Raw genomic sequence first — 263,980 nt, 5'->3', positions numbered from 1 at the left:
ACAATTGTAATGTAACATAGGGATGTGTGGAGCAATTTATTTAAACTTTGTTGTAATTTGGTGATGTACAGGGTCACTCTGTTAAAAATTTGTTATAAGAAGTGAATGTATGGGGCAGTTTCTTACAATTTTCCTGTAACATGGTAATGTATGGGAGGCAATTTTGCTGTAACGTGATGATGTATGGGAGCAAAGTGGATGTCTCCACTATGCAATAATGTAATTTTGCATTATCAGCGGAAGATCAAGTTAATAATCTAGAAGGAGTTACTATTATGTTTAGGTAACTTCTGAAAAGTAGTTGAAAGCTGATAGAGGGAAGTATAGCAACCATCATTTCTTATCTATATGAATCTGTATTATTACTGGTGTGTAAATCATTTCATTTATGTGTCATATAGTCTCCACTGCGTGACACTAAAAGTTGTCATTATCAGCAGAGGATGTCGAACACTTTGTACTGCAAGATAAGCTTAATATCCTACCATAATGTTTGACTGACTTTGATGACTGTTTTTGCCTAACTGAAACGAAATTATGACGAATCCTCATCGACAAGTGTAGTTTAAGCCCTAAGTCAGATAAGCACTAGTGCCATGTGTGTTTTGTGATGTTACAGAACAAATTTATTTGTCTTTTAAGAAATTATATTAACAATTTTTAGTTTCTTTAATATGTAGTACAAATACCAAACTTAGCATGTCCACAAGGACTTCTTAACCTGCAAGTTATATCAGTAGTATTTATATATGTGCCTTCTATATATTTTTTACTGTTCTAGAACAATTAAGTTACAACAGTAGTGTCATGTGTGTTTTGTACTCAAGATCTTGTGAATTTTGATAAATAAAACAGATAAGTTTATTTTGGTGCAAAATTAAATTTTTCTTCATAAACAGAGATCTGCAGTCTGGAGACTGAAAAATCTCTTCTGTAGGAATCAACGTATGTTCTGAAAACAACGATCGTGTGAAAGCAGGGTGCTTTGATCATCCACAAGACCCAGCAAGCAGTAGATACAGGTGCGCAGGTGGATGCTATGTTGAGGAAGGCATTTGATACAATTCTGCAATGCAGTGTAATGAATAAAAGACGAAGATAAGGCATAGCAGACCAACTGTGTGATTGGATTAAAGAGTTTCTAGCAAATAGAGCACAGCACATCGGTTATAGTATCATTACTTTTCACAATAGACATAAACGATCTAGCAAATGTTCCATGAGGCTTATCGTGGATGATGTCTCTGTATACAGAGAAATCATACGCTAGAAAATTATAGCAAAGAACAGGAAGATTTTCAGAGTATCGAAGCTTGGTGCAGGTAGTGGCAACTGACCCTAACACAGACAAATGTGACATACTGCATGTACATAGACAGAATGGCCCATTACTCTATGATTACACAATTGCAGAACAATCTCTGAAAGCAGTTACTTCTATAAAGTATCTATGAATATGAGTACAGAGCGATTTAAAATGGAACGGCTACATAAAATTAATCGCAGGTAAAGTAGATGCCAGGGTGAGATTCACTGGAAGAATGCTTAGCAAATGAAGGCTATCAACAAAGGAGGTAGCATACAAAATCCTTGTTAGAGCAATATTTGGATACTGCTCATCATTCTGGGATCCATGCCAGATGGGATTCTTAGAGGAAATAGAAAAGATGCAAAGAAGAGGACGGTATTTCATTACAGTTTCCTTAGCTAGTGCAAAATCATTATGGAGATGCTCAGTCAGCTGCAGTGGCAGACAGTGCAAGAGAGGTGTGGTTTACTGGTAAAGTTCTGAGAGTGTACTTTCGTGGAAGAGTCAACCAATATATTGCTCCAATATATATCTCACAAAAAGAATATGAAGATAAAATTAGAGAGATTTAAGCCCACAGGGAGGTTTGACAGCATTCGTTTTTCTTGCCACACACTGTGCACCTTCAGCTGAGGCACCTTCTGTTCACCAATGGTTCCACACCGTGTATCCTCGAACAGATTATCACAGAGGAAGAATAGCGGCATGAGGGACGTTTGCTTTGGCATTCCAGTAGGTCAAAACGGTGGATAGTTCCTTAACTTACATACGTTTTTATGCTATCCGATGTTTTCTGGGGGTGTGAGTACCATCTGGAAACCCTCCCAGGTAACCACAGTTGGTACTGTGAGGTATCTGGACACCATCACGTCTTACTCCTTGTTTGTAACTCAGGGTATGGAGGTGGAAAGTACAAGGTACAAAACTCGCTACGTCTGACTTACTTCAGTTCAACCTGTAGAAATGAGTTTCCTGAGAGCTTCTTCCAACTTCTTCACTTTTGTAAGTTTGAAGGCTAAGATACTGATTCGCCGATCAATCTCACAACTCTTTCTGATGGTTCGGCAGCAAGGAACAAGTATCTGAGGAACAGAGATATTCGCCTGATTTTCACCTATTTCCGTCACTAGTGTACATCGGAAGGTGACGACAGGACTTTAAACCTACATTTCCTTAAGCAGAATTGTGAAATTAGAAACTTTTATCAGCGTGCAAAGCCGAACACAGGCAGTTTCTTGTGTATCAGACATGGGAATTGAATGTAGGAGAGAGCATAAGTGTTTCAAGCACCACCATTCCACACCCGCCTAAATCAAGTTTATGTTTTGCAAAAGAAAGCAAAGCAGATTTTTTTACGTCTCGCCACTAGCGAAGCTATTACATATGGAACAGAAGATGATATTGAGGTCGCATGGGGGAGCAAATCACCAGTGTCATTGTCAGAGGAACCATCCCGACATTTAAGTGAGCTGGAAACCTCAGTGTGAACAGTAGGACGGGGATTTGAACCTCTGTCTCTCTGTGTGGTGCTCTAAAGGCCTACTACTTCTCCACACCTCACTGTAAACATTTTACATGTGTTGATCCAGGCGACGTTTGCGACTGTACAATGAGATGATTCCTCGATGCATCAGGATGTACTCGTATTGTATCAACAGAGCCCTTCGTTTGTCAAGATGTATCACAAATATCTTTTTTCTCCGTTTACATTTAGTAACTTCTCGTTATTTATTCGATCTATCCATCCATCCTTCAACATTCTTCTATAGCATCACATTCCAAAAGCTTCTGTTACCTTTTCGTTTCCCAGTTTAACGTCTTCATTTCACTTCCATACAAGGCTACACTCCATGCGAATATCTACAGAGGAAGTCTTGTAAACACTAAGATTTACACAATCTTTAATACGGCAGACATTGAGCCACCGTATTTAAGTATAAAAATAGCTAACCAGTTGCGTAAATTTTATTGCATTGACCTAGTTTCGATATCAACTACGGGTATCGTCATCAAAATAAGTTACAGTACCCTATAAAATTTTTTTACTCCACCTTGGAGAACAATTACCATATCAAAAACTTTAAATAGCACTTGAATTATTCGAATTACAAAAAGTTACTAACATAAAATTACAGTCCATGGGGAGATAATAAAAACAAGTGAGCTGAAGTACTCAAATTAAATACGCAAAAGATATCTTGTAAAGGCAACATTAAAACCACGTGTATAGCAAATCACTTGCAATGATATGAGACTGGAAAGTTTGTCAACTAATTTCGCCACTAGCTTGAAACAGCGCAGTGCTTGCCACCAGTGAGGCGCGAATAATGTAAAGCAGTAAAAATTAAGCAGACAGTTGTATTGTAAATTAAATTAGTTACAACTAAGCATAATAACAAAACAGTAAATACAGGTAATAAACGAAATATGAAACAACAGTTGTACTTGCTATCTGTTCAGTGCAGATACCATTAATATGCTTAAAACGAAGAGAATTAATGTAGTAGAAGTAATAGCTGTGGAATACAATAATAACAATCAAAAGTGGAGTAAAATGATGTTTGAAGACTGTGTGAAAAGACCTCCAGCCGAAGAACGACAGTATTTCTAATAGTTGAGAGAAACAGTTTTTATTTCGCAGTTGTAGCTGTTCATTGAGATGATACCGTCATTAACTGGCATATACTTACAAATTTTCTGTTCTTCGAGGACATCAAGCCTATACCATTTCATTTCTTTATGGAGGATAATAACCTAATCGACTTCCTCGGTTTGTGGCATGTAATTAGCACACGATCCGATAAGGACGAATTATACACGTTACTACTCTTTCTTCCTAATAAATGCTCTTTATATCTGGTACTGAAGGATCTTTCTGTCTGTTCTACGCAGTAAACTGTCGTTAGCGGAAAAGACAACTTTGCACCGGCATCTTTACTCTAGTAGATGACGAATTATGTAGGAAATTGTCCCTGTATGGTATCGAGAAATTTTTTTTTTTTGCTTTTGTCACTGTCATTTTTTGCAATATTGCTTAAAGTAATGACTACTGTTAGTTTTTGATTTGTGAACGTTATCGACTAAGGAAAGTTTTCAAGCGTTATTAACCGCTGCGGTTTTTACTCAATTCATCTCAACTTTAAGTTTTTCAAGTAACAAACGTGTTGAAACAACCGGATGAATGGCTGAATGGAAAAACATTTTTTATGAGATTGAGCTGGAGAGTAAAATCCTCACTAGTTTCTTTTCGAAAAAATCCAAAAGAGATCATATCGTTAATTGTAGTTAGAGTAAAATGACAATTTTCATTTTCTAATGCACAAGTGAAGTTAATTTACTATTACGTTCTTTAAAAATCATAAATAAGCACATTTTTCCCAATGACTTCAAAGTAGCTGTACTTCACCAGTATTTAAACAAACTAATAAGGTTGGTAATCTGTTCATTTGAAATATCTATTTCAAGGACAATGTGGCATGCTGTATCATGGTTTGATTGCATGTTGTACGATTTCAGCAAGATTACAATAAAACCAATTACTTATTATTAATGTAACATGAGGTTTTATTTAACTACTGCTTTCCCCAGCTAATGGTCGTTATTTTGTTAAAGAAATTCTACCTGGGAACGTGTAGAAATGTTGTCTGTCAAGCAGTGAAAATGACACTAAGTCCATGCACTAAGGTAATCATATATAACCAGCAAACAAGGTATATGTATGATAATTAATCTGAGCTAAGTAAGATTAATGATTTTTAGTAATTTTCAGTGCTGCTGCATAATAGACTCTTTACTAGTTGCAGATCGTTTATTGAACTTAACGCTACTATTTTCGACGTAGCAGCATTTTTCTTTAAGCAAAATGAACAGTTCTGTCACACAATACCACACGCACACAACACCAATGTATTTTTTCCTGTCAAAATGTTTCATAAAAGTTGTTACGAAATAACCAGGCTTCATATATCTGCATATAAGAATTTGAATCACGTAAGATGCTGATTGCATTCATAGAAGTTCACTATGTTTAGAGATTATTCACAGTCTAACTGGAATTTATTGCCTCAGAGTGGGTTCTGGGCTATCAATACACAATTATTATCGCTATTGTGACCAGCAGCATTTATGTCTGTATAGAAAATCAATTTAAAACTGCCGCTGCAATCACCTATCGATTCTTCTAAAGGCACTTCAAATGGTTCAAATGGCTCTGAGCACTATGGGACTCAACTGCTGAGGTCATTAGTCCCCTAGAACTTAGAACTAGTTAAACCTAACTAACCTAAGGACATCACAAACATCCATGCCCGAGGCAGGATTCGAACCTGCGACCGTAGCGGTCCTGCGGTTCCAGACTGCAGCGCCTTTAACCGCACGGCCACTTCGGCCGGCCTAAAGGCACTATTCTACTTCTAACAAATAATATATATTACGTCTTTTTGTATCCTGCATTACATGCATTAACATCTGCAAATATTTCTCAATGTTTCTTGCTTATTATTCAGCATTTACCAACAAACTGTGCTGTACATCACTAGCGATAATGTCTCCGCTCCTTTGTACCTGATCAGAAAACTTAACATTTATATAGGTTGAGAATCACAACGAAATAAATCTCCAAACAAAGGAGATTCGTTTCAGTGACACATAAACTCTATTTTTGGAGTATTAAATTAGCAACATAATACAGATTTTTACAGACCACTGTGTTAAGAGACATCACATCTTATCAGTACAACAGTTTGAAGAGCAAGAATTATTGTTCTAGAAGAATCATAGATGAAAGAATATTGAGATTTTCATTACCTTTTTCCATGGGTATTGTCTGAAACATAATTTTTTACAAAATATTAAGTTATGTCATTGACAATGACAATTATTTTGTAACGATGAAGTCCTTTTTATTAATATCATGGGAATGTTCATTCACGTGCCACAAATAATGTTGTGGTGAATATTATTCTGAATAAAATAGTCATGGATATTACAAGAAGTAGGTTATTTTCTATGATGTTGATGGTTGTTTGGACTGGTAAATGTATGTGTAACTTGGAAATATTGAATGAAAATAATTTTGTGTCTTGATTGTATTCTAAGTCATTAATTTTATGTGTTAGATTCTGTCTTGTTACTGACTGAGTAATTATTCTGAAAAACGATTGGCTTTTCAAATTTATAGTAAAGAGATTTTGTCAAATCATTATATGTGCTGTTTATACTAGTTCACATCTGGAAAAATTGGATCATGTAATTAATGCAAACTGAACTGTGAGCGCAATTTTGGGGCCTAAGGATTCATATTAATTAGCTGCTCTTTATGGAACAGTTTGAGCAAGTGCTTAACGTCACTAACAGAAAATATAATTCCTTTATGCAATGCAGGGATAGGGTCTTTGCTCAGTTACAAAACATAGTTTTCCTCAAAAAACTTGTTTCTGCCACATATTCGTATTTACTGGCAGTAACTAAAGCATTATCCTTGTTGATTTCGATTTTAGGTCTCCATTTAAGATTAGAATTAACATTTTAGTCAATTTTTGGTCATTAATAAATGAACATTGTCTGTTAACTACATTATTATTGAAAACTTACATATGTCATGGGCTGTCGTTGTCTGACGAGAATTTTCCATTTTAACATTGTCAAGACCAGTCTTAAGAGCAGCAATCATTTTTTGAACCACAGTTTGGTCTGACAGGTTTGGTATTAATTGTATTTTAATCCTTTTTCTAAAAGAGGTTCTTCTTCCTGATTAAAATCTATTTCAATTGTATTTAAAATTCTGTTAAGAAATTAATAATCCGACTTTTGAAGCTATTGGTAACAAAAGGTTTTTTCAAAGGTGAAGCACATCTAAGCTTACCCAATTTCCTTTCATGCATAACGTAAATAAGAATTTTACAATTATTTAATCTGTCATTAATAAAATTTTGAAACATATGAGTTTGCTGACTGAAATGGAAAATCTTTTGTAAGCTTAGAGTACAGGATAGAAGGCTTCTTCACTTAATCTGTTAATCTTTTTGTAAAGAACACTCATTTTTTTCGGAAATTATGTTTTTCATAAGGCACTTGAAAGTTTTTGGTTCTTTCATATACTGTCTGACACTGTGGAAGGCTTTTGTATTATTCGGTAACAATCCCATTTCTTCATAATGCTTGTTATAATTAATTTTTATATCTGTGTTTAATAATTTTCTTCTTATTCTTTGTATTCTGTCATGGCCTTAGATACTTGGGCTGCTGAAATTCTTACAATCTGGCTGACGTTCAGCAACAATATTTAAGTTTTAGTTATAAGTGTGCTTTCAGATCATGATGTACAAATTCTCACTGTTTATGATGTTGATCTGTTTAAAAAACAATTTCCTCAATGGAAGTTCATAAGAGTAATGAACAAAGAGGCAAAAAAACTTTCAACCATAGGTTGCAGCAAATGGTTTGATCTTCAGTATGTAAACTTGAAAGCATTAATACTAAATTTAACTGTTTTATAAATTAATTCTGTGCTGTTTATGAAGAAATATTTCCAAAGAAATGGGTCAGAAACAGAGCTTCCAATTCTGTAAGTGAGCCTTGAATTACAAAAGGTATAAAACAGTCATAAAACCAAAAGGGAATCTTATGCTGCAATAAGATTATCTAAAGATGTAAAAAATGGGGACACTATAGATTATACTGTAAAATTTTGAAGAAACTAATACAGAATTCCAAAGCCCTTTATTATGAGAAGAAAACAGATAATCCTAATAATAAAATAAAAACAATTTTGAGCATTGTAATAAAAGAAACAGGAAGACATACAATAAGCAAAGAAGATGTAAATAAAGTACCTTAGCAGATAACCCAAAAAATGTCACCGAGATTTTTAATAAATACTTCATGTCAGAAACTCAACAAAGTGGTTGCAAGCCTGATGTTGATGAATCCATAACTCTTCGTTAAGCTGTATATTTAAACATAATTCCAGAAATGCACCTTAATCCTGTCACTGTATATGAAATTGAAAAAATTATCATGTCCTAAAAAGAAAAAAATCTGCAGAGGTTGTTATATTTCTAATAGTTTATTGAAATATTCTTGTGTGTGGATAAGGGACATTCTGTCATATTTTCATGCTTCCCTTCAAAAAAAGTGTTGTTCCCACTAGACTTAAGTATGCCATAGTGACACCCCTGTACAAAAAGGGTGATAAAGCTGAATTAACTAACCACTGACCTATCTCTTTGCTGACATCTTTCTGTAAATTTCTATAAAAAGCTAATACATGTAAGAATTAATTATCATCTCATGAAGAATGGAGTTCTTAGAAAGAGCCAATTTGGCTTTCAAAAGTGTCCTTCAAAAGAAGATGCAATCTATACACTTGAAAATGAAGTCCTAGAAAACTTTAATGAGAAAATGCTAGCACTTGGTGTCTTCTGTGAGTTGTGTAAAGCGTTTGACTGTGTGGATCACCAGATTTTCTTACAAAAAGCAAAAGTGGTGTTGCAGGTAATTGGCTACAGTCTTATCTCCAAGACAGGAAACAAAAAGTTGTCTTGAATATCTCAGGTGGAGTATGTGATGTTTCTGCACATTCTGGATGGAGTTCCATTACATGTGGAGTGCCTCAGGGCCCAATTCTTCTGCCATCATTATTCTTGATTTTTATAAATGATCTACCATCACGTACAAGCCTGCCCTGTAAATTTACTTTATTTGCTGGTGATACTACAATTTTTATAAGCAATAGAATAGATAGTAATATTGAGGAATCTATTAATCACATACTCTCAGATGTGGTTAATTGGTTCAAGGTGAATGGTGTCTCATTAAATTCCAGTAAGACCAGTTTTATTCATTTCTGTACAAAAACAGAAAAAGAGAGAGAGACAAGTGTGACATGTGGTAATCGGACAATAGAAAGCATGGAAACAACAAATTGTATTGGAATGTACATTGAGGAGAAAATGAACTGGTATTTGCATATTACAGAGCTCTGTAAGAGATGTAGCTCTACTTCGTATGCTTTACGAGTTGTCACTACACTTGTTGGACCCAACACTGCAAAAGTGGCGTACTATTGCTATTTTCACTCACTCTTTGAATACGGCTCACTCTTTGTTAATGGCTCAGAAGCGAGCTGTAAGAGTTATATGTGGATTACGCCCAAGAGACTCATGAAGAAATAGTTTTCAGAAAGTTAAAATATGTTTTCAGAAAGTTAAAATATGTTTTTTCTCTCATATGTTTTGGCTGTAAAAATATAGAGACGTTTCAACCAAACAGTAATTATCATGAGCGTAACACACAGAGAAAGAATGGCATATACAGTGAGCTTAAAAATCTGTGCTTCGTGCAAAAGGGTGTCCACTACATTGGAACAAAATTCTTCAATGCTCTTTCTCCCGAAATAAAGACAGAGAATCATAACAAGAGTAAGTTTAAGAAAGCATTAAAATATTTCTGCTAGAAAAAGCTTTTTACAGTCTAAATGAATTTTTAAATAAATAAATTGTAAGATTTTAATATTATGTAATACAGGGTGATATAATGCCAAAAGAATATTATTTAACTTGAGCTCTGTATCCATGTGTGCTCTGTATCTGTTTTTCTGTAGTGCTTTAATGACTCTAGAAAATATGTATCGTCTTTTTTTCTTTTTTGCCGCTCAAAGAAATTACTGTATAAATTTTTATATAATTATGTACTCAAATGTCTGTATATGCTATAAAATTATCCTAATCACTGATTCGTTCCATGTCCTTGTGAACCCAACACAGTTCGACCTATGGAACACGAAATAAAATCAGTCAGTCGAACGCGCTGCTGTTTAGCGTCATCGCAGAAATCTCTGAATGTGGTATTTAAATGCACACAGGAGAGTAGAAAAAAAAATCATCGAAAAAACCAGAGAAAAAGTTCTGAATAATTTATCACAAAAGCTATTTAAAGATTAATCGCTGTTGCCACGAAAATTGCTCTGAGTACCACAGGGAGTGACTAATAGCGCCAGTATGTTTTATACGAAAAATGTATTACTCTTTCTTCAGTAGTGCATGTTTACAACTGGCAGGATCGGCTGATGTTCGTGACGGATGAAACCTGAACCACATTTAAAGGCAAACTGTAAAACATGAATAGTTTCGGAAATGGAACTTCACGCAGAATGGAAAAATACGCCAGTGATTCCCGGGGATTACAGTGAACTACGTGGTTGATCAGTGTAACCCTAAGAAGCGAGCACTTTGAGTTTAAAGGGAGAGAGAGAGCGAGAGAGACGTTCTTCCCTTGAAGCATCCTGTACTTCCAAGTTACCTTAAACATAAAATACAACCCAAATGACTTCCCCATACAATAATAGGGTGGTTACTGATAAGAGATAAACCTACAGCTTTTGTTGTGACACTTGTTATCTAAATGACAAGGTGGCGATTAACATTCAGTCATTTTAACTGACTGAGTTTAAGAAAGTTCACTACAACACGAATGATAATTTAAGGGAATGTCAAGCCTCTGCTGCTTGTAAAAAAAAAAAATTTCTGCCACGCATGCGTGCATATAGAAATACAGTGGCTAGAAGAGAAATTTTGTATTCATCGTTGAATGGCCAAGTATTAGAGTCCACTTATCAGTTCATCAGCTGTAACATACGAATGTAGACCCTGAATGATTTTACTCTACCCAAGTTGATTTGCTGAAGGTGTAGTCATCTTCTGACTTTGATATGAAAGCAGGTAGACAAAGACCATTCTTATATGTTTAGAAGATGTAAGGTTTTACCAGAAAAATTATCATAACTACTCGATCCACCTATCATATCGCAAGTTCTACTATAATGTTTAATAAATCCTTAAGCTACATGTCATAACTAAATAAGATGCAAATGTAAACTCGAACATTAATAGTTACTGAAAAATATTATACTGTTTAATTTTCCATTTAACGCCTTTCCAAATGGTAACAATAGAACTGATTCTAACTTAAGTGGTTGTTCCCCAGCGAAAAGTGAGTTTAACTGAACAAAGTTAGGGAACCTCAAAGTGCATGACTGTCTAGTCGGTCACTAATTAGAAGTTCTATACTTACGCCATACAAGGTGTTCGGAAATTCTCGTTACAAATTTCTGGGACTTATAAAGAGGAGTGATTACATAATATTTTGAAAAGTAACCCGAGTCTGGAAACGTACCGTTTCCTTGCTTCAGCCGTTTGAAAACATGTTTCCTAGGTAGGTTTGTGTAGGACTGGCTTAGGTCATTTGATGTCTGTCCTACCTCTCTCATCTGATTCGAGCTTCGTTGAGGTCTGTGAGTGTTAGAGTTGGTATAGAGTGTTGGAGGTGGTATGGATGTAGTTGTTAGTCGTCCACAACATACAAGACGGATCTGTGAGAAATATCCATTGCACGTGCAATTGCTCGTGTATTCGTTGACGGGTTGTGTTCAGCATGACGCAGTACGGCCTCTTCCAATTCGGGTGTGCGGTATCTTCTTGGAGCACCACAGTCACACCTGCTGATAGCGGAAGTACCCGTTTTTCGAAGCTGTTGCGTAACTGTGAAGAAAAGGCTAAGCGATGGAGTCGAATGTTGTTTATAAAGATTTGATGTAGGCGATGAACAGCTCTTCCATTATCGTAAGCTTCGCTATTCAGAAGGATCATGCCGGTGTCTTCTGCAAAGGTGTGCTCAACCATGTCGCTCTAGCACTCACAACACATGAATGAGGCTCGAACCATGTCAGAAAGGTTAGATGGACGCCGGACGACATCAGCCTGTCCGACGTAAGCATCTCCCACTATAACTATCCTATTGCAAACCTGCCAAGGGGACATGTTTTCAAACAGACGTAGCATGGTAATGGTACGTTTCAGGAGATGGTTTCTTATTCAACTCACTCGCCTTTACAAATCCTAGAAGTTTGTAACGGGAATTTCCGAACACTCTGTATTTAATGCCATACCAAAGATCTAAGGTGACAGCAGGAAATCAAGGATGGCGCGCACATTGCCTTCAGAATAGGTGTCGTCGATATTAGACAAAGAGGCGACGTTTGGGACACTACCACTGTGTATACATTTCTCTTCGTTCCATCAATGAGTGAGCGAAACTAGCGTCACATCGCAAATCTACAGCTATGTCCGAGGAACATGAGGGTGGTGCTCCAGTGGGGAAGGACTGGGTATCTCTAGATTAGTGATCGCCAAATCGTTATCGCCAGCTACTGGTACCTCTCGCATACGCTTTCGGTAGGTCGCGGTAACGCTCAGGTTCGCTAACCTGAATTGCTTCACTAAGCTCATACCGCGGCCTGGACAACTGCTTGTTTCTCTCACGCAACAACCATTGTCAGTCAGGAAAACACATGGTCAACCTTATAATCGACAGTACACTCGTGAGCTTGTGCACGTTAAGTTTTTCGTGTTTATATCAGACATTTGCTAACGTGGATAGTCTGATTTGCGCATTGATACCGAGCTTGGTTTGTTCTAATGAGTGTGTGTTCAAGCAAAAAAAAAAAAAAAAAAGTTCTCGCTTCCATTCGGAATGGCAAAACGATTAATTATTTACCTGAAAGAATAGTTGAACCATTTCTTAACACCAAAGTAAGAACAGGCTTTCGTATTGACAATACGTTACGTCTGATCATACGTCACTTTACCCAACACAATAAACCTTAAACTCAATCGAAGTTTATAAAATCAGCTATGGAGAATGCAATTACGTTTCTATAGAAGAAACTGGTACGAGCTTTAACATTCGTTTTAGAGATCACAGTAACACAAGTGATAATTGTAAATCATCCTTCGCGAACCTTATCTGGGTTACTAAACACGAGTTCGATAACATCGGAAACTCTTTATAAATTCTCCATAGAATCAGAAAAGGAAGACAGTTTGATTGCTTCGAAGAAATCGATATCTATAGGGCATTTAAAGCCAGAATATATTTTCAACGAACAGACTAACCTTAAAAATTCAAAGTTCCTGGATCCTTTCGATATTCGAGACCATGCTGTTACTACTTAATACCTATTCCTTTCCTACATATGTGCATTACTTGCAGTTGTTACATGACCGCTACTTTCATCTACTTCTGAGATTTTAGACCCTCTTCTGTACTAGTATTTTGTGGGTATTTTATTACTGTGACATGATAGTCACTTTATCTTTTTGCCTACTTTTCATCTACACTTTCAGTATCGTTTGTAGATTCCGTTTCTGTTTAACACATATTACCGTTACTTTTCTCCTCCCTGCGCACCCATTCCACAAACTACATGATATCGACTTCTTCTTTACGCTCCATAGTTCACACTCTCTGTATGTTTACATCTTTGCCGCTTTTGTGATACACTTATCACGCATGCTACACGAGAATTAAACTTAAGTGCTCATATCACGTATACGGTATATGGAACAGCAGACAAATCCACACCACCACATGCAACTGCTCATACACAGCATGTCACAGCTTTATATTGATGTCACAAAAGTCGTGGGATACTTCCTAATACCCTCTCGGATCTCCTTCTGTTCGGCATAGTGCAGCAACTCGTTGTGGCATTGAGTCACCAAGTCGCTGGACTTACCCCGCAGAAATAATGAATGACCCACGTTGCCTCTATAATCGTTCATAACTGCGAAAGCGTTGCCAGTGCAGAATTTTATGCACGAACTGACCTCTCAATTGTCTCCCACAGATGTTCGATGCGATTCGTATCGGGCGATCTGAATGGCCAAATCATTCGCTCGTATCGTCCAGAATGTTCTTCAAAGCAATCACGAACAATTACGGGCGGTTGACATAAGCACATTGCTGTTCACAAAAATTCCATCGTTGTTTGGGAACATGAAGCCCATGAATGGCTGTAAATGGTCTCCACGTAGCCGAAGACAGCCATTTCCAGTTAATGATCGGTTCACTTGGACCAGAGGACCCAGTCCGCCCCACGTAAACTCAGCCTACACCATTACAGGACCACCACAAGCTTGCACACTGCCTTGTTGACAACCTGGGTCCATGGCTTCGTGAGATCTGAGCCACACTGGAACCCTACCACCAGCTCTTACCAGCTGAAAACGACACTCATCCGAAAAGGTCACGGTTTTCCTGTCGTCTAGGATCCAGTCGGTATAGTAATGAGCCCAAGAGAGGAGCTGCAGGCGAAGACGTGCTGTTAGCAAAGGTACTGATGTCGGTCGTCTGCTGCCATAGCCCGTTAACCTCAAATTTCACCGCACTGTCGGAACAGATACGTTCTTCGTATACATCACCTTGATTTCTGCGGTTATTTCACGCAGTGTTGCTTGTCTGTTAGCAATGACAACTGCATGCAACGGCCGCTGCTCTCCGCCGTTAGCCGGCCGCGGTGGACGAGCGGTTCTCGGCGCTTCAGTCCGGAACCGCGCGACTACTACGGTCGCAGGTTCGAATCCTGCCTTGGGCATGAATGTGTGTGTTGTCCTTAGCTAGGTTTAAGTAGTTCTAAGTTCTAGGGGACTGACGACCTCTGATGTTAAGTCCCATAGTGCTCAAGCCATTTGAACCATTTTTCTCCACCGTTAACTGAAGGCCGTTGGCAGCTGCGTTGTTCGTGGTGAGAGGTAATGACTGAAATTTGGTATTCTCGGAACACTCTCGACACTGTGGATCTCGGAATACTGAATTCCTTAACGATTTCCAAAATGAAATCTCCCATGCTTCTAGTTCCAACTACCATTCCGCGTTCAAAGGCTGTTAATTCCCACTGTTCCGGCATAATCACGCCGGAACCCTTTTACGTGAACCACCTGAGCACAACGGAGAGTTCGCGAATGCACTGCCCCCTTACACCTTGTGTAAGCAATACTACCGCCACATGAGCACATCGCTATCCCATGACTTTTGTCGCCTCAGTGTATATTATTGAGTGTGTTACAACGTTCCACGTAAGTAGCTTGAAATTTTCAATTTCAACTTTCGGCAGTTTCATAATTACGTGTATTATATATAACGGTGATTGCTTTCAGAATGCTTGAAAACTGTTGGACTTTAGATCGCAATAAATATCTTAACAGCCTAGAGCAGAATGATTTCATGTAAAAATTTTACATCGTCTGCGGACCGAGTCATCATCAGAATATTGGTGTGTAGTACTGTGCGCCACACTCCGTTCACTGACGAGAGAAGTGTATGTACGTGTAGAGGTAGAAGGGGAGTAGTGTTCCCACGTGCCTATGGGGACGGAAAGCGTGCTGGAGTAAACAGAGCTGGCCCTCTTTGCAGCTTCCGCCGACACCTTGAGAACAATGGAGCAGTGTCATTTAGTGGGTTGCCAGGCGCACCTGATAGCGTCTCTAATCTCCATAGGCGTCTGCTCGTGTGCGTTTTCGCAGCCTCTCTCGCCTCGCTACCAAACAGAGGGCAACACGCTTCGTCACGAGCCGCATTATTTAGTCACGTTTGGCCACTACATATACTCAAGAACATTAGTACTAACCCACCGCAGAAAAAATGGCGGTGTTCGCATTGACAGGGAAAGGCTTTTGAAGTGCGTTAATCACAGGAAAGTTTGATTTCAAAGATTACAAACCTAAAGGTATTTGAGAGGTGACGTTAATCACTCTAGGGACGTGCTATATTGCCGAATCATCAATGCCGAATTAGAATTCATCATCGACTTCTAAATAACGATGGACGATAATAATCAACATTAAGACTTATATGTTATCAACATCGATGTTTAACGGTGCATTTACGAAGTAGTAGCAGTTGCTGTTTTCAGACAGAAGGCAAGTTTTATGCAGTTCCGTTAGTCTATTCTATACAAGCCTCTTCATCTCTGAAACTTACGTCCATTTGAACCTGCTTACTGTACTGACGTCTTGGTTTCCCTCTATAATTTTTACCCTCCACGTTTCCTTCCATCGTCAAATTGACAATTTCTTGATACCTGAGGTTATGTCCCATAAACCGATCTCTTATTTTATTGAAGATACGCTATAAACTTCTTTTTTCTCCATTTCGATTCAGCACCTCATTTTTTATTCGATCTACCCATCTAATCTTCGACGTTGTTCTGTCGCACCACATTTCAAAGGTTCTATTTTCTTCTCGTCTGAACTACTTATTGTCCACTTTTTTCGTCCATATGAGGCTTCGCTTAAGACAGACTAAACAACATATTTATTAATACTGGAATTTACATGTCACCAAATCCCTCTTTTTCAGATATGTTTTCTTGCTATTGCCAGTCGGCATTTTATACTTTCCGTACTTCGGCCGTCATTTTGCTGCCAAAATAACAAAAGTCACCTACTAGTTTAGTGCCTTTTTCCCTAATCTAACTCCCTCGGTACCACCTGATTTACTGAGACTATATGTCACTACCTTTGTATTACTTTTATCGATGTTCATCTTATAATCTCTTCTCTTTGTCCATTCCGTTCAGCTACTCTTCCAAGTCCTTAGCCGCCTCTGACAAATTTACAAAGCCACCGGTAGAACGTAAGTTTTTATTTTACTCCTAGAACTTTCCAAATTTCTCCTCCCTTTCCTTTACAGCTAGCCAACGGCCTTGCCGCAGTGGTAACACTGGTTCCTGTCAGACCACACACGTTAAGCGCTGTCGGGCTGGGCACGCATGAGTGACCATCCGGTCTGCCGAGCGCTGTGGCAAGCAGGGAGCACTCAGCCCTTATGAGGCAAACTGAGGAGCTACTTGATTGAGAAGTAGCGGCTCCGGTCTCGAAAACTGACATACGGCCGGGAGAGTGGTGAGCTGACCACATGCCCATCCATAACCGCATCCAGTGACGCCTAAGGGCTGAGGATGACACGACGGCCGGTCGGTACCGTTGGGCCTACATGGCCTGTTCGGGAGGAGTTTAGTTTTTAGTTTTCTTTTCCTTTACAGCTGGCTACCTGTTGAGTTTGAATAACACTGGGAAGAGACTACAACCCTGTGTTACTATTCTCTCAGCTTTGGCTTTCCTCACGTGTCCTTTGACTCTTATAACTGTAGTCTCGCTTCTGTACGAATTGCAGAAAACTTTTAGATCCCTGTGGTTTCTCCCTGATACCTTCAAAATTTCAAGAAGTATGCTCCAACCTACATCGTCAGAAGCTTTCTCTAAATCTACAAATGCTGTTGTTGTTGTGGTCTTCAGTCCTGAGACTGGTTTGATGCAGCTCTCCATGCTACTCTATCCTGTGCAAGCTTCTTCATCTCCCAGTACCTACTGCAGCCTACATCCTTCTGAATCTGCTTAGTGTATTCATCTCTTGGTCTCCTTCTACGATTTTTACCCTCCACGCTACCCTCCAGTACTAAATTGGTGATCCCTTGATGCCTCAGAAAATGCCCTACCAACCGGTCCCTTCTTCTGGTCAAGTTGTGCCACAGACTCCTCTTCTCCCCAGTTCTATTCAATACCTCCTCATTAGTTACGTGATCTACCCATCTAATTTTCAGCATTCTTCTGTAGCACCACATTTCGAAAGCTTCTATTCTCTTCTTGTCCAAACTATTTATCGTCCATGTTTCACTTCCATACATGGCTACACTCCATACAAATACTTTCAGCAACGACTTCCTGACACTTAAATCTATACTCGATGTTAACAAGTTTCTCTTCTTCAGAAACGCTTTCCTTGCCATTGCCAGTCTACATTTTATATCCTTTCTACTTCGACCATCATCAGTTATTTTGCTCCCCAAATAGCAAAACTCCTTTACTACTTTAAGTATCTCACTTCCTAATCTAATTCCCTCAGCATCACCCGACTTAATTCGACTACATTCCATTATCCTTGTTTTGCTTTTGTTGATGTTCATCTTATACCCTCCTTTCAAGACACTGTCCATTCCGTTCAACTGCTCTTCTAGGTCCTTTGCTGTCTCTGACAGAATTACAATGTCATCGGCGAACCTCAAAGTATTTATTTCTTCTCCATGGATTTTAATACCTTTTGTTTCCTTTACTGCTTGCTCAATATACAGATTGAATAGCATCGGGGGAGAGGCTACAACCCTGTCTCACTCCCTTCCCAACCACTGCTTCCCTTTCATGTCTCTCGACTCTTATAACTGCCATCTGGTTTCTGTACAAATTGTAAATAAATATTGTAAAAATATAAAAAATATATAAAAATATAAAAATATAAAAATTGTAAATAGCCTTTCGCTCCCTGTATTGTACCCCTGCCACCTTCAGAATTTGAAAGAGAGTATTCCAGTTAACATTGTCAAAAGCTTTCTCTAAGTCTTCAAAAGCTAGAAACGTAGGTTTGCCTTTTCTTAATCTTTCTTCTAAGATAAGTCGTAAGGTTAGTATTGCCTCACGTGTTCCAACATTTCTACGGAATCCAAACTGATCTTCCCCGAGGTTGGCTTCTACTAGTTTTTCCATTCGCCTGTAAAGAATTCGTGTTAGTATTTTGCAGCTGTGGCTTATTAAACTGATTGTTCGCTAATTCTCACATCTGTCAACACCTGCTTTCTTTGGGATTGGAATTATTATATTCTTCTTGATGTCTGAGGGAATTTCGCCTGTCTCATACATCTTGCTCACCAGTTGGTAGAGTTTTGTTAGGACTGGCTCTCCCAACGCTGTCAGTAGTTCTAATGGAATGTTGTCTACTCCCGGGGCCTTGTTTCGACTTAGGTCTTTCAGTGCTCTGTCAAACTCTTCATGCAGTATCATATCTCCCATTTCATCTTCATCTACCTCTTCTTCCATTCCCATAATATTGTCCTCAAGAACATCGACCCTGTATAGACCCTGTATATACTCCTTCCACCTTTCTGCTTTCCCTTCTTTGCTTATAACTGGGTTTCCATCTGAGCTCTTGATATTCGTACAAGTGGCTCTCTTTTCTCCAAAGGTTTCTTTAATTTTCCTCTAGGTAGTGTCTATCTTACCCCTCGTGAGATAAGCCTCTACATCCTTACATTTGTCCTCTGGCCATCCCTGCTTAGCCATTTTGCACTTCCTGTCGATCTCATTTTTGAGACGTTTGTATTCCTTTTTGATTGCTTCACTCACTGCATTTTTGTACTTTCTCCTTTCATCAATTAATTTCAATATATCTTCTGTTACCCAAGGATTTCTACTAGCCCTCGTCTTTGTACCTACTTGATCCTCTGCTGCCTTCACTACTTCATCCCTCAGAGCTCCCCATTCTTCTTCTACACTATTTCTTTCCCCTATTCCTGTCAATTGTTTCCTTATGCTCCCCCTGAAACTCTGTACAATCTCTGGTTCTTTCAGTTCATGCAGGTCCCATCTCCTTATATTCCCACCTTTTTCAGTTTCTTCAGTTTTAATCTACACTTCATAACCAATAGATTGTGGTCAGAGTCCACATCTGCCCCTGGAAATGTCTTACAATTTAAAATCTTGTTCCTAAATCTCTGTCTTACCATTATATAATCTATCTGATACATTCTAGTATCTCCAGGGTTCTTCCATGTATACAACCTTCTTTCATGATTCTTGAGCCAAGTGTTAGCTATGATTAAGTTATGCTCTGTGCAAAATTCTAGCAGGCGGCTTCCTCTTGCATTTCTTAGCCGCAATCCATATTCACCTACTACAAACGCTATAGAATGGAAATAAGCAACATACAGATACATCCAATATAAATTTATTATAGAATAATAATTATGGCATATCTCGAGACTTTTCGTCTAAATACTGTAAAAACAACATTTCTGTGATACATTTTTCCTGCAGGATATTATGTTGATGACAGTGTGTGTGTCTTGCTTTTGACAAGTCTTTTAGAAAATGACGATATGGCTATACAGCTCAGATATGTACGCGCAGTCTTTTTTCTAGTTTTGGATAGGTAGTGCCGGTGATCGAGTTCTGTAGTTGTAACTGATCAAGTGTAATATGTAGAAGGCGAACTTTCACATAACTGAACTGTGGTGGTAGGCCCGTCTTTATTCCAGTTCGCAAATTCTCTTTTTCATATGTTGATTTGTAATGTTCACTCCATAAATTTAGTTAGGTTTCTGTTTTGATTCGTGAAGTTTTCCCAGTGTACTGAATGTTCTACGAGGTTTCGGGATTGCATCCAGATCATGATTCAATTAGGTTTCTGTTTTGATTCGTGAAGTTTTCCCGGCGTACTGAATCTTCGATGAGGATCATGAAACGGCTGCAATCCTGAATCCTCATCAAACAGGTTTCTGTTTTCCTGTAACGCATACACTGATCAGCTAGAACATTACGACCACCTACCTAATAGCCGGTATGTCCCATTTGGTACGGATAACAGCGGCGAGGCGTCGTGTCGTGGAAGCAGCTAGGGCTTGGCAGGTCGCTGGAGGAAGTTGGCACTACACATGCACACCCAAGTCATCTAATTCCCGTATATTCCGGGAAGGGGGCGATGAGCTCTAATGCCACGTCCGATCGCATCCCCAATCTTTCGGTTCGGTCCGATCGTGTACAGATCTGATGGCTGTGGGGGGAGGGGGGGGGGGGCGAACATCAATTGTAACTTGCCACTGTGTTCCTCGAACGTCCTTTGCTGTCTCTGACAGAATTACAATGTCATCGGCTAACCTCAAAGTTTTTATTTCTTCTCCATGGATTTTAATACCTACTCCGAATTTTTCTTTTGCTTCCTTTACTGCTTGCTCGAAATACATATTGAATAACATCGGGGAGAGGCTACAACCCTGTCTTACTCCCTTCCCAACAACTGCTTCCCTTTCATGTCCCTCGACTCTTATAACTGCCATCTGGTTTCTGTACAAATTGTAAATAGCCTTTCGCTCCTTGTATTTTACCCCTGCCACCTTTAGAATTTGAAAGAGAGTATTCCAGTCAACATTGTCAAAAGCTTTCTCTAAGTCTACAAATGCTAGAAACGTAGGTTTGCCTTTCCTTAATCTTTCTTCTAAGATAAGTCGTAAGGTCAGTATTGCCTCACGTGTTCCAACATTTCTACGGAATCGAAACTGATCTTCCCCGAGGTTGGCTTCTACTAGTTTTTCCATTCGCCTGTAAAGAATTCGTTTTAGTATTTTGCAGCTGTGGCTTATTAAACTGATTGTTCGGTAATTCTCACATCTGTCAACACCTGCTTTCTTTGGGATTGGAATTATTATATTCTTCTTGAAGTCTGAGGGTATTTCGCCTGTTTCATACATCTTGCTCACCATATGGTTGAGTTTTGTCAGGACTGGCTCTCCCAAGGCCGTCAGTAGTTCCAATGGAATGTTGTCTACTCCGGGGACCTTGTTTCGACTCAGGTCTTTCAGTGCTCTGTCAAACTCTTCACGCAGTATCGTATCTCCCATTTCATCTTCATCTACATCCTCTTCCATTTCCATAATATTGTCCTCAAGTACATCGCCCTTGTATAGACAATTCTGCTTTCCCTTCTTTGCTTAGAACTGGGTTTCCATCTGAGTTCTTGATGTTCATATAAGTGGTTCTCTTATCTCCAAAGGTCTCTTTAATTTTCCCGTAGGCAGTATCAATCTTACCTCTAGTGAGATAAGCCTCTACATCCTTACATTTGTCCTCTAGCCATCCCTGCTTAGCCATTTTGCACTTCCTGTCGATCTCATTTTTGAGACGTTTGTATTCCTTTTTGCCTGCTTCATTTACTGCATTTTTATATTTTCTCCTTTCATCAATTAAATTCAATATTTCTTCCGTTACCCAAGGATTTCTACTAACCCTCGTCTTTTTACCTACTTGATCCTCTGCTGCCTTCACCACTTCATCCCTCAAAGCTACCCATTCTTCTTCTACTGTATTTCTTTCCTCCATTCCTGTCAATTGTTCCCTTATGCTCTCCCTGAAACTCTGTACAATCTCTGGTTCTTTTAGTTTATCCAGGTCCCATCTCCTTAAATTCCCACCTTTTTGCAGTTTCTTCAGTTTTAATCTACAGGTCATAACCAATAGGTTGCGGTCAGAGTCCACATCTGCCCCTGAAAATGTCTTACAATTTAATACCTGGTTCCTAAATCTCTGTCTTACCATTATATAATCTATCTGATACCTTCTAGTATCTCCAGGGTTCTTCCATGTATACAACCTACTATCATGATTCTTAAACCAAGTGTTAGCTATGATTAAGTTGTGCTCTGTGCAAAATTCTAGCAGGCGGCTTCCTCTTGCATTTCTTAGCCCCAATCCATATTCACCTACTACGTTTCCTTCTCTCCATTTTCCTACACTCGAATTCCAGTCACCCATGACTATTAAATTTTCGTCTCCCTTCACTATCTGAATAATTTCTTTTATTTCATCATACATTTCTTCAATTTCTTCGTTATCTGCAGAGCTAGGTGGCATATAAACTTGTACTACTGTAGTAGGTGTGGGCTTCGTATCTATCTTGGCCACAATAATGCGTTCACTATGCTGTTTGTAGTAGCTTACCCGCGTTCCTATTTTCCTATTCATTATTAAGCCTACTCCTGCATTACCCCTATTTGACTTTGTGTTTATAACCCTGTAGTCACCTGACCAGAAGTCTTGTTCCTCCTGCCACCACAGGTAGAGTATCCCGTATGAAATCATGATAACGTGCTCCATTGAGCGTAGGTGGAAGTACGAAACTAAAATGAGTTCTAACATGCAAATTAAGCGTTTGCGGACACATGTCCACATAACATCTTTTCTTTATTTGTTTGTGAGGAATGTTTCCTAAAAGTTTGGCCGTACCTTTTTGTAACACCATATATATATATATATATATATATATATATATATATATATATATATATATATATATATATATATATAATTTCGCGTCTGTAGCACGTCATCTTCGTAGTGTAGCAATTTTAATGGCCAGAAGTATATATATATATATATATATATATATATATATATATATACTTCTGGCCATTAAAATTGCTACACGACGATGATAACGTGCTACAGACGCGAAATTTAACCGACAGGTAGAAGATGCTGTGATGTGCAAATGATTAGCTTTTCAGAACATTCACACAAGGTTGGCGTCGGTGGCGAGACCTACAACGTGCTGACATGAGGAACGTTTCCAACCGATTTCTCATACACAAAGAGCAGTTGACCGGTGTTGCCTGATGAAACGTTGTTGTGATGCCTCCTGTAAGGAGGAGAAATGCGTACCATCACGTTTCCGACTTTGATAAAGTTCGAATTGTAGCCTATCGCAATTGCGGTTTATCGTATCGCGACACTGCTGCTCGCGTTGGTCGAGATCCAATGACTGTTAGCAGAATATGGACTCGGTGGGTTCAGGAGGGCAATACGGAACGCCGTGCTGGATTCCAACGGCCTCGTATCACTAGTAGTCGAGATGACAGGCATCTTATCCGCATGGCTGTAATGGATCGTGCAGCCACGTCTCGATCCCAGAGTCAACAGATGGGGACGTTTGCAAGACAACAACCATCTCTACGAACAGTTCGACGACGTTTGCAGTAGCATGGACTATCAGCTCGGAGACCATGACTGCGGTTACCCTTGACGCTGCATCACAGACAGGAGCGCCTGCAATGGTGTACTCAACGACGAACCTGGGTGCACGAATGGCAAAACGTCATTTTTTCGGATGTATCCAGGTTCTGTTTACAGTTTCATGATGGTCGCATCCGCGTTTGGCGACATCGTGGTGAACGCACATTGGAAGCGTGTATTCGTCATCACCATACTGGCGTATCACCCGGCGTGATGGTTCGGGGTGCCACTGGTTACACGTCTCGGTCACCTCTTGTTCACGTTGATGGCACTTTGAACAGTGGACGTTACATTTCAGATGTGTTACGACCCGTAGCTCTACCCTTCATTCTATCCCTGCGAAACCCTACATTTCAGCAGGATAATGCACTACCGCATGTTGCATGTCCTGTACGGGCCTTTGTGGGCACAGAAAATGTTCGACTGCTGCTCTGGCCAGCACATTCTCCAGATCTCTCACCAATTGAATACGTCTGGTAAATGGTGGCCGAGCAACTGGCTCGTCACAATACGCCAGTCACTACTGTTGATGAACTGTGGTATCGTGTTGTAGCTGCATGGGCAGCTGTACCTGTACACGCCATCCCAGCTCTGTTTGACACAATGCCCAGGCGTATCAAGGCCGTTATTACGGCCAGAGGTGGTTATTCTGGGTACTGATTTCTCAGGATCTATGCACTCAAATTGCGTGAAAATGTAATCACATGTCAGTTCTAGTATAATATATTTGTCCAATGAATACCTGATTATCATCTGCATTTCTTCTTGGTATAGCAATTTTAATGACCAGTAGTGTATTTTATATATAACTATGCCATGTTAAGTAGTTCAGTATTACAATGTTGGCCTTTCAAAGATTTATCTAGTTTAACCATGAGTGAAAATAGAAACTAGGGGTAAACTTAAGCTTAAATATAACAATATTTTATTTTCAAAAGACCCACTTGTGTGGTGGCGGGTAAAGATGTGTGTATGGTTTGTTAGTTTGTTTCATAAGTTGAAATGTTTGGTAATCGCGTGTGATTATTAAAACCTAAGCCCGTTACATCGACGTGAAAGCTATTAGTGTGAAAAGCCAGAAATCAGTAGAGAAATTCGGTCCACGCGTTTATAATTCAACTCGCTGAAACTGAAATAAAATGTTCTCTTTCTCTAAGAATAATGCGGAGGAGTTAGGAATTATGACGGTAAATAAAAGTCTACCGTTATTTAACTGAGCCGTACGTTCTCACGAAATTTTACACGCACGAGTATTGAATTTGAAAATCATTAAAGCTTGTTCTGTTGTAGTCAACACTTGACAAGGTTCAGGGACGATTTCTACTCTTTGCTCCTAATTGCTTTACTTGCTCGCCTTAAAAATGGAGAATAAACTCACTTGCCATGTGGTTTTCTATTATATAAAGCTCGACACGTGAAACAGATCATTGAAAAGGGCTTCCCAGTTAGCAATCACCTCAACGAAGAAAAATTAAGGTGAAAATCGTGTAGTAGTCAATTTTTGCACAATGCTACGAGGGAATGTCATGAACAACACATTAAAAATCCTGGCCGGTGAGGTGTGAGCTTTGGGCGATGGGGTGGAGGATTAAAAAGGCATTTTTTATGTTTTTTCTCGAATAACTCCAACGCCAAGACTTCTAGCGAAAATGTTTCTCAGTACAAAGTTAAACTACATACATTTCCTACAAAAAAGGTCCTACTCATTTTTTTCACTAGAGCTAGTAATTTCCGAGTTCAGGGAATGGAAGAAATCACAGATTATAAAAAATGTTGTCCTAAAAGCATAAAATTAATCCTTACCTTTAAATGAAGAGAATTAAAAACAAATATTAAATATGTGTACGACATCTAAGAGCAAAAGAGTCGTATTAAGGAATAAATTATGTTCCGGGGTGCAACAGGGTGGAGGATGGAGGTGTGTTGGCTAGAAGTGTGAGGCAACGCACGTCACCAGATTGCGTTCATGCCCTTCGCTCCTTTATAGGTCTGCAGACTGAAGGTCGAGCAGGTAATTTCTCACTCTGTCTACCGAAATGCGTCACAAGTAGTAATTACAGGGTGTTTCGCAAAATCATACAGACCCACCATAGTGCACGTTACGAATTACTGGCGGAGGCGCAGACATGCACAGGGAGTGTTTATTTTGCACAAAATTCGTTAACACTACATGGAATGTAGATATGAGTTATTAATGACATTTGCCGGCCGAAGTGGCCGTGCGGTTAAAGGCGCTGCAGTCTGGAACCGCAAGACCGCTACGGTCGCAGGTTCGAATCCTGCCTACGGCATGGATGTTTGTGATGTCCTTAGGTTAGTTAGGTTTAACTAGTTCTAAGTTCTAGGGGACTAATGACCTCAGCAGTTGAGTCCCATAGTGCTCAGAGCCATTAATGACATTTACGCAGATAATTCACATGGACAGAATGTACGTAAATCTCTGCACATAGTACTAGATTGATAGACGAGAAATGTGATGCAATAATATTCTTTCTGAAAGCAGGTTGGTTTTATTCAGGATTTCAATATACTGTATTATTACCCACCGTACGCCTCCGTAGAGTAGCGGTAGCGTTACCGCCTACAACGCAGGGTGGCGGGAATCGATTCTCGGCAGGGGACTGGGTGTTGTGTGTCTTTCATCATCATTGACTCGCAAGTCGCCGAAATGGCGTCAACTAAAAAGGACTTGCAATACGGTGGGCGAATTACCCCGAATGGGGCCTCCCGGCCAACAATGCCATACGATCATTTCATTTTCATTACCCCCTCCTTTGGCTACAAAGGCCTATTTTTCAACAAAATCTGCGGTCAACGCGACGGCTTTGCGCCATGTTACTGGGAGGGCTTATATGTTCGTATGGCACCACACTACTCGTTGACTTTGGAGCCAATGTCTTGCTGCATCAATAACCTCCCCATCACCCACTTACTGCCTCCCTCAGAGTGCATCCTTCATTGGGCCAATGAGATGGAGGTCGGAAGGTGCGAGATCCAAGCTCTAGGTTGGATGAGGAAGAATAGTCCAATGAATTTTTGTGACCCTCTCGGATGCACAGATTCGTGTGAGACTTTGCTTGTTCTGGATTTTTGTCGCAACGAACAGGCTGAAGTCGTGTCTTCAGTTTCCTGAGAGTAGCACAGTACACTTCAGAGTGATCGTAGCACCGTGAGGGAGAACATCAGAGTAACCCCTTCAGAGTCCCAGAAGAACGTCGCCATGACTTTACTGGCTGATGGTTTGGCTTTCAACTTTTTCTTCAGAGGAGAGGTGGTGTGGCAACACTGTAGTTGCCGTTTTGTTTCCCGTTCGAAGTGATGAACCTATGCTTCATCATCTGTGACGATGTTCGACAAAAAATTGTCGAGATAAGCCTCGTAACGCGGAAGAAGTTCCGCACAAATGGTCATTCGTTGCCCTTTATAGTTTTTTGTCAGACGGCAACAAATCCATCGGGAAGTCACCTTTGAGTACCCCAACTGGTTCACGAGTGTGTCAGCACTACCAACAGAGACGTCCAGCTGAGCAGCAAGGTGTTTGTGATCTGTCGATCACTTAGAATGGGAGTGCCCGTACGTTCCAACATTGCACGAGAGGCAGCTGTATGTGGCCGGCTGGTATGCGGTGATTGGACAGGTTTGTGCGACGTTGCTGGGATGATGGCAGACGCCTCGCCCAATGACTCAGCGTGCCTTTGTTCACTGCCAGGTGTCCGAAAACAACTTGCAAGCGCCAATGAACACCTACAGTTCTCTGGAATTCCACCAAAAGAAAGTCAACTGTTTGGAATGCACCTCCGTTACAGACGTCATTTTGAAGACTATGTGTAGCCCCACCATCTTTCGGAACTTCATGAAAATACAGGGGCTGAAGCGGGAATATTCCACGATGTTCTACAAGAAATATCTCATTTTTTCAACCAAACTGGCCAAGTAAAAGTGTATCACTTATTGAACGCCCCTCGTAACTTCGCTGAACTCGTGTTATTTGAGTTATTTTGCTGTGAATACACTGAAGTGACATAATTCATGGGACAGCGATATGCACAATGTACCGATTGCGGTAGTATGGCGTACACAAGGTATAAAATGCCAGTGCATTGACGGAGTAGTCATTTGTACTCAGATGATTCATGTTAAAATGTTTTCGACATGATTATTATCTCACGACGGGTATTAACAGACTTTGAACGCGGAATGGTAGTTGGAACTAGGCGCATCGAGTGCCTTTGCTAATGGCATGACATCGCCTACAATGTCTTTCCTACGCTCGTGATAATATCGGTTGGACCCTACACGAATGGAAAACCATGGACTGGTCACATGAATACCAATTTCAGTTTTCAAGGGCTGATGGTAGATGTAGATCCTACGAAGGCATGGACCCAAGTTGTCGACTAGGCACTGTAAAAGCCGATGGTGACTCCATAATGGTGTGGGATGTGTTTTCTTGGAATGGACTGGGCCCTTTGGACCAATTGAAATAATCACTGACTGGAAATGGCTAAGTTCGGATAGTTGTAGACCATAAGCAGCCATTCATGAACTTCATGTTCGTAAACAACGACGTCATGTCACCGGCCACAACTGTTCACTATTGGTTTGAAGAACAATCCTAACAGAGCGAATTATTTGGTCGCCAAGATCAGACGACATAAATCCCATCGAACATTTATGGAACGTAATCGAGAGGTCAGTTCACGCACAGCACGCAGCACCGGCGCCACGTCTGCAATTATGGGCGGCTATAGGCGCAGCAGGGCTCAGTGTTTCTGCAGGGGACCTCCAACGACTTTTTGATTCCATTCCACGTAGAATTGACGCACTACGCCTGGAAAAAGGAAGCCTCTCAATATCTGAAGAGACTCAGGGGATTAAATGTCTGCCTCTGCCACCGAAGTAGATCACCTAGGTGTTAGAGAGAAGTCAAGGCACGCATTGCAGAATGTTACTAACCCAGATTTGAACATTATCTTCACACTGCGCTCAGACATATTCATAACCATGTTGGAAGATGCACCGTGGATATGTAGTAAGTGGTTTCACTCGATGCAGCCCTGTGTAGAAAAGTCAGCAGTTCCTGAATGGGAAAGGTTTATGCAGTCAGTTGATTGTGGTAGAAATCCAGTAAGCTTTTGGTCATTCATTATTTCATCACCGGGCGAGTAAAATACAGTTGCATGGGTTTACAGTACGCTGGCAACGGTAGACAGCAGCAAGGTGCCACATTTACCAATTCAGTTCGTTTCCTACCACTAGTACATGGGTTACGGACAAATCACACCTACAAATTGAACATGTAGAAGAGTATTTTACACAGCATCTCAATTAACAACTATAAATAAGTACTCACATAATAAACTGAAAGTAACTCCGATACATAAACACGAGCTCAATGAATTTATTTTGTATACTCGCTTAAGAGCTCTGGACAAGAAATGCTTGGAAGGTATAGTATGCCTTTAAACTGAAAAGTGATCGTCACTCACGGTGGGGAAGTTGCTTTTCCCGGAATACTAACGCTGCCATACGCCATGACAAAGAATCAGTTTCTCCTCTAGTAGCGTAGAACAGTGTACGCATATTTACGTAGATTGTGTCCATATTAATTACCTGCATTATTAGTACCTCATACCCGAATATTACTTAGTGTTAACGTATTTTGTACAAAATAAACACTACCCCATGAATGGTTCAAATGGCTCTGAGCACTATGGGACTTAACATCTGTGGTCATGAGTCCCCTAGAACTACTTAAACCTAACTAACCTAAGGACATCACACACATCCATGCCCGAGGCAGGATTCGAACTTGCGACCGTAGCTACCCCATGAATGTCTGTGCACTGAATTACCAGTGATTCGTAGGTTGCACTATGGAGGGCTCGTATACTTACTTGCTTCTTGTGACACACTGAGGTAGATAGTGTGAGGAATCACCTTCTCTACCTATGAAAGAGGGAAGGATATGAACACAATCCGGCGACCTACCTTGCCTCACAATTCTACTCCACACACCTCTCCTCTCTATCCTATTACAACCCCATGACGCAATTTATCCCTTAATACGGCTTTACCGCACTTAGATGTGGTACACTGTACACTCATTTAATTAATATTTGTTTTTAATCCACTTGATTTAAAGATAGACGTTAATTTCACATTGTTAGAACAATCTTTTTAATAATGTGAGATTTTTCCATCTTCTGAATACGGAAACTATTAACTCTAGAGAAAAATAATTAGGACATTTTCGTACGAAATTTGATTTAGTTTAATTTTATACCGGGAAACATTTTTGCTAGAAGCCGTGGTTTTCGAGTTATTCGAGAAAAACATTAAAAAGTGACCTGTAAACCCACTCCCTCCCCAACGCTCTTACCCCACCGGTCAGGAGTTTTAGTATGTTGCTCATAACACTCCCAGTGTTGAGCAAAAATCTGCGACTACACGGTTTTACCCCTAATCGACATTTCTCGGGCTTTGTTAACTAGGCTACAAATTATTAATTCAATTAAGTTCATTTTTACACAACTTCGCAAGGTAAACTCGATATGTGATTCACTCGAAAAACAGACGTGTCAGTCGTCATGCAAGGCTTACGGGTCCTGGACACAGACGGAATCACGGCCCATTCTGTAGCGGAGTGTAATATATTCCGTATGACTTACATTGATCGAATGTTTCCAAGTGCAGACACCTCGGCCTTTATATGCTCCTGGTGCGGATAACGAAGAAACATTCGGTCCAAAATTGCTTCCACCGTCGGCAGCAGCGTTTATCCAGCACCCTTTTTGGTTACAAAATTATCTATATCGTTGTTTGTTGAACACCTACAACGATCCCAATTTTTCTCTAGGTTCCTCTGTTTATACTGCATGGAATTCTCAGCCCGATAACTTTTAAACTTTAACCTTCAGAACTTTTCAAACGGAACTGCGAGTAGATAGTGGCATCTAAACTGTCTCTTTCTCATTTCCGTAACTTTATTGAATTACGGTATCATACTTACCTCAAATACAACGCTGCCGTTTTAGCTTCGTATCTTATTTACGAAGGTAAGTTAATCTAACTCATTTTTCCAGATTTTGAAACGAAACTCGGGTCTTGAAAAAGTAAGTAAAATGGCGGTTTCGTGAAAACTTCAACCATATGTTTTTATAATAAATAGAACGTAATTCCAGGCGTAATATTATGTGATTTTGAATTTTGTAAAAAAGTGAGATAATTACAAAGGTAAAAAAGGTAGTTTCCCGAAAACCTTGATAGAATGTTTTTATAACCATTTGAACCTAATTCCAAAAGTACAACTTTAATATTACGCCCTTTCAGATTTTCGTAAAAAACTGGGGTTTTGAAGAAACTAATTACTGGATCATGCTGTGAGTCGAAACTTTGACACTGATTTAGTTTTAGTTAATTCGGCCAAGTTTTGTAACAATACTCAGACATTTAATCTTACATAAGATTACTACGTAATCTCTTTGTTCCCTGTGTTCATGACAGTGTGCAATTTCCAACCGCGGGTGGGGGAGGGGGGATGGAATGGATACCTCTCCCTCTGTATCAAAGGATCCCACCCTCTGATTTAAATTACCCATCCCTACCGAGGATGTTTACTTCCAGCTCACTGGTTATGTAAAACTTAAAACTTAATTTAAAATTGTGGAGCCATACACAGATAATGTTACTACTCGTTTACTGTTTTAAAATTCTCAATTTTTACTTATTAATTTTAGTAAAAGCATGACGTATTTAGACGTTTCAAAATGAATCGTCATTCTCGTGCTGCCATTGCTGCGGGAATCTAAGCTCCGATATCCATTTCTTGCGAACTTGCGGAATAAGTACCATTTTTAGTGAGTTGAGTGGTTGCAGGCCTGTAAGAACTACGGAATTTCAGCGTGTCTTGCACACAAGGCAGAATTTCGTCATTCCTTATGAGCAGAGTATTACTGGAAACGTGTGCAAACATTGACAGTCAGGATGCTAACAGTGATGCTAAAAGAGCTAAAATAGGCGGTGAACCTAAAATACAAAACGGTAATGGTTGTGTTAAAAAAAAGGGAGATAACGAATTATCGGGGACAGAAAATTGAGAGAAGTCTCAATGTAGGAATGGGAATAACAATAGGCTTGAAATTAAAGTGGGAAATTATCACGTTTTCAAAACTGGCAGAATACTAAGCCGTGGCAGTCTGCAAATGGCAAAAACTTGGTAATATGCTCAGTGTGTTGAGATGTTCATTAACTTCAAGTACAGAAAAATCCGTGAGTGAAAGTGAAAAGCTGTGGGGAAAGCAACATCACGAAAAAAGTAATTACAACTGGTTTGTTGTTCAGATTTGCATATGTAATAACTAAACAGAAATTATCATTGAAACCTTATCCAGCAGCAATTGAACTACTAAGGATTAATGGTTTATCAGTCGGTTGTATGCTTCATTCTGACTATGCATGTCAAAATATCATAATGTTGATAGGAGGAGAAATGAAAAAGAATCTTGATCGCTTCCTTATAGAATCGGGTACAAAATTTAGTATCATGATGGACGAAAGTGGAACGATTTTCAATAAAATAAAATAAAATAAAATATATGTACGTTGCTCCTTTGAGGGAGTTGCCAGCAATTATTTTTTCGATATTGTCTAATTAATGGGCTGGAAGAACGCATTTTCAGTACACTGACAGAAGATCGTGAAAATTGCAACAATAAATGCGATGTACTAAAAAAAGGTATCACAACAGATGGTGCATCAACAGTGCCTGCACCTTACAAAGGAGTAGCCGCTCTTCTTCGTAATCATTTACATAATGACTTATTGTCGTGCAGTTATGAATCGTAAAATGGAACTAGCTGCCCATGAGGTTTAGAATGCTGTGACAGGTGCTTACCATGTACAGTCTCTTTTAGGTTCCTTCTACTCTGTTTCCTCAAAGTCCCAAACATCAGAGACGACTACAGGGTATTTCACAGGAATTATCCTCTCAGATATTAAAACTAGGCCGTGTTTTTCGTGTACGTTGGGATGATTTGTCATTTAATGTTATTCGATTTCTTCTTGAAAGGCACAGTTCTCTAGTACAGCTTTTTGAAAATCTGAGTCATGATGGTCCCCGATCAGTTCGTGATAGATCTGAATTTAAAGCCTCACAAATTGTTACTTATAATGGTAGCTTATAATGGTAGCTTATAATAGAATTAGTTGCACATTGAAGCCCTAGATGCTCTGAAACTATAGTCATTCATTATGCAAAACAAAAATTCTTCATTTCTTCATGGAAACAAGAAACTGACATGGTTGTAGAAACTCTTAAAACACTGAAAACACATGACTTGCCGCGAATTAGGTTATAATAGTACAATAGCTGGAGGAAAAGCGCAATTCAGTTGAGTCGTATTCAAAGAACCGTCTTGCGATGTACGTAACAACTTTTAAACATTTCGGAAGAAATGTTGCATCCACAGACTTTAGTCGTTAACATATTCTACTTCTGTTTGCTACAGTCTGCCAAAGCAGGGGTAACTTCTTGATTCCGCGACTGGTAGAATCACGTGGTTTTGAGGCGAATAACTCGTCGAGGGAGGGCATTTTCATCGGGAAAGGAAGTTGCTTGAAGATTTTTCGATATAGAGCGGAAAAAGTGCAAACCTGAGGCGCAAGATCAGGTGAATAAGGCGAGTGCAGAATGATTTCCCAACCCAACACCTGTACAAAGTTTTTTGTCATTGTAGCAGAAAGCTGGTGGGCGTTATCGTGGAGTAGTATCACTCCAAACAGTTGTTCATTTATTGCATCTGCAGGACGTCTCAGTCGTTGACAATAAATATCAGCAGTGATGGTTGCATCGCGGGGAAGCATTCGCATACACCGTCGCAGTTTCACTTGATGCATAACGTTATCTTTTGTAGATGCGCGCACGTCTTTATACGGGAGTTGCTGCTTTTGTTTGGGCTCAACCATTCCTTTCTATTTCTTATGTTAGCATAAAGGCACTATTTCTCGTCCCCAGTAATCGCACGGACAGGAACAGTGGACGACGACGAGCAAGCAGAGATGTACATATGGCCACCCGCTGGTTTTCGTGATTTTGGTTAGAGAATGCGTTACCCACACACCAGATTTTTGTACCTTCAGCCTTGCATATAAATTTCACATGATGTGCAATGATTAGAGTTCATCACATTTCTCAGTTATCGAGTCCAATGGCGTGGATCATTGTGTATTAATGCATTTAAACGATCTTCTTCAAACGCAGAAGGTCTTGCTGTATGTAGAAAGTCATTTAATGAAAAAACGAGCCCCCATAAAAGGAGAAAATCATTTTCTTGCCGTGCTCTGTCCAGTGACATTATCTCATACACAGCACGACTGTTTCTGGCTGCCTCAGGTGCTGTCACCCCTCTAAAGAACTCAGATAAAGAAATACACTACTGGCCATTAAAACTGCTAACCCAAGAAGAAATGCAAATGATAAACGGGTATTCATTGGACAAATATATTATTCTAGAACTGACATGTGATTACATTTTCACGCAATTTGGGTGCATAGATCCTGAGAAATCAGTACCCAGAACAACCACCTCTGGCCGTAATAACGGCCTTGATACGCCTGGGCATTGTGTCAAACAGAGCTTGGATGGAGAGTACAGGTACAGCTGCCCATGCAGCTTCAACACGATACCACAGTTCATCAACAGTAGTGACTGGCGTATTGTGACGAGCCAGTTGCTCGGCCACCATTTACCAGACGTATTCAATTGGTGAGAGATCTGGAGAATGTGCTGGCCAGGGCAGCAGTCGAACATTTTCTGTATCCACAAAGGCCCGTACAGGACCTGCAACATGCGGTCGTGCATTATCCTGCTGAAATGTAGGGTTTCGCAGGGATCGAATGAAGGGTAGAGCTACGGGTCGTAACACATCTGAAATGTAACGTCCACTGTTCAAAGTGCCGTCAATGCGAACAAGAGGTGACCGAGATGTGTAACCAATGGCACCCCATACCATCACGCTGGGTGATACGCCAGTATGGCGATGACGAATACACGCTTCCAATGTGCGTTCACCGCGATGTCGCCAAACACGGATGCAACCATCATGATGCTGTAAACAGAACCTGGATACATCCGAAAAAATGACGTTTTGCCATTCGTGCACCCAGGTTCGTCGTTGAGCACACCATCGCAGACGCTCATGTCTGTGATGCAGCGTCAACGGTAACCGCTGCCATGGTCTCCGAGCTGATAGTCCATGCTGCATCAAACGTCGTCGAACTGTTCGTGCAGATGGTTGTTGTCTTGCAAACGTCCCCATCTGTCGACTCAGGGATCGAGACGTGGCTGCACGATCCGTTATAGCCATGCAGATAAGATGCCTGTCATCTCGACTACTAGTGATACGAGGCCGTTGGGATCCAGCATGGCGTTCCGTATTGCCCTCCTGAACCCACCGATTCCATATTCTGCTAACAGCCATAGGATCTCGACCAACGCGAGCAGCAATGTCGCGATACGATAAACCGCAAACGCGATAGGCTACAATTCGACCTTTATCAAAGTCGGAAACGTGATGGTAGGCATTTCTCCTCCTTACACGAGGCATCACAACAACATTTCACCAGGCTACGCCGGTCAGCTGCTGTTTGTGTATGAGAAATCGGTTGGAAACTTTACTCATGTCAGCACGTTGTAGGTGCCACCATCGGCGCCAACCTTGTGTGAATGCTCTGAAAAGCTAATCATTTGCGCATCACAGCATCTTCTTCCTGTTTGTTAAATTGCGCGTCTGTAGCACTTCAACTTCGTGGTGTAGCGATTTTAATGGCCAGTAGTGTATGTCGAAAATGTTCCGATTTCTCAACTTGGCACTCCATTTTCTAGAGTCCAAAGCTTCACTCACTATGGCTGTATTTCCACTCAAACAGCAACAGTAAACTATAAATAAAAAAATGACAATTGATAAACATACCCCTAGCAACTGGAATCCCAACATGGAAAACAAAGACGCTATGAACTTATGCACCAACCCTAATATTTCTCTACTTCCTTGTGAGTTAACGAGCATTTAGATCTCATTTAAGGATATGACCAAAAGAGTCAGCCTTCAGGAATTGTGAAACGAACCCTGTCTTCCACAAACGCGTGCCACAAAGGGCGTAGGTTCACCACGAGATGGGGAAACTCACAAGCGTCTATTTTCTATTGAGGCCTAAGCTCTGTAGAGTGCGAGTGAGACAGACGAGAACCTATGTCATAGGGAAACCCAGTAGAAGCCGTTTGTGACCAAGGTGACGTAGCAGTGTTAAATATGACGGACCTAAGATCGGCCATAAAGGGAAACATTTATGAAAACTATTTAATTCTGTAGTAATGTAGAGAATGAAGGCACAGTAATTTTAATCTGCCATCCTCCATAAAGTTTCATGGTGATCCCAATGAAATTTGAATATTGATCATATCTATAACAGTTTAGGATTTACCTTTAAAGTGAAATTAACAAGTTTTGTAACAAAGACCTGAATGCTATAGTCTGAATGCTTTGGTCGATCTTAACGATCGACTTTCATATAGATGCGCATAATTAAAATGACAGATGTTGTAAATATCACCTCTTTAACTTTATTTGTTTAACAGATATAATAAATTTAAATTATCAGTGTTTTCAGTTAAGCATCAGATCATCATTTCCTCCACACAAAACACATTGAACGATGGCAGCATGACACCTTATTTAATCATTAGGTAAAACAACAAATATTTGTTGTAAAGTTTAGTGCATAATAGTTACTTTTGTTTTTATTTATTTATCAGAAAGCACATTGGTGCAAGGCTGCTGCCAGTGACATTCAAAGTCAAGAAGGAAATTGTATTGGTTTTATGTAAAAGAATTTAACGTTTATTATAAAATGGATATTACTGTTACTTTATTTAGATGTGAAAGTGGTCAAGCTTTGATTATTTAAATATGTTAAAATGTAAAATAATGTAGAATAAGCTGTAGCCAGTCAGATGGACGGCTTCTGGAAAGGGAACTGCACTAGTCAGTTGAACGAGTATGGTATGTTCGGCGAGCGGGAAGCGCGGCCGGGGACGGGCAGAGGAAATGCTGGTGCAGACGCGAAAGCGGACAGTTCGGCTGGAGACGCCAAAGGGGACAGTTCGGATTGTGACACGAAAGTGGACAGTCGGTCTGTAGGTAGCTAGGAAACGAAACGACTTATAAAATTTCGCGTTGTGTCGTATCGCGGGACTTAGTCTCTGAGCGGTGAGCAGCCGCGCGCCTGGTGTGAACTCTTAACTTTTAGCGTAGTCAACGAGGTGGAGTACTGGACTTGTAATTCGCGATGGGATTGTGAATGATCGAACTGTATCAAACGGATATGCACTCGAGTGTAACAGTAACTCTAACTACGACCACTTTCGCTATTAGTTTGCTACCTGAATAACAATTATTCTAACCAAATCGCAACTGTATGGTCTACATCATTTGTGGGTCGTTAATTTAGTTCCCGATATTATTATTACTGTTATTATATGTTATATTAAATTTGCATTTCGCAAACTTGCCATCAGACAGACAATTTAACCAAAGGGTCACAAGTGTCTAATTTACGGCGTGTAATGCGATACGTGCGGTTCAAACCCTAGACGAGTTTGAGCCGAGACATTTGGGCGAAGACGGACGGCATGTGAGCTCGAACATGGGATGATAGTTCGCATCCTCTGTTAATGCCACCTGACAAGGGTCACAGTACTTAATTACGACGAGGGTTTGCGAGTTACCTCAGTCGTGGATACAAGAAATCTGTGGGGCATCAGCCTTTATTACCATTAGCCTACATCGTCATTCCACTTTAAATCGCTATGTACGCTGTCATACATTTAACGGGTTTGTCTGCTTCCAACGATCGGCAGTCGTGTAACTAATGTATTCCGGCTATTTATGAGCAAAATGTTAAATTTTTTATGTTGACGGTCAAATGCCAAATTCTACTCCACGCGTCCACTTTACTACAGCTTTCTACCGTCGCAACTTATCCGTATACAATATCATCATCTGCGAGAAGTCTTATAAAACTTCTGGGTTATTCATTTCTACGCATGACTCTGAGAAATAGAAGTATATCTGAGTATGATTAACTCCCTGTAAGCAAAGTTAGTTTATAACAACAAACTAATTCTCTAGATGAGGGTATGTCTAGCACTGCTGATATAGTGTCACTGAAACTGTAACATTTTGGAAGGAAAGGACTCTGGTAAATTAGCGATTACAATCACAACACTTAATATGCGTCTCAGATAGCCCGCAGTACTGCTGCGAGTGACTTTTAGTTCACAGTTAAAAACAAGCGTGTTTCCATGGTTACGCCTCACTGTTCACTAGTCTTTCGATATGTGTCCTGTGTACCGGCAACAGATGAATGTAAGTAAGGCTCTGACACAGCTCCGGTTTCGCGTGATCCATCTTACAACTGGGTGCTAAACACAAATGTTGTGTTTAATGCGATACACCAACCAAGAATGGTTTAAGATACTCAGCTCCTCATTCTGCTAACAAAATGTTCCATACGAATGTAGTGCGTTTACTAAAAGTGACCTCAACTTCAATTCTTTCGAGTGTGACAAGTGAGACAAATGCAAGCTGCATACGGTAAGTACCGAACCCACCACCGCTCTCACAAGCGTTATTCACGTAGACTGCATATTTTTAACTTGTGTTTGCAGATCTCTCGCTGGGGAAGATGGCAGAGCCATGTGATTTCGAGACAGCAATCGCTCAGACAGGTTAGTGCTGTCGAAAATATTATTTCTAACATGAATAGTTATTTTTACTAAAAACAATTGTATTTTTAGTGAATAAAGCGAATGGTAGGTAAAGTAGCTACCTGGGACGTAAATGCGTCGAGCGTGCAGTAATTCTCGTAAGGAATACACTTTCTGTGAATTAATGTGCTTCTTACTGTACTTGCCAAAGATAAGAACTGAAAGTAACAAGTAATAGTTTAAAATCATTCTACATCTACATGGATACTCTGCAAATCACATTTAAGTGCCTGGCAGTGGGCTCATCGAACCACCCTCACAATTCTCTGTTATTCCAATCTCGTACAGCGCGAGGAGAAAACGAACACCAATATCTTTCCGTAAGAGGTCTGATTTGCCTTATTTCATCATGGCGATAGTTTCTCCCTATGTAGATCGGGGTCAACACACCATTTTCGCATTCGGCGTAGAAAGTTGGTGATTGGAATTTCGTGAGAAGATTCCGTAGCAACAAAAAACGCCCTTTGTTTTAGTGATGTCCACCCCTAATCCTGTATCATTTCAGTGGCACTCTCTCCCCTATTCGGTGAAAATACAAAACGTGCTGTCCTTCTTTGAACTTTTTCGATGTACTCCGTCAATCTTATCTGATAAGGATCCCACACTGCGCAGCAGTATTCTAAAAGAGGACGGACAAGCGTAGTATGGGCAGTCTCCTTAGTAGATCTGTAACATTTTCTAAGTGCCCTGTCAATAAAAGCAGTCTTTGGTTAGCCTTCTCCAAAGCATTTTCTATGTGTTCCTTCCAATTTAAGTTGTTCGTAATTGTAATACCTAGGCATTTATTTGATTTTACGACTTTTAGATTTGACTGATTTATCGTGTAACCGAAGTTTAACGAGTTCCTTTTAGCACTCATGTGGATGACCTCACACTTTTCGTTATTTAGGGGCAACTGCCAATTTTCGCACCAATCAGACATCTTTTCTAAATCATTTTGCAATGTGGTTTGAGCTTCTGATAACTTTATTAGTCAATAAGCGACAGCATCATCTGCAAACAACCCAAGACGGCTGCTCAAATTGTCTCTCAAATCGTTTATATAGATAAGGGACAGCAAAGTGCCTGTAACACTACCTTGGGGAACGCCAGAAATCACTTCTGTTTTACTCGATGACTTTCCGTCAATTACTACGAACTGTGACCTCTCTGACAGGAAATCACAACTCCAGTCACATGACTGAGACGATATTCTATAAGTACGCAATTTCACTACGAGCCGCTAGTGTGTTACAGTGTCAAAAGCCTTCTGCAAAACCAGAAACACGGAACGAGTTTTTCAAGTGAAATATATCTTGACGTAGCAATATTTTAGATTATTCTGTTCTTAGTCATACTAAAAATTGTTGGCGATCTGATTTTAGGGTTTTCGGCCTGTAAACCACAAAGTCAAAATATAAATCGCCAGGATAAACAAATTAGGTGATAAAAAGGAACATTAATCAGGAGATATCATCGGGACCTCTAATATGCAGGTTCCGCTGTCGTAGGCCAGCAATAGACGTTCGTGTCATTTCATGTTGTCAATGTCAGGCATTTCACATACCGTTTTTTAAATATCCGACCTTTTTATCCTTTTCTGTAATCGTCGTTGTGTCCTACCTTACCTTTAGTTCCAAACCTTTAAACACTACAACTTCCTCTTCCACTGGTCCACCTTCGCAAGCATGTTAGCAGCCAGCTTCGCAAAAAATATTTGAGGTAGCTATGGACCGGCTATTCATAAAAAGTAATTGAGGCTACAGTCGCCTCACCCTGACTCTGTAGCCACGCCCGCAAAAATAGTGGTTCCAGTGTAATGTTAGACTCAGTTTCTACAAATTAGGGTCAAGTTTTCCATTGGTATTTGCCCGAGAAAGTAAGCAGAAGCGACAGCATACAGTTAAGGATTTTCTGATTGTTCGCCGAACTCGTAGGCTGTTACTTTCTCATTCCGTTACTGACGTCACCTTAGGCTATGATATCGTTAAGTGGTAAGATTAGTTCGTTCGACGAAGATGTCAAACCTGATTCGTACTTCGAAACGTGTACGATATGTCAACGTTGGGTTTCATAGAGTGCATTCCCCGTACCTGCTCGTCCAAAAATTTCAGAGACTGATTTTAATCCTGGCGTCTAAGCGATGTCAGCGCAGTAACTACGGTGGCAGCTGGAACTAACAACTGTAAACTACAGATGTGCATTCCACCAGTCAGTTGCGAACAGGCAGGGTTAAGCAGTGGATGTGCGGCAGTAGTGTCAGTGAGTCAACAGTGTAAATGTAAGTCAATAACGAATTTTGTTTTCTTTTAATTTTTTTAGGCTGGACATCAAGTAGTGTGCCAACGTTGTCTTGTCACAAATGAATCCCTAAATAAAGTATTCAAGACATTCTATCAGTGTTTTGAAGAAGAAAAAAGTAAGTGAAAAGTCTGTCCCACACACCTTGACTCAGCAACAAAAACGGTTGTTGGACGCCTGATGCTGCTTAGAACGCGACTGCAGAATTTCAGTTGCGCAAAACTTTGTACTCATGTCCGTTTGCAGATCAAATCTAAATAAAATACTGTCGCTGAAGCAGCTACCCTCAGAGCTGGAGAGGTCTCTCTCATATACCAATAACCAGTGATCGCAATCAATTTACTCGTTCATTTTAAACGATTTCAGTTTCCAATAGCAGTAAACAAGGCTCAAGGTCAGAGAGAGGGGGGAAGAAGAGACGGACAGCGAAGGGGGGAGGAAATGGATAGAGATAGGGGAGAAAGAGATGGAGTGAGAGAAGGCTAGGAGGTGAACAAAGAGAGATCTAGAGCACTATATGGACACAAAGGTCGCAAGAAGATTAGGATGTATCCGATTGCAAAACACATTTAGCAGATGATAACCGACAGGTTCGTTAGCGTCCATATAAAGTTGTTTGCTTCAAATGAACGTTCCTGTCGTGTCATTGAATATTAACCATTGTTCCTGGTACACCCTATTCATTTGGTTTTTGAGAATGAGAACACTTAGCGACCTCCAACACTTTACATATGGTTTCAAACCTTTACGAAGTTTTTCTCGCTAGAATGACGAAAAGAAAAAAGTTTATCGTTTCCTACGTTTTCGCCATTCACACAGTAAAACTGCAGCATCAAGCACGGCGTTTCAATTTACTACTTGTTTACAAGTAACTCTATTCCCAAGATATTGCAGACGTTATCCACACATACCTCTGAATGTACCTACAGAATTATACCATTGTATGCCACATAGTTCTGGTGATACGACGTTCATACATGGGAGTTTGATTTTTAAAAAGCTGCAGGTGGGGTCTATTGATATAATACAAATGAGCAACACAGACTAAATCTTATACATTGTCAACACGCCTGTCTTTAAAAAATAAACAAAGTAAAAAATAAAAATTACTGTCAGCAAATATCAGTTCCCTTTCACTCCATCACGCTCCTTTTCAAGAAATTATGGGGGTATCAGTGTAGACAGCATGTAGGAAGTAGGTTTTATTGCACCAGAACTGTCACATTCCCCGACGAAGGGAAGTTTTTTGCTTCAAATGAGCGTTCCTGTCGTATCATTGAATATTATCCATTCTTCCTGGAACACCCTATTCATTTGGTATTTGAGAATCTATTGTGCACATGCTGTACAAAAGTAATAAAATTATTGAAGATATCATGGAATCTGAAAATAACAAAAATTCTGGAATGGAGAAGACCCATTTGCTTTTTTACAAATTGGGCATTTTTAATCGAAAAATGTAGGGGCACAAAACTACGTAGCTGAATTTTGGAAATAATCGCCAATTAAAAACGGAACATACTAGAAGACTCAAAATTTTGATTGTGAATAACTTTCCGATCCTCAGATCAAGAATATTTTATCAAAACATTATTTTTAGATACATCAATTACATTATCGACCCCAGTAAAATACACAAAAATACGTGTTGAACAACCAGAGTTTATAATATTCTGTTTGAATAAGGGAACAGTCAGCATGGGTAACAGTCACAGGGCCTACGCGAGTTATTCGCATAAGTAGATCGAAAATAAGAAAATGAACAATATACTACTGTTGGGAACTGTTCAAGAACAACTTTCTCGGTTACATGCTTGATTTCTCGGGCTAGTGTTGGATCAACAGCTTATGTTCGTACTTCATCTACATCTACATGATTACTCTGCAATTCACATTTAAGTGCTTGGCAGAGGGTTCATCGAACCACAATCATACTATCTCTCTACCATTCCACTCCCGAACAGCGCGCGGGAAAAACGAACACCTAAACCTTTCTGTTCGAGCTCTGATTTCTCTTATTTTATTTTGATTATCATTCCTACCTATGTAGGTTGGGCTCAACAAAATATTTTAGCATTTGGAAGAGAAAGTTGGTGACTGAAATTTCGTAAATAGATCTCGCCGCGACGATAAACGTCTTTGCTTTAATGACTTCCATCCCAACTCGCGTATCATATCTGCCACACTCTCTCCCCTATTACGTTATAATACAAAACGAGCTGCCCTTTTTGTACCCTTTCGATGTCCTCCGTCAATCCCACCTGGTAAGGATCCCACACCGCGCAGCAATATTCTAATAGAGGACGAACGAGTGTAGTGTAAGCTGTCACTTTAGTGGACTTGTTGCATCTTCTAAGTGTCCTGCCAATGAAACGCAACCTTTGGCTCGCCTTCCCCACAATATTATCTATGTTGTCTTTCCAACTGAAGTTGTTCGTAATTTTTACACCCAGGTAATTCGTTGAATTGACAGCCTTGAGAATTGTACTATTTATCGAGTAATCGAATTCCAACGGATTTCTTTTGGAACTCATGTGGATCACCTCACACTTTTCGTTATTTAGCGTCAACTGCCACCTGTCACACCATACAGCAATCTTATCTAAATCGCTTTGCAAATGATACTGGTCTTCAGATGACCTTAATAGACGGTAAATTACAGCATCATTTGCGAACAACCTAAGAGAACTGCTCAGATTGTCACCCAGGTCAATTATATAGATTATTTGCCGTCTATTACTACGAACTGCGACCTTCCTGACAGGAAATCACGAATCCAGTCGCACAACTGAGACGATACCCCATAGGCCCGCAGCTTGATTAGAAGTCGCTTGTGAGGAGCGGTGTCAAGAGCTTTCCGGAAATCTAGAAATACGGAATCAACTTGAGATCCCCTGCCGATAGCGGTGATTACTTCGTGCGAATAAAGAGCTAGCTGCGTTGCACAAGAACGATGTTTTCTGAAACCATGCTGATTACGTATCAATAGATCGTTCCTTTCGAGGTGATTCATAATGTTTGAATACAGTATATGCTCCAAAACCCTACTGCAAACCGACGTCAATGATGTAGGTCTGTAGTTCGATGGATTACTCCTACTACCCTTCTTAAACACTGGTGCGACCTGCGCAATTTTCCAATCTGTAGGTACAGATTTATCGGTGAGCGAGCGGTTGTATATGATTGCTAAGTAGGGAGCTATTGTATCAGCGTAATCTGAAAGAAACCTAATCAGTATACAATCTGGACCTGAAGACTTGCCTGTATCAAGCGATTTGAGTTGCTTCGCAACCCCTAAGATATCTGCTTCTAAGAAACTCATGCTAGCAGCTGTTCGTGTTTCAAATTCTGGAATATTCTATTCGTCTTCCATGGTGAAGGAATTTCGGAAAAGTGCGTTCAATAACTCCGCTTCAGCGGCACAGTCGTCGGTAACAGTACCATCGGCACTGCGCAGCGAAGTTATTGACTGCGTCTTGCCGCTTGTGTACTTTACATGCGACCAGAATTTCTTCGGATTTTCTACCAAATTTGCCTGCGCAGTAGACTGCTGCAGCATCTACCGATCCTCAGATTCTGTGTAAAGCACAACATTGCTAAAGTAAACAAAAGCTGATTTGGATTGTTCTATTTTAGGTTTTGGTTGGTTCAACATTATGTTAATGGCGGCGGCTTTCCTATCGGCCATGGTGTGCGTGTTTGACACAACTGCTATGGCATACGTCATTCCGCTGTCGCAGTGCGATCTCAAGCTTTCCAGTATTGACAAGGGAGCCCTCAACGCCATCGGTTATGCTGGTAACTGCACAAGCGTGAATACTATCTTACTTCTCATTTAAGAATAACGTACTCAGCTGATCACTACAGTAATTTTCTAGCAAGTTACTGGTTCTCCTATTCACGTAGAAAAACTATTTCCGTATGGTTGTGCGTTTATATATATATATATATATATATATATATATATATATGTATATATATATATGTGTGTGTGTGTGTGTGTGTGTGTGTTACTGTTCCTAAGAATGAACGGAAGTAAAAGATATGGTACCAGAAAGTAAAAATGGAAGAATTTTGACCTTAAAAATATTTCAATGTTTGGTAAACAGTTGATTGGCTGCAAGCTCGTTTTTCGTAACACTATCACAATACACGATAAAGTACAATACAAAATGTAGATAATAGTGGTGACTGCCCCTTCATTTGGTGTAAAAGCAATAAAATAGCGGCGTTCGAGCGGCGCATTTCACGCAAATAATCAAAGTGTCTTTCCGTTTCCGTCTTAAAATCTTTAAGCCACGTCTATTCAAATATCAAATGAAAATGATTAAGGTGTCTACGAAATGCGAATACGAGATCGTCACTCTATAGGTGTTCTACTTGTTGGAGGAACATAGTCTGCTCTACATGTACTCAATACCAAGCTTAAGGTTGTCGGGTGACTCCGATACAGCGCTGGTTATGTTTTACGCAAAAACTAAACCTAAATATTAGAAGAATTACTCTGTTTTTACCATTTTGTTTATATGTAACTTCAATTTTGAATTACTGTTTCCGCTACGGATGCAAAGAGAAAGCCATAGCAGGAGTAAATCTTAGTTTCCATAGCAAAGTACCAAAAGATCTTATTGTCGTTATCATAGTAGTAGGATGCATTAGTCTCGTTAATGTTGTTCTTCGAGACATAGGCTAAAATAAGTATAGTTTCCGTACGAATACGAGAAGTCGTAGTTATTGAAAATAAAGAAATTGAAGATTAGGAAGTTACTTCAAATTATGTGGTAACGATGGCAAATGAACACGAAATTAGTTCCGGTTATACTCAGACCAAAGTAAGCGAAAAAAATACGGCAGTAAACAAAGTTATCTTCAGTCTGTGTTGGCCCCGAAGGCTTTGTTACTACAGTATTTTGTTTTCCACTGCTAACAAGGTCAATGACCTAACAGTTGTGGTAGTTTAGCTGTCCGGTATGCTTGTCTTACTGCAAATTAACTGCAATATTTCTATCATAGCACCTGATCGGTACGCGTGGTAGAAGTTGGTAGCAGTATGAGAGACATAGGAAAACATTTATCATGTGTGTATGTTTACTTCATTTTACCTCTCTTACCTGCTAGGTACACACACGATTTTTTGTGTACACCTATGGCAAAATGCCTTAAAAATTACATAAATGTCGTTTGTCTCCCTGTATAACTAATATTAAAATTCGGTACTTCAATTTTCGGTGTTCCCGTAAGCTTTTTGAATATTATAATGATCCACTATGATTTTTAAATTTCGTAGTGTGTATCGTGACCTCAGCAACAGCTGTAGAGCTGTTTTTACGCTGGCGATTCATTTTCTTCCCTATAAGTTCCTCTTTCTAGTTCGTGATTGAGCTGTAACTCAAGAAGACTGTTGTGTTTATGTTTCAAAAGATGGTCAAGGCTGTGACTCTATTAACCGCCATTGCTGTTCACTTCGCCTGGCAGATGTTCACTACGTGAGTGGGCAGAGCCGCTAGTAATAAGACAATTTCTGCGTAATCCACATTTAGTAGTGTTACAGTTGACTGACAGTCAACCGAACACATTTTGAGGAGTTTTATCGCGCATTCAGATGTATAACGACAGTCTTACCCATTTCTTTCGTTTTATGCAGATTTAGAAACCATTATGTTTATAATAAAGTAGTCATAATATGAAGCTATACTACTAGCACCAACAAACCACATTCTGAGTAATCATTTGAGAAGCTTCGACGGATTTTTCCTTCCGATTTTCACCATTTGATTAATGGTTATACGTGTGTGTTCTGTTCACTATTATTATTGCTTTCAGATTGACCTCCACTCAAATTGTAAAAATATTTTTCACAAAACGCTAAATTACTGTAGTAAGCTAGTACAAACTTCAGTTCTATGTGCGTCTCTGCACAGGAGAATGAAATGTGTTGTCTATTGTGTTCAAAAGTTCAAAAGTTCAGATACGTTTACTCTGTAAAGTAGTATATACGTAGTCGAGAAATGCGCCAAATAAATGCGTCAAAATTTTGACTATTATAGTGTGCTCGTCTATAAGAAAGAGAGAAATGAATAAACGAAGCGCGAGAAAGAGTAACAGAGGCATATGGTATAGTTTTATAATTTGCTGCATTTTATGTCTCCAAACTTAATATTTTTGGAGTACTTTCAATGGCCAGCACTGAAGTTTAAAAATGCATTGAACTTACATACTATGCTTACTGTTCCGGCTTACAATGCCATTTTCAAGTGCACCTGTGGGTGTTGTCAATAACACATCTTATGTACATCTTACTTACGATCATGAACGTATTTTTATGGATTACATTTCTACTTACGTCTAGTTAGACATGACGGTCATCTGGGAGCTTTCTATTGTAACGTAGCCGCTAAAATACAAAATTTTTGGTGATAACACGTCGTGTTTGACTGCTATTTGACACCTGGGATCCTTAGGTGCCAAATGCTTACAGATTTTATTTTACTTTTTTTTCTTGGGAGTCAGGGATGGTGCTTTTGCTGCATAGATATTATGCAGTTACCTTTATTGGTGTGTTAGCTGCGATTTCATACATTTATCCTTTCTCGTGGTGGAAAATTCAATAAAATTTGCTAAGTGGGGCTTGTGTTTCAAGTCAGTTTGTCAGTTTGTCTCCTGGGCTCGTGGCAATGGTGAGAGCTGATGGTAGGGTTCTAGCGTGGCGAAGACACTATGAAGCTATGGATTCAAGTTATCAACAAGGCACTGTGCAAGCTGGTGGTGACTCCAGAACGGTGCGGGCTGTGTTTGCATGGAATGGACTGCGTCATTCATGGACGTCATGTTCGTAAACAACGATGGAGTTTTTACCGAAGACAATGCGCCAGAACACCAAACCACAATTGTTCACGAGTGGTTTGAAGAACATTTCGGACAATTCGAGCGAATGATTTGGCGACTCGGATCGCCCGACGTGAGTCCATCGAACACATATGGGTCTTATCAAGAGTTCAGATCATGCACAAAATCCTGCACCGGCAACAGTTTCGCAATTATGAATATCTATAGATACAGCATGGCTCAATATTTTTGCATAGGACTTCCAACGACTTGTTGAGTCCATGCTATGTCGAGTTAATGTTCTACGCTGGGCAAAAGGAGGTACGGCACTATACAAGGTGATTCAAAAAGAATACCACAACTTTAGGAATTTCTGCAACGACAAAAGGCAGAGCTAAGCACTATCTGTCGGCGAATTAAGGGAGCTATAAAGTTTCATTTAGTTGTACATTTGGTCGCTTGAGGCGCTGTTGACTAGGCGTCAGCGTCAGTTGATGCTAAGATGGCGACCGCTCAACAGAAAGCTTTTTGTGTTATTGAGTACGGCAGAAGTGAATCGACGACAGTTGTTCAGCGTGCATTTCGAACGAAGTATGGTGTTAAACCTCCTGATAGGTGGTGTATTAAACGTTGGTATAAACAGTTTACAGAGAATGGTTGTTTGTGCAAAGGGAAAAGTTCTGGACGGCCGAGAACGAGTGATGAAAATGTAGCACGCATCCAGCAAGCATTTGTTCGCAGCCCAGGAAAATCGACTCGCAGAGCTAGCAGAGAGCTGCAAATTCCACAATCAACTGTATGGAGAGTCCTACGAAAAAGGTTAGTTATGAAACCTTATCGTCTGAAATTGGTTCAAGCACTGTCTGCAGCTGATAAGATTAAAAGAACCGATTTCTGTGATTTTATCCTTGCTCAAATGGAAACAGATGAATCTTTCGTTTCAAAGATTGTGTTTAGTGATGAAGCAACTTTCCATACTAACGGGAAAGTCAACCGTCACAATGTCTGTATATGGGGCACAGAGAATCCGCGGGAAACAACTCAGTATGAACGTGACTCGCCTAAGGTGAACGTTTTTTGTGCCATTTCAGCCAATAAAGTTTTTGGTCCCTTTTTCTTCGAAGGTGCTACTGTAACTGGACTACAGTATCTGGAGATGTTAGAGAATTGGCTGTTCCCTCAGCTCGAACAAGAAGCACAACAATTCATATTTCAGCAGGACATTGACGATGGATCGGCCACCAGGCAGCCCGTGACACAGCACTTCATCACTGGCCTCCAACAAGCCCTGATCTTACCCCCTGCGATTTTTTCTTATGGGGGTATGTTATGGATATGGTGTTTCGGCCACCGCTCCCAGCCACCATTGATGATTTGAAACGAGAAATAACAGCAGCCATCCAAACTGTTACGCCTGATATGCTACAGAGAGTGTGGAACGAGTTGGAGTATCGGGTTGATATTGCTCGAGTGTGTGGAGGGGGCCATATTGAACATCTCTGAACTTGGTTTTGAGTGAAAAAAAACCTTTTTAAATACTCTTTGTAATGATGTGTAACAGAAGGTTATATTATGTTTCTTTCATTAATTACACATTTTTAAAGTTGTGGTATTCTTTTTGAATCACCCTGTATTATGAGGTATACCATGACTTTTGACACCTCAAAGTAGAGCGTAAACTTACGGTTCAAACTCGATCTGGATGATTACGACTGAGTCCTCCTTTTTACTTTTTAAACCACCAAAATAATAATAATTAATATACTTATCGAGTTTTCTGTTACTACGTTCATGTTGAAAGTCAGATTGTTAATGTTTTCTGTAACGAACCAGCACATTCCAATGCCCTCCTTTGTACTCCGAATCCTAACGTGATGTCCCACGTATCTAAAGCCAGTCGAATAACTGCCATGTGGCGGAACGAGAGGGACAACGATTCCTTGTTCAAACTCAGTGTAGGGTGCAGGTTTTTCATTGGCTGTGAGTAACCTGACGTCTCTTAACCTGGTAACGCCGTTTATCTTTGGTGCTAACTTCCCGTTGTAGAATTTGCCGACAAAGGTTAAGTTGGTGCAACGTCAATCTACTCCCACTATCTATAGTTAGCCCTAAGCTTACCTATTTTCACTTCATTCTCCTTATCCATTCAAACGCACAGGAATGAAAATGGAGGGAAGGAAAAGAAGTGTGACATTTAAGGTAAACAGAGATGGGTCCATTTTTCTGTTCAGAAGACATTAATTCCTATACCATTCTACGATGGGCAATGGCCTTGCCGGTAGCGGATACACCAGTTCCCGTCATACCACCGAAGTTAAGCGCTGTCGGGCGTGGCTGGCACTTGGATGGGTGACCATCCGGGCCGCCATGCGCTGTTGCCAACTGAGGAGCTACTCGACCGAATAGTAGCGGCTCCGGTCAAAGGAAACCATCATAACGACCGGGAGAGCGGCGTGCTGACCACACGACCCTCCTATACGCATCCTCAGCTGAGGATGATACGGCAGTCGGACGGTCCCGATGGGCCACTTGTCGCCTGAAGACGGAGTGCATTCTACGATGCCAAATTAGGATCGTATGAACATTGTACATGGAGCTGAACTAAAAGTTTCGCTTCAGTATAAAATAATTGGATGCAGACAGAGTATAAATTATACGTTAGTTGTACAATGTACTCACGCAAAGGAAAATAAAACATATTTCTTGAACATAAGAAAATTTCATAGCTATTAGCGATTACTAAAATTATAAATGGTACATTACCGTGTATGGTGTTAGATATTTCCACAACTTGCAGTAGTCGGCTGCTACACGTTGCTCGTAGAAGCAATTTTGCAGATTTGTGGTAATGTCTTATGTGACCAAACTGCTGAGGTCATCGGTCTCTAAGCTTACACAGTACTTAATCTAACTCAAACTCGAACGTCCGACGGGGGAAGGCGCGCGTGCCGTTTCAAGGCGCCTCAGACCGCGCGGCTACCGTACGTGGCTCGTAGAAGCAAGAAATAGACATAATTTGTATAACATCGCTCACCTGTTGAACACAGATAGGTGGCAGCCAGTCTCACAAGACGCCACTCAACACCCTGCAAGGTAATGCGCGTGACGCTGCCACTATATAGAATATCTTAGCCGTCGCAACCAAAACTAGCGGACTTGTCATTAAAGAGGACTCTGTCATTCTCAGTGACCAATCCTAGCCTCACCATTTCTTTGTTTAATTGAAAAATCGTGTTTGTGTGGCGCTTGACTGGCGTCATGCAGAGGTTAATGACCCGCTCTGGAGCCTAATGGATGTTGCACAGGTTGCTTCAGTCATAGAGCAGCAGTATCAACGGTAACGCACATGTGGCCAACACTGAGACGAAATAGTCACCTAACGTTGGTATGACACAGTTTATTTCGTACTGCCGAAGACCCAAAATTTGATAATGGTGGTGGTTAGTGTTTAACGTCCCGTCGACAACGAGGTCATTAGAGACGGAGCGCAAGCTCGGGTTAGGGAAGGATTGGGAAGGAAATCGGCCGAGCCCTTTCAAAGGAACCATCCCGGCATTTGCCTGAGACGATTTAGGGAAATCACGGAAAACCTAAATGAGGATGGCCAGAGACGGGATTGAACCGTCGTACTCCCAAAATTTGATATTACACTGTGTGCTCTGATTTGACACATTCGTTACTAATAGCAGTGGTGCATAACTTGGCCGGCCGGAGTGGCCGTGAGGTTCTGGGCGCTACAGTCTGCAACCGAGCGACCGCTACGGTCGCAGGTTCGAATCCTGCCTCGGGCATGGATGTGTGTGATGTCCTTAGGTTAGTTAGGTTTAATTAGTTCTAAGTTCTAGGCGACTAATGACCTCAGAAGTTGAGTCGCATAGTACTCAGAGCCATTTGAACCATTTGGTTCATAACTGTTGTCGACACAAACGCAAACGGATTACGTTAAAGGAGGAAATACCATAAGGATCTTACTGCAATATTCATACCAGTAAATCACAGGTGGAATTTATTTGCCAATATGGCTACGAGTCTGAGACAACTGGTAGACAAATTCAGCAGTGTGAAAATGTACTGTCTATCGATCTGATAAACTATTCATTCGATTAGTTTTCATCTGCAGTTTGGTTTATACCTGTTGTATGCTACGGTAGTGGAAAACTATTTCCTGGCATCGATGTTGCGGCCTTTGTTCTTGGGGTCCCCTTGCGATCAGTATGTCGAGTGTATAACGTGAAAAGTATTTAAACCGACAAACTCTGGGAGGTTGTAGGGGACATCAAAACAAATATTTTCTGTAATGTCATTTCTTTCAATGAGGATTATTTAAACCAGTGGAGGTCATATTATGCTCTTCAGTTGTTAGAGGCCGTATTACGGTTGTTAGAGGGCGTATTACGCTCTTCAATTGTAGGCAACTGCTGTCCACCAGTGTAGTAGTGCATTGTCTCTGTTTACTAATGGATCGATACACCTGGAGTGAGTACACTGATATGGTTGGTGAGTACCACGTAGCACACCACAACGGACGAGCTGTACAGCGTGTTTATAAACAACGATATCCTAATCGCCGTATCCCGCATCATACGACTTTTGCTGCTGTGTACCAACGTCTGTGTGAGACCGGGCCATTTAGCAGATTACCTGGATACGGACGCCGTCGCACAGCAAGAACGCTGCAGTTTGAGGAAGTTTCTGGAAGACGTCCCGCTCGCTACAAGACAACACATGTGGTTCCAACATGACGGGGCGCCGGCACATTTCAGTCGTCGTGTGGGTCGATTCGTGGACCGACGGTTCCCAGAAACGTGGACTGGCAGAGGTGGTCCTGTATCATGCCCTGTTCGATTCCAAGATATGTCCTCTCTGGACTTTTTTGTGTTGCGCAACCTTGTTTAGGCAACTCCTGCTGCATCAGAAGAGGATCTGGTTGCCCGGATAGTAGCAGCAGCAGCAGGAACAATTCAGGATACTCCTGGGGTTTTTGCCCGTGTCAGAGAGAACATGATCCGACGGTTTAACCTTTGTTTACGTGTCAATGGAGGCATTTTTGAAAATCTACTGTAATTGAAATTGGGTTGTGTTAATGTATTGTCACTTGGTCATAAAAATGTAAAAGTGTTTGTTGGTTTCATTAATTTGCCGCCAGATAAATCTTCCTCTACCGGTTTAAATACTCCTCATACGAAAAAATGACATTAGGGAAAAATATTTGTTTTGATGTCCCCTACAGCCTCCCAGAGTTTGTCGGTTGAAATACTTTTCACCCTGTAGAGTGAGGATGAGTGGTCCATTGCATGTCCAGAGGCGTCAGCGATATCTATAATAATATTTACTAGTCGAGCAGAGTTTACAAAGGTGTAACTGTCTTCAGAGCTGGAGTCGGCAGCCGAGAGGAAGTGCACAGGGCCTGAAGGAGTGCTGATGCCCTGTGAGAGAGTCGTGACGTCGCTGCCGTAGGTCAATGCCACTGTCACGGGCTGTGCCGGCGTCAGTGGCGGATCGAGGAAGGCGCCGCCTGCTCAGTCGTTTTGCAATGACCCAGTGTGGTTACCACTTCAGAGCTTTCCACGACAGCCCATCGTGCTCTCAGTGGAGGCTACCGACTATGATTTAGGATGCCTGTTGTAATAAAGACTATGCCCTGGTCACCCATCACAGACTGACCAGGACTGCAGCAGATGCTCAGGGGGCAGCCAAGAGGGACCGCAGATTGGTCTCGCCTGGTTGGTGTGAATATGGCAGCTTCCATATCATCTGCGATGACCCAGTAGTGGACGACGGCAGACTGCTTACCAATCTTCTCATCTGTGAGGAACTAAGGAGGCAGCAGCAGCAGCTGACCACGGCTGTGGTGTTCTTCAGGTTCGCTGCCTCTCGGTGTTGAAGTCAGCAAGCCTGTAGCAAGCTGGCCATCATAAGTCAGCGTGTTGTGGTTTCACTGAAACACAATAGACTGTCATTCGCCTTGGTTCTGGTCACGCAGATGAAAAGGCAGCACGACAGAATGTGTTCTTGAACTCCGAGAGTCGTCCTATGTAACTGATCAAACCCGCACGTATGACGTAATGGGTCTGAGAGTGCCCGTTCTGTTTATCGGACCCATCAGCACTCCTTGCTTTGCTGTGATAGTGGTTTCAGTAACTATTCTCGGCTGCCGAGTTCTGTTTTTTCTGTCTACGTTTGGTTTTGTAGCAGCGCTCTGGTAGTGAAGTTATATTCGTAGTGTTACCTCACAATGCCTTGCTAAGTAGCACTGCAGTGTCTGTGTTTCTGCCTACCCCATTCCGAGGCCTGTTATCTTGGCAATATGCCTTGTCAGCATAACAAGTGGGACATCAGCTCAGCTCTCCTGGTAGAATTCTAAGTCTGTACATTAAAATTGTTCTTCTGCGCAACTTACTGCCTTTCTGTCCTAAGAGTCACCAGGCGTTTTTTCTCTCGTGTTTCGGCAGGTATTTGCAATTTCGTTTCTCCAGTGCGTAGCGGAAGTCATCACAGACAAATACAGCTCATCAAGTGTTTCATGCGGCGCACAGTATCAATGGAAAGTGTTCGTTTGATTCCTGTTACAAAAAAAATTATTTTTGAAGCGGTATCTTAGTCTCTATTCGATAGAGATGTTCCTAAATGAGTCTTTCTTTCTTTCGCTTACGCCATATTCCTGCAGTGATCGCACGGTCGGCGTGGTGACAACGGAATTGGCAAAGTTAGTTTTAGGGATGGCCAGATGCCCTTCCTGCCGCCACCCTGTATCCCGCAGGACGGAATCAGTGTACCCCAACTGTCTGCAGATAGTGTCAATCGTGAAATAGTGCAGACGTGTTTCAAATGTCTGCGACGCGTATAACGGAACGCGGAACGTGGGAACCAGCCCGGCATTCACCTAGCGGGATGTGGAAAACCGCCTAAAAACCACATCCAGGCTGGCCCTCATCGTTAATCCGCTGGGCGGATTCGATCCGGGGCCGGCGCGCCTACCCGAGTCCAGGAAGCAGCGCGTTAGCGGTTCAAACGGTTCAAATGGCTCTGAGCACTATGCGACTTAACTTCTGAGGTCATCAGTCGCCTAGAACTTAGAACTAATTAAACCTAACTAACCTAAGGACATCACACACATCCGTGCACGAGGCAGGATTCGAACCTGCGACCGTAGCGGTCGCTCGGCTCCAGACTGTAGCGCCTAGAACCGCACGGCCACTCCGGCCGGCCGCGCGTTAGCGCTCTCGGCTACCCTGGTGGGTGATGTTCCTAAATGAGTCTAGCGCGATATTCGTTTTATCGATGTTCATCAGCAGGGTTGTACAACACAAATATCTCATTTCCAGTTGCTATCCTTGCCCAGCTTCCCCGTCTTTCGTGCCACCCTGACCCACACTGTCTGCTACCGTTACGCAACAGGGCTGTTCAGTCGCTGTCTGGTTATGCGTCGTTTTTACTGTTCCTGTTGACATACATCGCTAAAGCGAATATCGCACTAAACTGATTTTGTACGTATCTGTCCAGCTGTACACATAAAATTCCGCTTTCAAATTAATGTTGTTTGTAGTAGGAAATAAGGTCACACGTTACGTTCACACTGGGCGTCCCATGAGAGACGTGATGAGCACTATTTGTTAGGACTGACATTAGGTACACATTTCAATATCTAAATTGCAAATACTTGCCCAAAAACCAGAGCAAATGCACCTGATGACTCTTGGGAGTCACATCCTGTATGTGAGAAACTGAGTCATTATAAAGATCTCCAAACCACTGCGCTTATTTTAACGGTGTCACAGTAAGAACTTGAAGCATTAGTACATGTGACATGTATGTTGGTTATGTGCGATTAATATTTTACTTTCTCTGAACATAAACAGAGATTGAGCATATGTCACCAGTAAGTTTAAACTGAAGAAATTTATCCCTATAATATTCCAGTTTGTGATAAATCGCAAATTTTCTGAATGTCCTAACTACAAATACGGTGACTTTCTGGGCAGGTTCACTTTAGTGTAATAGGAGGCCGTTTCACAGTTCCGCAGCAACAAAACTTACTAAAACAGGAACTCGGCAGTACGATCTAGTGCACTGAAAAACCTATAAAATAGTGGTTTCTATCCATTCTTTTCCTATTGCAAAGCAATTACCAACATCTGAGCTGTGACACTGTTCTCAAGCAAGCGAAATGTCCTTGCATGTATCCCTTAGAAGCTTTAAGCAAAGTTCATTGAGATATTGGATGCGGATTATTATGAATTTCCTGAAACGGGTGTACAAAACACACTATACTTTTTCACTAGATCCGTCTGTGTCCTGGCGACGGAACGCCATTCAAAATCTGCAGAGCGCTTGCGGATAAACCTTACGCCGCGCCACACTCACGTGACCTTTCAATTCGATATATTCTCTTGATAAAAATTCCGTTCTGCGCATCTGTATCTCCACTGCTCTTCTATGGCGTCAACGCTGGACTTTTATCACACATCCTGCTGCGCTTCTCCCATAATGGTTCCATGGGATGGCCTAGAAGCGACGCGAGTGACTTCTGGGAAAATCACGTCTTAATGAACGAGTTTCTGTTAATTTCGTTGGACGCTTCTTGGTTCAACCGCTTAGTGACGATGGCTATACACGATCTCAACGCTGTCTGAACTTTTATCTTGGCTCGTCATTTGATAACCCATGTCCGTTCACATACATGTAAAGACCAGTTTAGTAAAACGACTCACAAAAAATAAAACTGTATTATTGGATTTCTTGGTCAAGTCGGTAGTATCGCACTGAATTTAAAGAAGTACTTTTAATTTGTCACCTTCCGATGTTATTACGAACAAGCCAAGTGTGGTGATTTCTCATGTCTGTCCGCAGGACTCATCAGCAGCTCGCTACTATGGGGCTCCGTTTCGGACATGATGGGTCGAATCAAGTTGCTCAGAGTCGCCTTGCTTATTGACGGCATCTTGGCCTTCTGCTCGGCTTTCTCAACCTCGCTCTGGTTGTTGCTATCTCTCAGGTTCATAGTCGGATTCATGTGAGTAGTCCAAACTATACCTACAGTGTACTGACAAAATCTTGTTATTCGATAAGATCAGTAATTTTGTAATTAATTTGCTTTAGAAAAAGCTAGTTTACAAGCACAAGAAAGAAGACAATGTATCATTTTTTTAGATGCTTACATTTTTTATGAAATTTGACTCTCACTTACAACCCGCTATGTAATTTATGAAATAGATATTTTTATTAAATTGGTCTTGATCGTATGTAATATGACAAATTTGATCTTCTAAAAAGAAGGATGGCTATAATTTCCACTTTTATACGACTTTCAGTTTTATTTTTAACAGTTTTATATGACTTTCAACTTTATTTTTAACGGTTTTTATAGAATTCTTCTGTTTTTCATTTTTGCTTTTCATAATGGCAGTTTAAATGTTGAAACTGGCCAACTTTGTCATAATATTTACTGCGAGCAAGACAATTTTTATTAAATGTGTGTTTATATATCTTTCCTGTTTCTGATACAGTTAACTCTTTCTCCTTTCCTTAAATATTAATAAAATGAGTAACACGAAGTAAATACTTATATTATGCATTTATTGTTCTTGTTACTGTCCTCACAGCTGTCTTCGGTTTAATATTTTATATTTCCACGTTTTACAAATGTTTCCGGGAATTATGTTGTATTCTGTAACATGGACAATAACACACCGAATAAACTATAAATTTAAAAATAATGTAAGTTCAGAAGGCAACTTGTATCATCTACAAGAGGTCTGAGGTCACTATTAATACTGTCTGCAAGGTCATTAATAAACAACATGAACAGCAACGATGACTCTCCATCCGAGATAACATGCTGCGTCCTCCCTACCAAAAAATCCTAATACAGTCACAAATTTCACTGCTTACACCATGTGGTCATACTTGTGACAATGAGCTATTAAATACTGCATCTATCTAACTACCTTCCTTCCAGGATTTCAGTTTTGTCACGTGAGAAAAGTGTAAGTTGGGTTTCGCATGATCGATGTTTTCGGAACCCATGCCGGTTGGGATAGCTCTTTATGTTTGAGCTCAGAATACGTTCTAAGATTCTGCAACAAATAGATGTCAAGGATATTGGACGGTAATTTTGTGGATCACTTCTTGTAAACATGGGTGACCCGTGCTTCCTTCTAACCATCTGGCACGGTTTTTTGTTGGAGGGATCTACGGTAAATTGCAGTTAGAAGAGAGGCTAACTTAGCCGCAAATTCATTATAGAATTTGAAAGGGATTCTATCGGGCACTGGGGAACCGTTCAATTTTAACGATTTCAGTTGTTTCTCAAGACCACTGAATTAGCGCCTATTTCACTCATCCGTTCAGTGATACGAGAATTAAATTGGGGGCGATTCTCTTGCGTTTTTCTTTGTAAAGGAACATTTGAAAACTGAATTAAGCATTTCGGCTTTTGCTTTGCTACGCTCACTATTAGTCCCTGTCTCATTCGCGAGTGACTGTACAATAACTTTGCTGCCACCAATAGTATTTACATATGACCAGAATTTGTTTGGGTTTTGTGGAAGATCATTTGACAGTATTCTTCTACGGTAATCACTGAAGGCTTCACACATTGCTCTCTTGACAGCCAAACGCATTTCATCCAGCATTTTTTATCTGTGGTCCTATGCTTTGTTTCACACCCATCATGCAGTAGTCTCTGTTTCTTTAGAGTCACTGTATACCACGGAGGGTCCTTCCCATTATGAACTGTCCTACCGAGTACATATCTATCGAGAGCATACTCAACTATTCTTTTAAACGTGGACCATAGTTCGTCTACATACTCCTGCCCTGTGTTGAAAGTTTCAAGTTCCTTATTCACATATGACACTGTCGCTCCTTTACCTAGTTTGCTGACGATATATACCTCTATAATTGTTTTAGTTGTCATTTCCACTTTGGTCATAATTGTTGCCACAACTGCGTCATGATCACTAATATCCGTTTCCATGTGGACATCCTTAAAGAGGGCAGGTGTATTTGCTCACATTAGATATAACATATTTTAATCATGAGTGGGGTTCCGAACTATGGTAGTTTTGAGCGAAGGCATTTAGTAATGTCTCACAGGATGTCTAGTCATGTCCACCGCTAACAAAACTAATTTTCCCATGATTAAAGTCTGCACCAATGATTGTAGTATGACGGGGCAACTTGCTTACAAGTGAACTGAGGTTTTCTCTCAAGTTTTCGGTTAGATGACGAAACGGGTGGGCAATAGAAGAGTCCAGTTATCATTTTATCCCGACCTCTGACACTGAGTCTTGACCAATGAATCTCGCATGCAGCTACAGTTTCTATCTCGGTGGATCTGAGTTTTTTGTCTACAGTGACAAATACACCATCCTCATTTCACATCAGCCTATCTCTACGATATGGAGTTAAATTGTCCCCAAAAATCTCAGTTCTATCAATTTCAGGTTTCAGTCAGCTTTCTCTACCTAGTATTTTGCTAGCTTCACTGCTTTTCGGTAGCACTTCACACTCTAACACTTTCCTGCGAATGCTTTGGCAATTAAACACTAGTCTCTCACTTGTGGATAGCATTCTTGTGGATTCTACACTGGATAGAGAGTTATTTAGTCTAAAGAACACTTGCGTGCACACCGCACGCAGTCAGCTACCTGGGTATTGTACATCGGATCCATTTAGGGGGACTCTAAACTTCTGAGCCGGGCGGTGTGGCCGAGCGGTTCTAGGCGCTACAGTCTGGAATCGCGCGACCGCTACGGTCACAGGTTCGAATCCTGCCTCGGGCATGGATGTGTGTGATGTCGCTAGGTTAGTTAGGTTTAAGTAGTTCTAAGTTCTAGGAGACTGATGACCTCAGCAGTTAAGTCCCATAGTGCCCAGAGCCATTTGAACCATTTTGAACCGAAACTTCTGAACCCTATGGCGCAAGTTCAGGAAGTCGCAGCCTAGCATGTTACAGAACCTTTGAAGTCACCGGTTTAGTCCTTCCACTCGATTCAGATTCAGTGAGTCACGGCAAACTCTGGAGACAATGCTGCAAATTGTGAACTTTGTTGAACCCCATGCGCAAGGCTGGTCTTCTCAGTCTTATCTGCCAGACCCTGTAACGATCCAAGTATGGCCGCATAAGCCAGACGACAGGTATCGTTTGTTCCAACGCTCACCAAAATATGCAGCTGGTTGCACCCTGTCCCCTCAATGGCCACCGGAACAGCCTCTACAACATGTTGAACGAGGCCCCCAGCACAGTCCCCGTGTGCACCTGGTCTTCTTTCCTATCCCCTGCTGCCATTTCCCTAGGGAAGTACCATTATTTGTACGATTGAACTACCGATGTCTAGTAGAGCCCTACCCTCTAGCGTATGCTTCCTCTAGACACAGGACAAAATAAATTACCCGGCAGGTGGATTTTCAATTTCAGTGAAAGACAGCACCTTGAATTTGTTGGTTACGTGGATCAGCATGGCACCTTGAGACATCCCTGGTCCCCGTGTACCCGGTACAAAACGTCTGGATCTACAACTGATGTTCCACTCGTGCTCGAGTGGACGAGTATTGACAGATCCATACTGTGATTTTCCACCTTTCACTACAGTATTGGAAGACAGTCTCATCAGTTGTGATAAAAATCCGAGATTTTGTTTTATAAGTGACGTTTCTGTTTCGCCGCATTGGATACAATTACACTACTGGCCATTAAAATTGCTACACCAAGAAGAAATGCAGATGATAAACGGGTATTCATTGTACAAATATATTATACTACAAGTGACATGTGATTACATTTTCACGCAATTTGGGTGCATAGATCCTGAGAAATCAGTACCCAGAACAACCACCTCTGGCCGTAATAACGGCCTTGATACGCCTGGACATTGAGTCAAACAGAGCTTGGATGGCGTGTACAGGTACAGCTGCCCATGTAGCTTCAGCACGATACCACAGTTCATCAACAGTAGTGACCGGCGTATTGTGACGAAACATTTGCCCGGCCACCATTGACCAGACGTTTTCAGTTGATAAGAGATCTGGAGAATGTGTTGGCCAGGGCAGCAGTCGAACATTTTCTGTATCCAGAAAGGCCCTTACAGGACCTGCAACATGCGGTCGTGCATTATCCTGCTGAAATATAGGGTTTCGCAGGGATCGAATGAAGGGTAGAGCCACGGGTAGTAACACATCTGAAATGTAACGTCCACTGTTCAAAGTGCCGTCAATGCGAACAAGAGGTGACCGAGATGTGTAACCAATGGCACCACATACCATCACGCCGGGTGATACGCCAGTAGCGCGATGAAGAATATACGCTTCCTAAGTGCGTTCACCGCGATGTCGCCACACACGGATGCGACCATCATGACGCTGTAAACACAACCTGGATTCATCCGAAAAAATGACGTTTTTCCATTTGTGCACCCAGGTTCGTCGTTGAGTACACCATCGCAGGCGCTCCTGTCTCTGATGCAGCGTCAAGGGTAACCGCAGCCATGATCTCTGAGCTGATAGTCCATGCTGCTGCAAACGTCGTCAAACTGTACGTGCAGTTGGTTGTCGTCTTGCAAACGTCCCCATCTGTCGACTCAGGGATCGAGACGTGGGTACACGATCCGTTACAGCCATGCGGGTAAGATGCGTGTCATCTCGACTGCTAGTGATACGAGGCCGTTGGGATCCAGTACGGCGTTCCGTATTACCCTCCTGAACCCAACGATTGCATATTCTGGTAACAGTCATTGGATATCGACCAACGCGAGTAGCAATGTCGCGATACGATAAACCGCAATCGCGATAGGCTACAATCCGACCTTTATCAAAGTCGGAAACGTGATGGTACGCATTTCTGCTCCTTACACGAGGTATCACAACAACGTTTCACCAGGCAACGCCGGTCAACTGCTGTTTGTGTATGAGAAATCGGTTGGAAACTTTCCTCATGTCAGCACGTTGTAGGTGTCGCCACCGGCGCCAACCTTGTGTAAATGCTCTGAAAAGCTAATCATTTGCATATCACAGCATCTTCTTCCTGTCGGTTAAATCTCGCGTCTGTAGCACGTCATCTTCGTGGTGTAGCAATTTTAATGGCCACTAGTGTAGTAAGTCAAGTGAGCTGCCAGTATGAATTCAGTTAAGCCAACCCAATCTCGAAATAAGCAAATTCGTTGTCCCGTCATCACAACACGCACAATTTCTGCACATTTTCAGCGTACTCATATGTTTCGGATGTAGCAGATGACTGAAGTGGTAACTGAAGACTCTGGATCTGGCCAATGCACATGTGCCCGTTTTGCGACAATGTCCAAATTCTGCAAGACGCTGGGCTCACAAACGCGAAGAGTTATTGGTGCCTGCCTAAGATGAATTGTGCTCTCTGAGTGCCCAAGATGAAGCCTATCTCTGGTCGCTATTATAGAAATTTGATGGCTCTCCCAGCATTCGAAACTCTCTAGCCAGTTACCGTAGTAAGCTCCGACAAACCAGAAGTTTAGAAATGTGTTACCAAAATCGCCTCAGTCACGTATTTGTTACCTAATTAACCTATGATGTTAACTGTCTCTAAATTGGGGACACAAGTCTCGAGTTCTTTCCTGCCAAGAGCGTTACTTTCCGTCCTGGAAAATGAGAGGGAAGGCACATCTTACATGCGAGCACTTCCTCCGGCTACCAAACAATTCGCGTGAGCCAATTCGGGTTCGTATTACAAGTTTGGTTAAGAATATATGGCTTCTTCCTTTCTCGCTAAGGCAACGTTTTCCGCATTCACAGCTTGTCGTGTTTTCTCACTCCGTAGATCAATTTATGTCTAAAATGCATTCCTCTGCTTCCGGGTGACGCTGACGTTTTACAGTTTCTTAATTTCAGCAGGATGCCCCCAGCTGATAAGGCCTATGGACGATTTCAGCGTCTTTCAGCCCCCAGCCCCAGCTACCGCTTCTGCGCTTAGGGCTTCCAGAAAGAAAAAAAAGCCATATATGGTCCAGTATCGCGCCCTGCGTGGGGATGTCCGCAGCAGCCCACCTGACTTGCTGGCAGAAGGAAAGGACTCCAGAGTGTAAAAAGACAGAACAGAAACCAAACACATTCACGATCACTGTAATGACTCGTACTTGCATAATACTGAAGTTCACTACTCATATTACGACTTTATGGGGTCTCCTGCTTTAAATAAATGATTGATAATTAGGTTAAGTGAAATGTCGCTGGCCCACGTAGTTGCGTGATGACCACTGCAGGTGCCTCGGCGTCTTGTTGCAGGAGCTGCACCACCCTGCCCCTCACGATGACGTTCGTCGCGGAGTTCCACGGCATGAAGTACCGCAGCCGCTGCATCATGGCGGTCGGCTTCTATCTCGGGGCTTCACAGGCCCTCCTGCCTGGTACGCACTTCGACTTTAACATCTGTACCCCGCAGTCCACTTTATGGAGTGTTTGGGAGAGTACTTTGTCAACCACTGTCACTAACCCCCTTTCGTATTCCAGTCGCGGATGGTAAGCGCCAATTACTGTTGGTAGGCCTGCGTGTGAGTTCGAATTTCTCTAATTTACCCCCAAGATCTTTTTGCGAGATCTGCGTAGGAGGAAGGAATTACTAGCTCACGGTTCTAGGAACAAAAGCTCATTGAATTTTAACAGTAAACCACGCTGTTATGCACATTGCCTGTTTTTCACGGTCTGCCACTGTAATTGAAAAGACATCTCCGTACGCTTAAACACTAACTAAAAGAACCTCAGAAGAATTTCACTTCTCTTTTTGGCTATTCTCTGATTCCCCTGTCAGTCCCATCTCATAAAGGTCCCCGACTGACGCGTACTATTCAGGTAGCTTGTAGGTTTTACGAGGGGTTTGTGAGCTTACTCAGTCGTGTGCGGATTCTTCCGATGACTTTTTCCGGTATCTGCGTCTCCTACTGTTAGTTTTATGTGTTACTAGCGACTAGGGATTTCAGCTGCCGCTTAAACAACCGAGAGCATAAGGGAACAATTGACAGGAACGGGGGAAAGAAATACAGTAGAAGAAGAATGAGTAGCTCTGAGGGATGAAGTAGTGAAGGCAGCAGAGGATCAAGTAGGTAAAAAGACGAGGACTAATAGAAATCCTTGGGTAACAGAAGAAATATTGAATTTAATTGATGAAAGGAGAAAATATAAAAATGCAGTAAATGAAGCAGGCAAAAAGGAATACAAACGTCTCAAAAATGAGATCGACAGGAAGAGCAAAATGGCTAAGCAGGGATGGCTAGAGGACAAATGTAAGCATGTAGAGGCTTATCTCACTTGGGGTAAGATAGATACTCCCTACAGGAAAATTAAAGAGACCTTTGGAGAAAAGAGAACCACTTGTATGAATATCAAGTGCTCAGATGGCAACCCAGTTCTAAGCAAAGAAGGGAAGGCAGAAAGGTGGAAGGAGTATATAGAGGGTTTATACAAGGGCAATGTACTTGAGGACAATATTATGGAAATGGAAGAGGATGTAGATGAAGATGAAAGGGGAGATACGATACTGCGTGAAGAGTTTAACAGAGCACTGAAAGACCTGATTCGAAACAAGGCCCGGGAGTAGACAACATTCAATTAGAACTACTGACAGCCGTGAGAAAGCCAGTCCTGACAAAACTCTACCATCTGGTGAGCAAGATCTATTAGAAAGACGAAATACCCTCAGACTTCAAGAAGAATATAATAATTCCAATCCCAAAGAAGGCAGGTGCCGACAGATGTGAAAATTACCGAACTATCAGTTTAATAAACGACGGCTGCAAAATACTAACCGGAATTCTTTACATATGAATGGAAAAACTGGCAGAAGCCGAACTGGGGCAAGATCATTTTGAATTCCGTAGCAATGTTGGAACACGTGAGGCAATACTGACTCTACGACTTACCTTAGAAAATAGATTAAGGAAAGGCAAACATACGTTTCTAGCCTTTGTAGACTTAGAGAAAGCTTTTGACAATGTTGACTGGAATACTCTCTTTCAAATCCTAAAGGTGGCAGGGGTAAAATACAGGGAGCGAAAGGCTATTTACAATTTGTTCAGAAACCGGATTGCAGTTATAAGAGTCGAGGGACATGAAAGGGAAGCAGGGGTTGGGAAGGGAGTGAGAGAGGGTTGTAGCCTCTCCCCGATGTAATTCAATCTGTATATTGTGCAAGTAATGAAGGAAACAAAAGAAAAATTCGGAGTAGGTATTGTAATTCATGGAGAAGAAATAAAAGCTTTGAGGTTCGCCGATGACACTGTAATTCTGTCAGACAGCAAAGGACTTGGAAGAGCAGTTGAACGGAATGGACAGTGTCTTGAAAGGAGGGTATAAGATGAACCCCAACAAAAGCAAAACGAGGATAATGGAATGTAGTCGAATTTACTCTGGTGATGCTGTGGGAATTTGATTAGGAAATGAGACACCCAAAGTAGTATAGGAGTTTTGCTATTTGGGGAACAGAATAACTGATGATGGTCGAAATAGAGAGGATATAAAATGTAGACTGGCAATGGCAAGGAAAGCGTCCCTGAAGACGAGAAATTTTTTAACATCGAGTATAGATTTAAGTGTCAGGAAGTCGTTTCTGAAAGTATTTGTATGGAGTGTAGCCATGTATGGAAGTGAAACATGGGCGATAACTAGTTTAGACAAGAAGAGAATAGAAGCTTTCGAAATGTGGTGCTACAGAAGAATGCTGAAGATTAGATGGGTAGATCATATAACTAATGAGGAGGTTGTTGTTGTTGTTGTGGTCTTCAGTCCTGAGACTGGTTTGATGCAGCTCTGCATGCTACTCTATCCTGTGCAAGCTTCTTCATCTCCCAGTACCTACTGCTACCTACATCCTTCTGAATCTGCCTAGTGTATTGATCTCTTGGTCTCCCTCTACGATTTTTACCCTCCACGCTGCCCTCCAATGCTAAATTTGTGATCCCTTGATGCCTCAAAACATGTCCTACCAACCGATCCCTTCTTCTAGTCAAGTTGTGCCACAAACTTCTCTTCTCCCCAATCCTATTCAATACCTCCTCATTAGTTACGTGATCTACCCACCTTATCTTCAGCATTCTTCTGTAGCACCACATTTCGAAAGCTTCTATTCTCTTCTTGTCCAAACTGGTTATCGTCCATGTTTCACATCCATACATGGCTACACTCCATACAATTACTTTCAGAAACGACTTCCTGACACTTAAATCTATACTCGATGTTAACAAATTTCTCTTCTTCAGAAACGATTTCCTTGCCATTGCCAGTCTACATTTTATATCCTCTCTACTCGACCATCATCAGTTATTTTGCTCCCTAAATAGCAAAACTCCTTTACTACTTTAAGTGTCTCATTTCCTAATCTAATCCCCTCAGCATCACCCGATTTAATTTGACTACATTCCATTATCCTCGTTTTGCTTTTGTTGATGTTCATCTTATATCCTCCTTTCAAGACACTGTCCATTCCGTTCAACTGCTCTTCCAAGTCCTTTGCTGTCTCTGACAGAATTACAATGTCATCGGCGAACCTCAAAGTTTTTACTTCTTCTCCATGAATTTTAATACCTACTCCGAATTTTTCTTTTGTTTCCTTTACTGCTTGCTCAATATACAGATTGAATAACATCGGGGACAGGCTACAATACTGTCTCACTCCTTTCCCAACCACTGCTTCCCTTTCATGCCCCTCGACTCTTATAACTGCCATCTGGTTTCTGTACAAATTGTAAATAGCCTTTCACTCCCTGTATTTTACCCCTGCCACCTTCAGAATTTGAAAGAGAGTATTCCAGTTAACGTTGTCAAAAGCTTTCTCTAAGACTACAAATGCTAGAAACGTAGGTTTGCCTTTTCTTAAGCTTTCTTCTAAGATAAGTCGTAAGGTTAGTATTGCCTCACGTGTTCCAACATTTCTACGGAATCCAAACTGATCTTCCCCGAGGTCCGCTTCTACCAGTTTTTCCATTCGGCTTTAAAGAATTCGCGTTAGTATTTTGCAGCTGTGACTTATTAAACTGATAGTTCGGTAATTTTCACATCTGTCAACACCTGCTTTCTTTGGGATTGGAATTACTATATTCTTCTTGAAGTCTGTGGGTATTTCGCCTGTCTCATACATCTTGCTCACCAGATGGTAGAGTTTTGTCATGACTGGCTCTCCCAAGGCCATCAGTAGTTCTAATGGAATGTTGTCTACTCCCGGGGCCTTGTTTCGGCTTAGGTCTTTCAGTGCTCTGTCAAACTCTTCACGCAGTATCTTATCTCCCATTTCATCTTCATTTACATCCTCTTCCATTTCCATAATATTGTCCTCAAGTCCATTGCCCTTGTATAAACCCTCTATATACTCGTTCCATCTTTCTGCCTTCCCTTCTTTGCTTAGAACTGGGTTGCCATCTGAGCACTTGATATTCATACAAGTGGTTCTCTTTTCTCCAAAGGTCTCTTTAATTTTCCTGTAGGGAGTATCTATCTTACCCCAAGTGAGATAAGCCTCTACATGCTTACATTTGTCCTCTAGCCATCCCTGCTTAGCCATTTTGCACTTTCTGTCGATCTCATTTTTGAGACGTTTGTATTCCTTTTTGCCTGCTTCATTTACTGCATTTTTATATTTTCTCCTTTCATCAATTAAATTCAATATTTCTTCTGTTACCCAAGGATTTCTATTAGTCCTCGTCTTTTTACCTACTTGATCCTCTGCTGCCTTCACTACTTCATCCCTCAGAGCTACTCATTCTTCTTCTACTGTATTTCTTTCCCCCGTTCCTGTCAATTGTTCCCTTATGCTCTCCCTGAAACTCTCTACAACCTCTGGTTCTTTCAGTTTATCCAGGTCCCATCTCCTTAAATTCCCACCTTTTTGCAGTTTCTTCAGTTTGAATCTACAGTTCATAACCAATAGATTGTGGTCAGAATCCACATCTGCACCTGGAAATGTCTTATAATTTAAAACCTGCTTCCTAAATCTCTGTCTTACCATTATATAATCTATCTGATACCTTTTAGTATCTCCAGGATTCTTCCAGGTATACAACCTTCTTTTATGATTCTTGAACCAAGTGTTAGCTATGATTAAGTTATGCTCTGTGTAAAATTCTACAAGGCGGCTTCCTCTTTCATTTCTTCCCCCCAATCCATAGTCACCTACTATGTTCCCTTCTCTCCCTTTTCCTACTGACGAATTCCAGTCACCTATGACTATTAAATTTTCGTCTCCCTTCACTACCTGAATAATTTCTTTTATCTCGTCATACATTTCATAAATTTTTTCATCATCTGCAGAGCTAGTTGGCATATAAACTTGTACTACTGTAGTAGGCATGGGCTTTGTGTCTCTCTTGGCCACAATAATGCGTTCACTATGCTGTTTGTAGTAGCTAACCCGCACTCCTATTTTTTTATTCATAATTAAACCTACTCCTGCATTACCCCTATTTGATTTTGTATTTATAACCCTGTAATCACCTGACCAAAAGTCTTGTTCGTCCTGCCACCGAACTTCACTAATTCCCATTATATCTAACTTTAACCTATCCATTTCCCTTTTTAAATTTTCTAACCTACCTGCCCGATTAAGGGATCTGACAGTCCACGCTCCGATCCGTAGAATGTCAGTTTTCTTTCTCCTGATAACGACGTCCTCTTTGTAGTCCCCGCCCGGAGATCCGAATGGGGGACTATTTTACCTCCGGAATATTTTACCCAAGAGGACGCCATCATCATTTGATCGTACAGTAAAGCTGCATGTCCTCGGGAAAAATGACGGCTGTAGTTTCCCCTTGCTTTCAGCCGTTCGCAGTACCAGCACAGCAAGGCCGTTTTGGTTAATGTTACAAGGCCAGATCAGTCAATCATCCAGACTGTTGCCCCTGCAACTACTGAAAAGGCTGCTGCCCCTCTTCAGGAACCACATGTTTGTCTGGCCTCTCAACAGATACCCCTCCGTTGTGGTTGCACCTACGGTACGGCCATCTGTATCGCTGAGGCACGCAAGCCTCCCCACCAACGGCAAGGTCCATGGTTTATGAGGAGGTATTGAATAGGATTGGGGAGAAGAGAAGTTTGTGGCACAACTTGAATAGAAGAAGGGATCGCTTGGTAGGATTTGTTCTGAGGCATCAAGGGATCACCAATTTAGTATTGGAGGGCAGCGTGGAGGTTAAAAATCGTAGAGGGAGACCAATAGATGAATACACTAAGCAGATTCAGAAGGATGTAGGTTGCGGTAGGTACTGGGAGATGAAGAAGCTTGCACAGGATAGAGAAGCATGGAGAGCTGCATCAAACCAGTCTCATGACTGAAGACCACAACAACAACATGTTGCTCTTAACTCCATGCTATCCATGGTACTGGTAGATTCCCAACCCACAGACGCCACACGAGCCACTATGGGACAGGAATGGCCATCCTAGCTAGTACTGGCATTCGATGGTGACCGCTGCACTGCTGTGACATTACATAATCGAATACTGCTGAGAACAGCCCGCTAACAAGTACTTATATATGGAACTGATTAACAATCTTCCCTGGTGTTTGTTATAAAAGAGAGTAATTATAAAACACGACTTTAAATTTAATTAACGGGAACTGCATTCAAGGAAATAACCAACATCTGGAGACAGTGTCATCGTCAAAATTACATCTTCTCGACAACTGCGACAGGTTACATATACATTTAGAAATGTAGCAAACAGTAGTCACTATACAGATAAAAATATAATAGAAAATATTTTAACATATACTACAAGTAAATATTATTGTGAACTAACAGACTTTATCTACACTAGACAGCTACTATAAGACACACCCTACAAAAGAACAGCAAGTATGCATCATGTGTTCGGTAAAAATACATTTTCGTAACAGCAGGATACGTCAAGAACTCCATTGTATGAAACCTCTTTGTTACATTAAAATAACAATAATATGGTCTCACCATTAGTGAAATCACAGCAGGAGGATCAAACATCAAAAGCAGAAAATGTGAACATCCATACACAAAAAGAAACACTGACATCTATGGAAGCATTCCTCTAGTTACATACTCACCCGTAATAAACTTTACAGTGACACTACCTAAATTCATTATCCAGAATAAACTGAGAAAAGAACATATAACTTTTCCTTTACTTACTTATTAAATAGAAATATCAGACCAATAAACATATGAAATACAATAAATCACATTACCTATCAATACGCACAATCTCACTCACCTGCCATTGCGCATCATGTAATTGTATCTGTCATCACATTCCAATAAAACTGTGCATCATACGTAGGCCTACTGCTGTCGTTGGTCTTTAGCTTCCTTCCAAACAAGTTGACGAAAGTTAACATTTCTTCAAACTGAAACTGACCATTGACCACTCTGCTAAGCACATAAAAAAAGTTTTGCACCACCTCGGAACCTGTACAGAAAATTAGAATAGAGATCAACATAAACATCATTTCCGCCCTTTTTATTACTCATGAAAAATCACACATTGCATGTTGTACCACGATACAGCGAGACCTGACCTTCAGAGGTAGTGGTCCAGACTGCTGTACACACCGGTACCTCGAATACCCAGTAGCACGTCCTCTTGCATTGATGCATGACTGTATCCGTCGTGGCACACTATCCATAAGTTCATCAAGGCACTGATGGTCCAGATTGTCCCTCTCCTCAACGACGATTCGCGATTCGGAGTAGATCCCTCAGAGTGATTGGTGGGTCGTGTCGCCCATAAATAGCCCTTTTCAATCTGTCCCAGGCATGTTCGATAGGGTTCATGTGTGGAGAACATGCGGGCCACTCTAGTCGAGCGATGTCGTTATCCTGAAGGAAGTCATTCACAAGATGTGCACGATGGGGGCGCAAATTGTCGTCCATGAAGACGAATGCCTCGCCAATATACAGCCGATATGGTTGCACTATCGATCGGAGGATGGCATTCACGTATCGTACAGCCGTTACGGCGCCTTCCATGACCACCAGCGGCGTACGTCGGCCCCACATAATGGGAACCTCCACCTTGCTGCACTCGCTGGACAGTGTGTCTAAGGCGTTCAGCCTGACATGGTTGCCTCCAAACACTTCTCCGACGGCTGTCTGGTTGAAGGCATATCCGACACTCGTCGGTGAACAGAACGTGATGCCAATACTGAGCGGTCCATTCGGCATGTTGTTGGGCCCATCTGTAGCGCGTTGCATGGTGTAGTGGTTTCAAAGACGGACATCGTCATGGACGTCGAGAGTGAAGCTGGGCATCATGCAGCCTATTGCGCACAGTTTGAGTCGTAACACGACGTCCTGTGGCTGCACGAAAAGCATTACTGAACATGGTGGCGTTGCTGTCAGGGTTCCTCCGAGCCATAATCCGTAGGTAGCGGTCATTCACTGCAGCAGTAGCCCTTGGGCGGCCTGAGCGAGGCATGTCATCGACAGTTCCTGTCTCTCTGTATCTCCTCCATGTCCGAACCACATCGCTTTGGTTCGCTCCGAGACGCCTGGACACTTCTCTTGTTAAGAGCCCTTCCTGGCACAAAGTAACAATGCGGACGCGATCGAACCGCGATATTAAACATCTAGGCATGGTTGAACTACAAACAATACGAGCCGTGTTGTACCTCCTTCCTGGTCGAGTGACTGGAATGGATCGGCTGTCGGACCCCCTCCGTCAGATAGACGCTGCTCATGCATGGTTGTTTACATCTTTGTGCGGGTTTAGTAACACCTCTGAACAGTCAAATGGACTGTGTCTGTGATGAGTATCCACAGTCAACGTCTATAGCCGGCCGGAGTGGACGAGCGGTTCTAGGCGCTACAGTCTGGAACCACGCGACCGCTACGGTCGCAGGTTCGAATCCTGACTCGGGCATGGATGTGTATGATGTCCTTAGGTTAGTTAGGTTTAAGTAGTTCTAAGTTCCAGGGGACTGATGACCTCAGAAATTAAGTCCCATAGTGCTCAGAGCCATTTGAACCATTCAACGTCTATCTTCAGGAGTTCTGGGAACCGGGATGATGCAAAACTTTTTTCTGATGTGTTTGATTGTCAGAGTCACTTAAAGTTTTTATATTTCTCAACTCATCTCCCCTATATTCTTGTATGTTGATGAACTGGCTATTTCATGTGTGTTAATATCCAAGTACCTGAGCATGACATGAAGGAGCGAAACAAGCGATGAAACAAAAGCAAATTCACCTGGCAGCTGTCGATGTGTCTATATATTAAGTTTTATTCAGGTCACTTTAATTCTTATTCGTAGTTTGACTTTAATAACTTAATCTTGCTATTATCACCAGTCAGCTCGTTCTGGCGTCAACGCCATGATACGTAAAGCAAAAACTGCTAAGTGTCTATTTAACACAGGCAAACCGTTTCAAATTATACAGGACGAGTATTTCAGCTTGAGACAACGAAACATCTGAAACTACACACAAGATTATAAAACGTAAAAATACATGATCGATTTTTTTATTTATTTATTAATTTTTTTAAATGCTTTCAGGTGATATCAGTGTTGATCCCTCTTCTTCATTCAAGGGGTGAGCAACTTCTAAATCTTAAATAGGAACATCCCATGTTTAATGTAGATTCGGATTCCAGGGGAGAAGATACGTCACCTTTGTATGTTATACTTTTTTCATTGCGTGATAAATGGCGCCCTACTCGACAAAAAATTTAAGTTCGAAAAGTGTATTATTTCGAGAAAAATACATCGTACCAATAAAAAGAAAACCGGACGTGTTGAGTAATTGCGAAGAAAGACTGTTTGCGGTGTATTCTCTGACATCTCATCAACGGGGTACTTGCTTGCAAGAATGATTTCACAGAAAGAGCTCAAAAACATCGTCACCAACTTTGATGCACTTATTTATCCGCATATGGAATGATTCAACAATACTGAGAAGTGTGTCTGATGTGATCTGACGACATGTATTTGCGCTATGCTGAATCATGTTATCGAGCGTTGTTGGCACTTCATTATATACTTCTCTTCAAGTAATCCCACAAACAGAAGTCACACGAAGGCCGAGATTTCTGGACCGCCTCTTCCGATCCACGGACGATTATATAGGCGATCTAATACTTTTCATTCTGCTTCAGAATAATTTGATGGACAATCATCATGTTGAAACCACAGTGTTTGTCTCCAGTGCAAGAGAAGGTATGCAAGCAATACTGGAAGATAGTCCTCCATCATTTAATGTGCCATCGACAATTTATTCCACACCAAGCACTTACATCCGACGGACGCCGATGTTCATCTTGGCGTAACCAAACTGTACCATGATTCGTGAAGGTCCGCACGTCAGAGAACAATACTCGAGCAAAGGAACTGAGTCTCTCTATATCTGCTGCAACGACCACTGGCAGAGTGTTACTCAGTTGTGGAAATCATCGCCTTGAAATTTCTGATAGACGGATATATGGAACGAATGGTATTTTCTACGTTTCAAAATTCAGCAAATCGTAGTCTGACTAAATCCCAATTCACAACTTAATTGCTGAGTGCTAATGTCGGGTTACGGATCAATGAGATAATATCGCAGTTTCGTTATTTCTTCCAGCAACTCTTCTTCGACCTTCCTTTTTCGTGGTTATGCAGTTCCTTCGGTGGAGCACTGTGGAATAACGCGACAAAAAGAAGTGCGTCATCGCAACCTATTTGGAAAACGTTGAGCACAAAGGGTGATATTCCTGCCACTTTCTCCATTTATGTAAACCATTTAAGTTTTCTCTTCTATCGTAATAGCCTGCATTCTAACTAATAAGCATTTTTATTAAGGAACGTAAGTAAGACATGAGGGACGACGTGGAAGCAGTGAGATCAAACCAAATAATAAATGTTTCAAAACAGCAAAACGCTGATTCGTTTGCCTCGCACGTTTTTGTTGATGGTTTTGACCCAAACATTTTTCTCGAGATAATAAATTTTGGAGCTTAATTGTTATCTACCAATTACAGCAACATCTGTCACTCCACGGCAAAAGTGTTGCCTACCAAATTTGCGTATTTTTCCCGTAGAATCCGATGCTAGAATAAAATGGGATGTTCTTATCAAAGATTTCAAATTTTCCCACCAGGGTTGCACAGGGCAACACTGGATTTTAGGAATTTAGAAAATAATGAACACGTATTTTTCCTCTTTTAATCCGCTGTGTAGTTTTTTGAGGCATTTCCTTGTCTCAAAATAAAAAACTCTCCTTGTACAAGTACTTTGCAAAGTCAGAGATTTCTGTAACATGGGATCATGTGTACAAAAGGTTTTTTTTTAAGGAAAAGAGAAATTCATGTAGAATAGACAATATTTGTTGAAAAAATCACCAACCAGCTGCACTAAAGAGATGTTATTCCTTTATCGCTTTCAGGCACATAGAGTCCTTCTGGAGAAGGCTGTACAGAAAAATTGACCACACATAAGTAGACGTTAGACAAAGAATATTAAAATTTAAGAAAGGGGAACAGAAGTTTAAATAATTTATGATACAAACGGTAAATACTCATAACCATCGCGTTATTTGCGAGTGTCAAAAGTAAGATGTATGCAGCGTATTGCTGTGGTCCTAGAACATACATGAAGAATTTGTAATACAATAATGAATCCGTTAATGCAAAAGAGCTCGTAACTGCTTACACGTGCTTCATTAAAAATGATATAAGGCAACCAAACAACATGTGCCCAGGCCATGGTAGGACTGCAGTTAGTCAGTTAATGATATGCATATCTTGAGTTTGGTATCAGGGTGCAGGTAAAAAATAATAATCAAAAACTTACATAACTGTGATTGCCATAAGGTATCAATCAAAACGTAAGTGCGCATCAGCAGCATAATAAGTGATATATAGAAACCTGATGATAAATAAAAAAAGTTAATACAAACGACATGTGGCGCTACGGATGGAGAACTTGGGACTCAATCTCCGAAACAGCTGTAGTGAGATAAGTAGCAGGCTAGCGCCGAAAACAAAGCGCGAAGAGCATCATGGGGCTGGTAGCTGTAACTGGGGTAACTGGAGAGACAATTCTCAATCACTGGCTAATACACAGATCGGTTACATTAATATGCCCATCGCTGATGTCCGATGTCAACGTGCAATAACCATTCGAGCACGGCTGGTGGCACCACTAGCAGTCGAGAATGTTGTGGGAGGGGGGGGGGGGCACTGTGGCCGAGCGGTTCTAGGCACTTCAGTCCGGAACCGCGCTGCTGGTACGGTCGCAGGTTCGAATCCTGCCTCAGGCGTGGATGTGTGAGATGTTCTTAGGTTAGTAAGCTTTAAGTAGTTCTAAGTCTAGGGGACTGATGACCTCACCCCTACTGTTTAGAGCCATTTGAACCATTTGACATGGAGCAGTGCAGTCGTAATGCGGGAACGGTGCGATTTATCCGACTCCCAAAAGGGTATGATCAGTGGCTTTCGGGCTACGGGCAGAAGTATTTTCGAAACGGTTAAGTTTGTACGGTGTTCGCGTGCCGCTATGGTGAAAGTATACTGCGCATGCCAAAATGGCGCTATCCAAACCTGGCGCCTAGGCCACTGTGGTGCACCACAGGCCATAGGTGACAGGAGTGAACGACGTTTGCAGAGATGTTTACGGGTGAACAGACGTGCAACTGTTGAGCAACTGACTGTCCACATGAATGAAGGGACTACCAGCAGTGTCTGCTAAACGGCCATTCGCCGAACGTTTCTGATATGGGCGTCCGCAGCAGTCGCCTGGTTCATCCACCCATATGAAGTGCTGTTCATGTGCGATGGAGACTGGAAACTGCACACCACTACCGCAACTAGACGTCGTCTGAGTGGCGACATGTGGCCTTTTCAGCTGAACCACGTTTTACACTCTACAGACAGATAGCCGTTGGCGTGTATGGCTTCAAACGTCTGAAAGTGAAGGGTCCAGAGCGAGTGTTACGGTCTGGGGTAAGTTTTCGTGGGATTCCCTGGGTGATCTCGTCATTCTGGAAGTCACTATAGATCAACACAAGTATGCATCCATCCTTGGGGACCATTTCCATCGCTACATGCAGTTTGTTTTTCTCGGCATGATGGCATTCTCTGGGTCATCTCGTCATTCTGGAAGTCACTATATATCAACACAAGTATGCATCCATCCTTGGGGACCATTTCCATCGCTACATGCAGTTTGTTTTCCTCGGCATGATGGCATTCTCTGGGTGATCTCGTCATTCTGGAAGTCACTATAGATCAACACAAGTATGCATCCATCCTTGGGGACCATTTCCATCGCTACATGCAGTTTGTTTTCCTCGGCATGATGGCATTCTCTGGGTGATCTCGTCATTCTGGAAGTCACTATAGATCAACACAAGTATGCATCCATCCTTGGGGACCATTTCCATCGCTAAATGCAGTTTGTTTTCCTCGGCATGATGGCATTCTCTGAGTGATCTCGTCATTCTGGAAGTCACTATAGATCAACACAAGTATGCATCCATCCTTGGGGACCATTTCCATCGCTACATGCAGTTTGTTTTCCTCGGCATGATGGCATTCTCTGGATGATCTCGTCATTCTGGAAGTCACTATAGATCAACACAAGTACGCATCCATCCTTGTGGACCATTTCCATCGCTACATGCAGTTTGTTTTCCTCGGCATGATGGCATTCTCTGGGTCATCTCGTCATTCTGGAAGTCACTATAGATCAACACAAGTATGCATCCATCCTTGGGGACCATTTCCATCGCTACATGCAGTTTGTTTTTCTCGGCATGATGGCATTCTCTGGGTCATCTCGTCATTCTGGAAGTCACTATATATCAACACAAGTATGCATCCATCCTTGGGGACCATTTCCATCGCTACATGCAGTTTGTTTTCCTCGGCATGATGGCATTCTCTGGGTGATCTCGTCATTCTGGAAGTCACTATAGATCAACACAAGTATGCATCCATCCTTGGGGACCATTTCCATCGCTACATGCAGTTTGTTTTCCTCGGCATGATGGCATTCTCTGGGTGATCTCGTCATTCTGGAAGTCACTATAGATCAACACAAGTATGCATCCATCCTTGGGGACCATTTCCATCGCTAAATGCAGTTTGTTTTCCTCGGCATGATGGCATTCTCTGAGTGATCTCGTCATTCTGGAAGTCACTATATATCAACACAAGTATGCATCCATCCTTGGGGACCATTTCCATCGCTACATGCAGTTTGTTTTCCTCGGCATGATGGCATTCTCTGGGTGATCTCGTCATTCTGGAAGTCACTATAGATCAACACAAGTATGCATCCATCCTTGGGGACCATTTCCATCGCTACATGCAGTTTGTTTTCCTCGGCATGATGGCATTCTCTGGGTGATCTCGTCATTCTGGAAGTCACTATAGATCAACACAAGTATGCATCCATCCTTGGGGACCATTTCCATCGCTAAATGCAGTTTGTTTTCCTCGGCATGATGGCATTCTCTGAGTGATCTCGTCATTCTGGAAGTCACTATAGATCAACACAAGTATGCATCCATCCTTGGGGACCATTTCCATCGCTACATGCAGTTTGTTTTCCTCGGCATGATGGCATTCTCTGGATGATCTCGTCATTCTGGAAGTCACTATAGATCAACACAAGTACGCATCCATCCTTGTGGACCATTTCCATCGCTACATGCAGTTTGTTTTCCTCGGCATGATGGCATTCTCTGGGTCATCTCGTCATTCTGGAAGTCACTATAGATCAACACAAGTATGCATCCATCCTTGGGGACCATTTCCATCGCTACATGCAGTTTGTTTTTCTCGGCATGATGGCATTCTCTGGGTCATCTCGTCATTCTGGAAGTCACTATATATCAACACAAGTATGCATCCATCCTTGGGGACCATTTCCATCGCTACATGCAGTTTGTTTTCCTCGGCATGATGGCATTCTCTGGGTGATCTCGTCATTCTGGAAGTCACTATAGATCAACACAAGTATGCATCCATCCTTGGGGACCATTTCCATCGCTACATGCAGTTTGTTTTCCTCGGCATGATGGCATTCTCTGGGTGATCTCGTCATTCTGGAAGTCACTATAGATCAACACAAGTATGCATCCATCCTTGGGGACCATTTCCATCGCTAAATGCAGTTTGTTTTCCTCGGCATGATGGCATTCTCTGAGTGATCTCGTCATTCTGGAAGTCACTATAGATCAACACAAGTATGCATCCATCCTTGGGGACCATTTCCATCGCTACATGCAGTTTGTTTTCCTCGGCATGATGGCATTCTCTGGATGATCTCGTCATTCTGGAAGTCACTATAGATCAACACAAGTACGCATCCATCCTTGTGGACCATTTCCATCGCTACATGCAGTTTGTTTTCCTCGGCATGATGGCATTCTCTGGGTCATCTCGTCATTCTGGAAGTCACTATAGATCAACACAAGTATGCATCCATCCTTGGGGACCATTTCCATCGCTACATGCAGTTTGTTTTCCTCGGCATGATGGCATTCTCTGGGTGATCTCGTCATTCTGGAAGTCACTATAGATCAACACAAGTATGCATCCATCCTTGGGGACCATTTCCATCGCTACATGCAGTTTGTTTTCCTCGGCATGTAGCCGGCCGCGGTGGCCGTGCGGTTCTGGCGCTGCAGTCTGGAACCGCGGGACTGCTACGGTCGCAGGTTCGAATCCTGCCTCGGGCATGGGTGTGTGTGATGTCTTTAGGTTAGTTAGGTTTAAGTAGTTCTAAGTTCTAGGGGACTTATGACCTAAGATGTTGAGTCCCATAGTGCTCAGAGCCATTTGAACCATTTTTTTCCTCGGCATGATGGCATTCTCTGGGTCATCTCGTCATTCTGGAAGTCACTATAGATCAACACAAGTATGCATCCATCCTTGGAGACCATTTCCATCACTACATGCAGTTTGTTTTCCTCGGCATGATGGCATTCTCTGGGTAATCTCGTCATTCTGGAAGTCACTATAGATCAACACAAGGATGCATCCATCCTTGGGGACCATTTCCATCGCTACATGCAGTTTGTTTTCCTCGGCATGATGGCATTCTCTGGGTGATCTCGTCATTCTGGAAGTCACTATAGATCAACAGAAGTATGCATCCATCATTGAGGACCATTTACATCGCTACATGCAGTTTGTTTTCCTCGGCATGATGGCACCTACCAGCAGCACAATACAAAGTGTCACACAGATCGCAGTGTACGTGCGCGGTTCGAAGACCACTAGGATGAGTCTACTGTACTCACCTGACCACCAAACTCTCCGGATTTAAGCCCAATCGAGAATGTAAGGGACCACCTCGATGAAGCTGTTAGCGTCATGGATCCTCTGCCGAGAAACCTAGCGCAGTTGGTCATAGCACTGGAGTCCGCATGCACCAGCTGCTGTGACAGAGCGGTTCTAGACGCTTCAGTCCAGAACCGCGCTGTTGCTACGATCGCAGGCTAAAATCCTGCCTCGGGCAAGGATGTGTGTGATGTCCTTAGGTTAGTTAGTTTTAGGTAGTTCTAAGTCAACGGGACGGATGACCTCAAAGTACCATAGTGCTTAGAGCCATTTGACCCATTTGAACTGAAGTCGGCATGGCTCCACATCCCTGTCGCTACATTCAAGAACCTCCATGACTATTCTCATGCTCGTCTCACATTGGTCCGCGCTGCAATGTGTGGTTATTCAGGCTGTTGACAAGTGATCACATTAATGTGACTGGACAATGTATTAAGTGTCAGAAAGTGACCATAGAAGGAAGAAACCGTTGGCACAACTCTGTTTTTCTATTATAGTGAAACAAACCAGCAGTGGAATATATGGTGGTCGCAATTACTATTCGTGAAAGAATTGTAGCTTGCGGAATTCGTACCAATTGTATGGTACCGTAAGTTTTGGAACACATCTCTGAACTGATGGAGAGAGGTGAGCAGCGTGCTAGCAGGAAATACGGCAGCGCAAACGGCGTGCGAGATGCACCAAGTGGCGAGAAGCAATAACTGGAGCAATTGGTGAGACAATTGCTAGTCATCAACTAAAAGAAAAGTCCGCCCCCGGTAGTTGAGTGGTCAGCACGACAGAATGTCAGTCCTAAGGGCCCGGGTTCGATTCCTGGCTGGGTGGGAGATTTTCTCCGCTCAGTGACTGGGTGCTATGTTGTCCTAATCATCATCATTTCATCCCCATCGACGCGCAAGTCGCCGAAGTGGCGTCAAATCGAAAGACTTGCACCCGGCGAACGGTCTACCCGACGGGAGGCCCTAGTCACACGACATATACATTTATTTTTAGTAAAACAAAGGATCAAAAATAACTATAGCAGGAAGGAAACGTGTGCATAGTTGTACACTTCTACTTTAGAAGAATAACTAGTTCATAAACGTGTACAAAATCATAAAAGGCTTTGCGAAGTAAATTTAACCACCGACGTTAATATTAGTTATATGAAATAGTACAAGAAGTTTGACTACCTGATACTGAATGACTAAAACTGCTTATTAACAGTAAACACTACTTGTCTATAAAGCAGAGCATCTCTAACTTTAAGAATACAATGTCTATAGGCCATTGGTAGTGATTAGTTAACCGCCTGTACCAAAAATGAATCACCATCTGCAGGTTGTAGTTGGCTTAGTATCTGCATTAATAAATGTTTAACCAGCTGGTAATGCAGGTTGTACCAAAAATGAATCACCATCTGCAGGTTGCAGTTGGCTTAGTATCTGCATTAATAAATGTTTAACTAGCTGGTAATGCAGGCGACTAACCGCTTAAAACTGAAAATGCTTCACTACTTATAACTGCAGATGCCTTGCAACCCTTAACTACAGATGATCAAGCTGTGTAAAAAACGATGGTAAAAAAAAAATTATTAACAAATTTAACAAATTGTAAAAGGTTGACTAATTACAGCTGTAAACAGCTGCTTAATTGTGACTGTATAAACTAACAGCAACTAAACGCAACACTATATGGCCGAGCTATTGTGTTTAACATACTATTAACGATTTACTGGCAGCAAATAGCAAATTAGTGACCATCCGACTATAGCCATTTACTACAAATTATTGAAACTAGCATATGATTGCAACCTACTCACTGCAGCTCACTGAACATAACTGTAAACATTGAAATAGCGAGTGTAACCTAAGAAACGACGATGTTCCACAAATGGGAATTAATAGGTTCATATAATTAACTCAATGTACCCAGGGAATCCAATTACAAATCAGACATTGATTGTAAAGCACTGTAGTGGTAATAGAACGATAATAAGAAAGACAATGGCCGGGGGGGGGGGGATGGGAGGGTGAGTTGAGAGAAGTAGGGAGTGGTTGGTTTTAAGTACATAAAAACGGGGAAGAAACAAAGAAGGTAAATTGTATATGAAAAACAGTGTGACCAGAGCGTAACATATGGGGGGGGGGGGGGGGAGGAGGGCGATTGGAGACTGGGAGTTTCGGGAGGGGGAGGAGGAGTGGGAAGTGTGATAAAGTATTAAACCGGGTGGGAAGGGCTTGTTGAGTTGGTATAGTGGGACTTGGAGGAAGAGATGGGGTAGAGATTAGAAATAGGATAAAACTAGCTTATAATAGCTTAATTATAACAAATAATGAGGTGTAGCAATCGTAATAATTATTTGTTGCGTGATTATAGCAACTTTCTGCAAACTACTGAAAATAACATACTAGGTATCCTACTGATTATAACTGTAATCGAATCCAGTGGCACTAATTATGGTTTACTAGGTAATTACATTCCACCTACGAAGGTTGACAGTTTCCTATAACTCACTATCTGGAACGGAGGAATTAATTGTACATCAGGAACTGATAATGTAGCACTGCTATCATAGCAGACCAATTATGAGAAAAAAAGTGTGATTTGGGGAAAATAATGGTGAGCATGTGCAAAAGTTTTAAGCAAACAGAAAAAGTGAAGGAAAAATACGCTAAACTACACTACTGGCCATTAAAATTGCTACACCACGAAGACGACGTGATACGGACGCGAAATTTAATCGACAGGAAGAAGATGCTGTGATATGCAAATGATTATCTTCTCAGAGCATTCACACAAGGTTGGCGCCGGTGGCGGCACATACAACTTGCTGGCATGAGAAAAGTTTCCAACCGATTTTTCATACACAAACAGCAGTTGACCGGCGTTGCCTGGTGAAACGTTGTTATGATGCCTCGTGTAAGGAGGAGAAATGCGTACCATCACGTTTCCGACCTTGATAAAGGTCTGATTGTAGACTATCGCGATTGCGGTTTATCGTATCGCGACTTATCTGCTCGCGTTGGTCGAGATCCAATGACTGTTACCAGAATATGGAATCGGTGGGTTCAGGAGGGTAATACGAGACGCCGTGCTGGATCCCAACGGCCTCGTATCACTAGTATTCGAGATGACAGGCATCTTATCCGCATGGCTGTAACGGATCGTGTACCCACGTCTCGATCCATGAGTCGACAGATGGGGACGTTTGCAAGACGACAACCATCTGCACGAAGAGTTCGACGACGTTTGCAGCAGCATGGACTATCATCTCAGAGACCATGGCTGCGGTTGCCCTTGACGCTGCATCACAGACACGAGCGCCTGCGATGGTGTACTCAACGACGAACTTGGGTGCACGAATGGCAAAACGTGATTTTTTCGGATGAATCCAGGTCTGTTTACAGCATCATGATGGTCGCATCCGAGTTTGGCGATATCGCGGTGAACGCACATTGGAAGCGTGTATTTGTCATCGCCATACTGGCGTATCACCCAGCGTGATGGTATGGGGTGCCATTGGTTACACGTCTCGGTCACCTCTTGTTCGCATTGACGGCACTTTGAACAGTGGACGTTACATTTCAGATGTGTTACGACCCGTGGCTCTACCCTTCATTCGATCCCTGCGAAATCCTACATTTCAGCAGGATAATGCACCACGGCCTGTATGGGCCTTTCTGTATACGAAAATGTTCGACTGCTGCCCTGTCCAGCACATTCTCCAGATCTCTCACCAATTGAAAACGTCTGGTGAATGGTGGCCGAGCTCGTCACAATATGCCAGTCACTACTCTTGATAAATTGTGGTATCGTGTTGAAGCTGCATGGGCAGCTGTACCTGTACACACCATCCAAGTTCTGTTTGACTCAATGCCCAGGCGTATCAAGGCCGTTATTATGACCAGAGGAGGTTGTTCTGGGTACTGATTTCTCGGGATCTATCCACCCAAATTGCGTGAAAATGTAATCACATGTGAGTTGTAGTATAATATATTTGTCCAATGAATATCCGTTTATCATTTGTATTTCTTCTTGGTGTAGCAATTTTAATGGCCAGTAGTGTATTAGGTAAAACTGTTTGAGCAAATATGACACGTGGGGCGCCAGGTGTTGATGGCTGGAAGCTGGATTTGGGGGGGGGGAGGGTGGTATGATAAGGTGATAAACCAGAGGGAAGGAGGGAGGGGAGGAAGTTGGTGGGACGGTTAGGGGTGGGAGGTAGAGATGGGAGAAAAGTTGTTAACAGGAATAAGTGAAGCAAATTGGTCAATAACAGCTAGATTCTTATGACTGATACGGTGTACCTATCAAGGTATTTATTTGTTACCCGATTATACCAACTTCCAATAATCTATCGAAAGTGACATACTAACTGCAACATACTGAATATGTTTGTGCCCTGCTGAACGATTGTGGACCCATGAAAGGTAAAAGATGCTTATAAATAATTATCTGTATATTAGGGAGAAAATTAATTATGTTTCAGAGACAGATTATAGAGACCTGTAATCGTAGTGGACTGATTGTGAGACAGTGTGGGGGGAGGGGTAGTTGAGAGGGGAAAATCCGGGAATGCGTTAGATAAACAGAAGGGGGTGGGAGGGAAGAAGAAAGAGGACAGGTTACTACATAAGCAAAAGTTCACGATGAGACCATACCATGGGTGGTCGGGGGCATGGGGAGGGTGGGGGGGGGGGATGGGCGAGAGGGGCGGGGAGGAGGTGACAGGTGTATAGAGTGGGGGCATCTCAATGGAGAGGAAGTGAAATTACGTAAAGAACTGTGGGAAATAGTAATATTAATACAAGTTGTGTCCACACTTAAGTTTAAAACATTGTTACTGTTTAGTAAGTATTACAAATTTGAAATAATAAATTGGGAGTCTCCTAGGTGTTGCTGCCGAACGTTGAAAAAATTATTTCTTAAAAATGTTTGTTCAATTAATAAATGACGTTCTTGTAGCTTGGATTGTTTGCATATTTCTATTTGTTGTAGGAGATTCATTTTTGTTCCATTATTAACAAAGTGTGAAGTGTGTAAGGCATCAATAGTCGGAGATCTATGTTTTTCACCTATGAGGGGCAGAGCAAAAGTTGATTTCTGTGGACTTTCTTCTCTTTTATTGGCCGGTATTCTCGGAATCTACTTTTAATTGCTCTTCCAGTTTCCAGTGTTTGTGTTTTACTTGTTACGTTGCTTACGCGCACTTGCATTTCCGGTGAATCCGTATAGAAACTAAACAATATGCTGCTAACTTCTACACTGCCGACCATCCAAAATGAAACACCAAGGACCAGAGATACCACAGCCAAATTTATTTGGGAGATAACATGTTGTATAAAGATCACATGGTTGAAAATACAGCCCCACGTGAAGTGAGTATTGACTGTTGCTGCCGTTGCCGACTATAACCGCTGCTACACGACTAGGCACTGGATCAAAGAGCCCCTGGATATGTTGTTCGGGTGTAGCACTCCACGCTGCTTCCACAGGTTGCCGAAGTTGATCTTCTTAGCAGCATGTTCAGTAACGTGCGCTGTGCCTACACAAGCACTGAACTCTGTCATCACATCTTAGCAGCGGATGGTGTATCCCAAGGCAGTCGTTCCGCAATCATCGACCAGACGTTTTCAATAGGCGAGAGACCGGCAGAACACGGAGGCCAAGGCGGCAATGCAATCCGACTGGCGACGAAGAAGTCTTGAACATCGCGTGGCACGTGTGGTCGCGCACTATCATGCTGCAATGTGGCCATAGGCAAGCTCCGAAAGTATGAGTGACAACAGACTCCAACACTTCAGAGATGCAATGTTGGCTGGTTTGTATACCGGCAATGCATACTAGGAGGGTGGAGGGGGGTTTGGATATGGAATCAGGTATCACCCAAAACCAGAATACCGGGTGCAGGACCATTATGGGAATGCATAAAACAACAATAAAAAAATATATCTGAGCACTATGGGACTTAACTTCTGAGGTCATCAGTCCCCTGGAACTTAGAACTACTTAAACCTAACTCACCTAAGGACATCACACACATCCATGCCCGAGGCAGGATTTTAACCTGCGACCGTAGCAGTCGCGTGGTTCCGGACTGAAACGCCTAGAACCGCTCGGCTACCGTGGCCGGCCCATAAAGCCAACAGTCTCTCACCACGGTGTCCCCAGATGTCCGCAAAATCGGGATTCGTCGGTGAAAACAATGTCGTTCCATTCTGTTGTCCATGTCCGTCATTCATCTCACCAAACCGAGCGAGGTGGCTCAGTGGTTAGCTCACTGGACTCTCCTTCGGGAGGACGACGGTTCAGTCCCGCGTCCGGCCATCCTGATTTAGGTTTTCCGTGATTTCCCTAAATCGCTCCAGGCAAATGCCGGGATGGTTCCTTTAAAAGGGCACGGTCGACTTCCTTCCCCGTCCTTCCCTAATCCGATGGGACCGATTACCTCGCTGTCTGGTCTCCTCCCCTCACAGCAACCCAACCCATCTCACCAATGTCGGGAAAACGCCCTTGGCGCTGACTCAGTGGTAAACATGGGATTGGACGCCTTGCGGATAGTCCACTCTGCTGCAAACGACGTCCAAAGGTACGCGCGGACACTGCTGGTAGCGTAACAAACCGAATTTCATGATGTGGCATAACGATCAAAAATGGTTCAAATGGCTCTGAGCACTATGGGACTTGACTTCTGAGGTAATTAGTCCCCTAGAACTTAGAACTACTTAAACATAACTAACCTAAGGACATCACACACATCCATGCCCGAGGCAGGATTCGAACCTGCGACCGTAGCGGTCGCGCGGTTAAGACTGAAGCGCCTAGAACCGCTCGGCCACACCGGCCGGCGCATAACGATTAATCGCTGCCCTGCGCACATTATGATTGTCATCACGAGCAGTGGTGCGTGAGGGGAGTGCCGTAGATTCTGTGGGTCCTGTATCCAGCGACTACAGATCTGCATCACAGTTACTTGGTTCCGTCCGACAAGATCACCGATTTCTATGAAGGATGTTCTGGAATCCCTTTAGGCAGCTACTATTCCTCGGTCGAAAGCCGAAATGTGCTCGAAAGACGCTCGCTGATTTCTACGAGGCATACTGAAGCTGCTTACGCAAAACAACCGCACGAGAGAACAATTCCAGTATGTCCACACGGCCGCTTGTTTCCCCTTTATATAGCGCTTGCAGGTGGAGCTACGAGCGTCCTTGATCTGCGCATGCACTTAAGTGCTGATTATGTGCATCTCCCGTCGCCGCAAACTCATGCTGCAAATTACACCTGATTTGGATACTTCCTTCAGAGTGTTGCATTTGGGTTGCCTACTGTATTGTTATTTTGAGTACCGTATATTTTTCTGTACAGCCTTCTGAAGAAGATAATTAGGTAACTGAAACTGTTAAAGAAATAAAATTTCGTCTGTGGATCTGGTTGCTGATTATTTCAACAAATAAAAACGCAGTTGTTGATGATGTTGGATAAAATACTAAGTAATCTTGTAAGGTGGCAGGCAAATCCAACACCTTCCATGAAAACCCTGACATGATAGCAAATCCGCAGCATGTCACATAGCTCTGAATAAATCCTGACATTAAATTAACCAAAGTAATACGATTAATGAGTGAGCAAATGGAATACCACAGTCTAACACAAGAACGCCTAAATGCATGTCATACCTTCCCACTGTGAAACAGACGCAGTTCCGAGGGGAGAAACGAGAACAGAAGCTGAGAGCAGAACTGTGTTAAGCTAGAAGGCCCTACGATAAGGGACGGACACCCACATCGCCCGCCGACCGCCAAGACCACTCCCAAGCCCATGTTGAAATATGGAGCCCTCCAGAAGAACAGTATAGATCTTACGATAACACTAAAAGGGCCACACCAGCTGCAAGTTTTAGCGTGAGACTATACACGTCTCTGTTACGTTGCAAACATTAAAAACATTGTCCCACCATGAAAAGTATAACGTTTCTCATTGGATGGACAGAAGTTTTGTAGGCAGAGCTTAAGGTTAACATTGAGACCCTGATTGGTCAGTTGAAAACGCAGCCAGATACCTTTTTCTTAAACCAGCTTTGGTAAATTGTAGTAAGGAGAGGTTAGAGGAGAGTTGCTTCCGAGACGGCGAGGTGTGTGGAGCTGCACCGCCCGCCGCCCCCTGACGCTGCCTAATCAACGACAAGGTAATGAACGCACGCAATGCCGCCATAAGGCTTCACTCAGAACTGCAGAAGTCTCATCTGTTACATCCCCTTTTTACGTAATACCAGTGTCGATCGTCAATTAAAACTTCGTGGTACTCACATTTGCTATTAGAAGTTAAAAATCTGAAACGCGATGATTTTTCTGTTATATAATTATTGAGATGCCAAATCAGCCACTGTAATTTACGAAAAGTTAAATAAGTAATTAAAGATAATTGAGGGTCACTGTACACCATTTTTGATAGTTTTCTCTTTTATGAAACTTAATTTAAACCTAGATTATAGATGTGATATGGCATAGGTCATCCTTCGAACCATTGTAGAACTTGGAAACCATTCAAGGAATATTCATTCACATTTTTGTTCAACGCAGTTGGTTTTTATCATCCTGTATTAAAATATTTCCTTTTATCAATAGTGCAATTTATAAACAATGTTTTGTAAGTAGAATAAAATTTCCAATAGTAAACTTAACTGCTTTTTCGACGTTATTTTACCAGCTAACTAAAAATAGGAAAGCCTTGAACCCCTTCCACTAAATTTAGTTAGTATTAAGATTCTTTTACAGGGAGTGCAGTGAGCTGACGCTGAAATCATTAAGTATTTGATTATATCATCGCTATTCTCACTGAACCCTTCTGAACTGTACATGTTATGTGTGGTCTGGCGTCTCCTTACCAGCAACAGGTCCCAGGTTCAAATTAGTCAATTCCCTAAAAAACACGCTCAGAGCGTCGTTGCGCGAAAGTGGTAGGGAGACACGACTTAGAACAAACAGACACCACGCAGAATGTTAGAATCTTTACTGTAACGCGGCAAACAATAATTTTATTAGTTGTGTAACTGCTGCGAAAATAGTGACTGAACGAAGAGTAAAGTTTATTACTCGTATTGCTACATGTATTATCACTGTTCCTGTGCAGGAATTGGCCTGCTCATGCTGACGAAGATCTGGGAGTATGACACGGGCACGATGAAGCTACATCCCTGGCACGTGTTCGTCATGGTGAGCTCGGTTCCCGCTCTCCTCGGGGCTGTTGCCTTCTCGCTCTTACCAGAGACTCCCAAGTTCCTCATGGCGCAAGGACGGAATGAAGAGGCGCTGGCCGTAATGCGGAAGATGTATGCCACCAACACACGCATCCATCCGGACACTTACCCGGTGAGCTTAACCATGTAACCATGCTGATGAGCCGAAGCATTACGACTACTGCCCACTGCGGGATGGAATGCCGTCTTATGGCGTTCCAGGCACGTGATGCGTTAAGGAAAGTATACACGTCGTTTCACAGTTCATATTACACACTTTTAGAAGTTGCAGAGGGGACTCAAGTTTTATATAGCAACCCATGTCCGAAATTTGTTCGTTTCCCATATTACAAGGAAAACAAGTGCTACTCAATCGCGTGCTTGGTGTTCCTTATGCCGTCCGCCTGTTATGGTAGACTACCCAGATCCATGAATGGTACGATGACGCGTTTTCACATGATGTCCCCTGTTTCCATCGGTCTTGTTTTCATGCTCCACGGTGATGCGTCAGTTGACATTACGGTAACAAGTACTGCTGTAACAGAATGCCTGAGATCACGTTCGGGGAGCAGGCCCACGTGTCGTTAATTTATGGTGAAGCTCGCCGTAATAGAACCTCCACATCTGTACCACGGGTACTTTCCAAATAGTGTGGTGGCTCCATCACATTCCATGTTTGCCAAAGTAGAACAATGGCTGCGGGAGAGTTTGAAATTCACAAGCGTTAGAGCAAACTCTGATGCTCCAAGATGGTGACGCACGATCATATTCTTCCTCTCGCTATTAAACTTTTTTCCATGTGGCAGAGGGGTGTAAGTTGTTGTTTGAAGGCTTCTATTTGGGCAATCATGGCCCTTGGATATCACCTGGCTGTAATTCGATAGGCGGATGGCTGCCGCTGACGTGGTTGCTGTTGGCTTTAACAGATAGCGCATAAGACGTTTGCGTACGCGAGCTGATCACAGGGTTTTAGCTTATGATGGATAATGTTGGTTATATTTAATTTGGTGGTATTCTTTTAGAGATTTGGGAGGTCGAAAGGTTTGTTCATGAAGGAACTCCCCTCCGCCCCTATTATTTATTTTATATTGACATATGGTTTGAGTTGTGCTTAGTGCCACTACTGGCTATAGGTATAGTATGGCAATGTCAAAAATTTTGGAGTTTTTAAAAAAAATTATTTTTTAAAAAATCCTTTAGTGTTAACGTGTACGGAAGTACCATTCCGGTTGCTAGTCATAATTACATCCTGTTAGATGTTATATGCTGAGTATATTACTATTAAATTATATGTGAACACATGGAGCACATGGCCATGCAGCGCCCCCCACAGAGGGTCCTTCGCTACTAGTTGACTTGTTTAGCGTGAGTATACGCCATGCTTCAAGACTGCTTGTGTCGCAGTTAATAGTCATATGTTGTTGGACACTTTCTCGGAGTAGTCAAGGATGTACGCCTGGTTGGTTAGGAAGGAGCTGAAGTTTGTGGTATGTAACTCATATGACCCGATCTCATTTTCTTTAATGCTGAGACGTGTTGAGTGTGCTGTTCCCTTATGTTTTGTATTTTTTTGTAACATATATCTGAAGATGGGTGTAATCCCTAAACGCGTAACATGTTCTAATAAGAGTCAACTGAACATCTCATGACTTTATTGCGATTGTACAGCATTGGTTGCCAATGATTAAAATAAAAATGATCGCATGCCTCAGGCGGAATTTTTTTTCCTGTATATCATATTAGAAGGAAACGCTTCATCATGTTAAACAGAACCCACCGACGAGTACTTGTGCCTTTGCATGTGACTTGCATGTGTCTGATTCGTCTGGCTGGCGTGTTCTGCATGAACAGCAACTCCAACCACATCTCCCTCAGAAGGTACAAACGATGCTCCAGGCGGATTTTGTGCCACCTGTCAATTTCTGTACGTGGTTTTTACATCGTTGTGTGGATTTTCCTCGGTTTCCAAGGCGAATTTTGTCCACTGACGAAGTGCGTTTCAGCAGGGAAGGCGTTCTGAACGCTCGAAATAGCCGAATTTGGGGTCAAGAAAGCCCCAAGTTACGTGCACACGAAACCCCAAAGCCTTGTGGACACGAAGATTTCAACACACCTTCGGTATCACTGTCTGGGCGGGTATCCGCTACACACCGTCAGGTGGCTTGTGGCGTATGAATGTAGATGTAGATGGTCATGTGATTGGACCGTACGTCTTTCCTCCCCACATAACGGATGCCAGGTGCTTGATATTCCTGCGACAAGTGCTGGAGCAATTTTGGAAGATGTACCGTTGGACATTCGGCACAAATTGTGGTTCCAGGACGATGGCGCAGCAGTACATTTTGCAGTTCGCGTCCGAAACCATCCGAATGTAGTCTAACGATGCAGGTGAATCAGTCGAGGTGGATCACATGTTTTTCCACCAAGATCCCCAGATTTAACACCTTGGGCCTTTTGATTGTGGGGTCACACGAAGAGTCCACTTTACGAGACCCCTGTCCAGTTGGAGAGAGATCCGGTTGCACGGATCATGGTTGCCGCTGAAGTGATTGACCATACACCATGCATTTTGGACGGAGTTTATGCGACCTTAACTGCGCAGAAACACTGTCTGCACAAATCTTGGTGGTCGTCATATCGAATAACTGTTGTAATATCAAAGTAAACAGGAGTGAAATCTCTACATCTTGTTTTCCTTGTAACATGCAAACGAACTATTTCCCTACATGGGTTCCTTTGTAAAACCTCTAAAATGAAGTAATATGAACTGTGAAACGCCCTGTACAAGCGGAGCAAAGACGAATAGGGAATCATTCTACAAAAATATGGGCCAGTAATGGGGAAATCCACTGAGATAAGCAGCTTAGACTTAGGGCAGATTACTGTTCAGGTGTGGGAACGAGCATCTAGGAAACGGCGAAGCAGGTCGGCTGTTGGCATATTGCTATAGTAAGTATTTTTTTTAAATTCTTTATTTACCAAACAAGTAAGTAAGAATTTACATTTAGTGCTTGACGGATGGCGAACCCACGTGTATGCGACAAGGTGGAGGTTGGAGGCTGGCCCGTTCTGTAAAATATGAGAGGCGGCGATCCTTGGAAGATGTGATGAAAGAGTTCATTGCTGGTGTAGGCACAGCGCACATCACTGAACATGCTGCTCCGCAGAAGACGACCCAAAGGAACCGGCAATTAAGATTGCAATGGGCACGCTGTCACCGTGATTGGATCGCGGAACAAAGGAAAAGATCGCCTGATGGGATGAATCACGTTTCTTGTTACACGAGATCCATGGTTATGTCCGATGAGCCATCATCAAGGCGAACAGATGCTCTAAACATGCGTTGCACCACAGACACTGGCCAATGCAAGCAGTATTATGCTATGATGGACGTTCACATGGGGTTCCACGGAACTTGTGGTAGTAACTGAAGACATCATAACTGCTTTGGTCTACGTTAGCAGTACTGCGAACCATCTGCATCGCCAGTAGGATAAATCTCCGCGTCACAAGGCAACAGTGGTTTAAGAAGCATCATAGTGAGTTCTGTTGATGTCTGATCTCCAGATTTGCTGATCTGATACCGATGGAACATATCTGGGACGCTATCATGCGCCAGCTGTACGCCCACAAACTATTGGCCCATAATTTGCGGGAACTGCGTGACTTGTCCGTGCACATCTCGTTTCACATACCTCCAGAAACGTACCAACGACTTTCCTATCCCATGCCACAAGGAGTCACTTCTGTATTGCGTTCCACAGGTGGACTAACACACAGGCGGTCATAATGTTTTGGTTCATCGATGTAGATGGTCCTCTTCCGAAAATTCTAGTCTATGGCTTAGTGCTGTTGGAATCGAAATACACTCCTGGAAATTGAAATAAGAACACCGTGAATTCATTGTCCCAGGAAGGGGAAACTTTATTGACACATTCCAGGGGTCAGATACATCACATGATCACACTGACAGAACCACAGGCACATAGACACAGGCAACAGAGCATGCACAATGTCGGCACTAGTACAGTGTATATCCACCTTTCGCAGCAATGCAGGCTGCTATTCTCCCATGGAGACGATCGTAGAGATGCTGGATGTAGTCCTGTGGAACGGCTTGCCATGCCATTTCCACCTGGCGCCTCAGTTGGACCAGCGTTCGTGCTGGACGTGCAGACCGCGTGAGACGACGCTTCATCCAGTCCCAAACATGCTCAATGGGGGACAGATCCGGAGATCTTGCTGGCCAGGGTAGTTGACTTACACCTTCTAGAGCACGTTGGGTGGCACGGGATACATGCGGACGTGCATTGTCCTGTTGGAACAGCAAGTTCCCTTGCCGGTCTAGGAATGGTAGAACGATGGGTTCGATGACGGTTTGGATGTACCGTGCACTATTCAGTGTCCCCTCGACGATCACCAGTGGTGTACGGCCAGTGTAGGAGATCGCTCCCCACACCATGATGCCGGGTGTTGGCCCTGTGTGCCTCGGTCGTATGCAGTCCTGATTGTGGCGCTCACCTGCACGGCGCCAAACACGCATACGACCATCATTGGCACCAAGGCAGAAGCGACTCTCATCGCTGAAGACGACACGTCTCCATTCGTCCCTCTATTCACGCCTGTCGCGACACCACTGGAGGCGGGCTGCACGATGTTGGGGCGTGAGCGGAAGACGGCCTAACGGTGTGCGGGACCGTAGCCCAGCTTCATGGAGACGGTTGCGAATGGTCCTCGCCGATACCCCAGGAGCAACAGTGTCCCTAATTTGCTGGGAAGTGGCGGTGCGGTCCCCTACGGCACTGCGTAGGATCCTACGGTCTTGGCGTGCATCCGTGCGTCGCTGCGGTCCGGTCCCAGGTCGACGGGCACGTGCACCTTCCGCCGACCACTGGCGACAACACCGATGTACTGTGGAGACCTCACGCCCCACGTGTTGAGCAATTCGGCGGTACGTCCACCCGGCCTCCCGCATGCCCACTATACGCCCTCGCTCAAAGTCCGTCAACTGCACATACGGTTCACGTCCACGCTGTCGCGGCATGCTACCAGTGTTAAAGACTGCGATGGAGCTCCGTATGCCACGGCAAACTGGCTGACACTGACGGCGGCGGTGCACAAATGCTGCGCAGCTAGCGCCATTCGACGGCCAACACCGCGGTTCCTGGTGTGTCTGCTGTGCCGTGCGTGTGATCATTGCTTGTACAGCCCTCTCGCAGTGTCCGGAGCAAGTATGGTGGGTCTGACACACCGGTGTCAATGTGTTCTTTTTTCCATTTCCAGGAGTGTATGAAATTAAAAATAATATTCAGAAGTAAGAAGGAAAAGCATTAGGGATTAAGTTTCTCGATCTGCTGTTGAAATTGAATGGTGAGGTGAGGGAGGAGGAGGAACTGAGTGACCACGAAGCTATGCTTACAGATAGAAACTTGCCACTTACACGTTTTGTATCTACATGTTATAAGGTATCACACCAAATATTTTTAAATGAAAAAGAGATAATATATAGTAACTACATGCATTTTTCTGAACGCTTACGTAGTGGCCAATTTTCCGTACCTAGATCGGTAATGTGACCAGTGCCAATGCAGCAGGTTTCTTGATTGGTTATTCTGATTTCCAGGCATATTTTCTTGGCGTCTTCGCGCCCTAGTATCTGAAAGAATACCAAGCGGCTTAGTATTAGGCCAAATATTGCAGTACAGAGGCAGCTTTAAATAATAAAACTTTTTAAATCCAGAAGTGTAACAGAGGGATAGCTTAGTATAGAAAAGTGTTTAAATAGAAGTCAGTTTCATCTGTTGTATTATGAGAGTTTATTGGGAATAACTAACCCTTACAGGGTTAAACATCCTGGGCACTTTTTACGAGTAGTGTGGCAACTTCTCCCGGCCAGATTGCATTTTGTCATTAGTGATCCAGAGAAGAAACTATCAGACTAAAAGAAATAATAATTTGTAGGCCGGAAGACTGAAGATCGATATATAAGTAAGGTAAGAAGAATAATATAAATGATCTCTCTTACATCAGATGACTCAAAAAAAAATCTAAAAAATAACAGACAAATATTCCTCTGTTAGTCTCACTGACAACACTGACTATGAGTAGATGGGTATTGCTGATGCTGCCCCAGACCTGCACCAGGCCTCAGGTCTGAGGTTACAGGCAACATCCAACATCCGTCTACTACTGCCGATTTCCCCCGCACTCACCTCTTCCTGCAATTCCAAGCTACTTTATTCAGTAAATTTAACCAACTATAATAATTAAAAAATCAAAAGAACTATGTATTTTATCTGATATTTAAAAAATTAAAATATCTCAAGCATGAAAAAATTGGATTTGAGAATATAGGTATATTTAAAAAATAATTCCAATAAAGTATGAGGTATTTAAAAATCTAATACAATTGTTTCCTTATGTGTGGGTCAAATTTAGATTTGACATTTTTGTTGAAAGAAATGATAAACCAAGAGAGAACAAGGTTAAATGTGACATTTGCAAAGTTTATTTTAAACCAACTATAATTATAGAACATTTGAGAAATATAGATATTATTCTTGGTATTAATGTATTAAAAGGAATTTATGGAGATGAACAATACAAAAGGAGATGTGATAGCTATGATAAACTGATACAGAAATATGGAAAAAATAGGAATGTCAAATCCTCTCTTTCTCATGACTGTAAAAAAGTACTAATTAACAACTTGAAGACTATAATTTACCAATAAATAATTTACCAAAAATATTAAAAAATACATTAAAGCTTCTATGCTATATGTTATAAATATGTCTCACTTAATAGCCAAAAAATCTAAATGTACAGATTAAAAAAAACAGAGAATACAATAATAGTCTGATAAATTCATTCCATAGTTATACTGAATTTCAAATAAATAAGAAAATCACTTCACTTTACTTTCAGCTGCCCTGTCTCAGCTGCTTTTGAAAGCAATTTATTCCATGTATTTAAGTAATAGTTTTACATCTCTAATTCTACCTACTTTTACACAAATCTAATAAAAATTTTTCTCTATATATGCAAGCTTAAAATAAAATTTGTTCTATAAATAAAATATGTACTACAAATAAAAAATATTGAATAGCAGAAAACTTAGCAATAACACAAAACCAACTAGTGAGAGATTTGACTTATGGCTAATTACAGAAAAATTAAATAATAATGCTCTGATTACAAATATAAGAGACATCATCTACACAAAATCAGGAAAAAAATTATAAGAATTTAAGCAAGCTACAGAACCATTCTGCAATAGTATTATGCTAGTTAAATTTACACATTTAATGCATTGTAACAAAGATGCAGGCAGAAGACAATTTTTAGTTAAGGAAGAAATATGTGGATCATTTAATTTATGAGGAGTACTTTCTAAATTTTGTTCAGTGAAATATGCTGTTAAAGGTAAGTTACCTCAATTAACATACTGTTTTGGGTGGGGTCCACCTTTAGCAAAACACAATTTTGTTTTTTGTCCCAGACATATTTCACAGCAGTTGCAACATCATCAGTGGTCTTTTTTTATTATTATAGCTGTTAAACATAAGGAATTTACTTTACTGTTTAAATATAAATAAATATTAGTTTCTAAATCATAATTACAGATATTTGAAGAGCACATAAAATTGTGTATTCATGCCTTCTTACCACATGGTGTCGTTTTCCTGCTGTATTACGTTTTTACAGTGTCTGTTTTTCTTTACAGTTTGTCACCTGCAACAATATATGGCTCAATGTAGACAAAATACACTCCTGGAAATGGAAAAAAGAACACATTGACACCGGTGTGTCAGATCCACCATACTTGCTCCGGACACTGCGAGAGGGCTGTACAAGCAATGATCACACGCACGGCACAGCGGACACACCAGGAACCGCGGTGTTGGCCGTCGAATGGCGCTAGCTGCGCAGCATTTGTGCACCGCCGCCGTCAGTGTCAGCCAGTTTGCCGTGGCATACGGAGCTCCATCGCAGTCTTTAACACTGGTAGCATGCCGCGACAGCGTGGACGTGAACCGTATGTGCAGTTGACGGACTTTGAGCGAGGGCGTATAGTGGGCATGCGGGAGGCCGGGTGGACGTACCGCCGAATTGCTCAACACGTGGGGCGTGAGGTCTCCACAGTACATCGATGTTGTCGCCAGTGGTCGGCGGAAGGTGCACGTGCCCGTCGACCTGGGAGCGGACCGCAGCGACGCACGGATGCATGCCAAGACCGTAGGATCCTACGCAGTGCCGTAGGGGACCGCACCGCCACTTCCCAGCAAATTAGGGACACTGTTGCTCCTGGGGTATCGGCGAGGACCATTCGCAACCGTCTCCATGAAGCTGGGCTACGGTCCCGCACACCGTTAGGCCGTCTTCCGCTCACGCCCCAACATCGTGCAGCCCGCCTCCAGTGGTGTCGCGACAGGCGTGAATGGAGGGACGAATGGAGACGTGTCGTCTTCAGCGATGAGAGTCGCTTCTGCCTTGGTGCCAATGATGGTCGTATGCGTGTTTGGCGCCGTGCAGGTGAGCGCCACAATCAGGACTGCATACGACCGAGGCACACAGGGCCAACACCCGGCATCATGGTGTGGGGAGCGATCTCCTACACTGGCCGTACACCACTGGTGATCGTCGAGGGGACACTGAATAGTGCACGGTACATCCAAACCGTCATCGAACCCATCGTTCTACCATTCCTAGACCGGCAAGGGAACTTGCTGTTCCAACAGGACAATGCACGTCCGCATGTATCCCGTGCCACCCAACGTGCTCTAGAAGGTGTAAGTCAACTACCCTGGCCAGCAAGATCTCCGGATCTGTCCCCCATTGAGCATGTTTGGGACTGGATGAAGCGTCGTCTCACGCGTTCTGCACGTCCAGCACGAACGCTGGTCCAACTGAGGCGCCAGGTGGAAATGGCATGGCAAGCCGTTCCACAGGACTACATCCAGCATCTCTACGATCGTCTCCATGGGAGAATAGCAGCCTGCATTGCTGCGAAAGGTGGATATACACTGTACTAGTGCCGACATTGTGCATGCTCTGTTGCCTGTGTCTATGTGCCTGTGGTTCTGTCAGTGTGATCATGTGATGTATCTGACCCCAGGAATGTGTCAATAAAGTTTCCCCTTCCTGGGACAATGAATTCACGGTGTTCTTATTTCAATTTCCAGGAGTGTATTTATGCAAAAATTACGATTTCTAAACTGTTATGGCTATACCTGAGATTAATAATATACGTGAAAGGTTGTGTGTGTGTGTGTGTGTGTGTGTGTGTGTGTGTGTGTATGTGTGTCTATTTACATTATGTTTCACTTATAGTTTCTTTTTTTGTCATCTTCTTCATTGTCAATCTCTCTGTATTGAGTTGCCACTGTCACTCTCACTGTCGCTGTTTACCAGTTGTAATAACAAGATGACGGATAGTGGAACAGTTGAAGGTGTGAAAACAAGATGGTGGACAGTGTAACATTAGAAGATGTCATTGGCGGTTGTTTTGAATTTCCCAGAGGTGTGTGTGTGTGTGTGTGTGTGTGTGTGTGTGTGTGTGTGTGTGTGTGTGTGGAAAGAGAGAGAAGAGAGAGAAGAGAGAGAAGAGAGAGAGAGAGAGAGAGAGAGAGAGAGAGAGAGGGGGGGGGAGTAGATTTGAGCATTTATCATTGTTTTTATAATTATATATATTTATGTATTTATTTTTAGTTTTATATGTATATGTGTATGTGTGTGTTGTGTGTGCACGTAGGGAGGGGGGAGTTCTATAGGTTGGTATTATCTAATAATCACAAAAATAATCTAATAATTCAATCTAAAACCTAATCTAAAATCTAATAAACTAAAAATAGAAAGCAGTGAAACATGTCTGGGACAAAAAACAAATTGTGTGGTGCTAAAGGTGGACTGCACCCAAAAACGTATGTTAATGTTAAAGAAAAAACAGACAAAGGAGCTTCAACCCCAAGATTAATATCTAAGTTACCTCTTCCTTTAGATACGAATACATGAACATGTAAAGGAGGCAAACAAGCTGTTAATGTAGGTACTCATGTAATGTTGTTGTTGTGGTCTTCAGTCCTGAGACTGGTTTGATGCAGCTCTCCATGCTACTCTAGCCTATGCAAGTTTTTCATCTCCCAGTACCTACTGCAACCTACATCCTTCTGAATCTGCTTAGTGTATTCATCTCTTGGTCTCCCTCTACGATTTTTACCCTCCACGCTGCCCTCCAATACTAAACTGGTGATCCCTTGATGCCTCAGAACATGTCCTACCAACCGATCCCTTCTTCTAGTCAAGTTGTGCCACAAACTTCTCTTCTCCCCAATCCTATTCAATACTTCCTCATTAGTTATGTGATCTACCCATCTAATCTTCAGCATTCTTCTGTAGCACCACATTTCGAAAGCTTCTATTCTCCTCTTGTCCAAACTATTTATCGTCCACGTTTCACTTCCATACATGGCTGCACTCCATACAAATACTTTCAGAAACGATTTCCTGGCACTTAAACCTACACTCGATGTTAACAAATTTCTCTTCTTCAGAAATGCTTTCCTTGCCATTGCGTCTACATTTTATATCCTCTCTACTTCGGCCATCATTAGTTATTTTGCTCCCCAAATAGCAAAACTCCTTTACTACTTTAAGAGTCTCATTTCCTAATCTAATTCCCTCAACATCACCCGACTTAATTCGACTACATTCCATTATCCTCGTTTTGCTTTTTTGATGTTCATCTTATATCTTCCTTTCAAGACACTATCCATTCCGTTCAACTGCTCTTCCAAGTCCTTTGCTGTCTCTGACAGAATAACAATGTCATCAGCGAACCTCAAAGTTTTTATTTCTTCTCCATGGATTTTAATACCTGCTCTGAAGTTTTCTTTTGTTTCCTTTACTGCTTGCTCAATATAGAGATTGAATAACATTGGGGAGAGGCTACAACCCTGTCTCATTCCCTTCCCAACCACTGCTTCCCTTTCATGCCCCTCGGCGCTTATAACTGCCATCTGGTTTCTGTACAAATTGTAAATAGCATTTCGCTCCCTGGATTTTACCCCTGCCACCTTTAGGATTTGAAAGAGAGTATTCCAGTCAACATTGTCAAAAGCTTTCTCTAAGTCTACAAATGCTAGGAAAGTAACTTTGCCTTTCCTTAATCTAGCTTCTAATATAAGTCGTAGTGTCAGTATTGCCTCACGTGTTCCGATATTTCTACGGTATCCAAACTGATCTTCCCCGAGGTCGGCTTCTACTAGTTTTTCCATTCGTCGGTAAAGAATTCTCGTTAGTATTTTGCAGCCGTGACTTATTAAACTGATAGTTCGGTAATTTTCACATCTGTCAACACCTGCTTCCTTTGGGATTGGAATTATTATATTCTTCTTGCAGTCTGAGGGTATTTCGCCTGTCTCATGCATCTTGCTCACCAGATGGTAGAGTTTTGTCAGGACTGGCTCTCCCAAGGCTGTCAGTAGTCTACTCCTGGAGCTTTGTATCGACTCAGGTCTTTCAGTGCTCTGTCAAACTCTTCACGCAGTATCGTATCCCCCATTTCATCTTCATCTACATCCTCTTCCATTTCCATAATATTGTCCTCAAGTACATCGCCCTTGTGAGGACCCTCTATATACTCCTTCCACCTTTCTGCTTTCCCTTCTTTGCTTAGAACTGTGTTTCCATCTGAGCTCTTGATATTCATACAAGTGGTTCTCTTTTCTCCAAAGGTCTCTTTAATTTTCCTGTAGGAAGTATCTGTCTTACCCCCAGTGAGATCAGCCTCTACATCCTTACATTTATCCTCTAGCCATCCCTGCTTAGCCATTTTGCACTTCCTGTCGATCTCATTTTTGAGACGTTTGTACTTCTTTTTGCCTGCTTCATTTACTGCATTTTTATATTTTCTCCTTTCATCAATTAAATTCAATATTTCTTCTGTTACCCAAGGATTTCTACTAGCCCTCGTCTTTTTACCTACTTGATCCTCTGCTGCCTTCACTACTTTATCCCTCAAAGCTACCCATTCTTCTTCTACTGCATTTCTTTCCCCCATTTCTGTCAATTGTTCCCTTATGCTCTCCCTGGAACTTTGTACAACCTCTGGTTTAGTCAGTTTATCCAGGTCCCATCTCCTTAAATTCCCACCTTTTTGCAGTTTTTTCAGTTTTAATCTGCAGTTCATAACCAATAGATTGTGCTCAGTCCACATCTGTCCCTGGAAATGTCTTACATTTTAAAACCTGGTTCCTAAATCTCTGTCTTACAATTGTATAGTCTGTCTGATACCTTTTAGTATCTCCAGGCTTCTACCATGTATACAATCTTCTTTTATGATTCTTAAACCAAGTGTTATCTGTGATTAAATTGTGCTCTGCGCAAAATTCTGCCAGGCGGCTTCCTCTTTCGTTTCTTACCCCCAATCCATATTCACCTACTACGTTTCCTTCTCTCCCTTTTCCTACTGACGAACTCCAGTCACCCATGACTATTAAATTTTCGTCTCCCTTCACTATCTGAATAATTTCTTTTATTTCATCATTCATTTCTTCAATTTCTTCGTCATCTGCAGAGCTAGTTGGCATATAAACTTGTACTACTGTGGTAGGCGTGGGCTTCATATCTATCTTGGCCACAATAATGCGTTCACTATGCTGTTTGAATTAGCTTACCCGCATTCCTATTTTCCTATTCATTATTAAACCTACTCCTGCATTACCCCTATTTGATTTTGTGTTTATAACCCTGTATTCACCTGACCAGAAGTCTTGTTCCTCCTGTCACCGAACTTCACTAATTCCCACTACAACTAACTTTAACCTATCCATTTCCCTTTCTAAATTTTCTAACCTTCCTGCCCGATTAAGGGATCTGACATTCCACGCTCCGATGCAATAAAAAGTAATATACTAATCCAATTATTATTCCTTACAAGGTAGAATTCATAGATGCTAAGATTGATACACTTTTAAGAGAGTTACCAGAAATATTTCAACAACTTCATGAAGAGCATTATTATTTACTAGATTTTACAGGAATTTTTAACAAAGAAGAAATGTGTGAATAGTTAACAGAAAATTTTAATTTCTGTATGCAAGGAGAATGTAATGCAATTGTTAACAACAATGATTCTGTAGAAAAAGACTGTTTAACATGATTAAATTTCAATCCTAGAGTAAAACTCTACAATAAATATATCTGTGTATTATGAAGTCCAGGAGTTAATAAACAACTTGTCAACTGTACTACAGATTTTTTAAATTGTCCCAACAGAAGATTAAAAGAAACATTTGCTTTTACATTAGCTACAGAAAATAGAGTTGAAGCAACAATTTATAATTATATTAATCCAGAATTGCAAAAAAAAGAGGAATTCGAACCATTAACAGATTGTTTAGAATTAACTACAAATAACAGCAAAAATTTTGGCTAAAGTCCTTTTTACGCTGTTCCAGTAGCTAAAATGTTTCAAAAATTAACAGAATCATTACAGAATAGTTGCTATCTTACATACAAATATTTACTGCAGAATTTTTATTGTGATAACAAAAATATTAAAAATTCAACTGGAATATAATTAAAAATTGGAATGGCTGATGAAGATGAAATAGAAAAAATAATTAAATACGTTTTATCTGTATTTAGTTTTAATCACTTACCTATTTATTACATATAAATCTTTGAAAAGATAGAGACTGTAATTTCTGTAAAACAAACAAGCTATATAAAATCTGGAGACACATATTTTCCTAAATCCAATAGTTTGTTTTCCATAATACCTAAACAAATAAACATCAAAGAACTGCAATTAATAAATACAACCAATTATACTACATTTCTGCCTAGAAAAAGGAATAAACATTACCAACAAATGCTTTCCATATCCCACTACAGAAATTACACCAGTTAGTATGGCATAATTAGTACCTAGTAAAAACAAGTATGATAATTAGAGAACTTAAGCATATAAGAAAGAAAACCATAATGTTTTGATAACACACAGTGTTTAAAGGGAGAACTCAAAAATATTTGGGAGAAGGAACAAAAATAAGAGAAATGGAAGAAGAAATAAAAATATATTTTAAGAGGCAGTGTATAGATTTTACAGCAAGTGGAGTTTATAAAATTTATGCTTTTGCAGTAAATGATAAAAACAAGTATACATATGTGTTTTGAGGCAACAAAATGGGGAAAAAATCTGTATATATTGTTATAGTTTTCAATAAAATTAAATTCGTATATACAAAGAAAAACAGAAATGTTCTTAAAAATGAAGGATTTATTTGTAATCCAGACAGTAGTCTTCGACAAGAATTCTACTTATAATGGAAATTCTTTCCCCAGAATAGCTTACTTAAAAGCAGTAACTATTTTCGTAAACAAAGAGAGTTTATTGTATAAAGAATAACATGGAGAAAGGATGTAAAATACAAAAATAGGACAGATACTAGGAAACATAAAAATAAAAAACTGTAAATTACTGGAAGATCTGCAAGAAATGTTAGATCTAATTATTTCCCATATTGCCACTGAAAATTATCACAGAAAACACAAATATATTTTTAAATTCGAAAATATACAGGATTGTTTCTGTTCGAATTATTGACTTCAGGAAGAGATTTGAATAAAAAAATTGATATAAATTACAACTTTAAGATCAAACTAGATGGAACTAAAACAATACCAAATAAGCCCAAAGAAAGGCTTGTGTTTGTTGTTTAATTGTTATTTGCATATGCCTGAAATTGTATCTATTTTAATAGTTTTGATTTTTTCTGAAGTAAGTATATTGCTATCTTTAAAAAATGTAATATTATTTTGGGACATTTTTTATGAAGTTCAGCTGAACTTCCTATATTTTTATGAGTATAATAATCTCCAAAAACATAACAAGGACAGATTAAGTTTTCATATTCTGCACAATAAATATGATAAACATTATACCCTAAATAAAAACAGAGACCAATTCCTTTCTATGGTTTCAATGGTTATATAAATACATACAGCTGTCTCACAAGGTGCAATATCTTCAGGAATAATTAGTTTTTAAAATTATTTATACTAAAATTTTTAGTTATGGAAGAAGATAAAAATATACAAATTTTAGATCTATTTTAGAAGATTAAAATGCATTTCGAATAAACAGGAGAGAAATTCAATAGTTTACTAGTCGAACCATACCAAGTAGAGTTCTTACATGAAATTTTACTCACAAATGGTTGTGCAAAAACTACTGTTTATGATAAAGCAAAACATGCATTCATAGAATTAAAAGATTTAAATAAATTTAATAGAGAGAAATGTCGAAAGAAGTTTCTTAAGGCAATAAACAAATGTTACTTAGAAGAAAATGATTGAAATTCGAGTGAGGAAAGCGAAATAGATAATGATGAATATTTTGAAGACGAACTTGATGGAGAGGAAGCTGTTCAAGACTGTAACAGTGGTTGAATTTACAAAAGAAGGATTTAATTTTTATGTGTTACTAAGTGATAACTGTATACCTATCAATTCCCATCACATCTTCATAATTTTTCCTATATTTTCTGTAACTGTGCTAATCAGATAGCAACAATGGACAGCAAAAATTGGCACAAAAAATAGACAGCATTTTACAACATGGACAGCATTTTATAACATTTGTGTGCACTAGAATTTGGTGCATAAAAATGAAGAGCAAAACGAAAAAAAAAAAGAAAATGGACACAAAAAATTGGCATCTCGGAGACAAACGATGGGTGAACATTTTTTAAAATTTTAACTTTAAAGAACCATCTTTTTTAACGTTCACACTTAATTTTCGCTTCCTTTGCCCATCGCTTGTCATCGTTTGCCCCAGAAGTCCGTTTTTCCTGTCTTTCTTTTCTGTTCATTATTTATGTTCCACATTCGAGTGCAGTCAAATTTTCTATCCATTTTTGCTATTTATTTTTTGTATCTATATTTGCTGTCCATTTTTGCCATCCGACTCGTTTTGCCAACGCGTGAAATCTTCAGCAATTGTAGCAACGTTTCTTTCCCACGTGAGATTCACATGAAGAAGTGTCGCTGTGGGAAATCTGACTTTGTGCAAACCACGAGGTGTTCGGGGTTACTATATTTCGAGTGAATCTTTCTATCATCGGCATCATGTAAGAACTGCACCAGATCTTGCTGAAGAATAGACATAAGAAGAAAGTATAAGAACTAAGAATTTATAAAAGATTGAAATATAATAATACAAAAATTTAAAAAGACTATAACACTCAAATACCATACAGACATATACTATATAAGAAAGATATGACACTTATTGTGAAGTCCATCTGTAATTTCACGATTAACATAACGCCCTTGTATCCCTTAACTTTATGAGAAGTATAACAACAAAATAAAAACAAAAGTAGGGTTTCAATAACGGGACTAAAACAGTGAGAAAAGATGATGGTACCCACTACGCTGCTAGTTCAGCTGAGCTCGTAGACAGCTAAAAGGCATCTAGCTTACATCAAAAATGTTGACGGTCATTTTCTCAGAAACGGTCGAGTATCTATAGATAAGCCGAGACATGTGTTCACTTATCTTCGCTCCTGTTCCACTGTGGAAAGTTTCTGGGAAATCGGGTTATGGCACTTGCTTCGTCCTCTTCGTAAATTCACAACATCGCACTCACCACGAACAGCGTCGCCTTGGACAGTGACTAAGTCCAGAACTTCCACACACGTCTTAACAGAACCATGGCACTAGCGTGAATTTATCAGGCAATCAGCGGCATGGCGGCCCCGCCTTTCTGCTATGTCGGTGCCTTACACCCAACCCTCCAGGTGCCAGACACTCAGATCGGTACCAAACGTTTTATGTCGATAGATTATCAACCAAAACTTCAATTTAGTTCGTACTGTGTGCTGTCGTCCAGCAGAACATGTGTAAACGGTAACTGAAAGCAACGCCAGAAGGACGGAGGACAGATAAAGCGAATATGTGAATAATTGCTTTGTAGATCTCGCGTGGGTGAGTTGGTGGAGGGTGAGGTGCTGCGTTCAGACCCCACTGATGACAATTTTTGTAACTGTTTACCCGTGAACCTCTTGTGTGGGAGAGCATTTTCCTGAAATGTAAAATGACTCTTCGGAGTTTGTAGCAATGTTCTTTTGGCAGTCTGTTTTCGCTTCGTTAACTGGAAGCGGCAAACGTATAGAGAACATTCGGTTCAAATTGCTCTGAGCACTAAGGGACTTAACATCTGAGATCATCAATCCCCTAGAACCTAGAACTACTTAAACCTAAGTAACCTGAGGACATCACACACATCCATGCCCGAGGCTGGATTCGAACCTGCGACAGTAGCAGTCGCGCGGTTCTTCTTTTTCGTCGAGCGAATGGTACGAGGGCAGTTCAATAAGTAATGCAACACATTTTTTTTCTGAAACAGGGGTTGTTTTATTCAGCATTGAAATACACCAGGTTATTCCCCAATCTTTTAGCTACACAACACTATTTTTCAACGTAATCTCCATTCAATGCTACGGCCTTACGCCACCTTGAAATGAGGGCCTGTATGCCTGCACGGTACCATTCCACTGGTCGATGTCGGAGCCAACGTCGTACTGCATCAATAACTTCTTCTTCATCCGCGTAGTGCCTCCCACGGATTGCGTCCTTCATTGGGCCAAACATATGGAACTCTGACGGTGCGAGATCGGGGCTGTAGGGTGCATGAGGAAGAACAGTCCACTGAAGTTTTGTGAGCTCCTCTCGGGTGCGAAGACTTGTGTGAGGTCTTGCGTTGTCATGAAGAAGGAGAAGTTCGTTCAGATTTTTGTGCCTACGAACACGCTGAAGTCGTTTCTTCAATTTCTGAAGAGTAGCACAATACACTTCAGAGTTGATCGTTTGACCATGGGGAAGGACATCGAACAGCATAATCCCTTCAGCGCCCCAGAAGTCTGTAACCATGACTTTACCGGCTGAGGGTATGGCTTTAAACTTTTTCTTGGTAGGGGAGTGGGTGTGGCGCCACTCCATTGATTGCCGTTTTGTTTCAGGTTCGAAGTGATGAACCCATGTTTCATCGCCAGTAACAATCTTTGACAAGAAATTGTCACCCTCAGCCACATGACGAGCAAGCAATTCCGCACAGATGGTTCTCCTTTGCTCTTTATGGTGTTCGGTTAGACAACGAGGACCCAGCGGGAACAAACCTTTGAATATCCCAACTGGTGAACAATTGTGACAGCACTACCAACAGAGATGTCAAGTTGAGCACTGAGTTGTTTGACGGTGATCCGTCGATCATCTCGAACGAGTGTGTTCGCACGCTCCGCCATTGCAGGAGTCACAGCTGTGCACGGCCGGCCCGCACGCGGGAGATCAGACAGTCTTGCTTGACCTTGCGGCGATGATGACACACGCTTTGCCCAACGACTCACCGTGCTTTTGTCCACTGCCATATCAAAGTAGACATTCTGCAAGCGCCTATGAATATCTGAGATGCCCTGATTTTCCGCCAAAAGAAACTCGATCACTGCCCGTTGTTTGCAACGCACATCCGTTACAGACGCCATTTTAACAGCTCCGTACAGCGCTGCCACCTGTCGGAAGTCAATGAAACTATACGAGACGAAGTGGGAATGTTTGAAAATATTCCACAAGAAATTTCCGGTTTTTTCAACCAAAATTGGCCGAGAAAAAAAATGTGTTGCATTACTTATTGAACTGCCCTCGTAATATATAATTGTTAAGTATGGAGCTATTGCGTGAACATACTCTCAAAGAAACCTAACTGGTATACAATCTGGATCGGAAGACTTGCTCTTCTTAAGTGATTCAAGTTTCTCCACTACATCGGAGATATCTACTGCTAAATTACTCATGTTGGCGGCAGTCCTGGATTCGAATTCTGAAATATTTACATCGTTTTTGGTGAAGAAATATCCGGAGTCTGTGTTTGGTGACTATACTTCAGCAGCAGTGTCATTGATAGTATTTCCACCGCTATTGCGCAGAGAAGGCATTGATTGTGTCTTGCCGCTAGCATATTTTACATACGACCAGAATGTCTTTGGATTTTCTGTCAGATTTCGAGACAAAGTTTCGTTGTGGAAACTGTTATAAGCATCTCACATTGAAGTCCGCGACATATTTCGAGCTTCTGTAAAAGATCGCCAGTCTTTGGGATTTTGCGTTCGTTTGAATTTGGCATTCTCTCTTCGTTGTTACTGCAATAGTATTCTAACCCGTTTTGTGTACCAAGGAGGATCACCTCCGTCGTTTGTTAATTTATTTGGTATGAATCTCTCAACTGCTGTCTATACTATCTCTGTGAATTGAATCCACATCTGACCTACAGTTACATTGTTAATTTAGGAGTAGTGTTGATTGTCTCTCAGAAAGGCGTCAAGCAATTTTGTATTCACATTGTTGAATAGATATATTTTTCGTTTATTTTTTGAAGAGTTTGATGTTAAGGGATTGAATGTCGCTACGATTATTAGCTCAGGATTATTCGTTGCTAAGGGGTCAAACGTGGTCTCACAACCGCTCACTATTCGAGAGGGCTCATTATCTAACTACTCGATATAATTTTCAGAAAATGCCTTTAACACATTTTCGGATGATGCTTTATGAGTACCTCCGGATTTAAACTTGTATTTTCGTCAACATATCGAGGATGAATTGAAGTCGCCACCAACTACAGTTGTATGAGTCGGGACATGTTTGAAATTAGACTCAAATTTTCTTTGAACCTTTCAGCAATCGTATAATCTGAACTTGGAGATCTGTAAAAGGATTCAATTATTATTTCATTCCGGTTGCCAAGAATGACTTATACCCATACTTACTCACAGGAACTACCTACTTCAGTTTCCCTACAAGATAAACTACTTCCAACAGCAACAAACATGCCACCACCAACTGTGTTTTGCCTATGCTTCAGACCACCGTTAGGTCCTTCGCAAAAATTTTGCCTGGAATTACCTCCGCCTTCAGCCAGCCTTCAATACCTATAACGCTATCAATGCTGAAACTTCCTGGCAGATTAAAACTGTGTGCCGGACCGAGACTCGAACTCGGGACCTTTGCCTTTCGCGTTCAAGTACTCTACCGACTGAGGTACCCAAGCACGACTCACGCCCCGTCCTCAGAGCTTTAATTCCGCCAGTACCTCGTCTCCTACCTTCCAAAGCTGTGAGGACGGAGCGTGAGTCGAGCTTGGGTAGCTCAGTCGGTAGAGCACTTGCCCGCGAAAGGCAAAGGTCCCGAGTTCGAGTCTCGGTTCGGCACGCAGTTTCAATCTGCCAGGAAGTTTCATATCAGCGCACACTCCACTGTAGAGTGAAGATTTCATACTATCAATGCTTTCTATTAGGCTTGGAGGGCTGGTACTTTCCCAAAGAGCTACGACAATTTACAACTGTTATACCGATGTTTCCTAGTTCTACGTTCTTTCTGTGTTAGAACTGCACCCTTTTTGTGTTTCCCCGAGACCCTCTAACCTACAAATCGCCCAGTCCACGCCACACAGTCCCGCTTCCGTACGGCATCTCTTGAAACTCCAAACACTTCGGATACCTTTCTCACGGAAGCATTCACCAAACGCGCGCCAACAATTTTGGCCACGTTAGAATTTAGTTAGCCCACGATGCGACCCGATTACTGCAGTGAAAACTTAATGGACGTCAGATTCCACGGTATGGAGGTCACAACAGGCTGCTAATAAAGCGGCAGACGTGGGCACCAATTTTCACGAATAATCCAAAACCAAACGAGGACCTGCGTCAGAGGTAGCTGTTGGCTATATCTCCGTTGGGTTTACTGCCTAGGGGTTGGTTGTTTCCACCGTTAAAAAATAGTACCTGCAGCCAACCTTAAAGGGGAGGCTGCACTGACCACTCCAACAGCTTAATGTGTGTTGGGGCGGGAGCGAATTCCAGCCTCTTAGGTTGGCCTTTCTGAAGTGGCGCTACTCGAGCACGTCGAGGGAAAAGGTCTTCCTCGAGACCAGCCTTGCCAGGAAGTTAAATTAAACTAAATGGCTCTTTTTTTTCTTCAGCCATCCACCCCATCTTGGAATGTTTTTTAAACAATATACTTGGTGGTTATAATTTTTTTGACCTTTCTATCCGATGGTCCTGTACTAACGCGACACATTGGCGATACAGAATACCGAGCAAAAGTGATGTTACAGGGGAAATTTGCACATTAAGTTTCTCAACTATTTAAATATGCATCCAATCGAGCTGTAATCGCGGTTGTTGGGTTCGTTAGTTCCCATTCTGCATGAATTTTTGATTGGATTTCGTATTAACTGATAATTCGTACTCTTTTCTTTAAGTTCTGAGCGAAACGGTCGCTAAGAGCATTCCATATTTTTGGAGAATCTTCCAGGAAATTCTAAGTTCATAAACAGTGCGCATGAGCGGAGTGAGTGAGGTAGAATAGTGTCGAAGGCTTTCTAGCTCTATGTTTCCCCTTTCCAATTACAACAACCGGAAGAGACAAAGAGAAACATCTTCCTCTGTGACCGCTTGGACTACGCACAAAATTTTTACGTAAACGCGCTTTTGCCAACGGCCACCGCTTTACTGAGGTTTTTGATAACTGATTTGTGGTAATCACATATTGATCCTCATATCGCTGTCTGATACGCCTACTCTTTCCAAATACAATGATAGTTTCTGAACTTGACGCGTAATTGAACCGCTGGGAGACACTTGCATATTACGCTTGTGTATGTGCTTAGTATACTCGTAATCGATCTGTCTTTACACTCAACCGCTGCGTAATTTGATCAGCTGTCAGAATCGGTGATCTGAACTTGTGTGGCTTTATAAAAGGCTGTTTCTTTGTGTGGGCTGAACGTAATGGTTGCCTTGTCCTTCACAATCTAGGCGTGAAGCACTCTGGAAAATTCTGATGTAAAATTCTACTGTATCAAATGGTTCAAATGGCTCTGACCACTATGGGACTTAACATCTGAAGTCATCAATCCCCTAGAACTTAGAACTACTTAAACCTAACTAACCTAAGGACATCACATACATCCATGCCAGACTGAAGCGCCTAGAACTACTCGGCCACATCGGCCAGCTCTACTGTATCATTTCAAATTTTGTCTGACCCAGGTATTATTATGTTGGTATACAAGTTCGTCCGTTATTGTTTTTCCGGTTGCTATGAGTTTATTTACCGATTGTCGTTTCTCATTTTCAGTTCACTGTTGGTATTTGAGTTTGGGTGCTGTCATTTTGTCATTTGGAGACAGTAAGGGGAGCTGTGGACGCTAGAAGATGGAGTAACAAGTGGAGAAATCGAAACGTTTTCGACACATTCTTTTGTCTGAATGGAATGGAGGGTGACAGCAGTGAAGGCAACCAGAAACACTTGTGCCATATATGGGGATAATGCTACTGGACAAGAAAATGATTTTCTCCTGTTATGGAGGATCGTTTTGACATTAGTTACTCTACACGTTCAGGAAGACCTTTGGTGTTTGATGAAGATCGTTTAAACGCATTAACGCACAATGATGTGCGTCAGTGTACTCGAGAGATGACAAATGTGGTGAACTATTATTATTCCACCATCATGCGACATTTGCATGCAATGGGGCGGTTCAAAAATCGGGTGTGTGGGTACCGAATGCTCTAAGTGAAAAGCACAAAAAAATCAGTGGGCGGTCATATGTGCATCTCTGCTCGCTCGTCATCAATTGTCTCTCGAACAAAACCGACGTTTCCTATCCTGTATCGTTACCGGCAACGAGTTATGGTGTCTTTATGCTAACGTTCGGAGAAGAAAGGAGTGGTTGACCCCAAAGAAAGCAAGAACTCCTTGTACAAAGACGTGTGTACGTCCACAAAAGATAATGTTATGCATCTAGTGAAACATCGACGGTGTGGTGCACTGCGAATTGCTTCCCCGAGGTGTAACCACCACTGACAACTGAGACGTCTTGCAGCCGCAATCCAACAACAACGATCTGGAAGGCTACATGAAGTGTTGCTACTCCACGATAACGCGCCCCCGCATTCTGCTAGCCTGACAAAAAATACTATACAGGAGTTGGGTTGGGAAGTCATTTCACATCCATCTTACTCATTTGATCTTATGCCATCAGATTTTTCGCCTTATCCGCTCTCTGTGGAATAACCTTCAAGGAATTCCATTTCCGGATGAAAATGTGCTCCGACAATGACTCGACGAGTTCTTCGCTTTAAGACCAAGTGATTTCTACAGTTGCAGAATCGAAAATTTACCCCAGCGTTGCAGACTGTTGTAACAGAGAGTTTAGTCATCAGTAATGATGACTAAACTCTCTGTTATGTGTCTCTGTTGCGTATATTAAACTTATGGAAAAACGCTACGAACTTATACGTCCAATAATAGCCAGGTAAGAGAAAAGTCGTACAGTTCTTGTTTTCGCAATGTTTCTTTTTCTTTTGGCATGCTCCGCAACATAACGTTTAATGTATCAACTATGGAACAAGGAACTAAGTATGTAATGCAATAGAAATCTATATACGAGTGTACAGGATGGAGCAGAGGAAACACACGTTTCTTACCACTGAACAGCTTATGCAGTTATATTTGTAGAAAAAAACTTTTACATTAAACAATAACATTTTTATTGTCTTTTTGAAATATGCATACATTAATTAGGTTGTGAAAACGTCATTATGGCGTCGTCCCTCTTGCAGGGAGCAAGTCCAGAGCCTCTCCTCAAGGCTCTGGACGGCTTTCTTCAACATTTTATACTACATAGCTTCTTATAGTTTCTTGACAAAGTGGAAGTTCCCACGTCATCGATTATATGGGGTTTGATTTTAGGTGCCACCACAAAAAGAAGTCACAAATCGATAGATAGGAAGATTGTGCGGGCCATCATCGCCGAATCGTGAAATGAGGTGTCGAGGAAACGTTTGTCGAATCATTTCCAACAAGGAGGTTCAAATGGTTCAAATGGCTCTGAGCACTATGGGACTTAACTGCTGAGGTCATCAGTCCCCTAGAACTTAGAACTACTGAAACCTAACTAACCTAAGGACATCACACACATCCATGTCCGAGGCAGGATTCGAACCTGCGACCTTAGCGGTCGCGCGGCAACAAGGAGGTTCCGTCGTGTCAGCTCTTAGAACCACATTTGTCGCATGCTAAACCAATGCCTTTCCATATGTGGAAAGAAGTCCAATAATCTCTACCTTGGAGAAACCACACGTAGCACCACACTGTTGCTTTTGAGATATGTTTTTGATGTCTGCGAGCCGTGTTAAAGTGATTGCGAATCGTGTAACTGACATGGGGCTTGGATACGAGCCCAGTATTTACCTAGTCGGATGCGAGAAACCACCTAAAAGTCCCATCCAGTCTGTCCGGCACACTGACCCTTGTTTTCAATCCACCAGACGGATTGAACCTGGGGCTGGTGCACCTCTCTGTACCGGAAGGGGCGCTCTAACATGCACGGCTGTCCGGGCGGGTCATGCTGCAGCCTGTACTAGATTACTTAATTCTTGAAGTATGCGTAATTCGTAAAATGAAATAACCGAACCCAATGCAGACAGCTCTTGAACAAATTGGATGAAGCTGGCTGGCTTCAGATATGTCAGAAGCACTCCTTAAATAGAAACTGATATTAACACTGTGTCGTCCGGCGACACCACAGTGGTGTCGTGGGCGAAATAGCGGTCAACGGCCGGCGTCACCACAGTGGTGTCGTGTGCATAGCATAGCTCAGTGGCCAATGAAATCACAGTGGTGTCGTGTGCATAGTATAGCTCAGTGGCCGGTGACAGCACTTCAATACCTTTTTCATTATGTTGGTGTTTTGTTTAGGTAACAATAAGTTACGTTAACAAGTTTTTTGTTTTTATAAGTCCTTGCGCACTTTCATCATGGTAGACGAAAGAGACGATACGATTATTTACGATGAATGCGCAGACGTCTGGTCTGATGTTCCGGACGACTTGGCCGGTTGGGAAGAAGACACTGGATATAAAAAAAAAATGAAAGTGAAGCGGAATAGTCGGAAGATAGTGAAATACGTTCAGGAAGAATTCGGCGAACGCTACGGTTGCCAACTGATTCGGGTGAATCGGACGGAGAAGACAGACTATGATTTACTGAGGACCAATAATAAATTTGAACGATCTCCGGGTCCACACATATTTCCCAAAGATACACAGAGCGTCGTGGATATCGTAGAACTATATATTGGGAACGATCTATTTGAATATATTAGCAACGAAACCAACACGTATTACAGTCAAAATAGCAATAGACGGAAACTGGATTTAAAAAATGCCAAATTTGTCGACGTTACGGGACCCGAACTTAGAAAATAGTTTGGGCTTGCTATCCTTATGGGAACTGTAAAAAAAGCAAGGATCGATGATTACTGGTCATTGAATCCGTTGATAGACACACTGATATTTCGCAAAACGATGTCCCGCAACCGATTCAGACAAATACAGGGTAATCAAAAAGTCAGTATAAATTTGAAAATTAATAACCACGGAATTATGTAGATAGAGAGGCAAAAATTGACACACATGCTTGTAATGACATGGGGTTTTATTAGAACAAAAAAAAAAAAAGTTCACAAAATGTCCGACAGATGGCGCTTGAAAGATCTCTTGCCCGCGTCGTTTGGTGATGATCGTGTGCTCAGCCGCCACTTTCGTCATGCTTTGCCTCCCAGGTCCCGAGACCTCAGTCCGTGCGATTATTGGCTTTGGGGTTACCTGAAGTCGGAAGTGTATCATGATCGACCGACATCTCGAGGGATGCTGAAAGACAACATCCGACGCCAATGGCTGACCATGACTCCGGACATGCTTTACAGTGCTGTTCACATCATTATTCCTCGACTACAGCTATTGTGAGGAATGATGGTGGACATATTGAGCATTTCCTGTAAAGAACATCATCTTTGCTTTGTCTTACTTTGTTATGCTAATTATTGCTATTCTGATCAGATGAAGCGCCATCTGTCAGACATTTTTAGAACTTTTGTATTTTTTTGGTTCTAATAAAACCCCATGTCATTCCAAGCTTGTGTGTCAATTTGTACCTCTGTATCTACATTATTCCGTGATTTATTCAGTTTTCAAATTTATACTGACTTTTTGATCACCTGGTACTATCATCTTTACATTTTTCCGACAGCAACAATAAACTGGATAATGCCGACCGGCTTTTCAAAGTGCAAATCGTAATTGATTAATTTTCCAAAAAGCTTAAAGAAACGTTTAATCTAACTTTAAACATGTCAACTGATGAAGGAATGATACCGTGACGTCTACAGTTAAATTTTAAAGTTTACAATCCGTCGAAAATTACGTAATATGACATACTCATTCGGGTGCTGTGTGAATCGAGTACGGGATACATTTCCTCATTCAAGATATATTCCGGCGCTGGACAACTGTTAGCAAACGCAGTAATGGAACTATTGACACCTTCTTATAGAAAGTGGCATCACCTCTGCATGGATAATTATTATAACAGTGCAGAACGTGCAAAGAAGTTGCTTGAAATGAAAATTCGAGTGTGTGGAACGATACGGCAAAATAAAGGATTTCCGGAAAAATTAAAGCTCGCAAAAGTCAATGTGTTTGAAACTTGTCATCAGCGAAAAGGTGACAAGCGGCCGGCAACAAGCCGAGTAATCCGAATTAGCGCTGCCGGCGTCAAGCGAATAAATCTGTACGAGACGTGCGGACGGCAAAGTGTTAAAATATGCATTGGCGCCTGGAGAAGAATAACGCGAACTACTGCAGAACGGGTTCATTGTTTGTGTACCACTCGTCGCCTCACTGTCAAAGATTCGAGACCCTGCCATCGTCGTAATTGAGGAAGTAAACCTCGCCGACTAGCGAGCAGCAGAGAGCCAATAACTGGGTGCCCGCAGGTGGAGAGCCTGGTGGTGGAGACGCCGGGCGGCTTCCAGTCGCCGGAGGATGGCACCGCGTCCGCCGCGGTGCTGCTGACCAGGGTGCTGACTGGCTGCCAGCAGGTGGTGCTGCTCTTCACCACGGAGCTCGTACGCTACACGGTCCTTGTCCTCTTCATAGAAGGCTGCGCCCTCCTCAGGTAAATGAAACACTGCTACCCTCATACTCCTGTGATGTGGACAGACGTACTGTAGTAATTCATCTGCAAAACGGTTGCGAGAGACTCAAGTACTCTCAGCTCTTTAAATAGACGTAACGTAAATATAAAAATCAGTCGTCGTCGTCGTCGGCTGATACTCGTATCCGAGTTTTCGTTTCTCCTGAGATTTCCTTTGTCACGGTTCAGGCGTGGAAGTGTCGTTGATGGCTCAGCAATCCAATCCTAGCGTGGAACAGGCGGCCACAGACATTACAGCTGATGGAAAGTGCAGGACGTGGCTGAGCCTGGAGGAGTTTACATCTCCGGCGTTTGTCATTCTCCATTCTTCGACGTTCCAGCTCAAAGTTTTGAAGAGCATTTGAGGTAACTGAGCGCCAGCGACATCTATCTTCTGCTATTGTGGACCAGTTACTCAGATCGATGTTCAAGTTTTTCAGATTTTTCTTGTACTGATCCTTATAGCGTTTGAGAGGGGCACCTCGTGGCCTTTTACCTGTGCTCACTTCGCTGTACAGCATTTGGCGTGGAAGTCTGTCATTTTTCATCCGCTGGACATGTCCGACCCATCTGAGTTGATGCCCAATGATAAGAGCTTCCAAGCTATACATTTTTACTTTCTCAAGAACAGCCGTGTTGGATATGAAGTCATCCCATTTCAGGTTCATGATATATCTTAGCTTCTTTTGGTTGAAGCGTTCTAGTTTCTTCAGATCACAGCAATATAACGTCCAGGTTTCGCAACCATATAGCAGGGTGGAAATGACTACAGCTTTGTACACCATCAGTTTGGTGTACAGTGTTACGTCTTTATTCAGGAAGACACGCTTTGTAAGTCGTCCAAATGCTACAAGGGCAGCACCTAATTTATTCTCCACATCTTTTCCAGATGAGTTAGATGACAGTATGCTTCCTAGGTAGAGGAAATGGTCCACTTGTTCCAAGGGCGTATCATAAATGGATATGCTGAAAGCAGGAACGGAGGAGCCAGGAGTTGGCTGCGCCATCACCTTTGTCTTTGGAATATTGATGGAGAGACCAAATCGTTCGTACGCCCTGCTGAAGGAACCAACTGACAGCTGCAACTCTGCAGGTGAATGAGTTGGAGAAGCATTGTCATCAGCATACTGCAGCTCTGTCACACGAGTGGTACTGGTGAACCTTTTTGAATGGAGTCTGGACTGGTTGAATAATCCTCCATCGAACCTGTACTTTAGTTCTATTCCTGAATTGTTTACTGATGTCTCGTAAAGCATTTCCTTTGTCACGGTTCAGTCGTGGAAGTATCGTTGATTCATAGCATTCACAAAGCAAATTAGTACGATACCAGTAACACCCGTTCTCTTTAGAGAATAGAGCTCCCACATATAAAACAGCTTCAAGCGTCTGAATACAAATGAGCAAATATTTTAAATACCCCGTCGGAAAAAATCGCAACACCAGGAAGGAGCTTTGTGACATAAAGAAAAGTTGGTAGGCGTGCTTCTACATCTGAAAGATGATGCCTTCTCGGAATTCGCACATAAGAATGGCGCTAGTAGCGCCACTATGAGAATACAAATCAGATTTGCTTGAAATACACGCTGTAACGGTCGTGAGCATTAGTTACGTTTGACACTGGATTTGTTGAGTTGGTGTTTATCAACAATGCATTTAAGACAAAAAAGACGGAATTATCAACACGTCGTTGAGTTTGAACGTCGTGTAATGGGGCTACAAGAAGCTGGATGTTCCTTCTGTGATATTGAAAAAAGATTTGGCAGCAATCTAGACAGTATGATTGTTGGCAGCGGTGGTCACGAGGCCATACGGTAGCAAGAACAATGGGCTCCGGACGGCCACGTAGCACTACCGTAAGGGACGGCCGTCGTGTTCGGCGTGGGGCTCTGGCGCATCGTTTTGCATCTGCAGCGGCAATATGGCAGTAGTTGGCTCCACAGCGACAAAATAAACTGTTACAAATCGATTACTTCGAGGACAGCTCCGAGCCAGACACCCTGTAGCGTGCATTGACTGCCCCTAAAGCACCGTCATTTGCGGCTTCAATAGTGTCAAGTGAGAGCTCACTAGAGGGCAGAGCGGAGGTCTGTTGCGTTTTCTGAAGAAACCTGGCTCTGCCTCGGTGTCATTGATGGCCGTGTGTCAGTTAGGAACAGGCCACTTGAGGGCCTGCGACCAATCTGTCTCTGTGCTAGACACGCTGGACCTACATCTGAATTTATATTTTGGGCTGCGATTTCGTAAGACATCAGGAGCAGTCTTGTGGCTATCCCACTCACCCTGTCTGCAAAATTTTACGCCAGTCTGCTGATTCGGCCTGTTGTACTGCCATTCGAGAACTGCATTCCAGGGGGTGTTTTTCAACAGGATAACGGTCGCCCAAATACCGCTGTTGTATCCCAATATACTCTACAGAGTGTCGACTTGTTACCTTGGCCTACTTGATCACCAGATCTGTCTCCAATCGAGCAGATATGGGACATCATTGGACGACAACTACTGCGTCATTCACAAACAGCATTAATCGTCCCTGTACTGACCGACCAAGTTCAATAGGCAGGGAGCTCCATCCCAAGGTACCCGAACCTGTACAGTACAATACGTGCACGTTTGCACGCTTGCATTCAACACTCTGGTTATTAATGTGCCACCATTTCACGTTTGGAATGGATTATCTCGTGCTTACATTAACCTGTGACCTTGCAATAGGAACCACGTAAATATATTACCAAAACAAATATAATCCCAAAATTTCATTAGTCCACATAATCATTTTTTGGTGCTGCGATTTTTTTCTGACAGTATATTTGCTTTAAGCATGTAAGAGAGAATGAGTTTAGCAATGGTTTGAAATTATGCTAAAGTGTGTTAGAAGTCGATCAGAGCTCATATTATGAAACACTGGATGAATGTATATTGTGTCACCTGCGCCGCATTTTCAGCAAATGCTAGTTAATCAAGCATCTCAATGTTTGTGACATTGTATCTCCTGAACTACGTGTCACTCAGTGATACAATTTCGTACGGACATTCAGTGGTAAATGCGGACACTGTCTGCAGACTACGTTGTCAGTAGAGTTAGTGGTGAAGAGGTAATTAATTAATTAAAATATCATGCCTGATGCTGCCGTTTTACTGCCTGAACAGGGGAAATAAAGTGAGCGATAAAGTTCTTGCTTATCATCTTTTTATTAGGGGGTGTCAGCGAGAAATAGTTTCGAAAAGGTTTGAAATTATGTGTAAAGTTTGTTGTAAGTCGCTAAGTGCTGTTATTCGCAAATACTGGACTTCTGCGCGCCGTCTGTTACATTTCCTCGACACGCGCGCACACACACACACACACACACACACACACACACACACACACACACAAATTGTTCAAATGGCTCTAAGCACTACGGGACTTAACACCTGAGGTCATCAGACCGCTACACTTAGAACTACTTAAGGGGAGCCGGAGGTGCCTATGCTGCCCATGTTAAAATCACTAAGTTTGAGGAACATTTATGAATAAACCACCAAATAGAAAACTTTGATTTTTTTTTACATATAGAGTGGTTTAGTATTGCAGTTATGACAGAGGGATTTTGGAGTATCTTTTCTAGTTTCCTTCCAAAGTTTTTTTATTAATGACCCAAATTTTTTTACAAATAATTGCTTTATAATTAAACTGAAATGAAACTACTGAACATATTGCCAAATGGCTGTGTTACGATGTACGTTTGATCACTAGGAGTGCTGTATAAAAATTTAATCTCTCTAGCTTGAGTGGATTTTGAGAAAATGTTCCTTATATTCGAAAAATTCTAATTTACGGGAAATGGCTATCAAAGTTTCTCAATACATTCCTGCACTATAGAATGGATTATCAGGGTCTTCTTCTTCATCCTCCAAAAGCTTCCTCTTCTGTCTTCTTTTCTGGCCTGTTGTTCCATCATACTTCATATGCCTTTCTCTTCTTTCTGCTCCTCTTATCCTTTCTCTGTCAATATTTCTTAGTGCTCGTACAGTGTTCAACCCAGCTGTAAATCCTAATGCCTTCAGAACTTCACACTTCACACTGTTCCCTTGGTTATAGGTTGCTATTGCATCATAAATGCCAAAGTGCAGTGTTTTTATGCTTACAAACACCCTTTTAGGAATCACTTTCCAAATCAAATTGTTTACGCTCTCATTAGGATTCTGCGTCTTTCCGTGTAGACATTTGTGTAACAATTCTGGCTGTGCTAAGCATGAAAAATTGGTTTTATTGTTCCCTCCTGATTCTTGTACATACTGCATATTACCCGCTTTACACAAGAAGTATAATACTACCAACAACAGGCGCAACACTGAACTAATTCGAAACGGTAAACAGCAAAGAGACAATGTTCCGCGCTATTATTCATTGTAGTATCGCAACTTGGTATTAATGTTAATTTTCTTTTCCCTACGTTCTTCCTCTTATTATATACACGGTTACTAAAACGTGGCATCGTAACCAGAACAAAAGTGTACGACAATATTAAATGGAGCAAGACGTTCGAAATTCTGAGGAAAATAGGAGTAAGCTGTAAGAAAATACGGGCAATATTTGTCACAGAAAACAATGAAGCCAACCCTTGCACACTCGCTGTATGCGTAACAGGCCGAGAAAATCCCAAGCAGTTCGCCAGGAAGTCACGAGAGGGTGTTAGATGCATTCAGCGGCCGCCCATTTCCTCTGCAGGCGTGGTGGAAAATGGTAATAACTCCACTTCTAGGCCGAGTAGAACAATAATTCAAAGTTTACATTAAAGAGGAATGTTCCAATTAATTTTCGGTAGCAAAAAAAAAATCGTAATTTTTTGGATTTGACCACCTCCGGCTCCCCTTAAACCTTACTAACCTATGGATATCACACACATCCATGCCCCAGGCAGGATTCGAACCTGCGACCGTAGCAGCAGCGTGGTTGCGGACTGACGCGCCTACAAACGCTCGGCCACAGCGGCCAGCCACACACACACACACACACACACACAGAGTTTATTACTGTAGTATGTGTCTTACTGTGTTAAACATTTAACGTAATATTATAATTCTTAAATTCTGTCAATAATCAACGAAATATTGTCAATGTAATTTTTGTTGCCCCTGAAAGCTATTAGGTAACCACCCTGCAAATGTATAATGGCACCGTGTACCGGGTTCCGGGATAGTCGTTTAGTAACACAGATATCCAACTGGAGTTATTAATGGGTGGCGTATAAGAAGTGAAACAATTAATAAAACTGAAAAGCTACGATGCCACAGACAGATTTAAGGACGTTAGACTTGTAATAGCTCTCTCTTTGCGTCTGGGGTTAAAAATCTTCATTGTTGGTAAAGCATAAAAGATAAACATATGTTCTCCCGGGCTTTTATTTAGTCCTTTTTGCGCTCTGCAAACTGGTACTACGTAATTTCATGTAGTTTCACGTATTACGTAGCGTATATGGAGAAAGCGCTGGTGGAAAATATTTTTACTTAATTTAGCTGATGAAATTTAAACGGCTGAACAGACTGCCATAGAACATAGCTAAGAACGTAGCTATCAGAAAACTGTATTAAAACCGAACCTTTCGTTTGGGAGCTACGATGCCATGGACAGATACACACGTTATACTTATAAGACCTCTCTGTTTGCGTCACAGCTTAAAAAGGTGCAACGCTGGAGTACCAAACATTAATTGGCCACTTAAACACAATAATTATAAATTGCCGGAACAAGTAGACACCTCACTTTTACTTTTGTCCCATTAAGTGGATGGCACATTGATGTAAGCCAATAGCAGTGTTGGAAAGATGTGCAGGAAAGCTGCTGCCAAAGTTTTGCTGCGATAAAATGGGCGCTAATTATGATCGTTATTCGTAGGAACTGCGGATTTCCCAACAACCTGGAGCCAATGGTACGGCTCTTTAGGCGCGTCCTTTGCTTTCGATCCTGCGGCTGTGGACGTGTCTGATCAATTGTAGGAGGCGCTTGCCTTTAAGTTGAGTAAGGCGACATTCGGTGGTGCCTGAACTGGTGTTCTAGAGCCAGGTGCTGGGAGAGCAGCTCAGAGGACAAATTTAAAAGGCTGGTTATAAAGCCGCAGCATTCTTAAAAGAGCAGCGATGCAGTATTTGTCAGGACGTCTTGATCGTTGACGAGGCGAAGCAGTTTTTACATGAGGTCTCCTCACTGCTTTCAGCGCCGCATACGACGTTCTCAAAACTCTCGTTAGGCTATTGTTGAATAATTTCTGGACTGACCTTGGCTAGAAGACTAACTTGTTTCTGGATTTCTTGTTGAGTGTGTGGAACTGCTCCAATGTACTGTTACATTTTATATCAACGCACACTTTGCCCACATCTTGAGGCTAACTTCAATATAATGATCAGGGTTCTGGCAAGCTAACTGCAACAATTTTATCGCTGCTAAAGGTATCAATCAGCTCTTTTTATTTGTTTTTCTCATAAATACCTCTTTTTATTGTATTGAGTGAAGACGGCCCGTTACGATAGACAGGAAATCCTCTATCATCAAAATTACAGTACACGATCCACTCCTGAAAGTAGGTAAAGAAGTTCGAATTGTTTGTGCAAAGGATAAACTACCGTAATTTCTCATAACGATAGCCCTGTTCCAGAAATTTTTTTTATTTTGTCTGCAAACCAGATATATAACACGTTAAAATTACTATCCTTTTTTCATGTATTAGGTGAAGTGAAATTAACATAACTATTGTACCAGGTTTTGAATTCAAGTATTGTCAAAGCAGATATTATTTATTAAAAGTGGACCATAGCTAGGTACTAAAGTCCCCAACAATCTCCCACCTCCCATATATTATGGTGGCTTACAGTTATGGTTTTTATGTCCATTTATTTGAGCAGGAAGTGAAAGAGAAGTATTTAGCATTTATTTTGCAAGTTACAACATTTAAACACCAAAACATAAGAAAATTACGCAGTTGTTGATTTGTCAGATAGAGTTCTTTTACAGAATGTAAGTATCTTTTATTGGCCACCTTACTAGAGGTTGAAACTGGCAAATGATGTCAGATTCGTTGTACTTAAGAACAGCCCCTTCCTTCGGCTAAATCCACAATTTTCCACTTCTTCCCATCCGCTACAGTTTTCCAAATTTCGGTGAAGCTATCTTCCCAGACTTCTCCCTCATATTTGATTAGCTTATTTTTTTTTTACCAAGGATTTCCCTAAAACATATATACTGTTGTATTTCATAGACTGCCGCGCCTGTCGCCCATCCAAATGCAACACAAAAGAAGCGCACACCACAGTTGTGCACCTCTACACAACAATATAATTGCACACAGGTAGCTTGGACCACAGGTAGGTGTCCAGACAATAGACATGGTGGATTAGGGTGTATAACCACTCTCACTAGGTTTGATTTAACTTCACACGCACAGCAACACCACATAAAGACTATTTCTCCCTCCAAACCCCCCACCCCCTTCTCACCCACACCCACCAGCCACCACCATCTGCTCACCTCCTCACCCTCGTAATACTGCAATATCACCCAGAAAAAATAAATGAGGCTAGTTACATTTTTGTCTGTTTGCGGTTCATGACTGCTGTTCTGGAATACACAGAAATCCACCCTCGTCCTGGTACCGAAGCATGCCGCTACAGGAGCCGAGTGGCGGTGTTCTCTGATACAGTATCGTATGGCAATTAGTTGTCATCAGCAGAGGAAATGTTGCATCTCTGTCGTGCCAGTCCAGATGAATAGATTGGACTGTCACAGCTACAACATTTTGCTGCTTCCGAGAACGAATTACCTGCATTTTATCAATGGTAGTGACGGGAAGGCCATCTGGTCACCCTCTGCCAGTAAAACTGCCAAATCCAGATTAAAATGCCGACCCCGTGTAGACACGGGATATGACTAGGAAAAAGAAGAGGAGACTAAATGTTATTAATGGGCTGCGCCATTTTGCTTCGGTTGTCTAGTGGTGGTCTACGGCACTGCTGCCAACGGAAGTCAGCGTGTACCAGTATTGCAGACATGCACATGCAGACAAACAAAAAATAATTACGTAATTTTATTTATCGAGGTGACAGGTCAAACTTCGGCTACCCCTCGTACAAACATTTTGCGAATTTGGCTGTTCTGACACACATCCAAGCTAATCACCCAAATATATTTAATCATAGGCCTTATCTCTCTATACACGTGATCACAACTCTTACATGAGAACATGCGAGGCGAGTGCAGTGTCTCAGGCTATTGCAGCACGTATTTCCTTTCCTGTGCTGCGGTCTCCCATATATGACTATCCTTCCTTTCGTTACTACTTTTCTCATAGAGGCATCTTTTGATGTCAACCTTTCTACTACCTATGTTCTTCCTTCCTTTCTTGGAATATTTTTTCTTTCACCTCCTTTTGGCTGAAGAAATTTAGGGTCTCCCTTAGGGTTTGGCCTTCATTTTCCAAATTTTTCTGTCGCATAGACCTTAAATAGCGCGTACTGCATGCAATGTTTAAGATCATCTGCACACAATAACTGTGCAGGCTCTTATTTGCGCTTCAAAGCTAGTGCGGCAGCTAATCAGATATGCTGGATCGTTATGTACCTGTTTCATTGATTCCTTTAAACACTTGGATCACACTGCTGATACCTAAGCAGCTAGTTTCCCACGCGTGCCAAGGAGTAGGTGTCCCTCTTCCTGGGGCATCGGAATTCCAACCAATGACTGTCTTCCCAGATGGCCTTGCTGCAGCTTGGTGATGCTCATGGGGAGAGCCCTTAATCAGAGTGGGCAATATCAGAGCAGACTTTTCGCACATGAAACGTTTAAAATTACATAAAAACGGCGTTTCTGATCTGGACATCTGATGAGATAGACAATGAAATTTCAATGTGGATAGTTAAAACCCGACTGCTTTCCTTATCCTGGCTACCCCATGGGAAGAGGGACAAGTCAGATGTCCAAGAGCAAATCAATTTATCTAGTACTTAGTATGTGCTCGAACTGATTGTGACAAACCCATTACTTTTTGTGAAACTTATTGAACATAAATTTGGAGAAGTTGAGGCATTGGGAAAATGTGCAATGAATTGTTAACGATTGAAGCCTCTTCTTCTGCACAATCTACAGCTCTTCAGGCATGTGGAAGTCTGGGTGGTATACCAGTGAACATTGTCCCACGCAGAACGTTGAACATAATCTTCCATCGAGTCCTTATGCTCCAAACAGACGAGGAGCTACAGGATAATCTTCAGGAATGAGGTGCAACTTTATCTGACACGTCCAAAAAGGTCCCATGAATAATAGAATAAATACAGGTACCTCTATCTTAGCCTTTGAAGAGAATGTCCTCTTGTAAAATGTTAGTTATGGTGCAGAGTTGTGATGTGAACCTTACATCCCCCACCATCCACTAGATGCTTATGATACTTGGATTTTGGCCATGTCATCCCAAAGCACAATGGATCCAAACCGTGGAAACTGCAGACGAGCACTCGAAGAAAGTAGTCCTTGTGAGGAACCACCTTTGTGTTTCAATTGTGCAGAACACCATCCTCCACATTCATCATTTTCCCAGTCCTCAAGGAGGGAAAGAAAATGCAGGAATATAAATCTATTGACCACCTGTCGTATACTGAGGAATGTAAGGAATATAGACTCCTACATCCTGTTGATATGATATCCAGTTATGCAAAAGTCACATCTATTACTCCCATTACTTCAATTTGTTCGAGACCATCTCTCCTACCACCTCCTCTCTTGTGGTTCCTCTGGTACCTTCTTTGGGAACCAGTTCCCGCACCTGGCTAGAGCAGCAGCTTTCTCCCCAACGTGTACTGGTTATAGGGCTCCCTCTTGGGAACCTGCAGCCCAGAAAACCACAGATCAGACGTCCACCGCTAACCAGTGGCTAAGGGAATGGTGATCTTTGGTTACCAGGGCTGCCCACTCCATACCCAAGCTCATTGCGGAAGGAGGAAGAGAAAGAGGAAGAGGAGAAGGACGATGAGTAGGAGAACTGGGACAAGTCTACTCTGGTGAACCAAGAGGCGCCACATCTCCCCACATCATAAGATTCTGAACTAATGGTCATTGATATGGTCAACCCCCATTGGTGACAGCCAGCGAGCCTAAGATGTTACCAGTCCTCCTGGTCCTTTCATGCCTAACCTGGACTCCGATAACGAGATCATTGATTAGAATTGCCGGTTCTTTACGTTCAGCTTCAGGAACTAAAACACCTTATTTCCTCCTCTTCTGCAATTTCCGTTGCTCTGCAAGAAACACGCTTCACGGATGACCATTCCCCAAATCTCCATGGTTATTGTGCATTCTGACAGAACTGGTTCTTAGAGGACATCTGGAGGTGTCTGTACATTTTTTCCAAGGGGCGGTTTCCAGTTCGAAACACATTGGAAGCAATTGTGGTGCAATTATCTCAGCAATCACCACTTTAAACCTTTATATACCCCCAGATAGTCCACTTTAAACTTACCTAGAGTTCACCACCTTAACCCAACAACTTGCCCCCTTTTCTCCTACTTGGGAAATTCAGTGAACACCAACCTCTGTGAGGACAACCAATTATTCTGGTAGGGGCCTTCTACTTGACCAGTTTCTTAACCTCCATGATTGTGTCTCCTCAGTGGTGGTACTCCTAGCAACTTCAGTGTGACCCATGGCATCCTTTCAGCTATTGATCTAACAATTTCTGTCTCCAGTCTCATGGCTTCACGTCATCAGTCACTCCATGACGATCATTGTGAGAGTGACTACTTTATGGTGATCCTATCGCCTCCCAACCAATGTAGGACTGACTGACTAACACACTGGGTGCTTTGAAGAGCTATTGGCCATTGTATGCCTCTGCTTTTACCTCTGCCACATCGCATCACTGAGGCTGTGCAAGACATCTCCTACATGATCACCCATGCCACTGGAATTGCTATTCCCCTTTTGACAGATCCCCTCCACTGCTGGCCAGTGTCATTGTGGACCAAAGACACTGCAATAGCTGTTCACGATCGCCAAAGATCCCTGTAAAAATTCTCGCAACATTCTTCACAGCCCAGCCATACAACTTTTAAGAGACTTCAGGTTAAGGGTAGGTGTCTAATTAAATGCAGTAAGAAAGAATATTGGGAGCGATTTGTCTCCTCCCTGGGAAAGTATGCCTCTTAACCCCCAATGAGGGCCAAGCTCTGTAGTCTTCTGGGCTGCCAACGATCAACAACTGTTCCGGATGTTGTCCTTCATGGTGGACTTAATATCAACAAATCGGCTGTTGATGAAGACATTGCAACCAACTTTCCAACAGGATTGGAGTCGTCTTCTTATCTGGCTACCTTTCTACTGCAGAAAAGACAAGTCAAAGAAGTCCCCCTATTTTTCACCATCTGCCAGTCTAAATCATATAATGAATCTTCCACTGACCGAAAATAACTTTAGTTTCCTGCCTCATCTCAGAATATGGCCCCAGGCCCTGATTCAATTCATAATCAGATGATACAACACCTGAATGATACTCAAAGGCTACATCTGCTCAAGGTCTTCAAGCATATTTAACTCAAGTATCTCGTCCCAGTCCTTGAGCCTGTCGAAAACCCACCATCTCTCGTCAACTACCAACAGATTAGCCTCACCAACGTGCTCTGTAAACTTCTTGAAAGGATGATCATCCACAGATTATGCTGAGTTCTAGAGTCTCCGGAGCTTTTGTCCTCCTATCAATGTGGTTTCCAGAATAGACGATCCACAACTGAATATCTGGTACAGTTGGAAGCAGCAATGTGGCAGGCTTTTTATATACGCGAACATGCCATTGCAGATCTTTTTTACCTAAATAAGGCTTACAGTATCGCTTGGTGTCATCGCATTTTACTTACTCTCGCTACCAATTTTTTGTGTCAGTTTTTATCCCACCAGTTGTTCCGTTTTCGGGTTGATACTTCACTCAGCTCCCCATGGGTCCAAGATAAAGGCATCCGACAGGTCTCTGTACTGTCACACTCTTCTTCATCACCATAAATGGGCTAGCGACTTCTGTTGGACCGCTGGTTGTCTCAGCACAATATCACGACGACTTTTGCATTTGGTGCAGTTCCCACTCAGTACCCTCAGCTGAAAGCCAGCTCCAGTGCTTCTTCCGATGGCCCACTGCATGGACCCTTTCCTATAGTTTCAATTATACTTGTGTATCCACACATTTGGAAGTTGTTGCATAGCCCCGCTTCTTGGGCCTCCTTTTTGATACAAACCTGGATTAACTGCTCCATATTCGTCAGCTAAAGGCTAGCTGCATCTGGAAGCTTAATGATCTCTGCTTCCTTGCCCACGCAGTCTTTACTGGGTCCTGGTCTCATCCCAGCTAGACTATGGTTGCTTGGTTTATGACTCAGCGGCACCTTCAGCTTTGAAACTGTTAGACCTAGTCCGTCATTGTGGAGTTCGTCTGGCTACTGGCGCCATCTGGACTAGTAGCGTAGACAGTCCCCTTGTTCAAGTGGTGATCTTACCTATTCAGGTGCAATGGTACTAACTCTTGGTCTTCTATGGAATCGCCATTCAACAGTTCCCTTTTCATCCAACATATCCCTTTCATTTTGTATATACAGGTCGTCGACCTCCTGACATCTACCTTCAGGTGGGATTACCAGCTGGATTGTGCCTCACAGCCCTCTGCCAGGATCTCTACCTGTCCTCCCTAGAATGTATACCTGTGTTTTCTCATGCACCCTTGCCCACTCCTCTCCCCCTTTCCCCACACCCACTGGTTGATGCCCAAGCCATGAATTATGATCGATTTATTTCGAGATCCCACAGTAGCAGTTGCCCCATGACTTTTTGTCGTTTGTTACGTTCAGTTCTTCAGGAGTTTCAGAGTGCTGCCAACTTTTACCCTGATGGCTCTAAAACCATGGATAAGATGGAATATGCTTTTACATTCCCAGAGGTTCAAGAACACCACAAGTTGTCAGGAACAAGTAATGTTTCTTACAACAGAGCTGATGCTGATAGCCATTAAAGAAGCCCTCCACTTTATTGAATGGGCCTCCCTTGACTGCGTTTTAATATGTAGTGACTCAATGAGTAGTCTTCGCGCCGTTAACAAGCGTTACCCTTCTCGCCCTGTACTCTCTGCTATTCATGGCCTTCTCGCTGAACTTAGTAATATTGATTGCTCAGTTGTCTTTCTCTGGGTCCCAAGTCCTGTCGTGTCCCACGGAATGAACTGGCTGACAGTTTGTTTAGAGGAACGATTACTCGCGCTCATTCACTTTGCTGATACCTAATGCAGATCTGTGGGTGCAGATGACACGTCTCCTCACTTGGAACGATATCTGGTTTGGCACAAGCCCTCTAATAATCTTAGCACTATCTAGGAGAATACTGTTGCAAGGCGCTCTTCTTTCCGTTCTTTCTGGAAGGAATCCACCATCCTATGTCGCCCCCACACTGATCACATAAGGTTAATACACAGTTTTATTTTATGTAACGAGAAACCCACACATTGTAGTTGTGGAGCCATACAGACTGTAGCTCATATGCTGGTGGAATGCCTCTTCCTATTCCTCTATACTAAGCATGACCCTCCAATATATTTGCCTCAATTACTGGCAAATGATTCATAGATTTTCTCCACGAAAATAGGTTCTTGTTTTGAGATATAAAGGTTTTAAGCTACACTCCTGGAAATGGAAAAAAGAACACATTGACACCGGTGTGTCAGACCCACCATACTTGCTCCGGACACTGCGAGAGGGCTGTACAAGCAATGATCACACGCACGGCACAGCGGACACACCAGGAACCGCGGTGTTGGCCGTCGAATGGCGCTAGCTGCGCAGCATTTGTGCACCGCCGCCGTCAGTGTCAGCCAGTTTGCCGTGGCATACGGAGCTCCATCGCAGTCTTTAACACTGGTAGCATGCCGCGACAGCGTGGACGTGAACCGTATGTGCAGTTGACGGACTTTGAGCGAGGACGTATAGTGGGCATGCGGGAGGCCGGGTGGACGTACCGCCGAATTGCTCAACACGTGGGGCGTGAGGTCTCCACAGTACATCGATGTTGTCGCCAGTGGTCGGCGGAAGGTGCACGTGCCCGTCGACCTGGGACCGGACCGCAGCGACGCACGGATGCACGCCAAGACCGTAGGATCCTACGCAGTGCCGTAGGGGACCGCACCGCCACTTCCCAGCAAATTAGGGACACTGTTGCTCCTGGGGTATCGGCGAGGACCATTCGCAACCGTCTCCATGAAGCTGGGCTACGGTCCCGCACACCGTTAGGCCGTCTTCCGCTCACGCCCCAACATCGTGCAGCCCGCCTCCAGTGGAGTCGCGACAGGCGTGAATGGAGGGACGAATGGAGACGTGTCTTCAGCGATGAGAGTCGCTTCTGCCTTGGTGCCAATGATGGTCGTATGCGTGTTTGGCGCCGTGCAGGTGAGCGCCACAATCAGGACTGCATACGACCGAGGCACACAGGGCCAACACCCGGCATCATGGTGTGGGGAGCGATCTCCTACACTGGCCGTACACCACTGGTGATCGTCGAGGGGACACTGAATAGTGCACGGTACATCCAAACCGTCATCGAACCCATCGTTCTACCATTCCTAGACCGGCAAGGGAACTTGCTGTTCCAACAGGACAATGTACGTCCGCATGTATCCCGTGCCACCCAACGTGCTCTAGAAGGTGTAAGTCAACTACCCTGGCCAGCAAGATCTCCGGATCTGTCCCCCATTGAGCATGTTTGGGACTGGATGAAGCGTCGTCTCACGCGGTCTGCACGTCCAGCACGAACGCTGGTCCAACTGAGGCGCCAGGTGGAAATGGCATGGCAAGCCGTTCCACAGGACTACATCCAGCATCTCTACGATCGTCTCCATGGGAGAATAGCAGCCTGCATTGCTGCGAAAGGTGGATATACACTGTACTAGTGCCGACATTGTGCATGCTCTGCTGCCTGTGTCTATGTGCCTGTGGTTCTGTCAGTGTGATCATGTGATGTATCTGACCCCAGGAATGTGTCAATAAAGTTTCCCCTTCCTGGGACAATGAATTCACGGTGTTCTTATTTCAATTTCCAGGAGTGTATCTTCGGGGCATGCGTGGGCCTCTTGGTTATGTAGCATCTCCTGCTGCATGCTGGGTGTGACCGTGTTATTTCATCACTCTTATTGTTATAACTGCATTCAGATGCGTTTCTCCACTTTTACCCCTGCACCCTACTTTTCGTTTTAGACGTAGCAGTCTGTCAGTTAATGGGTGCTCTTTAATGCCTTGACTATGCTGGGACATGGGTGGGACGGTTGTGAGTGGGACGTCTCACGTCGTATGCCGAGCCCTGAGGATGCCCATCTGTTGCCATACCTAATTCTCTCCTCTTTTTCTTGTTATTGACGGTCCAACCGATGTTCATTAAATGTTTAGACTTCTCAGTTTTAATTTCGTTCGTCATATTAGATGTTTCAGGTAAGTCTGCAACTGTGTCATTCATGATTTACATAATGAAAACTACACGAGTGACTTGTTTTGATGGTTAACACAACGCGTTTCGAGAATTTATTCTCATTTTCAAGTGTATTTGTTTACAGGAATATGATTAGTGATGTTTGCGTACGTGGTTTTCTGTCTCTCTTGTGTCTTTTTGCGATTAGACTGCAATCTGAAAATCGGACAAAATGAATCTTTAAGTACCGCTAAATGGCGACAGGTGTCATTTTCAGATGAATTGCGTTTCATGCACCGTCGGTGTGATATGTCTGAAAGCAAATAACGGGAAACAATTGTCGGAAGAGACCAGGCCAGAGAAGTGAGCATTATGTTCTGGGGAATGTCTGTGGCGTTCCTTGGTTATCTTGTCATTCTGGAACGTGCAGTGGATCAACACAAGTATGAAGCTATCCTTGGGGACTATGTCCACAGCTACATGTAGTTTGGTTTTCCTCACAAGATGGCATTTAGCAGCAGGACAACGCAACGTGTCACACGGTTCGCAGTTTATACGCGAGGATTGAAGGGAACCATAATGAGTCTAACGTACCCTGTGGACAGCAATCTTCCCGGATTAACACCCAATCGAGAATCTGTGGGACCATCTTGATCGGACTGTTCGCATCATGGGTCCTTAACCAATAAACCTAGCGCAGCTGGGCGTTGCACTGGCTCCACATCTCTGTCAGTACCTTCCAAAACCTCATTTACTCTCTCCCTGCATGTTTTACAGCGATCTGCGTTAAAGAATATGTTTGTTCAGGCTTTTGACAGGTCGTCACATTAATGTAACTGGACCAAGTATATGCGATTTCCCGTGATTTCACTAAACTTCTCTTTTAGGCAGTTGTAGCATTATGTGGAAGATCGCAGTGAGACACTGCTATGACTTTAGCGATTGCTGAATAACATACGTTCATTTGGCAGTTTTGGCTTTCCCCTGAAAATTTTTTTGCGGATGTTTATGTTGGTGTCTCTAAATTTTGATGAATCATGCGGTATTGCCTATAAGAGTACTTTCGTGTTGTTGGTAGGTGGACGTATGTCAAGGAATATTTTCTGCAGGTTTGTAATATAAAAATACTACAAAAATGTTTGGTATGTAACTCACAAAATTATTAAATAGTTATGCCAATATTGCAGATGTAGATATATAGGATTTCCCTTATACTGACGGTTTATATTTTTCATATTCTTACAATACTTGAGTAATTCAAAACACATGTATTGAAAAGCAGCGTCAATATTTCCATACCGCTCGCCAAACTAACCTGTGACCATTCCTGCTGCTTGTCTCTGTGTGGGTTCAGCGTCCCGTGTTGGTCCTAACTGGTATATGTCCAACATACTTAAGAGATATTCTGAAATTGGTCACAGGAATGCTTTGAATGCTGTCTCCTGTAGAGTGATTTCCCAGTCTCCTACAAATGAACCGATGTCTGCCACCTGCTTTACCTACGACTGAGGCTATGTGATCATTCAGTTTCATATCTCTAGAAATTATGTGTACATTAAACCAAATCGCTGCTTTGTGTAGCAGTTGTTATTATGACTTTATTTTCATTGGCTATAGGCCTATTTCGGCTCAAAGGCCATTTTCAAGCACTTTCCATGTTACGTCGTTGACGATTTTTCTGTCAGATATCTTACTTGGTGCGTTTTTAAGCAAAGCACTGGCGAAATTATAAATTACTCGCTAAGTAATGTCTGAGCAGTGGAATTTTTCTTTGTTGGCCAGTATCGTTAAGATCTTGTTAACATTTTGTGAGTTTGATAGCTTCGAGTTATGTCAGCGATGTTATGCACCAAGTAAGATATCTGAAAGAAAAATCGTCAACGGCGTAACATGGAAAGTGCTTGAAAATGGCCTGTGACACAAATGGATGGCTTTAATACGGATATTTTAAGCACATCCGTGTTTGAAATGTACACTCCTGGAAATGGAAAAAAGAACACATTGACACCGGTGTGTCAGACCCACCATACTTGCTCCGGACACTGCGAGAGGACTGTACAAGCAATGATCACACGCACGGCACAGCGGACACACTAGGAACCGCGGTGTTGGCCGTCGAATGGCGCTAGCTGCGCAGCATTTGTGCACCGCCGCCGTCAGTGTCAGCCAGTTTGCCGTGGCATACGGAGCTCCATCGCAGTCTTTAACACTGGTAGCATGCCGCGACAGCGTGGACGTGAACCGTATGTGCAGTTGACGGACTTTGAGCGAGGGCGTATAGTGGGCATGCGGGAGGCCGGGTGGACGTACCGCCGAATTGCTCAACACGTGGGGCGTGAGGTCTCCACAGTACATCGATGTTGTCGCCAGTGGTCGGCGGAAGGTGCACGTGCCCGTCGACCTGGGACCGGACCGCAGCGACGCACGGATGCACGCCAAGACCGTAGGATCCTACGCAGTGCCGTAGGGGACCGCACCGCCACTTCCCAGCAAATTAGGGACACTGTTGCTCCTGGGGTATCGGCGAGGACCATTCGCAACCGTCTCCATGAAGCTGGGCTACGGTCCCGCACACCGTTAGGCCGTCTTCCGCTCACGCCCCAACATCGTGCAGCCCGCCTCCAGTGGTGTCGCGACAGGCGTGAATGGAGGGACGAATGGAGACGTGTCGTCTTGAGCGATGAGAGTCGCTTCTGCCTTGGTGCCAATGATGGTCGTAAGCGTGTTTGGCGCCGTGCAGGTGAGCGCCACAATCAGGACTGCATACGACCGAGGCACACAGGGCCAACACCCGGCATCATGGTGTGGGGAGCGATCTCCTACACTGGCCGTACACCACTGGTGATCGTCGAGGGGACACTGAATAGTGCACGGTACATCCAAACCGTCATCGAACCCATCGTTCTACCATTCCTAGACCGGCAAGGGAACTTGCTGTTCCAACAGGACAATGTACGTCCGCATGTATCCCGTGCCACCCAACGTGCTCTAGAAGGTGTAAGTCAACTACCCTGGCCAGCAAGATCTCCGGATCTGTCCCCCATTGAGCATGTTTGGGACTGGATGAAGCGTCGTCTCACGCGGTCTGCACGTCCAGCACGAACGCTGGTCCAACTGAGGCGCCAGGTGGAAATGGCATGGCAAGCCGTTCCACAGGACTACATCCAGCATCTCTACGATCGTCTCCATGGGAGAATAGCAGCCTGCATTGCTGCGAAAGGTGGATATACACTGTACTAGTGCCGACATTGTGCATGCTCTGTTGCCTGTGTCTATGTGACTGTGGTTCTGTCAGTGTGATCATGTGATGTATCTGACCCCAGGAATGTGTCAATAAAGTTTCCCCTTCCTGGGACAATGAACTAACGGTGTTCTTATTTCAATTTCCAGCAGTGTATATAGATGATGAATATACGATGACACAAAAACTTGTTACAATTAGGCAAGAAAAAATTGGCTTCAAATCAACGAAATTTAAAAGGCACTGGTTTCAAATATCTCAGAAATATTTTTTTAAAAAAAGGTCTTGTGACTAGGGCCTCTGTCGGGTAGACCGTTCGCCGGTGCAAGTCTTTCGATCTGACGCCACTTTGGCTACTTGCGCGTCGATGGGGATGAAATGATAATGATTAGAACAACATAACACCCAGTCCCTGAGTGGAGAAATTCTCCCACCCAGCCGGGAATCGAACCCGGGCCCTTATGATTGAAATTGTGTCACGCTGACCACTTTTTTTTCATTTTTTTCGGTATTGTTCGTTGCGTTTGGTCTGGGCGGACATCACAAGACATCCGTTCAAGTTGATCGTTGATTCCTTTACTCAGTTTTTTATTACAGAGGGCAAGCAGCCCTCTGACCGATTACGCTGAGCTACCGTGCCGGTTAACCACTCAGCTACTGGGGGCGGACTCTCAGAAGTAATGATACAAGAGTTTTTAACGAAAAAATGTGACATAGCTGCAGCACGAGGCATATTTCTGAGAAAGATGCAAGGTGTAAGGTAAGAAGGTAGTTCAACAACAGTTCAATAACACCTTGATGAAACATGGCTGAATCAGAAGCGTTCCAGGAAAACTTGTTGGAAAATGAGTGAGGCTACTGGCCGTTTTGAAGTTCTCACAGGAAAAAGTTGTCAGATAATTATTTTGCATGCTGGCGTTTCTTGTTCTGTTCCTGAGACAAAATTTGCATTCAGATGTAAGAAAAAGAGCGATGACTGCCAACTGGAAATGAACGCTATCAGTTTCAAGAAATTATTCACTGAATAATTCTTGCCATACCTTGCTCCGAAGTCGGTCATTGTAATGGCCAGTGCCAGAGAGAATTCAGCTTTTACAGAGACATCGCCAAATACAAACGCAGAAAAGCGGATATTGTGCTCTTACTTATAAATAAAACCGTTCCGCACACCGCAGAGGCAAGACTTAATAACTAACAGGATTGACAAGCATTTAGCAACTGAAACTAGACTCTTCCTAACATCTGTTACGGAAGGTAACAACAATGAAATGTCGTGTAACTAGAGCCTACCGTCGTGTAGACCGTTTGCCGGGTGCAAGTGTTTCGATTTGACTCCGCTTCGGCGACTTGGGCGTCGATGGGGATGAAACACAACACCCAGTTCCTGAGCGGAGAAAATCTCCGACCCAGCCGGGAATTGAACCCGGGCCCTTAGGATTGACATTCTGTCGCGCTGACCATTCAGATACCGGGGGCGGACCGTAGCAACAATGAGACCAGGAAGTGGTCTGAGGAATGAAAGCTAACCAGTTCAGCAGAAAAATAAAGGTGTACTGGGCGAATAGAAAAGTTCAAGGTACCAACAAGAAAAATGTACTAAATTTCACCCAGGACCCCAGAAGTGGCAGAAGACCACAATAAATATGAAATACAACCACCGTAGTCCACATGTAGCACAAATAAGTTTAAAAAATGAATTTAAATAATAAATTAATAATTCAAATAGGTTAATGATACGACGGCGTGCTGAAAAGTAATGCATCTGAACTTTTATGTGAAAATTCTTGAAGCTTTTTAAATAAAACAAACTTCATTAACACGACACATCTTTATTCTTCGTGTCTAGATATTTGCTTCTCAACATAGTCACGATGGCGGCGAACACATTTCTCCCAGAGAGAGACTAGTTTGTTGTTACAGTCACTGTAGAACGTTTGACTCTGTTGACAGGGCCACAACCTCATCTCTACTAGCACCGTTCATCGCTGTCAGAGTGAAGTCCTCGAAGGTGTCCCTTAAGTTCTAGAAGCAGATTAAAATCAGATGGGGCCAACTTGGGACTGTACGGAGGACGATCCATGACAATGGACCCAAGGTATCGGAGTTTTGCAGATGTAGCGCTCTTATGTGGTCTGGAATTGTCATACTGAAGGAGAAGTGGTGTCCCATGTATGGACAAACTGTTCGAATTCGTGCTTTCAGTTTTCTGAGCTGCTTCTCACACGACGACATAATTACTGCAAACGCCACCATTACACGCTACAATTCGTAGCCCTCTGGCGGCAGAGGGTGCAACAAGCGTCAGCCAAGCAAGAAAGTCGACTGAGTAACAAATCATGACATGTGGTGTCTCAACCAATACTGAAAACAGAATTAAAAAATTGGAGGCGTTAATTTTCAGCACGCACTCGTAATAATAATAATAATAATAATGGCTACATTACATCTCAGGAGATATCAGTGGTCTTACTTTGTTACTGTTTTATGAGCAAAACTATCGAGATTATGTTTTATGTTACTCTTACGCCATCTTTAAAACCAGGACTGACGCCAGTGGCAGGTGTCCTGTATTTTAGTTTCAGTTGTGAAGGTGGCCTGATTCCTGTAAAACTGGATAACTAGAAAACAACAAATCCTCAAAACTTCGACAACGTCTTATTTCAACACGACATGAAATCCAAGCGTGCAATCATTATTATCAGTATTTCTCTTAGCACTACGAATGCCCGCACATGTCCTCAGACTATGGTTACGTCAGCGAATACACTGGTGTAGTCCTGCTGCTTTCACATACACCTACCTTTTGCGAAGATAGTTTTTTGTTATTTTTCAATTTCTTTACCCCTGGCCTTACTCGACATCCTGTGGTTCGCTGGTTCTGCCCGTGACCTGTGGACTCGCCAGCTACGTCGGATTTGTCGTTGGCAGCAGGTGTGATCAGCCGTCGTCAGCCATCATTACCTGTCTGGCATGTTGAAACGTCCCCTTAGAAAAATTATATAAGACTGTGCTTAAACTGACACACAATATTTTTAGCGCAACGCAATCTGACTTTAAAAAATCCCTACAAAAGAATGCCCTGACTAACATTAACCTATACGTTTCACAAATCACTTACCTCACAAAAATCTTGGTTACTCGAACTACTGCAATACAGCGAGAGCCACTAATGCCAGCTAAATAAAAGATTCAAACTACGGAAGGCACTAACTACTGATAGGCATAGTTAGCAAATGAAAGATTTTAATAGAGAACAAACAATGTATTTACCTCAATAGTCATCAAAAGTCATAATATATATAGCAGTTCATGACATCCAGTCTTACAAATTTCAAAACTCCGCCATTTCTCTCCCCACATCCACCACTGCTGGCGGCTCACCTCCAACTGCGCAACGCTACGCGCTGTTAACATCCAGCTGCCCAACACTACAATGGCGAGTATTACAACAATGCCAACCAGCCACTGACTCCACACAGCACAGCCAGTGATTTTCATACAGAGCGCTACGTGGCGTTACCAATATAAAAAACCTAAACAGCCTACTTACAATGTTTTCCATTGGGAGGGAAACTTTTTGAAGACAGCGCTGGGATCGAACCGTACACGCTACAGGGGGGCAGCCAAAATGTTTATTCCGTGAAGGGACAAAAACCTTCCTATCAGATGGAGAAGACATATTTCTGTTAACATGAACAACGTACACTGCTTGACAATTGCTAAGAAACAACTGACACTTGCTACGGAAGAACTGCCAATTGCTACGCAACAGCCGACGATTGCTGCGAACACCCGACCAGTGACAGTAAAAGGAAACCTTGTAACGCCGGAAATGCATATCCTCCTATTTCCATCTATTGTACTATAATTTTTTTCCCTTGTTTTGTTACCTCAAGATATGAAATTTCTGTCTCTTTATATATATTGTAATTGTTTTACTGTTTGTATATATATATATGTTTATGCATTTATATTGGTTTGTTTTGTGTATTTTATTTGTATTTATACGCTGGGTCTGGCCTAGGGAAAACTATGCTATCGAACCATTACATCGATAGGTCGTGTGGAGAACCAAAGTGTTTAGGATCTTTGGTAGTGTTAACTCTGTCGCGTGGAGCGCGGGCAGAGAGGGAGTCTGGCTGGGGTGGTGCGCTTTCGGGGTTTGGCAGCATGTAATTGCGCTCGACTTGCGATGATAGTTTCTGACATGGTGTCGCGGACGGGAAGCATTAGCTGGCGCACATCAAGAGCCCGTTTCGTCTGGTGACCGTGTCGAGAAGAAGGCACGCCAACATCCAGCTTCTGCAACAGCGACGGCCGACAATGAGTGACTGTCGCCACCTTCTCGATCGACGGCTTCAAACCTCCAATCAGCCAACAAGGAAGACTGGAAGCACGTAAAGTTTTAGAATTGTATGGCAGACCTCAGCTTTTCAAACTTTTAAAATTGTTGCATCACAAAATTACAGCAACTTAGCATGAACCTTTGTTGCTCATTGTCCCAATTGCATTGCCAAGCAGGGTCCCTTCCTTTTCCGAAATGAGCCCGGGTGTCGTTGGAATTCAAACGCCAGCATCATTAGATTTCACTGCTTTAATTTCAAAGTTCAGTTTAAGTGTTCATAGCTGGCTACAATATTTAGATTACACAAGCACAAATTAAGAGTGCGAGTTTTGTTACCGTATTTTAGCTTACCTGTGACTGCAGCTGAGCTTGGTACGTACTAAATTTTACTATTGTTAATTGTTCAGAATCATTTAATTCAAGTTCAAAGTTAAATCTCTTATTTCTAAATTTCTAAATTGCGTAGATTCAAGTTGCTTTTGAAATGATTGTTGAGGTAGACCAAGACTAACCGTATTTTACAGAATTTCGATGTGCTTCAGAAAGAAAACTCACTATTAACTTCAGTCACTAAATTAACTTTCGATTTTCCGGTTTTGTTAATTCTTTTGCTAAATTAAGTCAGAGTGTAGCGAAATTTATCACTTCTGACAAACTTTCAGTTTTCACACTACACGTGTCAACCTTCAGTTGCCACGCTTCTAGTGCTAATTATACACTCCTGGAAATTGAAATAAGAACACCGTGAATTCATTGTCCCAGGAAGGGGAAACTTTATTGACACATTCCTGGGGTCAGATACATCACATGATCACACTGACAGAACCACAGGCACATAGACACAGGCAACAGAGTATGCACAATGTCGGCACTAGTACAGTGTATATCCACCTTTCGCAGCAATGCAGGCTGCTATTCTCCCATGGAGACGATCGTAGAGATGCTGGATGTAGTCCTGTGGAACGGCTTGCCATGCCATTTCCACCTGGCGCCTCAGTTGGACCAGCGTTCGTGCTGGACGTGCAGACCGCGTGAGACGATGCTTCATTCAGTCCCAAACATGCTCAATGGGGGACAGATCCGGAGATCTTGCTGGCCAGGGTAGTTGACTTACACCTTCTAGAGCACGTTGGGTGGCACGGGATACATGCGGACGTGCATTGTCCTGTTGGAACAGCAAGTTCCCTTGCCGGTCTAGGAATGGTAGAACGATGGGTTCGATGACGGTTTGGATGTACCGTGCACTATTCAGTGTCCCCTCGACGATCACCAGTGGTGTACGGCCAGTGTAGGAGATCGCTCCCCACACCATGATGCCGGGTGTTGGCCCTGTGTGCCTCGGTCGTATGCAGTCCTGATTGTGGCGCTCACCTGCACGGCGCCAAACACGCATACGACCATCATTGGCACCAAGGCAGAAGCGACTCTCATCGCTGAAGACGACACGTCTCCATTCGTCCCTCCATTCACGCCTGTCGCGATACCACTGGAGGCGGGCTGCACGATGTTGGGGCGTGAGCGGAAGACGGCCTAACGGTGTGCGGGACCGTAGCCCAGCTTCATGGAGACGGTTGCGAATGGTCCTCGCCGATACCCCAGGAGCAACAGTGTCCCTAATTTGCTGGGAAGTGGCGGTGCGGTCCCCTACGGCACTGCGTAGGATCCTACGGTCTTGGCGTGCATCCGTGCGTCGCTGCGGTCCGGTCCCAGGTCGACGGGCACGTGCACCTTCCGCCGACCACTGGCGACAACATCGATGTACTGTGGAGACCTCACGCCCCACGTGTTGAGCAATTCGGCGGTACGTCCACCCGGCCTCCCGCATGCCCACTATACGCCCTCGCTCAAAGTCCGTCAACTGCACATACGGTTCACGTCCACGCTGTCGCGGCATGCTACCAGTGTTAAAGACTGCGATGGAGCTCCGTATGCCACGGCAAACTGGCTGACACTGACGGCGGCGGTGCACAAATGCTGCGCAGCTAGCGCCATTCGACGGCCAACACCGCGGTTCCTGGTGTGTCCGCTGTGCCGTGCGCGTGATCATTGCTTGTACAGCCCTCTCGCAGTGTCCGGAGCAAGTATGGTGGGTCTGACACACCGGTGTCAATGTGTTCTTTTTTCCATTTCCAGGAGTGTATGTGTAATAACCTTTCTTTTTCAGTTACTATAGTAATTGTCCATAGGACTGGCGACCGTAATTTCCCCCAGATCTCAAATAGCTAATTACCGCTAGTTAATTGTTAACGTAACGGCCGCACATTTACTTTCTTTATTAACTTTACCCCTTTTCAAAATTAATTTCCACCAGTTTCATTGGCATTTTTCCTTTCATAAAGATGTAACCCTTTCCTCCATCTTTACCGACAGATTAACTTCGGTGACGATTGCTTTTTTTCCAAATTTCCATTAGGTACACGCGGTTTAATTTTTCACTGTCATTAAGGTCGATAAGTGAGGGGGAGGTTACAACCTAGAGGGCGGGAAATGCTAAATGCAGTGATGCCTGTGTACGAACGCTCTTTATGCATTCTATAGTTTGTGCAGTACAGTGTTTGACGGAGGTTGTTGGGAAACGATTAGTGCGACACCCATGTGGTATGGCGTCGTTTGAAAGGTTCCGATAGTGGACGAGCGGCACAGTATCACTACTGTGGCCACAGTAATGGTGTGTCCAGAAGTGTCATCTCGCTACTAAAAAAGAGCGCTGATGTGGAAACGCGATGCGAAAGAGTGCCGATGATCTGTAGACGGTCCACCACATGCAAGATTATCGATACGTAGCCCTAGTGCCTAAAAGGAACAGACATTTCACTCCTAGACAGATTACTGCAGACCTTACAGCCGCTACCGGTACACGTGTTTCTGCCAGAACCATTTCGCGGCAATTAAATTATGCTAGTTTGTATGCTCGGTAGCAACTTAAATGCATCACAGTTCAACCTCGCATTCGTCAAGACAGAGTTCGTCGGCGTAGGCAGGATGTTGGTCGGGGCCAGCAACGGTGGTCCAGAGTGGTTATCTCCGACGGATCCCGCTTTTCTGTGACAAGTGTTTCTGGCAAGCAATTAGTGTCGAGAGAGAGCACAACACGTTACACACTACAGAATATTTACGAACGTCATAGGTATGACCTAGGCATTATGGTGAAGGCAGGCACATTATGCACAATGCCCGAATACCGCTGCATAGCTTTGCATACCGTTACAGCACACGATATTGCAGGGAGAATATTCCGGATCATGTCCGCCTGTTTAGGGACGCGGCAGGTCACGACTTTCTGTTTATGGACGACATTGTCCGTCTACATAGGGCAGCTGAGGTGTCAGACAGACTGAGAAAGGAAGGTATCGAACGTATGGAATGGCCTGCATATTCCGTGGTCCCAAACCCTATGGAGCATGCCTGGAATGCTCTGGGCAGACCAGTTTCTCAAAGAAAATCCACTCCCAGAACTGTACAAGAACTGGAAAATGTCCTTGAGAGAGGAGTGGGACAATATCCCTATCCCCCCCCCCCCCCCCTCCCAAGGATTCCTAAACAGGTTGGTAACCAGCATGAATAACAGGTGTAAAATGTGCTTCAGTGGTCGAAGAGGGTATACATCCTCACTGAGAGTCCGTTATCGACATTTATGTCGGAAATATGACCTATGTGAAACACACACGTTATTTTTGTCTGTTAGCCTGCTTTTCCATTGGTGAAATCTATACCATTTTTCGTTATAAATATACCAGTTTTGATATTCGCTATTTTTGGCTTCATTAAAACAGCAAATAGTTAACACTTTCAGCCAGAAGGCAAATACTTGTTTATAAAGAATGATTAATGTATAACAAGATGTCGCATAGCGACGGTGGAATATACTAAATAATGTAATTCGTTGTCTTTCGACGGCAATATAAACAGAAGAATACGGATCGATATGCGATCCTTCACTATTTTGTTCGCTGGAGAACAAATGAAGCCCTGAGCGCTTGACATTTGTACTGTTTTCCTTAAGTAAGACGGACGCAGATCTGTGGCGGTCTGATCTAATTTTTTACTAAATGTATAAAAACGTGTTCCGTCTAAGTTTGAGTGAAGTGTAAAAAGAAGAACTGTCATAACTTATTGTGACGACACACGGGCGACTCAAGAGGACAATGGCTATATAAAAGAGCGCTCAATGGACATGAAACGGACATAAAAATCTACCGTCATTGTAGTACTAAGCATAAGGTACGATATATGTTTTAGTTATAACAAATATTTGTTCTGGAAATACTGAATCATTTAGCAGTGCTCATTCCTATCATCTCCTCAGTATTATTTTCATTTTAATTATGCATTTTGCTAAGATTACAGAAACCAAGATCAGCAGTCCAATGTGCGTGTTACATTGACAAAAAGAACACCGTTTTATCGTCTCCTTGCATCAGCTTTAATACTGAATTTCCCTTTTGTGTGATGTTACAGTTGTTTTTGCGCCCCTAAGAACTTTCTGGTCCCTTAGGAAATTGTTTTGTCATAACAATAACTTCACGACCGGGTACGATCGTATCTACGATAATGAAGTAATTAGAAAGACGAAAATGAAATTTCTTAATCAATAGCACGCTAGCTGTGACTGCTTCAAGCCACGCGACACTGCAAGTAAGGACTATTCACATTTCATAATGCAATATTTTATGACAATGGTCAATCCATGATTCTTACACCAATTGTGATTGATAAAACAGTAAGCGAAATCTTAAATTCCAACTTTTCCATTGAATAAGAACATCACTTTTATTTTGTTACATCACACACTTTACCTGTTTTACGTGTGTGCTGTTTTTCACGTCGTCCACATATCCTCTGATTATTCCTGTCCAACAGTGTCTCTTTTCCTTGGCAATTGTCCAGCAGTGAAGGAAAAAAAGGCTCCCTACTTGTACTGGTACATCTCATCAATAAAGACGTGTTAAGACATCCCGATTTATGCTTGAATGACTCTAGTACTACAAGAATCCAAAGTGAAATCATACTGTTCTGCGAGTTTTTCGGCATTTCGCTGACAACTTTATTCTGTAGCAACTTAGCGACGGCCGTGTTGCAGCCTGAACACGGTGCGGCTGTGGCTACCGCAGCTGTTCACGACGCTGGAAGAGTTCTACGAGGCGCAGCGGCTGAGTGGCAACTCGACGCCAGTCTACATGTGCGATGCTCTCACTGCCCATCGGCTAGAAAAAAAATGTCTCACAACTGTCGTCCCCTTAAAGACGGAAGGTCACAACGGCAGTGCTGCCACAGGGGGCTGCTGCAAACCGGTAAGCTCTAAAGTAGCGCTGGTCACAATGTGCTCCGCGGAGACCGGCGGCTCCGCAAGGCATCGGCAGCGCTTCTCTCAATGCTTACAGGGGAACCTCCCCATCGCACCCCTCTCAGATTTAGTTATAAGTTGGCGCAGTGGATAGGCCTTGAAAAACTGAATACAGATCAATCGAGAAAACAGGAAGAAGTTGTGTGGAACTATGAAAAAATGAGCAAAATATACAAACCGGGTAGTTCATGTGGAAGATAGGCAAAATCAAGGTCAGTGTGAACCTAAGAGCGCCGTGGTCCCGTGGTTAGCGTGTGCAGCTGCGGAACGAGAGGTCCTTGGTTTAAGTCTTCCCTCGAGTAAAAAGTTTAATTTATTATTTTCAGACAATTATGAAAGTACAGGCACTCACACATAATCAACTTCGCTCTCCAAAATTCCAGAACATGTTCAGATTTGCTTGGACATATGCAGGATTTGACGGTCTACACACTGAAAAATTTGAAGAAGTTAAAAACTTATGTTTTGACAGAGCACAGGGAAAACTGTGCGACTGTTGCATTCATTTGTTGCAGTTTATGTGACAAACTCTTATGTTTTCATCACTTTTTGGGATTGATTATCACATCCACAAGAAAACCTAAATCGGGCAAGGTAGAAGAATCTTTTTACCCATTCGCCAAGGGTACAAGTTAGGTGGGTCGACAACATATTCCTGTCATGTGACGCATATGCCGTCACCAGTGTCGTATAAAATATATCAGACATGTTTTCCCGTGGAGGAATCGGTTGACCTATGACCTTGCGATCAAATGTTTTCGGTTCCCATTGGAGAGGCACGTCCTTTCGGCTACTAATCGCGCGGTTTTGCTTATTACAGTGAACAGAGACGTCAATGAACGAACGGACAGATCATAACTTTGCAAAAATAAAGAAATTAAACTTTTCACTCGAGGGAAGACTAGAACCAAGGACCTCTTGTTCCGCAGTTGCTCACGCTAACCACGGGACCAAGGCGCTACTGAGCCCACAGTCTACTTGATGTTGCCTATCTTGCGCATGGACTACTCAGTTTGTATATTTTGCTTATTTTTTTCATAGTTCCACACAACTTCTTCTTGTTTTCTCGATTGATCTGTGTTCAGTTTTTCAAGGCCTATCAACTGTGCCAACTTATAACTAAATCTGAGGGGGGTGCGATGGGGAGGTTCCCTTGTTAGTAGCCAAAAATAGCCAAAAATGAGGCGACATACAGAATAATAAATCTACAATAATGCCACTAAATGCTTTGAAGGAAAGAACTTAGCTTGCTCGAGTACGTATGTAGCGACTAGATACTTGTCACTATACATACGTACGAGGCCTGTTCAGAAAGTAAGCTCCGATTGATTGCCAAATTGAAACCACAGTGAACATCAGAAATGTTTTACTTGTAACAATTAGCTACACCTTTCAGCTACTTCTCTACGTAGTCGCCGTTCTGACTTAGACTTTTGTCATAGCGTTGTACCAACTTTTCAATAGCCTCATCATAGAAGGCAGCCGCCAGTGCTTTCCGCCAATTCTCCACGCTGGCCTACACCTCGTTGTCTGTGTCAAAATGTTGTCTTCAAAGACAGCGGTTCATGTGACCAGAGATGAAACTCAGGGGGAGACAATTGCGGACTGTATTGTGGGTAATCTAACATTTCCATTTGAAAACGATGCAGGAGCATCTTCATTGCCCCTGCAGAATGCGGCTGAGAATTGTCTCGAAGAAGAAACAGCACGACAGTTATGTAATGTTAGCTGCATAGCTTCAGGCGAAATTTCTCACCAGGCCCTCGTACTTGGCGGCAGACACTATTTTCTAGACATCTTTACGCACTCACTGCGAGCTCAGAAATGAGAAGAGCGACGTGATGCTAACTGGGGTTATACTAGAGACACTACCCAACACATCTGTACAAAGCTTTATCGGATTTTCATAGTCGTTTCCATTTCGCGACCGATCGGAGCTTACTTTCTGAACGCCCCTCGTACATACGTACAGCGGCTGTGCTAACGCTCTCTCTCTCTCTCTCTCTCTCTCTCTCTCTCTCTGCAAGCCGTGTCATCTACAAAGGTCTCGAACATTCCACTATACTCTCTCCAGTCTCCGGCTGACTCATCCACAACCACCTTGAATGGCCTCGAAGGATATCGTCGCTTGGCTCTCTATGCATCACCTCCGGGGATAATATAAACCCGTGCCGCGCAACACAGAGCGCAGTTCCCATTTCAGTATACGATTGCAACATGCAGTCCAATTCAGCACAGGAAGCCCGCACACCACTTTGGGACCGCAATATGTTGGATGCGTGTTCGTTATTCACTACAGTTATAAAATACAGTGTGGTGTGGCGATGTTATTTCATGTCTGTAAAACAATAAAATATAAATATCGGTTTTAAAAGATAGAATCGAGCATTGGCTTAAAGGTGTTGCAAGGAAAACTTGCATCCAAAGTTCAAAGGTGGTTTGCCCGGAAGATGTGGCATCAGTTTCAAAGAATTCCAGTCAGAGTACGAGATTCAAGAAGGTGATGCAACGATTTCAAGCTCCATGCTTTCAAACAATAGGATATCTTACGACTCGCTAAAGATAAAAAAAAGATAGAATGAGAATCTTACATTAGTCTCGGATTTGTCGATTCAACGTCTCACCTCTCTGCCTGTTATTTAGCAAGCTACTTCCGAGTAGTGCCATGTTACCTGTTAAAATGCGAATGTTAGGACTTGGATGAGAAAGCCACGGAGGCTTCGTATTTGGTCAGCTATCGCACTCCACAAGCTGGCGAAGCGTACACTATCACTGAGAATGTAATGAAATCATGTGTAGCAGGTATAGCAGAATGTACGCTCGATGAAAAATCTGCAAAGAACTTTCGGGCGCAGCCCCGAATACTCCCGCGGTCAGAAAAATGGCACCGGATCCTCCCAAGCCCACAAGCACAGCGCCAGCGACTAAATCCCGCTCAGTGACGCGCAAAGCGTGCATAAGTGAATCAATACTTTTTGTTTAAAACTTTGGAGGGGTAGGCAAAAGAGATAAGGGACATGGCAGAGATAATTATATTATTGTCTGTAATACAACATACAATGTGTGAGATGGGGAGGACTCCGTCCTGTTTACCTGCTTACCTACCTGGTTTCGGGAGGATTCGGGGCTGCGCCCTAACTTCCTACAGTGCCACCTTCGAACGACACTTTTCCCTATAGAAATTACGGTCTCTCAGGCTATATCAGGCTAGAAATAATCAGTCGCCTTCAACACAACAAATTCGTCTTGCAAATTGATGAGTTGATTAATGTTGCTGGTCTGGCCGTCTTGCTGATAACTGTACGATAACCATTTAAACATTCACTCTAAGAAGACTTGCTAATGTGTACCTTGTTGCTAACTACGACCAGACTACCAGTAAATAAATTTTAAACATGATTATCAATTTTTTTCGAATGTACCATCTCGACGAACGACTCTATCGGTATCTGTACTGATGGGTCCCAAGGCAAGGATTGGTAAACCAGCAGGAGTGATATCACTAGTAAAAAGTGAAGCGCCAAACTGTAGTTCCAGCAATTGTATCCTGCAGAGACAAACATTCGTGATAAAGAAGATGCCAGTAAATCTAAAACTGGTTCTGGACAAAGTAGTAAAAATAAACCACGCAGTTTTTGGGCCAAATGTTCTCAGTATTGTATGGAGGTTATGGGAGCAGACATAAAGCACTATTGATCCGTGTTGTGATTATACGGTTACCTCAGTGTAAGACCTCAACAAGCTTATTCGTACTAGGAGCTGAATTACAAAATTTTGTGATTGATATTTTTTTACATTAAAAGATAATTTGAGCGATGCGATGTGACATGATTGTTCAGACTAGTGTTTGGTAGATAGATGCAGAAAAAAATTGTGAATTAAATCTGTCTTTAATCTGTGACGTGAAAATAAAATAACTCATTTCCCTTCATTATGATTTATAGTGCAAATTATTCATGGAACATGAAACTAACTAATTCTTTACAAGGAAAACAGACAGCAGTTTTCAGTACTAATAACAAAATAATCGCCTAAAAACCTAGATTTTTTGATTGTTTGCGTTAGCAAGAGGGAATTAGGAAGTTTAACACCGAATGTGTTAGTTGGCGAGACAGATTACGAAATCAAACATTTGAAGAATTGGTCCGGTGTCTCTATGATATGCGCGCATCATGAAAATGAATTCATGGGCTCAGAATCATTTTCTACCAAATTTTCGGGAGCCAGAAAAGACGTCAAACGCAACCGATAAATCTCTGTTTTTTAGAAATGATATCAGATTCAAGCACAGAACCACTGTTCGAAACAATATCACTTCATGATTTTTGCACAGGATTCATGATCAATATTCACAACTTGCCACACATGCTCTGACTGTTCTACCGTTCCCAAAAAACTTGTGTAAAAGGGCATTCTGTCTTCAACTCTCTTCCGTCAGTACCGGTGTTAAACAGCTGGTCAAAAATGAACAAAAAAACTTCATACCTCTCATTCAGTGGAAACAACTTTTCAATTTACACAGAAGTCTATACAGTGCTATTTTTTGTATTGCACTAATGTGTATCGTTTTGTGTATTGTTGCAGAAGTCAGTAGTGTACAGTGTACCTAATTTTGCATGATTTGATTTTCATTCAATAATTATAATTAAAAACTGGACATAAAACAAAGTTTTTCTTTTCGTAGGGTTTCGCAAAATATTTAGTGTTTCGAAAGGGCTCCATTGCCAAAAGCATTTGAGAACGGCTGCTCCAGAGCAAGCAATAGTACAACGCCAGTTTTCCATCACATTTCTACCAACAATACGAATAACCACTTTGAACACAAACGTAAATATCGTAAAAAATACGGGTAGTTGTTTGCATAAATACAAATGCAGTAAGCCACCAGGCTGCGGATTATCCTCATATAATTCGGCGATTTTTGGAAAAATAAGAAAAAGCCTATTCTAATAAGAACGAATGTTCTCCATCAGAATACGCTACTCTGCTTGTTACTCCTGATATACAGCCGAAGTACTTTGCGGGCTCCAGTCACACTGTCAGACATCCCTGAAGTACTTTTCTATTCTTTCCCATTCCCTCTTCAAATATTTTTTGCAACATACTGACCACAGATTAGCAACAAGGTTCAGCTATTGTCATTTTCTGGAAATCCGTGAATGTGCTCGATGCAAACCACGATATTTGTAAGGCTTTGAACAACGTGAAGAAGTTAACAATATTCTTGGAGGTGTGATTCGTCTAATGCAACCAAATAAAAGGCTATTTGTATTGTGGCATATGCGTTTTACTTTTTAATTATATGTGAAGCATCTTTAGTGACCTGTAAAACATGTTTGCTTAATGTATGTAGGCCTAATTACTGTGTTACGTAACAATTGCTGCAGATATGTTACTACATTACATTTTTGTTTCTCTGTTATTCAATGAGAAGTTTAGTACCGATATTCGTTTCTACTTACGATTTGTGATCTTATTAGTCCATATGTCAAATTGAAGTTGTACTTTGTTGGGTGGTATACTTCAGGATGTCCGAATTTCGGCATTTCCAAACAAATTTTTAGTGAACATTTCACTTTCGCTATTCTCTGCGTTTTGTTTTAGATTGTTTAATGTATGTAGTGTTCCATATTGTCACTATGTTGTGATATGGTATCTCATTGTATTGTGTTTGTGTGTGTGTGTGTGTGTGTGTGTGTGTGTGTGTGTGTGTGTGTGTGTGTGTGCGTGGCGCGCACGCAGACTTTTTGTGGCCGTCGAGATCGTCATCTGGCCTGATAACGTTCTACATCTGTGTGCGATCGTTTTAATGGCTAACATGATCAGTCCATGTTCCTTATGGTTCCTTATATTGATATGGCTATTTATTATTTTCAAATTAAATAATAATTTAATCTTCAAAACTAACATTCAGTGAAAAGTAAAAGTGCGGTGTTCAATTTAAAGGTGTCCGATAAACGCCGAAAACCGGACATACTCGTGTAGACAGATCAAGTAAGTACAATTCCAGAAAGGCAGACATATGGTAGATAAAGGTAACAAATCGTATGTAGAAACAAATAGTAATTTAAACTTACGAAACCTGTGCTACCAAAAGTTCGCCCTCAACTAAAACAAGTGAATACCAAAAACCGTAATACAGCAACATGTCTGCAATAATTATTATAAAACGCAATTGCAGGGTCTAGTTTGTAAAACAAACGTGTTTTACAGGCCACTGGAAATTAGTCACAATAAGAAGAAGTGGAACACGTATGGGACAATACAAGCTGCCTTCCTTTGAGCTGCTTTAAATGAACCACTTCTCCAAGAATATAGAAGCAACTACGGAACAATAAAAAATAGACAAAATGAAGATAATGGTAGCTTTCTCACAGAATAAAATTATTTTATTCTCCACTGGAAGTGGCCTTGAAGATCACAGTAGCGGGGAATGTGACGCTACCGCTCTTGTGAGGCAAATTTCTAGTTATGACCGCGTCTTGTGAGGCTAATTTCTAGTTATGACCGCGCAGGTGTCGAAAACACCCGCGAGTTATTAAACAGCGACGCCTATGAAGTGTGATTTGAACACACACACACACGTGCGGTTCTAGGCGCTACAGTCTGGAGCCGCGTGACCGCTACGGCCGCAGGTTCGAATTCTGCCTCGGGCATGGATGTGTGTGATGTCCTTAGGTTAGTTAGGTTTAAGTAGTTCTAAGTTCTAGGGGACTGATGACCACAGCAGTTAAGTCCCATAGTGCTCAGAGCCATTTTTTTAAACACACACACACACACACACACACACACACACAGAAGCACTGAAATACGTCGATCTGTTATTATATCATGCAGAGCAGAAATTCGTTTGACAGTACCTTTTTGTTTAACTCTATGTAAAAAGAGAATCGTAGTCATCAAAAAAATGAGTGGGAAAAAAAGGAAAACAAATTGGATAAGCATTTCCCGAAAGTGAATTGAACGAGTGTTGAAAAAGGGTAATTTGGTTCATAATTTTTCAGTTTGCAATGAATAACATGTAAGTAATAGCGGGTTTACAAATACTGCATTTTGTGTGGTCTCTAAATAAAGTATGAGGGGCAGTCAATTGAAACCTGAACACCCGCACAATAGAACCATGGAATGGTTCCATTCAAAAGTAATCATCGCACGCATTAAGACATTTATGCCCCAGGCTGTGCGGAGGTTGTTACAGTGTTTCCCAACCGAATCGCTGAAGCATAGCCTTCGTCAGATTGGCAGTGTGGGGGTGGGTGTTACCGCGCAACAGTATTATTCCGCCTGACGGCATTCCGACAGCAGAAGAGCAAACTGCAGAGTGAACAATGGAAACGTCCCACATCTTTCCCCTCCCAGGAAATCCAAAGCTGTTCACAGAAGTTTCGGTAAGGTAATGATGACCTTCCTCGAATGCAGGGGCCCTCTGCTCATAGAGTTCCTCTTTCGTGGAGTCATAATCAATGCACAGCATTATGAAGACAATTTGCAAAAACTGCGATGTACCGTAAGTCATAATGCCCAGGAATACCGTCGGTCGGAGTCATTCTGATGTACAATAACGCCCACCCCAACATTGCCAGTTGGATGAAGGCTACGCTTCAACGATTTGATTGGGAAACAGTGCAACATTCTCAGTACAGCCGAGATGTTTCACAACATAATTGTCACATCTTTGGCGACCTGAAGAAAGAGACGCATGGACGTCGGTTTCAGTCGGACGAGGAAACGCGAGAGAGGGTACGGTTGTGGATCTGTCAGATGCCCACCGCGTTCCACGAAACAGGAATTGATCGTGTCGTCTCCCAGTGGGATAAATGTCTTAATGCGTGTAGAGATTGCTTTTGAACTGAACCATTCTATGGTCCCGTTGTGCCAGGTGTTCGGTTTTCGTTTGACTGCCCATATGAATAACAGTGTCTTCTAAAACATGCATATTTTTGGATTATTCGTATATTTCGGCTATCATACAGCCTTGGGTTCATATTAGCCCGAATAAATGGCTCTGAGCACAATGGGACTTAACATTTTAGGTGATCAGTCCCCTAGACTTAGAATTACTTAAACCTAACTAATCTAAGGACATCACACACATCCGCGCCCGAGGCAGGATTCGAACCTGCGGCCGTAGCAGCAGCGTGGTTCCGGACTGAAGCGCCTAGAACCACTCGGCCACAACTGCCGGCTTAGCCCGAATAACTTAGACTTTATTGTACATATAAGGTACATTGAATAAGAAAGGAGCTGGAGGTTTTAAAATGAAAACAGATGAAAGGATCATAATGTCATTGTCTGCAGAGGAAGGTGTGGTCCGTCTACGATCGCTGAGGCCCCAACTCGCCGCAAGAGGTGACGAGAGAGTGAGCATGCGAACGCGTCGACCATCCAATATCTAGTACGGCGCGCCGCGGGATTTTTTTCATAAGGGCCTGAGAGAAGGGTCGGGGGCAAAGAGGGCAGGGGTTGTCTTCTGAGACCTGGCCCAAATGTCCCGTTCCCTCCCTCACAGCTCCAAGGAAAGGAGAGGGGTTCGTCAGGGTCTAGAGACCGCGCCAGACGGCACGGACGTCGGAGGCTACTAGAGGTCTCTGCACCGTAAGCCGTGGCGGCGCCCGCCTCCTGGCCCACGTAAATGTGAGGGCGCCACGGTGCAACACGTGCAGCTATTTTTTTCAAGAATACTGAAGAATGTTGCTGTGTCACTATAGCCTTAGTTTGTCCTGTTTGTTTTGGCGCACAGTCTGCGGAGCTGTCATTTCACTGGAGTATAATTCATAGAACGTTTCCGTTGTCTCAAAAGCAGTTTCCTTATCACTCACAAATTACAGTTACTTGTTCAAAATTGCTCCATATATGAAGCTCACTGTGGTCATATTCTCTTCGCATCAATTGTTCGTTTCTGTTCTTGAAGCCACTGTACAGCACTTCTTCATTTTCGGATACATTTCCATTCGCCGTTTTAAATTCCCAACACTAGTATCTTAATGTCAGCCATACCCAATTTTGAAAAGCACTCTTTTCGAATAACAGTCTTCTTTTAGTTTACAACCACAGACTGCTACCATGTAAGGAATGTAAAGTAAATCCCTCCTTACACGGTGAACACAGACACGCATGGAACATACTATTACGACAGAATCGTGTATCTTCATTGTTGAACAGAACTATACCTTATTCGAAACTACTCAAACACAATATCCTGGTACCTTTCCTTTCACCACAGTTTCAATGGATTTGTACATCTCATCGGGTATTACCTCTGCAGTGTTATAATTTTTATTGCTACCAATATTTGTCTCTGATTAATCTCTCTAACTATACAATCATTTCAGTAAATCTTCGAATGCTTGTGCAGTTTTCTCTCTTTTGTTGTGCCATCTATCATATTAATTGTCGAAATGTAGTGTGTAGCCAACATATATTCATTTCCTACTCTTCATACTCGTTTTCAGTCTTTACTTTAATAATGTTTACACTGAATCTTCTCAGAGGTCCTAGAAAATATTTTCGAGTAGATTTTTAGTACAGAATGTCATATGATGTTGCTAACATTGTTGGATACTTTCATCTTCTAATCAATAGGTGACTTTACTCATTTGAGATTTCTTGTTGTTTTGCTCACTTCATACCTGTTTGCACCGTTAAATTTTGACCCCCTTCATCTATAAAGTGTTTAAAAAACAGAGGTCCTAAATTCAGGTATGTACCCCACATATGTACAAAAAAAAGTTCATTATATCGTCTGCCTGGAAATGATTGGTTTCAGAGTTATGGCTTTCCCAACAGAGATAGTCATTGAAACAGTTTTATTCCACACATACCGAGGTGCTTTCAAAGAAAATGTTCAAAATTTCCAGTTCTGTTCTCCACCGATGTCTCATGGGCCTGCAACAATGATCCTAAATTCCTGAAGTATTGTGCAGTTCCTCACAACCAGTTTGTGGTTCGATTCTGAAGGGATTACAGGTACCAGTGACAAATAAACATAAAAGTGGCCCCACAAATAGAAATGAATAGGTTTCAGATTAGATGAGCATGGAGGTCAAGCAGCGGGGCCATCTCCGACTGTGTATTGACCAGGAAACTTTTGATCAAAGTACCGTGAGCCGTATGACTGAAGTGTGCAGTGTAATCTGCTGTGGCAGTCCTGTACACGTTGCAAATGACAAGCATATAACTGTTGCTTTTGCAACTGCCTCCAGATAATCGTATGAGGAACATTGACTTGCGAAGCTAACCTGTGTGTGCTGATAAGAGGTGTGTAGAAGAAACCTGGAATGTCCTCCTCTGCATTTGGAGTTGTAGAACTTGTTCGTCCCCTCTCCAAACCAGAAGGTGTAAATTTCCCAAGAGTGCACAGACGCCGATGGAGACGTTAAAATGTCTTATGATCTGGAATTCTTAGTTGTGTGTAACTTTCCGGTTATAGTCCGCACAGAATGTCGTGGCCGGTAGATGCACAGACTGCAGGATACGCGTGGGGAGAGTGGTAGGGGCGGGGGTTATGGGCAGGTGACCTGGAGAGGAAGTGCCGTTCTAAACTAACACCTATGCTCACATTTTCTGTAAATATTAAGTGGAGCACCTCCACGTCCAAACTTTCATAGTGACCATTCAAAAAGATCCATTGTCACCTCTGATGTGGTTAGTATTTAACAAGAATTTCGCTGAAAATGCAGCAATTCATTTTGGCCTGGCTTGTTATTCATTTATAATTTCGAGAGAAGTATCATGAAGAGCAAATTTTTAGTAAATCCTACACGTTTCTCTGGTTGCCAAGTTAAAATCTGTTTCTTTTGCCAAAACACAGTGGAGTTTACACAGTCTCGCCTCACTAACGTGTTTTGCAAACACTGTTGTGAGGGAATTCTGAAACTGTGTTTTATTAAGTGAGGAACTGAGAAAAAGTAAGGTCAGTAGCTTGTGAAAAAGCACATCCTCAGTGCAAAAAAAGAGAAGTGTAAGGTCTTTACTTGTGTTGTTGCAAAGCCCATAACCATTTTTCATTTCACCAGATACATCGATGGCCCCTAAGAGTTACGTTCTTCGAAAAAGTCTGTAGTAAGTGCTGTAACACGATATATAACGACGTTTTGCATAATAACGATATGGCAATATACTCTCCTCTTTGTAGTCTATGATTTGCAAAAATTTCATTTCAGTATTTGAAACCGTTAGCGAAATACGAGTTATGTTGGAAATATTTCACTCTGGCTTCATCGCTGGCACTCGCGATCGCAAATCTGTGTGCTACTTCAAATAAACTTTCTTGAGATTGCTGACAAATACCTCTTTCCAAGTCTAAAGAAAAATTCAGTGTGGCAGCTAAATTTCATATGCAACAACATATTATGTAATATGCACCAAACGCAAAATCATAGCGACCTCTATGTTTCATTGAAAACTTTTACGAATTTTGCGCAGTGTCTCACTTCCACAAAAATATCACAATAACTATGATCATTAACGAAATGATGGGCACATCATCATGAATCTTACACATAAAGCTACAAGTTACGCAAAAATGAAATTTTTTTTTACCGAACAGTTTCTGGAAAATGGTTTGAGAAAGATTTCAGAGCGTGCGCCTAGCTTCTGTCACCGCTCACTGGCCGAAATATGGAACGCACTTGTCGGCCTCACCTTCCGAATAAATGAATGAACTCGTTCAGCGCTTTGGACACTGCACATCGGCCACCGTATCCCGCGCGGGCAACCGGGCCAACGCATCACCGTCGTCCGCCATACAGTGCAAGAAGCTCATTACTACCAGCCAAACACAGTGCTCAGTGTACCATTTGCCTTGATTTTTGTTGTCCAAGTAATATTTTCTGTCACGGCAAATATCTGCGAGGAGAAAAATGTTCTGGTGAATATCACTGCTTTGAAGACCACAACTCTGAAACCCAGCATTTCCGGAGACGTTTTATAATGAACAATTTTTTTGTGTCTGATGTATGGTTAATATGTTCCTTAAATTATGTGCACTACTATACAACTATGCAAAGTTGTTTATTTTAATTTGGTATGTCTCCATATTCCTAAACAGATCAACATGAACTACTTTTCACTTCTTCTCTCATGTATCTGTACCTTTCTTTTATCTACTATATTTTTACATTTTCCTATAAGACGGGCCACTTGAAATTCTGAAGTTATTTTGACGACATTTCGCGTAACGTTTCTTTGTTTAATAAAATGTTGGCCATTTAATTTTCAGTACTGTCTGTTCTTCGCCATGTCTATTTTCTATAGGGACACGTCACTCTTGGTAAATTCTGCTAACAAAGAACTGTCATATTTGGTGTTACGTCCAGTTTTAAATCCACATTACAATTCTGAAGTGAGTTATGGTGTCCATTATCAGATTCTGTACCTATTCATAGAGGTGTTTCACCACCTCATAAAGTGAACACGTAGATGTAATGACTTGAATGTCGCCGGCTGTTGTGACAGAGCGGTTCTAGGTGCTTCAGTTCGGAACCGCGATGCTGCTACTGTCGCAGGTTCAAATCCTGCGTCGGGCTTGGATGTGTGTAATGTCCTTAGGTTAGTTAGGGTTCAGTAGTTCAAAGTCTAGGGGACTGATGACCTCAGATGTTAAGTCCCATAGTGCTTAGAGCCATTTGAACCATTTTGAACTTGAATGTGTTTCATAGAACATCATTCGTCTGTTTTTAAAATGGGCCTCCTGTTATGTGACAGATAAATGTTGGTCCACAACGACTGTCAAATGGAAGTGGCAAACATTCCATTGTTTTTCTTCTTTGCTCAATTTGCTACGACCCTTTCTCGCCACAAAGGTTATGCAGCTAAGTGAGTAACACGAGATGACGGTAAACTAAATTCGTGTTTATGATCGATTTACCATGCTGTGCAAACCTGGGAAGACGAATTAATATTACTAAATCACGCCGAAGTGTGAAAGGCATTCAGATATATTATGGCTGTTACTTTCTCGACGGCTGTTTGGTTAAAACTGAACAACAAACATAGAGTGAGTTCGCACGGGATTTAGGTGTAGTGAAGTCTCGATAGTATGTGTACATCCCTCGCTATCTTGGTAACTGTGTGGCTCGCTGTGCAGTACAGTTTGTACTATAAGTGCTATATTTCATCTTAGTGTAGGCGTTACAGTCAGATTCTCAGAACATTAACTAGTTTAAATTTATTGTTGGTATTTGAAAAATACGAACACTGAATCGCCAAACTTATACGCAAACCTCTTTCTCTTGCAGTATCTGACAAACGAGACGGTCTACATCAACTCAATGATCGTATGCAGCATTCCGGCGGTGGTAGTCGGTTTGAGTAGCATCCTGGTGCGATTATTGGACTACAAGCGGGTTGTGAGTGAGTATAAAAGATGGTGCCATGTATTTACTCCTTACTTTTGTATCGTGGCGAGCGTATTGGTTTGAGAGACGTAATACTTAATATAGTGAATTCCTTGAAATGCAAACAAACACAGTAATTTTAGCGAACAATGGAATTTGAAACTATGACACCTTGTAAAGGAGTGACATTAAATTTGTGTTTGTTATATTCTGTATTGAGGGAGTTCAAATGGCTGAAATGGCTCTGAGCACTATGGGAATTAACATCTGAGGTCATCAGTCCCCTAGAACTTAGAACTACTTAAACCTAACTAACCTAAGGACATCACACACATCCATGCCCGAGGCAGGATTCGAACCTGCGACATTAGCGCTCGCGTGGTTCCAGACTGAAGCGTCTAGAACCGCTCGGCCACACCGGCCGGCTGTATTGAGGGAGTGAATATATATTTTTTAAAATATGTATTGACAAATAAATAGGGAAATGAAAAAAAGGCCGTTGACGATGGATATCGTTCAGAACTATCAAATAAGTCCAATGTCGCTTTGTTTCCAATTTTTTATTATTATTATAGGCATACAGAGGTATGCTAACAGGCAGAACACGTCGCTGCGGTCGGCAACGCCTATATAAAACAACACGTGTCTGGCGCAGTTTTAAAATCGGTTAATGCTTCTACAATGGCAGGTTAGAAAGATTTAAATGAGATTGAAGGTGGTGTTATAGTCGGCAGCAATGAAGTGGGGATTTTCCCGTACGACCATTTCACGAGTGTACCGTGAATATTCCGAATCCGGTAAAACATCAAATCTCCGACATCGCAGCGGCCAGAAATGATTCTTCAAGAACGGAATCAACAACGACTGAAGAGAATCGTTCAACGTGACAGACGTGCAACCCTTAAGCAAATTTCTGCAGATTTCAGTGCTGGGCCATCAAAAAGTGTCAGCGTGCGAACCATTCAACGAAACATCATCGATATGGGCTTTCGGAGCCGAAGGCCCACTCGTGTACCCTTGATGACTTCACGACATAGAGCTTTACACCTCGCCTGGGTCAGTCAACACAAACATTGGACTGTTGATGACTGGAAACATGTTGCCTGATCGGACGAGTCTCGTTTCAAATTGTATCGAGCGGATGAACGTGTGCAGGTATGGAGACAACCCCATGAATCCATGGACGTGCATATCAGCAGAGGACTGTTCAAACTGGTGGAGGCTCTATAATAGTGTGGGGAGTGTGCAGTTGGAGTGATATGGGACGCCTGATACATGTAGATATGACTCTGACAGATGACACGTACGTAAGCATCCTGTCTGATCACCTGCATCCATTTACGTCCATTATGCATTCCGACGGACTTTGGCAATTCCAGCAGGACAATACGACACCCCACACGTCCAGAATTGCTACAGAATGGCTCCAGGAATACTCTTCTGAGTTTAAACACTTCCGCTGGCCACCAAACTCGCCAGACATTCATTGAGCATATCTGGGATGCCTTGCGACGTGCTGTTCAGAAGAGATCTCCACCCCTTCGTGCACTTACGGATTTATGGACAGCCCTGCAGGATTCATGGTGTCAGTTCCCTCCAGCACTACTTCAGACATTACTCGAGTCCGTGCCACGTCATGTTGCGGCACTTTGGCGTGCTCACGGGCGCCCTACACGATATTAGGCAGGTGTTCGAGTTTCTTTGGCTCTTCAGTGTGTTGTTGTTATCCATAGGAATTCTCAATATGTCGTAAACTGGAGTATATTCGTCGAATATCTTTCCAAGTGAGATAAGTGACACATCAAATTCCAGAAACACAAGAAGGAAATGGAGTGATAACTGATAATTTTATAGCACGTTACGAAATGCAGGTCATAACTCTGACTGAGCGAGGTGGCGCAGTGGTTAGCACACTGGACTCGCATTCGGGAGGACGACGGTTCAATCCCGCGTCCGGCCAATCTGATTTAGGTTTTCCGTGATTTCCCTAAATCGTTCCAGGCAAATGCCGGGATGGTTCCTTTGAAAGGGCACGGCCGACTTCCTTCCCAGTCCTTCCCAGTCCTTCCCTAATCCGATGAGACCGATGACCTCGTAGTTTGGTTTCTTCCCCCAAACAACCGAACCCCTCTTAACTCTGGCCCATTAATCATGCTGATGCTAGTACGGTAATGTGTTACCAATACTTGTGAAACTGTACAGAGGCGTAATTTTTCCAGTTACAGTTGTCCCCTTTATGCTAATATCTTTGTCAAAATATACGGGCCTTATTTCCATTTCATCTTTAGTATTCCTTAAAATTTCATCTGTCATATATATATATATATATATATATATATATGGTTCAATTGGCTATGAGCACTATGGGACTTAAATGCTGAGGTCATCAGTCCCCTAGAACTTGGAACTACTTAAACCTAACTAACCTAAGAACATCACACACATCCATGCCCGAGGCAGGATTCGAACATGTGATGGTAGCGGTCGCGCGGTTCCAGACTGTAGCGCCTAGAACCGCCCTGCCACTCCGGGCGGCTGTCATATCAAAAAGAGCAAACATTGCGTAGAAATTTGAGTCGCATGGCTCGTAGAGGATACCAATAGATTTACTTTTTTCATTTTTTTTCTGCTCTCGCTTGGCCTAGCAAACGAATGAATAACCGTTTCCAAATACGCTTTAAAAGAAAGATGCAACCAGGCATAGCGCAGCTGCAGCATTTCAACGGTTCGCAGTGTTCGATATTTATATATGCTTTCGAAATTCATCTGATTTCTCAACTGGAGGTTCATCCTCTGTGGTTCCAGTTATCTATATAGCAGTCAGTTTCTTGAACTTTATTAGTTTGATATTGCTCATTTATCATCAAAAGTGGAGGAAAACTTTATTTCCAACTAAATAAAGGGTTTGTCTATCATCGCAACGACTTTATGAGATCGTCTGTTCAGAAAGAGATTCTTTTTGTTGCTTCCAATCATTTACAGTAAACTCAGTAATTTCAATCACTGTGTAAGTTGTCTTTAGGACAAATCTGAGTTTGTGCGAGGAAAAGGAATGCAGCTCAGTTACCCACACCTTGTTTGGGAATGGGTACAAATAATTTGTCCACAAACCAACAGAAATGTACTGTTCTCATATCAACAGAATCTTCCATCGCTTCTTGGTAGAACAACATTATAATAATAAATGAAAAGCACCAGTTTGCTTGTGTTCTACAGTATTATTATTATGTACTGTTCTGCTTACCCCGATATCTTTGTGTAGTGGCATTCGTTGCAGAATGTGAAAAGCTGTAGCCCTGTATGACAAAATGTTCTTTGAGCTTCGCTCCACAGCTTTGAGAACGCACATTGGTATCTATCACCGAAAAGTTATTATAAAACACAACTAATTTTGATTATTTCCTTATCATCAAGCACACTTGAAGATCTCAAAATGATCTATGCCACAGGTACAGTATTGAAAAAAATCTGTGTGTGTAGTTAATACTGTGGAAGCAAGTGTGCCGGCTGTGCTGTACGCCATCATCAAGGCTCCAAAACACAGCTACAAATAAAAATTTCACCATGTGATGCCATCGTGTACCTCTCAATACGTAAATAGCATGAAGCACTGACGCTGCTGCTACGAAGGCTATTTTGTCTTGCGGAACAGTTGCAGTTGGATGTGTTTGTCCACACTGATTGCCTTCCTATGTCTCTCTGAAATTAAAGCAGCTTTCAGTGTTTTGCATCCACCATTACCACCAGCCTTACATGATTTACTTGGACAGTTCGCTATACAATAACAGGCCACCTCCGTTGACGAACGGTTATCGTTGGTGGTTCTATGGATGCAGAAATCGGGATTACCGGTGATCACCTAAGGTTTTTCTGTAGCTCAAAGGTTTGCTACTGGTCTCTGGCGATGAGAAGTGATCCCCTGTCTCGAAACTGACTTATTTATGTGGCTCTGGTGCAATTTGTTACCAAAACCCGGCATCTATTGCTATCGCCCACAATAAGAGACTTGGCCTGGTGTGGTGACATTCCCCTGCTGGCTACACAGTTACCACTGTGCGGTGCAGTTTACTCCTGCGCTCGGCTTTCCTGGCTTCGCAGTCCACTTGTGTTTCTGTTATTGTGACCCATCTACATCTGCATCTACATGATTACTCTGCAATTCACATTTAAGTGCTTGGCAGGGAGTTCATCGAACCACAATCATACTATCTCTCTACCATTCCACTCCCGAACAGCGCGCGGGAAAAACGAACACCTAAACCTTTCTGTTCGAGCTCCGATTTCTCTTATTTTATTTTGATGATCATTCCTACCTATGTAGGTTGGGCTCAACAAAATATTTTAGCATTCGGAAGAGAAAGATGGTGACTGAAATTTCGTAAATAGATCTCGCCGCGACGAAAAACATCTTTGCTTTAATGACTTCCATCCCAACTCGCGTATCATATCTGCCACACTCTCTCCCCTATTACGTGATAATACAAAACGAGCTGCCCTTTTTTGCACCCTTTCGATGTCCTCCGTCAATCCCACCTGGTAAGGATCCCACACCGCACAGCAATATTCTAACAGAGGACGAAAGAGTGTAGTGTAAGCTGTCTCTTTAGTGGACTTGTTGCATCTTCTAAGTGTCCTGCCAATGAAACGCAACCTTTGGTTCGCCTTCCCCACAATATTATCTATGTGGTCTTTCCAACTGAAGTTGTTCGTAATTTTAACACCCAGGTACTTAGTTGAATTGACAGCCTTGAGAATTGTACTATTTAATCTCACCACATTGGCAGATACCGGCTCACGGCTGTTAAACAAGTGCTCCAAGGCCGCTTCTGCACTACTTGTCGTTACTTTTTCTGTAGACTTATAGTTTTTACTAAAAGCTTCGGTAGCTTCAGTATTGTGCAAAAATTTTCGAGTAAATCAATCAAGAACTTTTCGTGATGTTTGTTAACAAAATTTCACATGGAACAACTAAATCCCTAGAAAAATAGGCATTGCACGAAGAAATGCTAGTGATGAAAGTTAATAGTATATTTACACAGGGATCACAAGTCTGTGCTAAAATTGGCCACACCCTAGCCCTTGCCCCCTTCCCCCTCCGCATGCAGGGGTAGGGCCGACATTTTATTTTCAAATGGGAATCCTCCATTTTTGTTCCAGATTCGGATTCTACCCAAAGAAGGATTTACATGAAACATTTTTTTTTCCTGTTCCAGGAAAATGGTGCAGTAATCGAAAAAGTTAGATTTTTCTTGTGTTTGCAGCGAGGATCCGGTTCATTGGATTCTTCAATACATTTGAGGTAAAAATGTAAACTTTTTTGTTCCAATTTATTCTCCTCTTTGTTATAAATTTCAGTTTTGCAAATTTTATTGTGCAGGAGTTATACTGCAATTTCAGTGTTGCTGTTCATCGTAACTGTTGCTCTACTAGTTCTTTTTCTAGGTTTCGCACTTCCTGTGTTAGCAAGTTACTTTACAAGACGACAAATAGTATTACAAGATCGTGGCCTATCAGTGAAACGTTCGGTATGAAGAGCAACGGCAGCTTCTAAATTTCTTTCACCCTCGCCATAAATTAAAATTACTTCGATTTTCTCCTTTACAAGTAAAAAATCGGTTACTACAAATATACCAGAAAAGGCTCTGGAATATAGTGGTACCGAGTCCTTTGGTGTTCGAACTTACGTCTGAGGCGCTGTGGTGGGTCGTACGACGCTGTGGGTAGCTGAGCAGTAGGGTGTGTGTGTGTGAGAGTCCACCCCAAATGCTCCGTGCGCAACCGTGGGAGGTTTCACTATTATTATCAACATTTTTCCTTACTGTGGTTGTAGACTGTATTCTGCTAGTAGCTGCGTAGTGGCTGGTGCGAGAGTTATGACGGCTGGACGGAAGAACACACCCAAATAAGTAATTCTGATCGCGAGAATCGAGTTAACTCATCGTAATCAAACGTCTCGATGGCATGGCGACGTACCTTAATTAACCCCGAAGGTGACAACAACAACGTTACGTTGAAAGTAGCTGATTTGATAGACTTCCAATTTCCGAATCATAAAAGTGTTACTGTACAATCAAATTTGCAAAACTGAAATTAATTTCTTTACAAAAATGTCAAGTGCTTAGAACAAAAATGTTTACATTTACATAGTAAATGAAGTGTAGAATGAAATGAGACCTTCTTATTTGCAAAAAGCGGAAAAATTGAATTTTTTCGATTACAGTGCCTGCCATCCATCATGAATAGAAGGAAATGATGTGGCAAATCCCGGATATTGTTGGTGTGCAATCCGAGTCGGTTAAGGTAATGGGGCGTTCACATTCGGAAAGAAAAAGTTGACCTCCCCCGTATGGAGGGAGGGCTCATGAGTGGCCAGATTTAGCTAACAAGGGGAGGCCACAACGTCTGGAACGCGGATTTACTGTAAACTTCGTACACTCGTAGTACTCCATGAGGACAGCAAAATGTGTAAGCACCAGCGCGTTCTTCTCAAGCGTTACTGAGAAAATCGCAAGATAATTTCGGGCGTCAAAAATATACCTGTGCGTCGTCATTTTTACCATAAAGCGGCTGCAGCCGAGTGGTGCCTGCACGGTAGCTCAGCGTGTTCGGTCAGAGCGTTAGCTATCCTTTCGAGTAAGCCGGCACGGTAGCTCAGCGTGTTCGGTCAGAGAGCAACGAACTATATTGAAGAAAATGAGTAAAAAAAAAGTAAAAAAAACTGAGTGAACAGATCAACGAACAAATTGAACGGGTGTCATCGGACGTCCGCCCTGAACACATTCAACGAACAATATAGAACAATTTTTTTTTGAAAAAAATGTGATTGGCGTTCAAGCCGCTGGCTCGAGTTGCGTTCGTCAGTTTTTTTTTATTTTCAGCACAGTCATTTTCTTTACTATTTATATTACAATTGATATAATGGGAAAAATAAATGTAGTTGGAGGAACTTTTATTAAATTTACAATGTTATTTGGCAGTCTACGCATAAAGTGATACTGAAAATGTATGCTTGTCCGTGTCTTCAAAACTGTTCGTATTTAATTGAAAGAGAAGGAGCAATTGCTTCTCGGGAGACGCTATTAAAATACACTCGATACTGCATAACCAATTATCAGCGCCGGTTTTTAAGGAAATACTGCGCTATATATGGTTTGCCTCCAAATTATCGTCTGAAGGAGAGGTTTTTGAAAATGTTAACGAGGTTTGTTTTTCCACGGAAGACGTCAAAACACCTTGCGTATGCTGAAACATAGTATTTATTCAATGCAGCTGGTGCCGTTTAACTTTATGTTTTCCATGTTTTTACGGAAAATACCATCCTGCAACTTGTACTCGTAATGTCGAAAGCGACGATTAATTGTACATCTTTCGAAAGCCGGCTGTGCCGGTCAAACTTTGGAGGTAATAAGTCGTTTCGGGCTCCTTCAAGGTATAAGGGATTTCTCAAATCACAGACAAGCATACATGTTCAGTAGTACTTCATGCGTTTGGTCGTTTACTAGTTGATAGTTATGAATATTACATTATTTGTGATAATAAAAATTAGTAGACTGCCAAATAACATTGTAAATTTAATAAAAGTTCATCCGATTACACGAATTTTCCTCATTATATAAATTGTAATATAAACAGTAAAGAAAATGACTGTGTTGAAAATTAAAAAAAAAATAAAAAGAACAGGTCGAACGGGACTCGATCCAGTGATCACGGGGCTTGAACGCTAACCACTTTTTTTTTTTTTTTAAATTAATTTTGTTCGTTCTATCTGCTTGGGGCGGACGTCGTAAGACCTCCGTTTAAGTTCGTTGTTGATCGATTTACTCAGTTTTTTTTATTTTTATTTTTTTATTACAGAGGGCAGCTAACCCTCTGACCGAACACGCTGAGCTACCGTGCCGGCATCACTCGCCTGCCGCCTCTTCTTGGTAAAAATGGCCATCCACTGGTATATATTTGACGACCGAAATTATCTTGCGATTTTCTCAATAACGCTTGAGAAGTACGCGCTACATCTTACACATTTTGTTGTCCTCATGGAGTACTACGAGTGTACGAAGTTTGCAGTAAATCTGCGTTCCAAACGTCGTGGCCTTCCCTTGTCAGACCGATGTTCTCTCTTAAAATGTTCCCTTTCTTGCGGAGCATTTTCAGAATCGGCCGCACAGGTTCTGAACTCGAGTCTTGGTCCGCCATACTCTTTAAATCTGGTAATAACGGTCATATCAGCGCACACTTCACTTTACTGTGAAAAAAAAAACATTCTGGAAACATCCCCCAGACTGTGGTTTAGCTCTTTGTCCGACATCTCGTTTCTTCCAGGAGTGCTAATCCTGCAGGTTTTGCGGGTGAACTTGTATGAAGTTAGAAAAGTAGGAGATGAGATACAGGTGGAAGTTCAGCTCTGAGGACGGGTCATGGGTTGTGCTTGGGTAGCTTAACCAACGGAGCACTTGCCCATGAAAGGAAAAGATCCCGAATTTGAGTCCTGCTCCGGCACAACAAACTACATTCGTAATTTCAAACCTTTTCTAACCATTTTCTTACTGGCACTTCGGACAAAATGATGGAAGGAAAAAAGTTTGTCACGTACTAAATTTTCGCTGATCATGCAGTAAAACGGCAGCATTGGGCAGGATGTTGTAATTTATTGCCTCTTTACTACGAATTCTATTCGCAACACAGTTTACTGATAGTACCTGTGTATCCCTGAATGTACCTGAAAAATTATATCATTGTACGACACACAGTTCAGGAGATCAGAGGGCGTACATTTGGATGCTTGAAAAACTATGTCTTTTTTCAGATGGGGAGCAAATTACCCAGACTAATTGCCCAGACTAGATTCATGCAATGTTTGATAATGAGAGTACTTAGGAATGCTGTGGCCTTTTCCACCAGACATCACGGCGCCTAGAGTATCAGCAACCAAACTGATAACCTGCAGCCGCGGTTGCCCGCCTCGCAGGCTAACCGAAGCACTTACACAACCGACAGGCAATATTGATGAACGGCCACAACAACAACAACCACAACAATACCACAGCAAAGACACCAGCGGCCAGCAGGGGCCACTACGGGCCCACATAAACATAAGGAAGAGGTCACTGCAGATCACGGAACTATTTTCACACGTCAAATCACGTGATGGAAAATAGTTCCGAGGTACTCATCCGCCGAAGCGCTATAAAGGCCGGCGCTTGGCCACACATCGGCAGTTCATCGACCGCCAGCAGACATGGATAGCTGTCGCCCCGGCAGCCCGGCTTGGATCTTCTCGCTAATCTCTGGATTAGGCTTGGTATATCGGAGAAGTCTCTGGCGGAGACTAGTAGAAAATATTTCAGTTGTTTTCTATATTATTCTTGTATGTAGTTATGAGTCGAAGACGGATCACTGTTTTGTGTTGGTGTTATACTTGGAGAATTTGTTTTGGTTAATTGAACAGTCCAATAAATTGTTTTCGGACTTGATCGTTAGTTTCTTCTGCTTACGCAGACATATCAAGGAACTTCCAACAAACTTGAAGCAAACCTGTCCCTAAACTTCGTACCTCTTACATATTTAAATTGGAATAATTAAGGGGCTCCGGAAAGGCTCAAAATCATGAAAAGTTCAATTTTTACTTTTTTGCGTTTTCTGAATCTGCAGACTATTACCTTTTAATAGATATATAATTTATTCAATTCCGAAGACTACAACTATTTTTAAATTTTTTTTAAATGTGTTCTACATGGGCGTGACCCACTGTGGCGCTGTTAAACTGCTGTCAAATGGTGTTATTATTAACGTCCGTGTTCATCAGGTACATTTTAGTGATGTGAGATAAAGTATGTGTTGTGGCTAACCTGTGATGGTTCAATATATATCGCTGGTGTGATTGTCGATTGTTTCATGTTTATTTAATCTGTTGTTATCTCGAAAATATTCGTAATTAATTCTGTTTCTTGAGTCTCTGTTTTGTTGAAGTATAATAATGAGTAAAAGTAAAGTTATTAGAAATCCTCTGAAGGCTTTTAAGAAAAGGAGAAATGTTGGAAAGCCAAAGGTATGTGTTATTACTGTAAACAATAAAGACGATGAAAATCCCCAACATAGCTTGTGTCCCAAAGAAGAAGACAGTTGGTGTAAATATAACAAAGGATTGCTAACTGGTGAAGTGTACACTCATAAGCATAGTCTGCCTCATGCAATAATGGAGGTGATAAAACCTATTTTCAGAGACTTAGCAGCACCTGAACTGTTGAAAAAGTGTATTCACGGAAAAACTCAAAACCCCAATGAAAGTGTAAATAGTTGCTTTAGACAAGGAACGCCTTCGGGCTGCAGACAGGGCTGTAAAGAGTGTAGAAATACAAGCAAGAGTAAACAGGAGGAGGAAGAAGAGGAAGCTGGAGGAGGAGTTTGCAGAGGATGAAGATAATCCATCCTATGGACCTGGAATGCACTAAAAAGTTAATCCAATCTTTGTCGCTCGATTCCCAAAACTTTTATTTTCTCATACTAATTACATGTTTTCTAAGGATCTTCCAAACATATTTGTTTCAAACTTTCAGTAAATGTTACACAGTACCTTCTGTATAATTTAACACAGCCTTTTTCCAAAAAACTGTATATTTTTGAATATATAAATAAAAAATTGCAAAAAGATGTTGTGAATTTGCATTACAATTGAAAAAAAAATCATCTTTAATAACCGAACTAAAATTTTGTAAAATCCGTGTGTTAAGTTGTAGCCCATATTCCAATAGATAATCTGTAAAAAGTTCAACTTCCTACCTCAAATACTTTGTGAGGAAAGATGTAATTTATAAGCGTTATTTTAACATTGCAAGTATAGGGCGTTCCGGAGCCCCTTAATACATAACTCATTTGCAAAGTAGTCAGACGTATGAAGCTGTTTTACACATGAGAATTCGATACTTTAAAGAATGGGGGTTGACTGTTATATGTTAGACTGTTTGGCAAAAAACTGTAAACTTAGAATTCACGCATTGTCATTGAAATAAAAAAAGACAGTGTAAAATGCCATATACGGTTAATGTTCCTGAAGCATACTGAATCTCACCTTTATCTACCATAATGATATTGGCTGAAGTAATTATTGGAGAACCTCAGCAATACTGATCTACACTGAAGCGCCAAAGAAACTGGTGTAGGCATGCGTATTCGAATATAGACATGTAAACAGCCAGAACGCGGCGCTGCCGTCGGCAACGCCTACATAAGACAAGTGTCTGGCGCAGTTGTTATATCGGTTACTGTTGCTACAATGGCAGGTTATCAAAATTTAAGTCGGTTTCAAAGTGGTGTTACAGTCGGCGCTCGAGCGATGGGACAGAGCATCTCCGAGGTAGCGATGAAGTGGGGATTTTCCCGTATGACCATTTCACGAATGTCCATTGAATATCAGGAATCCGGTTAAACATCAAATCTAAGACGTCGGTGCGGCCGGAAAAATATCGTCCTTGAACAGGATCAACGACGACTGAAGAGAATCGTTCAACGTCACAGAAGTGCAATCCTTCCGCGAATTGTTACAGATTTCAATGCTAGGCCAGCAACAAGTTTCAGCGTGCGAACCATTCAACGAGACATCATCGATATGGAATTTCAGAGCCGAAAGCCCACTCGTGTACCCTTGATGACCGCACGATACAAAGCTTTACGCGTCGCCTGGGCCCGTCAACACCGACATTGGACTGTTGATGACTGGAAACATGTTGCCTGGTCGGACGTATCTCGTTTCAAATTGTATCGAGCGGATGGACGTGTACAGGTATGGAGACAACCTCATGGATCCTGTATGTCAGCAGGGGACTGTTTAAGCTGGTGGAGGTGTGGAGCGTGTGCAGTTGGAGCGATATGGGACTTCTGATTCGTATAGATACAACGCTGACAGGTGACACGTACGTAAGCATCCATTCATGTCCATTGTGCATTCCGAGGGACTTGGGCAATTCCAGAAGGGCAATGCGACACCCCACACGTCCAGAATTGCTACAGAGCGGCTCCTGGAACACTCTTCAGAATTGGCCAACAAACTCGCCTGACATGAACATTTATTGAGCATATGTGGGATGCCTTGCAATGTGCTGTTGAGGAGAGATCTCTACCCCCTTGTACTCTTACGGATGTATGAATATCCCTGAAGGATTCATGGTGTCAGTTTCCTCCAGCATTACTTCAGACATTAGCCGAGTCCATGCCAGATAGTGCTGTGGCACTTCTGCGTGCCCACGGTGGCCCTACATGATATTAGGCAGGTGTGCCATATTCTTTGGCTCTCCAGTATAAGTTCAGAAAGGGATTAGCAATGGGCTGAGGCGTGATTTGGAATCTGCATTGGGCAGGGAGACGTAGCAGCGTAGTACGTGCAGCTTTGATAGCTGTAGTGCCTGTGAAGGGTAGTGGCTAGCCCATCTGTTTAAAACGGGAGGTCTCAGTTTCAATCCCGATGATGGCGCCGATTTTAATTCCTTGCTTCGTCCTACATCAATATGATGCTATAAAATTATTCACACACACACACACACACACACAGAGAGAGAGAGAGAGAGAGAGAGAGAGAGAGAGAGAGAGAGAGAGAGAGACATACATTTGACACCAACCAGCATACACTACTAGCCATTAAAATTGCTACACCGCAAAGATGACGTGCTACAGACGCGACCGGTGTTGCCTGGTGAAACGTTGTTGTGATGCCTCGTATAAGGAGGACAAATGTGTACCATCACGTTTCCGACTTCGATAAAGGTCGGATTGTAGCCTATCGCGATTGCGGTTTATCGTATCGCGACATTGCTGCTCGCGTTGGTCGAGATCCAATGACTGATAGCAGAATATAGAATCGGTGGGCTCAGGATGGTAATACGGAACGCCGTGCTGGATCCCAACGGCCTCGTATCACTAGCAGTCGAGATGACAGGCATCTTATCTGCATGGCTGTAACGGATGGTGCACCGACGTCTCGATCCCTGAGTCAACAGATGGGGACGTTTGCAAGACAACAACCATCTGCACGAACAGTTCGACGACGTTTACAGAAGCATGGACTATCCGCTCGCAGACCATGGCTGCAGTTACCCTTGACGCTGCATCACAGACAGGAGCGCCTGCGATGGTGTACTCAACGACGAACCTTGGCGCACGAATGGCAAAGTGTCATTTTTTCGGATGAATCCAGGTCTCTTTACAGCATCGTGATGGTCGCATCCGTGTTAGGCGACATCGCGGTGAAAGCACACTGGAAGCGCGTATTCGTCATCGCCATACTGGCGTATCACTCGGTGTGATGGTATGGGGTGCCATTGGTTACACGTCTCGGTCACCTCTTGTTCGCATTGACGGCACTTTGAACAGTGGACGTTACATTTCAGATGTGTTACGACCCGTGGCTCTACCCTTCATTCCATCCCTGCGAAAATCTACATTTCAGCAGGATAATGCACGACCGCCTGTTGCAGGTCCTGTACGGGCCTTTCTGGATACAGAAAGTGTTCGACTGCTGCCCTGGCCAGCACATTTTCCAGATCTCTCACCAACTGAAAACGTCTAGTCAATGGTGGCCGACAAACTGGCTCGTCACAATACGCCAGTCACTGCTCTTGATGAACTGTAGTATCGTGTTGAAGCTGCATGGGCAGCTGTACCTGTACACGCCATCCAAGCTCTGACTCAATGCCCAGGCGTATCAAGGCCGTTATTACGGCCAGAGTTGGTTGTTCCGGGTACTGATTTCTCAGGATGTATGCACCCAAATTGCTTGAAAATGTAATCACATGTCAGTTCTAGTGTAATATATTTGTCCAATGAATACTGTTTGTCATCTGAATTTCTTCTTGGTGTAGCAATTTTAATGGCCAGTAGTGTATTTGTAACAATAACTGTTTTTCGGTAATGTAATGTAACGATGGATAATTTTCCATGTTTTATAACAGAGCGGCCTACCGAAGATATCGGTATTTAGTCGAAACTAGTTTGGGAAATTAAATAGCCAATAAGCTGTTTACATCAAGACGGACCAACAATCCCGTATCCTTTACAAAATTATAAGCTCATGGCTCAGAATAGTAGTGAATCCCCTTAAATGAGCGCACTGTTCACCTTTGAGCGCAATGGTTGGGGTGGAATTGGAGCCTGGAGGCCACACAGTCACCCTCCACCGCTGACTTAATTCAGGACAAGGACGTGGTGCGTATTAACCGGCCAATTGTACGGAAGTAGCACAGAAAGAGGAGTTTGAAAATCGACAGGATAGTGGCTGAAGTCATTCGCACGTTTCTTGTGCATTTCACTTCGAACCCAGCTCCTGTTTTCAATGTCAAATATTTTGGTCTTAGCCCCTGGGACTCTTCCAGGTATTTCTGCCAGCTTGAGGGGTATGCGGTTACGGGCGTATCCTGCGATGGCAAGGGATGGCGATTAACATTCTCCTTCCGCACTATCCCCTGACAAAATTGTGTTCTTCGCAATGCATATTCACCACATGCTACCACATGCTGATCCATAAGAGAGTTCAGTTTGATCCTGTCCCCTTCCCCTAGTCATCAGCATAGTGAAGCTCTGTACGAGGCTGCAAAACAAAACTAAACCTGGTCCATGTACACTTTGATGCCACAAACTTCGTTCAGACCGAACCAAATATAATACACAGTTGACTGAACACTCTTGATGTTGAGAGAGGTATAAACTTCCAGGTGGCACTTCATCCAATCCACTGCAAGAACAAAAACTCAGTTTTGAACGCAATTCTCCTCCGAAATTGCTTGCAATTTATTGAAGTTTTAATGAACTATCTAACATTCAGTACTAAATTTCATTGATAGTTCATGTCAGCAGATATAGGATTGGTTCTCTTTGGTATTTTGTCAGAATAAATTGCTCGAACAGAAAATAAATATTAGTTTTTTAATGTAATTCGCAATTTAAAATATAGTACTAGCCCCCCTTTAAGTTGGCATGACAGAAATATCCGTCCACAGCATTCTGTGGCATGCATCTACTGGGGATGACACGTTTCAGGCTTGCAGATGTTACAGTGCTATTAGTTAATGCTATTAGGAAAATCACCTTCGACCTAATGCAGAAAAAATTATGTAAGCGCATTCCAGCTCCGTAATAGAGAAGCCTCAACACAGTTGGGAACGGAATGAAAGGGTTTAGACTACAACACTGCACCAAACCAAAATATTTAGGAGTCAGCCCAAACCGTACAACGTCATATAAGAAACACTTCTCTGATCTGTCCTACTGCCCCTTACAATTATAGTACTATTTAGATAACTGATGTCGACAGATGAAAATACTTTACGATATAAAGCTTATAAGTTGTATCCTTGTTGTGCACTAGCTTTGCTACGTGTACAGGCAGTATCTTTAGTAAATGTATTTTCGCGCCAACAGACTTAGCTCCACATGTTGTCAGTGCACCTGAGCTTCTATTTGTGATAGATTGTCAGAACGATGGTAACACTGACAATACAGTGCATATTTAACAACATTTTACGAAGTAATAAGTGTCGTACTCATTGGATCTTGTGGGACTCTCGGAGTCAAAAGGCTACGTTTTGACGACGACATGGTCCTCACCCTCATCCGTAAGTACCTTGGCGTCACCCTTGACCCTCGTCTCTCCTGGACCCCCCATCTCTGGACAATCCAAGCCAAGGCACGCTCCCGACTCCGTCTCCTCAAGTTCCTTTCCGTCCGCACATGGGGTCTGGGCCCCTCCACCATCCTCCACACCTACAAATTCCTTATCCGCCCTATCCTCTGCTACGCTCATCCCGCATGGATCTCTGCCCCTCCTACCTTTTACACTTCCCTTCAAATCCTAGAACGCCATGCGCTCCACCTCACCTATCCTACATGACCTTATTCCGTTCCCGCACGTCCTACTTTATACGGATCCTCTACAACTCCCGCAAACCTGATCCCTCTCGCCCGCTTGTCTCTCCCATCCTCTCCCACCCCCGTCCGCTGCCACGCCTGCATTCCCACATCCCACCTGCTCTCCATCTCTCCACTCTCCTTACCCTAACCCAAGGTGGCTTCCACCAACTCGCCCTCCCTGATGATGCCCTCATCCCCTCCTTCTAGCCCTCCTACCAACTTTGATCCTTCTCTACCGCACCCTGTGTTTTTTCCCGAGGGCACCCTCTCTCACCTCTCTCCCTCCTCCCTTCCTCCCTCCCTCCTCCCCCCAGGCTTCCCCTACCCCCCTATCTTCTCTCCTCCCCCTCCCATCTCCTCTGTCACTGGCATCTACACCCTCCCCTCTCCCTCCTTCCACCCTCGTACACATATAGTGAACTTCCGCGCGCCAGAGATCATCGCCTAGTGTTTGTGTGTGCAGTCGTGTTCGTGTTCAAGTGTTCCAGTGTTTCATCGTTTGTGCTCCAACGTTCGTGTGTGTCATATGTCATCTCTGTGCGTGTCCACGTGTCTGAACATTTTTATTTTGGACTCTGCGCCCATGAACGGCTCCGTGTGTTTTAATTTTGTATGTCTACGTTTGTATATCCACCATGTCTGTTCTGCGATTGTCTTCTTTTGTATCATTTGTTTTATCTGTGGCCGAAGAGCGGCGTAGTATGCCGCTGCTGGCCTATCTGTACCAGGTGTGAAATTAACAATAAAGAAAAAAAAACACGACTTGTACTTATGTCAGATAGTCTTATATTCTGACAGAATGTAAGCTATGTATATTTCTCACCAATTTTTATAATTACCCTACTATCTTAATGAAATGTTTGTTTAATTATGTATATACACCCTATGCTTCATTTTTGTGGTTCTTTTTTTTGTGTTTAGGTAACTTTTGCAGTGTTACTTGAAAATGAACCTAAAGCCGAAATTGCAATCGTAATAAAAAATACACTCCTGGAAATGGAAAAAAGAACACATAGACACCGGTGTGTCAGACCCACCATACTTGCTCCGGACACTGCGAGAGGGCTGTACAAGCAATGATCACACGCACGGCACAGCGGACACACCAGAGACCGCGGTGTTGGCCGTCGAATGGCGCTAGCTGCGCAGCATTTGTGCACCGCCGCCGTCAGTGTCAGCCAGTTTGCCGTGGCATACGGAGCTCCGTCGCAGTCTTTAACACTGGTAGCATGCCGCGACAGCGTGGACGTGAACCGTATGTACAGTTGACGGACTTTGAGCGAGGGCGTATAGTGGGCATGCGGGAGGCCGGGTGGACGTACCGCCGAATTGCTCAACACGTGGGGCGTGAGGTCTCCACAGTACATCGATGTTGTCGCCAGTGGTCGGCGGAAGGTGCACGTGCCCGTCGACCTGGGACCGGACCGCAGCGACGCACGGATGCACGCCAAGACCGTAGGATCCTACGCCGTGCCGTAGGGGACCGCACCGCCACTTCCCAGCAAATTAGGGACACTGTTGCTCCTGGGGTATCGGCGAGGACCATTCGCAACCGTCTCCATGAAGCTGGGCTACGGTCCCGCACACCGTTAGGCCGTCTTCCGCTCACGCCCCAACATCGTGCAGCCCGCCTCCAGTGGTGTCGCGACAGGCGTGAATGGAGGGACGAATGGAGACGTGTCGTCTTCAGCGATGAGAGTCGCTTCTGCCTTGGTGCCAATGATGGTCGTATGCGTGTTTGGCGCCGTGCAGGTGAGCGCCACAATCAGGACTGCATACGACCGAGGCACACAGGGCCAACACCCGGCATCATGGTGTGGGGAGCGATCTCCTACACTGGCCGTACACCACTGGTGAACGTCGAGGGGACACTGAATAGTGCACGGTACATCCAAACCGTCATCGAACCCATCGTTCTACCATTCCTAGACCGGCAAGGGAACTTGCTGTTCCAACAGGACAATGCACGTCCGCATGTATCCCGTGCCACCCAACGTGCTCTAGAAGGTGTAAGTCAACTACCCTGGCCAGCAAGATCTCCGGATCTGTCCCCCATTGAGCATGTTTGGGACTGGATGAAGCGTCGTCTCACGCGGTCTGCACGTCCAGCACGAACGCTGGTCCAACTGAGGCGCCAGGTGAAAATGGCATGGCAAGCCGTTCCACAGGACTACATCCAGCATCTCTACGATCGTCTCCATGGGAGAATAGCAGCCTGCATTGCTGCGAAAGGTGGATATACACTGTACTAGTGCCGACATTGTGCATGCTCTGTTGCCTGTGTCTATGTGCCTGTGGTTCTGTCAGTGTGATCATGTGATGTATCTGACCCCAGGAATGTGTCAATAAAGTTTCCCCTTCCCGGGACAATGAATTCACGGTGTTCTTATTTCAATTTCCAGGAGTGTATTTCATAAAGTCAACAGCGACTATGATGTCTTTTAAGAAAAATTAAATTCCTCCGTTTTCATTCTTTACCTTTATGAATGTGTTTCTTTACACGCATTGCACATCGTGACTCGTATGCTGCAGGAGCATTTTTGTGAAAATTGGTAAGACACCAGTGTTCAGTAACGAGTAGAAATCGGAGAGTTACCTAAGCGAACATCGCCTCTGCAGACGGCCGCAGACTCATGGCGTTTGCCTTGTTGCAGTCTTGTGCTGCCTGCTGAGCAGCGTCTTCTGCATGTCGGTGTTGTGGTCCACGGGCTGGGTGACGACGGTGGCTCTGTTTACCACCTACCTGGCCAACGTCAACATCGTCTGCACCTGTGTGCTCGGCGCCGTCGCCACCATTTTCCCCACCAAGCTCAGGTTCGAATTACCCAGTAGTAGCTGTTTTACTGTTAAGCAACTTCATGGCAAATTAAAACCATGTGCCGCACCGAGACTCGAACCTGGAACTTTGGCCTTTTGCTGGCAAGTGCTCTAAAGGTCAAGGTTCTAGTTCCAATCTCGGTCTGGCACCCTGTTTTAATTTGCCATGCAGTTTCAAAGAGATTGCAGGATGAAAATTCTTTCTGGGAATGATGTTATGTTTCACACAATTTTTCGTGCTCATCAAAAAACAAAAATTCTGGTGTGCTTCATTTCTTTCATATATCTTGGACAGGATTTACGGTTGCTCGAATACAGATTGTTAAATACGGAATTAGCCAGAACGTTTCTTATTTTTAAGTGAAATGCATGACTATTGTATAATTTAGTCATTTACTTATTGTGATTATTTAGATTAATCTATACTTTGGTTCAACTATGTAGCGTAATATTTCTCGGCTTTGTCCCTGTTTGCTAGTTTCTTAACTTCCATTTAGAAAGCAGGAATTAGTATTCAGACAACCTGCTCTGCTCTTCGCTGTAGATCCCGGAGTAGAGGAAGCTACTTTGCACTGAAAATATTTCTGGAAGCAATATTTTGTAAGTTATGCTTGAAAAAAACATTTTTCGGTTATAATGTTTTCGATTATAGCACAGTAAAACTGTTAAAAATGTCATCACTCTGGTACTAGTTCAGAACACTTTGTCATCTGGATGGCTGTAAATTTAAAATGCTATGCAAGGAGAAGAAAAAATGGCGACTTGGCTGTCGGCATGCGTTTCCTCGTCCAAATTCAAGATAAAAGTGTATCTACCAAACTTGATCCTGTTAATAGGTTTAATAGAAATGCGATTAAAAAAAAACGAGGCTCTAGCTATATTCTAAAAGGTCTACAACTTTGCTTCTGCCGTTTTTACTCGAAGCTCAAGACTTTAATGTGACAAACTTACAAAAAATTTACGATTAAAAGTATTGGCCATCGTTGGCCACTGCTTTCTTCTAGCTTTAGGGCCACATACGAATCCCGCAGTGTATAAACTGGGCATCTTTATAAGGGAACCATGAATTGATCCACTTCTGCTCTTGTTCATGTGACCGCAAGTGCTAGTCAGCTGCCGGCCGCGGTGGTCTCGCGGTTCTAGGCGCGCAGTCCGGAACCGTGCGACTGCTACGGTCGCAGGTTCGAATCCTGCCTCGGGCATGGATGTGTGTGATGTCCTTAGGTTCGTTAGGTTTAAGTAGTTCTAAGTTCTAGGGGACTTATGACCACAGCAGTTGAGTCCCATAGTGCTCAGAGCAATTTGACCCAATTTTGCTAGTCAGCTATTTCGTGCGTCATAGATCGAGAAAGGTGGCAGTAAGAGGGAGGAATATCTGGAGAATACAGCGGGTGGGGTAGAACGTCCCATTTAAACATTTCCAAGCGTGTTTTGACGGGATTTTCGACATGGGGTCGTACACTGTCACGCTGCAATATCGTTTTTTCATGTCAATCGCTGTGGTGTGGCCGTTTGTCTTTCAGTGCTCGGCTCAAACACATCAGTTGCTTTCGATGACGATCTCCTGTGATTGTTCCATCGGTTGCAGTAGCATCGAAAGCTTTTTCTCTTTCACTGCCATTCCGGTCTTCAACGTCAAAATTACCTTTCTTGAAGCATGGAAACCATTTTCTGCGAAGTTCTGTCACTAACAAGCGCCTCATCATAGGTCTTACCCAGCCTTTTATGAGCCTCAGCGGCATATTTCTTCATATCAAACCAGAAAATTAAAACCTCCCGCAGATGACGAGAACTAGGCTCATAAGTTGACGTATTTAGTCGACAATAACTTTTAGCTACAATCAAAAATCGACTGACGTTTTGATGGCGTTATGTTCAAAAAATGGTTCAAATGGCTCTGAGCACTATGGGACTTAACATCTGTGGTCATCAGTCCCCTAGAACTTAGAACTACTTAAACCTAACTAACCTAAGGACATCACACACATCCATGCCCGAGGCAGGATTCGAACCTGCGACCGTAGCAGTCGCGCGGTTCCGGACTGAGCGCCTAGAACCGCGAGACCACCGCGGCCGGCGATGGCGTTATGTTCTCAAATGCCTAAACTTACTGTATGACACTTACGACGAACGACTTCCACCACTACTTTCCACTACTGCCGTCTATTGCAAAACGGCGAAAGCTAAGTTGTAGACCTTATAACTGCGTACAGTGTGGCCGAGAACGGGTAGCATGAACTGAAGACTTTGCTAGATCTGTCCCATTAGCTCAGTGGAACGAGGCACTGCCGGCTGGAAAACGTATGCAGACTCGCCCATGTTCAAATTGTGTACCCCCCCCCCCCCCCCAAACATTTTTGTTTCTGTTAAAGCATCTAACTGTATCAAATTTACACTCCCACAATGGGGTATATTGTGCATTTATTTCTGTTTTTGTTAGCTTTATGTAAACATTAAGACGTAATATGAACTTGTAACAGATGTAAATGACCTCTTTGTTTCGTCCATGACTCAGATAAAGCCAACAGGAAATAATAGTGGGTACAGGAACATCATCTGTATCCAATGACGTACAAAAAACACACTAGATAGGCTACACTAGAATGCACATTATGCAGTGCACAATAATTCCATTCTGTACGTTTCACATCCAGGCTTATCTTCATAGAGCTGGTACATGTAAGTACGAGCAACATTCGGTTTAGAGAAGATGTTCAAAGCGACCACCTTGCATTTACAAACACTTCGCCACTCGCTGGGTCATACTCTACTGGACCCTACGCAACACTCCTGCAACCACTGTCGTATAAGCGGCATGCACGCTAGCTTTTTGATCGAATACATCCATGGGTAGAGTAGTAGTATAAACGTGTTGCTCACAAACAAAAATCTAATGGATTAAGGTCTGGGGAACATAGCGGCCAGACCTCGGACCATCAGCACCAATCCATTTCGCTGGAGACGCTTCATTCAAGTAGTTACTCATATGCACTCCAAAGTGGGGCAGAGCACCATCATGCTGAAACCATAGCTGTAGCCGAACATCAAGTGCAATGTTTTCTGATGCGTCAGGCAAGTTATTTCAAAGAAATGTACAATTCAGGAACCCATTCAACTTGTACGGGAATATGTAGGTCCCAGCAGCACTTCTCCCGTGATTCCAGTACACATGTTTATTTCAAAGGGTGCCTGAACTCCACGTTCAAGGATGATACGTGGGTTCTATTCCGACCAATAATGGCTGTTGTGGAGGTTGAAAATACCTTCACGAGTGAAGCTAGATTGACCAGTTCGTACCACATTATTTATAAAACGTTCGTTAACTTCTAGCTCGTGCAAAGCCATTCGCAAAACTGTGACCCTCGAATGCGGATGCGCTGGTGCCGGGTTAACGTACACTGAGATGACAAAACTCGTGGCATAGCGATATGCACATATACGGAATAGCGGTAGTATCGCGTACACGAGATATAAAAGGGCAGTGCATTGGCGAAGCTGTCGTTTGTACATGATTCATGTGAAAAGGTTTCCGACGTGTTCTTGCCGGACGAAGGGATTTAACAGACTTTGAACGCGGAGTGGTGATTGGAGTGAGACGCATGGGACATTCAGTTTCGAAAACGGTAAGGGAATTCAATATTTTGCGATCCACAGAGTCAAGAGTGTGCCGAGAATACCAAATTTCAGGCATTTCCTCTCACCACTGACAACGTAGTGGTCGAAGCCCGTCACTTAACGACAAAGGGCTGCGGTGTTTGCGTGGAGTTGTCACTGTTAACAGACAAGCAACAGTGCGTGAAATAACCGAAGAAATCAGTGTGGGATGTACGACGAACGTATTTGTTAGGACAGTGGGACGAAATTTTGCGTTAATGAGGTATGGCAGCAGAAAATGGTTCAAATGGCTCTGAGCACTATGGGACTTAACATCTGAGGTCATTAGTCCCCTAGAACTTAGAACTACTTAAACCTAACTAACGTAAGGACATCACACACCGTAGCAGCCACTCGGTTCCGGACTGAAGCGCCTAGTATCAAAAATGGTTCAAATGGCTCTGAGCACTATGGGACTCAACTGCTGTGGTCATAAGTCCCCTAGAACTTAGAACTACTTAAACCTAACTAACCTAAGGACAGCACACAACACCCAGCCATCACGAGGCAGAGAAAATCCCTGACCCCGCCGGGAATCGAACCCGGGAACCCGGGCGTGGGAAGCGAGAACGATACCGCACGACCACGAGATGCGGGCGCGCCTAGTATCGGTCGGTTACAGCGGTCGCCTTATGGCAGCAGACGACCGATGCCTGTGCTTTTCTAACAGAACGACATCGCCTGCAGCGCCCCTCCTGGGTTCACGATCATATCGGTTGGATCCTAGACGGCTGGAAAACCTAGGCCTGGTCAGAGGATTCCCGATCTCAGTTGGTATAATCCGATGGTGGGATTCGAGTGTGGCCCAGACCCCACTAAGCAATGGACCCACGTCATCAAGAAGGCACTGTGCAAGCTGGTTGTGGCTCCAAAACGGTGTGGGATGTGTTTCATACAGGGTGAAAAGTATTTAAACCGATAAACTCTTGGAGGTTGTAGGGGACATCAAAACAAATATTTTTCCCTAATGTCATTTTTTCCTATGAGGATTATTTAAACCGGTGGAGGCCGTATTACGCTCTTAAGTTGTTAGAGGCCGTATTACGTTCTTCAGTTGTAGGCAACTGCTGTCCACCAGAGTAGTAGTGCATTGTCTCTGTATACTAATGTAGCGGTACACCTGGAGTGAGTACACTGATATGGGTGGTACGTACTACGTAGCGCACCACAACGGACGAGCTGCACAGCGGGTTAATCAACAACAATATCCTAATCGCCGTATCCCGCATCATACGATCTTTGCTGCTGTGTACCAACGTCTGCGCGAGACCGGGTCATTCAGCACATTACCTGGACAGGGACGCCATCGCACGGTAAGAACGCTGCAATTTGAGGAAACTGTCTTGCAGCATGTGGAGCGGGATCCTTCAATCAGCACTCGTGCAATTGCACGTAACATGGGGACGAATCAGACGAATGTAAGAACAGTCCTTCGAGAGCAGTTGTTACGTCCATTTCACTTACAGCGTGATTATTCACTCAGAGCACAGTTTTCGCAGTGGTACCTGGAACACTGTGAAATGCATCCTACATTTCCATCCTATGTGTTGTTTACCGATGAAGCAAGGTTCTGGCGTGATGGAGTCTTAAACATGCACAATTCGCATGTTTGTAGTGAGGATAACCAACATGCCACACTTACAAGCCCTCATCAAGTGCTGTTGTTCGTTAATGTGTGGGTCAGTGTTGTTGGGGACTGTTTAATTGGGCCGTATCTGCTACCTAGGCCATTAAATGGCAGGCACTATTACAATTTCCTCGCCAGAGCATTGCCATAATTGCTGGAAGACGTCCCGCTCCCTGCAAGAAAACGCATTTGGTTCCAACATGACGGGGCGCCGGCACATTTCAGTCGTCGTGTGCGTCGATTCCTGGACCGACGGTTCCCAGAAGCGTGGATTGGCTGAGATGGTCCTGTACCATGGCCTGCTCGATCCCCAGATATGTCCCCTCTGGACTTTTTTGTGTGGGGAGAGATGCGCAACCTTGTTTACGCAACTCCTGTTGCATCAGAAGAGGATCTGGTTGCCCGGATGGTAGCAGCAGCAGGAACAATTCAGGATACTCCTGAGGTTTTTGCCCCTGTCAGACAGAACACGATCCGCCGTTGTAACCTTTGTTTACGTGTCAATGGAGGCATTTTTGAAAATCTACTGTAACTGAAATTAGGTTGTGTTAATGTGTTGTCTCTTGATCATAAAAAAATGGAAAAGTGTTTGTTGGTTTAATTAATTTGCCGCCAGAGAAATCTTCCTCTACCGCTTTAAATACTCCTCATAGGAAAAAATGACATTAGGGACAAATATTTGTTTTGATGTCCCCTACAACGTCCCAGAGTTTGTCGGCTTAAATACTTTTCACCATGTATGATGTACTGGGTCCTCTGTTTGTTCAGCTACTTCGAGATCATTCGCAGGCATTCATGGACGTCCTTTTCCCCAACATCGATGGAATTTTTATGGATGTTGATGCGCCTGTCATAGACCCGCAATTGTTCGTGACTAGTTTGAAGAACATTCTGGACAATTCGAGCGAATTGTTTGGTCTTCCAGATCGCCTGACGTGAAGACCACAGAACATTTGTGAGGCATAATCAAGAGGTCTGCTCATGCACAAAATCCTCCAGCGGCAACACTTTCGCAATTACTGACGGCTATAGAGGCATCAAGGTTCAACACTTCTGCAGGGGACTTCCAACGACACTTTGAGTGCATAGCACTTCGAGTTGCTGCACTGTGCCGCGAAAAAGAAGGTCCAACACGATATTAGGAAATATCCTATGATTTTTGTCACTTCATTATATAACGATGTGGAAGCAGTTCTTCAGCGTGCAACATTTCAGCAACAAGTCTTTCAAATATATGGAACTGCCTTGCAATATCACTTGTAGTTGGCCGCGGTGATTGGTTTCAGGAATCACGTTCTCTGTACACTACGTCAAGTCCTTGGAAGACCGCTGTCCATTACTTGTGGATGAAGACATTGATCTAGGCGACGAAAAACATTTTTATTGGGATGGCACCTTTGAGGGTACCGTGCAGCACAGCACAAACAGTAGCAGCAGCAGTAGCTTAGTTATTGGATGCACCCAGCACCAAAAGCAGGTCGACATATTCACTGTTCCTATACTCCATCAAAAAACCGCCCTACATGAACTTGATAGGACCAGTTACGGTTGTGCACTGCGCAGTTAGTAGACACATGGAGGCAGAACGACGAGAAGTAGGGAACGGATTTCAAAAACAGACAAAAATTCCGGACGGTGAGTCGAGCCACACCTCTATGGTGGATGTGGGTCTGATGTCCCAGGAGTCTACTAAACGAGCTACGACGGCTTGTACGGTAGTGCGGGGTGACACATTCCTCTGTACATTTCGATGCTGTGACAGTGTTGCCATCTCCTCGTTTTCATACATATGTTTTCAAAATGCGGCCGATCTGATTTTGCTACATAAACTTTTGTCTTGAATCTGGATGAGGAATCGCATGCCGACCTCCAAGTGCGGCATTTTTTTCTTCATCCTGTATACTACGTTTCCATTATTGCAAAATGTAACAAACATACGTAGTTAATGCTGTGGAATAGATAGAACATTATCAATGCAGCAGACCCACTTCCTTCCGCAGCGTAATGAAGCATGAATCGAAACGTTTTGAAATTATAAACAGATAGCTTATGCCATTTTAATCTTTAAAAGCTGGCGGATAGTGTGAAATTATATATATAATTTTAATATTGTAATCTTACATTCTTTGGTGACAGTTTCTTGTACACATGTGCCATTGTTGTCTTTACCCACTCTTTGCTTCGGACTTTGCCTTCCATACCTTCGATTATGCAGGAAAAGTCTTTGGGATGTACAAAGTGCCAACGTGAGGACTGATGTCAATAGTATATTGATAAACAGTGGGCTGCAGATACAGTAAATAGACTGAATGGGGCGGGGAGGAGGTGCGAGTGCTGTGTAATCGTATATATTCAGTATGATATTCCGATCGCAGTCGTTTGTATACAGGTTGGTCAGAAACAGTCTGAAAAGATTAAAAAGGTGTTGCAGGGTAGGTTGTGATGAGAAATAATTTTTATGAAAAAAAGTTTGATATATTGCGCCGTTACCGAGTTAATTAGCACTGAAGTTACCCAGGCAGACCATTGCGTGCACAAATTGGGGCAGCCCACCAGAGACGGTGTCGCAGAAGGTTCGCTTTTCAAAACCGAGCAAGAGAGCGATACAAAACTGGTGATAAGAAACGAACCCGAGATAATGCTGTCGCCCACGGAAAACTCGACAACCCCGCAATCACGCGGCGGCGCAGTTGTCAACTTCGGCGAAATTGCGCAGGAGACAATACACGTTGCCGTGTTTTACTCCTGAATTTTGCCACGATCACGCTGTGATGGATCTCGATACCGAGAAACTTATTTTCAAAGTGCAAAATCTTGCAGTCATCTGGAATCTGAAGACGAACGAAAACAGTGACAGAATTTTAAAGTATAAATTGTGGGAAGAGATAGTAAACATACAGGGTGCCAATTATTGAACTACGTAAAAAAAAACGTAAATTAGTTACAAACTACGGCGTGCACACACTTTATTCTTCATGTAAACGTCACTACAGTTAATATTGCCCCACAAAAAGAGTCGCACGTGTTCAGATCTGTAGAGTATGGCGGCCAATCGAGGTCCATACCAGTGGCCTCTGGGTAACCCAGACACACAATGCGGTCCCCACATTACTCCTTCAGGACATCAGACACTCTCCTGCATCGATGGGTTCGAGCTCCGTGTTGCATGAACCACATCTTTTCGAAATCAGAGTCACTTTAGATAATGAGGATGAAATCATTTTCCAAAACCTTCACGTACCATTCGGTAGTCACTGTGCCATCAAGGAAAATCGCACCGATTACTCCGCGACTGGATACTGCACACAATCACCCGTTGAGGGCGAAGAGGCTTCTCGATGGCGAAATACGGATTCTCAGTCTCTCAAATTTGACAATTTTGCTTATTGACGAACCCGTCCAAATGAAAATTGGTTTCGTCACTAAACCAAAACATATGGCGCATACTAATTCCCAATATGTCTCTCGGCCAACGGTGCAGTTTAACGTCCTAATGCAAACCATTCAGAAGTTATGACGATTTTATTTCGTATAGTTGAATAATTGTCACACTGTGTATGGACGAAAAGAATTGTCACAAGATGAAAAGAAAGAGCTAGGTAAGTTGATCGACCTTTATATTTATAATATCATTACATTTTTTTACGTGTGTTGTTTAAATGTTTTGAACGTCTCTGTTGTGAATAACTCATCGGTATCATCTCTGAGCTGTTCCTTTTTCAGTTTCCTCCAAACCGTCTTTTGACACGTGTAAAGTCTGCTCGAAATTAACACCTTGTCTTTCACGTGTAAACTAGCGAAATATAATCAAGCTTTAACAGTGTTTTTTGTCACATTTATGTTAACATTTAGAGTTCGAAGTAATATCCGCCATTTGTTAACTAAAATGTCAAAAGTTAAATAATTTAAATAATCTTTTGTTTTTACTTAAAATATTTCCTGCTTAAGAACATAAGCCATGATCTGAAAGGCTGAATACCTCGTCCCAACAATGAAATAAAAGATTTTGCCGTGAATACCTTCTATTTCTTCATAGTTAGGTATTCCTAAATTTCCATCCATCAGTTGTTTGTACAAGAACGAATCTTTGAAAACTGACAGATCACTATATTTTTCATATGTCCCAAAATCAACATATATGAATCTATAATTCCTGTCACAAATTACTTCTAAAACTATTGAGAAAAAACGGAGCGAGGAGCCGCAGTGGCTTGCACACTGGACTCGCATTCGGGAGAACGGCAGTTCAAAACCCGCTACCGACCATCCTGATTTGGGTTTTCTGTGATTCCCCTAAATCGTTCGTGACAAATGCTTGGGTGGCAGCTTTGACGAGGGGCACGGCCGATTTCCTTCTCCATCCTTCCTTAACCCGAGCTTGTGCTCCGTCGCTGATGACCTCGTTGTCGACGGGACGTTAAACACTAATCTCTTCCTCCTCCCTCCTCCCTCCTCCTGAGAGAAAATGTTTCTAACTGTAATAAAGTTATCCTGTGTTGCCTGGTTTTATTACATCGATAGCTCCTATAACATGACGAAAATTTGCTCTGGATTCAAATATTTCACCTATGTCCAACCAAAATTCTGTGGTCGGTTGGGGTAGGCAGTCTGCTTTCGTCTTGATCCACATCGCTTGACAAACTTGTTGCACTATTTCACTGCGATAGGCGTAGTGAATGTCAGCAAAAGTGCACCCAGAAGCCAAGTATCTAAAGCTCAAAGTTTTTTTTTCCAGGTCCTTAGCTTCAAAACAAATTAAATAAGCTCAGAGGTGGTTTTGTGAAAGAATATCGGAAAGTCAGTAGTTTATAAAGTGAGTCAGGTGCTTCAAGGAAATCCACGTACGTCTACTTCAACTAGTTTGTTTCGTGCACACGTTGTTGCAAGAAATAATAACGGATGACAGTCTGAGTTCAACTGAAGTAGGACAGAAGGAGACAGAGGTTGAGCCTGTTGAAGGACCACATGACGCTGCAGAGTTTAGGTCAACAAGACCGAGAACGAGAGAGGCTAATGAAACGGAAACTGAAAACATAGACGTACAACTTGCGTTACTGGAGGGAAGTATAGCAAGAAACGACGATGACTATGACAGACACTTTCTGTTATCAAAGACGAATGATTTCAAACGAGTACCTCAGCATTTGAAAGTAACAACCAAAATCAATATTATTAATGTCGTTATGGATGCTTCTTGTCTGCAGAACCCGCCATCCCAGAACTATCCACGGAATAACAATACCATAAATAATGGCCAGCTATCAACTAGCTACACAAGTATATATGAAAACGTAACAGACGTGACGCCTTTTTTTTATATGCCTTTATTAGACATGTCGTATCATTCACAAGCAAGTGATCCTCCCGAACAGTTTAACATTTTAACGTTTCAATGAAATTGTTTATGTTATTGATCTATGTACTTAATATATGAAACTTTATGATATTAAAATATTTAAATAGAATAGAATAGAACAGAATATTTAAATGGGTCACTCCAAATGAAGTGGTCAACAAAAATTAAAATTAAGAAGTTCAAAACAGTTTTTAAAAACATTTTGCCTTTCACCTTTACTGAGTGGCGACCATTTTCGTTTGTAATCGCGCAACGATGTTTCAGTTTAGTGTTAGTTATGTCATGTTCCGTAGATCATTATCCCGATTATTTTATCGATGTGATTTCTGAAACAGAAACTCGTCCATGGAGTAGAAGGAGGTGTCCAAAAGAAATGATTTTAAGCTACATTTAAAACTTGATCTGCTACCTGCCAGACACTTTATGTTGTTGGGAAAATGATCAAAGATTATTGTTGCTGAATAATTTACTCCTTTTTGAGCAACTGACAGCTTCAATAACGGATAGGAAAGGTCATTTTTCCCTCTAGTGTTGTACGAATGAACGTCACTGTTCTTCGCGAATTGAGATGGATTATTTGTTACGTATTTCATTAGCAAATATATGTACTCTGACGGTGCAGTTAAAATACCTAACTCGTTGAAAAGGTGCCTACATAATGTCCTTGGGTGAACACCACTAATTATTCTCACTGCTCTCTTTTGTGCAATCAATACTTTATGTCTAAGTGATGAGTTACCCCAGAAAACTATTCCATAATACATTATTGCGTGGAAATATGCAAAGTACTTTAGGAGGCTGATCTGTTTATTACCAAGACTAGCGATTATACGAAGAGCGAAAGAAGCTGAACGTAGTTGTTTGAGAAGCTCAGTAATATGCTTCTTCCAGTTCATGTTGTCATCAACATTAAGAAAAATGTGAATTTCTCTGCACTGGGTTAAGTTACAACATTGCAGACGACATGATTGTTTTTAAAAATGTGTCCTCTACAAGATTGTCGATTACACAAAATACCCTAAATTAAAAAAGAAAACAGTCAAAATGACCTCCAAACAAAGTTTGGCATCCAAATTTTCAAAAATCCACTTTTTAGGCCCAAAAATAACACACAAGGATTGGTTTGCGAGAGTCTACTTTTTTCCTATAGTTAGATATCATACACTGATAGCCTCATATAGAGTAATAACACTTACAAATGTTTCCTTAATTTTTTATGAATTTTTGAAATTTGAAAATTTTCATTTTTTATTTAATTTGGGATTAGTTATCTCAGGTGGAACTGAATATAAAAATTATGATTTTTGCACAGTTTGTACATCTATGTGATAGCAACGTACTGTAAAAATTTAAACATTGATATCTGACTGTGAACAAAGATGTGAATTTTTGAAAATTAGGAGATCATTCACATTATTCTACAACTGATCTTGTGGCTGTTGCCTATTCATGTGTGATATTGGCGGGATATAATCAATTATTATTGAACTAAGGTACTGAGTTATATACAAAAAGTGGAAACATCACTGAAATTAGCATTTATATTATTTTGACATACTTAAAATAAATATTTTCAATTAACATCCTTCGAGAAGTGTCTGTTCTAAACCTGGTGGTGAATGTTAAGAACACTTATTTCTTAAGACAGCTTCTGTGAAATAGAATAAGACCTCCCAGTTGCTGTGGTAGGTTCAAGCACTGAAAGTTTCCTTAAAACATTTTTCATTGGTATCCAAACTTTGTCACTAGGAGATTTCTTTAATGATGTTCTTGGGACAGCAGGGTGGTAAAAAGTCACAAAAACATCATTGTTCTCCAAACTTATTCTTTCAGCCTCTGCAAGCCACCACTGTCCATCATACACACATGCTACAATGTCTCTCAACGTTAAAGACAGAGATGTAATTTTACTGACACAATGATCCTCTTAAATTTCAGTTTCTGACGTTACATAGCATCGAACTAAGTATTCTGTAATGCCAAGGAATTTGTAAAAATTCCTTGTTCCTTTTATTGCTATATAGTTTTCAAATCTGGTTTGAACTATTGCTTTTATATGCAGAACAACTTCTTTCTTGATCAGAAAATAGGTAATGCCTTTAATAATATCCTTGAAAAAAAAACATACATGTCCTGTGCTGTGAGGATTTGGTCTGTGGTTGGTCTTTGTAGGCTGGCTTTACGTACTTTACGTTTTGTTGTACCTCCTACTCTATCACATGCATTTTTACCATGGCAAGATGCAAAAAAGTGCCATTCAGCCTCCAACCCAAAGTCTACTTTGTGGTTCCACAGATTTGAAAAATTGTTTTTGTTCTTATACTGACTACCACTTCCATCTGAAAAGTATATCAGCTTCTCAACCTTGGGAAAATTTTCTTTTATTTTATGTAATTTATTACACACTTTTGAAACACATGTACAGCTAAAGTGTTGTGCTCCAAGTAGTCGCTTGGAATGCAAATTGAAGAACTGCCAACTCCATCTTTCTCATTCTTAAAGTAGAGAATAAATGGATGCACTGTTGCCTAGTCATTGACCCAGTGGTACCCTTGTATTGTATGTGAATCACAAATGTAATATTTTCTGCAAAATCAGATAGCTCTATGCATTCAGTTTCATGAAGTTTTCCTTTTTTTAACCTTCAAGAACTTACTTTGGATTGTAGAAAGGTAGTGGTGACTTCTGGGTTTTTGTAAGTTATCAATTAAAGATTCCAAGTATTCTTCCTGAGATTTAACCACTGTTATCATTTCTGCCCTGTCAGTTGTAACCCATTGTTTGAAGGTAATAGAATTCAATAACAGCATTTCGATCGAAACGACTGAGAGAGCAAAAACTGCAACGGGGCCCGCAGAACAAACGAACAGACCCACTCCACGGGCCGCGGCTTCCGGGATGTCAGTGCGCTGTAGCTCGCGGATATCCCAGAACCGCGGTTGGCAGGACAGTGTATTGTTGCCCTGATTATATCTAATGGGCCGCTAGAACTTGCGCGCCAACGGCCTCGTTGGCTAACTTCAATGCTGATTAACTGGAAAATTCCGGAAATGAATGGAATTTCTTTCCTAACGTTTCGCAGCACAACCCACCCTACAATACCTTTGCAAGTTTTCAGACTGTTTGTGACCACCCTGTATAACTCTTAGGCGTAAAAATGGTGTGATACCTTCACCCACTCCCAATTTCGCTGCACACTTGATTTCATCGCTGCGAACCGGAAACATTTTCGCCTTGTCTCCGAAAAACATATAAGACTATCCGAAGGACTCTTTTCCTCCACATTACCATTTCACAGCAGGTAGCCCGTATAACAGAGGATGGTTCCTAAAAGTTAATGTGATCCCCGTTAAAAGCATTTCAATCTGCAGACAGATTGAAATCAATGCTGGAATAATAAAAGGAATAACAAAAGCGGAGTGACTGCTGTTTTATTTATAGTATATTGTCTGAGCATGATGATACGATTTTTGAAATTTAAAATTATATTCTTTCTGTGAGGAAATAAATATTTTTAATGAAATTTTTCGTTACCATTTCATTTTCAGAGCTACAGCTGTGTCGATCACGATGATGAGTGGTTACATCTCAGCGCTCATAGGAAATCTCATGTTTCCTCTTGTGATGGAGCTGGGTTGCGAGGTGCCCTTCTACTTGATCGCTAGTAGCTTGTTCGGTTAGTACTTCACTTTTACTTTTAAAGTAACGGAGATTTTTAGATGTATGTAGAACAATGTTCAGAACACACACAAACACACACACACACACACACACACACACACACACACACACACACGACGCGAGCATAGCATCAAAAATGTTCGGAGCTAATTTGCGTTCTCACTATAATTTTTAACAGCTGTAGGTGATGATGCTGTTACGAACTAACGCCAAGCACTTTATTCATACAGTGGTGTCTTCCACGACCGGTATTTGCATCGTTCGTGAATTTTGTCTTGTGAGCTGCAGACTAGCGCCTTATCCCCACAAAAATTCACCAAGGGTCCGAAGCGCACAGTTAACTGCGACGATGAAATGACCTATGTATGGATTCTTTATGTCTCCTAAAAAGGTACTTACCATTATTTTGTAGAGTCCATCGGTCAGAGCTATTAACAGAACGGGATATAAAATACATAGCAGCGAAAATACACCGTTTCCAACGACTATTAATCTACTATAGAACACTACGTATATTTGCTCAGGGGCACTGACAGTACAGAAAAAGCAGATATTCGACTCATTGTGGTGTGCACAGCGTAAAAGGCATGTACTTATCATGAAAACTCTGAGCTAATAACAACAAAATTTGATTTTTTGGAAGTAGGGCCTCCGTTTCAAGCATCATACTGCTTTAGTAAACATTGTAAATATACCGACGGAAAAAATCGTAACTCCAAGCAGAAGTTGTGCGACATAATCGAAAATTACCAGACGTGTTTATACATCTACACTACCGGCCATTAAAATTGCTACACCAAGAAGAAATACAGATGATAAACGAGTATTGGACAAATACATTATACTATAACTGACATGTGATTCCATTTTCACGCAATTTCGGTGCATAGATCCTGAGAAATCAGTACCCACAACAACCACCTCTGGCCGCGCTAACGGCCTTGATACGCATGGGCATTGAGTCAAACAGACCTTGGATGGCTTGTACAGGTACAGTTGCCCTTGCAGCTTCAACACTATACAACAGTTTATCAAGAGTAGTGACTGGCTTATTGTGACGAGCCAGTTGCTCGGCCACCATTGACCAGACGTTTTCAGTTGGTGAGAGATCTGGAGAATGTGCTGGCCAGGGCAGCAGTCGATCATTTTGTGTATCCAGAAAGGCCCGTACAGGACCTGCAACATGCGGTCGTGCATTATCCTGTTGAAATGTAGGGTTTCGCAGGGATCGATGAAGGGTAGAGCCACAGGTCGTAACACTTCTGAAAAGTAACGTCCACTGTTCAAAGTGCCGTCAATGCGAACAAGAGGTGACCGAGACATGTAACCAATGGCACCCCATACCATCACGCCGGGTGATACGCTAGTATGGTGATGACGAATACACGCTTTCAGTGTGCGTCCACCGCGATGTCGCCAAACACGGATGCAACCATCATGATGCTGTAAACAGAACCTGGATTCATCCGAAAAAATTACGTTTTGCCATTGGTGCACCCAGGTTCGTCGTTGAGTACACCATCGCAGGCCCTCCTGTGTGTGATGCAGCGTCAAGGGTAACCGCAGCCATGGTCTCCGAGCTGATAGTCCATGCTGCTGCAAACGTCGTCGGACTGTTCGTGCAGATGGTTGTTGTCTTGCAAACGTCCCCATCTGTTGGCTCAAGGATCAAGATGTGGCTGCACGATCTGTTACAGCCATGCGGATAAGATGCCTGTCATTTCGACTGCTAGTGATACGAGGCCGTTGGGATCCAGCACGGCGTTCCGTATTACCCTCCTGAACCCACCGATTCCATATTCTGCTAACAGTCATTGGATCTCGACCAACGCGAGCGGCAATGTCGCTATACGATAAACGGCAATCGCGATAGGCTACATTTCGACCTTTATCAAAGTCGGGAACGTGATGGTACGCATTTCTCCTCCTTACACGAGGCATCACAACAACGTTTCACCAGGCAACGCCGGTCAACTGCTGTTTGTGTATGAGAAATCGGTTGGATACTTTCCTCATGTGAGCACGTTGTAGGTGTCGTCACCGGCGCCAACCTTGTGTGAATGCTCTGAAAAGCTAATCATTTGCGTATCACAGCATCTTGTTCCTGTCGGTTAAATTTCGCTTCTGTAGCATATCTTCGTGCTGTAGCAGTTTTAATGGACAGTAGTGTAAAAGACGACGACTGTTCAATTTTCGCGCCTGTTGCCAAAAGTGGCGCTAGTAGCGCCACTCTGAGGATGCAAATCAGGTTTGCTTTAAATAGATGCTGTAATGGCCATGAACGTTGGACATGGTGAGGTGATATTAGTCAAAAAAGCCTTGAAGGCGATAAAGACGCCATTACCGTCTCCTTGAATAGAGATGTGGAAATGGATTAATAATTGCTTAAATAATTGTAAAAATTGATTGGGAAGAATAATTGAGAAAATTTTGAAGGTAATTTATGAATCTGTGCACAATCTTAGATGAACTTTAACTGATGCCAGTATCAACAGACTTTGAATATCATTACATTCAAGGTAAATAAACATAATTTGCTTTACGTACTCTTTTTTGCAGTAGTGTTCGGTACCAAATAATCACCGCAACCATTGAAACTGTCGATCTGTCTGTAAGTTCTTAAACACATGAAGCACGTATTTTTAGTATAACTAAACAAAGTACTACAGGTGCCTATCAAGTCTGAGCCATTACCTTCACATTAATTCCTTTGTATTTAGTCTTGAGTGTGACAAGTCGATGTAGGAACGTTCCTCCAGATATGGCGTTCATTATTCTTGTGTGCACCGAACCTCTTGACGCAGGATCTCTGCGGCGAGTGAAATGATGAACAGATAAGAAGAGTTGAACTGATAACTGTGCGAATAAATAATCCTTTTCTAATAACTTTTTATAATAGTTTTAATGAACGGTTAAAATACACATAAGAATGCTGGTAGACGGATCCAAGCATACGTCTGTACGCTACGCTTCCCGAAACAAAAGGGGTGAAGTTACATGAATTAATAAACTGAAGAGCGTATTTCTTACTTTGTTTCATACAGATATTTAACGATGTATTAAAATATTATCCTTCCCACAAAACAACTCGTTAATTTACTTTTGGCGATGTCTTTGGGTTTATAGCTCATTCAGTATACATAAAAGCTTATATATAAGAAAAGAAAAGGAAGGAAAATAATATGATTCAATACAGCCTCACTGCGTTTTAATGGGATCGTGTAATAGGGCTACGAGAAACTCAATGTTCCTTCTGTGACATTGCAGAAAGACTTGGCTGGAATGTAGTCACTGTACACGATTACTGGCATCAGCGGTCAAGAGAATATACGCCCTCAAGAAGACCAGGCTCCGCACGGCTACTGTCACGGAAGACTATAGTGTGCAATTCACTATAATTTTGGTTCATTTAGATATCTTCATACGAAGTTCAGGTGTTAGGAAGCACTAGAAAAAAAAAATGGCTCTGAGCACTACGGGACTTAACATTTAAGGTCATCAGTCCCCTAGAACTTAGAACTACTTAAACCTAACTAACCTAAGGACATCACACGAATCCATGCCCGAGGCAAGATTCGAACCTGCAACCGTAGCGGTCGCGCAGTTCCAGACATTAGCGCCTAGAACCGCTCGGCCACCCCGGCCGGCGGAAGCACTAGAGATGGCCTCTGCTGTAAGCAAAAACTGACGCAGCACAGATGAGAGAACTTACGTCTGAACGTTGTCTGAAATCGTCGAATGAAAGGAAACTGGTCTCACACATTAAGCAACTGAAACTTTTTTATTGTAATTTTATCTACATCCAAATCTACATAGACCCTACACAAGCCGCCACACTGTGCGTGGAGGAGGGTATCCTGTACCACTATTTGTCATTTCCTTTGCTGTTCCACTCTCAAATAGAGCGAGGGGAAAACGACTGTCTTTGTGCTTCCGTATGAGCCGTAATTTCTCGTGTTTTATCTTCGTGGTTCTTACGTACAACGTAGGTTGGCGGCAGTAGAATCGTTCGACAGTCAGCTTCAGATGCCGGTTCTCTAGATTTCCTTAATAGTGATTCTCGAAAAGAACGTCACCTTCCCGCCATGGATTCCCATTCGAGTACTAGAAGCATCTCCATAACACTTACTTGTTGTTAGAACCTATAATGGCAGGTTATCAAGATTTAAGTGAGTTTGAACGTGGTGTTACAGTCGATGCACGAACGATGGGACATAGCATCTCCGAGGTAGCTATGAAGTGGGGATTTTCTAGTACGAATATTTCACGAGTGTCTCGCTCACATCACGAATCCGTTTAAATCCGCTGCGGCCGGAAAAAGATCCTGCAGGAAAGGGGCCAAAGACGAGAGAAAAGAATCGTTCAACGAACAGAAGTTCAACCCTTCCGCAAATTGGAGCAGATTTCAGTGCTGCGCCATCAACAGGTGTCAGCGTGCGAACCATTCGATATGGGCTTTCGGAGCCAAAGGCTCACTCGTGTACCCTTGAGGACTGCACGACACAAAGCTTTACGCCTTACCTGGACCCTTCTGCACCGACATTGGATTGTTGATGACCGGAAACATGTTGCCTGGTCGGACGAGTCTCGTTTCAAATTGTATCGAGCGGCTTGACGTGTACGGGTATGGAGGGAGCCTCATAAATCCAATAAATCCATGGACCCTGCATGTCAGCAGGGGACTGTTCAAGCTGGTGGAGGCTCTGTAACGGCGTGGGGCGTGTGCAGTTGCAGTTCTGTGGGACCCCTGATATGTCTAGATACGTCTCTGACAGATGACTTGTACATAAGCATCCTATCTGATCACCTGCATCCACGCATGTCGATTGTGTATTCCGACGGACTTGGGCAATTCCAGCAGGAGAATGCGGCACCCCACACATCCAGAATTGCTACAGAGTGACTCCAGAAGCACTCTTCTAAGTTTAAACACTTCCGCTGGCCACCAAACTCCCCAGACATGAAGATTATGATGGTTATTGAGCGTATCTGCGATAGTTTGCAACGTGCTGTTCAGTAGAGATTTCCACCCGCCGTACCCTTACGGATTTATGGACAGCCCTGCCGGATTTATGGTGTCAATTCCCTCCAGCAGTACTTCAGGCATTAGTCGAGTCCATGGCACTTATGCATGGCACTTATGCATGCTCGCGTGGGCCCTACACGATATTATGCAGGTGTACCAGTGTCTTCGGCTCTTCAGTGTATATTTCCTTAAGCTTCTCTCTATGAATCTGAGGGCGGGTTTTCCTAATATTTGTTTTATGTAATCATCCAACTCTAGGTCGCTCTACACCAGTGCTACCGAACCTGCGGGAATTACCCACTTGCGAGAGCGGAGGGAGGGGTAAAAACGAAAAGGTCCGATTGTGTTTCGGCAACGAAATTAAATTATTTTGAGGCTGTAATACTTACTACGTAAGTTACCAATAATTACATTTTTTAGAAATGTCGGTGAGATTACAGTGTGTGAAAAGATTGTTTTGACAACATTTTCCTTCTTCAAGTAATTTCCGGGAATATAGCCGGGTGACGTCTACAACTGCCGACATTTGACGTTTTCATTTTCAAGGCAAAACTTTAGCAAGATAGCTCTGTTCCTAGTGATTTTAAAATCTCGGCTTGTAATGCAGTTGCGAAAAGATAAAACACACTACAAACACTAGCGCCACCACAGAACCAATGCTGACCGACGCTAAAAATTACCGAGAGTGAAATTTGACAACCAACAGATCGGCATGCATTAACTCTGTTCCTCTATTTTTTACAAGAGAGAGAATTAATGCACTCCCATCTGTTGGTTATTGTGTGTGTGTGTGTGTGTGTGTGTGTGTGTGTGTGTGTGTGTGTGTGTGTTACCTTTCTGCAATTGGACGGCAAACCAAGGTTTTAAATTCACTTGCACACTGCTTTCTTGCTAAAATGTTACCTTGGAAATGACAAGGTGTGCACCTGTCGAAATATCGTTGGCTGCTGACAACGTCACCTGACTGCATTCCTGTAAGTTATTTGAACATTTTATATGATGGGAGAAATTCAGGACTACCATCTGCCTTGTTCTTCACACAGTCCACCTTTTACATGAATACATTGTGCATTGTACATTGTACGACAGTAAAATTGAGACATATACTATGTGAGCAAAAGTATCTGTACACCCCCAAAACATACGTTTTTCATTTTAGGTGCATTGTGCTGCCACCTGCTGCCAGGTACGCCATATCAGCGACCTGAGTAGTCATTACACATCGTGAGAGAGCAGAATGGGGCGCTCCGCGGAACTCACGGACTTCGAACGTGGTCTGGAGATTGGGGGTCACTTGTGTCATACGTCTATACGCGAGATTTTCGCACTCCTAAACATCCCTAGCTGCATTGTTTCCGATGTGATAGTGAAGTGGAAACGTGAAGGGACACATACAGCACAAAAGCCTACAGGCCGACCTCGTCTGTTGACCGACAGAGACCGCCGACAGTTGAAGAGGGTCGTAATGTGTAATAGGCAGACATCTCCATCACACAGGTATTCCACACTGCATCAGGATCCACTGCAAGTACTACGACAGTTAGGCGGGAGGTGAGAAAACTTGGATTTCATGGTCGAGCGGCTGCTCATAAGCCAACACCATGCCGGTAAATACCAAACGACGCCACGCTTGGTGTGAGGGGCGTAAACACTGGACGATCGAACAGTGTGAAAACGTCGTGTGAAGTGACGAATCACGGTACACAGTGTGACGATCCCATGTCAGGGTGTGGGTATGGCGAATGCCCGGTGAACGTCATCTGTCAGCGTGTGTAGTGTCAACAGAAAAATTCGGAGGCGGTGGTGTTATGGTGTGCTTTTCATGGAGGGGGCTTGCACCCGTTGTTGTTTTGCGTGGCTCTAACACAGCACAAGCCTACATTGATGTTTTAAGCACCTTCTTGCTTCTCAATGTTGAAGAGCAATTCGGGGATGGCGATTGTATCTTTCAACACAATCGAGCACCTGTTCATAATGCACGGCCTGTTTCTGAGTGGTTACACGACAGTAAAATCCCTGTAATGGACTGGCCTGCACAGAGTCCTGACCTGATTCCTATAGAACACCTTTGGGATGTTTTGGAACGCCAACTTCGTGCCACGCCTCACCAACCGACATCGATATCTCTCTTCAGTGCAGCGCTCCGTGAAGAACGGACTGTTATTCCCCAGGAATCCTTCAAACATCTGATTGAACGTATGCCTGCGAGAGTGGAAGCTTTCATCAAGACTAAGGGTGGGCCAACACCATATTGAATCTCAGCATTACCGATGAAGGGCGCCACGAACCTGTAAGTCATTTTCATCCAAGTGTCCGGATACTTTTGATCACGTAGTGTAAATGCTTTTCCGAGTTTTAGTGGTTCCTGCAATGGACCAGGAATCGCTTCATTATTCCCGGCGCTACTGGTAAACAAACTGACATCGCAGCAGAACAGTACCTATGTAACGGCTACTCGCCTGCTGAAAGGTCTACTCGTATTAGATCTGCGAAAGGTTGGGAGCCATTTCTCTACATGGTTACTCCAAGGTTTTTTACGGTAATTATCGTTTCCATTGATTTGTCAGCAATGGTGCAATTGAACAGCTGTCGATCACTTAGTCCATTACGTTCAGAGCCAACTGGCAGTTCCTGCACTACTCGTTATCCATTAGGGCATTAACATAAATTGTAAACTGTAGCGGCCCTATTACAGTGTCTTACAGTCATGTCGACATTAAATTTACTTGTACATCTGTGGATTTTTTCTGTTAAGAACGACCTGAGGTCAGCTTGCAAGGACGACCTGAATCAGACGCCAAATTTGATCAATCATTAAGGTCGTATTTTGTTCGCTAAACCACAATGCGGAACTGTATCGAAGGCATTCTGGAAGTCAAGGAACACAGTGTGGAAACGACAACCCACAATTAAATACGAGCAGTGTTAGCACTACGAACTTTATTACATTTCGAAAGACACGCATGGAACACACAAAAGTATGCACATTACATAAGCTGATTACACGAAGACAATACGGGAAATGGAAAACACTCTAATGGAAGTCTATAACTTAAACCAAAAACATTTCACTGTCTTGATATTCAACAATCTGCACCGTCACAGCAGCATAAAACTGTCCATCTTCTCCTACACGCTCTGAATCCTATGGACGAACAGAGTATGGAGTGTGTCCCAAGATCACTATTTGCAGAACATGAATGAGTAGGCCAAAGTCATAGTACGAAAAACAGACCGAAAACTATGCGGAGCCACCTGTGGGCATTTGTCCATTAGTTCACTTGACGTCTTCCCCTATTATAGAGGTTGAAATGGCTCTGAGCACTATGGGACTTAACTGCTGAGGTCATCAGTCCCCTAGAACTTAGAACTACTTAAACCTAACTAACCTAAGGACATCACACACATCCATGCCCGAGTCAGGATTTGAACCTGCGACCGTAGCGGTCGCGGGGTTCCAGACTGTAGCGCCTATTATAGAGGCATAAACGCGACACCATACTACACACCTCCATTTAGCTACTTTGAAGTTCGGTATTCTTTGGCCAGCTGAAGACGTTCCGCCGTGAGCAATGTACTTTTGCTGTACACCAGACTCCAAATGTGCTTCGCATACAGCTCCCTTCAGTGCACTCTGCAAACCGTTTGAACTGGACCTGTGCTCAGTTAAATCGCCAATTCCTGTCGAGTTTGAAGCAGATTGTCACTGACCAAACAGGACACTCATCTTCGGCCCTGTCGGTTAGGTTCTTCTAGACCACTGTTCTTAGGCCATGTTAGTGGCATTCCTGGTAGACACATTGGACAACCCATGTCGACACACCAAGGAATGGGCGACTTCATTTCCAGTATGGTCGTTGGCACTTAGAAATACAACAGTTAATTTTTGCCATTCTGTCATGTCCGCTTGTCGAACCATCTTAATGCATTGATTCCATACGGTGGACTAGCATATTCACACCCACTTCACCATCGTTGCTTAAGTCAGCGATGGAGGCTCGCATAATGACATGGTAGCAGTTCTACACACGCTTCATTACTGCAAAATAACCAGTGTGTTCTTTGAAGGGGTGGCTAATAATTTGCCTATTGATCTTAGATTTCTTACTACAAGAATATACTATTTAGCTACTTTAGTAGTGATGCATTTGAGATAAAATGTGAGACACTGAAAGAAAGACAACATTCATGCATTTAAAAGAAGTGAAACCTCTAAACAATAAATTTATTGTTACTGATATTAGCATTAAGGTTTTTCTTGTCATGATACCCATAAGAGTAGATAATATACACAGTTCCCACAAAATTTAGATACGAATAGGGGAAATAGTGACGAAAATTAATACTTTCGATTTCAAGGGATAAACTTTCAAAGTTACGAAATGATTATTCTTCAAACGACCACACTATCAGCACCACACATAGACAGAATTAAATAGTTGGTTTTTGTTCGCTTAAAAAGCAGTAACTGCAAATTAATTCAAAATCTTCTACAATTCTATGTGCAAACTGTAAGATGTTCCTTATTTTTATTACTCAGGCAGGAATTTGACTGGTACTATTATGTACACGTAAAGTAGTGACACATAATCGAATTAAACTTTGAGCAGGTATGAAAGTGTTCCAGAGTGTGATGATGATGTGCTTCTTCCTGCTACCAGCGGCAGGAATGGCGAGCTTTGCGTTGCCGTACACAAAGGGTCGCGCACTCACCTGAATCAGAGTCCACTGCAGCTCCTGGCCACTTCTGCTGCCTGCGACGCTATCGTCATAAGTCATATCTCTTTAAATCATATGTTTTATCAAGTGATCGTCGTTTTTAAATTTGTTTGTGTTTAATAATAATGATGACAAAACGTATTGGTTTTTTATATCTTGTGGCTTTTAGTTTCAGTATGTGCTGATTGTACCTGTGTATATTCTTATGTTCTTCTTTACTATGATTAAAACCTAAGCAGCTTTCGCGGCTACAATTCAACTTTTTCACTTGTTAGTACTGTCGATATTGACTGAGGTGTGCAACTCAGGTTTGTTGCGTTTCCTCCAAGCGAAATATCATCTAGGTCCAATTTCCGTGTGTCAGACGATTTATGTCGAGTTAATCAAATAAATAAGGTAGCTGAAACAGTAAAATACCTTTAAAACATTTTTAGTGCATCATAATACAAACAAAACTCACACGGGTTTTCTGCCTAAAACGTGGTGTAGGACTGTAAGACTGGTGTGCTATGACTACTGGCATTGCTCCTTGTATAGGGTGATTCAGCTGCCCCTACCTATAGGTTTTATGCAACACACAACTCCTTCAAAAACCACATTCGACATAGGCATATTCTCTCGTTCGTTACACGTCAAATATTAGTCATACATAAGAAAATGAATAGAACCTTTTTGTAGGAAATTTAATGTAGCTAAATTTTATACTGGGAGGCCACTGTTATCGTATTATTCAAGAAAAAAACATTTGAAGGCCCCTTTTGTAGGTTTCTCTTGAATAATTAAAAAACCTCTGACAAAAACAAATAAAGTGCAGAATTTAACTGCATTAAATTTCGTACAAAAGTTCCTGCTCATTTTTCATATTCAAACTTATAGTTTGCATGTAGCAAGCAAATGAATTTGGAAAATCCTGCAGATGGCTTTTCAATGCGTTGCAGGTTGCTTAAAACGCATAGGCAGGGGCAGCCTGAATCACCCCATGTAGCTTCCAAAAACTGTAAAGAAACATTACACATTGTTTTAATCAAACTTGTTTTTATTTACAATTAAGCTTTCAATGCTTTTACAAAACTAGTTATGGAATTTGACTTTACATTTCATTGCAATGTTTCTGAAACAGCATGTTGAAGTATTACAATTCTCATACCAAAATAATTTGAAAGTGTATCCAGAAAAATATCTTAATTATTATCTTTAATTGTTTTACAAATACAGTTCAGTTTTAGTTACTGATATAATCTTTGTCTTTACATTGGCTATATTGTAATTACTATCACTTTTCGACATATAAATTTCATGAACGCTAAATTGGACTTTTGTTTACATTATTTTTTGCACGTTTTTCGCTTGCATTTCAGTACCTTTATAAATTAGTTGCATTTCATCTTAATTGATCACAGTTCATTTTAAGTTGATTTATTCTGATCGATACTGTAATTCAGTAACATTACAACACACAATAAAGCTTTTGCCTTTATGTAATTTAGCAAGGTAGTATCGCATTATTCATTATAGTTGGAATCGTATCTTTCGTTAAATATTCACCCATTCTGCTACATTACATACTCCTTACTTCCCCCACTCGCTCCGAAAAATGTCACACAAGAATTAGGGGCTGCACTTTCTCATGGCACGCATGCACCAGAGTATGAGAAGTGTTATACAAATGATTGTGATGTCTGTATGTGTTTGTAAAATAAAGTAGTGACAACCTGTATATAAAACACACTAAATGTAAACTAAGTAGTGGAAACATAAATATGTACATATTCCTCGACACTAAGGATGCCTTGCAAAGAATAAAAGTCAAACGCGTAAGGCACAAAATTTGTATTTTATTCATTTGTAATTAGAAGGTCCCAAAGTAATAATTATCAACATACTGTAATATTATACGTGACTGAGAACGACAGTACTACGAAGGTTGGAGATGGGTGAAAGGATTTAGGATTAGGTCTGAAGCAGGTGGTTCCCCACTTTCCTGTCAGAATGTTTTCAACAGGAACATATTCGCCTATTTTGTACTCCTATAGGAGAATTTTTCAGCTGGTCTTTGACATGCACGTCTCCGTTTGTTATACATTGTCAAATCTAAATAAATAAATAAATAAATCATCCCGTCTACTTCACATTCCGTTTTGAGTTTCACAGTCAGTACTGTATTGTCAAGGTATTACTTCATAATTTATGGTAACATTTACCGCTAGTCATTATTTTTCCTGTTCCTCTCGTAAATGGACCAAATGATATACAACTATCTACATGCTTCCGTAATAGTCATACTTTCTGTTCTGTCTACGCAAACGTGAGTTAGCACAAACACAATCATTCTGCAGTCGGTGACAAGAATTTAAAGTGCGTTTTCGTGGTGCGTTGCTCATAATTCTAGCAGGTTACGAGGAGCTAAGCACACTCATATTAGTTGGTGAGTAATACCGTGCGACTGGAGTCATAAGCTTAGAAAGATACGTGTGTTATGGAATTCTATGTTACACCTCTGCAATGTGAACTGAGATAATTCTCAATCTACCTATATTTTTAAACAAATACCTATTAACTTGGAGGAGATACCTAACAGAGACTATAAAATATTAATTATAGTATATGTATGATAGTGATTGGTTGTAATTAATATTTGCTTATCTGGAACGTGGACGTTTAATTATTTGGTATCAGACGCTTGACAATGGCTTTTTCGTAAATGCAATGTTATTCGTAGTTGACCGTGAAATGTGATTCAAATAATCGGACTTCGTATTTAAATCGTTTCCAAAGACTGCTGCGGTAGGTGCGGACTCAAAATCTAAATCTCAATATTAGAATAATTTGCCAGCCATGTCAATACGTCGTACAGAGGTGACTGTCTACTAAACATAAAAAAGTTTACACAGTTAGTTAAATCAGATATATTCAACGAATAAACCTACAGTTAAATAATTCTACTTACTTTCATAAATATAAATTCTTTACAGAATCGAGTGCCTAGTAAGATTGCAACTCGCAGTGTTCTTATATAACTTCAAATATGGTGGTGTGCTAGTTAATAAAATATACGTGCTTCCCGCTCCAGACCTACTTCTTCTTAATCAAACATAAGAGTGTCCTAATTGTATTTTGTTTTATCAGCGACATAGCGCTGCAGTGCTGTGCCATAGGCTTTATTTATTTGTCAGAGATTAATTATTTAATTAAGATTTCGCGTTTCCGAGGAAACTCACGCACGGCATGCAAATGTGCCTTTATCAGACGACATAGGTGTTACATACAGATACTATATTTTAGCTAGAGAAACATTTTTTTCCTCAAATCAGAAGCTTGTTAAAGTATTATAACACTGTTTGAAAGTCTGTGTCGAGACGTAAAATACCGATCTGTATTTTAATAGCGACAGATTCAAAGGCACTACACCCTTCTGTGGTCCATTGCAATACGTGACTGGCGGTCTGAACATGAAAGATGTAGTTGTAGGATTCGTCATTAGGGGTACAATTCAGCAGTAGCACCATCAGGAATGGTGCTGTTCGTCATCACATTAGAGCCGTTAACCCGTACAGTCAACACCTACATACCAGGACTAAATGGCATTTGCCTGTCAACGCTTGTCACTATAATACCTACAGAGCCCCAACATGTCGTAGAAATCTGAGGTGGCGCTAAATGCACTCACCTAAGCACAGACCTGTGCGGCAGACCGGAGTCTCTGGGATTGTCTGGGCTTCGGTAACTCGTTGAAGGCAGGATGGCCACGTCATGGACTTTATTTTGCGGAAGGTCACGCCTGGTGGAGTTTCTGGTTGCAGGGCTTTGCAGATGGGCAGCTATAACGTTGTTTTGCGCACTCTCGACAATCATAGCGACCTCATTAAAAGAATTCACACCTCCAGATATCTACGGACGCAGTGTTCAAACAAAAGCGTTATAGACGTAATTGCCCACAGAATTCTTCACATGTCAGTATCAGGCACAATCATCAGGGATATTGAACACCTCAGTACCTAAGGATTTCTAGGTAATACACTTACACATATGAAGAATTTATAAGAGGAACTGGTTAAGTATGTAATGATAGCCCGCACACTAGGCCACTTTATGCCTTTAAACTGGCCACGTGAACATGAGGTCGATTCTGGTTACGACTCCTAAATTGTAGGGCACAACTACTTCTACATATGTACTCTACAAGTCGCCGTGTAGTGCATGGTGGATGGTGCCTTGTACAGCTACTAGTCGTTGCCTTTCCTGTTCCACTTGCAAACAGACTGAGGGCAAAATGACTGCCTGTATGTTTCCATATAAGCCCTAATTGCTCTTACATTGTCTTCGCAAAATGCGCTTTGGCAGCAGTAAAATAATACTGCAGACAACAGCAAAACCCAATTCTCTTAATTTTGCCAATAATGCCTCATTAAAAGAACGTCGTCTTCCGCCCAGGAATGCCCATTTCGACTTACGAACCATTTCCGTAATAGTCTTATGTTGATAAAACCTAGCGGTAATAGGTGCTACTTACACCTGTGTATCGAATCCTTTCTGTTCCAACGACACAAAACATATAACAGTTCACTGATCAGCCAGAAAATTATGACCAGCGGCCTACTATCGATATAAACTCGCCCAGGTGATAGCAGCGCCACCTGACTATTCAGATACATGCACAGTGCATGTAGTATCAATAAACGTGCTGTTCGTGTGTAGAATGGGGAAGGCACGCGATCTGTCTGAGTCCGACCGAGGGCAAATTGTGATGGGCAGAAGGTTCGGCACGAGCTTTTCGGAAACTGAACGACTTGACGGGCGTTCGGGGAGTGCTGTAGTGAGTGTCTTCAACACTTGGCGAAACCATGGTGAAACCATATTCAGACGTCGTGGTGTTGGGCGGCCACTCCTCATTACAAATGTCGGACGTCGTATACAGGACAGACTACTAAAACAGGACAGGCGGCGAACTGTGGCTGTGGCGGAACCAACATCAGACTTTAATGCTGGGCAGAGTACAAGTGGGTCACGACATCGGCAACTGCTGCTGAAATGGGCACGTGACCATCGACACAACGTTGGCGCAGTGGCAGAGCGTTGCATAGTGTGATGAATCCCGATATTTCCTTCTTAATGCCGATGGGAGGACGCGAATCCGTCGTCTTCCAGGGAATAGCTCGTTGACACCTCTACTGCAGGACGGACACAAGTTGGCGGCGGCTCCATTATGCTCTGCGGAACATTGACGCGCCATCTATGGATCCAGTGGAACTCGTGGAGGACTCCATGACGGCCGAGGAGTATCGTACAGTGTTTGCTCCACAGGCATTACTGTTAAGCAGTATATCATAAAATTCTCAGAGACAGTCGTAGCACATCACCCGTACAAGTAATCTCGTCTAACCACAGTGCTGTGTGGTACATCGGCAGTACCTAAACTGTTGCTATAAAATGGAACTGTGGATTTGGCCTTTCGAGTATACACTGAAGTGACAAAAGCCATGGTATACCTTCTAATATCACGTCGGACCTACTTTTGCCCAGCGTCGTGCTGCAGCTCGACGTGACGTGCACTCAAGAAGTCTTTGGAAATCCTCTGCAGAAATACTAAGCCTTACCGACTCTATAGCCTTCCGTAATTGCGAAAGTGTTGCTGATGCAGGATTTTGTGCACAAACTGACCTCTCGATTATGTCCCATAAATGTGCGACGGGATTCATGTCGGGCAACCTGGGTGGCGCCGCGCGGGATTAGCCGAGCGGTCTTGGGCGCTGCAGTCAAAGACTGTGCGGCTGGTCCCGGCGGAGGTTCGAGTCCTTCCTCGGGCATGAGTGTGTGTGTGTGTTTGTACTTAGAATAATTTAGGTTAAGTAGTGTGTAAGCTTAGGAACTGATGACCTTAGCAGTTAAGTCCCATAAGATTTCACACACATTTGGACATTTTTTTTTTAACCTGGGTGGCCAAATCATTCGCTGGAATTGCCAGAATGTTCTTCAAACCAGTCGTGAACAACTGTTGCCTGGTGAATGACGCATTGTCACCCATAAAATTTGCACAGTCGACTGGGAACATAAAGTCCATGAATGGCTGCAAACTGTCCCCGACTAGCCGAACATAACCATTTCCAGTCAATGATTGGTTCAGTTTGACCAGAGGACACAGTACATTCCATGTAATCAGAGCCCAAACCATTATGGGGGCACCACCAGCTTGCACAGTGCCATAAGCCTTGTTGAAAAGTTGGGTCAGTTGTTTCGCAGGGCCTGCGCCATACTCGAACCTTACCATCAGCTCATATCGACTTATTTATCTGACCAGGCCACGGTTTTCCAGTCGTCTATGGTCACCGACCCAGGAGAAGCGCTGAAAGCGATGTCGTGTTGTTAGAAAAGACACTCACGTCGGTCGTTGTTACCGTAACCCATTAACGCCAAATTTCGCTGCACTGTCCTCACGGATACGTTCGTCGTACGTCCCACATCGATTTATTCGGTTATTTCACGCAGTGTTGCTTATCTGTTAGCACTGAAACTCTACGCTAAGGCCACTGCTCTCGGTCATTAAGTGGAGGTCGTCGGACGCTATTTTGTCCGTGGTGAGTGGTAGTGCGTGAAGATTGGTCTCCTCAGCACACTCTTGACTCTGGATCACGCAATATTGCATAATGATTTCCGCCTTCAAAGTCTGTTAATTCCCGTCGTGCACCCATAATCACGTCGGAAACATTTTCACATGACTCGCCTGAGTTCAAATAACAGCTCCGACAATGCGCAGGTATTTTACCCCTTGTGTATGTGGTACTACAACCATCTATATATGTGCAATTCGCAACACCTTGACTTTTCTCACATCAGCGTAATAACGTAATAATTACACAGTGTTCCTGTCGCAGTCTGGTGGCATTGCTTTTTGTTCAGTGACAAACTGGTCGGTTCTGCGACTGGTAATGTCTCTGTCAAACGCTATCATTACATACCACACTAATAATCCGGTGAGAACGTAGCAAGTACGTATCTGCTGCATTGTGGAATTTGTTAACTCAGTTTTGTTGACACGTCGCACTGCGCTTCCTGTTTATTTACGTTTCGAGAAATGGTTTCGATTTTGAAGTACTTTACTGTGCGGAAGGGCTTTTCTGGCAGTGGTAGTATGCTAATAACGTTTCATTTTCTGCAAGACACGTCGTATTTTAGTGACTGAAGAAGATACGGTCGGGAGAAGACTATTACTTTACCAGCATGAAATGGTTGAAATGGCTCTGAGCACTATGGGACTTAACTTCTGAGCTCATCAGTCCCCTAGAACTTAGAACTACTTAAACCTAACTAACCTAAGGACATCACAAAGCTGGCCGGAGTGGCCGTGCGGTTCTAGGCGCTACAGTCTGGAACCGAGCGACGGCTACGGTCGCAGGTTCGAATCCTGCCTCGGGCATGGACGTCTGTGATGTCCTTAGGTTAGTTAGGTTTAATTAGTTCTAAGTTCTACGCGACTGATGACCTCAGAAGTTAAGTCGCATAATGCTCAGAGCCATTTGAACCATTTTGACAACACAAACATCCATGCCCGAGGCAGGATTCGAACCTGCGACCGTAGCGGTCGCGCGGCTCCAGACTGTAGCGCCTAGAAACTGTCGGCCACCCGGTCGGCCTTACCAGCATGAAACAGCCTCTCACCAACATATGTCAGTCCCCAGAGAACTGCACCACACTACACCACACCAAAATGTCTTACCTCAGTAACGATGATAATAATATTTACCGTTATTTTAAAAGTAGAAAAACTCTGTTTTTGATATTCCATCCTGACTACAGTGTATAAAACTCTAATTGGGGGCGCTGCAGTAACAGAAAAAGAATGCGATTTTGCTGTGATTGTGTTGTTAAGAAGTACGATGCGACATTCCTTTGGACATCATGCACGTCGGAAGTAGCACTGCATCGTACATCTTAAGAACATAAGGACGGCAGTATGGTATTTATCCGCCAATAATAGGCGGCGACTTTCAATTAAAACGCCGGCCCTTTGTGGCCGTGCGGTTCTAGGCGCTTCAGTCTGGAACCGCGTGACCGCTACTGTCGCAGGTTCGAATCATGCCTCGGGCATGGATGTATGTGATGTCCTTAGGTTAGTTAGGTTTAAGTAGTTCTAAGTTCTAGGGGACTGATGACCACAGATGTTAAGTCCTATAGTGCTCAGAGCCATTTGAACCAATCAATTAATACGATTCCCCTCCTATATGAAAATTACATAACATGTATGAATACATGCTGTGTTTCATGAACGACGACATATGGATGACCGAACACGCTGAGCTACCGTGCCGACGACCACTTTACTATCCGTGCACGACGCAGCGCTAGACCCAAACTTCCATATGCCGTCAACCATGAGTCTACAACCTGGACTCGAAAATTCATTATGTATAGGTCAGACGTAATTGAAATTCGCTTGCCACGTATCGGCAGAGAAATAAGACAGTGCAGTGCCTGTTTATTCTAATTACGATGCGTACGGGAATATACATCATATGAACGAGTCCAGGTCGTAGACGCATGGTTGATGATATATGGAAGGTAGGCGTCTGGCACTGCGTCGTGCACCCATAGCCAAATGGTAAGGCGACCGCTCGCCAGTAGCCAGTTCGAGTCCCAGTCCGGCACTAATTTTCATTGTCATTCCCTTCTACTGCTGATGGCTGTCATTATTCGCAATTGCAAATACATTTAATGTATTTCATAACGGCTATAGTCGCCGCAGTGCCTGTTCTTTTGGACATGCATAACACATGCACTGTAATATCGAAAAAATGTGTTCGTTTCCAGGATGAAAGGAACTCACAGACAGTTGACAAATATGTTCCGATCAAAATATCTATGTAGAAAAAGACTTCCTGAGGAAGTTGGAACTGCTCACTGTGGTGTGTCTTTTCGTCGTCGCATGCGCTCTAAAGCCATCTGAATTACGTGAGCCACAACTATAGAGGCGGCACGCCTGTTCCCCTGTACGATCGTTCACTGCGATGAAGCAGAATTGTGCGTTACCTCGGTGTCTCGTTCGACGATAGGTCGATGCGGCGCCAGGACGTTCAGGAACTGCAGGGAATAGCACAGGCTTTGTACGCGAGGCGGTTGTTCAAAGCCAACATATGCTTTGACCAAGATGTACACTACTGGCCATTAAAATTGCTACACCACGAAGAGGCCGTGCTAAAGACGCGAAATTTAACCGACAGGAAGAAGATGCTATGATTTGCAAATGATTAGCATTTCAGAGCATTCACACAAGGTTGGCGCCGGTGGCAACACCTACAACGTGCTGACATGAGGAAAGTTTCCAACCGATTTCTCATACACAATCAGCAGTTGACTGGCGTTGCCTGGTGAAACGTTGTTGCGATGCCTCGTGTGAGGAGGAGAAGTGCGTACCATCACGTTTCCGACTTTGATAAAGGTCAGATTGTAGCCTATCGCGATTGCGGTTTATCGTATCGCAACACTGCTGCTCGCGTTGGTCGAGATCCAATGACTGTTAGTAGAATATGGAATCGGTGGGTTCAGGAGAGTAATACGGAACGCCTTGCTGGATCCCAACGGCCTCGTATCACTAGCAGTCGAGATGCCAGGCATCTTATATGCATGGCTGTAACGGATCGTGCAGCCTCGTCTCGATCCCTGAGTCAACAGACGGGGACGTTTGCAAGACAACAACCATCTGCACGAACAATTCGACGACGTTTGCAGCAGCATGGACCATCAGCTTGGAGACCATGGCTGCGTTTACCCTTTACGCTGCATCACAGACAGGAGCGCCTGCGATAGTGTACTCGACGACGAACCTGGGTGCACGAAAGGCAAAACGTCATTTTTCGGATAAATCCGGGTTCTGTTTACAGCATCATGATGGTCGCATCCGTGTTTGGCGACATCGCGGTGAACGTACATTGGAAGCGTGTATTCGTCATCGCCATACTGGCGTATCACCCGGCTTGATGGTATGGGGTGCCATTGGTTACACGTCTCGGGTCACCTGTTGTTCCTAATGACGGCATTTTGAACAGTGTACGTTACATTTCAGATGTGTTACGACCCGTGGCTCTACCCTTCATTCGATCCCTGCGAAACCCTACATTTCAGCAGGATAATGCACGACCGTATGTAGCAGGTCCTGTATGGGCCTTTCTGGATACAGAAAATGTTCGACTGCTGCCCTGGCCAGCACATTCTCCAGATCTCTCACCAGCTGAAAACGTCTGGTCAATGGTGGCCGGGCAACTGGTTCGTCACAATATGCCGGTCGCTGCTATTGATGAACTGTGGTATCGTGTTGAAGCTGCATGGGTAGCTGTACCTGCACACGCCATACAAGCTCTGTTTGACTCAATGCCCAGGCGTATCAAGGCCGTTATTACGGCCAGAGGTGTTTGTTCTGTGTACTGATTTCTCAGGATCTATGCACCCAAATTGCGTGAAAATTTAATCATAAGTCAGTTCTAGTATAATATATTTGTCCAATGAATACCCGTTTATCATCTGCATTTCTTCTTGATGTAGCAATTTTAATGGCCAGTAGTGTAGCTCTGTATACACAGTAAGGGAAACTTTCAGAGTGAGACGTTGCGAGACGTTATTATTGACATGTGTACAAAAAAAGCTTTCTTCTGTACGGGCTGTTAAGTTTTTATGAACTTGAGGGGATTATTTGTGCTTCTTTTGTGAAAATTATGAGCCTTAAACCAGAATGTCTTCTATATGTCTACCACTATAGCAGTTAGAAAAAAAAGGTCTGTTTTCTTCTTTTTTTTACACTTTTATTTTTCTTAATTTTATCACAGATACATTAATATTATAACAATACAATCCAGAAATATAGTGCATACGAGCTATCTTCTCGGTTCATCAGGTACAGCTCGGTCGGACTGTCCCTCAGCCGTCCCCACGTGTCTTGAGCGTTGTAACGGCGTAAGTTGTCAGACACCACGGTGAACATTCGTGTGTTTGCAAACAGCTTCCACGCCACCACTCCCTCAGCTTGTGCACTTCCGGCGACTTTCACATGACAGCGGCCTGTCGTACTCAGACAACTGTAAGGCAACGAAACATAACAAGGATACGTCAGAGTGTACTGCCAAGTCGTTGGGAACTTGTAGGTGCTCAGACATCACGGATTACCTCAATATGGTTCGCAAACACCTTCGACGCCACCACCCACTGAGCTTTTGTGCTTACAGAGCGGCGTCCAAATGCGTTCGTCTTCTGCAGCATTGTGTCTGCTTGCAGCGATCTGTCTCAGGAACTCTGCTCAAACTTCTCAGCGTCTTTCCTTATATAGAAATACAACAATGCTAAGCCTGGTCTCCGTGGAAATGTTTTCCGACGTCATTTCTTTGTCCATTGTCGAATACAGCATCGCAGTGTGTATCTGTACTACACAAACGTTCGTGAAAGATTTTCTTAAATTCTTTTTTTATTTTACACGTCTAGTCCCATAGGACCAAATTGAGGACCAAATCTCCGAGGTCATGGAATGCGTTAGTACATGAAATTACAACATAAAAACAATAACACATAAAATAAAATTCTTATGAACACAAAAAAAGACAAGCTGTAAGTTTATGTAGACGCAATCAACACTATAGCACAGGAATCAGATTAATTTTTCGAGGAACTCGTCGACAGAAACTCATTAGTATCGAATTGAAAGGGTGTCGATTACTGCTAAGAGTTTTTAATTCTTGTGGTAGCTTATTGAAAATGGATGCGGCAATATACCGCACACCTCTCTGCACAAGCGTCAAGGAAGTGTGCTCCAAATGCGGATTGAATTTCTGACTAGTATTAACTGAGTGAAAGCTGCTGATTCTCGTGAATAAGCTGGTATTGTACACAAGAAACGACAGCAAAAAAGATATAGATTGAGAGGCCAATGTCAGAATACCAGGACTTATGAACAGAGGTCGACAAGAGGTTCCAGAACTTACACTACTTATTGCTCGAAACGCCCGTTTCTAAGCCAAAAATATCCGTTGATAATGGGAAGAGGTACCCCAAACTATAATAACATACGTCATAAGAGAATGAAAATAAGCAAAGTAGATTATTTTTTGTGTCGAAGTATCACTTACTTCAGATACCGCTCGAATAGTAAAAATTGCAGCATTAAGTCTTTGGACAAGATCCTGAACGTGGGCTTTCCACGACACTTCACTGTCTACCTGAACATCTAGAAATTTGAACTGTTCAGTTTAACTAATCATATACCCATTCTGTGAAATTAAAACGTCGGGTTTTGTTGAATTGTGTGTTATAAACTGCAAAAATTGAGTCTTACTGTTTTTCTACAAGCCATGAAGTCTTTGGACAAGATGCTGAACGTGGACTTTCCACGACAGTTCACTGTCTACCTGAACATCTAGAAATTTGAACTGTTCAGTTTAACTAATCATATACCCATTATGTCAAATTAAAACGTCGGGTTTCGTTGAATTGTGTGTTAGAAACTGCAAAAACTGAGTCTTATTGTTTTTCTACAAGCCATGAACTTATGTCATGAACTGCACTATTTGAAACCTGGCCACAACGTCCTTTACAACCAAGCTAGTGTCATCAGCAAACAGAAATATTTTTGAATCATCTGTAATATTAGAGGGCATATCATTTATGTAAATAAGGAACAGGAGTGGCCCCAATACTGATCAAAGATCTTTTGCCGTCCGTTGTTGAAGTAAGAGGTGAACCAATTTGAGTTACTTCCAGTATTCCATAATGGAATACGGGGAGCAAATCCAGTACCTCGCAGATTAAAGAGAACATAGTATTTTCGGTTTTTAGACCACTTCTAAAACCGAACTACATACTTAATAGCAAATTCTGTGAAATAAAATGACCAATTATCCTTATATACAGAGCATTTTCAATAACTTTAGCAAACACTTATGACATAGAAATACGTCTAAAATTGACTACATTATCCTTTTCTCCATTTTTATAAAGCGTCTCTACTATTGAGTACTTTATTAGTTCAGGAAATTGATCGTTCTTAATGGAGAAATTTCAAATATGACTAAGTACAGGGCTAACATGTCCAGCACAGTACCTCAGTATTCTGCTAGGTACTCCATCATATCCAAGAGAGTCCTTAGTTTTCAGTGATCTGATTACTGACCCAATCTCCCCCTTTTCAATATCACAGAGGAGTATTTCAGACATCAGTCACAGAAACGCATTTTCCAAGAGAGTTACATGATTCCCTGTAGAAAATAAGTTTTTAATTCACCAGCATTGCTGAGAAAGTGATTGTTATATACTGTACCTATATCTGATTTATCAGTAACAGAAATATTTTTACTACGAACTGATTTTATATCGTCGACGTTGTGCTGCTGACCAGACACTTCCTTCGTGCCGGCCGGTGTGGCCGTGGGGTTCTAGGCGCTTCAGTTTGGAACCGCGTGACCGCTACGGTCGCAGGTTCGAATCCTGCCTCGGGCATGGATGTGTGTGATGTCCTTAGGTTAGTTAGGTTTAAGTAGTTCTAAGTTCTAGGTGACTGATGACCATAGATGTTAAGTCCTATAGTGCTCAGAGCCATTTGAACCATTTTTGAACTTCCTTCGTGACTGACCATATAGTTCTAATTTTATCCTGTGAATTAGCTATTTTATTTGGGTACTACACACTCTTTGCCTTCCTAATATCATTTTAAGCACTTTACAACACTATTTATAATGGGCTACTTCAGCTTGATTGTGACTACTTCTAACATTTTGATATAATTCCCGCTTTGTTCTACATGAAATACATATCCCACAAATCAGCCCCCCAGGATGCCTTTTACTGCTAGTACATTGTTTAGAAGGTTCTAATGGAAAGCAACTTTCAAAGAGTATGATAAATGTGTTAAGGAAAGCGTTATTTTTGTCATCCATGTCGGCACTGTAAACATCCTGCTACTTGACTCTCGTTCCTTAGCGAGGTTTAAAAAACTCCCTGTTGCCGCTGGATTAGATTTTCTACATAGTTTATAATTATATATAACATTTGTTTGAGTACAAAATCCTTTTAGTGTTAAAATTTGTGCATCATAGTCTGAAAGACCTTTCGCCCTTTTTTCTAACAGAACGCAAATCTAGTTATGAAGAATCAATAAAAAAATTGTGTATTGCTCGTGCTACTGTTTACCTGCACCCTGGTTGAAAAAAAAAAACACAGTCTGCATCAATCATATGAATTTAGGAGATCTTCCAACATCCTTTTTCTTGCACAATCACATACGAAATTAATATTGAAGTCACCACATATAATAAACTTTTGGTACTTCTTATAAAGTGAACCGAGAGCCCTCTCTAGCTTGAGCAGAAATGCTCTGAAGTCAAAGCTATGGGACCTATAAAGAACAACAATTAGAAGTTTAGTTTCACTAAATTCAACTGCCCCTGCACAACATTAAAATACCTGTTCAGTGAAATGCCGTGATCGGTCAATGGACTCAAATGCAATACTGTTCTTTAAGTACATGGCCACTCCCCAACTCCGCAAAGAACTCCTTGAAAAACAGCTAGCTAATCTGTATCCGCGTAAAGGAAGCCTCTGAATTGTCAAATTATTCAAGTGGTGCTCCGACATACCAATGTCAGAGTCAACATCAATAAGCAGTTTACTAATTTTGTCTCTAATCCCTCTTATATTTTGATGAAGTATGCTGATTCCTTCACTACTTGTATACCAGACTTCCTATGAAGGTGACTCGTTGCTAGAGGGACCTCCTTTAAGCAGGGATACCTATCAGCTGACTTCAATCTAAAAAGGTACAGCTCTAACATCAACTACTACAGGAATTTCCCCATAGGTGATCTCACCACCGCCCACTACACTGACACCTAGAGGCTTTGCCAGCCTCCCGTCCCATACCTATAGACGTACAGGCCACACCTAGTGAAACTCGATCTATTGATAGACTCAAATGGCACCATTGCAATGTGAGCCATGCCCTCCGCCATCAGCGTCTTCTCCAGTCCCATGCTAACATGCCTAACAGGAGCATAATATGAGGCCGATCATGACGCTGAAACAGTTACACGGTGTGCACATTAGTGCCACCAGTTTGGGTAACTATCTTTCCCAGGTCACCACCTACATCATACTCCCCGACCCTATGAAGGCTATTCCCAGCTTCACCCGCAATGACTACCTGATCCTCCTCCGTAAAATTCCTACATAACGCCCCTATGTTAACAGTCACCTGAGCCACTAGGCACTAGGCTTCACAATGCTGGTGACCTGGTACTCATTCCCCAACACTTCCTGCAACTGCTGGCTCACACCTCTGCCATGCGAACTACCTAGCAGCAGAATCTTCTTCTTTCTTTTAGAATTTACAATTGACTTAGGCTCCCTAACTGCTGAGGACTGCTGCATATTTCCTACACCTACAAGTGGCTCCTCTCCACTCAACTCTGACTGTTGATCAAATCGATTGGTTATACGCAAAGTGCAACTGTCTGAATATCTCATCCTCCTAGCTGCCTCCTTACCAGCTTCCAGTTCCAATGCCCCAGCGCCCTTCACCGTTCTCAACCTATCTAGCTCCTCCTTTGCCTATTGTAACTTCACCTAAGAGAACAGATGTTATGCTCCTGCTTCTCTATCAACTTATTTCTGCTACAAATTCTGGATTTCCAGGAGAGGATCTCGCTAGAATGCTCACTAGATTTCCTGCTGCACCCCCCACCCCCCACCCCAATGAAAATACTTTGAACAAATCTCACACTGTAACCCATTACTCACAACTCTACAACAAATCCCATACTTCTCACTCATGGTAAAAGTTAACAGTTACTGAAAAAGCTAAACGTCTACGTTACCTAAGTTAATTACAACAGTAGAACTATTTAAAGAACTATTAGTGATCTCGAATTTCGCTCTCTACTACGAAAGCAACTACTTGCATTAGTACCACTAAACCACAACTAATCCTAATATCACAAAAACTTCACACAATTTCTTGTCTAAAACCAAAAATTCAAGCGACGACTGGAACACTCAACGAAATTAAACATATTGAACGAAAGTTTTACTGAAATATTTCACTAAAAACAATAAACGCCAGCTGAAAACTACCATACTAAATTTAATGAATGACTTCAACGCACAAACAACTCTATAACACGTAGTGGGGTTTCAGAAAGTTTATTAAACCGTTATTTCACCTGAAACAGCACGAGACACCGTTGAAAACTGCTAAATTTAATTGCCGAATAACAGTGCACGTGTTACTTCGTTAGAACTTAGCTTTAGAACCGCTACAAAAAAATTGGAAATATGGGACCAAACTGCTGAGGTCATCGGTCCCTAGGCTTACACACTGCTTAATCTAACTTAAATTAACTTACTCTAAGGACAACACACACACCCATGCCCAAGGGAGGACTCGAACCTCCCACGGGGGGGGGGGGACGCGGGAACTGTGACAAGGCGCCGTAGACCGCGTGGCTTACCGCGCGGGAACCGCTACAATTGCAACTGCAAGCCGCGAAATGTAAATGAGATGCAGGGTCCATGGATTCATGGGCTTGTCTAGATACCCGACACGTCCATCCGCCCGATACAACTTGAAATGAGAATCGTCCGACCAGGCAACATGTTTCCACTCAGTGTCAGTGTTGACGGTCCCCGGCGAGGCGTAAGGCTTCTGTCGTGCAGTCATCAAGAGTACACGAGCGGGCCTTCGCCTCCGAAAGTCCATATCGATGACGTTTCGTTGAATGGTTAGCACGCTGACACTAGCTGATGGCCTAGCACTGAAATCTGCAGCAATTTGAGGAAGGGTTGCACGTCTGTCACGTTGAACGATTATCTCTAGTCGTCGTTGGTCCCTTTCTTGCAGGATCCTTTTACCGGCCGCAGCGATGTCGGAGGTTTGATATTTTAGCGAATTCCTAATATTCACGTTACGCTCGTGAAATGGTATGACGCAAAAATCCCCACTTCCTTGCTACCTCGGAGATGCTGTGTCCCATTGCTCGTGCGCCGACTATAACACCACGTACAAACTCACTTAAATCTTGATAAGCTGCCATGTGGCAGCGGTGACCGATCTAACAACTGCGCCAGAAACTTGTTGTCTTATATAGGCTATGCTATGCCGACCGTAATGCAGTATTCTGCCTGTTTCCATATCTCTGTATTTGATTAGGCATGCCTATACCAATTTCTTTGGCGCGCGGTTTATGTTCAAATGGAAAAAAATATATTTCTCATGTGATGTATTCATAGTTTAACAATTTTCAGTTTTTTTTTTACTTGTAATGTAAAACAATGTTTCTTGTCAGATTTCCTGAGTTTACGTCAACGGGAAATACCCTACAGCTTTTGATAAACGAGTTTGCGCGTATCAAAATATGTGACATAAATGGCCGCATCTTTTGATTGCATTGACCTACAAGCTTAAATTTTCCACACCGCCAAGTACCGTAGATCTTATTAGGTGACAAATTTGAATTTGATGCGTCAACCTATTCACAAAAAAGGCTGTCTTAACTGACTAACATACAGACAAACGGATAAAAATTGACAAAAAAAGTATCTGCTCGTTTTATAGAATTACAAATTAACAATTTTCGGATTTTTTCCTTTATCTTTACCGTGAAATCTTGCTACTTACCGAATTTCGTCATTCCAGGGCACCGGGAAGTACCCCATTGGTTTTGATGAATGGGTTTTCGTGTTTCAAAAAATGTGTCATAAACGGCCGTACCTTTTGACTGAATTAACTTTGAAGCTTAAAATGTCTACACTGCCAAAGGATCATAGACGTTAATGTGTGACATAAATGCCTGATGAAAAGCGTTTTTAACAATCTGACAGACTGATGGACAACAAAACGACCCTATCAGGATTCCGTTTTTAAGACTGAGGCACAGATCCCTAATAGTACTAAGACTTACTTGAGGCGTAAAATTTTCCTGTTTCCTCCATCTACTTCTCTGCCCTTGGCAATATACACAAAAAATTGGTTCTGAAGGCGATTTATGATGTTGCAGGTTCAGAAATAACCTTTTGTGATGTTATAGATTTTTTTCGAAGGGATACTGTGATTCACAGCACCTGCATCAGTTGCATTCACATCTACGTCTATACTCTGCGAATCACTGTGAAGTCCATGGCAGGAGTCTGTTCAGTTGTACCTATTACTAGGGCTTTTTGCCTTTCTACTCGCCCACGGAGCGCGGGAAGAAAGACCGTTTAAATGTCTCTGTGCGTGCTGTTATTAATATAATCTTGTCCACACGATCCTATGGGAGCGATATGTAGGGGTATTTGTATATTCCTAGAGTTATCATTTAAAGTCTGTACTTGAAACTTTGTTAGCAAACTTTGTCGGGATTGTTTACATCTGTCTTCAAGAGTCTGCCGGTTCAGTCCTTTCAATATCTGTGACACTCTCCCGCGAGTCAACCAAACCTGTGACCATTTGTGATTCCATTATCTGTATACCTTCAGTTTCGTAAGCTGCTGTAAGAACATTGAATACGACTCCTGTAAGATGATTCCCTTCATACCTGTCTTCAATAGATGTGGTCAGATTGAGAAATTTACATGCGCTGTTCTTTCCCTCTCTATAGCCCGTTTGTTCATGGATCAAGAAAAGGCTAATCTCTACCAAGAATCCCTGCAGGACTAAAGCGTCCAACATTTTGTAAATGTGGCATAACAAGGACATCACGTGACAGTTTTTCTGCTGCTTCAAGCTTTGCTGCTTTTTAATATGGCTATAACCTTAGCTATACTCCATATATTTATCGTCTTACAGATTTGGACGCAGTTGTTCAGCAACTGCAGTAACTAGTTTTCTGTGATAGGACCAAGACTAGTCTCCAGACTGCAATCGTTTTCTGTGAATATGAGGCTAAGCAGATCTCTGACTACATTTTGCAGTGAGCCTGTGCCCAGTCTTTTGGCCATGGAAAAAGTAAAAGCTATGATCAATCTACCTGTGGTTCCCCATTTCACATATTAAGTCGTCTAGTACGTGGGAGAGTTGGAAAATAAGTTTCCCCTGTCGACCGTGGTCAGAGTTGTATGTGAAAGGAAAAAGAAAAGAGAATGAGACACTAAAGATAAGACATATATTTTTCTAAATAATTTCCAAGTACATTGAGACATTCGTCATACCGCTTTATAAGCTTCAAGAACCCTTCCACGAAAAACTCAGGGATCTGCATACGGAGGAAGCGTTGAACGGCTTGTAGGACGTCAGCATTGCTGCCAAAGCGCCTTCCGCCGAGAGTCTTCTTCAAAGCAGTAAACAAATGGAAGTCACTTGGTGCTAGATCAGGACTGTAAGGCGGATGGTGTAGGCGCTCCCAACCAAGAGTTGCAATATGGTTTTCCGTTGCCGTCGCCTTGCGTGGTCTCGCAGTGTCACCCAACAGCAGAACGCCAGATGTGAGAAGGCCAGGCCGCTTTTTCCGAATCACTTCTTTCAATTTCGACAGAGTGGCACAGTACCGCGCAGCATTAATGGTTGCATCCTCCAGCAAAACTCCTTTGGCGTCCCAGAAAACGGTGAGTAGCATTTTACCTGCAGGCGGAATGCTTTTGAACTTCTTTCGGACAGGTGATGAAGGATGTTTCCACTCCGTGGATGCGGCCTTCGATTCGGGCGTGTAATGGTGGACCCACGTTTCATCCCCCGTCACAATCCAAAACAGAAGGTCATTGCCAGATTCATGGTAACGCACGAGCTGTTCCAGGCTGAACGCCATGAGTTGTTCCATGTGTGTCGGGGTCAGTTGGCGGGGCACGCATCGTGCGGACACCTTCCTGTATCGAAGAATGTCGTGGATGATAATGTAAGCTCACTCACGTCCGATTCCAAGTTCTGCCGCTACTCCATCGATGGTGATACGCCGGTTCGCTTTAATCATGCCATCCACCTTCCTGACATTTGCATCTGTATTGGCCGTGCCTGTCCGTCCAGGTCTCGGTATGTCCTGCACTTGCTGGCGTCCCTCACTGAATTGCTTGCACCATCTCCGCACCATTTGCCACGACATTACACCTGACCCATACATCTCAACAAGGCGGTTATGAATTTCTGTGCCTGATACTCCACGTGCCCATTCATAGAGGATAACAGCCCTCACTTCCGCCTTTGACCACGACTCCAAAACGCACCTTCTCTCCATAGCTCCGGGAAAAGATTGAGCAGCTGGCCTTCGCTTTGGGCAGGCACTGCGACAGCGCCATCTGCTTGATCGCGGTCGACCTCTACCCAATGGTGCATCGGTGTCTTGCACGTGCGCGTTCGCCTGCCGTGTCGTCTTTCGCCCCTATCACACAACTCTGTGCCGGCCGAAGTGGCCGTGCGGTTAAAGGCGCTGCAGTCTGGAACCGCAAGACCGCTACGGTCGCAGGTTCGAATCCTGCCTCGGGCATGGATGTTTGTGATGTCCTTAGGTTAGTTAGGTTTAACTAGTTCTAATTTCTAGGGGACTAATGACCTCAGCAGTTGAGTCCCATAGTGCTCAGAGCCATTTGAACCATTTTTTTGAACACAACTCTGTCCACAGTCGACAGGGAAAACTTATTTTCCAACTCCCCCTCGTATTTGTAACGTCTATATTTCGTTAGTTCAAAGGCATTTCCACAGTGGTAACACCGGTTCCCGTCAGACAGCTGAAGTTAAGCGTTGTTGGCCTTGGCTATTGGCAAGGGATGTGCACTCAGCTCTTGTGAGGCCAACTGAGGAGCTATCTGACTGAGAAGTAGCGGTTCTGGACACGAAAACTGCTAATGGATGGGAGAGCAGTGTGCTGACCACATGCCCCCCCATTACCGCACCTAGTGACGCCTGCCGGCAGAGGATGACACGGCGGTCGGTTAGTACCACTGGGCCTTCCGAGGCCTGTTCAGACTGAGAGAGGGAGAGATATTTGGTGAAGTCGGGAATTAAAACGCCATATTGTTTGATTTTCACACGATAAATAAATAAGACATGCTGCTGAGAGAATAATTTTCACTCTGCAGTGCTGACTAAACCGTATGCCAGACTGGGACTCGATCTCGGAATCTTTGCTTTTCGCGTGCAATTGCTCCATCGACTGAGATATTGAAGCACGACACAAGACCCGCCCACATAGTTTTACTTCAGCTAATACCTCATCTCGTACTTTCCAAAATTACAGATGTTCTCCTGCTTACTCGCAATACTAGCACGCCTAGAAGAAAGGGTATTCCACAGAGAAAGATATGGCCACAACCCAGGCGACTGTTTCCGGAATTTCCTGCGAACGGTGGAGGTACGGGGTTCGAGCCCCATCGAATACAAAGTTTTAATCTGCTGGAAGGTATCACATCTACGCAGTATGGAAATAACTCAAGCAGGCAGGATCCAAGGAGTGAACAAGGATAAATTTTAGGGGCTCAAATCAGAACAGTTCCAACAATGAAACATACCAGTGCATATATATTGTATCGCAGCTAATTTCTGTATTAATTTTCAAAGTACTTCTAACTCGTGCAATTATAATACAAGTAATGCGCTAGCCGTTTATGTGTTTAAGAACATGAAGTCCACCAGTCTGTGCTCTGCTGTCGTAGCGATCAGACAACATGCTTGTGAAGCCATTAATACCTTCAAAATGGGATCAATAGTAAGAAATATCATTCTTTAGTTTGACCCGAGGCATTAGTTGATCAAATAGCCGACCAGTGTGCTGCAGGTTCATACTGTCCAATCGGCACAATATTCCAGCGATCAGCCATGTCATCATCGTCAGGTATGCTGATGAACTGACCTCCTGGGGGAGCGCGCAGCTGACTTACATGTAGGTTACAGAAGTCATGGGATAGCGATACGCTCATATACGGATGGCGGTAGTATTGAGTACACATTATATAAAAGGGCTGTGAATTGGCGAAGCTGTCATTTCTACTCAAGTGATTCATATGAAGAGGTTACCGACGTGATTAGGGCTTCACGACGGGAGTTAACAGGCTTTCAACACGCAATGGTCGTTGGAGATACACGCATGGGACATTCCATTTCGGAAATCGTTAGGTTATTCAGTATTCCGAGGTTCACACTGTCAAGAGTGTGGCGGGAAAAGCAAATTTCAGGCATTACCTCTCACCATAAACAACGCAATTGTGAAAGGCCTTCACATAACGACGAAAGCAATGGCGTTTGCGTAGAGTTGTCGGTGCTAACAGACAAGCACCATTGCGTGAAACAAGAGCAGAAATCAATGTGGGAAGTACGACGAACGTATCCGTTAGGACAGTGCGGCGAAATATGGCGTTGATGGGCTATGGCAGCAGACGACATACGCGAGTACCTTTGCTAACAACACGACATCGCCTGCAGCAACTCTCCTCGGCTCGTGAGCGTATCGGTTCGAACCTAGATGAACAGTGGCCTGGTCAGATGAGTCCTGATTTAAGTTGATGAAAACTGATTGTTTTTGGTTCTGCTTTGCTTTAGGGCGCAAAACCCAACTGAGGTCATACGCGCCCAAGTCAAAACTGTAGAACACAAAGACAGAGAGGAGTTAAAAAAACGACTAAACGTCAGTCCCAATTGACATAATAGAAGACAGCTAAAAACAGGCACGTGGAGAAAGGGCTATAAAAGACACCATACAGAAATGGAGGTCCAAAACTAAAAACTAAATGCCTTCGCCATATTGCTTTGGCGTATGAAAAGTAAAACGCGGTCGACAGCCCGCGCGTCATTTGCTAAAACGGCCGATAACTCAGACGGCAAACCCAAACGGGAACGTAAAAGGTTAAAAAGCGGACATTTCATCAGGAAGTGGCGGACGGTTAAAACTTGGCCCCAATGTGTGCAAAGTGGTGGGGCAGCGCCACTTAACAAATGACGATGGCTGAAAAGGCAGTGCCCAATGCGCAGCCGAGTTAAAATGACCTCGTCCCGGCGGGAAGACCGAGAGGAGGTCGTCCAAGCCGCTGGGAGAGGCCTCATAAGCCGGAGCTTATTTCCGTGAAGGGGGGGACCATTGCCGACGGGACACCAACTCCTGACAGAAGGCGATTCAGAGATCATCGGAGGGAATATAGGTACTCGCGGGCTGAGGTTATAGGACTGCAGCTTTGGCAGCAGCGTCAGCAGCCTCGTTTCCTGGCAGACAGACATGACCAGGAACCCACAGAAACATCACACTGTCTCCACCAAGAGTGAGCAGTTGACAGTTTTCCTGGACCCGCTGCACTAAGGGATGGGCGGTGTAAAGCGCACATAGACTTTGAATGGCACTGAGTGAGTCTGTGAGTCTGAGCAGAGGACACAATTGAAAAGGTTGTGTCGCCGGATGTACTCCATGGCCTGATACAAGGCGAAGAGCTCGGCTGTAAATACTGAGGAGTGTGCCGGAAGTCGATATCGAAAGACATGGGTGCCAATGACGAGGGCACACCCGACCCCACAGTCACTCCGAGAGCCATCAGTGTATACTATCACGAAGTTCCATGCGAAGGTCGTGAAACTGAAAGCGATAGAGCAAGGCTGGAGTAGTGTCCTTGGGAGGCGAATGAAGGCCAAGGTTAACATTGGCCGCTTGACGAAGCCAAGGTGGTGAAGGGTTCACACCCACTAGGAAATGTGCAGGTAGCGTGAAGTTAAGCCGCTGTAGCAAGTGCCGAAAGCAGACTCCAGGAGGTAACAGAGAAGAAGGACGAGTCCCATACTGACGATCAAAGGAATCATCAAAGAAGGAGGCATAGGATGGGTGTCCATGCATGGCAGACAAACGGCATGATACTTGCTGAGGAGAAAGTCACTGCTTTAGGACAGTGGTAGTTCAACAGCTTCAGCATACAGACTCTCAACCGGGCTGGAGTGAAAGGCGCCTGTGGCAAACGGATGCCACGATGGTGAATAGTGTTGAGGGAGCGTAATTGGGATGGACGTGCAGACGCTTAAACAAGGCAACCATAGTCGAGTTTCGAACAGACAAGGGACCGGCACAAACGGAGGAGGGTGGTTCGATCGGCACCCTGGGAAGTACTATTGAGGGCATGTAGGAGATTAAGGAACCGCGTACAGTGGGCTGCCAGGTAAGAGACATGGGAGAACCATGAGAGTTTCCTATCAAGCATGAGCCCCAGGAATTTCGAAGTTTCAACGAACGGAAGGGTAACAGGCCCAAGATGTAAAGATGGTGGGAGGAACCACTTGCGTCGCCAGAAATTCATACAAATGGTTTTGTCAGTGGAAAAGCGAAAGACATTGTCGATGCTCCAGGAGTAAAGACGATCAAGACATCACTGAAGACGCCGCTCAGTGAGAGAGGTCCGAGGAGAACTGCAATACACGGCAAAATCATCAACAAAAAGGGGCTCCGGAGATGCCGGGTGGGAGACAGGTAGCAAAGAGGACGGCACTCAGGACGGAACCCTGAGGCACATCGTTTTCCTGGATAGAGGTGTCTGACAAGGCAGAACCCAAACGCACGCTGAAAACTCGATTTTTTAAAAATGCCTGAAGGAAACAGGGCAGGCGGCCACAGAAGCCCCACGTGTAAATAGTATGGAGGATACTAGTTCTCCAGCAGGTGTCGTAGGCCTTCTCCAAATCGTAAAACACGGCCACAGTCTGGGATTTCCGCAGAAAACCATTCATGACATGAGTGGACAAAGTAACGATGATGGTCAACACCAGAACGCCGAGATTGAAATCCACCCTGCGCATTCGTCAGTACATTACGAGACTCGAACCACCATACCAGCCAGGCATGAATCATACGTTCCATCACCTTGCAAAAGCAGCTGGTAAGAGAGATGGGGCGGTAGCTAGAAAGAAGGTTTTTGTCCAGCAGAAATTGCTTGCCCGCAAGAGAAAGGTGCCCCAACATCTGAATGTGGATGGCGTCTGGCCCTGGGGCGGAGGATCGGGATGAACTAAGAGCATGATCGAATTCCTTCATAGTAAAGGCAGCATTGTAGCACTCACTATTTGGAGAAGAGAAGGGCATCGCCCGAGCCTCCTCCGCTCGTTTCCGATGGAGGAAGGCAGGGTGATAGTAGGAAGAGCTCGAAACTTCCGCAAAATGGTAGCCCAAGGTGTTTGAGATAGCAATAGGGTCCACGATAACATCGTCTGCCACTGTAGGGCCGGAAATGGGGGAATGGATCTTGGTCCCACAGAGCCGTCGGAGGTTGGCCTACACGACAGAGGAAGGGGTGAAACTGTTAAAATAACTAGTGAATGAAATCCAGCTAGACGATGGGCAAGCTGGGCAGTGCAAAAGGGTAGGTCCAAATAGGAATAGGTGTGCGAGGAGTTGTAAAGGAAGGTGGGTGCTCCAGAGTTAAGACAGAAGAGGTTAAGTTGGTTGAGAAGGTCAGCCAAGAGGGCACCTCTCTGACAGGTCCTGAGAGAACCCCAAAGGTGATGATGCGCATTAAAGTCACCGAGTAGCAAAACTGCAGGAGGTAGCTGCCCAATAAGCTGAAGGAAGTCTGGCCTGGTGACATCGAATGACAGAGGGCATGAATAGTACAGAGGGAAAAAGTCACACGGGGAAGTAAAAAGCAAACTGCAACAGCTTGAAGACACATTCCACATCATTATAAAGTGTCGTATTCATGATCTATGGAACAAGTACTAATCTAATCTAATATAGTCAGGGAGATGAGTTGACTATGGACGTTGTCCCGTATTAGCAGTATGCCGCCCCCATGAGATGGAATACCGACCTCAGGGGGAAGGTCAAAACGAATCGGTCAGTAATGTGAAAGCTCAAAGCGGTCATAAGGGGGCAATTTCGCTTCCTGAAGGCTGAGTACTACGGGGTTCTGCGATGCAAATGCAGCCGTAAATCCTCTTTGTGGGACTGGGGGCCGCAAACATTCCATTAGAGGACAGTCATGAGGAGGAAGGGATGTAGGGTTGTCAACTCGGCGGCTGCTGAGTGAGAGGTGGTGTAGAGTCGCTACTACAGGGTACAGAAGCAGAAGGATCCTTCTCCATGGGGTCCACAGAAGCCTGGGGGTGCTTTTGCCGTCGGTCTGTGGAGCCCAACGCTGATTAAAGGATGGTGGTGTGCACCGGCGATACAAAGGCCAGCTGGGTTAGGGTACCATGTGATGGCAGTGTCAAAGAGGACCTTCGCGTTGGCGAAGGAGAAGACAGTTTGTTTTCGGTGGACTTCTTTGAGCCCTTTCAGTTAGACTATAATATTGCTGTCAACAGCGAAGAGAATTTTTTCACCATGAATAACACTACTGGGAAAGTCATTGATGTATATCAGGAACAGTGTTGGTCCTAATACGCTACCTTGTGAAACCCCTATATTAATGTATTTTGGTTCTGATAAGTGTTTACTAAATGTTTAGATCTATTTAAAGTATGTGTTAACTCTACTCTTTGTACCCTATCTGTTAGGTATGATCAAAACCAGTTATTAGCTACCCTCTTATTTCTAATGCTTCTAATTTATTTAATAGAATCTTGTGGTTGACTGTATCAAACGCCTTAGAAAGATCCAAAAATGTGCCTGTGATACACTCATCTTTATCAAGAGTGTCAAGTACAATTCTGTGAATTTTACTACGGATGACTCTGTATTTTTGCCACTTCGGAAACCAAACTGTGATTCACTTAAAACATTGTATTTATTCAGGTAATTCATTAATCTGTCTTTCATGATTATAATATATATCACATCACAAAAGATGAAAGAAGCTGAAGATTAATTATATTTCCACCCAACATTCGTTTGTACTCCTAAAGATCAAATAAATGTAGTTTAATTTCTTAAGGAGTCAGCTTCCAGTGCCTTTACCATGTGTGCACCTATGTATTGTCAACTTCAGTGTATGGTGACACACAATCACCTTAAACAGTATCGTTTAGTAAAAGAGGCTTGTGTTAGTAATAAATAACAACTTCTTTTTTATCCCCCCCCCCCCCCCCCCCCCCCGTCTCTCTCTCTCTCTCTTTCTCTCTCTCTCTACAGGCATCCAGCTAATGTTCCATCTTTTATTAAAGAGTTTTACAGTTCCTTTTATACAGTGCCTCATAAAGGGATGCAGGATGCATTCACATTAAAGTCTGTGACAGCTATCGTTCCTAGGAAGGTGAATACAGGACACATGCTGAAATCAAGGGCTTTGCATATGAATATACCATTCGAAACCAAACTGGTAACTACACATCTGTCTGTTGAGATACTTTCCTAAAAGTCCTAAAATTACCAAGCATAGAATAATAGGTGTGTTTCCAAGATTATAAGTGGTGATGCTCAAGGGTCTGTTGAAATTCATGGAGCACATAACAAGGAGAAAAAGTATGGAGGAAAGTGAGAACTTGTAAAATCATTTATCAGGAGTGTGAAAGGCTCCAAATGTCATTATAGTAGGGAAAAGAGTGATAGGATATACCTTTCATCTAACTAAGTATTAGAAAACTTTTTAAAGCTTACCAGGAAGAGAAAGGTGCAGAAGGGCAACCAGACTTACAGGTTAAGAAGTCTTTCTTTTGCAGAACTTTAAGCAGTAAATTCAACATAGAATTTTTCACACCACTATAGATGAATGTAGCAATTGTTTGCAACTTTATGTCAAGATAGAGGAGGCTAAGACAGACAGTGATAGAGAGAAACAACTGGATACTGAGATAATAATTCGTATTAAACAATTTAACAGCTTTTTTCAACATGTGAAAATCAAAAATGACGATTGTTTCTTAATTTCTTATGACTGTCAATAGAACCTTGTGCTTCTGAAACTTAGTGACCAATCTGTGTACTAGAAGCAGGCATTTACATTGCTACTATTCATCTGTCATGAAAGGTGTGTCAAGTTGATACCCTGAACCTTAATGATGTTACAATATACACTTTGACTAAAGATCAGTGCAAGAAATCATCTAATGAACTAGTACTAGCTGTTTTTAAAGAAATGAATTGCCTCTATCTGATATATTGTAAGAGTGTATGAATTGTTGTATATGGGTGCACTGGCCAAAACAAGAACATATGTGCAGCAAGTGGTTGAGTGGTCATGCAACCACTGGTGTCACACATACAGATTTAGTTTTCCCATTACAGTCATTCCTTCTTGCGTGCTTACTGTGTTTTCAGAATAATTGAGAAATGGTTGAAAAAGATGATAACAATTTTAAATGTTGGAGAATACTACACTGTTTATGCTAAACATGGGAAAGTGAAGGTGGTAGGGCAGGACTGAAAACCATTAAACTGGAAACTTGCAGCTCAATAGTCAGCCAAGTCAGCTGCACAATTATACTTCAAGATCTCTCAGTGCAACAAAATTATTCTCGGTAAAACTAGAAAAGTGTACATTATTTTCCTAGGTGAATTCACATTATTTGGCAAGACACAGAAAATTTGAAGTGATGTATGGAAGTACTTAACAGGAACAAGAAAACCCCTTGTAGTGATGAAAATTGTGATAAGTGTTGAGTGCCTCAGTGATCCAGGTTTTGCTGACCAAGTGGAGACTGTGGCCATGGCAGTTAATTGTTAATTAATTATTAAAAATTAAACCTATGTTCTTCAGGACTGATTTCATAGAGACACAGAGACACCTTATGAATATTTTTATTCTGCAGTTGAAACTAACTTTCATTTTATGAATTATTATTTATGCCTATTAACTATATTAACTAATCTAGCTATACTTAATTTGTATTCTTAAGAGTGTGCATTCCATTTGAAGCATAATCTTTTCAGTAATGATCAAATTGTATGATAATGGTCATTTTTGAATAAAGCACTCTATACGTGTTTGTTCAAAAAATGGACTTCAGTTACTAGTTTCCAATCAAAAACAGACAAACAACAAATTCCTAAACAAACATGGACATGTTGATTTTTAACAAGAAAACTCAAACATTTAGTGTGAAGGTTTTTAAGAATGATAGTGCATGGGTAAAGCTAATTTAGGTTTAAAAGGTTCTGAAAAATATTTACTGCATATATTTGAAATAATAAATTGGCTCTCCTGTAAAATTGTGTTCAAGGCAGATATCCATGTTCCTTATGGAAAGACTCATCTGTTTGTTTTGTTCCGTGGCATTTGGGATGTCAAGTATAAGCCATGTAGGAGATGGGTGTAGTTATCTCCTTGCTATTCATTCTGTACAAAGACCAACCTGTAAAGAAAACCAATGAGATATTGGGGAAAAAATCAGAGAGAGAAATAAAAATAAACATTTAAGGCATAACATTATCAAAGTTTTGAGAATCCATGCTGGTTGTCATGGCCAGATGTCACTGATGCAAGATGATACTTTAGTTGGGCCTTTCTGCTATTGTAGGCCTACTCTTGCTGTAGATGAATGTGGCTTGTGCATTATTGTAATAGCTGGACACGATTTCTTTATTGGTGGAGCTATGGCATATTATGATTAAGAGAGGGACTTACTCTGCTTCAGTTCTGTACAGGTTCTGACAGGCACTCCACAGGATAACAGGGCTATATTCCTTTTCAGTTTTTCCAGCTGTTTTTCAGTGCTACTAGCACTAATATCTGTCACTCATATTTGCAGTGGTGTGAGTATTAATGTGGGGTAGTAGTTCTTGATCTTCCTTTGTAAAGGAAAATTTGTCAAAGGAATTCATTATTTACGATATTGCTTTGAAACCTTACTTTTAGTTCCGGTTTGAGCCATGACTGCCTAGACACTAACTATGGTGCCACTAACAGCCTCAAGATATAACCAAAATTTCTTTGGGTTTTGTGAGACATCTTTAAATAAAATTCTGCCTCAGCAGTCATTGAACACTTGATGCATGGCTCTTTTGGCAGCTGAATGTGTTTCATTTAGTATTTGTCTACCCATACACCTATTTTTAGTTTTATATTTATAGTTCACTAATCACTGTCTCTTCAAAAGTTTCTACTTGTATGCCATGATGGTCCTTTTAGTCAAGACCTACTCTCCTAGGTATATATTTTCCAAAGGTTGGTTAATTGTTCTTCTAAAGTTGTGCCAAATTTGCTCTACATGCTCCTGTGCACAGCTTAATGTTTTGAATTCCTCCTTGATATGTGACACTACTGTGTCTTTATCTAGTATACATCATTTATGAAATGTATTAACACAAATCACTTACTGGAGAATGGAATAACTCATAAAATTAATGCTGGGACAGGAATATTGATTATATGACATACCTCAGACAATAGTTTGATAAAAACACAGACCCAAATTTGTGGTTTTTGTAGGTTTAGAAAATGCTTTTGGCTCTGTTGAATGGAATACAATCTTTGAAAATTTTCAACTGTATGGAGTGAAATACAGAGTGAATGGTTATGTATAACTAGGGCAAAAACTAGACAATAGTTACAAGAATTAAATGAAATGTGGGAGACCATTGTAGAGGAAGGAGTAAGAGATCATTGTAGTTTTCTTCATGTTATTTAGTCTTTACATAGATGAACCAGGAAAGAAAACCAAAAGAAATATGAAAATAATTCAGAGATGAAAATAAAAATAAACAATTAAGACATACTGATGGTTCTGTAATTCTATCAGAGACAGCAAATCATTTGGGTGAACATCTGAATGTAAAGAATAGTGTCACAAAAGAAGTTATTGTATATGTCGAACATCAGTAGAGTTAATGGAGTTTAGCCATATTAAGTTAGGTGATACTGAGGGAACCAATTAAACTTGAAGGCAAAGTCTGCTGTTCAGGTATTCGTCCCAGGTTAGAGTCTTGGTTCAACACCCAGATTTAATTTACCATAAAGTTTCATATCAGTGCACACTATGATGAAGATTCAAAAATCATTATGGAAACAATTCCCTAGCTTGTGGTAAAGCCACGTCTTTGCTATACTCTTTCTTCCAGGAGTCTAGTCCCACAAGGTATGCAAGAGTACTTCTGTGAAGTTTGGAAGGTAGGAGATAAGGTAACAGCAGAACGAAGAGGATGTGCTACAAGATATGGTTGGATAGTTCAGCTCACACTATCCTTCAACTTTCCTCCCTCCCCCTTCTTCTTCCTCACTGACCTGCAGTTGCTATCTGCAGTTCCACAAGACCCCCTAGCCTTTCTTATCATTCCAGTTCCATTATGCACCACAAGCATCACCTTTACCAGTATATCATAAAAAGTCTGTGGAACTCCTGACTGGAAATGGCAAGTCCCAGTCTGGCACATAGTTATGATCTACCAGGATGTCTCAATAAGCCACACTGTCTGGCATAAGCCATACTATGGTATGGCTTTGGGTAGACTACTTGCTTAGTCCTACAATAGATTGTCACCTTTTGCATTTGGTGACTGCTTGAAATACTGTGAGATAATATGCAAGCATATATATGGACATGCAGAAAGGTAATGCCTCAAAATTTTTTATTTGCAAGTTGTTAAAGCTTCTTAAATAAAACAAATGTTATTAACATTCTAGATCTTTATTCAACATGTCTACATATTTATTTCTCAACTTAGTGGCAGTGAATGCATTTCTTCCAATGAGAGACGGGTTTGTTGATACTGTCACTGTAGAATGTTTGACTTTGTTGAATGAGCCACAACTTCATCCCTGCCTGCGTCTCTTTGTCACTATAAAAGTCAGGTCCTCAATGGTGTTGTTTAAGTTTTGCACAAATTTTATGGGGACAAATTAGGACTTTATGGAGGATGATCGATGACAAGTGATCCCAAGGTGTCAGGTTGTTGCAGATGTCACAGTACTCATGTGTAATTTGGCATTATCATGCTGAAGGACAGGGTGCTCCATGTGCATGCAGTTTCTTCAAATTTGAAACTCAGTTACAGCGTGATGTTTCTCACACATCAATATAATTGTGTGTCACATCGCCATGTTACACGCTACAATTCAGAGCCCTCTAGTGGCAGAGAGCTGCAAATATGCAGACATGAAGGATAAAGAATTAGAATGTTATTAACTTTTGTTTTACTTACAAAGCTTTAAGAGTTTTCGCATAAATAATTCAAAGGCACTACTTTTCATCATGCCCCTGTATGTGGCTGATGCTGTAACTAAAAAGCAGTTATCTGTTTGACACAGGGAACCTTCTTTAAACTTAATGCAGTGTTAATCTGTGACCTGAAGATGCTTACTTGACCAAAACCTGCTATCTGGAAATTACAACAACCTTCTTGTTGTTATACAAAATTCTTCTTTAAAGACATTGAAGATGTGCAGCTCTGTCGGCAAGGAAATATTTTTTTGCATAGAGTATACCAAACTTTTTCTTTAACTTAAAATGTACCTTATGCATGCACTTTGGACCTACTGTGGTGTAATATGAACTCACACTCATGGCCAAGGCCAGAATCACTCCTAGTGATGTGTTGCACACAAGACAAATTACATGGTGTACTGTTCTGAAAATTAACTGGAAAAATTTATTGGTAAACTCAGATTACATTGCTTCACATGTAAATAAGGGTCACCAACTTATTTTTGACCCATGAGACAGTGCCATACTTCATAGTACTCAGAAGTCAATTATTAAAAGCCCCACAGCTGTTTAATTATTCAGAAAGAAACCAAGATCTGACCACTTGACTTGACACTGCTGACAGTATTTATACTGCCTCTAGCTTGTTCCTAGCAGCTTCTGCCAATAAACTCCATAACAACAAAACAGCAATACAGTTTAAACTGAATACAGAAAGAGTCACCAAAAGAAATCATTCACAAATTGCCACAGAAAAGAATGTAGTTTATAGGTTTCAATAAAAACCTTAGCAAGTCAGTCTCATTTACTAAACACCACCATCTGACTAGCTACTTGGCTCAACAACCTAATTTGAAGTGTCTGCCTACTGGGTGTCTACACACTTCCCAGACAGCACACTCACCTAAAAAACCAAACTAACTTCATCTAAAATTCACACTTCACAAATTCACTTTCAGATCTCACAAGTTTACATACCGCAAGAAGCAAGTCAATTGATCGTGAAGGGGTCGGCTCACCCCAAGTTCTGAAACATACAACAAAATGCCAACCTCTGCCCCAGGAAGCACATGGATTCAACATCCCATGAGGGCTTCTGCCAGACTCCTCCATTTCGTAAGCTCTGAATTGCTCCACGAAGTTATTCAACATTTAGCCCTTTCCATGAATAAGAACCAAGAGCAGAATGTAGGTATTTCTGGTGGCCATTTCCTGCTCTCATTTACAGCACTTCAGTAAACTAATGCTGCCTTCAAGTGCACAGGTGTTATTAGGGAGGAGTAAAGATGACTCCCATTTACAGGAGGCTGGCATATATCTGTTTCCAGATCAATGTGACAAAACTCTGTGCACCATTGAAGATCGATGCTGAGAATGCCAATGGCAAACTCAACTATTGGATCCCAACAAGTCATTAGTTAGAGAGTACTCCTTGTCCAACAGTCATACATGAAGAACAAATGCACCAGGATTTTAGCACAAACACTGAAATTCAGGGAAAGCAACATTAGCAGGGCCATCAAAATGTACACCAAGGACAATATCAACTGGGAGTGTGGCTATAGACTCAGTAAGGTTTCAGAACTAGTACTGCATCTAATTGACAAGACACTCAGAAAACACAATGAGCTGGCAACCTGTGGCGAATGGAGTGCCTACAGCCAATTTACCGAATCAGAGACACCCCACCAGGCATCATCAGCCACAGATGCAATATTGCCTCTTCAGACACCAGCACTCCCTAGGGTGTGAACAGTGACTGGAGCAGTTCACTAGGGCAGGGGATGTACATTAAGGTGACAAATCAAGGTAGACCTCCTAATATCGTGTCAGGCTTCCTTTTGCCCAGCATAGTGCAGCAATTCTATGTGGCATGGACTCAACAAGTCATTGGAAGTTCCCTGCCTGTATAGCAGCCCATAACTAAGACATTGTTGCTGTGTGCATGAATTGAATTCTCAGTAGGACTCATGTTGAGTGATCTGGGTGGTCAAATCATTCACTCTCATTGTCCAGAATGTTCTTTAGACCAATTGCAAACAATTTTGACCAGGTGACCTGGACCATTGTCATTCATAAATATTCCATCGTTGTTTAGCCACATGAACTCCATGAATGGCTGTAAGTGGTCTCCAAGTAGCATAGCATAGCCATTTCCTGTCAATGATCAGTTCAGTTGGCCCAGAGGACCAAGTCTGTTCCATGTAAACACAGACCACACCATTATGGAGCCATTACCAGCTTGCACAGCGCCTTGTTGACAACTTGAGTCCATGGCTTTGTGGGGTCTGCATCACACTCTAACCCTACCATCAGCTCTCAGACCCCCCAGGGGGCTCGCCACTCTCTGGCTGGTTTGTGCTTGGCTACAACAGGGCTGCAGCCTTAGCAGCATTTTTTCCCATCAGTGCTGCATGTCTACTCTCTTGCTATTGTTTTAACCCTCTCATGGGGAACATGTCTTGGGTATTATTGGGAATGTTCAGCACTCTGTCACTGATCTACAAACAGTCTCACCTTTGTTTTTCACTCCCTTTTCCTTTCTTTGTTTCCCTTCTCGTCTCGTTCCTCCGCTTCGGCGTTTGAGGATTCTCTTTTTCCTTCTTCCTCTCTGTGCACTCCTGAAGGCTGGCTCATGCATCTTATGCATAACAGGTGACTGGGTAACGTGTAATTCCCAGTCCCGGGTCGACAGGTAGGGTTCACACGTACCCCCTGGTACAGGCCAGGCAAAGGGAGGGGTGATTGCCTGAGCTGTAACCTTCCCAAACTGCTGATTGGTCCCTCTGTCCGATGTTCAGGAGGTGTGACCTGAGGCGTGAACAATCACCTAAGGTGGGTGCACCCCCTTGAGAAGGGGGCCCCCAGTTGGAAGGAGCATGCCATTGGAGAAGCTGGCAATCATGGGGTATTTCCTCGTGATGACTCAATCATCTTCCCACTCGACGTCTAGAAAACCTAAACTTAATGAGACTAATCATTAAAAGACCCTTCCTGCTGCACCATAGTTCCTTGTGGTCTCACGTACTGAAGATGGTCAGTCCTTCATCACATTAAATCCGTTTATTAATCAGAAAGGTGTTGATGCAATTGCTGGCCTTGCGAAATCCTGCTCTCATTTACGGAATGGCACTTTGCTTTTGGAGACCGCTTCTGATGATCAAGCACAACAATTGCTTGCTGCCTCGGTTCTCCACAGTTACTCCGTTCATGTCGAGGCCCATAGAACTTTGAATTCTTCCCATGATGTAATTTACACCAGGCTGCTCGATGGTCTAACCAAGACTGAAATCCAACCTTACCTCTCTGATCAGGGTGTCATTCCTATCCAAAATGTAATGAAAATGTTGGCCTAATTAGTGCCCACCTGCACTCTCTTTCTCACCTTTGGTAGAGTGGTGCTTCCGTCCAGGCTCAAAACAGGCTATGAAATTATCAGAGTCCAGCCGTACATTCCGAACTAGATGCGCTGCTACCATTGTCAACATTTCAACCACACTAGAGAATCTTGTCGACACCCAGCAAAATGTGTCACCTTTGGGAGGGATGTGCACAAGGGCAATTGTCCACCTCCTTCTCCCTGCACTGAATAGAGTGCAATGGCGGCCATGCCGCTTCTTCTCTGGATTGTCCTGTGTGTCTCGATGAGAGGGCTGCTCAAGAGATCTGGATAAAGGAAAGGGTGCCTTACCCAGTTGCTCACATGTTACTGGCTAGTCGCAAACCCTGTGTTCTCCCATCCGGTACCTATCGTTCTGTTCTTGTTATGCCCCGCTCAATGAAGGGCATGGCCACGCAGACATGCGACCTCCAATTCAGCTCTGAGGTTGTGTAATCGCTCACGTAGCATCAACATCCCCCGTGTCCAGCTGTGCAACAAGCTGTCAAACTCTCGCCTCAAGGGGCGAAGCCACCAACTACACAACCGGTAGGCCAGAAAGGACAGAAGGAATACTCCTGTGAAGACTTCCTCCATCCCTCCAGCCAAACAACCATCCGCACATATACAGACACAAGCAGACATGTTGTCTGCTTGTGTCTGTTATGTGCAGATGGATACGTGTGTGTGTGTGTGTGTGTGTGTGTGTGTGTGTGTGTGTGTGTGTGTGTGTGTGTGTGTGTGTGTGTGTGTGAGTGTATACCTGTTCCTTTTTCCCCACAAGGTAAGTCTTTCCGCTCCCGGGATTGGAATGACTCCTTACCCTCTCCCTTAAATCCCACATCCTTTCGTCTTTCCCTCTCCTTCCCTCTTTCCTGATGAAGCAACTGTGGGTTGCAAGGGCTTGAATTTTGTGTGTGTGTTTGTGTTTGTTTGAGTGTCTATCAACCTACCAGCACTTTCATTTGGTAAGTTTCATTGGAATTTGCTGCTATAGTGTAAACATCAATATTTGTGTCTGTGTTAATAGAGTTAAATGCCATTTAATAATCATACACTTTAGCTTGACTCCTATGATGAGGATTCTGATGGTGAATGTTTGCAATTGGTTCATAGTGCACAGGCTGTTGGAACAAGCCCTGTCTGCTACTCCCATGGCTGCCAGATAATGACTTATAAAACGATCAGACTTTTAATGTGTAAGGCACACAATACTGTTATATGGCTAAGGTTAGCAGTGAACGTACCCATAATGGTGTGGCATGAGGTTAACTGACTTTCAAAGGTCAGAAGGGGCCAAGTTGATGTGTGTGATTCTAAATGATGACATTGCTAGATATAGGCAGGCTCTGAATAATTACACTTGGTGTGGCACTTTGTCAGCTCTCGGTAAATACTCTGCTCTAATTTGGAACTTGCTTTCTTTTGTTTTTGTTTTGTTTCATTTTGTGTATGGTTCTGACTTAATACAAATATGGAAAGGCTAATCTTGTATTGTGAATGAACAGATGATGTTGTCCTAGCCTACATAAATGATGAAACACAAAAGAATTTTGAGGTTTTACTAGCTTGGGCAGAGTTATAGAAAACTATGTCCTTGTTTGGAATTGGCTTCCGGTTATGAATTATGGATATGACTCCCACTGAAATATCTACACACTTATCATGTCAATTTCTTATCTATATCCTACCATACTTCACTAAAATGTTAAGATCTGTGGGAGTGATGTTAATGCACATGTCAGTAAGCAATGAGTATGGAGAGACTATGATCTAGTCGGTTCAGTTTTAAGAATATTCTTGCATTCGTGGGTGTGCAGTGAAATATAAGACACTGATAAATTAGTAGTTACTGCAAGTTGAAATGGACAATAAAAATTCACTCCTGGAAATTGAAATAAGAACACCGTGAATTCATTGTCCCAGGAAGGGGAAACTTTATTGACACATTCCTGGGGTCAGATACATCACATGATCACACTGACAGAACCACAGGCACATAGACACAGGCAACAGAGCATGCACAATGTCGGCACTAGTACAGTGTATATCCACCTTTCGCAGCAATGCAGGCTGCTATTCTCCCATGGAGATGATCGTAGAGATGCTGGATGTAGTCCTGTGGAACGGCTTGCCATGCCATTTCCACCTGGCGCCTCAGTTGGACCAGCGTTCGTGCTGGACGTGCAGACCACGTGAGACGACGCTTCATCCAGTCCCAAACATGCTCGATGGGGGACAGATCCGGAGATCTTGCTGGCCAGGGTAGTTGACTTACACCTTCTAGAGCACGTTGGGTGGCACGGGATACATGCGGACGTGCATTGTCCTGTTGGAACAGCAAGTTCCCTTGCCGGTCTAGGAATGGTAGAACGATGGGTTCGATGACGGTTTGGATGTACCGTGCACTATTCAGTGTCCCCTCGACGATCACCAGTGGTGTACAGCCAGTGTAGGAGATCGCTCCCCACACCATGATGCTGGGTGTTGGCCCTGTGTGCCTCGGTCGTATGCAGTCCTGATTGTGGCACTCACCTGCACGGCGCCAAACATGCATACGACCATCATTGGCACCAAGGCAGAAGCGACTCTCATCGCTGAAGACGACACGTCTCCATTCGTCCCTCCATTCACGCCTGTCGCGACACCACTGGAGGCGGGCTGCACGATGTTGGGGTGTGAGCGGAAGACGGCCTAACGGTGTGTGGGACCGTAGCCCAGCTTCATGGAGACGGTTGCGAATGGTCCTCGCTGATACCCCAGGAGCAACAGTGTCCCTAATTTGCTGGGAAGTGGTGGTGCGGTCCCCTACGGCACTGCGTAGGATCCTACGGTCTTGGCGTGCATCCGTGCATCGCTGCGGTCCGGTCCCAGGTCGACGGGCACGTGCACCTTCCGCCGACCACTGGCGACAACATCGATGTACTGTGGAGACCTCACGCCCCACGTGTTGAGCAATTCGGCGGTACGTCCACCCGGCCTCCCGCATGCCCACTATACGCCCTCGCTCAAAGTCCGTCAACTGCACATACGGTTCACGTCCACGCTGTCGCGGCATGCTACCAGTGTTAAAGACTGCGATGGAGCTCCGTATGCCACGGCAAACTGGCTGACACTGACGGCGGCGGTGCACAAATGCTGCGCAGCTAGCGCCATTCGACGGCCAACACCGCGGTTCCTGGTGTGTCCGCTGTGCCGTGCGTGTGATCATTGCTTGTAGAGCCCTCTCACAGTGTCCGGAGCAAGTATGGTGGGTCTGACACACTGGTGTCAATGTGTTCTTTTTTCCATTTCCAGGAATGTACGTATGCTGGCAGAAGGTGTATGAAGTATTTTGCACTTACTTGAGTTAAGATCAGTGAATTGCTATCCACATGTGGTGCTGTGTCAATGGTTATGGTTTTCTTTAAGTATCATGAAACAGTGTTATATACACTTGCACTCACTAAGTGATTGTGATGGAACTGCAACAAACACTGGACTTGGGAATTACAAGGCTGACAGTCCCATTGCCTCTGGCAAATCGTGACTGTCATCATGTAGCACTGTGCACGCTGTCATTGCTGATTTAAACTATACAAGAAACATAAATGAAAACTTGCCTGACACTTTCACAGTGCATGTCATGGTCATTAACTAAGACGCTGGTATTGGCCTCATCTGCTAATTCAAAACAAGAGTTGACAATTTGAATCACACCATTCTTGACACAGAAATGTTTTATAAATGAAATACGAAAGATCCCATCAAGCTAAACACTGTCCATTTCATGTATTTGAGCTATTCCTTGTCAATTTTACTTTTATGAAATATTATTTATATGTTAACAATGTTATTTTCTGCATAGCTTATACAACTGATTTCTTTGTGCAGCTGCTGTATGTAACCTTTTTATGAGGGGCTAGCTGATGCAACCTTGACATGCAATCAAAATTACACTGCAACATCCCACCTACTGTTCTGATTATCAATTTCATCCTCTGTATCCTGGCCATCACAATAGATTCTGCATCCTGTGCTTGGGTCCATCTAATCTCATCATTACCAGTTGAACCATCCACATATCCCAACATCTAGCACCTACTGTTATGAGACATTAATTAAAATAAATTTTATTGTATCAGTACCATACTGCCTGTAAGAGGAAACAAACCTAAAACAAAGACTACATATAAAGACGTATCCATATACACTGTCCAGTCACATTAATGTGACCACCTGTTAAAAGCCAACATGACCACCTGTTGCAGCATAGACAACTACAAGACATGCAAGGAGAGAGTCAGTGAGGTTCTGGTAGAAACTGACAGAGATTTGGAACCATGCCAACTCAATGATATGGCCAGTGGCAGTACATTTTTTGGTTGAGAATCTACTGTGCAAACACCCTGATTGAAGTGGTTCCACAGATTCTTAATTGGATTTAAATCCAAGGAATTTGGTGCCAGGGGAGTATGGTAAACTCATCCTGGTGCTTTTCAGACCATGCACTTGCACTGCAAGCTCCATGCAAGCTGTGCTGGTAGATGTCACTGTGCAGGGAAAACATAATCTACATGTAGAGGTGGACATGGCATAAATAGATGCATACTTGTATTGACCCATTGTGTCTTCCATAATGATGAGATCACCCAGGGAATACCCTCCAGCCTGGACCCTTCTGAGATTGGTGCATGATGTTTGCTTTCAGATGTTTCATACAATACACCAATGGCCATCATGGATCATGAAATATGATTCATCTGGAAAAGCCACCTGTCAGCTCAGTGAATGTCCATTTGTGGTACTGGCATGCAAATTCAAGCATTCATCATTGATGAATAGCAGTCAGAATGGATTCACAAACCTGGTGCCTGCTGTATAGACTCATACAAGGCAATGCTTCCTGAATGATCATTGAGAAGACACTGTTGGCAGCCCCTTGCTTCATCTGGGTGGTTCGTTCCTCAATGCTTGCACATTTTTTCCCCCACATACACATCTCCTTAGCTGTCATTCAACTTCATCATCTACAGCCCAAGGTGCACCACAGTTGCCTTGGTGACAGTTATGGATATTGCCATTTTGTGATGAACACAGCCACGGTGACATGCAAAAAGCTTACAAACTTGGCAATTTCAAAATGCTTCCACTCTTGGCCCAAAAGGCACTGAGCCTGCCCTTTTGGATGTTAAATAAATCACTCTGTTTTTACTTCACGACAATGATTGAACTACTTTCCATGTGTGGTTATTGAATGTTGACATCAAACATAGATGGTGGTCACATCAGTGTGACTGGGCTGTGTAGTATCACCAGTTAAGTTAAACCAAAATTTTAGTGGTTGGGAGTGAAAGTGTTTATTAACTGATGTGGTTCAGCTCAGTATCATTTATTTGATCAATTATCTGTAACAGATTGAATCACTTTACAGGCTACTGTGGAGAACCTATCATGGCTGCAGGATAACCAGTCTGGAATGTGATGGCAAGCACCATTGGTCCCACAGTAATGACATGTAACCGAGATTGATGCAAAAACTATGGCATGATCACCAACTTTTTATATACAGCAGGCAACACAGTATGTGAGATGAATAGGGAATGATACGACCATTTTTTATCAAGAACATTCAGAAGAAATATTATGTTTGAAGTTTCATAAATGCAATAATAATAAATTTGTATAACTGTGAAAACTTCCTAAACTCCACAGATTTTCATTTAAACTATTTTTCAAAACTGCCTTAAAATGCACTTATACTTGAAAGATTATACTAAATCATGCAATTTTAACAAAATTTTATAATCTTGAAGAAATAAAATAGGATTCCCTACAATCCATAGATTAAAAAAATTGAAAAGAGACTACACATTATCATTATTCAAAAGTTTGAGCTTTAATGAAGTGAGAGCACACATGAAGTTTTTCATAGTGTCACTCTTTCACTACACCATCCATAACACACAGAACACATAGAACAACTAATGATTAATGTGCCTCAATCACCACCAGACATAACACACAGAACTACTAGTGCCCAATGCACCCAAATTGTACAGCATAAATGCTACACACTCTATATTCCAAGACATTGGCAGCCCCAACAAACCATTTCTTACACAGCATCATTTAAATAGATTAGCATGCTTTAAAATAGATTCATTCTACAGTAGGTTGGTTTAGTAGCTCTTATGTTTTCATGGGTATCCCTATGCTAGATAAATAATAAGTATACTAGGCTGAGGGACTGTGGTGAACCACATCTACTTATTGTTATGGGCCAGTCCTACTGAGACGCAAAGAAAATTCTTATAACAGTGCTTATAATTAAATTAAATACAACACTGAGCAGCAGTGTAAAATATCTATGGACACTGTGCTTTATAGCTACTTACAAAATCAGTTTTCTGCTCACACTTTATGTGACAAAATGTAAATAACCTACCTGGCATTTTTAACCAGAGTGCATAAGGCATATAACACTTTCACAGGTACAAGTGCTAATGGGCAAACCCCTTGCTTTTATTGTGCCTGTGGCACCACGAAAAAGTCTCATGAAGAATTCAAAATACAATAAAACCTTGTCCAATCACTGCACAAGCATTAATTCTGGAATCATATTCCCACACAAGGGTGTAAATCATGACTATAAAACACTCTTATAGCAATCAATATGGAGAGGTAGAATGAACAACCCACAACGAATTACATACTTGTGGTGATTATGAACCAATTTGAATACCAACATCTTTGTTTTTCAAGCTCTTTGTGAGCAGTCTATGGACATGTGTGAAATGGTAAACAAGAGTACCGAGAATCACTAGATGTGTGTATCTGCATATGTGTGCTTTGGACCAATAAAATAGTGCTTTTACATGTGGTATAGCATACATCATTGGACCTGGCAATCCTACAACACTACACCAATATTGGTGATCCCGAATTTATTTGTGAGTGCTACAATGAACTCTCGTTCCATTGCACAGAACACAATGGATCGCTTGCTGCCCGCTGCTCCACAAACAAGCCAACTAGGTTTTCCAGGGGATGCTCTGTCATTGTTTTCCAATTATCCACCTTGTGGTCACAATAGTTTGACACAGTTTCTGAAAACACTGACTAGCTGTACTCAACAGGACAGTGCTTCTACATTCCCACAGCCATGTGTGCGCCAGCATCAGGTATGAACAATAACTTTCCATTATCGTACATGAATCAGCCATCGTATGGCAGTGTCCCATACCAAGAGAACATTTTTTGTGCACAAAACTTCAAATGCAAACGTTTTATGTTGAATGACAACTTTCCACATTTTCCAAGTGCTCAACAATGGCCTGTAGGCATGAAAACACCTGTGACTATGTTTACAAGTTTCCTAAGTGCCAGTGTGAACTTTCCATCCAGGTCAGTGGCATTACAAATCGAGCCAGAAGCCCAGGACAGGAAATTTCATCTTTATCCTGGAGCTCAAAATATTGCACCAGCCCCCCATATGCCCCCCTCCCCACCCACCCACCCACACACATACCCACTGTCAGTGTCAGCTTTATGAGTGTTTCTGATGGCATGTGCCGTTCATACCGTGTCTGCCGCGTGTGTTACATAAATGTTTGGTGATTTCAGCAACTTAAATGCACCTCGTGGGGAGGGGTCCGGTAATTGTACTCATTTTCCGCACATCGGTCGACTATAGTCGACTCTTCCATGCTGGTCCACTCTACAACTATTGGCATTACTCTGTTGAATGCCCGACTCATTGATTTCTTGACCACGTCAAGCCAGCTGCTCCTACCGTGCCATGTGCCACTGACAGTGTCACGAACTGGTACACCACTACTGCACCTGAGCCAGTTATGCTGCAGAGCTATGTACAGGGAGTGATGGTTTTCGACAAACCATTACGCCAAGACTCCCCCATTTGTTAGCCTAAGCTATCAACCCTTCACAAGGACCACCAATGCATATGGTTTGCTTTGGTAGACCTCATCCTGCAGCTACACGGTGTCACTGACAACAACTCGAAATTCATTTGCTTACTGTGTCACCTCCATCTGATATGCGATATTGTGGCTTTGCCTCCAGCTACGGGCAAATATGCATTCACCTGACGCAAAATCCTCAAATGTCAATCCAGTTGCTGGGTTCCAGATCCCCATGGCAGTTCTGGCATCACTTCAATGCTATTGTTGACACACATCATATGCCGGATGCTGCACTTTGGACCATCTGATTGCACAGACTTCCTCCAGAAGTTCAAATTCATCTTCTCCATCCAACTTTGTCCCTACTGGAAGCTAAACTGAAGATCGCAGACCAAGTTTACAACATCCTTCCACCCCCGCATATTCCCTCCCCCCCTCAACCCGGCCTCAGGGGTTGGCTCATCTGTCATAACTCCTCTCCTACTAGCTCTACTGCAGTGCCGCAGTCAGAGAAATCTTCAAACATGACCCCTTCCACTGCCGTTTTGGCCTCAGCCAGGTCGACAGATGACACTGTGTGCCTTTCTGCTTGGTATTATTTCCATTCCTGCTTTGGCGATGTGTCAAAGAAATGTTGTTCCTCATGCGCATTCCCAAACTAATAGCGTGACCCCACTCAGGTGCTACGGGCCACGTTGCATTGCACAGATGCCTGTCCATTAATAATTCTTCACCTCATGTGCCAGGACACTTGTATCTGAAAGGTGCAATGTCTTGTATTTTGTTTCTAGTCAACATGGGGGCATAGGTTAGTGTCACACCTTTGTCGGCAGGTATTAAATTCAAGCATCAGCCTTGCCCCCACTTCGAGTTTCCAATAATTCCTTGATCTAATTTCAGGGAATAACTAATTTAAACCTTAAACTGCTGGACATTAACGCTCCCTTACAGTGGACTTTCATTATCGCTGATGTGGATGAACCTGTGCTTGGGGCAGATTTTCCTTAGCCCATACTCTTTCACCTAACTGACAATTAGGACACTAATCTTTAACTCGGTAGACCATACCACTGGTTCCGATATTTCTTCTCTCTCATCCAAGACTGCCACTCTATTGTGCAAGCTGGCTGAAGCCACTGTTGCAGTGCTGTCACAACGAGCTTCAGGCCAACAACTAAGCCCTCTGCTTACTCATTGCTGCCGTGCAAGTCAAACTCATGGATGCTCGTAAGCAGGGCGCCCAGCTGTAACACATGGCTACACCCCCAGCCCCTGCCCCACCTCCTTGCACCTACCGCTGACATTGCATGACTTTTCTACTGCCAGACAGAAGCTGTGATGGTGACACCACCAAGTACCCCACTGAACTCCATGACATGGACTACCAGTGGATCACCGCCACTGGTGCTGATCTGCAGGCCTTGGACACACAAGTGTGTGCATTACAGTTAAGTCATACTTCACAGGGTATGGGTGCATCATCCCCGTCAGTGTCTGCGATCAACAATGGTAATGTCCATAGGATCAATACCACAGTACACGCAAAGGCTAGGTGTTTAAACCTGGAAAAACTTAAACATACTAAAGCGATTATTTACGAACTTTTTGACAGTAAGACTATTCGCCCTTCCTCTAGTAGTTGGTCATCACCCATTCATTTGGTCCCTAAGAAAGATGACACTTTCTGCCTCTGTGGTGACTATTGGGTGCTCAACACCAGAACAACTTTAGATAATTATCTCATCCCAAATATTCATGATTTTACTTCCCAGCTGCACAGGCCACAAATTTTCAGTGTGATTGACTGTCACAAGGCGTAGCACCAACTGCCAATGGCACCCATGAACGTTGCAAAAACCACCATCATCACCCTGTTCAGATTTTTGAAGTATCTGTTTATGCCATTTGGCCTTAAAAACGCTGCACAGATGTAGCAATGGTTCATTGGCAGATTAGTTGGAAAACTGGACTTTGCATATGGATGATTTGTTAATTTTTTCTTCCTCACTTGAGGAACATGAACTTCACTTAAATACAGTGTTACAACTATTATAAGCAAACTGTGTCACAGCGAACAATGCTAAGTCACAACTCCATCGCGCTAGTGTCACTTTTCTGGGACACGTGGTTTCTGCCGATTTTTTATCTTGTGTGTCGGTATTATCTTCACAACTGGACCTCAGCAAACTCCCTAGATTGCAAACTGATGATACTGAACTTGCCGCATTGCCCTCCAATACTAAAACAGGACTCAAAGTTGTGTTACAGACAATTCCTAGGTTCCCGCCACCCACATTTCAACAGGGTGCATATGTCTGGTGATCCCAGTACCCTCTGCTGGGACATTTTTAATAATATTCAAAACTTGACATACCCTGGCATATGTGCCACCACACATCTGGTATTCAAACATTTTGTTTGGCCTGGGGTGATAAAACAATGCCACAGTTTGGCACGAGCATGTGTGGCTTGTCAGTACCCGAAACTAGGACATCATGCACAGCCCCCCATGGGTATGTTCAATGTGGCAAAATGAAGATTTCAGCACACACACACATCGATATAATCAGGCCCTTACCCCCCTCTGGCCCCTGTTGTTACATACTGTCTGCCATTGACAGGTTTACTTACTGGGTAGAAGTAGTTCCCCTTGCTACTATCACAGCTGACACAGTGGCCCGAGCCCTTTTATTACCTAATGTGGATCTCACGCTTCAGCTGCCCAGCTTCTATCACTGCCAACCAGGGTCACCAGTTTGAGTCTGCCATATTCCAGCAGCTTTGTGAACTGTGCAGGGTGAAATGATTTAGGACAACAGCATACCACCCCCAGAGCAGTGGGCTTGTTGAACGCTGGCACCGAATGCCTAAAGCTTCACTGATGTGCCATGGAGGCGAATGGGCCAATGCATTACCGTGGGTAGTGTTAGGCATTCAGGCCACATACAAAGAGGACTTTGGCACATCTCTGGCGAAAGTGCTATACAGAGAACACTTCACACTCCCAGCAGAGCTAGCTGAGTCTTCACTCCCTCTGGATGAAATTACGACTCAACATTCAGCGGTCATGTTAAGCAGCTAATTAGTAACATTTCATGACCCCTCCTTGGCCGCATTCACTTCCCTCCATATTCCTGCATAAGGACTTGTCATTGTGCACTCAGTTCAGGGTGTGCTATGACACCATCTGACTGGCTCTCTCAGTCCTCCATACTCGGGCCTGCACAGAGTCACATGTTCAAAGTGCTCATTAATGGCACACCTCAAACTGTATCTGTCTGCTGCCTCAAACCAGCATGGTCTCTGGGAGAACTGCTGTACCCCACCCAGTTGGTCCCCACCTCCTGCTACACCTACCTCACATGAGGCATCTACCGATGGTCTGTGAGTGAGTGACCACCATTCCCACATATGTGACGTCACCTACTCCCAGCCATGTGACAGTAATACAGGTGCATGTGACATCATCCTACAGGGTGACATGTGTGATAACTACCCCTCCTACAGGCAGCCCCCTGCCTCTTCCCTGTTAGAATTTAGTGACGTATCAGGGGCAGCCTCGGAACGTGTGACGTCCAACAATGACTCTTGTGGAGATTCTGTCACCCCCTTTACGGAAGTGGTAGTTAAAGTCAACACTGATTTCATTTGAAGTTATAAAGTGTTTTTGTTGTACATCCAAACAATGTGTTTGTATTCTATGAATGAGCCAGCTGCCCCAATGACAACTTGACCCACATTCACCTCCTCCAGTCTGTCCCCTTGCCTGTTGGTACTGACCATCAGTGGTAAAAGTCCTTCATACCACAACAGGCATTCAGTTTCACTACCCTGGCTCCTCACAGTCCACTTTCCCCTCCCCGGATTCCTCCATTGCTATTGGTGTATGAGAATTCGCCTGATTGGGCAGGACCATCCGCCCGCCCCCCCTTTCTGGCTCGAAGATTTCATTTACTAATGTTTCTTTTTAAACACCCCCCCCCCCCCCCCCCGTGCTTTCTTGACATGTATGTCCTCATATTTGTCTTTGTGTTCCACACTCTAATGGTGGTGGGGGGGGGGGGGGGGCAAAGGGGCAAATGTGGCGACTATCAAGCAGTCTGTGGTCACACACGAAACGGTAAACATGTGTACCAGAAGAATCAATTAGATGTGTATATCTGTATATGTGTGCTTCAGACCAATAAAATAGTGCTTATTACATGTGGTATAGTGCACATCATTGGACCCGGCCATCTTACAACACTAAATAACACTGAACCCAGAGCCTCAAACAATACAAACACCTAGAAAGCAACACTCCATGCAAACCCTTTACATCAACCATAATATAGATAACTACTGGTTCTACATAATGTAATCCGAGGGCCCTAACACTTCTTTTCACAATGTGCATGTGATCACCTATTGTCTGACTAAATGCCTGTTCCCTCCTCTAATATAGGTGGACTAATCCCTGCATGGCATCACCAGGTATCACTTCAATAACAATTTGTTTCTGGGTTTGCTGTAATACTTTGCCTTGACCTATAATGCCCTTAGGAAATCGTAACAACCTCCCCCTCCCCTTTCAACAATAGCAGCAATCAAGGTTAATTTAGTCCTGGTCACTAATACCAAGAAGTTCACCTTCATTTTGTCAGTCCAGCAATACATATTAAAATGAACCGCATCAATAATCAAGCTATCCACTAAGGCGCCTATGTTACTAACAAACTCTTGCCATGGGTCTGGCACCTTAGCAAAAACATTAACCCTCCTAATCACTTGCACTGGACTAATATTGGGTTCCTCTTCCTCAGTTCTGCTTTACCTTCTCTGCCACATAATTCTAACTACTCCATTAGGTTAAGTAAGGAATCCTCCAATTGTTCATATGGTTGATCTTGCTTCTTGCTTTAATTAGCCTTGCTTACATTCCTCAACCTATTCTGATAGTTTAATTTCCTGTCCTTCAGCCTTCCCTGCTAAGCTAATGGTGGCAGCCCAACATAAAGAAGTTCCCTAATAGCTAACATCTCTGTGAAAACTGTTTTATAGGCACCAACATGTCACTTACACTTCTACTAGTTTTACTGCTGATGTCTGGGATCACCACCAGTACACCGATGACTTGTTTAAGCATATTAAATTGTTCTGGTACCACATCATCATAATCAGTACTTAAGGACATAGTTTATACTGCAGCTCCTCTACCATGTGAGTAGTTTTAGATCCCATAGAGTACATGCGCCATTCTCCCATACTGAAACAAACTGGAATGTATTAGAAACAAATTCTAACTTAATAACTCAACCTCAGTTGTCCCATAAGCCCAAACACACATTGCAGCTACCAGCTAAACTGAAATTTTAGTTATTGGGAGTGGAAGGCTCTGGGTTTTTATTAACTGATGACGTTGTTTTTTTTCAGCAGATTTAATTATTTTGCAGGCAGCAGTGCATAATCTGTCATGGCTCCAGGCTGCCAGCTTGGAAGGTGATGTCGGGCACTACCAGTCCTGCAGTAATGGCCATAGACCTGTAACTGAGGCTGTTATAAGGTCCACAACCCAATCCCAATGTCACCGTCTTATATTTAGAATATAGGGATATTACATTTGAAGTTTCATAAACACAATATTAATAAATACATGTAGCTTTGAGAACTTTCTAAAATCCACAGATTCTCATTAAATAATAATTTCAAAATGCTATAATGCTTGAAAGGTTAAACTTTAATCATGCAATATTAACAAAATTGTATAGCCCTGAGGAACTAAAATAATTTAAAGGATTCTCTAAAATCCATGATTTCTCATTTTCTTTAAATGAATTTCATAACACATTTTAAATGTCATCATTACTCAAAAGATCTAATCTTAATGATGTGATAGTACACACATAGTTTTTGACAATGTTGCTGTTTTGCTAGTACCCAATGCACCACCTTAGTTGTATAGCTTACATGCTGCACGCTCTACACACCAAGACATTGTCAACCCGAGCAATTCATTTCTCATGAAGCATCATTTAAATAGATTAGTGTGCTTTAAAATAGATTTTTTCTGAAGCAGGCCACCATAACAGCTCTTAGGTTTTCATAGGTATGCTGTATAACTATTAATTATACTAGACTGAGTGACTGGGGTGCAACACATTTACTTAAAATTAGGGGCAGTCCAACTGAGACACAAAGAAAATTCATATAATAGCACTTATAATCAAATTAAATATAACACTGACCACCAGTATAAAAAGGCCTCACAGATTGCCCTTTATCACAGCTTATCAAATCATTAGTTTTATGTTCACAATTTAAGTGGCAAAATGTAAATACCCTTTCAGGCATTTTCCATCAGATTGCATAAATCATACAATACTACCACAGACACTATTGCTAATTGGCAAATCATGTATATTTTTAGTAGCTGTATGATATGCCTTTGCACTTAGTGAAAATATCAGTAAAGATTTATCTTTCTTGAACAGTTTGTTGCACTTTAATGCCCCCTTGTGTGATTAATGTACCAAATTGAAGTACATTTCACCTATAGAATAGTAAATCATTATAGATTTTGTAGTGGTAAGTTAGTTTTTCTGTGGAATTCTGTGAAATAAGTAATTTAACATTCTTCCAATGATGGCCAGCATCCTGCAAATCTGCCATATTTTTACATGTGCCCTAGAAATAATGTTTGTAATTGCTGTCTTTCAGTAATAATACTCTGTAATGTGATGTTTGCTCTGAAAGTTCTGTGAATTCAAGTAAACCTTGTGGTAGCTGAGATAAAGTGTCTGCTACTACATTGTCCTTTCCATAAATGTGTACTGCTATCAAATTATATTCCTGTAAGAATAATTACCAATGGTCCGTGTGTGAATGAAGCAGTTTACATGTCAGAGGAATGCTTAAAGGTTTGCAATCAAAGAATACTTTAACATGTTTCCCATAAATATAGTAATAAAACTTTTTAAATGCCCTGGTTACAGCCTGGGTTTACAATGATGTGGCAAACTACATTTGTTTGCATTGTCTGAAATTGTATGGCTAGCAAAACTTATTACATGAATATCTTGTTTACCATTTTCTTTGTGATACTGAAATCCTGAGGAGGAGTTATCAGTGACAGTACAAAAATCCTTTGACATGTCAGAGTGATGTACAATCTCAGAGCTGATTAAAGCATATTTGAGCAAATTGAAGATCTTTTGACAGTTCTTTGCCCAATTCCACAAGAAACCTAACAGTTCTGCACCATTCAGAAGTTGATCAAACACAGAACATCTCAAAATGAAGGTTTGGAATTTGGAAAATTCTCTGTTCGACTAATCTTATCTAAAACTAGTGTTATACCAATAGAAGAAATTACATGGACTAAAAATTTAATCTCATCTCTCCAAAACTTAGGTTTCTGAAGATTTGTTGTGCTTTCTGTATTCCTAAATTTCTATACTGTCCTCTCTAATAATTCAATATATTCCTCCCAAATAGGGGTAGCTATTAAAAGGTTATCTATATACAAAATGAATTTGCTGAATAAGTCAGGCACTAACACAGTGTCTTAAGCATAGATAAAGATGCCTGTACTTGCATTCAATCCAAATGATAAGGCACACAATATTGATAGCTTCTTCCTGCAAACACAGATGCTGTACATTTTACAGATCCTTCTGATAGGCTAACTTGACACTATGAAACCCTCAGGTCAATGCTTGTGAGGAACTTAACAAGCATAAAATGTTTGCAACTGTTCATTCAGATTTTCTGGTCTAGAATGAACTGGTGAATGATTTTATAGCCTGTGCACCTAAAAAATGTTGGAAATTACTATTATGTTTAGCCACTGCTGAAAGGGAGCTGCAATAAGGTGATAGTGAGGGTTCTATGATTTTCTAGCCCAACATATGTTGCATTTTCTTGGTAACTACCTTTCATTTTGTACATGGGGTGGAGTAACTGTTTTGGTAGTAAATTTTGTGCTAGTATACTTCTATATTATATTGCTAAGTATCGATAATGGCTTTTTATCAAAAACATATTATACTTTAATAATCAGTCTTTTAACTTGGCCTATTGTTGGACATTAACACACTCAAAAAAAGAAGCACCATGAAGGAATTCTGCAAATTGGTCATAAACTGGTATTAATACAGATATCAATGGAAAATGTGCAACTGTAAACTTTGGTGGTTGATGGATGAATGTGTGGTGCTGCAGTGCAACTTTACTGCACAGCTGGCAAGGATTGAAACTAATGGACATGTCAATACTAGGGCATAAAGTCTTTGTGAATTTCATTCTGTGTACTCAGTTGGACAGTAACTATGCTTTGCAGACAGGTGGATGAATGGTATATGCGGATGTCAGAGTTTGAGAGGGGGTGTGTAGTTGGACTCAAAGATGTCATATGGAGCAATAGAATAGGTGTGATACCATTATTCTACTGTGGCATGAACACAGTGTCTAGAAGGACGAAGAGACAACAGAGCATGAGGACAGAGCAATCATCAGAGAGGCACTCAGAGACCTGGATTCGTCATGGTTATCAATCCAAGTTGCAACCAGTAATAGGTGGCTCACAGAAATGGGAATGAGCTCATGGCTCCTCTTACACTGACCACCATTGACCTCTGTACACAAATAAACCCAACTGCAGCAATGTTGGGAACATTCAACATGGAGTCTCATTGACTGGAGTAATGGTCTAGGGTTCCATTTCACTTCATAGCAAGACCCATTTGGTTGTCACCTGCAGCCTTCTTATGGCACAGTAGTATGTTGATGATATTCTACATCCAGTTTTGTTTCCCTTCATTACAACCATCCTGGGCTTACATTTCTGCAAGTTAATGCCCACCCACACATGTAGAGTGTTTCATTGCTTGTCTTCATGTCTGCCAAAAAATGTAATGCAGACAAAATTTGGCATGAAATCCTTCAGGATGACACCCAACAACTCTATCAATCAACATCAATCTGAATAACTGTTTGCGTAAGGGCCAGAAGTGGACCAATGCGTTACTGGCTTGCTCAATTTCTGAAGCTCTTTTTCTAGCATAAATCATCCAATTTTTCTGAAAATGTCAACATTTTTGTGTCTGTACATTTACACCACATATACTGATTTCCATACCATTTGGATAATTCCTTCATGATGCATTGTTGTTCTTGTCTTAGAGAGTAGTTTAAGATTCCATAATCTTGTCATCAATGTGACCTTCGTTATTCTTTAACAGGCCACAGTGTGGTGGTTGACTACTTATGTCTTCAGCTGTCATCTTTGGTTGTTGTTAAGTCTACAACAATATTATCACCATCTACATTCCGATAGCAGTTGCTGAAGAGGAGTAAGATTTTTGTTTCTCTCCCTCAGAAATTCCACACCAAAAATGCATCCTACAATTAACCCGTCTACAGTTAAGAAAGGATATATTATGGCTCTGTGTCCTATAACTACCTCACTTGTGTCTATACTTTGACATGTCATGACCTGACTGACTCCTCCAATAATCGTGCAGTTTTGTGCAAGGTCATTAGGTATCCTTGTAACCTCAGTGATCTTACTAAGTAGCTGACATCATATTTACTGTAACATCTACGAGAAGAACAGTTTTAGTTGAAACTTTTCTCACATTAGCATTAATGGTAGCCTGTACTGTTTCTTTGCTTTGATCATGGCATTTATAGTGGTCAATACTTAACCCATCTCTAATGTCCATGTCATTATTATAACCAAACAGAATCACTGAATTATGTTCACTGCCCTCACTTAATCACACCACCAACATTGGAGGGCAAAATGTTGCCAAATGTAGATTGTTGAACCAGTCGTGATCAGACAGGATTCTTCTGCCACCTCAGTGCTGGTTTTTGTGGTCACCACCTCATGTGAAAAGCATGGTTTTGTACTGGGCCATTTTGCTGGCAAGTACTATTCACATTGACATTAATATGGTTTCCCGTGTTTGGATCCAGTGATTATTATGATCATTTCATTGCCATTGACCTACTCTGTTAATATTGTATCTCAAATGGTATTATTATCCACTCTTCTTCTTTTGTTCAAAATTAGTGGACCCCAGTCAGCAGGTTGAGAATTGTGCAGCAGAGATGGTGTCAGCTTCTTCACAGAGTTAGTGTGACAGTCTTTTGGTCTGCCATGATTGTACAGCTTTGTGTGCAGGGAAGTGGACTGACATGCTCCGACATTGCTATTGATATTTTTCACCTTAGAACCTTCATGCATTAGACTGACAGGTCCAGAACAGGTGTGAAGTATTCTGAGTTCATCTGTGAATTATGGACTAATTTTTCTCTTATGTCTAGAGGTAACTTCACTTTTATTATTCATGAAGTGTCTCTGTGTGAAATAGGTTTGTGTCAGTGTCTAGTCTTATTTAATTACTTTTTTTAAATATTTTTGAATACTTCCCTGTCTACTGCGGCATGGATTCTCCTATGGTTCAAGTTCAGTGGACCTCAGTCAGCAGGTTGAGAATTGTCCACCAGAGGTGCTTCTAGCTTTGGTACAGAGTTTAAGTGACAGTCTTTCAGTCTGCCATGATTGTAAAACTGTGGAGTGGACTGACCTGCTCCATGATTGTTATTGATATTATTCACCTTAGAATCTTAATGAATTAAATTCATACCTCTAGTATGGGCATGAAGTATTGTAAGATTGTCTCTGGAATATGGACTTATTATTCTCTTACCCCTAGAGGTAACTTTGCTTCTAGTATTCAAGTCCTGTCTCTGTGTGAAATGGATTTGTGTCAATATCTAGTCTTACTCAGTTACCTTATGTTTCTGTGGGATCTTTCCTGTGTACAGTTTGGTCAGTATTTTCAACAGAATGCTTTTTCAAACTGTTCATACGTTTGGCAGGTTTCAGCTATTTCAGTGGCGCAGAGGTGGCTTCTCCCTGAATAAAACTTGTAATGAAATAAAATTTTTGTGGGACCAAGATTTAGGTAACACTCCCTTAAAAGATTTTATGAACACAAGAGAATGAATATTTTTCTTGTCAGGTGTGAAACCTGAGATTGACTGAGTTGTAGAAAGCTTTCTCCAAGTAATATAGATGACAGAGAAGGGGCTACCTCCACCCAATAGGGTATGTGGTTGAGTGACAGACTAGCAAGATCTATTTTGTCTCTACATATTCTGTCACATCGTGCATGATCATTATGTTCACCACTTGCACCATTAGCAGAGGGTGTAGTGTTGTGTACAATCTTTTTCACTGTGGACAAGTCCTGCTGCATACTATTAATCTGAAATATGGCACTATTGTACCACTCTGGCAAATCATTACTAAGTGCAGCTTTGATCTGATCTAATTCATTTGTAACAGATTCTTTTGAAATATCTCTTTGAGGGAGCACTTCAATAACAGATTGTTGAATTATAATTGGTAATTCTGAATCCACCCTTTCATTTATCTGTGTGCCCTTACGTGAAATCCACTTTGAAAATTTCTGCAAAAACTTTCCTTCTGTGCAACAAACTGTTCCCTTATCTTAATCTCTCCTTCAGCAGTAAAGTTCTCTATTTAGATTATGAACAATTTTTTTTATACTGGCTTGTTCATCATTCAATTTTCATGTGGTGTCAGGAATGTCCTGCTATATTGTTTTCACTTCTGAAATTTTGATTTTTAAAGCATCTGGTTGTGAAAGCAGATTAGTCAATTTAGACAACACTTCATTGTGCTTAGACAGTATTTCATTTTGATGTTATGATAAATTTGTTACATATTTTGCTAAGTTTGTCACATCTGTTGACTGGTTGATCAGTTTAGATGATATTTCACATATTTTCTTTTGCTGCAATGATAACTGTCCATATTTTTATGATGGTCTCCAAACTATGATATGATGCCACAAGAGTCTGGACTGGGACTAGTTGGTGGAATAATTTGTTCACTCTCAACTTGCAACTCCATTTCATGTGCTGAAGCATAGTGTTTTCAATGCCCTTATCAGTGAATTCACTAGCTTCAGTATATGTGTGTACTTCATCACAGCTTGAAGATTCCATTTTTATTGACTTCCCTCTCTTTAGCATAACATAAAGATGGCTGCAATTATGTGAATGGATGTATGTACTTAAGATTGGTAACAGCACACACTTATTCAAGAAGAACTGTGCACTGGAAACCAGAAGCAGTACCTACAGGAGACCCACTAAGGACAACAGCAGATCCAGTCTCAAAAGTACCACCAAGGACACCTAATTTGACATGTATCAGTGAACACCAACAATCAACTGCTACCACCCTAGCAACAGGAGGAAGTTCAGCAATTCCAGTGAGAAGAAACATAAGGTGACCATGTCATCTGTAAGATTCTTTATTCCCAAAATGCCTCAAGAGCAAATTATGATAAATAGTGGATCTATCAACAACACCTCCAGTAGAAGTCCTTGCAGCAAAAACAGAAACCACATCAACATCAACCACATAAGAAGAATGACCAAAGAGATGGAGCACTGCCCCTTTTCACCATCAGGACACTTTATTATGGCCAACAGAGAAAACCAACTCATGTTTCAAGATGAGAAGGAAGATTTCCCACATATTTTAAATTCAGGAATAAAGGTAAGTGATCAACCAAGTACAATCAGAACAAATCTAAAAAGTCACCAGGTCACTCTTCACCATCAGAATATGCAGTCACTTTGGAATAAAGTAAGAGAGCTGGAAATCTTGCTATTAAGTGAACTCAGGTATGTTACTATGCTTTGCTTAACTAAACACTGGTTGAATGCAGATGAGTTAAAGACATTATTTATTAGCAGCACAAACTTGTAGAAATCAGTTTTCAGATGGAGGGAACTGCATATATATAAAGAAAGATATCAAATTCAATAACATAGGCAGTGTTGAATCCTTAAATCCTGAGAAAGATTTTGAAATATCAGGTGTAGAAATTCCAGTTAATTGTAATGTGTTTAAATAGATCTCCAGACTGCCACTTAAAAAAAATTCAACACTCAGCTTGATACTTTACTACATAAAGTAGTAACAAATTGAAAACCTGTTCTTGTATGTGGAGACCTAAACGTAGACTTTAATAAGTGACGCAATTCAAAATCTGAGTTGATAAACATATTAACAGCCAATAATTTGGAGATTATGATCCATTCCCCTACATGTGAAATGAATCATTCTAGTACTACTATAGATCAAATAAAAATTAGCTCCAAAACAAAATATAAATCAGTTGTAATTAAACCTTGACTGGCAGACTATCATGCAGAGGCTATAAGCTTTGTGTAAACACTAATCCATCCTATAATTATATGAGGAAGTCTATACACATGGGCAGAACTTTCAGTAATGCTACAGTACAAACATTCCAGAATTGTCTCCAACAAGCCTGCTGGCCTCACTGCTAGTCCAAAATTATCCTCTAAGGTCCAGCAGGTAAAACTCAGCCTTAAAATCATACACCAGAATCTTGGTAGTCTTAGAAATAAGCATAATGATCTAGATGTAATTTCATGGATTGACAAACCCGATATATTAATTGTAACTGAACATTGGTACAATCTACATCTACATCTACATCTATACTCCGCGAGCCACCTTACGGTGTGTGGCGGAGGGTACTTATTGTACCACTATCTGATCCCCCCTTCCCTGTTCCATTCACGAATTGTGCGTGGGAAGAACGACTGCTTGTAAGTCTCCGTATTTGCTCTAATTTCTCGGATCTTTTCGTTGTGATCATTACGCGAGATATATGTGGGCGGTAGTAATATGTTGCCCATCTCTTCCCGGAATGTGCTCTCTCGTAATTTCGATAATAAACCTCTCCGTATTGTGTAACGCCTTTCTTGAAGTGTCCGCCATTGGAGCTTGTTCAGCATCTCCGTAACGCTCTCGCGCTGACTAAATGTCCCCATGACGAATCGCGCTGCTTTTCGCTGGATCATGTCTATCTCTTCTATTAATCCAACCTGGTAAGGGTCCCATACTGATGAGCAATACTCAAGAATCGGATGAACAAGCGTTTTGTAAGCTACTTCTTTCGTCGATGAGTCACATTTTCTTAGAATTCTTCCTATGAATCTCAACCTGGCGCCTGCTTTTCCCACTATTTGTTTTATGTGATCATTCCACTTCAGATCGCTCCGGATAGTAACTCCTAAGTATTTTACGGTCGTTACCGCTTCCAATGATTTACCACCTATGGCATAATCGTACTGGAATGGATTTCTGCCCCTATGTATGCGCATTATATTACATTTATCTACGTTTAGGGAAAGCTGCCAGCTGTCGCACCATTCATTAATCCTCTGCAGGTCTTCCTGGAGTACGTACGAGTCTTCTGATGTTGCTACTTTCTTGTAGACAACCGTGTCATCTGCAAATAGCCTCACGGAGCTACCGATGTTGTCAACTAAGTCATTTATGTATATTGTAAACAATAAAGGTCCTATCACGCTTCCTTGCGGTACTCCCGAAATTACCTCTACATCTGCAGATTTTGAACCGTTAAGAATGACATGTTGTGTTCTTTCTTCTAGGAAATCCTGAATCCAATCACAAACCTGGTCCGATATTCCGTAAGCTCGTATTTTTTTCACTAAACGTAAGTGCGGAACCGTATCAAATGCCTTCCTGAAGTCCAGGAATACGGCATCAATCTGCTCGCCAGTGTCTACGGCACTGTGAATTTCTTGGACAAATAGGGCGAGCTGAGTTTCACATGATCTCTGTTTGCGGAATCCATGTTGGTTATGATGAAGGAGATTTGTATTATCTAAGAACGTCATAATACGAGAACATAAAACATGTTCCATTATTCTACAACAGATTGACGTAAGCGAAATAGGCCTATAATTATTCGCATCTGATTTATGCCCCTTCTTGAAAATGGGAACGACCTGCGCTTTCTTCCAGTCGCTAGGTACTTTACGTTCTTTCAGAGATCTACGATAAATTGCTGATAGAAAGGGGGCAAGTTCTTTAGCATAATCACTGTAGAATCTTACGGGTATCTCGTCTGGTCCGGATGCTTTTCCGCTACTAAGTGATAGCAGTTGTTTTTCAATTCCGATATCGTTTATTTCAATATTTTCCATTTTGGCGTCCGTGCGACGGCTGAAGTCAGGGACCGTGTTACGATTTTCCGCAGTGAAACAGTTTCGGAACACTGAATTCAGTATTTCTGCCTTTCTTCGGTCGTCCTCTGTTTCGGTGCCATCGTGGTCAACGAGTGACTGAATAGGGGATTTAGATCCGCTTACCGATTTTACATATGACCAAAACTTTTTAGGGTTCTTGTTTAGATTGTTTGCCAATGTTTTATGTTCGAATTCGTTGAATGCTTCTCTCATTGCTCTCTTTACGCTCTTTTTCGCTTCGTTCAGCTTTTCCTTATCAGCTATGATTCGACTACTCTTAAACCTATGATGAAGCTTTCTTTGTTTCCGTAGTACCTTTCGTACATGATTGTTATACCATGGTGGATCTTTCCCCTCGCTTTGGACCTTAGTCGGTACGAACTTATCTAAGGCGTACTGGACGATGTTTCTGAATTTTTTCCATTTTTGTTCCACATCCTCTTCCTCAGAAATGAACGTTTGATGGTGGTCACTCAGATATTCTGCGATTTGTGCCCTATCACTCTTGTTAAGCAAATATATTTTCCTTCCTTTCTTGGCATTTCTTATTACACTTGTAGTCATTGATGCAACCACTGACTTATGATCACTGATACCCTCTTCTACATTCACGGAGTCGAAAAGTTCCGGTCTATTTGTTGCTATGAGGTCTAAAACGTTAGCTTCACGAGTTGGTTCTCTAACTATCTGCTCGAAGTAATTCTCGGACAAGGCAGTCAGGATAATGTCACAAGAGTCTCTGTCCCTGGCTCCAGTTCTGATTGTGTGACTATCCCATTCTATACCTGGTAGATTGAAGTCTCCCCCTATTACAATAGTATGATCACGAAACTTCTTCACGACGTTCTGCAGGTTCTCTCTGAGGCGCTCAACTACTACGGTTGCTGATGCAGGTGGTCTATAGAAGCATGCGACTATCATATCTGACCCACCTTTGATACTTAACTTAACCCAGATTATTTCACATTCGCATTCGCTAATAACTTCACTGGATATTATTGAATTCTTTACTGCTATAAATACTCCTCCACCATTGGCGTTTATCCTATCCTTGCGGTATATATTCCATTCTGTGTCTAGGATTTCGTTACTGTTCACTTCCGGTTTTAACCAACTTTCCGTTCCTAATACTATATGCGCACTATTTCCTTCAATAAGAGATACTAATTCAGGAACCTTGCCCTGGATACTCCTGCAGTTTACCAATATTACGTTGACTTTTCCTGTTTTTGGTCTCTGAGGACGGACGTTCTTTATCAACGATGATGATGTCCTCTCTGGTAAGCCGTCAGGTATTTTATCGTTTCGCCCAAGGGGGGGTCCCTCTAACCTAAAAATGAAGCTCTGATTAGCATTAGTCAACCACTGTGTATGAAATTCTGCACAGCCTTCAGTAGAAAAGACAAGACTGGGGGAGGTGTAGCAATTTTCACTGTAAATGAAAGTAATTTTAATGTTATTGATGTGAGTGCCTTCTGCTTAGAAGGAGTCTCAGAATTTGCTGCAATAAACCTGAAATGGGGTAGAGATAACATAACAGTTATCGGTGTTTACAGGCCACCTGCAGCAAATACAGATACCTTTTTTGTAAATCTTTCTGACTTGCTTATATATATATAGACACAACATTTCCTGGGCCAAATGGTCATGTAAATATTATAGTTACAGGGGATATAAATATAGATTTATTAACAAATGATGTCAGCACCAAAAAGTTACATCATCTGTGTGATGAATTTAACCTGACCCCACTCACTCGGGAACCCACTAGAGAAATTGGCAATAGTAAAACATGTCTTGACAACATAATAACAAACATGACCCACCTATCCCACAGTGCATCGGTTTTAAAACTAACCATCTCAGATCACCATGCAGTACAGCTTAAATTGGAACGCCATGAGGCCCCCACTGTCACCACAAAGCAACAGTTTGTAACTAAAAGAATAATGTATAATGACAACATAAATAGACTAAATTGCATGCTAGCACAAATAAAATGGTTTGAAAATAATAGCTTTTCGTATGATAACTTTGCTCCTGACTTCTATTACTGCTTTGATAGCACATGCCCAGTTGTAATCACAAAAATGAAACAAACAAAAAATATAAACAAAAATATTTGGGTAAATAGTAATGTCACTGAAGCGAGGGAAAAATTAAAACTACTCCACAGTGCAATGCTGAATAGTAGAGAGATTCCTGAGCTAAAGGAAGCCTTCATAGTATATCAATCACACTATAAGAACTTACTCACATAGACCAGGAGCAACTATGTTGCAAATAAGCTTCAAAACTCACACAATGTAACTACTGGCATCTTGGCAGTCATAAACAGTTTTAGAACCAGCAATGACAAATCCTGTATGGACTTTACTATTAACCACAATGGCATGCTCATAAAAGACCAACTGTAAATTGCAAATATTTTAATGAATATTTTTCTTCCATAGGGGAAGCCATAAATGACAAACATAGAAATATGCACTACAGTTTTAAAGGTAATACATGTGACCATAGTATATATCTAGCCCCCGCAAACTGTGCAGAAATAATGGGCATCATTAGCTCTCTAAAACCCTCTAATTCAGCTGGGCATGATGGCCTGAATGCTAATGTTTTAAAAGCCTGTAGCCAAAATGTCTCTGTACCTCTGTCTGCAGCAGTCAACAATATAATAGAATCAGGCACCTTTCCAGACAGACTAAAAATAGCACAGGTAACACCCATTTGTAAGAAAGGTGACAACAACAAAATAGAAAACTACAGACCAGTCTCAATCCTTCCTGTCTTTTCCAAAATAGTAGAGAAAGTTATATACAATAGGATTATAAACTTTCTTAACAAACACAACCTGATGTTCGAAAATCAAAATGGATTCGTAAAAGGTAAATCAACTAGCACTGCAGCTGCTCAACTAATTGAAGAGGTGTTAGGGGGTATCGAAAGCAAGGAACATGTGGCAGGTGTATACCTAGACCTAGAAAAAGCCTTTGATTGTGTGAACATTGACATCCTATTAGACAAGCTATGAACCATGGGCATTAGAGGCGCTGCTTATGACCTAATAAAGTGTTATATGAGCAATAGAAAGCAGTTTGTTCTACTTAAAATGGAAAGTGGTGTCTACAAATCAGAGATCACTTGCATAAAATATGGCGTGCCCCAGGGCTCGGTGTTGGGCTCCCTTCTGTTCTTGATCTATTAAATGATATTAAATACTGTACTATAAATTCCAAAATTGTTCTGTATGCCGATGACATGTCCATTGTATGTAAAAAGGAATCATGTAATGAACTAGAGGCCGAGTGTAATAATGTGACAAAAGAAATTGTTCAGTTTTTTAATGAAAGCCACTTAAATGTAAGCACCAGTAAAACATGTTTGATGGAGTTTAACAAAAGTAGTTTGAATAATAAAATTAAATTATACATGGACAACGAATTGGTAAAGAAAGAGTCTAGTGTAAAATTCCTTGGTGTAACAATCCAAAGCAACCTGAAATGGGACACACATGTTGACTCTCTAGCAAGTAAGTTGTCAAAAAATATATTTGTAATCAGTACAATTAGCAAGTTCTGTAGAGACACCGTAGTCCTAAAGACTGCATACCATGCTCTTTTCTCCTCTCACTTGAACTACGGTATTGAAATTTGGGGGGCAACAACCAAAGCTAATCTAGATAAGCTACTCATTATTCAAAAAAGGGGTGTGAGAATAATCTGTGGAGCAAAATATAGGGAATCTTGTCGCAACTTGTTTCCAAAAACAGAGGTGTTAACTGTTATAAACACATACATTCTAAAAGCCATATTGCTTGTGAAAAGACTGCACCCAAACACTTATTCAGATTTCCACCAGTACAATACTAGAAATAAAGAAAGATTTTACATTGGCAGCCACAGAACAGCACTTTACGAAAAGGGGCCTCAGTATGCAGGTATAAAATTAGCTAATGCAGTGCCTAGAGCAGTCATGGCTCTTCCTACAATTAAACTGAAACATCAGCTTAAGAAATTTTTAGTAAAACACCCTTTCTGCACATTAGAAGAGTACCATACTTATATGAAGAACAACAAATGCTTTGTGAAATTATGTGAATAGAAATAAATAAACACCTTATTGTAATTTTGTTGTAAATTAATGACGTATTCAGAAGAATGTGTCTTGTGTATTGTACAAATAACTGTAATCATTACTGTTTCTTTGTACATGTGCAGTGTACCATTCGATGTTGAATAAAGCTATTATTATTATTATTAAGAATCATGGGAGCTAGTGCATAGTACAGAAAATATTTCTGATAAGTTCCAGACATTCATGAACACATTTAAATATTATTTTGATCTTGCTTTCCCACTGAAAGCCAAAACAGTCCAAACCACTAAATGCAACATGTGTATTATAAGGAAATCTTGTGCTACAAAACAGTACCTACACAATATTGCAAGAACTTACGACACACCTCCAGAGTTTGATAGTTACTTGAAAAAATATAAATCTATCTTAAATAAAAGGCAAAGAAATGAGACAATGACAAATACATAGAAAATACTTCAAACAGAACCTAAGCAATCTGGCAAGCTGTAAAGAAAGAAACCCAATCTGACAAAAATAGAGTTAATAATAGTGTATTAAAGGCCGGCTTGGAAAACATTAATAACCCAGAGGAAGTAGCTAATATATTTAATAACTATGTTATAAATGTAACAAAGAAACTACTACAATAGACCTCCAATAGAAAACAGCATAAAAAACCAGGGAAAAAAGTCTCAAGTAAATCAATGTTCCTGTACCCAACAAATGTAGAAGAAGTACAGAGTCTCAAAATTAAACACTCTGCAGGAGTAGATGATATACCTGATTTCATTATAAGGAAATGTGGGGACTTGATTACTGAGCTCGTAACTCACCTATGTAACCTATATTTTGCTACATGAACTTTTCCTTCATGTTTGAAGATAGCAAAAGTAATGCCATTGTACAAGAAAGGACACAAAGATGATATTTCCAACTACAGATCATTTCTCAAAAATATTAGAAAGGCTTTTCAATAAGAGTAATATTACTCATAAGCAACAAAATACTAACAAGTGGTACACCCCAAAACTTAACAAACTCGGAATACTACTGATGATTATGAAAGACAAATCTAATAACAGTGATAGGGACAAGGAAAATTACACTAAAATGAGAAACCTTTACAGATTAGAAATAATAAATGCTAAGTGCTGTGCAAATAATGAATATATTTTAAATTCTAAAAATAAATGTAAAGTTGCCCGGACTGTCATTAAAAGGGAAATTAATAATACCAATAAAGAAAGGAGTATCCCTATTGACTGCAATATTCTCAATGAATATTTTGTAAATAGTGTCACCACCCCAACCATCAATTCTGCCTCTGATGCAGAAGCATTGCTCACTTGTGCAAAACAGACAAGAAGTGAGAAGTTCACTTGGACCCGAATCACATTAAATGATATTCATAAGTCAATAAACAAATTAAGTAATTCCAAAACAGAATATTATTATGGACCCAGTAATCTCATCATTAAATGTATAGCAAAAGAAATTGAAATGCCACTTCTCTCACTATCAGAGTACTTGAGGAAGGAATATTCCCCGACTGCCTTAAGCTCACAGTTACATTGCCTGTGTATAAAAAAGGTGAAAGAAACCTCCCAAATAACTACAGACCCATTTAAATAGTACAAATCATATCCAAGTTAGTAGAAAATTGTGTGCATAAGCATATATACAGGTATTTTGAAACCAACAAAATTTTAAATGAACAACAGTTTGGCTTCAGGTCACACCAATCAACTGTAAAAGCAGTAGGAGCTTTGGTAAGCAATGTTTATGAAGAGTATGATAAAAGGGTATCAATGTCTGGAACACTTATTGACCTAAGTAAAGCTTTTGACTCAGTGTCACATGACA

At 42.3% G+C, this 263,980-nt stretch overlaps 1 protein-coding gene across 1 annotated transcript; it reads left to right on the top strand.

Moving 5' to 3' along the window:
- Positions 1 to 38,396: 38,396 nt before the first annotated feature.
- Positions 38,397 to 189,992, top strand: LOC126260363 (uncharacterized). The gene is made up of 11 exons (XM_049957691.1): positions 38,397 to 38,412; positions 38,487 to 38,546; positions 44,502 to 44,663; positions 56,541 to 56,703; positions 62,943 to 63,064; positions 88,050 to 88,288; positions 115,055 to 115,236; positions 143,366 to 143,576; positions 156,868 to 156,982; positions 175,512 to 175,671; positions 189,860 to 189,992. The coding sequence occupies exons 1-11, from the start codon at positions 38,397 to 38,399 to the stop codon at positions 189,990 to 189,992; spliced, it is 1,563 nt and encodes a 520-aa protein (XP_049813648.1).
- Positions 189,993 to 263,980: the final 73,988 nt, after the last annotated feature.

The sequence above is a fragment of the Schistocerca nitens genome, chromosome 5 (genome assembly GCF_023898315.1).
Source record: "Schistocerca nitens isolate TAMUIC-IGC-003100 chromosome 5, iqSchNite1.1, whole genome shotgun sequence".
In the NCBI taxonomy this organism is placed as follows: domain Eukaryota; kingdom Metazoa; phylum Arthropoda; class Insecta; order Orthoptera; family Acrididae; genus Schistocerca; species Schistocerca nitens.
The sequence above is the reverse complement of the archived record's forward strand: the minus strand, read 5'-3'. Positions and strand labels throughout refer to the sequence as shown.

Coding starts and splice junctions, on each gene's coding strand:
- LOC126260363 (XM_049957691.1), top strand. Junction 38,547..44,501: donor GACAGCAATCGCTCAGACAG/GTTAGTGCTGTC, acceptor GTTCTATTTTAG/GTTTTGGTTGGTTCAACATT. Junction 56,704..62,942: donor AGGTTCATAGTCGGATTCAT/GTGAGTAGTCCA, acceptor GTCTTGTTGCAG/GAGCTGCACCACCCTGCCCC.